Source organism: Vitis riparia, chromosome 7 (genome assembly GCF_004353265.1).
Source record: "Vitis riparia cultivar Riparia Gloire de Montpellier isolate 1030 chromosome 7, EGFV_Vit.rip_1.0, whole genome shotgun sequence".
Taxonomy (NCBI): Eukaryota; Viridiplantae; Streptophyta; class Magnoliopsida; order Vitales; family Vitaceae; genus Vitis; species Vitis riparia.
Window position 1 is genome coordinate 4,514,388 of NC_048437.1, and position 282,617 is coordinate 4,797,004.

Below are 282,617 nucleotides of genomic sequence, written 5' to 3' on the forward strand. Positions count from 1 at the left end.
GATAATAAAAGTACAAAATTATATAAATTTCAACAAATTTTGGTTACATATAAGTGCTTTCGTGTTAACTTGTTTAATAAATAAATATTCAAGTCAATTAATTTATTTGCTTAATTAAATCATTTTGATATGATACATTTAATTTAATCTATGTAAATTTATTAACTTTATATATTTCAAAATTTTAAAATTTTAATTTTTTTAAATTATATACATTTATGCTTAAAAAATTAAATAACTAATTAAAGTAATATTTTATAATTCATAAATCTTATTATAAACTTCTAGTATTCAGTTCTTACCTATTGACAAATGAACTATTCTCACTCCTCACTCCTACCCCCTACGGTCCTACCTTAGAAGCGAAGCCACGGCCGCATAGCTATCATTTAAAGCTGCCATCATTATGATCACCTACATCTTGTGGTCCATCAATTCCCACAATTTTCCAAGCCGGAAACAAAGAAGTCATTAGATCGTGTGGTCCAAGATCCACCTGATATTTAAGTGAGTAGCATCAAAACATACGGTCGATACAGCATCGAACCACCTAGCTTTAATGGAAAAATAATGGAAGTCACGGGTTTGGTTTCGTTTTTGCTGCAACATGGGGCGTTCGCTGTTGAGGAGATCGCGGACGTAGCATTATAAATTGCAGCGCGATGTAGAGTAGCGCCCAGCCACCCGTGATTGGCGATCATTTTCCACGCATGGGGCTGATACAGTGATGCCTGAAGCTGACGTGTAACAAAGTCAAAGATGAAAAAGCTGGATATACGACGACAACGTGACACGAAAGACACGTGTTTGAATTTAGTGCCCTCTGCATTTGACTATTAATCCGAAAAGTCAGTGAATCTAACAAATTTCAACAATAAAAAAAAAAAGAGGAAAATAATTACCATCGTGTGCTACAATGACACATCCATCTCCGTGGGGTTGGAATTTCGCCGTGTCATTGTCCGCCGGAGGAGTCACGTTTGGCAAGATTGATCAGAAGATTCAGAACCTAAACGATACGAATCAAGCCTTATCAGAATGGATCGGAAGGATGAAAATAGTGAAGATGATTGGGTAGAATCCTCGGAGAACGGTACGGGTGTAGGTCGATGGTTAGAACTGCACTAGACTTTGAAAAGGGAGAGAGACAAAAAGGAGAATTTGGTGTGTATTTTTCAAAGCATGATGCAAAGAGTCTTCGACGAATTGGCTTTTAATATGACTAATGCGACCATGGGTTACATAAAAAGAATCAAATTAAGAGTCGTGCGATTAGAAGAAAGAAGGGAAGAGAGGTCGAGGCAGCTCCATTATTCCCTATTTTTATATGATAATTTAATAGGTAGATTTGGAAGACCAGTCCAAGACTGGCAGTGGCAGTCACCGAAGGAGAAATTTTGTGGGGGGCCATCCTTCTCAAAATGCGATCGAGTAAACAAAGTGGTACAAATGAGAATGGGTGGTTTCGATTTGCTATTTTTTTTTATATTTAATTTTATTATAAAATTACATTATTTACTGTAGTTTTGCAAGCCAAAGCCTATGCCCTAATGTGGGAAACTTCATTTTTGGTCTTTTTCTATTATTCAAAGAGATATATATATATATTTTAAAGTTGTCATTATTGGCATGGTTTGAAAGATCATGACATTGAGAATTAAATAGCTAACAATTGGATTTTTGCGTGTGTTCTTTTTATTTTTATATTTTATGGAGCCTTAAAAGAGTTTAAAAGTTTTGTTGTTATTAAGTTTTATTTTCCAACATTTTTCTTGAATATTGAAAACCAAAATTTTTATTTAAAATCTTAAATTTAGAAAATTAATTTTAGATGGACTTATATTTAGAGTTCGTGTAAAAGTAATTTTGTAAAAAATTAAGAGTTCGTTTGTCAACTGTTTTTTAAAATAGTTTTTCATTCTCCAAAACAAAAAATTTAGAAAATTCGTTTGATAATTAAAAATTGTTTTTTGTTTTTTATTTTTTATTTTTAAAAATATAAAATAGAGTGGTGTGAGATAAAAAAAAAATAGTTGTTTTATATTGTTTTCTAAGAATTATTTTTAAAATCAATTATGCAAATATTTAAAATTATTAAAAATAAATTATTATACATAAAAATTATTTTTAAAACATATTAAAAATATCTCATGATTCCAAATATATTTATATTCTACAAAATATCAAATAACAATTTTTAAAAACCGTTTTTCATAAATGTTTTAAAAAACAGTTATTAAACATGCCCTAATTTATTTGATTTGTGAAAAGAGCTAACAAAAATTTGATTTTACTATAAAAATATTAAAAAAATCATATATAATTAAAAATAAGTAAAAACTTAAAACTTTATATATATTTAAATTATTTAATCTTTATATATAATAGCTAAATAAGTGAATATGGAATAATTTATTAAATTTATTTATTTTTTCACTTTATTTTTCTATTTCCTTTTCTCTAACGTTTTCCCTCAAACCTTTCATGACCCAACAAGACCAAACATGTGAAAAATCATTTAGAATGTTTTTTTTTAAATAGTTTGAAGATAAATACAATCAATATACTTCTAAATAATGGTTTCTGATATTAAAAACATTTTATTTATTATTTATTTTTTAAATGAATGTTTAACAAATTTTTTAAAAAGCGATATTTAAATAATTAAAAATTAATCAATTTTTTATTATAAAATATATTAGAACATTTTTTAGCAACTGTTTGTAAGGAAAGCGTTATTAATAAAAGCATTATTGATGAAAGCGCTTTCGTCAAAACTGGGACTCTGATTTGAACGAATTCGGGGCCGATAAGATTTTACCTTTGTAATCGAATTAGGCCGAGGCCGAGCCCTCGATGGCCCAACCTTTCGGGTCCAGAGCCCATTTTTCTAAGTGTGATTCGGGTTAGTGGGCTTCAATTCACTGGGAAGAAATAGGACGGGTTTTGATTGATGGGGCCTATTTCATGATTCAAAATGTAACAAATCATCGATCTGTACAATTCGATATCACAGCCCAATCCATGAATCAGCTTTAAAATTCAAACGTTGATTTTGAAAAAAGTTTTTTAACTTAAAAAATTAGACTTAACCGATATTTGACAGAAAACAAATTTTTAAAAACTTGTTCTAAAAATAAATTATTTTTAAAAAAAATTTAAAGTCGAATGTATTTCCATGACAACAAAAGTAAAGTGAAACTGTTCATACGGAATAACATAATTTAATATATTTTATGGGTGGATTTTATAATGCCCGATTTCTTATGCTACAATCTTACACACATTGTCGAGTTTTGAGACAAAATAACCATTTTATAGAAAAAAAATAAATAGATTTAACTTATTTGCCTATTTTACCACCATGTAGGAGTCCTGTCATAAAAAATATTATTTTTCTAAATTTAAGTTGAAGTCGCGATTGCAATTGTCAATTGAAATTTTATTTTTTAATTGAAATCGTAATTAATAATTGATGTTTCACTTTTGAACTAAAATCACAATTAACAATTGAGATTTCATTTTTTAACTTAAAAAAGATGAAGAGTAATGTAAATTGAAAAAAAAAAAAATATTTGGTTGATGTGGATCCAAATAGGCTAGTTTGCATATGAGTTTTAAAAGTAGCCCAACGAGAGCTAGTTTGGCCCAAAATTCCATAAAGTGTGTGTGTTTTTTAATATTTGTACTTTTTTTTTTTTAATATTCATGACAATTTGATAATATGGAAATAATTTAAAATTTATAAAAATTGAAGCAATATTTCCAAATTTAATCAAATTTGCTAAATACCATTTATATTTTGAAATAAATAATGAGTTATTTAATTAAAAGGGTTGAAATCGCCCCTCCACTTTTTTAACCTTAAAAAAAAAAAAAACTCATTTTTAACAAAAACACCCTTATATATTTTTTACAAAAATAACATTTTCTTTTTATAATACACATGTAAATAATCGGTACATTGAGGGACATTTATATTAAAAATAGGTTACTTTAAGAAAAAAAAAAAACCGAGGAGATTAGTGTACGCGCAAATTTCGTAAAAAATTTCCCTGTAAAAATTAGCAAAATAAAATAGAAAAAATAACGCGAACAAATGATTTATTAAATTTAAGAATATCGTGGGTACAATCTCACAAATAATATTCTTTCCAACAAATAATATTTTCTCTCTAATTCTTTTGCCTTGATCACACTTTGGAAGACGACGATGACGTTTTCTTGATTTCGAAGGTCAATCGAGGGCCACAAATGACTTATTCTCGAATGACCTTGTTGAATAGTAAAGAACGATTGTATTAGTTTTTTTGCCGTTTACCGAACTTGTAGAGAGATTTGATGAATCTCTTTCTTTTGTTGTGAAGCCTCTTTCCTCATACGAAGTTGCTTTTGGATTTCTCTTTAGGATTTTCCTTTTTGAAGTTTTTCTGGTTTCTCGATTTCTTCCTCCCTCCCTCTCGTCGATGGAAGACATTTCTATTTATAGGTGAATATAGAGAATTTGAATTTCAAATTCCCCCATTCTAGTTGCTTATAATTTTCTTCTTCTTATTATTATCCTTTTATAGTTGGAGGTGAGAGAGACTTATCCATAAGATGATTTTTTTTTAGAAGATCAAATTAGTAGTAATTTAATCCACTAATTTTTTTTTATGTCTACAAATGCCCCCACTTCAAGACGCATCAGGTACATGCATTGTCATGTGGATGGGGTGAGTCTTGAAGTAATAAATTTTTTTTGATAGTGACTGAATTCGAGTGGTTTCCTCGAGTTCCATTTTTATTTTATTATTATTATTTTTATGCTATTAACTTTTGCCAAGACTAAAAGAAAGATTTAATCTTGCGAGCATATGTCTTAACTTTTGCCTAAGTCGTCTTTTCAGGTTTTCGACTTAGCAGACTTTTTATTTTATTTTATGCGTCGTACACAGTTTATGCTCATGCGGGCCATGAGCATCACTTGTCTTGAGTTTGATCAAAGGATGATAATTTCACGTCCTTGGAATAAAAGTTTAATTGAGGGTAAAAGATGACTTATTCTCAACCAAACTTATGAAAACCTTTCTTAAACATTTTGAAGAACAAAAGAAGTCATTTGTTTTGATTTTCTTCAGTCTTAAAAGTGGATGAATGAGAGTTTTGTATTGTGTTTGATATTCTTCCACGAGCTCGTTGAAGAATGTGTCAAGCTTGAACTTGATTTTAATCCAAGGGTGGTAACCATGTGTTCTTGGAGCAAAATTTAATTGAGAGTCATTGATGACTTGATCTCAAGTAAACTTATAAACAATTTATTAAAGTGTTTTGAAAAACCCAACTTTGTGTTCTTTAGCTTTGAAAGTGGATGAATGACACTTTTGTTTGTATTTGATATTCTTCCACGAGCTTGTTAAATAATGTTTGGAGTTTGATTTTGACTTTTGAAGCTTCATTTTTAGATTAACTTCTGGGTTGCATCACCCTGCGTCATGTTGAAAGAAAAGAACACTTGTATGTAGAGAAGTTAGAGATTTTAGTTTGGAATCTCCAAATTTGAGACAAAATAACCATTTTATAGAAAGAAAAAAAAAAGATTTAACCTATTTGCCTATTTTACCACCACGTAGAAGTCCTGTTATAAAAAATATTATTTTTTTAAAATTTAAGTTGAAGTCTCTATTACAATTGTCGATTGAAACTTTATTTTTTAATTGAAATCGTAATTAACCGTTGATATTTCACTTTTGAACTGAAGTCACAATTGATAATTGAGATTTCGTTTAACTTAAATAAATATGAAGACTATAGTAAATTAAAAAAAAAAAATCTTTGGTTGATGTGGATTAGTTTGCATATAAGTTTTAAAAGTAGATCAACGAAAGCTAATTTGACCCAAAATTCCACTTTGTGGGTGTGTTTTTTAATATTTGTACCATTTTTTTTTAATATTCATGACAATTTGATAATATGGAAATAATTTAAAATTTATAAAAATTGAAGCAATATTTCCAAATTTAATAAAATTTGCTAATTACCATTTATATTTTGAAATAAATAATGAGTTATTTATTTAAAAGAGTTGAAATCACCCCTTCAAATTTTTAACCTTAAAAAAAAAAACTTATTTTGGACAAAAACACCCTTATATATTTTTTACAAAAATAACATTTTCTTTTTACAATGCACATGTAAATAATCGTGAGGGGCATTTATATTAAAAATAGGTTACTTTAAGGAAAAAAAACCGAGGAGATTAGATTTATAAATGTGAGAACTTTTCATTCCTTTTAATTAATTATTTCATAAAGAATTTTAATTTTAATTCTAAAAATTCAAATTATTTCCTTAAATAATAATCCAATACTTAAAATAAAATTATTTTTTAAATAGGTAACTTCTTATTTGACTTGACTCCTAACAAATTATCACAATATTATATATATATTTTAGGAAGTATTTTTCAAAAATTTAGGATATATTTAAAAATCCCCTCACACTTTTGGAAATGATGAAAAATCCATGAATTTCAATTATTTCCAATTTTCTTTTTTCCTTTTTTTTTTTTCCAAAAATAATTGTTGGCAAAGATTTGATGCACAAAGAAAGTAGAGTTTGGTGGGTGTAGGTGCAGTTGGGCTCACGAATAGGAAAATATATGGAAGCTTCCAAATAGAATGCTTTTCTCCAAAGAAACAACCAAACCGATTTTTAATGATGTAATTTGCTAATCAACATTCCAACTAACTCATTCTCTATTTCTCACTCTACCTATCATCAATCTGTTTGGCACCCATAGAATCTATGTCCATTTTGGGATTAGCGCCGTTCCCTCTATTGGATTTAATCTCATCAATTTCTTACACATTTTTTTAATAATTTTAACTTACTTGGTTACATTCGATATCGATCAGTGCTTCTAAGTTTTTCAATATTCTATAATTGGGAAGTTGGGTGATATTGACTTTGGAGCCACACTAGGGTTTTGGAAAAAAATTAGTACCTACTAAAGTGATGCTATTGAATGGGGGGAGATGCTATTGGATTATGATTGGTTCTATCACTTGGTCACAATAATCGGATGTAATAATTGCAAATCCAATTGAATAAATGACCAAATGAGAGTGCCACTTTAAGTTATATCAAATGGGTTATACCTTTTTTTTTTTTTTTTTTTCTAATTCTAGTGGACCGCTTAGTCATGGACAGACCCACCAAATAATTTTAACTTTTGTACATTATAAATTGTTTATGACAATAACATTTCATCGTGCCACTTTTTTTTTTTCTTTCTAAGACGGCAACTTATTTCGATGTGAGGTCTAATTTTATGGATATGAATGTCATTAATTGAATGGTTTTTTTTTTTTTTTTTCATTAAAGTTTATTATCGGAATATTTAATTTTTATTAATATTGTATTTATTAGCTAAAAAAATCAATCATTAAATTTTAAAAAATCGGCACATTTAAGGTAAAGCTCGGGTCACAATTGGAAACTTTAGGGTTGATTTGTGATCATAATAATTAGCTATTAATATCGAAAAATCAATGACATATTGATTAGCTATTATCTTAATTCTTTAAATTACCAAAATACCCTCTCTCTATCGCGGTTGGGATATCTCTGTAGACTGTTACATCACAACGGTCTCTCTCTCGCGACGATTGGTTGACCTGCCCCCCCACCCCACCGGTTTCTTGTGTACAGAACACTCACACACTAAATAAAAATAGGAGCGAATCACAGCTGTCCATAGTACGTCAGATCAAGGTCTGTCTTCTGCTGCGGTGGCGTGTGGCGTGTGGCGTGTGGGGAAAGCGTCTGAGCAGTCACACCATAAACAAAGCGAGCTGGATTTGAGCCGAGACTGTGGGCCGAGTGTCTCTCCAAAAAAATAAAAATAAAAATAAATAAATAAATAAAGGTTTGGTTTCTCTGTCTTCAAAAAACACACTAATTTTTCAGGTTATAAAAGTGGAGAAGACGACAATGGAGAGGCGTTGATTCGTAAAAACGAAGAAATGTTTTGATTAAACAGCACATAAACCACCAGCTAATCTCCATCCACCACCGCACCGCCACCACCAAACCTCCTTCTCTCTACCAATACTTGGAAGGGACTCAAGAAATAGCTTGATATATCGATATACTTGGGGCACCTAACTCTCTCTCTAACGGCGGAGAGAGGAAAATGAAGCTGTCGGCGTTGCAGAGCTATACCAACCGCAGGAGTAATAGCTTTAGGGCAGCTGGGGGGTTAGATTCGTCGGTGGACGGCAGCGGGAAGTCACCGGCGGCGATTTTCTGGTTGGTGCTTCATGGTCTATGCTGCCTCATCAGTTTGGTGTTGGGGTTTAGGTTCTCGCGTCTTGTTTTCTTTCTTTTCTTCTCCACGGCCAGTAATGGCGGGACCAGTGGGCTTTATCCGTCGACGCCGTTTCTCGGTACCACCGCTGATATCGCGGGGAGCCTGTCCTTTCAGGCAAATCCTTCTCCGAATTTGGAGTTGCCGCCAAACAGGACGGCCGGTGGGATCTCGAGCAGTCGGGTGGTGGTTGGACGACATGGGATCCGAATCCGGCCGTGGCCGCATCCAAATCCGGATGAGGTGATGAAAGCTCATCGGATAATTGAGAGAGTGCAGAGGGAACAGAAGCTTCAGTTTGGGATCAAGAACCCTAGAACAGTGATTGTTGTTACTCCAACCTATGTAAGGACGTTCCAGACGCTGCATCTGACTGGTTTGATGCACTCGTTGATGAATGTACCCTACGATCTCATCTGGATCGTGATCGAAGCTGGTGGGACCACTAATGAGACCGCTTCTCTTCTTGCCAAGTCAGGGCTTCGGACTATACACATTGGATTCGACAGACGGATGCCGAATTCGTGGGAGGATCGCCATCGTTTGGAGGCTCAGATGCGGCTTCGCGCTTTAAGGTGAGTTCTTGGCTCTCTACCCATTCACTTTTCGGGTTTCCTTTACCATGTTTTTGGTTGCTGAAACTGACAAATGAAGGAGAAAAAGGAAATTCGAAGTTCCATATTTTCCGATGTTTATTCTCCTAGAAGACTGAAAAAAAGCTCAGCTTAACTTGCCGAAATAGGGGTGCAAGAAATGGTATTGTTTGTTTTGCCTTTTTGAGAAAGTAAACACTGGAAAATGTAAAATTTCCTTATTTCCCCCGTTTCTTTACAGTTTCTCAGTAACCAAACAGAACCTGTGGATTATTGTTAGAAACAAATCTGATTAGTTAGTTGTGTGATGGAGCAGAATTGTGAGAGAAGAGAAATTAGATGGAATTGTGATGTTTGGGGATGACAGCAATATGCATAGTATGGAGCTCTTTGATGAGATACAAAAGGTGAAATGGATTGGTGCTGTTTCGGTTGGGATTTTAGCTCATTCCGGGAATACAGATGAATCATCTGTGGCTCATAAGAAGGCAGAAGAAGAGAACCTGCCACCTCCAGTTCAAGGTCCAGCTTGCAATTCATCAGAAAAACTTGTTGGTTGGCACATCTTTAATTCGCTGCCATATGTGGGGAATGGTGCAACTTACATTGATGATAGGGCAACTGTTCTGCCTAGGAAGCTGGAGTGGTCTGGGTTTGTGCTGAACTCCAGGTTGTTATGGAAGGAGGCTGAAGACAGGCCCGAGTGGGTTAAAGATCTAGATAAACTAGATGGTGTCCGTGAGGAAATTGAGAGTCCACTATCCTTGCTGAAGGATCCTTCTATGGTGGAGCCTCTTGGGAGCTGTGGGCGCAAAGTTTTGCTATGGTGGCTCCGTGTTGAAGCTCGTACAGATAGCAAATTTCCTGCCAGATGGTTAGTCTTCTGACACATCATTCCTATTTCTATCTGACTCATGCTTTGCTTCCATAATGATACTAACACAATCAGTCAATGTTTGTTTCAGCCTCTTTATTTTGTTAAATATTATGAATGATAGTGGTCTTATGCATTGGGTAACAAATTGTTCAGAATGTGCATTATTCTTCTGTTGATTCATTATAGTAAGTAATTAGTCCTTTTGTTGAAGGTTGAAATGTGCTTGCTTTCCCTTTTCATAGGTGTCGTAATTGTCTTTTTTACTTGACTGTAGATAAATATTGTTCCTAAAATATGAATTGTAGGAACATATAGGTTCAGACCGGTCCACAAGTAATAACTTCCATGACGAATCTCTATAGTAAGCATATCAACTCCCCAATGTCTTGTCATGTTATAAGACTTAAGCAGGGTGAAGCTGATCAAGAGAGATACTTGTTTTGCGGCTATACAGCCTCACTCTTGACTGGTTCTGATTTCTGTGTATAGAAAATTAGGCAAACTCATTACTAAATCTAATAGTTCAGCTGCACAGAAATGTTAGAATCTATTAATTGTTTGGCACTACATTCTTGATGGCAATTATTGATACCTCTTTGCCCTATTTTGCACCTTTATCCCAATGTCTTATGTAGCTCCTGCGATATCTGGAACACTTTCACCATGTATAATTGGCATTTCAGGCTTGTTGATGCATAGCAATAATCACATGTTTGATACAAGGTTTTCTAAAAACAGGACCATACCTGGTGGCTAAACCATCTGTCTACGTATCTTTTCTTTGATCTGGATACGTTCATAAGAGTTACATTGCCAAAGCATCGTATTTTTCGTGGTTTGCTCAAATCGGATGGTTGAACCATTTGAACTAGTTACTGGTTCCATGAACTGTCCCAGTTTTGTTCACTTCTGCAAGTGATATATAAAGCCTACTTTTTGTGTCCGTTCAACACATTTTGCAATATTGCATTCCTAATATGCACGAGTTTGCATAAAATCCTATTTGTGGGGTTGCTTTCATTCAGATTGTGTGATTTGGGTTGGCTCATAGGTGTAGATGGTCTCTTCCTGTAAGTGTCTGATGATCATCATCTCAGGTGGCACTCTACCAGCCACTCACCCCCACCCACACAAAGGAAAAGAAAAGACAAATCAGTCATATACAGATGAATGTTCTTCTTCATCTTCTTAGTAACCTCCATAATCTCCATTTTGTTTTTCAAAAAAAAAAAAACAAAAAAAACTTGTGTAGTTTCTATTTCTAGGACTTTCCTTCTTTAAATTTACAAAATTATTAGTTGTTTATTTCATGTATATTTCTACTACTTTTAGGGTACTTAATTAATTGATCTATATTTCAACTACTCATTAGTGTGGAGGGTTATTCCATTGTGTGTATTTTGGTCTTTGTGGAAAGAAAGGAACTGCAGAGCATTTGAAAGCAAAGAAATGTCTGATCAAATTCTTAAGTCCTCTTTGCAACCTGTTGTTGTGGATTAGGATGTATATCGATGGAGTTTCTCTAACCATGATAGATTTTATTGATTGGTTGGAAACTTTCTGAAGGGTTTTCTTAAGCCCTTTGGTTTTTTTTGCTTTGCCTCTTGGCATACTTTATATGCAACTAGTGTACTTTGTTGTGCTTTTTGTTAGGTGTTACTAATATATTTTTGCTTGCCTATCACAAAAATTATAGACTACTTAATCTGTATATGATCTTGTGATTTTATCAAATTAATTTGTGGTTTCTTGACAAGATTATATATTATTATCTTTGCATCGGAATCCAAATAATGGTTTTTAATTTTATCCTTAATGGTGGTAGTCTGCTCTGTGGAATTGGGTCTTAGTCTGGGCCTTTGCTGCAGTGTGTTCAGGATCGAGTTTTAGGTTCCTTATTCTCTTTCCCACCATACTCCTCATGCCATATGAAACTGGCCAACATATCAATAAATCTACAAAAGAAAGTCCTCCATATCCTACCGATCCACATGAAGAGTGCATAAGAATATTTTTCAGTTGCAACTGCAACCAACTTCAGACTATTGAAGATTTTTCTGGTTGGTTCCTTCCAGAGACACCAAAATAACAAGGCAGGGTACCTGGGCAAAGTGTTCCTCTTCTTCTTAGTAAGAATTCTTTCTTGCCAACTAGCCAGAACTTCCTTACCTGACTTAGGCAATGCCTAGCACACACCAATAGTGAAGAAAAAGGGGCTGCAGACTCTTATCTGCAGTGGGGAAGCAAATAATTGGCTCTTATCCCCACTTGGCTAGAACCGTATCCCTTCCTGAGTTGATGCAAAGTAAGAATATTATCCCATATAGTTTCCCATACAAACAAAACGAACTTAGAGAGGAGAAATTGACCCTCAAAAGCCTGCCATGTAGAAAAGAATTACTAAGACACAGATCCAAAGGCTTGCAGTAGGACTTCACAAAGTTGCAGCTGTCTTTAGATTCCCCATCAGCTTATACTCCTCTTGCAAGCATAGGCACATTCTGAATACAAAAACAATTCCACCCACTCTAACTGCCAATCATAGAAGCTCCTAATGAATCTTGGATTCCAGTGACCCTGACTACCCTCCATATTTTGGTAATCAGCCACCACAGAGCCCAATTCACTGCAATGGAAGGTATGTCCAGAAAATTGTCCTGAACAGGGGATTCTCCATACCAAATATTAGATCAGAATCTAATTCTGAGCCAATCACCATGTAAAAATGGGTCAAAGGAGAAAAACATTTCACCCTTTTCAAATAACTTTCCTAAGACTTGATCCTATCGCTTTGCTCCTCTCCCACCTTGGAGCACCAACCATCATGTTCTTCGCCAACTTCCGCACAATGGCCATCCTCCACAACCTACCTTTATGCTCATTAAACCTCTATAACCATGCTTCTATAAGGGCCTTGTTAAGGACCAACAAACTCTAGGTAGCCAAGCTGCCTTGCTTTTTTAGTGGAGCAAACAGCTGTCCAGTTAATCAGATGCAATTTCCTTAGACAATCACTGCAGCAATGGTATCTTACTGAGAAACAGGAAATGTCTTGCCACAGGATTCCTATGAAGTAAAAGGCTACAAAATAAGGTTGCCTCTTTGAAGTCACAAATATGCTGTTGACCTTCATTGTATTCATTAAGGTTTACATAAAGATTTACAAGATAAATTATCTTAAAAATAAGGTTGTCTATAGTTTTTACCTTCTTCAATGGTGGTGATATTCAATTCTCACTTGGATGAGTGAGATACTTAGAAAAGATCATAGTATGTAAGGTGTATCTCCTCTTTTTCTTCTGCATTATTTGTTTCTTGCATTACTCCATATACTTTTTAGGCACTCTTCCTAACCTTTAGTCTTTGCTTGATCATGGCAGCAATATCCTACTTTTTTCTAAAACTTAAAAGCATAACCAATCAATTCTTATCCCTCCTGTAGGCCTTAATTCTTTTTGAGTGCTCTTCCTCAAATCTAGTATTTTCTCAACTGTAACACTGCAATCCTACATTTTCGTTAAAATTATAACCAACTTTGTAACAATCTATTCCTAACCATAGCCCAATGGTGCCTCATGATTTTAAAACACGTTTATAGAGTTGAGAGAAGTCCATATATATTGCCAAGAACTTCTTCTTCTATTTGATGTGAGATATCACAATTACTCCCCACAATGTCCTTAATGTGTTTCACGGGATTGTGGGATTAGATAAAAAAAAAAACACACCTTATGGGGTTAAGCAGACATAATCCTACTCCGGGGTTGGGATTAGGTTTGATACTATTTGTAACAACTCCCTCCTAACTGTGTAGCTATTGTCTGCCTTGGACAAGTTTTAAAATGCGTCTATATAGTTGAGAGAAGATATATAATGTCCAGAACTTCTTCTCCTAGTTAATATATCTTTGCCCTTTTAATTACAAACCATTATCATACTTTAGCCCCCTTGCTGGAACACCAAAATCCTACCTTTTGCTTGTTGGCATAACTTAGAGAAAGCTTTTTCCTCTTGTTTCAACCAAGATAACCATATTGTTTGAATCCCACTTTTAGATATATTACTTATGAAAAGTAGTAGAATCAAAGAAGCTGAATTGAGACCCCAGATTGATCTGATATCATATGTTCCATTTCAATGGAAAAACTGAAACCCAACAAAAGAGAATGGGGTACTTTGATGAAATGCATGGGAGACTGTGTTTTATATAGGATTTCAAATTAGTGGATTGTGCTTTGGTTGGCATTTGTACTAAGTTTATTCTTTAATTTCAACTGTCCAGTTAAAATAATGCCATTTAAAAACTTCAATAAATGACCTTTTGTGCTATCTTGGTGATTACTGTGATGCCCCAATTTCAACTTGGTACTTTGTATTCAAATGCCGGGAAAAGCAAAAATGAATAAATTTAGTTTCCATAGGACATCTGGTACTGCTTAAATTGCTTATTTATTTTTCATTTTTCAGAAATTGTCATGTGTAAAATATGTGGATGTCCGTCCAATTAGCTGAAATGTCAATTAGCAGGGGCCCCACTTGTATGGCCCTTGCTTTGCTGCTTATGGCTTTATTCTTCTATAATTCTCCATGCTTCAATTACCATCAATTGCAAATAATCATTGAAGGTGATATTTCCCCTTTGCTTTGCCTATTGCCATCCCATCTGACCACTACTATAATATTTTGTTTAGATGGATAATCGACCCTCCTTTGGAGGTCACTGTCCCAGCCAAACGGACACCATGGCCAGATGCTCCTCCTGAGCTCCCATCTAATGTAAAAGAGATTAGTATCCAAGAGCACACTGAGAAGCGGCATGCAAAATCTCGGGCATCCAGATCAAAACACAGTTCTCGAAGTAAGAGAAAGCATGAATCAAGAACAGCAGATCCACAGGTTTCCTCAAAAGTTTCTGAAGGGTGAAACCCTGTTGAGCAAAGAGCATCTGACAATGATACTGCTGCTTGAACTTTGAGACTGCCAGCTTTCAGCATTTATTTGAATGGGGTAGGAGGACAAAGCAGATGTTCACACCAGGCACAAACAAGAAGCCATCAGTTAGAAAGTTGGCCAGTTGAATACCTGCATTTGGGCTTTCATTCCGTTCCGTCTAAGTTTCAGATTTTTTTCTTCTTTATTAATTTTGTTTGGGTGATTGGTATTCTGGTGTTCATGGGAGAAGTGCATCGGTCTGAGTCCCACTGCATCTGCTGCCTGCCAGGAAACATGTATACAAATACTTCGAGTTTTATACATAATCTTTGAAATAGGAATTATAGGTTTGTGTTCAGCTGTTGGATTTGGTAGAAACAACACTCTGTAATAAAAATTTATCTCATTTCCAAAGTTGTCTTTATGATTTTACTTCTTCCCTAAGGTTATGAGGTTTCAGGAAAAACCAACTGAGAAACCATGACAGATGGAATATGTGCAATGTAGTTCAGTGATGTACTTCAATAAAATACTAGATGTTTCTTTAATAGATGAAGAGTTGAGACAAAACTTGGAAATGAAGATCCAATCCAGCCCCGAAGAGTTGTAAGCTTCCAGGTCTCTACTCCTTTTGTCTCCTCCCAATCAATTGAGTCATTATCCAGAAACGGATTATAAGCCTCAAGAGGTGTCCAGATTCAGAAGTCCTGTATCTTTGTTGCAGTTCACGGCATCTTTAAGAAACAGATGTGGATTTACCAGACTGCGTTCCCTTGGGCTGCTACATGCCTTGGACTGTTTGTTGGGACCAACCTCCTACGAAACTTCCTTAGTTCAAATCCACAAAGTTAAAAAAAGGGGAAAAAGGAAAAAGGAGAAAAGGAATGAGATTGGACCCCAAAACCCAAATGGATGAGGCGGCAGACCAGTGGGAGAAGACTAATTCCAGAATTTTAGGAAAATATATTCATAACCCATTACTAATATTTGTGCCTCATTACTTTCCATAACCGGTGAAGAGGACAGGCTCCAATATAGTCCGTTGGTAGAAAAAAATGGTAATAATAGTACCAATCTTAAAATATTTGTCAAACTAATTTTTTGTATCTACGTAAGCATCCACATAGATTTTGTTTTTAAGTGTGTAAAACCATCGTTGATGACTGTAGTTTTAAAAGTTTCTAAAATATCTTTAAAATCACAGTTTGTGACTATGGTTTTACAATTTTCCTTAGAACCACCGTTGGTGATTGTGGTTTTACAAGTTTCAGAAATTATTTTTAATCCATCTATGTTTTAATGATATTATGATTTTAATATTATTTTTAAAATATTTTTTTACTGTAATAACCATAAAATCACTTTTATTAAGGAATAACCTAAAATCATAATCATTGGCATTAATTTTTATATGAAAATATAAAATTTTAAAATAATATAAATAATTTATTTAGTTATTTTAAAATTTAAAAATTATATGAAAAAATAATTTTCTTTAATTCATATGTGATAAAATTCATAAAACAAATAAATATTTTATTTACCATAAATATATGAATTTTTATGGGAATGCAGATGAAATTATTTTCTCAAAATTTTAAGGAAAATATGAAAAAATAAAGATAATATATATATAATTTTAAAACAATCGTAAAGAAAAAATTTATTAAGGATAATTTGTAAATAAAAATAATTTTAAACTGACAATGAAAAATTGTAAAAAAATTTTCCCACTTCAAAAAAAACTTTAAGAAAATCTGGTACATTGTTAAGATATTTTGGTACATCCATAATTTACACTAAAATTAAAAATAAAAAAGCAAAATTTTAAAATCTCATATTTTTTTAGTTAATGTATGGTTACATGAGTTCCCCTTAAAGATGTTTGTGAAATCCCACGGTTAGTAAATGTGCTTTTAAAAAAAATTTGTAAAACCACATTCTATGACAATGATTTTTAAGGATATTTTCAAAATTTCTTACAATTTTCCATTGTCGGTTTAAAATGATTTTTTTTTTTACAAATTATCCTTAATAAATTTTTACTTTACGGACTGTTTTAAAATTATATATATTATCTTTATTTTTTCATATTTTTCTTGAAATTTTGAGAAAATAATTTTGTCTGCATTCCTATAAAAATTTATATATTTATGGTAAATAAAATATTTATTTGTTTTATGAATTTTATCAATTAAATAAAATTATTTTTTCACATTATTTTTAAATTTTAAAATAATTAAATAAATCATTTATATTATTTTAAAATTTTATATTTTCATATAAAAATTAATATTAATAATTATGATTTTAGGTTACTCCTTAATAACGGTGGTTTTATGATCATTATGATAGTTACTAACGGTGGATTTAAAGAAAATTGTAAAATCACAGTGACAAACTGCGGCCTTAAGGATATTTATGAAAATTTTAAAATCATAGTCTCAACTATGATTTTACACAATTAAAAAAAAATTCATATAAATGCTTACGGGATGCAAAAAATTAATTTGATAAATATTTTGAGATGGGTGCTATTCTAGGCATTTTTTTCTACAAAGGATTATTTTGAACTTAAACTCGAGAGAGGCCTGCAGAGACAAATACTAGATTATCATATTTTATTCAGATTTGTAATCATGTTTAATTAAGCGCTAGTTTACTTTTCTTTTAGTTTTTTTAGAACACCAGTCACAGGAATGAAAAGACTTGTAGATGCAAGACTGGTAGGCTGGTAGCTATGGAAAAGACTGACACCTTGCTTAACCCAAGGGGAAACCTTCATTGTCTGACAACTTGAACTCGGAGGAAAAAACCAAAAGCTAAAAAGTCTTGTTGAATTCCGACGTGGCAAAATCCCAATCGTCAAAGAAGAAAGTTTTGATCGTAAGAGCTCATCTCTACACCAATCATCATCATTATACATTGTTTTTTCTTACCATGACGAGACAGGACTGAATTTAAAATTAATAGTTTTTATCTTTATAAGCACACATCCCAGCTCTCCCTTCTCTTCATCCTTTACCATCCACAGCCCATTTTGACACCCAGACATGATCTCCTCCACATCTTCTCGTTTACCAGCCATGGCGCTATCCATATCAACCCTTCTCTTCCTCTTCTTCGTCGCCTCATCCGCAGCGGACCTGTCCAGCAGCTGGAGAAGCGAGGAGGAGGTGATGGGCATGTATCAGTGGTGGATGGCCAAGCACGGAAAAGCCTACAACGGACTGGGAGAAAAAGAGAAGAGGTTTGAGATATTCAAAGATAACCTCAAGTTCATAGATGAACACAACGCTCAAAATCGCACCTACAAGGTAGGGTTGAACAGATTCGCTGACCTCACCAACGAAGAGTACCGAGCTATCTACCTGGGCACCAGGAGCGATCCCAAGCGAAGATTTGCCAAGTTGAAAAACGCCAGCCCGCGTTACGCCGTCATGCCCGGCGAGGTTCTGCCGGAATCCGTCGACTGGAGAGAGACTGGCGCCGTGAATCCGGTGAAAGATCAAAGAAGTTGCGGTCAGTATTTTTTCTGAATTGACTCGAATGCCATTCGTTGATTAGATTAGATTATTTTTAAGTCAAGGGTATTTTGGTCATTGCGATACAGGTGGTTTGCTAGTTGGATGGTAGGTTTGAAGTTTTGGTTGGAGACACCGTTGGAACGTGGGCTATTTTATTTTTATTTTTATTTTATTTTATTCACTTTAGAATAATACCAAACTATTTTCTCCAGTTGACACGACTCGTTAAAAAAAAAGATAAATATAAAAGAAATATTTACTTAGATTTCAGTGGGGAGTTTGGTAATTTATCATTTGTATTTGGGTTGGACCCAGATAGGGCCTATGTAAAATTGATAGACCCGGCCCATTGTCCTGAACTGACTCCATCACCTCTGCTGAGCAGGTAGCTGCTGGGCATTCTCAACAGTAGCAGCAGTGGAAGGTATAAACCAGATAGTTACCGGCGAACTCATCTCTCTATCAGAGCAAGAGCTAGTAGACTGCGATACAGAGTACGATATGGGCTGCAATGGCGGTCTCATGGACTATGCTTTCGACTTCATCATCAAAAACGGTGGCTTGGACACTGAAAAAGACTACCCCTACACAGGCTTTGATGGGGAATGCAACTTGTCTGGGGTCAGTCGCATAGATTCAAACCCCAATCATTAATTCAACCAATTAGAATTTATTTTTATTCTGAAGATTTCCCTTCTTGTTTTCTTGGGTTGTTTGTTGTTGCAGAAGAGTTCTAAGGTTGTTAGCATCGATGGATATGAAGATGTTCCTCCCTTCGATGAAAAGGCATTGCAGAAAGCCGTGGCCCATCAACCTGTGAGTGTTGCAGTTGAAGCGGGCGGCAGGGCTTTGCAGCTATATGTGTCGGTGAGAAACTCTTTCTTCTTCCTCATCCCCATTATGATTAAACTATTTGATAGGACTATGTTGATGAAAAAATTGGGCATTTTCTGTTGATCTCCTCAGGGCATATTTACTGGTGAATGTGGGACAGCGCTAGACCATGGGATTGTAGCTGTGGGATACGGCACTGAAAATGGTACGGATTACTGGATTGTGAGAAATTCATGGGGCTCCAGCTGGGGTGAGAATGGCTACATCAGGATGGAGCGGAATATGGCTGACGCCTTCTCTGGAAAGTGTGGAATCGCAATGGAGGCCTCGTACCCCATCAAGAATGGAGAAAATCCTTCCAAAACTTACTTGTCTTTTGGAACTGCTGGAGAAAAGATCAGCAGTGCTTGAAATGTCTTCCGGATTTATTTGGGCCAAGAAGGGAAATGGGAAAAAGGAGTAAAGGCTAAAGAATGATGATTGTGTTCAAAATTGTGCTCTTGATTCATCATACTTGCTACACGCTCCATGCCCTCTTTTCCATCTTGGTCTAACCGTCTAAGGTGGTCTTATCTATGCTTATCGTATGATAATTATTGTAAATACCATTGGATCTGCCCCAAACTGTGATTGTCATTCACTTTGATTTCCTCTGTAACTCCAGTCTCCATTCGCCCAGTTGCTTTCTTCGAATTTCTGCTTGTTGGCTCAGAGCTTTCATTCAATAAACTTTTCTACTGTTGAAGAACTTTGGATCAACCTTCAGTTAAATTTAAAGTTGTTTTCTATTGTTTTGACTTTTGAGCATTGTTCGTGAAACAAGTTAAAAAATAAAAAAATCAAAAAAATCAAAACACTGTGTCCAGTTTAAACCCACAAAACAATGCGTCAAATACTTGGTCCACGCAACATGCAAAAAAGTGAAAAAGGAAGAGAAAAGAGAAGGTGAAAAAGAAAAGGGAATCCCTGAGGCGAAGGGAGAGAAAACCTGGTGGGGTTAGGAGGAAAAAAAAAAAAAGAGAGAAAAAGGGAAAAAGCAACTCTGGCCTTGAATGTTGATCTCATCGATGGTCCTCTCGAGCTTCAACTTGGTGCCGTGAGAGAACTAACAAAAAAAGAATAATGGTAGGGATGACCGAACGATTAACAAAATTTGTACTTTAATTAAGCTGCATTTTAAAAATATGGTTTCACTTGAAAATTAAGGAAAAAAAAAGTCAACATGTAGTCTACGTGGACAATCTACGTGGATAAATGGGAACTAGATTGAACAAAGTTGTAAAGGAAGCCAACAGTTAGATATATTATTTGACCAAACCATGTTATTTTGGCTCAAAATTCAAGTTTTGTGGTTTATAAGCTTCATGCTACAAGGCTAAACTTGACGATAAAAGAGCTTTGAACTTCTAACCAACTCTTGGAAGAGAAGAAATATCAACCGTGGAAGTTGATGTAGAGATGCTGCAATTTGACTTCCGTTAGCAGTGGTTGCAAGCATTACTTCCTCCATGTCCCATGATCAGTCATATCTCTCTGGTGTAGAGATGCAATATTCTATGTTCTACTTATATTTGTGTCAGCAGTTGCTACAAAGCATTGGTATTCCCATTTTTTTACCCTTTTTGGGCAGTGCTCCCAGGCATTTCCCTCTTTAATATTTGATGATCAATTTTTATTTTTACTAACAATAATAACAATGAAAATATCTATAATTACGGATATATAGTAATTCAATTTTACAGATATATTGAAGATATAGCGATGGATATTTTGAAATTTTTTTATAGATAATTTAAAATTGATTAAAATTCATGAAAATATTGAGAAAAACTCTAAAAATGATATAATAAATAATAATAGATATTTAAAAATTATTTTATAAAAACATAATATATATATATATATATATATATATATATATATATATATATATATGATATAATTAATCATATTTGATAATAATATTATTGTTTCCATAAAAAAATATAAATTTTATAAATTTATTAAATTACATTAAATATTATTTAATAATAATATTATGATATTAGATTATAATATATCTCACTTTAAAATTATAATTTATTTAATTTCAATTGTATTAAATGATATAAAATAAATGATGATATATGTATAATTTTTTTTTAATATTTATATATTTATATTTAATTAATATATAAATGATATAAAAAATGGTTAAAAAAATTATAATAATAGGTTTAATATTTTTAATGATTAATTAAATAAAGTTTTAAAATAAAATAATTAAAATTAATTTGTTTATGAAAGTATTTTTTTATAGTTTACTGTATATTTGTGTTGTGCATATTATTAATCAAATAGGCAATCAATCACCCAGGTCTATACTTGTTTTTGGGTTTGGGCGGGATTGAGTCCCAACGTGCACAGTTGCACAAATTTGAGGCTTTGACCGTATTGATTGCTTTCACCGATCGTCGACTGGATCGAAAAATTGGTAAAAATATGATTTTTTTGACCGAAACACGCCGAAATTTTTGGTGAAGTTTTTCGAAAAATCGCTTCACCAAATTTTCGTTTGCCTGTTTTGTGTCGCCAATCCCCAATACACAAAATTTCAGTGAAATTTTCCGAAATTTTCATCCATGGTGGCAGCAAGCATCAATACTCCCCCATGTCCCATGAGTCGTCTCTCTCTCTCTCTCTCATTTGAAAATTATAAACAGTGACAAAAAGGAAATAGGGCCTGCTCATCAACAAATTCCTCGAGACCATTGCCATATCATCCTCCAGTTTGGGGGACTATATCTGTTCCTTAGGACTTTCTCTATTGACCTTTTCTTCAGTGAGAATTTGATGGTGGATGGAACAAAGACATTGTTAGGCAAACCCCATGATTGCTTTCCCATGCCTCACCTAGAAATTTGCCCCACTAGGAAAGAGAATACATTTTTAGTGTACAAGGGTGCTGATATTTTGATAGACCCAGTTGAAGACAAGAGTGTGCAAGCGTTACAGTACTGTCACACCCACCATCAGACCATCTACATGTTTCATATGGAAATGCCTAAGGACCGACTGAGGATCACCCACCCCTAACTTTAATTATCATTGTGGGGCCTGATCACTCTGAAAATAATTTGAGAACGTGATAGAATGTGGGTGTGTGAAAAGAATTGCTTAGCCACTTTTCTCATTTAACATGGTTGTTAAGATATTAGGAGGGGAAAAACGTGCGTAATTAAACAGCCAAAGAAAAGGCTGACTTCTCTCTGAGAGAGAGAGAGAGAGAGAGAGAGAGAGAGAGAGAGAGAGATTTCCAGCTGGTACCAGCTGTTGTGATGTCATGCCCCCACACACCAAGTTGCAATGATCAATTATGAATGAATGAAGAGTGGTCTTCTTCTTCCCCACCTTTCACTTCCTCCCACATGTCCCAAAATTCCAATAATCTTTTAAGTAGATTGATTGGGTATTGGCCTAACCCAAGAGAATTAAGAATTTGGGAAGTCTAATTCATTTATTTTATGCAATAATCTTTGCTTCCAAGTTTTCTTCTCATAACTCATCTACTTCACACCATACTAATATCCTCAAGAATCAAAATCGGATACCTCAAAAGTCAGATATGTGCAACCTTTCAAGGTGTATGATTCTTTTAATTAGTCTAATACTTTTCTTTCCATTAATTTAATTAATTAATTTATTTTTATCATTTCTTACTTGCTAAATTATGATTGGTTACATTCAATACATATTAATTATTTCTTTAATACCTACAATTATGATTTCCATATCATAATATTATTTTTAATTTTTTTTAAATTAACAGAGGTTCACAAGCACTATCTTTAAATATGGTGTAAAAATCAAAATTTTAACGAGTCCAAATTATCATTAAATTTATTATCGGGTGTTTTAAAATTTTGATCAATGGATTCAAATCTAGCAAAGGATGAATCTTATATATCGTATGAGTGAGATCCTTTTGACACAAAAAATCTTATGAGTAGTCAATGTTATTACAAAATTAAGTCTTATAGAATAAAAATCAAACATTAAAGCATTCTTGAACAAGTTTATGGAAAAATATCAAATTATATTATAAATACTATTGACTTTTCCATCTTTAATAGCGTAGACGAAAACAATTTCATTTTATTTATTGTGACAATTAAGATCAAAGCAATCAAATTAGAGAAAACTCGGTACTTTTCTTGCAAAATATGTACTCCATAGGATTATCCCCACCTCACTAAATTTTGAATTATGGAGAACCAACATATACAACAAATAAGGATGGATTTTTTTTCATCAATTTTGTGAGCCCTGTGTCTGATCACATGATTTTTGGATGTCCTCTGATCATTTGAGAGATTTTTCTTGAGAATTTGATCACAGAACAACACATCACAAGGGACAGGATAAAAACAGTGCACCCCCAGAAAAAAAAGGAAGTTGAGAACAGAACCATACAATGTTGTTTTCTTATTCCCTACAAGAGGCCCTTGGAGGCTGCTCAATTGGATTAGGTCAATTTCAGCATCAGATAGAGAATATCTTAGCCCTTTTAATATTAATGTTTTGCAACAACTTCTTTAACAGCAGAAACCACCCACTGTTTTCCTCTCTAGATTAAAGTTCTATTTATGCTTTTGGTGTTTGAGAGAGATCATTAACAAATATGGTTGCTGTGTTCAACAAAGAGCTTTTGAGCTGGTACCTCATCACCCTCAAACTCAAAGAAACTGTAGAAGCTGGGATTCCAAACTTACCAGGAACACCCACCTCTGCTAGATCAATTGAATTATCAGAAGCCCCTCAGCATCAGCAACCAAACGATTCACTGCAGATTGTGGTTAATGGTGATGGACAAAATTTTGCAGAGGAAACCAATCCATCAGATTCTGAATGGGTGATCTCCATCAAGGAAAAACTTGAGCAAGCCCATCAAGATGATGCTGCAGATTCATGGGCAAAGCTCTGCATCTACCGAGTTCCCCACTACCTTAGAGAAGGCGATGACAAAGCCTACATCCCGCAAATTGTCTCCTTGGGGCCTTACCACCATGGCAGAAGACGCCTTAGAAACATGGACCGGCATAAATGGCGATCCCTTCATCATATCCTCAAGCGCACCAATCATGACATACAGATCTATCTGGATGCCATGAAGGAACTTGAAGAAAAAGCTCGTGCCTGTTATGAAGGAACAATCTGTCTTAGCAGCAATGAATTTGTGGAAATGATGGTGCTTGATGGTTGCTTCATACTGGAGCTCTTCAGAGGCGTTGCCGGGGGATTCAAGCACCTGGGTTATGCTCGAAACGATCCCGTCTTCGCTATCCGTGGCTCAATGCATTCAATTCAGCGAGACATGATAATGCTTGAGAACCAAATTCCACTCTTTGTTCTTGAGAGGCTGCTAGGAATTCAGCTGGGCCAGCCTGAACAGAAAGGGCTTGTAGCCAAGCTAGCACTCCGATTCTTCGACCCATTGATGCCAACAGATGAGCCATTAACAAAAAGTGATAGGAACAGATTGGAGTCATCACTTGGATATACAACCACCTTTGACCCCTTAGGCGACCAAGATGGCCTTCATTGCCTTGAGGTGTTCCGAAGAAGTCTGCTGCGCACAGGACCGAGACCTGTTCCTAGGATTTGGATGAAGAGATGGTCACATTCCAATCGCGTTGCAGATAAGCGGCGACAACAGTTGATACACTGTGTGACGCAGCTGAGAGAGGCAGGGATCAAATTCAAGAAAAGGAAGACTGATCGCTTCTGGGATATAAAATTCAAGAATGGGATTCTCAGGATTCCTAGGCTGTTGATCCACGATGGTACTAAATCGCTCTTCCTCAACCTCATTGCGTTCGAACAGTGTCATCTGGATTGCAGCAATGACATTACCTCGTATGTGATATTCATGGACAGCTTGATCAACTCTCCGGAGGATGTGGGATACCTCCACTACTGCGGAATAATGGAGCACTGGCTTGGCAGTGAATCGGAGGTTGCAGACCTCTTCAACCGCCTCTGTCAAGAGGTGGTTTTTGACATCAATGACAGCTACCTATCATCCTTGTCGGAGCAGGTAAACAAGTATTACAACCACAGGTGGAATGCTTGGCGTGCTAGTTTGAAGCATAACTATTTCAGCAGCCCCTGGACGATCATCTCGTTTGTGGCTGCTGTTGTCTTATTGGCGCTCACTTTTGCACAAACCTTTTATGCAGTATATAGCTACTACAGGCCTGGTTGAGTGACCTAAGTCCGGCCCCTGATATTTTCTCTCTTTCGTCTTTTCACCTGAATTTCACGAAGAAAGTGGTATATAGACGACGACTTCCACATGTCACCCAGGCTTTTTCTTATTTTTATTTTATTTTATTGATGGTGGGTAATCAAGAGTTGCTGGAGAATGAAACTGATTGTCAGAATGTCTTCTATTTGGATTTTTGCTTAAGTTTGCCTCGTGAATGAAAGTGTGAATCCTGGTTTTTAGGGGTTTTTGGCAAAGAGAGAGAGAATGGAGGGTGAATGAACTATGGTCCCAAATTTACTCTCTGAACATTACAACCCATTTAGTCTACCAATTCAACTTAACATATAAAACATTATTGAACTGACCACATATGTTATGCGTTATGCTGTCGTCTCCTACGCATCCAGCAACTGTAGTGCCCTGAAAGTAAAAAGATTTCGGCTCTGAACCACATCCTCTTAACGTTTTCAAATGCTCAACGTGTTGTAAGACAAATGACCCAAATCCAATTGACATTGGAAAATGCTCAACGTATTGTAAACAGAGCACCTTTTCGACCAAGTTGCACCAATAGGTTCATTACCTGCCACCGCCGAAGAATCTCAGCAAGTAAGCTAACTTTAAAGTTTAAGCACCGAGATTCTAGATCAAGCATTCCTGCAAGTTTTTTTCAGCCACTCCTTAATCCTAAAGGGGCCTACCACCAATCAATCTGTACCATCACCAGTAAAACCTTTTACAGGAGCAGAGCATTCTTATGCAGTTCGGCATACTGTCTAGAAAAGAATTAATCAACCAATTGCTAAATTGATAGCACCTTGCCTTGGGAACAAATTGGGAAAATTTGGAAAAGAACATGACTGTTCTTTAAATATATTTGGAGTTGCGAATCTTTTGGGTAGTACACAGTCAATCTTTAAATTGTTCTTTAAAACAATTTCTTGTTCACACTAGATGTATGAAGCAAATAAAAGTTTTCATAATAGACTAATTCCACACCCTAGCATCATCATCATGGTGGGCCTCTTCAGGTAAGACAAGAGCAAGAATTTCATTGGTCAGTGCCAGAAAGGCATAGGAATAGCCCACGACCAAATAGTTAAACAAGCACAACCACCCACATCAAATGGCTGGCTGTTACCATGCTGACAATGCAGAATGCCTCCAGCGCACAACCCATCTTCCCATTCCAATGGGATGAAATCGCCATGAACCTTTATAACGAGAAGTAAAGGGGTGTTTCCATGAAAAGAAACAATGTGCAGAACATGAAACTACCAAAAATATCTCACAAGGAAACTAAAGATAAGGACGGACACATGCAATCCAGAGAAGAGAAGGCAGGTCATGTATGAGAAGAAAAAGTATGATTCTGAAATAAATTTAATAAACCCAATTGCACAGCTTGACTGGCATTCCCTAATGGAAGTCACTGGACCAACATTTCATTGACAGAGAATGTAGCATGTCCCTACTATACAAAAAGGCCTTTTTTTTAAATATTAAATAGGAAAAAAGAAGACATTATCAACTACTTGACCTTTCCCCAAGCTAACTTTCATTGGGACATTTAGGAGCTGGCCCCAAAAAAAAATCTGGGGAAAAGAAGAATCATTCTGCGTGCCAAAATTAGTTCTTGAGGTAATTTTTGCTACCACCACGTCCTTAGAAAGCTCCAGCTGTTAATAGAAAATTGTAGAAGAAAACATTAGGCCAACTGGAAATACATGACTTACAAGAAGTAAAAATAGTTCAAACTACCTCAAGCTTTAATCATGAGGAAGGCTCATGTCTTCAGTTGATGAAGTCCTCTTTCCACCATACCGCTAAGAAATAGAAATGAATTTAGTTCCCAAAATCTAAGGATATGATCCCAATAACAAAGAGCAAAAGCAGCACAAAATATGATCATCACAAGTTTAAAATTAAGAAGGTTATAGGATACCTGTTTTCCAAAGGAGAAAGGAACATATTTGTATTTGATCATGTGCATTATCTGTCTCCTCATGGTGAGAGTGAACAGTACCATCCAGTAGAAAAGGAGTATTGGCCAAAATACAGGCACATCAAATACACTGAAGAATGTCATTACAAAAGCAATGCAGAAGGCTTTTGTGATAGAGTACCTTCCAGGGATAAACAAAAGGAACTCCAGTTTAACTCAATGGCTATAAAGAGAAGCATAAAGTGCGTTTAAATGGTTTAAAGTTCCAATATATTGTACATAAAAAATGATAGCATTTAAAAATGTGAAAAGCTATTTTATAATCAAATAGGTAGATTTTTATCTAAGAGAATAATCTGGAGCACAGTCCTAAAAAGGAACTTTAACCCAAGCAGTTCCTCAGACAAATAAGAATGATTAATGGAAAAGTCAGCCATTAAAAACCATGAAGAAAGAATAAAACTCCCAGTCATGTATAGAGAAGCCCATTGCTGAAAGCATGAATTACTTATCCTTCACAATACATATATTATGATTTGAAACTTGGGTTCAAAAATTACAGAACGGCCCAATTGAGACGTCTGCTAGGTGAGAACCATTAACTGTCACATATGCATCCAACATCTAAAAGCTTGGTGTAATAAATTACATAATGTAGAATGTTTGTTGAATGATCAATATTTATCCTTTTTCCATTGCTTGTCAATACCAAGAAAGCAAGATGGTAACAAGCACCTTCAGTCCCATCAATACTCACTGGATAGAGTGAACACCTCGTGAGCTGAAAGGTCAAAACTTTATGCACATCAAATGCACTTTTTGCCTTGACCATGAGCAGCTTCATTTCAACCCTAATACCTTCCAAATCAGGTCAAATGGTAGGCCCTAATTAAACGCTTTTCACAAAACTATCCAAGCACCCCCAAATTCATATGAGAAGCAATCAACATTTATTGGTTAAGATTTTTTTTTTTTCCTTTTTTCTTTTGAGAGGTGAATTTCGATGATTGTATTGGCAAAAGTGCCTAACAAAAAGGGTCACAAAGAAGATAGAAACCTATGCTAATTTGCTTAAGAGTAGTTGCCGCTCTTACTTTTCACAATAAGCTCTCAATCTACACTTCTATCATTAATCAAACTATTGTAATCTCCTTCTCAATGGGCATCCAGAATTTGAATATCTTGAAACACAAGAAATCAGAAAAAAATAAAATAAATAAAGAATGAACTATTCTTTTGCAATGCACTTTGCCACTTATCATAACATGTCCATCTTGATTATCCTCTATGATGATGAAGATGGAATTCCAGATACACTAACAATCCGATTATCAAGCATGTAGATTTATAATAAACCCACAAAAACTAGTCAACAAACAAAACCAACTAAAAGCCGAGTTGGGAATATATCTCCATGCAAGAGACATGGTCACAAGAGCCACCATACTCTTCTCTAAACGTGCTCCCTAGCGGAAGGGATCACTCTACCCTAGGCAAACCAAAACCACACAGCTGCCCGGCCTTCGTATTCAATAACAAGTTGGCGACCTCAATTTCAACCGGGTTCAATTTCAACAGGGGAAAACCAAAATAAGTTTCTCTAAAACACAATCTCGTCCTTTGTGATCGATAACAAGTTAGCAAATTAGGGGAAACCCAACATACGTTCCGCTAAAACGCAACCCTTGGACAAAATAAATCCTCATGAAACAATACCATAATCCAAATCTTATGAATTCACAAACTACAGTGGATTCATTTGTTGAAGATCAATAATCTCCCCAAACCGCCTAAAATTTTTCATCCGATCATTCAACTTCCAGCGCTATATTCCACAATTTTCACTTCAACGTTCAATGTGATAATATGTATAAATCAGGCCAAATTAAGACGAAAAATGGGAACCCTAGAAATGGTCAAACAATGCGAGTAATATAATAGTTGACGCACCAGAACTTGAACTCCGGGAGGCGGCGCACGAACGGCCGGAATTCGTCAGATCCCCGAGTCGGAAGCGTGGGACCGTCAACGAGTTCTTGGATCTCCGGGTCGACCTGCGGCGAGAGAAAGCCGATGAGGAGGTTGAGGATGTAGATGCCGAGGCCGTAGGAGACGATGTAGAAACCTTGGACGAAGTAGACGCGGACGATGTAGATGAAGGCGATGGCGAAAAATCCGATCCAACGGTTGAGGATGTGTGGAGTAGACTTGTCGAGGAGGTGCTGGTACTTGCGAGAGATGTCGTGGGTCCACCGAGAGACGGATGTGACCGGAGAAGACGAAGAGAGATCTTCGACACCGACACCACCGGCCGCTGCGGTCTCCATATGGAGCCTTATTTCGTAGTGATCGGCGGTGGTGGAGGTGCGGAGGAGGATGGGTTTTCTATTCTGAAAACAGAGGGATGGTGTGGCGAAGGCGCCTGTGGATTCGGGTTTCGCTCCGTGCTTATAGTTTTTTCGTTAAGAAGTTACAGATGTCATTTTCCGGTTCATCTGAACCGGGTTAAAACGGGCCCACTAAACCATACCACCAAAATATTTAGCATTTGCTATTTTTGTTGTTCACCATCCCGGCACTAAGGGCACTTTCTTCGTGTGTCCTTTCCAATGAATCCATTCCCTTCGATACTTGTAAAATTGATGTTCAAAAACTAATTACCCCTAAGACGTCAAAAGAAATAAAAATAAAATGTAAATATTTATAATAGTTAAGGGTATTTATGTCATTAAAACATAGGTGAGGGTAAATTCACACGTACGACATATTTTTCTCCATTTTAATCGATTATTTCAAATTAAATTCAGTGGATGATTATATTGTTGACCGGCTATAACGGGTCACGAAACTCCGTCCGCCAAGTATTTGTCACCGGAAATCTCCTGCGGCGACACGACACCGCCTGCATTGCACTCCTCTGAAACCCTAGATTTGTCATCCGCATTGTCGCCATTGGCTACCTCTCCCGATTTCTCCATTTTCGGTAGGCCAATATACGATTCTAGATCTGTCATTCTTGTGTGTTTCAGAACGATGCTCGATTATTTGAACTGCAATTTTTATGAAAATGTGATGCAACTGCTTAGGAGAAGAAGTTAATTCAAGATACATTGTGTGTCTTTAGCTTGTTCTTGGATCGCTGACTCTAATATGATTGATTAATGTTTTTGTTTGTTGTATCATATAAAGTGAGTTTGTTTTTGTGTATCATAATTCTCACCATTTGAATTATCAATCTATTGCTAGGAATAGGGTATGGTGCAGGAAAAAGAATTTATATCTTAAAAGGTCCATTCTATGGTAATATTGTCCATGAGAAAAAACCCAATGAGACTACCCGTTTGGTATCATGGTGCAGAAAATGTATCCTATGGGAGTAATGAAAATTTTAAAGATAATACTCTACATTTACTAGTTTGATGGTCAAAATTTAAATCGGGACATATAAAGTTTGCTAATTTTTACATGGGCAACAAGAATGCAGCTACTCAAGTATGACCCTACAGGTGAAGAAATCCTTTATGTATGCCTGTTTCAAGCAACATTTGGAGTTTGGTTTTCATTTTTGCATCACGTAAAAGTTTTTTATTAGCATTTCTTTGAGAATTTGTTTTCATTTTGTTCAGTTTTTGGTTAACTACTTGATTGATCATGTAAGTTCTATATTACCATGGTCATTGTTTTCTGAGGCAGAATGGGCATTGTAACTGTACATTCATTGTGTGTTTGTGAAGCAGAATGGACCCAGACTCTGCTAAACCATCATCTCAGCAACCTGCTAATACAGCTGCTGCTGAGTCTCCAACTCCTGCTGTCGCTACACAAGATAGGTCTACACATGACTCACCGCCATTGTTATCTGCTTCTGGTATATCGTCATGGGCCAAAAATCTGAAAATTCCACAGCCCTTAGCAGCAACACAAGATGATTTGCAAACTGGAGATGCAGGGAAGTCAACCTTTTCACGTTTCACCAGTGGTTTTGGGTTGCGGCTGTCTCCAGCAGCACCTATGCCAGCTGAGAGTGTTGTAAGCACCTCCACAACTACACAACCTGGTGTTCTCGAATCCTTCACAAAAGGGTTAGTTGACTCATCAAAGAGTGCAGTGAAGGCTGTGCAGGTCAAGGCACGCCATATTGTCTCTCAAAACAAACGAAGATACCAGGTAGCTGAAAGGTGTTGCCACTGCTGGGATTTTCTCTTTGTTTTATTATAACACCAGTTTAATAACGAGTTGAATTTTTGTTCTTCACAATAGTCAGTTTAGCAGATAAGTTTGTTAGCTTCACATTCTGTACTTTCTGGTGATTTTATAATTAAATACAATGGGGAAGATACCTTAGACATGCCTCAACTTAACCTTGTTCTTTCCCTATTATCAAATGCCAAAATTTTCATGTAGAAGTAATACATTGCAATGACAACATCAGAATGTGATTCCATTATTGTTAACATGGTATCACACCCAATTTTCAGGAAGGAGAATTTGATTTGGATATGACTTACATCACTGAGAACATAATTGCAATGGGGTTTCCTGCTGGTGATATGAGCTCTGGGTTTTTAGGATTTATTGAGGTAATCCATTTATATGGAGTGTGCATTGAAGCATTAATCTCCACTTATAATTGTTTTTGTATATAAGGCTATCCAAGAAATGTGATGCAGGGATTTTATCGAAATCACATGGAAGAAGTGATCAAGTTTTTTGAAACTCATCACAAGGTAACAGTTTTAGTCTTGAACTACAGGAACTTTGTCATGCTAGGCAATTTAGGGGAATCTGCCCATGATGCGGATCACTACTTATTACCCTCAGTACAATTTTATTATTATTGTTATTATTATTAGTTCATTTTGGAATTATTTGGCATTGGAAATAACTCAAAATTTTTGGGGTAATCAGGAACACACATCAAGGTAACATCAGCAATAATTGGAAATTTATGATGATCCATAAATTATCCAGATTTTTTGCAATATTTTAGATAATTTGCGAATTACTGAGTTGTCTGTGTTAAACTTGGGATATGTGTGGTCATTCAAGAACACCTGTAAAATTTAGGGCTCTATCACAAATTTAGAAAAGGTATTTTTAAAAAAAAGAAAATTATTTTGTTGTTATTATTTTGGGGGAGGTGGGATGGGGGGTTTGGTTGGATTAGCGCAAAATGGAATAACAAGACTAGGAAACAAAGTTGAGATAAGAACAAAAATAGAAATAGGATGCATGCATTTAGATATAACATAGAACACTTTTGGGAATAGAGACAATATTTCAGGGCTAGATGACAGGTATAATACTTGAGAATTTGAATTCAAGAAGACACATTTCAATGCCCATTTCAAGGATTTGCAAATGATTGAAGTGATTCCTGTGGCAATTTTTTTTTACTTTCCATTTTGGGAAACAAGACTAAAAAAGGTTGGGAAAGACTTGGTGTTGCTTGCAATTGAAAAAGAGCTTCTTCTTTGTATAATTTTTTTAAAAAAATTTATCACTGTGGTTAGATTATTTCAAAATAGATATTGGTTCTGTTTAGTGTTGAAGGATATTCTTTTGAGGTCATACTTTAAATCTGGTCTTGAATTTTCTATATAGGATCAGTTAGTTCTTGAGCCTAGTGCTTCCTTTTTGCTTGCAATAGATGGTAATAGCCTATTCTAGAGCCTTGATATGTTGTTCTAGTTTTCCAGTAGAAATATGCTTTTATTTCTTTAGCAGATGCCCATTTTGGAACCTGATTTTACATATTGTTTGGCTTGTCCTCTATTTGTGTCCTTTCAATTGCTTATTGAAAACTTCTCCTTCTTCAAATTTACCTTTTTTGCAGGGCAAATATAAGGTATACAATCTTTGTTCAGAGCGGCTCTACGATGCATCACTCTTTGAGGGAAAGGTGCGGTCCTCTATTATATTAACATTTAGCATTCTCATTGTATTCAGTATTAGAGTTAGAATCAAGACAAAATGTCAAGCCTTAAAATATTTTCTGTGGGGAAAAAGTTTATAGTGTTATATATATATAAGCTTCTTTTAATCATGTAGACGCGTTTTAAAGTTATGAGAGTCTTTGGGGCTTAGAGCAAACAATATCTATGTGATTGGGAGTGAGTTGTTATAAATGGTATTAGTGTCGATCCTTGACCCTGGTGTGAGAGTTTGTTTGGCCTTGCAATTGCATGGGATACAATGAGGACACTATGTTTGCATTGCGCATGCGTGCCCACCCGAGATTCGGGAGGAGAGGGAAGGGGGTGATTGTGATATTCTACATTGAATAAGGGAAAAAGTTCTTAATGCTATATATGTATGGGCTCCTCTTAACCATTTAGATGTATTTTAAAGTCTTGATAACCCTTTAGGCTCAGAGTGCACGATATCTACATAGTTGGGAGTGAGTTGTTACATTTTGTATTTAATCATGCACCTAAAAAGCTTCAAAAGTTAGCCATGCATACATCGTAAGATACAAGACGTAACCACTTCTCTTTGTCTTTAATACCGATTTCTAATAGATGATAGTCAGAAAACGACTATGTTGCAACTTGTAAACCAACAATGTTATATGGTTTTTTTGAATTGTGAATCTTGAAGGTTTTTCTCTTAATGTCTGTGATATAGCACAAAGATCAATCAATTCAGATTTGTTATGTGGCTGCCCTAGGTGCTGCTTATTGCTTTGATTGATAAATTTCTAAAAGTTAAAGATATCCTTAAATGATTGAAAATAGAATTATTAAAGGCTTGAAATACAGTGCAGAAAAATTAGAGTGCTCAATTTAGCATTGGCAAAAAGGCGACGTCTCCTCATCTTTTTGGATGGTGAAGCGATTCCCATGATTCATTTTGACCAAACAAATAAAAAGGAAAATTTTCAAGGTAGTGCTTGTTCCTTGAATCATATTCAAAAACATTTTCCTTTATATACTTGTTTTATGCTCACATATTGGAGAAGCGTTCAATGATGAAAAATAAAAGCACAAGGTTTTTTGAGTCAATAAAATGTGACAATCAACCTGTTCAGAGTTAAATACATGTCATATTAAGAATGTGTTGTATGTTTGTTAGAGCAACAATCTTTTTCCACTTTGGAGTCATGCTTTTGGAAATTTAAATCACCACAAAAAGAAAAGGTAAAAGTAATTGGCTGCTTAAACTTTCTAGATTGTGCATTGTAGTTTCACTGTGAAAGGTGGTGGTGTTACAGCCTCTTCCATTTTTAAATTTGCCTGACTATTTTTCAGGTTGCATCCTTCCCCTTTGATGACCATAACTGCCCCCCTATTCAACTCATAACTTCATTTTGTCAAAGTGCGTACTCGTGGTTGAAGCAAGATATTGAGAATGTGGTGGTTGTTCATTGCAAAGCTGGGATGGCAAGGACAGGACTAATGATTTCAAGCCTTCTTTTATTCCTAAAGGTGAGAATTGTGAGATATGATCATCAAACCCATAAAGATGTGGTGTTCCCTGAATTCAGTGGACCCTTGTTGCTCATAATTATGTTTCTTCATTGTTGATGAATACAGCATTTTATTTGTCATTTCCCTGCAGTTCTTCCCGACAGCTGAGGAGTCCATCAACTATTACAACCAAAAAAGATGCTTAGATGGGAAGGGTCTAGTTCTCCCAAGTCAGATTGTCAGTCAATTACTTGTGTGGAATTTAATATCTTTTAAAGTTTTGGTATTCTTTAAATCTTTCTGATAAATAATTTTTGTGTTTTTTTGTAGAGGTATGTCAAATATTTTGAGCGCATCTTAACACACTTCAATGGTCAAAATCCTCCTGGACGCAGGTAAATTTCTGATGCTTTCTCACCCAAAGCGCATATTTTGATCTTCAATAAGTTACTCAATTGATATCATACAGGTGCATGCTTAGAGGGTTTCGGCTTCATAGGTGCCCTTCCTGGTTTAGGCCCTCCATTACGGTCTCTGATCATAATGGTATTCTTTGACATTCTTGCTCATTATTTTCATCCTTAAAATGTTTGATGATATTCTGAGCTGTTATATTTTTTTCCTTTTTTTATTTATTTCTTTTATCTTGGAATGATCATATGCAGATGACTTTCCTCATTATGGGTGCATTTTGTTTGTTTGTTTGCGAATGCAATTTTAAACAATTTTAGCTGCCAATGCTTCACACTTCAGATCATTTATCCTATTATTGGGAGCCCTGTGTTGTGGTTCATTATACATATTTTTTTCATACTTACCATGGAACTTGATATGTCTATCAAATAAGAAGTTTTGGTTTCAAATGGTGATTCCATGAATGGAGCCAAGGGTGAAATTATCAAATATTCATAACCTGAACTCTCAATTGCTCTTCATGAAAATCAAGAGAGGAAGAAGCTTACACATGTCAATAGCAGCAGTCTGAGTGTATCTCTGAAACATACATAGTATCCATGCTTGTGCAGCACACTTGCCATTACAGGTCTACTTTTTGAAAATAGAAAATTGAATCATCTCATGATTCTCTCCTATGAAAAGCTGTCTCTGATATCCAGTTTCTGATTCTGTGTTGATTATTCTTTTTATGTTACGTATGGATGTATAATAGGAAGGTGTTTTTCCTAATATGCAGGAATTTTATTCTCAACGAGAAAGCATCCAAAAACCAAGGATCTAATGGTAAAAGTCTTTCTGAATCACTAGTTGAATTAGAGCGCGTTTGACAGTGATTCTAGGAAGTGTTTTTCGTTTTTCTAACACTTGAAAATTTTTATTTTTCAAGTATTAGAAATGTTAGAAACACTTCTCAAAATCATTACGAAAAGCATTCTTAGGTTCTTTTGTTCTTTAAATTTCGTGTCAATGTTTTATTCAGATTTCTGATTTGAACCCACTCACACATATTGCAGCCAGAAGACTTTTGGATCAGTGCAGCAAAGAAAGGGATTGTGGTCTTTGCTCTACCGAGGGAGCCTGGTCTGGCAGAGTTGGCTGGAGACTTCAAGTTCCATTTTCATGACAGTGAAGGAGATTTTTACTGGTTTGTAAACAGTGAATTTTCCTAAATTACCTTTTGTTGGATAGTTAACTATAATCAGTCACTTGCTTGGTATTAATTTGGTCCATTGAAAGTATGCAATTCTGGTTCATTGAAAGATAGTATCCTCTGTCCATTAATCCATTTTCTCCACCAGTGAGCCACAGCATAGTGCAATTTCCTTATTCTAGTCATGAATCTGAAGACCATACTTCAAATCCAAATGAATTGCTTGGTATTCAAACAGTCATGCTCTTAGTAGAATTCCATTTTCAGCTATAAATATTGCATACCCCAAAATCTTCTTATTTTTATTTTATATGATTTTATTTTTATGTGTACATGTACTATTTTCTTGAAATTGTGAATAAATCTTGTCCTTTTTCATACTCTTCAGTTGGTTAAATACGACAATGACGGAAAACAGAAAATTTTTGAGCACCTATGATCTTGATGGATTCGAAAAGGTAAATGATTTAGATCTTCATGTAGCTGTAGTTGTAAATTGATGGTTTGCATTGATACTTGACACAGGATATCTGTGTTCTCTGGACGATATAGGGTATCAATAATAGAACTTCACTTCCTGTTTTCCAATTCTCGATCCTCTCTCTTACTTTCTGGTCTTCTTGCTAGTCTTCACTCTATTGTCAACACACTGACTAATGAGCCAAACTTTGCAGAGGAAACTGCCTTCTCCTGGATTCCAGGTTGAAGTTGTGATGATAGATTATGACGGAACCATTCAGACAAGGTTTAAATCTGATTCAAGTAGGAACGGGTCTGATGGAAACTCAGGCTATGTTCCTGCCCCTAGCGGTGGTGTTGCAGCTACTTCCAACCAAAGTAAAGTTTCTGAAAGCCAAGACAATGATGATGTATTCTCAGACAGTGAGGGAGAGGAGACTGAATCTTCAACCAGAAAGCAAGCTCAAGCAACTTCGGGCACTGGACATGGGGCACCTGGTCCCAAATCTGGTTCCACAGTAGAGCAAATTGCGGGTATAAAACATGGAACTGAACATCTGTCGCTGGTAAGTGAGCAGCCCTCACAGATCAATCCTTCCAAGGAACCAAAAAGTGATGGAGCCCTCCAAGAGGTAAGTGATTTCAAGGCAATTGCAGCTGATGCTTCAGTTTTCTCTTTTGGAGATGAAGAGGACTATGAGAGTGAGTAAAATCCAACTTCACCCAGATTGTATGATAAGCGGCTGCTTGTAAGCAACCCGAAACAAATGAAAACAGTATGCTCGGCGAAGTGGTAAGGGAGGCAGGAAACCCATTGAATTCATTGCATTGGATTTTATTTTATTTTTTCAAAAAAAAAGAATTCCTTTCATTCTTTCTGTGAAATCTTTAGACTTTGAAGAAAGTATCTATTGAATTTTTTCCTTAATGCTTCAATTTATTTACTTTGTAAAATTTTTAGAATAGAGGTTGGCAATACAGACGGAAGCATTTCTCATTTTAAACTTGGTGAAGACCTGAAATCCTATATGATTGCAGGAAGCTCACGAGTGCTACTGGTTACTGATGAGAGTTTTAACTGGGTGGTGAACGTTGTTGTGGCACGAAAAGAAGGATAATGGACAAAAAATAATAAGAATGTACAAATTTGTCTTTCTACAACCCGCTTAAAATCAATATTGCAAAAGGCTAAAAAGATACAATCTGGTGTGTGCCAATGGGGTTGCTGTTAATGTCAATTACATCTAGGAGGCTGAAACAAAGAGAAGAATGAGAAAAGATACTAAGGTGATATTTGTGTTTTTTCCTTGAATCTAAATAAAATTTAATTTAACTTAATAAAACAAACACTACTTAACGAGCGGAGGACCTAACTGATGAGCAATCCACATTACCCAAACAAGAAACTTGAATATCAGAAAAAATACACCCCTTGAGAATTAGAAAAGATGCTCAAAACCAATATGCAGTGGAAGTCCTTAGCACATATGCTGTGGTCCAATTAGGCAGTGAATTGTGAGCTACATGCCCACTGAGCCCATGGTTATACTACTATAATGATTCTCACATTTTGATCACAAATTTTTTTACTAATTTGATTCTTCCCATCTTTATATCCATCTAATCACTAATGGCAACATCAACAGCTTACTTAAAGAAGGTGCTATAAGTTATGTTAGTACAAGAAAGAGAACAAACAAAAAAGGAGAAAAGAAATACCCTTAATAGTGCCAAAACTTGGAATTCTTCCCATAATCCCAATACAACAAACAAATGCCTCCGGTACCTGCAGATCACCCCACACCAAGCCAAAACAGACCTGCGCCATTTCCTCCCTGATTCAGCAGCATATTCATCAACCCATATTTTATCTATCAGCCAGTTTGCTGTTCTCCCCAGCCATACCTTCTCCAAGTAATTCCAGCCACAGGTCCTCTTCATGAAAATCAATATGCCATTTGATGTAGAATATTTTACTGCCAAAAACACCCTGTGCATCCACTGCCATGTTTAGAGTCCTTGTTTCCTTGTAAGGGAAGTTATGATCTTATGCAAGGTGGATATTTCATTATCTCTTTGACTCAGAACTGCTTTCAACCTTTCAATCTCTTTCATATGATCTTCACACTGATTTGTGTCTACCATCATCTCCTTGTCCCCTGTTTTTTCCTCCGTCTTTAACTTCTTGGAGTCACCTGAGATCTCCTCAACTTGGGGGGATCTCTTCCTTGATGAGACTTGACCAAGGGAATCATTATGTGCCATTTTCCGAACATATAGACTAGCAGTTGCTCCTGTGCCGAGCTGAAATGAGACGGACTTCTGTGACCGTCCAGATGAATCCTAACATAAGGCAGACCAACAAGATATAATTCATAATCCAAATAACTAGTAAAAGATAGGCTTCCCTCCCCCTCCCTCTCTTACTTCAAAATAAAAACAGGAAAGCCAATGGGTGAAGGGATTAGGAATGTTTCTATAGCATGAAAATCCATAATCTTGCAGCACATGAGTTTTTAATGAAATTATAAGTGGAACTATTAAGAAAAGACAGAAAATTGTGATATTAAAAAACATAACAAGGTTAAACAAAATAAATAAATAAATAAAAATCATAAGGCTGAAAGTTATTAAATTAAAGTAAATAACTCGTGAAACATGGTTAATTACTTCAAATTTTTTTAAAAGAAATTCAAATGATTGTGTGAAGCATATATCTCAAGGCTCAAGACACAAAAAGAGGCAAAAAGCCCACCTTTCACCATGTCTTAACTCATTAGGCATAGGCCATTCAGACCCTGGCTAAATTTTTAAAGCTTCAAGGCATTCTAAGATTGTCTATAGCCATTAGAAACCCATTTAAAACCTAGGATAGTATTGAACTTAGAAAAAAGAGATATCTGGTATACACCTTTCCTTGGGTCCCTTGAATGTTTTCAAATGCTTCATATGCCTCTTGTGAATTCCTAAAGATGGCAAGGGCAGAATAATATTCCCCTCGAACTTTCTTCCTTGGCTGCCAACAAATTATCAACCATTAGAAACTTCATAGCAGTGCAATTCACACCCAAACATGAAGTTGGAAATATGCCCACATGGCTATTAATGAAGATCCATCAGGCAAATTGTTGGCCTCGTATAACAAAATCTCAATTATATCAAGTAATGACTTTTACTATGATTAAGTTGATTCGTATTTCTCAATCAGTTCATAAACGTACAAAAAAGCTGTCAAAAAATTAAAAAATACAACAAAATAAACTGTAAGTCTTAACCATATCACACTGTATTATGATTATTTAACATTCAAAATATATTATGAGAATCCCTATATTCTAGATTCTTTCTTCCAAATAAAAATAAACTTTTCTCGTCAAGACCCTAAGTGGCTTCTTTCAGAGTTATAGGGGTTTGAGCCAAGGCGACCCTCTCTCTTCCCACTTACTTTTTTGGCAATGGATGCACTCATTAGTATTGTGAAGAGGGCTAGGGAGGGGGACTTCAAGATGGATGGAAGAGGTGGTGAGGGGATGGAGGTGTCACATCTCTTGTTTGCTGACCATATCCTTATTCTCTGTATTGCCAATCAAGAGCAAATGAAGTACTGAAACTGGACCTTCATGAGGTTCGAGGCCATACCTGATTTAATAATCAACTTGGAGAAAGGTGAGCTGATTCCAATTCGAGGATTACTAATGTGGAGAAATTGATCTCTGCTCTGATCTAAAGGGTGGGGAAACTTCTCCCTACCTACTTGGGTCTACCTTTGAGAGCTCCTCATAAATAAGCAAGGAGTAGGAATGTGGTAAAGAAGATATTTCAGAGAAGGCTGGTTGAATGGAAGAAGCAATACCTCTCTCAAGGAGGGAGACTCACTCTATTAAAAAGTAAGTTATTTAGTTTACCAATTTATTTCATGTCATTAGTTGTCATTTCGAGACAGATGAGCTTAAGGCTGGAGAAGATCTCTCCACCATTAACAAGGCACTCCTCAATAAATGGAGTTAGAGATTTGCTATGAAGAGAGAGAATCCATTCAAAAACAGGCTGTAATTGAGGAAGAGAGTAGAAGTTGGCTGAGGGAAGTGTGGAATGGTTATGGGGTGGGATTACTGAAACAAGTGGAAAGTCTTTAAAAGTAAATCTTACTTCATGGTAGGCAATGGAAGGAGTGTAAAACTAAAAATAGATGTTGCAGCAACCCATCATCAGGAGAGTCCTTCACTGTGTTATTTGCTATAGACATTGCAAAAGACTCATGAGTAGCAGAGGTGTAAGAACATGTTGAGGATGAGAACTGATGAAGTCCTTGCTTTTCACAACAACTCTATGATTGGGAACTTGAAGGAATGGAAGCTTTTTTTTTTTTTTTCAAAGATTGCAAGAGAACACCATTAGAAGGGATAAAGAGGATAGATTAGTTTAGATGGACTCAAAATGTGATAAAGTCTCAGTCAAATCTTTTTCTTCTTCCTTTGGGACAAGGAAGAAGAAAGCTTCTCCCTGTGAACATAGTACAGAACCTTTGGGTCCCAATGACGGTGAGTTTCTTTGCAAGGGAAACAATTTGGGTTAGGATTTTCATGCTACATCAGCTTAAAAGGAGAGGATAGATATTATCAAGCAGATATTATAAGTGTGAAGGTGAAAAACAATCGGTTGATCATATTCTCCTGTTGTTCTAAAGCAAGAATCCAGTGGCAACTAGTTTACTCTTAAATCAGAATAGTTGGTGTGATGAACTCTTCAGTAAAAGATATCTTGAATTAGCATGGTCCTTTGAGCCAAAGGAAGCTTGGAGTGCGCTTATCTATGTTTGTTTAAGACTATACAGAAGAAAATAAATAGGTCATTAGAATAATATTGAACAGAATAACCAATCAATCAAAGTTCCCTTTATGCAATTTTTGAAATGGGTTAGAGTGTACATAAATGATTATTTAATGACCATGGTAGGCATTGTTGATAGACAGAGATTCAAGTAGAAAAGAGTTGTTTTTTTCTCTTCCTTCTTTTTGCTTGTCTGTTGATATCTATTGTACACATTGTGTGTCCTCTGGTGCTCCCATTTCCAAGACATTGTTAATATATTTCTTGATTGCCCATATGTACATATGAGAAGGAAAATTAAAAGGGTCAAGCATATAACATCAGCTTCAGTCAGAAGTTTAAGGTCAGATATTAACAGTTAACACTTAGCAACATATCTCCTTTTTCAAAAATGATTACATCCAATGGAATTCTTAATAATAACAACCCTTTCGTTGTTAATAAGTACATAAATTGATTACTACAGTTTCCAAAGTACAACATACAAAAAGACAGGTTAAGTGAGATTCAAGGATTAAAATATCAAAAGTCGCAGAATATCAAGAGTTGGATTTTACTAAAATATAAAAAATATTGAATAAAAATTTTGGAAAAAAATTCTGATGGAAAGGAAATCGATCAAAACTCATAAAAAAAACTTGGAAAAAATTCTAAGAAATGATAATGCAATTAATAATACACATATTGAAATTACTTTTTTTTGGAAAACAATATATGCATAATAAATTTGTGATGTTGAGCAATAATATGATGCACACTGATAGGAAATTTGAATATTGAAAGTATTAATGTCAAAAAACAAAAACTAGTTTTTTAACAAAATAATATATGTATGACAAAATACATAGCATTAGTTAAAACTATAGCATGCACTACTAATAAATTTGGGTTTGAAAAGAAAATAAATACTAATGGGAGATAAAAATCTGAACCCAATCCTATATTACTCATCAACAACCCTACTTTTATGAACATGGTTCGTTGTTTCAGGACATTAGAAAAAAGAATCACAGATGGTAATGAAAGGGGTCAGCACTATAAGATAATTTTCATGGGACTCATCATATGATGAGTCCAAATGATCTGGGAGGCATGATACCTGCAACATCCAACATAATCACGAGTCCTGGGTCACACTCTTCTAAAGAAAATGAAATACCAATAAGATATACTGAACCTGGTGTTCCATGGTAAATTCCCCAGGAATAATTCTATTTAACTCTTCAATGGGCACATCAGTTGGTATCCTGTGGAGAAGCAGCTTCGCCATTTCATTTTCAGGCACCTACAATTTCAAAGGTGCACTAACTTGGAAAATATGTTTCATTAGAAATTAGAAGAAACCATAAAAAATTAAATGTTTTCTGCACTTACATCTTCATGAACAAAGGGAATAGCATCATCCAACCCTTGCTCTAACTTGGCAAGAACAAGTTTCATTGCAGCAGATGCATCATCTAGACAATTGTGCGGAGCATCCTTCTGACGCACTTCATAGCCCAAGATAGACTGTCAAAACAATACATTTTTTTTTATAAGAAAAGTATTGTATTACAGGGAGGTGCTAAAATAGCAACTCAAAATGTACAGAACAGAAAGGGAAGTACTCACCCCCTAACAGTGAAACAAAAAACCATCCGCAATGATATACAAAAAAAAACCAACCCCTCCCTTAATAGGAACCCATCCAATCAATAAACTTCAAAAAGGTCGATGTACCATCTTTTATAAACAATTTAGTCTCCGACCAAAGTAAGTTAAGAAAAGAAGTTTTCAGCCTTTGGATGGAAACTGTCAAAACAATACATGGAACAGTTAACATTGTTGCTCGTCTTTTCATTCAAATGGATAAGCATAAGATGTAAGATCTTGCAATCAAAGAATACAGGGTCCAAATGAAATAATAACCAACAACAGAACATATGGTATTGTTCATAAGTGTTATAAAGACATCAGCCCAAACAACCAGGAATAAATAATACATTTGCTAGGAACATTTCGTAAGTGGATTCTTGAAGGTCTTTTTTAAACAAGACTCAAGTAGACAATAAGCACTTAGTGAGAGAAGGGATCAAACTTGGAGAAGTAAATAAATAGATCTGACAGGTAAAAATAACATAAATATTATAGGAAAAAACACAGAAATAATAACACACTCACGTTTTCAAGAACTAGCTATTGTCAAAAAATTTAAGGAACTTGCCTTGCACAGATTGTTCAAAGAAGGTCTTCTGTTAATAGGTTGGTTCTCATATTTGTAGATAAATGCAGTGTCAATCACCCTTGCATGGTCCAACTTCAGTGCTGTAACCAAAAGGACGAAACATTTAAGATCACTACATTACAACAAAAGTCAAATACAACATACAAAAGTACATGCAGCTTGTAGCTAGTAGGCAAAGGTGTTGAACAAATTCACTTAGAAAAGGGGGAAAATACAAATTTTAGAGTATTGTAATGGGAAAACAAAGTCAAAAGAAACTAATATTTGGCTATGTTGCTTAACCAACCTTTCAGATCATTATGCAAACTGTGACCAACTAAAACAGCTCCATGTGATAATAGCTTCTTCATGGATCTCTACAAAATGCTCCACCAGTTCAACATAAAAAGTAATTCCAGACAACTTTAAAAATCAAATGCTTGTTACCTGTATATCTACCAATGAGGAAGTAGTTTCATCAAAATCTTTTGCACTGACTCCAGTAATCTCAGTTCTATAATCTACAACCGCTTTATGGGGCTTTACAAGTTCATTAAGTTTGACCTGAAAGACAATATTCCAAAGTGATATTCAAGACCTTCTCTTAGAGAAGGTTGGTAATGTAATGGGAGAAAAGATGCTTATATAGCATATAAGGTTTAAAAAGTTCCATTAGTACCTGTAAATTGCGATCCACAACACATACCCTCACTAAACCTTCAGTTCCATCTTCACAGAGAACCATCTCACAATCAACAGCAAGCATTGCATTTGATCTTGTAAACTTGAACTTTTGACGAATTTTTGTAACCATCCACCCCTGCTCACCATTCCCCCAAGTTAACAAAAAGCCAAATCAGTCCAATAGCCACACAAAAAAGTATAAGAACAAATAGAAGCCATGAATGTTTACCAAGAAGGTCAATGGACGCTTAAAAGGAGGGTAGAAATAAGTTTCAATTTCATTGGAATTATGATGAAAGTCCATGAAAGCAAGGTTTCTGGAAATTAAACAAGAAGCAACATTCAATAGTTCTTTAATACAAAAGCACCTTCCAACACGTATCAGTCTACATCTCATTTCTTCAAGATATAATGGAAAAACATTGGACAAGATGACTATACCAAGTTGAAACAGACAAGTTATAGAACAATGTTCTCTTCCAAAGAAGAGTGACTGCATTAGTTGTTATTAAAGAAAAGGATAGTGCAGCAGTAAGGAGTAGCGCTATGGTTCAAGTTACAAGTCCTATATCGATATGAGAAAGGTTAAAACAGTAGGACTTATAGTGATGAGAAAAGTTATAATGGCCTAAACTTTTAATAAAAATGGCTCCATAAGTGTGTAAATGACAAAGTAGTATCTACATAGTTGGGACCAGACAAATGGAGAGAAGGCTTTATCAAACCAGGTTGAGTTGCATCATCAATTAAAAACAAATAAAACAATAATATTAAGTTCAGTATCGCATGTTGTTATGGCAAGCAAAATTTGAGTCAGCAGCAGCATGCAAGCGATGATTCTCATGGCATTCCCAAAAACATTAACAGAAAACACGAAAAGAAAAAGTGAGCAAAGATTTTAACAGCAAACCTCTTCATGGGATGGGAATGAATAATCTAATGGGTATTGCGGATGTTCAAGAGTTAAGCGGATCAGCCTCTGCACTGCCAAATAACAAGTTAATAAGGATAACAATTAATATCAATAGAAAAATCAGAAAATGTAAATCTCAAGAGTACCAGCAGCAAAAGCTACTAACTAGCCACAAAAAATTAGAAGAATAAAAGAAGAGAATGAAGCCCATCAGTGAAAGAGAAAACACTTCTGTTCTGAGAGAGTAGTAAAACAAAGGGATGTTGAATTTGTTTTGTCATGAGAGGGTAATAACTTATTAAAACAAATAAATCATAATAGAGCAATGGATTACTGAACTGGTTTAGTGAACTTAGGTCATAGTAACACTTTAAAAGATAGCAGTGTCTGATGTGACCAGTTTCCTCATCATCACATTGAATTGAAGGGATGGTGCATGTTGAATTACATTTTTTCAATGAATTTCAATTCTACCCGAAAATAAAGAAAATGATAAAATCAAAAACTGCCATCAACATGAAACGAAAAGGACAACATATAGGAGGGGTAGAAGGAGTTGTGATACTTGGCTCGATCCATGGTCAAAACTAAAGGAGCTGTATAGGCCTAACAAAGCTACATCGAAAAAGGAAAGGTGGCGGGGTGGGCTGGGCTGTTGCTTTTATCTTACACAAGAATCAAAACCAACGCCGCAAATTGCATCACAATTTTGAGATAATAAAAGAAAAGCTAAACAATAAAAAAAAAAAAAAAAAAGATCATTAATAGACAATGGAAGCTAAGCCACACCTGCTCGGGGGACTCCTTTCCATGAGACTTCGTTTTGAATTCCTCAACTACCTTGCGGTTTGCATAACACTGCAATATTTTTGCAAAAAACTGCAAAAACGAAGAAGAAGAACGACACTCAAGAATTAGCAGATGAATACATGAGCATTGTATAAATAAATAACCAGATACAGGCCTTTAGGTCTTCCTCTTTGGAGAATGTCTTCAGAAAAGACACCAATGTATCAACAGGCCTCCTCGATGGATCGCTCAAGCTTGGCCCAAGCTTCCTATCGTAAGTACTCAGAAAATCCTTCCAGCTTCCTTTGGAGCCCTCCAATCCTCGTTTCTGAACCAATTTCACCATTTCAACGAGAACCTAGCCACATTCAAGTACAATACAAAAACTCGAATCAATTGTCCACATCGAGAAAAAACTTCAGCAAGCACAGAGAGAGAGAAATCAATCCATTACTCTCAGTATTGAGATGAGTCTGAGCAACACCAAAGGAAACTCAAGAAAAATGCGATTTGAAGAGAGATTACCTCTTTCTCAGCGTTGACGAAACTGTTATCCATGAGAGGTTTTGGCAGTGACGACTAGGGTTTACGGGGTGAGGCTAGGGTTCTCGCGAAGATGGAACGACAGTGCCTTCGGCTTTTGGATGGAGAATCAAATGTGCTTTATGGGCGGAATCCAATTGGCCCAATTCGGATTGGGCCCATTCAAGATTAATAAATGGAAGACCTCAGCATTCATTTTTGTAAAGCCCAAGGCATTCTCATCCATAAATATTGAACCACCCCAAAAGAAAAACTCTTCACTTCTCTTCATTCCCCTCTCCATAATTAGTTTTTTTATTTAATAGAGCCCATAATCGGCCCAGTAATCATGGGCCTAGTGCGTGTTAGTCCCTCAAGGCCAGGCCCTGGTCTGCCCAAATTCGCAGCCTGCAGAGGAAGTTCACACTTTCTGGTAGGATAATTCTCAAATCCAATTTACTTTCAATGAAAGGAGTAATAGGATTTAATAATTTAATTTAATTTATTAAAAATATTAAGTATGTTTGATAGAATATGTCAATAATGCTGCTAAAGTAAAAATTAACCCATTTTAAGTAAAAAAAAAAAAAAAAAAACACTTTATCCTAATTTCTTTTCCATTTGAAAATAAAAACAAAAAACAATTTAAACAAATAGAATCTTTCAAGATTATAAATAAAAAGGAAAAGTAGGATTTTATTCACTAAAATATATGGAAAAAATAACCTCAAAATTTTTAAATTAATATTATCTTCATCTATTTAAAAAATAATTTGAAATATATATACTTTTTAATAAATCATTCAATAAATATCCATATCTAAATTAATTGATGACTAGACTCTTCCATAGATGTTTTTCTTATTTTAAATATTTTATTATTATTATTATTATTTTATTATTTGAGATTTTTTGTTAAAAACATTATAAAATAAGAATTTGAAAAAAAAAGAATTTATTATAATATTAATAAGTTAAAAATAAATTCATATTCTTGCTAATAAATAAACCAATAATAATTTGTATTTATTATATAATATTAATAATTATTTAATAGAATAAAGAATAAAATTGTTGTAAAAGTTTTTTAGATATAAAATATTTTACAATATGGTTGTATTTTGATATATAATATAAAAATAAATAAATAAATATTTTATATTAAATAAATTAACCATAATTAAAATAATTATATATTATTAAATTTATTATTTAATAAACAACCTTATTATTTTTCAAATTATTAGTTATAATTAAATAGGATTTGTTTGATAATATTTCTTCTTAAAATGATAGGAAATAAAAAAAATAACTTTATTTAAATAGGAGTTTTTTTATACAATATTTCCTCAATTTTTAGGAAATTAAAATAATAATTCTACTAGATGTTTGTTTCTTGAGAATTTTTTTTTAATAAAATAATAATAATATATCTAAATGGAAGGAAAACATTCGAGATTATCAAGTAATTTGAATGATATGATAAGTAAAAAATATATTTTTAAAAATAATTAAATGATTAATTAAAAAGTGTATGTATTTTAAATTATTATTATATAATAATACTAATTTAAAATATTTAGGTTTTTTTTTTTATATATTTTTATATCAGTGAATTAAATCCTATTTTTTTCTAAATAAAATCTTAAATAAAAAAAACGTTTACTGGACTATAGGCTATGTATGGTGGATACCAATTGCCTTACAGCTCGGCCACAAGATAAAAATTACAAATCCTATGAATGGATTGGCATCGAGGGAATGTTTGGTGGATCTTCAACACCGACACCCGGGATGTCTCCAATGCGGATGAATCTGACAGCTGAGTCCTAGCGCATTTCATTCAATATCCCCTACACTACACGTCTCATAGATAGAATCTCCGCCGGGTTCCGCGGTGTCAATTAATATCACCACATGCCTATGTCCCAAGTCCCAACATCTAATATCGAAATTTGACCTCTTCTTACCTGTAAATTTTCCTCTCTTTTCCTTTGTTTTTCCCCAGTGTTTCTCGCCAGTCAAACAAACACGCGGTGAGTCATCTATCTTCCTAAAACTTAATCAGCTTCAAAGCTGCCCAGCGTGTTGGGAAGAGTCAAGATGTAGTCAAAAGGACACCCAATGAGAAGTTCGATGAAAGTGTGATGATCCAACATAAAGTCATGGGCATCGGAAACCAAAATATGATGGATGCAAGGCTCACCCAACACAGGGGCATGGACACATCAGAAACAACAAATGCACGAAAACAGACTAACGGTTCAGTTTGCTGCAGTAACCATCCTTCTGTCGTCTGACAATGTGGCCTAAGACAGCATTTTTCTTTCAAACCAGTAAACGGACCCACTGGAGCGTCTGATCAAACCCAAGTGATAGACTGCTATTTGCTTTTCAAACTCGTTGCCCTTCAAGTGAAACCCTTGCTCTTTGCTGGTGCTAATGTTTCTATTAGACAGCCAAACCATTTTTGACGACCCTGTTTTTCAAAAGGAATTAATTCTTGTTTTGTTCTATCTAGTTTTTTCCCCTCCAATCGTTGATTGATTTCAGCATGGAGGAAGCTCACTCAGTACATAGATGTTATTTCTTCACCCCCGCCATTTGTACCATAGAACATGACCTACGAAGTTTCTAACTTCAATTTTATTGGCACACATCGGACAAAATTGATTGATTTAGGTTCTTCGTGGTTCCATGCCCTCTTCTTATCAGATAATGAAAATTAATAAACTCCTCAAGAAAGACAAAACATGTCAAAAGCTAACAATTACAAGATCACTGAACACATGACTAACATTAACAGAGCCAGACTTCACAAAATACACTATCAATTAACATTTCAAACCATCAAGGCAAGAAAGAATGGACTAAAGATGACTTTTCTACGCAACCAGAATAAACAAGAATGGAATCAACGCTTGGAAAATTCTACTTGAATGGAATCATCATTGAGAAAACACCAGAACATGGAATTGCATCATCCATGACAAGTTTATCCAACAAATAGGAATACCGAAGAATGTGGATGCTGCACTCAAAATCATTGAAAGAAGCTAAACCAAGGGTGATTCCTGAAGTACAGAATCAGAGATTCTAGGGTGAATGCTGAAGGAAGAAAAATCCTGCAGAAATTGAGCACTTGATACTTCTATTAAACACATCAAAACACCTCACTGTATCATTTGCTTAACGTCCAGAACTAATTCATTTTTATAAGGTAACGAACCAGACATAATAAACAGAGATGAGGCAAAAGTGGGGGAGGTCTCTACCAATCCCATTACTACAACAAACCTAGAATTTTGACACTGTATGACCCACCAACTAACTGGCATAGAACTACGTGCTAACATGACTGCATTCATAACATTTTCTTACTAAAAGATGTCCCCAAGAAACAAGCCCATCCATTCTGCCGACAGTCTTCTCTACAATGTAGCCTGCACAAAGTTTAGTTTGATTGCAATACCAGACTCAAAAAAACTCGTCAATCAGAATTGATTGGCATTGAATCTAGGGCTCTCTGTCCATTTTGAGTTGACAAAGTTCTCCATAAAAGCAACGCCAAAATACAGGCAGCGCACTCTCAAAGAATAAAGCATTACTTCTTGTTAGTTATAAGTTATAACACAACGCATTCAAAGGTTAGGTGTTAAAAGCTTTTTTTCTCTCACAATCAAATAACAAGGGAATCACGTCGATTTCTGTTCGACCATTTGTTAAAACCAGAAGGTAAAAGTAGGTCATGTTTCTTTTTCATGGAACTACGACAGACAAAAACAACTAAGTTGACACACTCGAGAGTAATCTTGCTTCAAAATCACATATTTTGATGGATCATTTGGCAGAACCGGAAGGTAAAATTAGGTCATGTTTCTTTTTCATGGAACACCCATAGACAAAAACAACTAAGTTGACAAATTCAAGAGTTATCTTGCTTCAAAATCACATACTATGCCATGAGGGAAACACCAAAAAAGCTCATAGAAAAGGCTTTTTGCGAAAATCAAGTCTAGATTCCCTCATACAGAGAACATCTAATGATCCAAATGCAATACATAAGGTCACAAATGGCCTGGAGTTGAGATGTCGAATTCTTGCAAAATTCATGCAACAGGATGGGGTATAACATAACCACATGGCTGTGTACAGCCACATGCAAAAATTGATGCAGTAGCCATTATGACCATTCGTAAACCAAACACCATACAAATCTATTTCACATATTGCTTGCTAAACCAGTCCCAAATAGACCACCAAATTGGGAAAAAGGAACAAACTGTTGTAGGAGCAGGACATTAAGAAAAAACCATAAAAATTTTCAGTTTACATTTCTGCAGCAATTCCATTTGGAAGTCAACCAGAAAGAAAGAAAGCCAGAAACAGGTAATAAAACATGAAAAAAATATAATATATATCCTATTAAAACCACAATAGAGAATGTAGTCGAAACTGGAATTTAGTTCTCAACTCTTAGTATAGATCATTCATTTGCCGTCAGCAGAACTACCTCTACTGTTTGACCACCTTCCGAATGCGCATGCCACTAAGTTCCTGCCTGCAAAATGGCCAAATTTTGACTTGAACAATGCTGATAGACCATTACTGCCCGAAGGACCATCAACAACAGTTACTTGGCTTACCATTGGGGGAGGTTCCTGTCCATCTTCTTGGGCTCCACCATCACTAGTGCTTGCATCCAAAGTTTCAACCGCAACTGCATCCAAATTTACTATCAATGCTTCCCTTCTTGCTCTCAACGAATCTACAGCTTCGCAGGTCACTCCTGGACACTTCTTTACCTTGACCTTAACCAGATTAGGGCAACCCCAAGCGAGAGTTTCCATCCCATGATCAGAAATAGGGCATCCCTTAATACATAGCTTTCTCAATGCCGTGCATTTTGCTGCAATGCTTGAAATTTCCTTATCGCCAATTGTTTGACTCCCACACAAAGCTAATCTTTCCAATTTTTGGCAATTGGACGCGACTGCAGTTATACTCGATGAAGTAGGATTTACACCAATCAAAACAAGCTCTTGCAGGTTAGTGCATTGTTTAGCTACAGCAATCAACCCCTCGTCACCAATTCGATTCGTCCTCCATCCATCAATATGAAGCTTCCTCAAGAGCTTACAATTTCCAGCCACAGACACGAGCCCCAAATTTGTACACTCCGGGGTCCTGAGAATGTGCAAAATCTCCAAATTCAAACATTTTGAAATCGCTGAAAGGCCCATATCAGTGACTTGAAGCCTCTCTAGATGGATTTCAACAAGGTTACTGTTCCCATCTGTTACCGTTTCAAGAAATCTATCCCAATCGCCAAAGCAGCCAAACAGTTTCAGTGTTCTGAGCTTCTTCGAGGCGACTACAAGCCGTTCGAAGCACTGTCCATTATAAAGCTCCTTGAGACACAGAGATTTGAGCGAAGAAGCGGCGACGCCAGGGCCTATGGGCTCGGCGACGCCACGGTCATTCATACCGCGAAGCCTCTTGACAGAGAGTTCTTCTAGAGCTGAGCAGTGATCGAGTACTGCGTTGATGCCCTTGGTGCCGAAAGTGCAGGAACCACACGAGAGCTTCTTTAAACCCTTGCAGTTCTTAGCCAATGCGGCCATTCCGACATCGGTTAGTTCACGGCAACCGCGAAGCTTGAGGCGAGTTAGGTTTTTGGACAAGTTCGAGATAAGAATCAAAGCGTCGTCGCTTATGCTGATTGATCTGCGATCGCACTTCAGAGCAAGTTTCGAGACAGAGTCGAACCGGAAGAAGATGCAAGGAATCAGAGGAATAATTTCCGATTGCGCGTTGAGAGATAAACGGTGACGGCTCCGGCCCTCCACCTGAAGCCACCGCTGGCACACCAGAGAGCACCGTTTTCGGTCACCGGTAGTTAGAAACTGAAAAATGCAACCCAACATATCGTCTGGAAGATCCGAAGTATAATCTGGCCCATCAACCTCCGAAGACTCGACACAGTCGTCAGTTTCCGGCATAGAAATGTACAGCGGCGATCTGGCGGTGGATCGAAGGCTAGAATTAGATTCACGGAGATACATCCCCGGAGCCGAAGACATCGCCGGAGCTAGAAGAGATGTCGGAACTACCGGACCCATCGGGATCGCCGGAGGCGCCGGAGATGCTCCGGCGGATGAGGATGAGTGGGACTGACCCATCAGTTTTTGATGTACGCGCCACCGTATGAGAGTAAATCGAGGGTGTTTGTCTGATTTCTATTTTCTTTTGCCCTTTCGGTGCCGCCGTTCTGTGATTCCCCTTTCGGGGCAGCGTTTTAATAAGGTGGGTTTGTGGCCACGTCAATCGGGTTCCCTTGGGTGCAAGTCCTCATCGCACTCCACACGCTCGACTCATCATCATCACCTCAAGACTCCTGCCTCGCATGTCCCACGTGATTTCCGATGCTCACATCGGCCCTTAATGGCATTTACCCCAAACGACACCGTTTTGTAATGGCCCCATCAGCATTGTCTCGAGATACGATTTCGACCTGTTCCGTTCGTCAGGCTAGAACTTTCCATCTCAAGCCTGTAGTCTTTGTTTGAATATTTGTACAGAGATTCAATTCAATCAAAATTTTAAAACTATTAAATTTATTTAGGGCCTGGTCCACTGAAGCTTAATTAATTGTCAATAAGATCGAATTAAGTGGTTTACTTTTAATATTATTATTATTCCTCGGCAGAGGAATTACATTAGTTTGAATCTTCCTTTTTCCTTCTCTTTTTTGTTCGGTGAATGGGTAGAAGGAGGTGGGCTTGTGGATGGGAACGCAGCCACCGGGCCATTATCGTGTGTTGTGTGTTGGTTAGGGTCAAAGGGCACTAGAAGATATTAATTTTGAGGATCGACAGTCAATCATTTGTGCTTCAACCATTGGTCAAACACGTTAGGCGACAGTGCTGTTTCCATATTCCAGCGGAAGATTCCACAGTCTAATTTTTTCCAGGCCAGGGATCGACTGCTTCAATGTAATTGAAGGGTTTTAGGGCTCCAACAGCTGACAGTTTGAAAAGTATAAGCCCGATGACTTTGCCTCTCAACTCTCAACTCTCGACTTTGAATCTTCTTCTCCGTTGAAAATTCAACGTCGGATTGCTCACGCTGTCCCATAGGCCCTTTATTAGCCCAAGCTATTGCATGACTGAATAGACCCAAGGGCCATGGTACGAGCCTAAACATAAGCAGCCCATGTACTATGGGCCTGTCCGCACTAGGTTTTGGCCCATCAAGCCCAGGCCTGGTCTGCCCCCGAGTTGGATTACACTGAGAGTGGCAAATTGGTTCTTCTTAGGATTAAATAAAAGTTACATAAAATTTATGAATTTTTTATATTTATCCAAGATTTTAATAAAAATATTTGTAAAAAATGATGGTTATAAAAATAATTGTTCCATTTCTAGTACTTAAAAATTTCTTTTCAAATCTATGACTATTTATGCTAATGTATTATACGGAACTTGTCTTTTGAAAAAAAAAAATTTATTGTAAATTCTAAATTTTAAAGTTATTTTTAAAAAATAATAATAATTTTAGGATTTAAAAATTTAAATTTAAAATTCATTTTTAAAAATATATTTCTATTAAAAACATTTGGAATGCAAGAAAATGAAGCACAAAAACCCTAATTTTGGGACTGGGTCCAAGGATTGGACATTGCGAGTCACTTGTCGCACTAGGAATGGGCGCCCATTGACAAGCCATAGCATCATCCAAGGAAAATTCCCATCACATTGAATTGTAAAAATCAATCAACAGGTGGGGCTGCTATTATAGGAAAGCAGTTTCAGAGTGGAGAAGGTGTCCCACCTCCATTCTTCCAATACTATCGTACCTGTGTGGCCTCCAAAACAAAACCCATTCACTATGTGTGTGAGAACTAGTCAAAGGGGCACTCACTCAGTCAAAGGCTCAAAGCCATGGGCGTTATGATTGGAGATGTGCTTTAATGGTCCAAATAAATGCTGTTGCACAAGTGGATGGCAGAGCATCGTCTCCCATGGAGCTCTCAACGTGCCCACTCGAGAATTTGATAAATAGCCGCGCAGGAACACCCCCAACCTAGCTAGCCAACGTCGCAATACAATTATGGGTTCAATTAAGAAACTTTAATGCCATTTTATCTACTTAAGGTCTATTTTCAATTGCATCAACTTGTCATATATTCAACTTGTTGGAGTGGAACAAGTCTTTCAGATGATGAATAATAGAGAAGAGGCCACATGTTCAGATGTTCTAATGCGGATGATTAACTTGAGTCCCACGTTTGGTGGGAGCCCATTCAAGGTATTTTGATCGACAGAGGGCCCTTTATCGGTCTTTGCAATCAAAATTCTAATGCATTGTTTTACTCATGTTGCTTTGGGGATAAGCATTCTATTTCAAACTAATTAAGAGTTGGTTCAGTCTTTTAAAAAAATACTTGTATATAACCTAAAAAGGTATTTTTAGAGCTGCTCTAGTTTGATTTCTATTGATGACAGTGATTGCCACAACACCCTTCTACACCAACTAAGCTAAAGGAAAAAAAAGGATTAAAGGACTTATCCGTAACAAGCTAATATATATTTTCTTTGATCAACAGATCTCCCACACGTGAAAGACAAAAGAAATGCTATGAATGAATCAAAGTTGGCGACGACTATGATCAGTACTATAAATTATGGTTTGAAGTAATTGGAGAGACCCAGTTGCAAAAACTAATTATATTTCCCATCCACGTAGAAGGAAAAAAAATGTAGCCGATCCGATCAAGAACATGTACATTAACTCCGGTAGGTTAAATAATTGACTGCTGGCATTGAGCTAAAATAATCATGAGACAGAGAGAGATAATTGACCTTCAACTGGAATGATGAAATGGGTGTTGAGGAGAGGGAGAGAGGTGAATTGACTTTTAAAGGAAATGATGCAGCTCACAGCTGTTTGTGTTTGTTGTTAGAAATTCACGGCCTAAAAAAAGGGCACATGATTCTACTCAAAAGAGGAACGAGGATGAAAAGGATTGGTTAAGGACAGTGGCGCCCTGGCTAGCAACAGTCAACAGTAGTAAACTTTGTTGGGTTTTTTTAGTTGAAGTTGGATTTTGCTGGACATCACCCTCAACCTTGCACCCACCTCCATCAACGCTTTTTCCTCTCTCTCTCTCTCACGCCGCCTCGCGGATCGAGCCATGAAAGTGAAGAAATAAAAGAAGAGAAAAGGAGGCCCAAAAACATAATATATATATGTATATTATTCATCTGCAGGTCTCACCGGACAAAGAAGAAATACACAAGGTCTTTATATATATATATTTTTCCGTTGCTGCTGGCAGGCGGCAACTCAGTACTCCCTTTATCGTACACCACAATGAAAGAGTTAAAAATTTGAAAAGATGATCATACGACATGGTGTCTCTCTCCTTTGTGAAGTAGAAACTGCAGCACATAGAGGGAGAGAGAGAGAGAGCTTTCATGGAGGAATACTTCAGAATGAAGAGTACTTGTGTGTGAATCTTTCAGAGACCTTGAAAATGAGGGAAAGTGTATCACTTTATCCTATAAAAAGAAATGATTATGTTATTAAGCACAAACAAAGGAACAACAGTATATTTTCATATGCGTCTGCTTTTTCATAGTATTATTTTGGAGACTAGTACTGCAGGCAACCCTAGCTGAAAAATCAAAGGCATGCATGTGCCTTTTTGTGGCTTTTGCTAATCCCCTCGTTAAGCTTCATTCAATTCAAACTTTAAAATTAAAATTATCTTTGGGATTTTTTAACCATTACTTTTTGAGCTAGTACATGCATGGGCAAAAGTTATTGAGTTGACTCACAAAATTATTAATACTAATTAACCCATTTGTATATTTGGTAGCTTGGTTTATATTCATTTCATCATGGTGTAACAATACATAGAATGGGGTCATCGCAATTAATTAAGACTAAACCTTTATCGATAAGCGAAAAGACGATTTCTAATGACCATGTTCCCCTTTTAGAAATGGGAGGACAACCTTTATATTGGGGTGCTGTCACCTTTTTATAAGTGGTAACTAGCTTATATATATTAGTGATAAAACCTCTCTTATTGCCCAATATCTTATGGGACTGATGATATTAACAGTACAAAGGTTGAAGATGATGATAATGCATGCAGAACAAACAACAATAATGACTATGATGTTAAAGAATAATCATGGTGATCAACCCTTAGAAATTTTGTTTAGCTTCCCTAAACCTTAATTTTAAGGGCATGTTTGGCCTTACATTGGAGTGCTTGTCCATAAATATTTCAGTTGTGAATTTTGTAGTATTAATTTTGGTAGCATATGGTAGAATTTAAGAGGCTGCAGGTGTGGATGCAATTAGAGTTGTGTTCCTAATTAGTTGAATGGTCACATTGACATTAAAGAAATGAGGCTGATCCACATGGACAAGAGTGTGAAATCTACCCATGTTCATAAAATGTGAATGCATTGAGAGTTGTTCTTTAATTAACTTGGTCCATCAGCCAATCTTAAATAATTTGATTGGTCAATTTAAATTATAGGAGAAAGTATAAGTCTGAATTCATTTATTGTGTGGCCAAATATAATATTTTAGACAAATAAAAAAAGGTATTTAAATTAGAAATAAAAAAATTATTCTTTTAAAATTCAAAAAACACCATGATATTAGGATTTGGTTTCTTTTCTCTCACACCCATATGCTCCTGCAAGTCACTTTCATTCACTCTCACACCCGTGACATTGGGAAATTTGATAAAAACCCTTTTGATATTTGAAAAAGAAATTCTTTCTAATGTTTGGTATGCCAGTTTGGAGTATTGGGGTTGAGGGATTCACAGCTGTGGGGTGTGTCAGAGATGTTGCCAAATGAATTGGGCCATCATGGGTCGCTGGTTGCTACTTGCTCCACAGCCTTCACTACATTTATTTTGAGCACTCATTCGTACTCCACCTTTAGGCTTTAACCTTCCCATCTCCTCCACCTCTCCTTTATCTACATTTGCTCCCATGTTTTCTTACCTTAGACATCTCTCTACCTCTTCAATCTATAAAAGTGGACTCACATTGCTCACACCCCTTTTTCCTTTTCCCCATTTTTGGGTTTTGAGATTGACCAAAGCTGAAGTGGGTTAAAGATACCACCACCACCACCACCTTCAACCCACAAAGTTTTATGGTACCTATTTATACTTTTAACTTTCTCAAATAAAAATTTAACTCTTTATCACCTAATCATCTAAAATTAATTACAAATTTAATACTAACAAATACTTGTGTAACCGTATAACCCGTATCATACACGTACATCTACACTATTTAAAAGAAATTATTGTATTATTATACTATAAATGTCAATCAATTATCATGGCATGGATACTAAGTAAAAGAAAGAGACGGAGAGGAGAGTGATGAAACCGAAGGAGGCGTACGGGGTATGTTCTAGGGGAGGGAGACAGTACCCAGTAGGGCAACAATAAAGAGCGGAGAGAGGGCATGTTGCAAATCCTGCAACGCGCTTTCTCTTCTGCTTTCAATGTAAAAACTTTAATTTTTATTTTTCTCCTTTCCCATATGACTTGTCCCTTTTGTACCTCTGCATATTTCCAATACCACATGTCTCGTGAATCACACGTTACTGATTTTCTTTTCCTTTTCTTTCTTTTATTTTTCAGTCGATAGTGACTTGTTTCTCCTTCTTTTTGGTTTTTCCTACGTTTTTTTTTTTCGCTTAGGTCTTTAAATTTTGGTCACAAGACTTGTTATATCAAAGTATGTTTGAGAGCCACTTTTTCAGTTTGCTTCGTCTTTGGGCAGCATCTCCGTTGTCTTTTCTTTCCATCCACCCCCATTAGATAATTACTATTAGTATTTAAATATTGCCTTAACAAAATTATTAAATTTAATATACCCCATAACATGGGTTTATTAGAAGTTAATTATGACTTAATAATACTGGATTTTAATAAGTTAATAGAAGTTAAAATGTTGGTTAAGAAGCAATGATTTGGACAAGGCTGGTCAACCAAAAAGTTGGTGCTACACATGCGACCATCATGCCACCAAAACTATGATATCATTCAAATCCATGCATGCCATCATTATGCCTTTTTTTCACCATTTTTTTTTTGGGTAATTATTTTCACCAATGCAAATGGAGCGCTCCAATATTACTATTTCCATCTATATAATTACATAAAAAAATATTTAATTTTTTTCACGGATATAAAATAAAATAATTTATTTTTCATAAAATAAGTTATAAAAATATATAAATATTGATTCAATTCAATTTTTGTAACCCACCCCACGAGGTTTAAGATTTTCCTTTTTGGGACGATGATGAGGATTGATCTAAATGATTAGGATGAGTGGGATGGATGATGGGATCCGCCTTGAAATCATTTTGTTACCAGCACTATGCTTAAGGCAAAAGGCTTGAAAACTTAATAGTCTAAAATTAGCATGACATTTTAAAAAGAAAGGTGTGCTCTATTTTGAGTTAAGAAAGAAAAATGAAAAAAATAATAAAAAATTAGTTTTATATATTTATTTAAATTTATTTTATTTCTTTTTCTTCGTTATATAAAGATAAAATAATTTTAAAATATATAGATTTTTGAGAAATTTTATTTGCATTTAATTTTCTTTTATATTTTTTATGATGGAATCAAATATAAAAAAATCATTTTTTTATTACTTTTTAAGAATCAAGTATAATATAAGGAAAAAATATATCAATAAAAATAATTTCCTTTTATGGTAAAAAATAGAATTTTAAAAAATATATAAAAATAATTTATTAACTTTAAATATATTTTTTATCTTCCTTCATTTTTCCTTTATATTTTTTTCTTCGTATATTCAAAAAATAATTTAATAATTTTGTAAAATTTTTTAAGAAAAGGGGAAAAAAAAAAAAAAGTGTTTATTTTTCATATTTGCCATCAAAATGAAACGTTTATTAAAAAAAAAAAATCATTTTAAATAATAATTCTTAAAAATGGTTTGTTAAAAAATCGTTTTCAGGTATACGCGAAGTCGAGTTTGCTTGTTATTGGTACACGTGTCCAGGCGATTCAATGAATTCAATATATCGTATCTCTGTATCTCGCGTCTCGCTAAACAAGACAAACACGGTCTACAAAAGGTCAACGCCACCGCCAATGAAAACGACTTCTCCTCATAGCTCACAACAAAATCTTTTTATAGCTTTAAATATCGCCATTTTGTGATTTCCTATTAAATTTATATGTACATTTAGATTTTATCAAAGATTGTATGATAGTATCTCAAAAGAAGCCATAGCTTATCACTCATCATTTTTAAAATTTTTCTTGTTCCTTGATATTTTCTTTTTTCTTTTTTCTTTTTTCTTTTTTCTTTTTAAAATTTTTTTTTTGAAAAATTACTCAAATTAAATCATGGTTACCATTTCAAGTCTTATTTTAATAATTTATTTGGAAAAGAAGATTTTAATTTTTAAAATATGATTTTTTTTTATTTTAATATGTTTTTAATCTCCAAATATCTTATTGTTTTTCAATAAAATTATAGCACAAAAAGTTTGTTTAAATTTTAAACATATTTGATAAAATAATTTAAAATTATAGTTTAAAGTTATTTTTATCTTTAAGTAATTTATTAGTTAATTTATTCTTAATTTTGAATTCTTTTTGCCTTATTTACTTGTACTAATAAGAGTATATTTTAAAATGATAATTCCACATTTAGAATTATAATTTCTCATTTTTTATAATAAAATATTTTATGGTTATCTTATATATTTACAATAATTTAAATATGAATATTTAATAAATAAATTTATTGTTTAAGATTAGTGAAAAATATAATTATTAGTTAAAATCAATGAAAAACAACATTACTTAAAATTAACGATGATAATTATGCCAATTTAATATTTTAAAATAAATTTTAAGTTAACTTTATCAAACAGTCTTAATACTTCAAAATAAATAAATAATAAAATTTAATTTTATAAAATATCGATAAAGTTTAAATCTTATGAGGTGTTTGGTAAATCAACTTATAATTTGAAGTGACTTAATAACTTAATTTAAGTAATTAAATAAATTAAATATATTTAGTAAAATGACTTAGTGATATAACTTAAGGTTAAAAATAATTTTACGTAATAAGTAAAAACAATTAACTTATTTATAAGTCTATATTTTTATTTTACTTTTTTTTTTTTTTGTCATAGTTGCTTCTACTATCTCTTTTGTTACTCTATGATTTTCATTATTATTCGATTTCGTTAGTCCTAATTATAATTATGATGATAAATATGTCAATTTAATGATTTATAATAAATTTTATTAAATAACTTTAATATTTAAAATAAAAATTAAATAATAAGTTTTAAATCAACAACTTAAGTATGATTTAATTTAAAGTAAACTTAAATTATTAAATAATAAGTATTAAGTTTTATAAAACCTACCTTTAATGAGTTACTAGATAGTTTGAATTATAAGTACAATTTGGATTTTGAAACGAAATTATGGATATAAAGTTTAAACCAACTACAATGAGTCACTAACACACACATCACCTTTACAAAGAGGAAAAAATAATCAATCAAATAAAAAATACAAACCATGAAAGCAGCTCTCATAATTGTTAAAATCTCCATAACCACAATAAATTTTATAATATATGAGCCATTAGTCTAAGTAGTAAAGGGATGAGAATAGGTGAATTAGTTCATATTCACGAGAAAAATACAATGGGAATTGTATTAAATTCACAAACTTTATGTCATTTTCAAGTCATGATCATGGAGGTTGTTGAGAATTGCCTCTTGATGCACAGTGATCAGACTCTTTATATCTCCTACTTGATACTACAAGTGGTTTAGTTCCATCGTTGGACTAGGTGAGTGTGCTGTTTCATTCCATTTTCTAGGGCGCCAAACACACCCTTTCCCAAAAAATAAAAAAGAATAAGGGAAAAAGGAAAAATCAGGGAAAAGGTTTTCCATGGAAAAAAAGGACAGGTGTGAAAGCCCTCACAGATAAAACCCCTCATTTGCTTACTCCATTTGGGCCTCTCTCTCTAATCTCATCTTCTTCTATTCCCACACTCTACAAAGGTAGACATTTGCAGAGATGTTTTTGGTATAATGAGCAGAGGGTTTGATTTCTTCTTCGCAGAAGAAGATGGCCCTGCAAGAACAAGAGACTCTGTCGCAGAACGCTCCATTCTTTCTTGATGGTCTCTACTGTGAAGAAGAGCGTTTTGGGGACGATGATGATGGGGAAGTAGAAGAAGCGAGCGAGATTGAGAAATGTGACCGTGAGAAAAAACAATCTCTTTTTCCTTTGACATTGCTTGAACACGACCTGTTTTGGGAAGATGATGAACTTTGCTCTCTAATCTCAAAAGAAGAACAGGCCCATCATTGTTACAGTGGCATAATCTCAGATGGGTTTTTAACGGTGGCTCGTACAAAGGCTGTTGAGTGGATGCTGAAGGTCAATGCTCACTATGGGTTTTCTGCTCTGACTGCAGTTCTTGCTGTTAACTACTTTGATAGGTTTCTATCGAGTTCGTGTTTTCAGAGAGATAAGCCCTGGATGAGTCAACTCGCTGCTGTCACTTGTCTCTCTTTGGCTGCAAAGGTGGACGAGACCGATGTTCCTCTTCTCTTGGACCTGCAGGTATGTTGTAATGCAAATTCGAGATCTGTGTGTTTGTTAAAATGTCACATTGTTCTGTTATTTTTGGTGTTTTTGTTCAGTCATAAACGTGCATTCTTGTGTTTTATTAGGTGGAGGAGACAAAATATGTGTTTGAAGCGAAGACGATTCAGAGGATGGAACTTCTGGTGCTTTCTACTCTTCAGTGGAAGATGAATCCAGTGACCCCAATTTCGTTTTTTGATCACATTATAAGGAGGCTTGGATTGAAGACCCACTTGCATTGGGAGTTTCTGGAGAGGTGTGAGCGCCTTCTCCTCTCTGTCATTGCTGGTGAGCAATCAAACACCCCTCAGTTCCATTGCTAATAGTTAAACTTTTCCAAGGAAAATAAAGGAAAAGGAAACAGAAATGTTTGATGTGTTAACCCATTTAATTATTGGAATCCTCAATGTTGAATTTAATTCCAGATTCGAGGTTCTTGTGCTATCTTCCTTCCACCTTAGCTACTGCAACCATGCTGCATATAATCACAGAGGTTGAGCCTTGTAATCCATTGGAATACCAGAATCAGCTCCTGAGTGTACTCAAAATCAGTAAGGTTTGTAGCCAAAGAAATTGGATATTTTGTTTCTATATTAGCTTTTATCTCTTACTTTGACTGAGATAATCCAAATTCATTGCCTCATCAGTTCAATTTTGGCTATGCCTTTGACAGGACGATGTGGATGACTGCTATAAACTTATCCTGGAATTTTTGGGTAGCCATGGGCATACCCAAAACCAGACCCACAAGCGCAAGCATCTGTCCCTGCCCAGCAGCCCAAGTGGCATCTTTGATGCGCCCTTTAGCTGTGATAGCTCCAGTGATTCATGGGCTGTGGCGACATCAATTTCATCGTCTTCCCAGCCTCTTTTCAAAAAGAGCAGAGCCCAGGACCAGCAGATGCGACTTCCTTCACTGAATCGGGTGTCTGTTGATGTGCTTAGCAGCCCTCGTTAATGTCCCGGTCTTGTTATCTAATCTACTATTACCCGTGGTATTTATACATTCTCACTTTTGCGCATTATTCGCAGTATGTTCTTAAATGTGCAATCATATTGCCTTTCATGATGCATCATTGTATTTGTAGCCAAACCCATGAGATGAATTGGACAGGAACTGAGTTCCACTTCACTTGCTTCTACAGTTGGAGGTCGCTGTTGAAATTTTGGATGGAGTTTTTTTCTTATATTTGCATATGTAGTATCTCTCCTTCCAGCATCCTCAAATCTTTCTGATATGAACTTGTTACATTGAATATGAATCCAAAGGTATCCTTTTTTCTGTATATTCATAACATTATTTGCATATCAATATCATTGGCCTAGGTAAGATGAAACCATAGATGGAGATGGGCATGCGAAGTCCATGGTGATTTTTCCAAAAGGGAAAAATAATTAATTGATTAATTGTGATTCTGATGGATACTGGTTGTTTTATGTTATACAGAACTTTGATAATGGGTTTGATCTTATTCAACTTGTCTTCACTTCAATAACTTAATCCAAATGTTTATATCTTTAGGATTTTAGGATCGATCTCTCTTTCTGAAGAATTGCCTTGATTAGCAGATTTCTCAAACTTATAAATACTTGTGTATTTTGCTCCATCTATTGGAGAAAAACTAAAGGAAAAACATGCTTTAGGTGTAATATTTACAAAAAATTATCAAGATCCATTTCATTACATGAGAATTATGAAGTACAATTATTATTAAAAACTCTTTAGTGTGCATATAAACCATAATTATTACTACATCCTGTCTGTGTCTTGCAGTCCTCCTGTTCCTCTCTCACAAGATGGGTTGCATCTGCTTGCCCAACCTTGTCCCTGGCTTTCACCGCCAAACAACCCCAAACTGAAGGGAACTCTTTCCTTGTGAGCACAGGCCAAAATACATTAAAAGCACTCATGTATGATCATTTGAAACTCCAAGGATGTCTATTGTGTTTTTAAGCTGTCTAATAGCTGCCTCAAAATATGGTATCTGCTTCACCTGTGTTAGATATTTCCAACAAAAAATTGTGTTTTGATTATGGAATACATGGATAGGCTAGCATTATACACTGTTGTGCGTGTATTGCGTGTTGATTGTCATGTGTCTATGTCTGAGGGGGAGGGAGAGTACAGGGTTTTGTAATTAGTGGGGAGCAATGTTGGTGAGAGGATTAATGGTAGGTGTCCCTGAAGAGTACGTGTGGGTGGGGGATAAGGGTAGATAGTGTCCTAATGACTTCATTTTTGTTTTAATGAGAGGAAACATACATCAATAATGTTGTGTTATTAAAACATTTTTCTAACATTATTCATGCATGTTGTCCAAAAAAAAAAAAGAGTCACTATTCAGACTTGTTATACTAGTTCTGAATTTTGATGGGCTAACCTGAAAATTACCTTCATAAAAGATTGTTATAAGCTAAATTATTTTGTTTACCTCAATTTTGCAAGCATAATTCAGTAAACCAGGTGAGTAAGATCACCTTGATATATTGCTAACCAATACAAAATAATTTCACCCTGCAAGTGATCTCTCTCTCTCTTAGTGTGTATGCACTGTGAAAATTGGAGACCATTTCTGGGTGTCCAATTAGAACTTCTGTCATTTGTCTCATGTCAAATCTGTATTAGAAAGTGATCACTGTAGACAAATTTGTATTACAGGAACAAGCGAGGAGTAAAAGTGGTTTGCTGGATGCATTTGATTCTTTTAACACCCAGAACCCCTGAAAAGATTTAACTAAAAAAGGGAAAAAAAGGAGAGGGAAACGAAGAAAAAGTGGTGGGTGGTGGAGATTTTGAATATGGGGTAGAGGGAGATGGGAGCCTTTTGATCTTGTGGGGAATGCCTGTGTTTCTGTTGACCTGCTTCTGCTTTTCTGCTTTAAGGTTGGTACTATTTGCCATAGATCAGCATGCTGTCGTAGTGGTCATAATTCATGTGTGTCTGTATTTGTGTGAGACACTGTTCATCGAGGAGGAGTTAAGCAAGTTAGCCCCACTAAATAAATTTTCAGCCGGACAGCTAATTCATTAGCCCCACCAAATAATTCTTGAATGATATGATGTTTACTCTCTCCTCTATAAGTCTCAGATCTTGACTGAATCAGATTGTTTTCAGGAAGCCAGTAATACTCAATGACTCGTTGTCCGGTGCCCAATGAATTGCTGCCAAGCATGGACACTCTTGCAGTGAAAAGATAATTATTTTTGACAAGAATGCTTGTAGTCTGAAACAATGTGAAGACTATCACCATTTCACGAAATTCTGAGCATGAAAATCCCCATTTTTCCTTCATGACAAAATGTTGAACCTATAAACATTTTCAGATTTGTATGGATTTCTCAAGGCAGCCATGAAAGCTCTAAACCATCACTCTTACTGAACCATGGCTCTCAGAGCCTGAGGTACATCACTCCATGTGATGTTGGTTTTAACCTATTCAATGTCGTCATCTTGGGACTCTGCTGCGTTAAAGAACATAGAATACACAGAAATTATAAGCATTGTTTTTACAGGTAAATCCCCATTGGGACTTGCTTTTGGTGTCTTCTCATGAAGTTCTGTAACATCAGCATGAAGAGCATCTTATGATCCAACTTGCTTTTAAATCTACTATATATTTTTCGTAAAGTCTCTCCATGTTAAAAATAGTGTGATATTGTCAAATGAAACAAGGCTGCATTCATGCGTGTAGATTGAAGGGCCATTTTGGTTTTTGTTTTTTTCCTAAGAACACACTCAAAAGACATTTCTGTTCTACATGGCACCTTATTGGTTAGGGCACGCCAGCAGTTGTGTAGTGTCTTTTGACATTGCTGGCACCTATATTACAGAAATGAATCCTCTGCCAGGATTTATAGATGGTTCTAGAGTAAGGTTCCAACCGTGTTTAGGAAATTGCTAATGACACTGTCCAATACCCTCATTAGAGCTTTCAATAATGGGCATGGAATATTTGTGATCCTCTAGAGGGTAGTGTTAAGACTCTGGAACTTGGATGAAATGTTTATGAATAGGCTAAAGCTTGAGTATTTAGAATACTTAAACATTTAGCAAAAAATTATACCTATTGACATATTCTTGACAATTTCCAAAAACTTTGTGTATAAAAGGGTGTCTATAAGTAGGAGAGAATAGGTTATTTCAACTCAATCAAGAGTTGGGGTAAAGATATTAAGGGTTGTAAAGCTTTCTTTTGCTCGTTAACTTCTGGGTTACCTGAACATAGTCTAGAATTGGTATACACTGGGTCAAGAGTACCCTTTTAACAAAGATTTGACTGAATATTGAATGCCCTTGACTGGCAATGATGTATGCCCAAAAGAGTCAAAACCCTAATAAAACAACCAAACATTTTCCATGACATTCGGTTACATTCATCGGAAGAGGATCACATGATTATACTCCACGAAATCACTTCCAAGAATTTTCTCATCTACTGCACATGGTGGTTGTTGAGACCACACTAGCAATCTCCAAGTCAGCTATTATTGAACTCAGAAATTGAGTGGAAAGGAGTTTTCAACTGCTTCTTCTATTGAGGAGAGTGTTTGGTTTATGGAAACCCACACTTGTTAAGAGGTAAATCAAACAAGTAAGAAAAGGAAATTTTGATTTCACTCTGCTAAACAAATCTCTGGTGCAGGCACAGGCAAACCAATGTTGTTTGGGCACGTCAATGCTCCAACATGATGTCATTTTCTTGGGGATGGTCTTTTCATGCCCCATTAAATAATGGGTAATAGACTAAAAGGGGTGGATGATAATTAGAGACAATGTCTCCCTAGGAGGACTTCTTTGTTCATACTTTGTGAAGAAAACTAAGCACCCAACATGTTACAGATGGATGAATATGATAAAACAAATGAAGAAAATAGTATACATGTGAAAGAACAGAGGAAAGAGGGTAGTTGAAAACAGCCAGAGAAGATTGTTTTTTGGTTTTTTTTTTTTTTTTTGATACTATTTTGGAAGAATTGTCAAAGTTCAGTACTCACTACTCCCTTGTTTTTTATTTGATCTTGGATCTGAAAAGAGGAAAATCCAAACTTGCAGATAGATATTAGTGGGCAAAAATGCAGACCACTGGTGCTAGTCTTGCATATGTACTGCAGTCCAAGTAAAAAAAAGTTGCAATTCTGAACCGAAAGCAATAAGTGAGCTGTTTTGATACTCTGGGTATACCCACTTCATTGCACTCCATACTCAGAGGCCCTGGTACACATTAATGTGTGAGACTTGGTCAGATGTAAAGATATTGATTGATATTTGATAGCATATATTTCTTTTCCGTCTCTGTCCTGAATAACTGACCAGTCTCATCAGGTAAAATACAATGGGAAAATACCCACCAACAAAATTTAATTTGATTTGTTAATACAACTTCAACATGTTTTTTTAATTGGGTTGACTATAATTTAGTATCGCCGTATTGATTTGCATAATTTATTTAATAAATAGGCACTTCTTTGGTTATCCAAATTGACACATTTAATAATCATATTAATTAATCTAATTATAATTTTAAACTATTTAATTCATTGTAAATTTGTTTTTAAATGGATAAGTTGATTGATGTTAGCCAAATCACACACCACGAAAAAAATAAAATGAACACGATTTGCTAATCAATGTGATCCCTACGTGCATTAACATTCAACAATCCACTAATCAAAAGGAACAAGAAGAGTTATAAAGGTGAAACTCTCAAGAAACACCTCTTAATTGCGATTGCCCTTTCTAGAAAAAACTAAACCCTAAAACAAAAGGGTTAAAATATATATAATAGGGGCAAACTTGTTAATCATAAAAAATAAAAAAATAAAAAAAATCTCTAGTGGGGTTGCTTTCTTTAACCCCCATGAGTTGACATGACAACTCAACCTCCGACGAGTGAAGTGTAATAAAACTGATTCTGACTTTATAATTCAATAATTATTTAATCATAAACATATGTGATTGAAACATTAATGATATAAACTAATACAAAACCCAACTCATTCTAATTATTAAATAGAATTAAAGTAATAAATGAGTTAAATAAATTACATAAAGTGTTACTTGTTTAATCTTTGGATTTATGTTTTAAATTTGATTATTATTTACCTTGAAGTTTGGATTGACCTATATGGTAGAATGTCTAAGCTTTGATGCAACATTAACACGACACGCCAAGAGCATTGCGACCCCGAATTTTAAGGCCTTAGTTAATGCAATGGAGAAACCCACTCAAATGGAAAGCTACCAAAACTTCAAAGAAAGTTGCGAGTCTAAAGCATTTCTTCACGAGTTGAAGTGATTTATCAATTATCCAACAAGGTGGTCCGCAGCCAGAAGTCATACGTTATTGCCCAACAATAATCTCACCTACTGCCAAAGCACAGATTGATGGCATTTAGACTTCCTGCCTTCAGCCTGTGACATTCCGACCAGAAAGTCCATAAATTGGAAGCAATGCTCCCTCCTACCACTGACCATTGACAAGATGAAACCTCACATGGGTGTTGGCATCCAGCACATATACAAGGTGTCCGACACTGACAATTAAATAACTGAAATACGAAACATGTATTAACACAAAGTAGTACTGTCGTTGTTTACAAAGCATGCAGGTGAAGGCAAATATATGTGTCCTTGCTAAATAGTAATCCATGTGAAAAGCTCCAAAAACTGCAGGTCTACAAGAGTACTCTTCTCACATGTGATGAGAAGTAGCTATGTGAAGTCTGTCGTTTATGGTCGCAGTTATATTACCAAATTGCATTTTCCTTTTGATTTCTATTGAAAATGGACCACAAATCCATTGGTATCATGTGTGCAATTCGGATCTCATTGCTTTGTATGCGAGTCTCATTCATTTATGTCACATATGAGTCTCGTTATCTCGTACCTTTATCCCATTCCATTGTATTTTAATCATATTCTTTTGCACTTTGATGATCTCATATGTTTGTATTATTATCTTATTTGCTTATGCTTATGTTCCATGATCCAAATTTCACCTATTCTGTACCTTAGAATTTTTCATCATTTATAGCCCCAATGTTAAGCATTGCAATCTTCTACAAGATGTGGAAAGAAAACTCAAATCTAGCAAAGACAAGAAAGTAAGTGCCTTGATATATTATCTAACGAAGAGCTATCCACATTCTAATACTAATTCAAAAGCCCTCGGGAACTTTAAGTTAACATTAGACGTACATTTACAAGAGATTATAGATTTGGACTAGCAAGATGTAATTTGACTATAGGAAGAAAAAAAATTTAACAGCTAATACACCATAGAATGGTTATATGATGCTATAGGAAATCTTGGAAAAATTTTGAAAAATTCTTTAGGTAAATTACAAAACATACCATGTCGTTTTCCCCTTGTTTCAAGTTAATTCATAGTCCTTTTTTTTTTCCAAACAATATCATATTTGAATTATCCTAAGAAAAATGGATTAATAAACCCTAAGTATATGTGTGTGCACGCGTGGGCGTGTGTGAGAGAAAGAAAGAGAGACAAAAAAGCGCAACATCATAACACTTTTCACTAATCATTTGATTCTCTAGACAATTGTGTCGTGTTTATGAAAGATTACAATGCTCCAAACAATCAGGTTGTATTAGTGAAAGGTTATGAGAGTTAATCCCATGTAACTATAACTTAAAAACTTCATACAAGTTGTAAGAAAGAGAGGGAGACAATACTTGAAAAATGAGGTTGCATTTTTCCTAATGCTCCAAGGAGGGAAAGGAAACAACCTATTTATAACATCAATTGAATAAAGTCCTCCATCAAATAACTATCTAATCATGATGATGCACTTATTTGATAGTCCTCTCATCATAGGGGATCCATAAGATAATCCTCTTATAAAAGGGCTATTTATTTGATGAGTTTGGTCACTCTAGGTGACTCCTAGGATAATGATATCTATCATCTCTCATTCACCGACCTTCTCATTTATCTCTTTCTTGTTTAAGTTCATTTTAACTGATGAATTGTACTGTCGTGGAACACATAAAAGAAAATTGAGTATCATATCGAATCTCACAAGAACTAATACAGTTCATATGAAAATATTTTGATGTGTCCCACACCTACTTAATTACATTGAATTAAGCATCTCTAATCCCTCTTAAAAATGGTTTAGAGTCATCTCTTAATTGTCTTCTCATACTTAATGCAAAACCTAATATACAACATACGTTATTAATAGTAAATGTAAGACTAGGATTTAACACTAAATAGTCTCCCACACCCTCATTCCATTCAACTTTAATTTCCTACTTCCTAACTATGTCACATTAAATGTTCCTAGTTATGTCTCCTCCACCTTCAACTCTAGTGTTAGAATACATTTAAAGATTTAATAAATTCATTTTATAAATTTTTTTTTATAAAAATATGAATAACATTCAAACTTACATATTTTTTTCTTTTTTATTATATCTTTTATTATTATTATTATTATTATTATGCAACTCTCTCTCTTTTTTTTCTTTTAAGTGGCAAACAAGATAGAAATTTGATAGTTATCATTATAAGAGGTTTAGTCATTAAGGAACACAAAAGAAATGATAAAAAGAAACGCCGATGGACAAAAAGAGAGAATTTACAAGATATGATTTATCTACATCTAGCATATCAATTCTAAATATTAGACCAAAAATAAATTCTTTATTTCGAAATGTTTTGATATATGGGAATTTTTTGATTTGTTACTGTGAGTAGATTTCCATACGCATAAAAGATTTTCAACCAAATTTTTTGCTTTATTATAATTTTTTTTGGTAATTTTTCGTTTATGACTTCATTAAATATATATATATTTTTTAAATTGTAGGTTTGTTTCTAACTAGATTTCCATATTTCAATTTTTTTTAAATTTGATATTTAATTTAATTATTTACTATATACTTATATTTAACATATTATAAATAATTCTTAAATTAGAAGCTCTATCATTCTCGATTAATTTACATTTAGTTATACGAAAAACATCTTGTAATTTATTAATTAAATTATTAATTGTTGAAAATTTTAAAATTTGTTTACTATAAAATTACTAAAATTATTGAAATTTTCATAGTCAAATTTCTGTTCATTCTTTTGAAAAATTTCTAGGAATTTTTTTTTTTTTTTACTTCACTTTTGTCCTACAAAATAGTGGTACAATTTCGCCAGCAATTCTGAGTTCTCTTGTCCTAGTAAATTTGAGCAGCTCTTGGCAGCATACACTGGCCTAAATTGGATTCCATTTTGATCAAAGGACAAGAAAGGAAACCCACAGTATCAATCCAAAACAAGGGTTTGATGGGGAAGAAATCCCAAAAGCAGCAAGAATTTTCCAATTGCAAATTTGTTAGAGTTCAAAGAGTTAGAATTAAGGGCCCCAAATCCAATTCCCTAAACAAAATGCAGCCTTAGAATTCTTTTTCCAATTCCTATACAAACTACCAAGCCAAGAAGGGAGGGGTGGTTTGAGCCTTCTAGGATGGCCCAAGAGCTACTGGTGAAATCTTGCAATGGAGTCATTCAGATTTTCTAATTTTCAGGAATGGCCTCATAGAAATGCAGTGTTCTCAATAAGGGGCACTAAAGCAGTCCAGACAACAGTGCTTTGTCTTTGGGTCTTGATCACAGGTCTATGGTTGAAGTTTGGCGTCAAGCCCTTTTATTGAGAATTTGAGATGAACCCTTGTGAAGGAAGTGTCCACACTGTACACCCAAATGCACAAAATGGATTTGATGCACTTAGTTTATATGGCCCCTTCCATTTTGTTGCAGCCAAGGGAGAAAATAGAAACATTTAACGGCAACAAACAAAGAGCTTTAATAACAAAACACGAAAACAAATCAGAGTTCAACTCACATTATTCCAAGGGAGAAAACAGAAACATTAAAGGGCAAAAAACAAAGAGCTTCAACAACAAAACACGAAAACAAATCAGAGTACAACTCACATTATTGAAGATCATTACTTTGTTAGAAATGTTACAACTTATTAAAGGGCAACAAACAAAGAGCTTTAACAACGAAACACGAAAACAAATCAAGAGTACAACTCACATAATTGAAGATAATTACTTTTTTAGTAATGTTATAACTTATAACAGCTGCTTTAGAATCATGATCATCATTCTGTCTGATGATGTAGATCAGGGGCTATAAGCCCTAAACTTAGTATAATGTTAATCACATGGGCACATAAAGTATGGTTACAAGCACTCATAGTAGATATCCATGTCTCTTTTTTTCAGTAGGTAACCTTATGAGTAAAAGGGATCTGGGAGAAGGAGCCCAGAGTTCTGGTGGCACTTTGAGTTATGCCTGTAAGCAAAAACAAACATTCTACATAAGGTTATTGAATATTTCCCCAACAGGAACATAGCAATGAGAAGTTATATACATATAAGAAGAAAAAACCTCAGAAGAGCCTTGCTTATCTTGCCTTGCTAGAAATGTTGCTGGATAGCCAATCAAGACCTTCATAGAGTCCTTGCCCGGATGTGGCACAAGTGCTCTGGATGTACCTGCACCACCCAATTCCCAAGTTTTGCTAATCAGAACAAGCAAATGATTATTAAAATTAAACCGAAACTGAAAATTCTCTGTGATGATTCCTTAAAGCATCTCATACCATGTCTGTTGATTAGTTTCAATATCAAGCAGGAAAAGTTGTATTTCTTTGTGGGTAGTTTTGTATGGAGCTTGAGCCCAGCAACTCAAGTTTGTCAAATTGTTACAAGTATATAATGCCCTCTATTTGAAATGCAGACTAGAGAGTGAATTAATTGAAAGAAAAACGATTTACCAGCGGCGCTGACGCAGCGAATGCAGGCCCATTTTGTCAGTGATTTCAGAAACGCTCATGGCATTTGGGAGATCTTGCTTATTAGCAAACACAAGCAGTGTTGCATCACGTAGTTCATCCTGCAACAAGAAAAGAAGAAAGGCAAGGTGTTTTTTTACTGTGTTTTTTTGGCAGACAATTTTTAGTGTGCCTAATGATTTAGTCTTTTTGACATAAAGAGATAGAGAGCTATATTCAGTCCATCTATCCCTGTGAATTTGAAGAACACAAAACTGACCTCACTCAGCATCCGATGAAGCTCATCTTTTGCTTCTAAGATTCTTTCTCTGTCGTTACTATCAACTACAAATATAAGACCCTGAGTGTTCTGAAAGTAGTGTCTCCATAAAGGCCGAATCTACAGCAATGTATCAGAATAAAATTAGCCCTCCATAGCCATAAACTGTAACAACAAGATCGATACCAGCATTCTTGAACATACCACCAATTATTGTATCCAATAAGTGACAAATATTAGTAAACATCAAGCATGCATCTTCAAAGCTTTAATCCAAAAGGATCAAGCAAAGTACCTTGTCTTGTCCTCCTACATCCCACACAGTGAAGCTAACATTTTTGTATTCAACAGTTTCCACATTGAAACCTAGCCAATTAAGAGTCCGAGTATTCAAAATGATCACAAAGAATAGAAGCTATTACTGGGAATTCTGAATCCCCATTCAAATCAAATATATCAATTTACATGTTCCAATTTATTTCAGGGAAGAGAAAGAAAATTAATGAAGACCAAAGCAAATTAATCAAAGGCTTATAAAACCATTTCTTTTTTCTTTCCTTTTTTTCAGTGACTAGTATTAATATCTTTGTGCTCATGATCAGAGGCAAGGGCATGGAGAAAGCAGAGCAAGTACCAATGGTTGGAATAGTAGTAACAATCTCCCCAAGTTTTAGCTTGTACAAGATGGTTGTTTTCCCTGCTGCATCCAGACCCACCATCAGAATCCTCATTTCTCTCTTTGCAAAGAGCATCTTCAGAAGCCTAGATATCACCAAACCCATATCTTCCTCTGCTCTTACCACAAAATTGAGGGGAATATCAGGATCAAGACAAAAAAAAACATTGCCAAAAAATATAATAAGTCTCCTCAAAATCTGAAACTTTACTGAAGAAAAGGAGAAGAAAAAACCACAATCTTAAATTTATGAAAAAGGTCTAGTTCACCAACATGCAGTTTTGAAGAGGAAAAAACTTGTTCAATCTTCAGAGGCCTGCAACAAGAGACTATGTGCCTGCTTAGAATTTTATCAATCAAGCTAGGTGTGGTCCAAAAGGGGGGAATAGAATGGGATTCGGATGAGGTTTGAGGGAGAAAAGAATAAAGGGAACTAGCATTTTTTTTTCCTTAATATTCTTTCGGTGGCAACCATTTCAATGGCACATGAATTTGAAGCAGTAAGTATACTCTCAAAACCCCTAATTCAAACATAAAGTTATAGAATTTGCAATTACTCTCAAAACAAACAGAGTGAGTATACTTGATTATAAAATGTCACTGGAACATGGACGGACTAAAATGAGTATCACCAACAAAACCATTCAATCAATGGCAACAATACAAAAGTAGAAGAATTAACAGACTACTCCACAAAAAGGGATGGCGAAATCATATGGTAATAATGAAGGTGTTGTGCAGTTATTTTTGGGAAACAGCATCCTTAGCAGACTGAAGGGTGTTTGCAACAGCAGCAGCAGCATCAACCAGGACTCCGCCGGTGGTGGCGGAACCGGGATGGGGCTGATGAACCACATCCACACGCCTTGTTTCTTGAACTTCTCCAGGGGATGACCTGCACTCAACTGTATCCACCCTTGTCTCCAGATCACCTTGTTCATTGGTAGTTTGAGTTACCTGATGATAAAATTCATGAAATTTGATTGAGAAGGTGAAAGCTACCATGATCCAACAGACCAGCTTCAACAACAACAGAAAGAGAAATTGGATGATACGTACCTTCCTGGTCGTTGCATTCATGTTGATTATATCACTCTAATGATCAATTGAATTAAGCTCAAGAATGGACATTAAGGATTTGTATTTGGAAATGTTTAAATGGAGAGTCCTCTCTAATTTTCCGGGCGTTGGTTTACTTGGTAATCCGCCAGAAAAGGAGGAGCCTTGCATGCTGCGGATGGTCAAGTTTCAAAACGAGAAGCGTCCACATGCTACTTTGTTTCCAGGCCTTAGTTTGGCCCGTGAGGTCGAAGGTGGTTTTTGATGGGTCACAACATTGGGCTTAGAATGCGCCAGCCATGAACTTGCCAGGTACACCATCTCCGAAACCAGGTTGAAAGAGCTTTAGGGCGTGTTTGTTTGCTGTTTTTTAAAATTGTTCTTGAAAACAATTTTTGTGTTTTCAAAAAACAAAAAAAATGTACTTGAGAACTGAATTCTGGAAAACAGTTTTTGTTCTAAAAAACAAAAAAAAACATATTTTATTGAGTTAATAAAAAAGTTTTTTAGAACAAGTAAAATAAAAAAAATGTTTAAAAATTGTTATTTTTTTCAATTAATAAAGTGTTTTCTTCGATTAACTTGATATTATAAATATATAAATAATTTTTATATGCACAATTCTTTTAAATTTAAAAAATTATTTCATTTTGAAAATTTTACGCTACTTATGATTTTCTTAAATAAAGAGTTTTTCGAATAGTGAAAAAACAATTAAAACAATCTGTTGGCTGAACAATGAAAAAACAATAAAAACATATTTTTATTGTTATAAAAAAAAACCATTTTTTTGAGAACATGAGAAACACAAAAAAAACAAAAACACAACCCCCCCTTTCCCAAACATATTTATAGTGTTTTTTGTTTTTAATAACAGAAAACAGCTCTTGAAAAACAGCAACCAAACAGACCTTTATATTATATTCCCTTACAATTAAAATACTTACAAAGCGAAAAAGACCTAAAACCTAAAATTCTTTTCGGCGATGCTAGACTAGTGTTGTCAAGTAGATGTTGTTGATTGTATATTCTTGTATTGCGTTTTTAAGCTTTTATTGTCTTACCTAAAAGTCAATTAGTGTCTAATAAGGTTACGAGGGTAGGTTAAATCTTTTACAAACTACCACAATTTAGGTGACCCATCCCTAGGTGTTAATGCACCCCGGCAATCCCTCTCCTAACATAACACTCTTGTGGCTCAACTTATGACCCCAACTCTGATATTAATTATTAATCTAAGTTTAATAATCTCTTTTGAATCAATTGATATATTATAAAAATAAATTAAACTTTTATGACATTCAACTACCATAATTTGAGTAATTGATTCTCAAATTTAAGAGTGGTATTATTATATCCCAATAATTGAACCAGAATCTTGGGTTGAATCCTTAGACTAGATGCATGGGTTGCATTAAATAACATTTAATTCTCATTAAATCTCTTGCCTTAAAAGAAAAGTAAACAACTACACCATGCCCAATTCCACCAATTCTCCGTCTAAACACCATGCCTGCATACCACTCTTGTTCGTATTCTTCAACTCTCTCCCTCTATAAAAGCCCAAGAGCACTCAATAAAGGAATTTCTCTATTCATATCTTCATCATTTCTAATATGATCATTGAAGCCCCCGTGGCCAAGTTGACCTGGAGGTATGATGCCTATCTTCTTTTTCTTTCTTCTTGATGCGCACCCGGGAACTCTAGATGGGATTTTGGACAAACAAATCGGACGCTTTTGAAAATTTGAGGAGAGAAAATTTCAAAGATTAAACAAAGAGAAAGAAAGAGGAAGAGAGAAAGTCAGAATAAGAGAATTATGACTTTTTTTCTTATCGGGTTCTGGCTCCTTTAATGCATTTGCATAAGCATGGTTAGTCAAACATGATTGAGTAGGCGATGATTTTGTTGGATTATAAAACTTAAATTAGTCTTGTTACATTAAGCAGGAAATATCGAGGGTCAAGCTCCTTGTTACATTATGTTAACAATTTTGAAGATACTAAGGTGTGATTAGAGATTATCAGTATTAACATATAGCAGTCAATGCCTGACTCGGAAGGACCTACTTTGATTGGACAACCCTAACCATGATGGGTGGCAACCATTTTTGCCTATGCAATCATGGTTAGAATATGAGATTACTTTCTAGTTATACCAAAATTAAGATAGTTCTCTTAAGGCGGAGAGTACAATTGTTCCTCTTCATGGCCCAAAGTAGCCGATGAGCTCGTCCTCAAGACCAATGGCCGAACTAGAACTTGCCAAGTAACTTGATTAGAAAGTGAAGTATATCTCATGTGCTAATAAACGAACTAACCCAACCGTACCCAAATGAAAGGAGAAAAAAAAACAACTGAATACACTCCATTATATTAAGTACCAAACTGCAACAGGGCTGTGAATGGTTCCAAAATAATACTGTAGGACTGCAGAATTGCACAACTAGTTTGACCATCTACAGCATCCCAAACAACTTCGGGAAATTTTCACTGCAGAAAAAATAGAACTTGTATGTAAAATACAGGCTCCTGGGGCAAATAGATCATATTATTTTTGTCTTCTCGGTACAATGCAAGCTGTGCCTGCTCTAAACAAAAAGATTCCATGTTCTTACAATCACCATTACATGTAAAAAATTTTGATAAAATAGAAAGATCATGTGGGGCAAGCTCTTTAAAGGGAACCACTGTGTAAGGATCAGTAAGTCATGAGGGGTGACCCACTGCAATGGACATCAGAAGCATCAGATATCCTTTGCCTTGGAGACAATGTGGTGATAGCAGCAACATCAACTTCATGATTCATGATGATTTTTCTCTTTTGAGTTTCTGGCTTTGGCTTCTCCTCTGGGAGCTCTGAAATGGGACTCAGTGGTTCGGCTCCCTCCTGGTGAAGGGAAGACACCATGGCTTGAGCTTCTGCCACCACTGAGGCATTATCATCTGTAGCATACAGGATCCTCTTAATTGCTCCAACAACCTGCAAACAGGACAGAAGACACTAGTAGTCAGTGGTTACTCATGTTTAGTTATCAAGCATTATGAAATTAATCTTAATGCCTCCAAGCGCTCAGAAAACCATACAGTTAAGTGTTCAATCTCTGGACACTGGCACAAAATTTCAATATCCCTCAATTTTGCAAAGTAGAAGTCCCTCTCCTTCTCAAGGCTATCTATTGACAGCTTCAACTCTGTGATCTGCATTAGAAGAAAAAAAAAAAACAGTAAGAGACTCTCAAATTCTATAATAAAATTGTAATTTCTGCATTGGCCCAAAAAGCACCTTTTCATCATAAGCAGGCCCCCCACTAGAACCTGGTCTTGACACCTTAACTGATAGATTGGTGGTGCTTGCAGAAGATGCATCATTCTTACGAGCATTATGGGAAGGCTGTGCTTTGGGGGCAGCTGTTGAAGACTTTGTTGAAGGTTGCGATGGTTTCTTGCTTGCTTCCTTCCCTCCTTTGGAAGCCTCTCTCCTTTCCAGAGGATTGTAGCTAAACATCGACAAAACCAATCATCAAATATTATTGTTACTTTTAATGCACAAGATCCATGTAAACATAACCTAAAATTTACATCTACTAACAGCTATTGAAAGTTGGCATATCCTTTTGCATGTACAGTCAAAAATCCAAGTGCATTAACTTGTACAGGAGGAAAAATTGTTACCAAAATGTTTATCAGATACTCCAGCATGATTGTTGATTCTTTTAACACTCTAAAAGTACAAAACTGGCAAAAGATGAAAATTATCATTTCAATGAAATCATTCGCACATACTTTGGGCAGAATCCACTGAAGAAAAGCTCAAAGGTCAAGCTCCATTCAGTTTTTGTAAGGACATGATTAGACCTCTTACTGACTGATAACAGTCGTGGGTTTTTTCCTATTCTCTTACTTCCCTTTTCAAGAACCAAGAAAGAAAATGGGCAAAATCTGACATTTACAGCAAGATAATCGCCTAATTGCGACGAAAAAGAAAGAAAATTTCTGATGTTTGGGACAAGAATGATACAGTCAGAAAATAAGAGGAATACACTGGAATATTTGCATCAACTAATAGTAAAGCACGCACAATGCAACAACAATCGTTGGTCCTGTCCTAGTTATGAAACAGAAGAAAATGCAAGCAACAACATGATAATTGGGAATTTGCCCAAAGGATTATATCCATAGGTTCTATGCTCTAAAACTTGTATTAGAGGTTGAAACTCATGAGGCTTTTAGAACATCAAACCTGAGCAAAATTCATAATTCTATAAATAAAAATAATAATTAAAAAATTTTGAAATTGCCCCTGGTAAATGGAAGAATACATTTTTTCAATCGAGAGATTGTAATAATTCAAACAATTCTGAACAACCTAATGAGAAAAAGAAATGAAGGGGCATCTGAAGAATGAATGAAATCGAACATAAAAAGAGAAATTATGGTTGCAATTACCTGTTTAAAAGGCCTCCATTAACCGAGTCACAGTATCTCTTCATCCATTGCATGAACTCCAGATTATCAAGAGGTCTTCCTTTCACAAGCTTGCTTACCTCAATATGCTGAAACCCCTCAACCAAGATAAACAAGTCAATAACCTTTCAAAAAAAAAAACAAAAGAAGCTAAAAATTGAAAGAACCCTAACAGAGAGATCAATAACCCAAAAGGAACATTCAATTTCCAGATCTATAAATATCAGGTGGAACACAACAAAACTATCTGTTTTGACAGGGAAAAAAATCCCTCTCATCCTTAGCCTCCGTTTGGTTGCTGAGAAAACAGCGGAACAGAAAAGAAAATTCCCCTGTAACAAATTTTGAAAAGAGAGATATACCTTGGTGATCTTGAGTTTGTTGAAGACGTCTTGAAGAACCTTGTAATTTTGGATCATCTCGTACTCGTTCTTGGCATCAAAATTAACTTTGTGCATGGGAACGATACCTGGATGAACCGAATCCATGAGCTGACAATGAACCGCACCGGAACAAGCCTGCAATTGGAAAAATCCGATTCGATTCATTAGAGATGGTAAACAAGAATAAAAAGACTCGTGATCAGGGACGAACCTCTTCGACTTTGGAAAGATTGAGTTGGAGAGTGGAGTTGATCCATGAAAGAATCTCCGATCTACCCACGAAATAGGCTGAATCCATCATCCCGATGTTGGTCGCCATTTTTGATTTCTCTCTTTCTTTCTCTCGCTTTCTCTGTCTTGACTCTCAACGTCTCTCTGGTTTCTAGAGAGAGAAGTCAGGGTTTTGAAATGAGAGTTTTGAGCGGGATTTTTTCAATTCAAATTCGTGCCCCCCCGCTCCGGGCCATTATGAAATTGGGCCTCAGATCCACAGTGGGTGTACAGGCCCAATTTCATAAGGGCCCAAATAATCATTTAGGTTTTCTTTAATTTGTTAAATTTGGAAAATAATTTGTATTTCAACTTCAAAATAATAATCTAATTTTGTAAAAATCCAAAAGAATTAGTTTAAAGATATTATTTAGAGTAAATTAATTCACTTGTTAAATTTTAATGTCATTTAAATTACCAAAACAAATTTCCATGATTAAGTAGGTATTTAGTAAACCAATTTAATAATTTAAAGTGACTTAATAACTTAATGGTATGTCTTAAAGTTAACAAAAATTAAGTAATAGATAAAAATAATTAACTTATTCTTAAGTCCATATTTTCATTTTATTTTTTTACCTTCATTGATTTTAATTATTCTACGGTCTCTTTTGTTACTCCATAACCTCTATTGTTACTCAATCTTCTTTGTCGTAATTATAATTTATAAAAGTAAATATGTCAATTTGATTATTTAAAATAAATTTTAAGTTAATTTTATTAAATAATCTTAATAATTAAAGTATGAATTAAGTAATAAGTTTTAAGCCAACAATTTAAATATATTTTAACTTAAAATCAACTGAAATAATTAAATAATGAGTATTAAGTTGTACCAAACATACCATTTGCTATAATATTTTTATCACTTAAATTAAAAATTTATCATGTAAATTTTAAATAAATATAAGAAGAAAATGCAAGATTTTTTTTTTTTTAAAATAGAGAAATTTTTTAAAACAATTTTTTGTTTTCAAAAACAAAAAATTAAGAAAGTGATCAAAAATTGTTTTTTATTTTTTATTATTAAGAATAAAAAATATAAAATATGATATTTTTAAATAACATTTTTTAGTTTTTTTTTTTTTTTTTTTTTGCTTAATTCACTTGTTTTATAAGAGTTGTTTAAAAAAATAATTATATAAATATATAAAATTGATTAAAAGATAAAAAAAAATTGACATAAAAAATAATTTTAAAACATATTTTAAAATATGTTTAAAACATTTTAAATTTTCAAATAAATTTTTATTATATAAAACAGTTTTAAAAATTTGTTCTCAAAGATTGTTCTTAAAAATAATTACCAAACTTAAAGTTAAAATTTGGTAACGATTTGGTTTGTTCAAAACTAGTTGTTAGGTCTCCAAAAGCGGGAAAAAAATGTGGGTCCAATGTTAGATGACCGACTTTTATTGTTGAAGCCAATATTCTTTGTTAATGTCAAACAATTTTTTTTTAAAAATGAAATCTTACTGGCTATGACATTCCCTTGTATCATAAGTCATTAGTTAATTGGTTGAGAAATTATGGAACCAGAGCCAAGATTGTATAATTAGAAACCCAAGTCCCATGTTGCTTCCATATTTACATCAAAGCAGCCAACAACACGTAATCAAAGTCGCATGTATGGGAAGCTGATTTGATTCTGGAATCCTAAGGGCTCTGCACCATATCAATAGAAAAGCATGTCTGTTACAGCTATCATCCCATTTATTTAAGTAGGCCGTCTGTACATATATGACTATACGAGGATTTTAACCTCTGAGTGACAGGTCACGTGATAGATGAATTATTTACTCATTTGAGTCAGATGCATGATTTAATCGGACATGGATCGAATCACTTTTGGTTAATTTTTTAATGTGCGTTCCAACTCAAACTTTATTCCATGACGTGATGCCACGTGACTGTTATCTGAATAATTGACAAAATTGATATATTATTGAGGCTACTATTTACTATTTAGTCACTGTGGGCATCAATTGGACCGACAAGCGGTACCGAAACGAAAATGATCAAAACTAATAAAATAGAAAAGTTCCCCACACTCTTGATAGCTAAAATTGGAAAGGGAGATTAGTGTCACACAAGAAAATTTAGTCAAGCCTCAAGCGCAAATCCTCTGGAATCAATCACAAGCAAAAATATGTGACATAGACAACAATATGTTAGTTAATATTACGTACATCTCTCTACATTGCATAACTCAAATGATATGATTAGTGGGCATAATAATAGGAAGACGAAGAAGAAGACGGGATTTTCTCCAGAACTTGGACGGCTTCTTTCATGGATGGTCTTTTTTGAGGGGCTGGCGACACGCAACTGAACCCTAACTTGAAACAGGCCAGCAGGGCATCCTCTTTGCCTTCCAGGTCAGCTCGAATTGCCGCGTCAGCCATTCTCAGAACCCGGCCCTTGTCCTCCGACGCTAATCCAAGCCCCAAATCATCTGAGACTATAACCTTCCCAGTGAGCAACTCCAGCAGTATGACCCCAAATGAGAACACGTCCCATTTCGGGTTGGGCTTGAGGCTCCGGAGCGACTCGGGGGCGTGGTAGGGGGACACGCCCAGTGAGCTTGGACTCGGGCTGGGGCTGGGCCCAACTGGCATGTCTTGGAAACTGTCGCGGGAGGCTGTCGATCTCTTGCTCCCGAAATTCCGGGCGGATCCACCAGCTTTGTAGCTAGTTTCGCCGGAGACGAGCCTCTCCAGGCCGAAATCGCCGATTTTGGGCTCCATGTCGATGCCCAGAAGGATGTTGCTAGGCTTGAGATTTCCATGCACATGCTTCTTGTCGTGGAGATAGGTTAAGCCCCTGGCTGCACCTTTGGCAACTTTGAGTCGGACTTCCCATGGCATGTGACAAGGAGATGAGCCTACTTTCCCTGGAAAAATCCCAAAACCAGAAGCCGGAATCAGAATTAAACGTTCACCCATATGTGCATTAAAAGCTGTTTGGACCACACTAAGATGGTCAATGGCCAGTCACTTTCCATGCAAGCGACCATTAGGAAAAAGACTTCTAGCGTATAGTTTTTTTGTTTTCCCTATTTCGCTATCAGGCGCCGTGGCCAAACGGTAGCGGCACCAGTTTGCAGACAGTTGACTTACAAAGAATTAAAAACAAAGTTTCGGTTACACCTGCTCCACCGCCCGAGTCTACAGTCTTTAGCGCACTTTAGCAAAGCTACAGAAATTGACTAACGTACGCTGGGAAAGAGGGAGATGAACTGTACTCACTGTAACGGGCACTGGCGAGACTGCCGTTGGGGACGAAATCGTAGATGACAAGCTTCTCATCGACCCCCCAATAGAAGCCTCTGATGTGAACCAGGTTGGGGTGCACCAGCTTGGCTATGACTTTTACCTGGTTCTCGAAGTCTCTGAACCTCTCCACGCCGCTTTCGCCAATTCTTCGGACTGCGAGAGTGGTGCCATCTTCGAGCACAGCCTTGTACATTATGCTTGAACCCGTGGCGCCCAGTATGTAGGCCGAAGCCTTGAGGAGAGTCTCTAGCTCAAGCTCTTTCTCACCGTCCACGGTCACTAGAGCTCCTCCTCCTCCTTGCTTCTGCTGTTCTTGCTGCCGTTGATTGCTATGACCGGTTTGCATGGTCTGTTCTTCTTCGCCATCGGAGCCTGTGGTTTCGGTGCTGTTTTCTTCGTCTCCTCTTTTTGGCAGGCATGACCATGCTGTGATTCCTCTGGTCTCCGACGAAGACGAAGACGATGACCAAATGTCCTTGGCTGAGTTAGTTTCGTTTTTCTCCGTCTTTATTGCATTTGCCACATTCTTCTTTTTCTTCCATTGGTAGACGTATAAGAAGATCACAGCCAGAATTCCCACTCCCACAATGTCCCCCAGGACGATTCCGACAATTGTCGCTGGTCTGAGCCCGTTTTCATCTTGCTTCCGAGACCCATTTGTCGTTCCGGGCGAGGTCACTGGGGTTGAGTCTATTGTCTTGGGCATTGCTGCAATGGCTGGTGGAGAGGTTGGTTCTGTGGCATTGTAAAGCGTTGAAGGAATAGGACACGGAGCCTTGAGCGGTTTCCCGCATAGACCAGTATTTCCGGAAAAAGATTTCGTTTGCTGATTATAGAGAACATTGGCTTCTGGAATTTCTCCGGTGAGATTGTTGAATGAGAGATCAAGGATTGCACTTTCTGGGATATTCTGGGCAAACTCCAGTGGGATTGACCCGGAAAGCCTATTGTAAGAGATGTTCAAATAACCAAGACTTTCCCCTCCAAAATCTGGAGGCAATGATCCGTTAATCAGATTGGAAGACAGATCTAAAACTTCAATAGAAGCGAAGCCACTAGGTAGACCACCAGAAAAGTAGTTGTTCTTCAACGAAACAGAAGTAAGATTATTCAGAGTACTCAGGTAGTCTGGTATCCTTCCCGCCAAGGCATTGTCCGAGAGGTTAAGCAATTGAAGACTTGCTAACCCTCCGTCAACCTCCGGAAGCTCACCGGAGATCAAATTGTTGGACAAATCCATTACCTGAAGCTCAGACGCGTTGAAGAGTGATAGAGGAAGGGACCCATTGAAAGCATTGTTGGAGAGATCAAGATTCCGAAGGTGTTCGATCATGCCCAGATCATCTGGAATCGAACCCAGAAGCTGAAAGTTTGAGAGAGACAAAGCGATGACACGAGAGCACGTGTCGAGCATTCCTGGGGAAGAACACCTGACGCCTTTCCATGAACATGGTGTTTCGTCGTAGTGGTTCCAGCTTTCCAGTGCTGAAAGAGGATCACTCAGAACAGAGTACTTGAGAGAGAGCAAGAGAATTCCATCTCTGTTAATCCCAAAAGACTGAACCAAAAGAAGAACAAAAGAAAGAATTCTCCACCATAAATGGAGACCAACGCTTGTTGACTTCATGGCCTCCGAGAGTGATCCCACATCTCCTCTCTCAAAAGCTAGAGAAAGAGAGCAATAACTGAGATTTATGGTACTCAGAAACCATGTGATCGAAGACTGTAAAATATTATCAAAATGCAGAGATCCACAGCTCACCAAACCAATCTTCTCGCATATATGCTCTGTTCAGACCCCGCGGCTATGAATTAAAACTTACTCCACTCTACCCTTAAATTATTAAATGCTTTCACCATCGTTTGCCCATTTGTTTATCTTGGCCTAACGCTTACCCAAAAGAAAATATAATCTTTCTGTGTAATAAAAGAAGACCATAAATGAGAAGCCAAGAGCATCTTTGCTTGAGGACACCCAGGTGGAGTTGGAAATTGCAGTACTTTATCACGTACATACCTTTGACTTTAAAAATATACTTGCTTGAATATTATTGCATTGTTTTTGCTTTAACTCGTGGTAGTTTTTTCATAGGAAAGATCAATGAGTTCTCCCTCTGTTTGAGTTACTGCAGCTAGAAAGTTAAAGTTTGTTTTTTTTTAATTTCTGGGTAATCCAAATTTGACTAATAAAACCTGTAACCAGCACAAGTAAATTCACTAGTCTTCTGGCCTCTGTTCATAGATTTAATAATCTTGGTAATTTTATTCAATCCTTGCATCATTGTGGAGTGATCAATTTGTTGAAATTTTTTGCCTCTGTTCATTACTATACGGTATGATCAGGCATGATTGAAGGGCTCCTGTTTTGGTTCTGTCCAATGTATAGCAAATAGTTTGTGGTTCCATTTAATTTCATCATGGCCCAGTAGCAAATGACAAGATTAAGTTACATGGTACAGCCCTGGGCTAATTTGATGGTGGGTGCCGTGCAGCCACAGCTGGTTGATGAGTGTCATTAATGGATGATTTACCAAAATGCAGAAGAAAACAATTTCTTTTATTAACTGAGATAAAAGAGTGAAGAAAGCCTATGCGTTGAACCATCTGAAGAACTGATATTCTATGAAGCCCTCTTGGAGCAGAAGCTTGGGATGATTGAATTCAGATTTTTCTCCATTTTTGGCAATGGGGTTTTGTTTTTCTTTTACCCTAGTAAGAAGAATTTTCATCATTGATAATTCTTCACACCTGATTTGGAATTCTATGTTCATTTATGGGTCAAGTGCAATAATATCTACAGCATTATTAGGCTGGCCTCCCTGTACACATGATTACAGGGATTTCATGAGTGTCTTGAACCATTCCAATAAATACTCTGCATCAACAACCAGAAGCACAATTGTTCTCCTTGGATCTTCTAGGAAAATTCTGTGCAGACTGTAGATTTCCCATTATTTTTTTTCTCTGTACCAGGCCAAGTTTAGGACTATCACTGCCCCTGAACTGCTCCACTCCATTACTCCAAGAACCAACTTGTCCACACATGGGTATGCAATACCTCACTCATGATGAATGATTCATCAGATCCTTCAATCTTTTCCTTTTTCTTCCTTTTCCCTTTGTAAAAAAAACTGTTGGCTACTTTATCTACTTGATTATAAAACTATCAATCAGTTAATAAAGTAGGTGAACCCTCCATAAAAAATTAATAATCTAGTCCTTGCTTGCTTTGTTTGGTGAACCTTTTACTTTGTATGCATAAATCCAGATTTAAAGTCCGGGCACTGACCATTCTCAGAGGGAAAAAGTGAAAAAAAAAAAAAAAAAAAATAGAGATTGAGAAACTTGGATGCCCTTTTTCTTCTTGTACACACTCTCTCTTTCACACACTCTCTCTTGAAGACTTTTGAGTGCATCAAAGGGTGAAAAGGGGAGCAAAAGCTCCAAAGTATTGAACTTTCAATTTGTTCATGTGGAAAGTTGGTGATGAGGATAAACTAAAGGGAAAAATGGTGTTGAAATGGTCAACATGGAACAACTAGAGCCAATGGTTAGGATATTGGTGGTATGTTAGCTGAAATTGTATCAATGGCATGACATCAACAAGGGGTACACCGCCCATCTTCCTTGAAGTCTGTTGGAACATTGTTGAGTAAAATAATTTCACCCATTATGTTAGGACTTGTGGAACCAGTAGACTCCCTAGCTGGATTAACTTGCAAAGGACGGTTTTTTTCCCTCTGTCTTCCCTGAGGAACGGATCTTGTTTCTCTACATCTTGGTAGGTACCTAGGTATAGAATCATAGAGTTGAATGCGAGTGGCAGTGAGTACATCACTAGAATCTGAACTGCTGAATGAACAATCTACTGAATTGGTTGACATCCTCCATTAATATGTTAGGCTATAAGGCCAACATTCATTGGCTTCCTTGCCATTATGGGTCCTCCCGCTTGACAATGAAATGTGACTATGCAATCTGCATAAATATTGAAGTTCAATTATTTCACAAGGTTGATCACAATCAAACAACTGCAATGATAAAAAAACCAGTGGAATATCAGTTCAAATATATGGTCTACAAATTAATTAGGTTTGCATTAACAGAGCATTATTTAATGCAAATTGCCTGATGCAGAAGTTTGAAGGAAGCATGGCCGTGAGTCCCAAGACTTCAAACTTTCAGAAGTCTTTTTCCTTTTATTAAGGCTAGATTACGACCAATATTTTGGGGGCAGTATCCAACTGGGATGAAATTGATGAATGTTGACAGCCTTGAGTTTTCATTTAAGCTTGTGTCCCCACCTTCTCCAGAGTCCACACAACATCTCAAATGTGTGGTCTGGACTTTGAACCCAATTAATAGGACAAGTTTTTTGCCAAATTTTCTCTCAAATTCATTTTGAAAAGAAGTTAGCAGAAGCTTATCATTATAATTGAAGCCCCAATTTTGTGGTGGCTCTTTCAACATTCAAACTCAGATTACTGTAGGCCAGTAGTCATTGAATCAAATCGGCCTGAATTGGGTCCTGCTCGAGTTGCAAAAAGCTTGGACACACTCTCCCCAACTTTTCCAATCTCATGTCCAAAATTTAGAAGCAACTGAGAGGCTAAAAAATCCAAATCTTGCAACCTTTTTCTACCACGTTCCCAAGATTTGTGTTTGTATGCAGACAAACAAGGGCATCTTCTGTAACAGAAAGAAATGAATAGGCCAGTATGTGTGTGCCTTAGCAAAAGGGGCAAATCCTAACATTGACATACACCCAGATCCTCAAAAAACGCTGCTGTCTGCTAACTATTTAAACTTTTAGAAACAATATCTAAGGTAACGGTGACCTGCAAAAACAATTCAAAACTACACTGAATGCTGAAACCCAAACAAGAGCTATTTGGAAATCCATGGCCAAAAAGTAGGTCCATGCTTGGAGCTCCATATCAATGCGTGGTGGGGCAGTGGAGTTTGCTTTAGTCTTAGGGGAGCCCCCCAAGTACCCCACCTTGATGGGTAAACTTTAACTAGGCCTCCTTTTTCAATGATGGCGTGTACAATGCAAAGGCCAGTTGAATTCTGGTCGCTTCAAAAGGCTAAGCTAAGCTGTAACTCCACGTGCTTTGCCTCATTTTTTGCTAATTAATTAAGTACTAGAAGCTAGCTTTGAAATAGGGAAATGGACTGGTTTAGCTTCGAAAAATGTAGTCATCCTCGCGAATAGCAGGACATAACTTATTTTGCAGTTATGAGTTTCAGAAATACAAGAATACAACCCTAATTGATCCTAGTCCTTAGATACAGATAATATATATATATATACATGTTGAATTATTGGTAATCCCATTGCAGGCCGGCCCCCAAGTAGTCAACATTGTGGTTGCTTTTCATCTGTAACTTGTCTTGAGCTGTGTCGATATAGTGGGAGGAAACATGAGTATACATTATTAATTAAAGAATCTAATCTTACACCCATTGGAAGCTCGTGGATAAGAGACTGAATTGCTAGCCATAGGGAATAAAGTGACCTAATCAAGTGAGTGCCACTAATGTGGCCAAAGCAACTCTGTTTGGCAAAAAGTACTGTCATTTTCAGCAATGGGGCCTAAGTCCTCATTCAAATTGCTAATCATAGTACAGAGAAAGTCCATTCTCATCATCTCGCCAAAAAAAACAATAAAGGTAATTTGACAACACAAACCTCATAGATGGGGGGAAATATGGGTCTGCCTATTGCCCATTGCCCATGTCCATCTGGGTTGGTTCTTCAATTCCACACAGGCAAAAACAGACGAGACAAAAACAAACATAAACAACAATTCTTAGTACTTTAGATGCTTTGAATATTGTATTGCATTGAATGATGTAATGTGACCTTCATCTTCAGAATGGTTTAAGTATATTCAAAACCCTTGTTCATACTTCATAGTTGTTAAAAGGCTAGCTTAAAGCGCACCTAGGCCCAAACCACAACCACTCTCTAGCTATGACGCCTCCCTTATCATGGCCTGTGCCTTAGTAGAGAGGTATATATATAAGAAATCCCTAACTAAATATGAAAGATGATTTCTTTAAATAGACCAGTCTTGTGTCATACGATGTGCCTAAGCCTTAAAAACCTTTTGCACTTTAGCTACATCTTGCACGTTTTTAAACTATGCTCTTGTTCTTGTGTAGAGAAATTCAAGCAGAAAAAAGTTACATGTTTCTTTGATAAGTCCTTTCGTAAGAACTTTACAGCTTGAAAGGAAATCAATTAGTTAAATTGTTTGTACTGTGGAACTGGCTGGATTCGCAAAGCCAGGAATTTGATTTGTTTGTGTGCCTAGTTTCTTTGGGTTAAGACCCACTCGATTCAGTTGCAACATTGATTGATAATGAGATGAGATTGAACTCACAGGAGCTCGTACTCCAGAGTTCGATTATCGGATTGAGATATGTCCTTGAGATGCTTCCAGGTACGGGTAACAAGGGCTAGTTCTGGTTCAGGCCATGCTCAATTCTGGACCAACGGGTGGATGGTCCAAATGGGTGAGACAAAGAATTCAAAATTAAAGGGGGATGAGGCTGGGGTCCCTCTTGAGCCGCTTCCATTTGGCTCGGTTGAATCATAAGGGGAGGTGTATTGGTGCTCTTTTTTTTTTTATTGGTGACTACTCAGAGAGGATCCCCATTCCATGCTTACTTTAGGATTTGGCTTTTCATCAACTTGCCATATTCTTGAAGCATCAATTCAGGCCATTTCTCCAATCAGTGTTACTTGCGGTCTTCCACTTACGCGTGTCCCTAGCATGTATACAATAATTGCAAAGATTTAACCCTTTGCTCTTACCTCTAATGTGTACTCCCCATTAGCGAGACTGAAAGTTGGTGTGGGCTTTGGACTACGTAGCAACAAATTCGGTGGTGGGCTATGGCCATAGACACAGTTTGAATGCAAGGTTAGCCATTGGGTTGGCACTTCCAGACTGGATCTTCTTGCAAGCCTGCAAGTGCATTTGTTTGATTCCAATTTTTATCGTAATAATTTCCATTGAAGTGAAAGTGAGTCCACTTTATATATCAATCTAAAAAGTACTTGTAAAATTCTCCTAGTTTGTATTTATATGGATGATGTCACACATTTGGATCTTCTAATATCCTGGTCACAGAATTTAAGAAGAGCATGATACAAGAGTTTGAAATGATTGAATCGGTCCTTTTTGGTCTTCAAATTCGAATTCATTAGATTAATGATGGTATTTATTTTTTCTTAACAAAGATAGGCACTAGATTTGCTTAAGAAAATATAATTTGCTCAATCGCAATATATTTTTCTAATCAATTATTTCAACTTAAGAGTTAAAATTAGACTAAATTAAATCGTGTCCACCCATAATTTCATTACTAAATCATACTCAAGCTATTGATCAATTCAATCCATTCATTGCTCCTCACATAGAGAGTAAGATTATTTATTTGGGAAAAGATTTCAGTACATTTACGTTCATCTCCTCCTGCCACCAACAAATCTGGATGGACTAAACACGGTGAGATCAACAATAGAAGCGCAACCATCAAGCACAAGCTCAGCCACGGCAGCCCCAGTGGCGGGACCATTCAGAATCCCCCAGCAACTGTGGCCAGTCGCCACATAACAGCCCTTAACACCAGGAACCTCCCCTATTATGGGTACACCATCATCAGTACAGGGCAAGAAGCAGGCTTGCTCTGCTTTCACTCTCGCTTCTCCTTCCACCAAATGGCTTGACACATTTCCGGCCACCCTCTTTAGGGTCCTTATCGATTCTGGGTCTCCCACTATCGATTCTGGGTCATCAGGCACCTCAGCATCCGCTGACATTCCGCAAATGTATACCTCCCCTGAAAATTCAACCTTTATCAATCAATTATAGCAATTACAAACTTTTTCCACTAGCTTACCACTAAAGCATCAACAACATAATAGAATACCATTTTCCATATAAACAAACAGAGGCAAAGGAGAAATTTATGGTAATGTTACCTGTAGGACGAGGATACACTTCTGGGTCCATGGGTTCTCCTCCATGGGAGGGATAGTAACTAAGGAAGAGGGCATGAGGGGTTATGGCATCAGGCTCCTTAGGTTCCAAAACAATGCTATGAGCCTTGAGACCAGACACTCTGAACAGGGATGACAGTAGTGGCAACCTTGAAGACCACGGGCCTAGAGTCAAAACCACCGCCTCCGCCCCAACCACTCTGCCTCCTTGTAGCGCCACCGACACAACTCGGCCTCCTTCCACTTCCACACTCTCCATTTTCCCAATCACCACCTCCACACCATGCTTATCCACCGCCGCCGAAAGCAGAGTCCGGGTAAAGAGCTGGGGATGCACTTGGGCCGTGGTTGCCGTAGTTCCGATCGTTCTAGGGTTCCGGCAAGGTCTATCCACCCAAGAAGGAATGGCAGGGTTGCTAGAGGGCGTCGAACCAGCGGAGTGGCGCTGTTCTTCGTTGATGGAGAGGCTGATTGTGTCGAGAGGTCTGTAGCCGTAGGATCTAGGGCCATCGAGTTCCTGAGCGAGTGAACGATGGAGATTGAAGCTAGCCCTGGCGAGTTTCGAGACAGCCCCACCGTCGCACCAGTCGAAAGCGAGGAAGCCGCCGGCTTTGCCAGAGGCGGCACAGGCCACAGAGGATTTCTCGATAAGAGTCACGGCGGCGCCCTTTTTAGCTAGGAAGTAAGCAGTGCAAACCCCAATAACTCCGCCGCCGCAAACCACCACTCGCTTTGGCTGCTGTCCCTCCATGGTCGACGATGCTGATGATGACGATCGAATCAATGTAACGGCGGAGATTCTAGAATTTCGCGATATTCCAAACGACGGAGGGTGTGCAACTGACGGTGATAATGATCTCACCGTCATCTCTGTGTCAAATGGGTTGGACACGTGTACGTGATGAGTACACTGTAGCAGCAGCAGTATGATGATGCAGAGATTGAAACACCAACCCAAGAAAAAAAAAATATCCACTGGACTGGGTTGGTTTTGATTGGGCCTACTTGACCTGATTCCAAGGCCCATCCAATTCAGTACCCGAAGGTTTTCAATAAAAGGCTTGAAGAAAAACTAAGTTTTCTAAATCCACTTATTTTTGTATTTTTACAATTTCACTTGCTACCAATTCGTATAAATTTCATAGAATACAGAAAATTGAAAAGAAAATATATCATTTTATATAAAAAATAATTTAAACGGGTGTCCCAGTCCATTAAAACTTCAGCCCAACTTTTCTTCAACCTGGACTGAGCCTTGTGGATCTTCCTGCCCAAATTCTAAGCCCAATATGGTCCAGACTTCCCCATGACTCCAAAAGAGGCCATCAATTCAGACCCAGAGTTCAGCGAAGGAGAAAAGAGAAAAAAGTTGCAACTTGCTGGACTTCATACAAAAACCATGAGATCATTTGAATCACTCAAATGATTCATCATATCAAGTATCAACCACACATTTGTTTGGTTGATTCAAGTTGTCCAATCAATTTTATTTATTTATTTATTTCTGAATGAGAATAATTAGCCGCTCTTATCATGTCTTCCAACTCACACTGACTTCGATAGATGGCATGAATCGAGGACAATGTCCATAGGGATGAGGCCTCATCCACATCTAGGCTGTAGCCATTCTAGAACCTAAGGAAGAAAAGGAAAAAAAGGTAGCCACAATTACTTGAACATGGAAAAAAAAAAACCCATGTAATTTCAAATCAGAAAAAATGGTGGGAAAAGACGTGTGTGCGGAATGATGAGTGGATCCTGTGGGTTTTGGGTCTCATAAGCCCTATTCCCTATTATTGTCCTTATATGCAAAGCGACAAGAATTCTCCAGCCAAGTAGCCATCCATCATTGAAAGTTGTTAGGTATATTATCACTTTTGTCACTAACTACTTGACAAAAGAAGAAAAAGAAAGAAAAAAACAAAAGCAAAATGGCCTTTAGTGCCTACCCAATTCAACTTGTGTGGTTTATTGATTGATAGACCACCTTGATTGCGTCCCGGAGCTGAACTTATTTATTTTTATAAGGTTTCTCATTCACGACTTTCTGATGTTGAGGCATTTGGTTTTGGGCCTTTTTAAATTATTGTTTTTGATTGAGACAAACTTCTCATCATCAACTTTTGAGCCAACTTGCAGTTTTTCTTTTCTTTTCCTGTGCCATGGCAAAATGCACCAACTCCCCATGGAATACCCATTGCCCTTTTGTCAAAAAGAGGAGAAAAAGTGGGATACCCGTTCAATTCCTGAGACAACACCATCTTTTTCAAATTTGATTTGTGTCTTATAATTAGATGCTGATATTTCTGGCTCCTCAAGTGCTCTTTCATTGTGCTTGCTAGGTTGATTGCCCAGGAAACGTCATCAAAGATTTAACCTCTCCTGTTAAAAATCCATTGATTTTTAGTTGAAATGATCAAAACCCGATGCATGAAGTTTCGATACCTTTTAGAGAAGCTTTAATAACATTATAAAATTAACGAATTTGTAACTGATTGCTACATTGAATTTCTTGAACTGGGGCGAGATTCAATATTTGACAAAGACCTACCAAGAGATAAGCTGGAATCAATTCACAAAACTCTTTCAATGAGTGTTCAACCAGGGGGGTTCAAGTCACCAGCCCAGGCCCAGCTATCTCCAACCTAAATTAATCAACTGGGGCCCCAACTGAATCATATCACAGAAAAATAAATTAAATAAATAGTCATTATCCCAAAAACCAGAAAAACTTTTTTTTTAAAAAAAAAACCCAGCCCACTTGATACTAAACCCATCTGCGTAGAAAAGAACAAGAATGAACGACCCAAAGCAGTGGAGCCCACATTCTTTAGAACAAAGAATGAGGAGAGAATGAACCCTATTTCCTTCTGTTCACACCCATCCCCACGGCCCACTCCACCAAACCTACCGTCCAATAACTAACTCCCAGACTCCCAGTTTCATAATTGACCCATACACCCTGCTTGGCCCCCAAGAAAACTTCGCTCAGGAAAATTAAATATTAAGTAGAAATAATTCCAAGCGTCGGCTGTATTTGACAAACTAGGGTCGGTCCAAAATTCACAATGGAGTAATTTGGATGAGATTTGGGTTGGTTACACACAACCTTTTTGGTCCTATTGGATTGGCTAAATTAAAAGGCATGATGAGAGTTTGGATAGGCATGGCGAGAAATTGAAAGGTTAAGAGTACAAAGCATGATATTCTGATTTGGGTTATCATAACTACTTTTGGAGGCCAGTTTTGGGTTGTTTTTAGTAGCTAAAGTGATTAGTGATTGGCCAAAATTAAGGTATAGGACCCCTAAAAGATGGTGACCCCTGACCTAACTACAAGCCACAAGAGAGGGGACATGGGGCTCCACCCACTTTGACATACCCTGTACCATTTGGGTGGCTATGCCCTTTCTCAATTCTAGAAGATGGGTCTCAAATATTCACTGTCATAAAAAAACCTTTAAAAACATTAATTCCAATAAAATTTATTTGTCTATTTTGCTTTGCTTTTATTATCTGGGCTTCCCAACTGCCAAGGGCAAATCATTAATGCATTCTATAAAAGTTTTAATCAGTGTTATAAAAACAAGAATATGAAATAAGAAAAAATAAAATAAGAATACATAGATTTATATAAAAAATCTAAATGAAAAAAAATCTACTATATCAAAAATTGATACAATAGGAGAAAGTTGTAAGCGACAACTGCATAGACATAAACATCATAACCCTACACCCCCAACGGGGTTAGTGGTAGGCTACAACACCACGGATTCTAAAAAAAAAAAATCATAATTTTAGTTTAACCACATATGTCACACTAAGATTTTTCAAATTAAATCAAATAAAATTAAGGTTATTAAACTCTAACAATCGGATCAAACCTATTATGGTCTATTGAGATAAACTTTCCATACATAAGAGTTTCAACCCTTGTAACTAAAAATCATACTAATTTTCATTCTATTTTGGTGTGCTTATCCAATAGACGAAGCCACCCGTTGTTCCATTTATGTAGGGGCATATAAAATTTCATAAAAATAAACAACATTTATGAAAGGGGAGAAGCAATGTCGCTTAGATTCCATCAAGGTGTCCTTGCTTCATCCTCACAAAGGAGGAATAGCCCACCTAGCTCTCTCTTGAAAGCAAAAGGAAGAAAAGAGAATGATTTTAATTGCCAAAAGCCATTCCCATACTCTTAATTAATCCCACACTTTATCTTCCAACTACATTTTATTAATCACAAACTATCTCATGATTAGCTTACAATACTAGTTTAATGCAACAAAGCATGACCACTCACATCACCAGTCACCACAACCTCTTTGAAGAGGATGACTCCATTTTATTATATATTAAAGGGATGATTAAAGTTCACCCATTTAAGAAAAAACAAATCATATTCTTCCTTTGCAATTATTAGCTATAAACTCATTTATTCAAATATTCGAAAAAAATATATATATATACTTAAACCCATTTGAAATATTTTTTCTTTTTCACTTCGATTCAAACTCAAATAATCAGACATTAAGAAGTATCAAAATTTTAAAGATCGACAAATTTCGAGTACTTAAGTAACAATCTATTTCCAATTGTATAGATATTATATGGTTCAAGTCCATAGAACTTACAATCACCATCCAAATAAATATAACATTATTGTTTTCTGTATCATGTATAAGTTTCTCTTAATGTTTCAGACATGTTTTGAATCTATGAATACCTTTTAGGTATAGGGCAAATAATACTTATACGATTGCCCACCAAGATGTTTTCAAAATAAAACACGGGGCCAACTCCTAGATAAAAGGGTTTGAAGATGTATTATTAAATTGTGATGGCCCAAAATTAAATAAAAACAAAGTTCAAAGTAGTGGATTATTATAAGGGCATTTAATGGTGCAACTTTGGAAAAGAGGGGGGGTTAGTGCAGGCAATGATCAAAGGGAAGTGGGCAATGAAAGAGCACATCTGGTTTGCATGAAGTATTGAAATAATTGAGTTACTTTAAATTTGACCATCACTTTCAAAGTAAATGGGTATTGAGATTTGAGATTAAAAACAGAAAAGGTGGCACACACAAACTTGATGGATAATTCAAAGACAGTGTGTGGTTGTGGCCCATCATCATCTCTTTTTTGGATTACTGCTGCTGACTTCACTCTCTCCACAATTTAAAACCATGCCGCTGTTTTAGTCAGCTGCCCAATCACCATAACTCCCACCCAAATATGACCATTTTTAATCTAATTTTCACTAATTATTGGTGGATTTTACTTTAATCTCCTTAATAATTTAACACCATATCCAAATTTAAATTTAAATCTTATATATATTCCATTAATAGGAACAAAATAACCCCTATTTTAGAAAAATTATGATCAAAAATCTTTTTTTGGACATCAAACTTTTTTATATCAATTTTACACCAAATTATTTTTTGTAAAATAATAAGAAAGGTGTTTTTGTTCATTTAAAGCAATCTCTCCTATTAGAAAAATAATGAAGAACACTGTTATAAATAAATAAATAAATAAAATATCATTTTAATACAAATATTTATATTTATATTTTTCTTTCTTTTATTTGATTCAAAAGAAATGTGGGTTAGAAGTAGAGATGATAATAAGACAATTTTTTCAATGTCACCCTCTCCATCTTGCCCTTAATGGAATAGGTTTAAAATTTAAATAAACGAATTTAAGATTTTTTAAAAACCCACGATAGGTTGAAGTATTGTTTTATCCTACTAAGTCTCGTAATAATTATATATATAATTTAATTTCAAAAGTTAAATTAAATTAATTTCATTTAATTTTATCTTTCTATTTTTAATATATAATAATAAAAAAATACATTTAAAATAAGTTATAGAATTTCTCATACCCATTCCATTTAATTTTTTTAATTAGACGACGATGAAAAATATTTTAAATCAACCAGGATTATGATGGGATTGACCCGTATTGTCGTCATCCCAAATTAAAATTAAAGGGACGACAAAAAAAACCATTAGATCGAGATAAAGAGTAAATTAGGATTGAAAATTTTTTAAATATCAGAATCAATCCATACTTCAATTATTATTATATAATTTTATATTAAATAAATATAAATTATAATATAAAAATAATAAGAAGATATTCATTGGGAACGAAGAATTCACTTCCCTAATAATGAATAGGATAAGAATAAAACATAATTTTACAAGCAGATCCAACCTGAGCCGAACCCATCCATTTGAAGTCATGATTTTAATAATTGTGTAAATGATAGATAAAGAAATCATTAAACTTGTAATCCTCAATTTTGCACATATCAAAGATTTGCAATATTGATTGAAATTGAAGTGTTAGATATGACTGAATACTACATTAAATCAAAATATAAAAAACTGATGTTTAACTTGATAACATCAAAACTGTTTGCAGGTATATAAAACTGATCATTCTTAAATGCAATGCATGACCAAGATTGTTTATTTGGTCATTTTTTAAAATTATAATAATTAAAATGACTTATATACTAATTAAATTATTTAGGGTAACTAATTTTTGAGCACCACCACATATAGATTGTTAATAATGGACATTAATCAAAGGGGCATGCCAAGTTGGAATGGCACCCAATGCTGCATGAGATTTGGAGTCTGTCTGCACACCCTTTGATTTTCCCATTAAAAAAACAAGGGGAGGAGGGAACAAAATTTTCCCGAGAAAATTAAAAAAAGAAAGGAAAAGGCAAATGTTGGGAGTTGACATCAACGACTAGAAATTTTTTATTTTATTTTTTCTTTTATATAAATTATAGAAAAGCGACAGGAGATAAAGAAAGGAGTGATTGAGTGGGCAATATCAAATCACCTGTCTTGGTGTCTGGTGGTAGTCAGTTGGAAGATGGAAGTTTTGAATTAAAATTATAAAAAAGAAAAAAGAAAAGAAAAAAAACGAAGTCCTTTATATGTTATCCTGCTTTTAATATAAACTTTTACTATATGCTTTTTTTAGTTTATACAGTTATGAATTTTATTCTAAACAAATGTGGACCACATTCGGCATTCCACCTAACGTTTTTAAAACGTTACATTATTAAAAAAAATAAAATCGAGGAGAGAATAAAGGCAATCAACACTCCACCAAGTGGAGTATTATTAAAAAATATCTTTTATGTTCGTGTGGATGTGTATTTTTTTTAGTTTTGCTATAAAGAAATTATGTTGCATGATTGTGACCCATTAACCAGTCGGGGTCATATGATTTTGCAACAATTTTGAGTATGCTACTATTCGATTATCTGGTTGATTTTTTCCTACTTTTGAAACCCATGAAATTGATGTCTCAACTACAGGGTACATTGAATTGAATATTTACCATTTTTTCTACAGGCCCTAACAATCAATGATGGCAGATGGCCTGGTGAGGAGAGTGACACTTGGGTACGGTCAATTACGTGGATGTATCTTTTGATGTGTAATTTACTAATTTTTCAATTACCGGTGTTGGTCGTTTCATTTTTTGTGTACATGAAGACCCGATTTGAGTGGGTCGTTGGATGGAGATGTCGTGTACTTGGGTGTCTAGGCGATGAGGCTTGTATGTGATGTGTCTCCTTCCTTTTGTAAGAAGGGATTCCCAATTTTAAAATTATTTTAATTTCGTATAATTATTTTTTTCTAAAATAAAAAATTAGTTTGTATTTTGATGAGAAGGCAAATAAGAGGAGAATGATTGGGCTGGTGAAGGGGATGGGCCAAAACGGCGTCGTATAGAGGGGGAGATGGGGAGCAGGATGAGAGAGAGAAAAAAAAAAAAGGAATTGCACGAGGGCATGCAGTACGAAGGATGCATACGGCTCAAAATAGCGGGAATCATGGGGCGTGGGTGGGTGCATGATGTGTATCCAGTTACCGAATCCCAATGAGATGCTGTCGTTTTGGGAAATCCAATTTTTATTTTTTAATTCAAAATGAAAATAAAAATAAAAAGGTATGGAGAGTGGATGTGTGTGGAAAGCCGCCTCCTACTCCTCCTCCTCCTCCTCCTCCTCGAATGCGATATAGCTGGCAGAACCCGTGACGTGGGCCTCTCAATCGTCTACTTCATTGACGGTTCAAAAGGAGACAGCAACAGATTACTATAAAAGCAACCCCCACAACTGGCCCTTTCCCTGGCCCCCTCATGACGTCTTTCTGCCACATCACCGCTACACGACACAGCTTCTACCTCTTTCCTGGGCCCCACTCCAACAAACCCTGCTTGCGTGGCGGAAAACATGGGGAATCGGACACGACCGCGCTGGACTCCTCTGTCTGGGGTTCAACTATCATTTCACCTCATCTACGTGGCACCTCCTCGGTTTCTCCATGTGTTTCTGTGAACTCCCCTCGTCTGCGCCTGCGCCTCCTGCCTCTACCCATCCTAATCCTCATATTTTACACGTGCCCAATTAATCATTCAGGAGAGAGAGTGAAAGCGTTTGGGCCGTTCCAGAATCCAGCTCACATCAGCTTCTCTATTTACAATTTCCTTTTATTTAATTTTTAAGGTTTGTTTGGTTCATAACTGAACTTGTCCAAGGTCAGTGTAGCATTAAACTCAAATATTCTCCCTTAAAAAGAAAATTAAATATCCAAATATTAGGTCTAATTTCTCAATTTAATACTTCAAATTAAAAAAAAAAGATACAAATCACGGAAGGAATTAAGAATGCAAATTAACTAACTTGTGATAAAAACGTGCTTGTATTATTACAACTCAAATATATGGTCATCATGAAGTCTATCACTTCTAAAAATTAGAGTCATCTGCTAGACTCTTATAAACTAAGTCAAGAAAAATATGATTTTGAAATTAATCAAGTTGAATTCAGTAGGAAGCAAACAGACGTGCGAAACGTGTCCCAATGTCCCTAATTACTTAGGAGTTAGAGTGAGGGGGTGAAAATGTAAAAGTACTCCTGACCCTCCAATTAAAGTTAGTGGGTGGAGTAAATAATGGTGGTGGGTCGTACGGTGTCTCAATTTAAGCCCAGGGTACCTTATCAATCATTTACACGCCCCGAAATATCGTACCCGATTTCACACGGATACTCCCACCTCGGCAAACGTGACCAAATATCCCTCACACTCTTCCTCCTCACGTGACTTAATTAACTTGATTCACCACGGCCACACCCACCTCCACCTCTTATCTTTTATTTACCAATTACTCGAAATTACTCTCATGCCCTTATGATGTTTGCCGTTAGCCCAACCACCTAGGGTCATTAGTGTTAATTCAGGATTCTCCTGTTGCGCCAGAGGACGCAGGTCGCACGTGTGTCTCCTCCACTCGAGGCTGGAGCACGTGATGAGCCTCCCTTGCACATGCTTTGAAGATAAGAGCCCCCTTTTTTCTTTTCTTTTCTTTTTTTTCTTCCTCTTCAATTTAACTCATTTTTGTAATATGACAGTGGAAAAGTTAAAAAGAAGAAGGGGTGGAGAGAAGTGCGGTGCGACGCGGGGAGGCTTCGACACGTGTTCGTCTTGGATGCAGGTACCGGCCACAAAGCTGACGGTGTGATTCGCCCATATCTCCGCTTTTCTTTTTGTTGCTTTCTTCTTATCTTTTATCGCCTTCTCTTCTTTCCTGTTTTATTTTATGAACCCATTTTTCATTTTTCACGTGAATCAATGAACTTTTATTTATTCATTTAATTACTTTTGTGTGTTTTTTTCTGAACACCGACTACTTTGAGATGCTTTATACTTAGTGGCAGAAGTTTTGAGTGTGGGGTAAAACACCAAATTACAAAGTTTATAAACTTATACATATTATATTTTTTAATAATGAACATAATTTTACTATATAATAAAATAAAAAAAATATTAATATAATTATATTTTATTATTTTATTGATTAATATGATAATATTAAAAATAAAATAATAAAATATTTTAAGTTTCTAGATTTTTTATATTTATTTTTTATTTTAACAATATATATGAAGAGGATATCAATACACCATGATGCTAAAAGTATTGTTTTTAGCTTAAATCTTCTGTTTCAAATTTGAATAAAAATGAATAGTAAAACTTTCAATATTTCATATTCAAATAAATATATAAGTTTAAATAAGGTCGATATAGTTAGTTTTATATATTTATTTTTTAATGAATTGAACTAATATAATGGGTTTTATATGTGATAAAGACTAAACCAATTAGATTTATAGTGAAAAATCAAACAAAGTTTTTTGAGGTTAATTTGGTTCAGTTTTTGTTGATCGATTTTGACTCAACTTAATAATATTTTTTAATCTTAAATCCTATTAATTTGAATTTATATTAGGCTTTAAATTGAATTGAAACTAACTTGAATTTTATATTAAAATAAATATTAAATGTATTTAGAATTAATTTGATTATAATATAGAATTTAATACAAAAAAAATTATCAAATATCAAATGATTATATATAAGTTTTAAAATATCAATTTGGTTCAGTTTTTATAATAATAAAAAAATTGAAAGTTAAACCAACACAATTAACTTTCACAATTTTCAAACCGAACCAATCTTTTTTATTTTTGAAAATTAAATCAATACGATAAGTTTTTGTTGGATTGAATCGATTTGTCAGTTTCTTTGATTTTACTTACACCCCTTATCTAATAATAAGATTTAATTTAAAACCAATCAAAATACTCAAAATTTTGAAATTTATTAAAATTTTACATCAAAACAAAACAAAATAAAGCAGTACAACATGCTCTAAAATATGGGCAAAACATAAAAAGTTGATGAAAAATTGAAAGCGATATCTAATGAAATTCCTTGGACCATCTTATTTAAAATCTTAATTCTATAGCAAAGACTTTTTAAATTCTCTACTTATACAATTAAAGCTTTTTAAAAGGTGGGCTTGGATGGCTTGTTTGGAAAAGAACAAACAAGATAATATAATTTAAGTTAGAAATTGACGAATTCATCCACATGTCCATTATCTGCACAAGCTGGCAGCCAATTAAGTCATTTCTGCTAAAGCCTAGAAGCTCCAAAATAAACCCTTGCTAAGCTTGTCTTCTCTGCCCACGAATACTATTAATAACAACATTACAAATATCTTTTTTCGTGTCACAGGATTCTATTATTATTAACGTATTTAACTTAATCTGGAAAAGGAATACCTAATTTATCTTTTAAACCTTCTTCTTACCTACCCACAACAAGAATTTGTGACGTTTGAAAAACTTTGAACTGGGAATTAACACAAGTTGACGTGTTGACCACAGCCATCAAAATATCCGTATAATACAAATCGTGTCAGCAAGTCTTTTCTTCTAGGCGGTTGCCCACTTAAATGTAATTTTAAATTTTAATTAACGGTGTAAATTTTATCCCAAAAAAAAAAAAGAAGAAAAAGCCAGGAAAGCAGATTTGGATTGAAGCAAAGGAAGAAGATGTACGTGGCAGTTTCTCTGGGATTGGATGGACGGGTAGCACCGACGGGGGGGTTCGTTAGTCAAAGTTGGAATAAATAAATAAATAAAAATAAAATAAAAGAAATATAAAACATGGTGGGGAAACCTCCCCCACAACCATACCAAACAGCAGGCATTAGGTAGTAGGTACGACGTACGAGTAACTGAAATGGATACGGATCTCTTTCTCATATCTTTCTATTAAATGCAACCCATAATCTTTTTTTAATTATACTTTAGTCCCCTAATTTTTTTAATATTCGGTTTTTTAAAAAATTTGTAGATTTTATGAAGCATGGAGGAGGAGAAGGGAGGAGGAAGGTGCGGGCAGGAGGATGGGACTTGGGAGCGTGCATGTGGACGTGGGAGTGACCGGATTCCGTACAGGTGAAGGAGCGTAGGAGAGGACGGTTGTGGCAGTTTGGTGACCGGCATGTGTCGGTGGGGAGAGAGGCCGTTAGGGGGTGGGAGGAGGGTGGCAGGTTTTACAGGCTGGACTGACAAGAAAAGCAGTAATGATTCGCCCTCCGATTCGGCGACCGCTCTTGTCGTTATTTGCCACCTCACCATTTCCGTGCGGCTGTTATTTATTAATTAATTATATTTTGAAAAAATATCATTTCAAAAATCTCACACGGCAATGCTCTCCAGCCTGGCGCCCCCACCCCCCTCGGTCAAACTGATCTCCCTGATATTTATTTAAACGCCTCCCAACCGTTATCTTCTCGTCTTTATCTCGCAGCAAATTTTGGGATATTTATCTCTCCAAATTTATTATTGTACTGCTCTAGCTAGGAGCGTGTCGCTAACATAGAAACGCTCCGTATTATGATTGTGTCCTAGGAAAAAGGGGAGTGGGGAGGACGCACCGTTGGGGGAGTCGTATAAAAAGGGAAAAGGAGGAAAGGAAAGGAAAGGAAAGGAAAGAGGATTTTAAATTTGAAGAAGAAAGAGTGAGAGAGTAAATGTGAAAAAAAAGGACGTGACGCGTGTCCATTTGACAGCTGTATCCAAGAGAAAAACCGCCTGCCTGGAAGAAGCGGTGCCCATAACGCCTAAGACTGGAGAGTGTGACCGGTCCAGCCAGTCATCCCTATCCTTTCGTTATATACCCAACTCTCCCCCTCCTCAACCTCTGTTCTCATATAAGAAAACCCATCAACAGACTTGTTCTTCCAAACTCCCAAGCTCCAAATCCTGATCCTAACCTCTCTCTCTCTCTCTCTCTCTCTCTCTCTCTCTCTCTCCCTCCCTCCCTCCCATTTTCGTATGATTTTCTAGTACTCATGGCTGCAACGAGAAAGGATGTGGATCGGATCAAGGGTCCGTGGAGCCCTGAGGAGGATGATGCTTTGCAGAAGCTTGTACAGAAGCATGGTCCCCGCAACTGGTCTTTGATTAGTAAATCCATTCCTGGGAGATCCGGGAAGTCGTGTCGGTTGAGGTGGTGCAACCAACTCTCCCCTCAGGTGGAGCACAGGGCGTTTACGCCGGAAGAGGATGACACTATTATGCGAGCCCATGCTCGGTTCGGCAACAAATGGGCCACCATCGCTCGTCTCCTATCGGGCCGCACCGATAACGCGATAAAGAACCATTGGAACTCCACTTTGAAGAGGAAGTGTTCCGCCATCACCGAAGACGGTAGCTTTGGAGGGGATTATCCACCCCACCCGTTGAAAAGATCGGTCAGCGCCGGAGCTGCTGCTCCGGTGTCGGGCCTTTATCTCAGCCCCAGCAGTCCCTGCGGATCTGACGTCAGCGATTCTAGTCTTCCCGTGGTGAGCTCATCACATGTGTACCGCCCCGTGGCGAGAACCGGCGGGATCATACCTCCCGAAACGACGTCGTCCTCGAACGACCCTCCAACTTCTCTCTCCCTCTCTCTTCCGGGGGTCGATTCGTGCGAGGTTTCCAACCGTGCACCGGAACCCAACCATGCACCACCTGCAAACCCTATTCAGATGATACCTGCGATGGCTCCTTTGCAGCAGATTCCGATGCACCAACACAACCAGCCAGCGACGGTGCCGGCTACAGTCCTCTCCCAGGGGGAGAAGCCATTTATCCCCTTCAGTGCAGAGCTGTTAGCTGTGATGCAAGAGATGATAAGAAAGGAAGTGAGAAACTACATGGCAGGGCTTGAACAGAATGGGGTATGCTTGCAAGCAGATGGGATTAGGAACGCGGCAGTGAAGCGCATCGGCATCAGCAAGATCGAGTAGAAGTTTGAACAGAGAGTTTGAGAGAGAGAAAACAATGGAGAAAAAACCCCATCTTTGTTTTTTCTTCAGACCATGGTTTCGGTTTCTATATACAGAGGAAATAATTTTGGTCATTGTACAGAGAGAAGAAGAACAAGAGAGGCTATGAATCACCCATCCAAATCAAATCCTAGTTGGGGGAAAGAAAGAGAGATTGCACAAATTCGAGGCTTTGATCCATTATCATCTCTCGGCCTTTGTTTAGCAAGTGTTTTAGGCACAAAGAACATGCAGCAACGAATTCAGAAGCAACCCAAAAAACAAAAACAGAAAAAAAAAAAAAAAAAACCCAAAATGCTTTAAATTTCAATCCAAGTCATATTTGCTTCTAATTTTATCTCGTTGTGGGTTTTTTGTTTTCAAGTTTATCTGGAATGATTAAAAAAAAAAAAAAAAAAAAGAACAGGACACCTCTGTCTGGCTCAAAGGCTCAAAGACAAATTATATGAACAGGGGACATAAGGTCATTTCAGTGATCTTCAACTGTTGTGTTGTTGCCCCTTTTTATCATCACATGCTAAAAAAAATTTCAATATCTGGGTTTTTGAAGGGATATCCCCGTACATTTCTGGGCTAGAATTTTTTGTTGTTCAAAATTAATAAATTTATACAAAATTATACATCATTTTTCTTCCTCAAAACTGGTTGTTTTGGGGTTGGAAATGGACATATATCATGTGATATGTGATGGGTTGTTGGGAAGTTGGGAAGTTGGGAAGAGGATATGATTGGAGAGGGCAGTTGAAAAAATAACTATGATCATTAAAACTAGTGACGTTTTGACCAATTAATCTCGTAGATTTTTTCCTACTGCCAACTGATTAAATCCAATAAAGTCTAATCCATATGTGTGAGGTTTTCCTCTTCCTCACTCTCACCCCCTTCTGTAGTTCAAAAATCTTCGTTCTTTTTTATTGATTAATCTCATTTACCTCTTTTGGACTCAAAAGTATAAGAAGGTTTTTAACAAAATTTCAAACCATCAGGAGCTATACATTTGGCTTCAATGAAATGTAGAGTTCTTACAGAGATACAACTGAGGCAGGCTACTTTTGTGTGAGGCAATGACTGATGAGAATGAGAGATGCAGCTGCCAGCTGGTTGTGGGGCTGCAGCTGGACATAGGATACTTGGCTTGTGGTGATCAAATTGCTACTGAAACAACAGAGACATGGTTTTTAATATGTTGCACCACAAGCTCACAAACAGCACATATAAAACACAAAAAGAGCCAACATTGGCACTGTTCTATTTTGGATGTGCCTACTGAAATAGAATTAGATTCAAAATCAGACCTAACTCCCCCCACCAAAAAACAAAAACAAAGACAAACGCAAAGAGACAAAGAGACTAAGGAGCCAAATAATTTCATTAGATTGTTGTGTCAACTTTATGCTGAGTCAAAATTTATGATTCTTCAAAGGTTTACACTAATGAATGAGATTTACAACTTCTATTCGATCTTATTATATATAATCATTCAAGAGTAAAGCTTTAATAGCTCCCGAATAGATTCGCTTAAAATGGAACACCCAATTATAGGGGAGCAGCCCTTGTGCTGCTTGAGGTGGTGGTATGTCTTCTTAAAAACATAATTGTGGACTTGAATTTATCAACCACTGGTAGGAGATCTTGCTTCCAGGACCATGTGGGCTCATTCAGAGCGCGTACAGAATTGAGGCAGACAAGAAGAGTACCACCTTCATGCAAAAGAACCTGTGTGTTCGCCAAAGATGAGTTATGCTGAAGCTATAGACACTGATTAATTGCTGAGGAAAAATGGGCAGGAGAAGAGCAAAAAATTCCATCACATCTACAACACTACATTATCCGGTGGAAAACTATGCCAGATTTTCTAATTGCTTACCTACTTGGAGCAAAATTCAATCATAAACTGCATTCAATCCTGAAACTAGAAGGATGATGGAGAATTTTATCAATTACCCACCAAAAGAAGGCCACTTTTCTCACCTTGTTTGCGTTGCTACTTGCTATCCTCCCATAATTCCATAATAGAGTAAATGGAGATGTGAGAACATGTCTAAGAATTTCCAAAAACAATAGCCAACATCTTGTATCAAGGAATAAAAAGCAAGAGAATGCTGGAAAATTTTTTCGTGATCACTAGTGGCAGAGATAAAGAACATCCTAATCCTAGCAGTACAGCTTACTCTTAAGAAAACCAACAACAAAAGCAATGCTGAGGCTAAGGTAAAGGAAAATTAATAAGCTTTGGCTTTCCTTTTGAAGCATCCTCAGCTAACTAGCAAATATCTGAGTGTAAGCAAACAAAAAACACCATTTAGAATTTCAAATCACGAAGATGGAGATCGTTGTTCACTTAGACACAATTGCTTCTAAAGCCTCATTTCACCTCATCTTCAGTGAAAAAATTCCTTTACATACCATTGCAAATCCTTTAATGGAACAGAATAATAGCAGGAATGAGTTGAGCTCCATTAATGCAGATGGGAGATTGAACTGATAATCAAATTTCTTTGACCATAAAATAGAATAGGTTTATAAATTTGAGCATTACACATATACCTTATTATATTATATAGCAAATTCTATTAGATATTAAAATTCTATTAGGTGTGACAGTATATTGACATATTGGTTAGAGTTCAATTTCAGGTATTTTGCTTTGGCATTATTTCAACCATTCGCAAGCCATCACTATGAAAGACAGTAGTTAGAATATGTAAGGCCTGAAAAGTAAATTCTAAATTTGACCATACCGTTAACCAAAGTGGTAGAAACCCCAACACAGATGGGAGAGAGGCCAGAAGAATGCATGATAAAGCAAGGGCCACATTTTGTTTGACCTGAAATGACATGAACACATAAAAATGTAACATGATAAGCACAAAATGACACAAGATAACAGAGAAACGAAGGAATACCAAGGAGGTTGTCTGACGAGATTTAGATACACAGAATGGAACAGCAGAAATATTGTCCCGTAGCAATAGCACATCAGCAACAGCTATTGCAGTTCCACTAGCACGTTGAGCAAGCACAATACCCACAGTAGCAGCAGCTAGTGCAGGTGCATCATTAATGCCATCACCTACCATTATCAGACCTCCACCTAAAACCGAATCCATGATACATTCAGCTACACATTGTAAGTTTGCACAAATTATAGAATTAAAAAAATGTAGCAGCTTCACACCATGCCTTAAAATGGGAGATCGCATACACGGTGACAGATGGCAGGGAAAAACATCATGGAAGAGAAAATATAAAGAAAATGACAACCATTCTGATGTTCCCACTATTAGTATCATCTGAGAGAATACATACAGCATACAAGCATCGTTTCCTTTTGATTTCCCAAGCAACAGGCACACAATAAATTATATATTGTATAAACAAGGATATATTGGCTTCTATTGACAATAGCATGACATATTGTCACAAAAAGAAAAATAAGAAACTTGACAATTTTTAGGTAACTTATTGTGGAGAAAAATCAAAAGAAATGATATAGCAAACCTGGTTTGAAAATGAAACTCATGCATCTTAGTGTCACTGCTCCCTTCCTTTCAGGAACTAGCAGTGTGCACTCGTTGTTTGCATGACAAAGGCCTATTAATTCTCAGTTCAATGTCTGAACTTATGTTTGTGGGAAAGACTGTATAAATACCACAATTCTTATCCACTGATCAAACCCATGCATTTTTCTGAAGGTCTATCCTCCCCCACCCCAGACCACATCACAAAAAATCCACACTAGGTATGAGTAGCAGTGCCTTGCAGGTATTTGACCAGCATTTGCTAACATAACCCTTATAGTAATACCGTCAATTGAAGGACATGTTAAACTTCAGAAAATGCAAATTGTCAGTCCGCCATTTCCAGTTTCACCTATTAGGTGGCATAGATCCATAAAGTTACATTACTCGAAACTTTTGGACAATGTAATTGGCAACATTACTAGATAGTACCCATTTTGTGAACATCAGACCAAGAGAAATCTCAAAAGAATAGAAGTTAGTTTGGAATATTGAAATAATGGGCAAGATTACTACACACTACCATAGTGAGAAAGGTTGAACGATCAAACCTCTTCTACAAGGGTTGAGTAATTGTGATAATGAAGTGATCTTGACAAATAAATGAAAATCGCACCTGCCTCCCTTGATATACTCTTCACATGATTGAGCTTATCCTCAGGTTTCAGGCTGCAGTAAACCTCCTTGACACCCACAGCATTTGCAACTCTCCATGCACTTGACTCATGGTCACCAGTTAGCATCATTACACGGAGCTTTGCTTGATCCTGTAATGCCAGTATGACATCTAATACCCCAGGTCGAGGTTCATCCTCAAAATGAAGCAGTGTTACCTACATGAATTCAATGGGAAACTGAATTTAGTGCTCCAACACTCTTCATCACTGGAAATAGTTCAATAGGAAAAAAAAACTGACATTATAAAATTATCAAGTGTTTTTGGATGCAAAAGCAGACATCCAATATTCAAACTTTTATTCCAAGATCATACCATTTTCATTATCATAAATAATCCTTTTTTCATTCTCTTGATTCTTATTTGATTAAAAACTTATTATCAGTTTTGTTGAAAGAATACTAGAGCCATGGAAACTGCACATAATTTATACATCTTCAATGATTTAAGAGAATAAAATATGATAAAAAGGGTATAAATTATCAGAAGGGATGAACAATCACCTTTTTATTAACAGAGAGAGCAGCATGAACAAAGTCACTCCCATAAGACGATGTGCTCACAGCTTCCTTGATCTTTTTCAACTCATCTTCAGATTTACAAAGTGAAAGGATATACTCTAGGGATCCAATTGATGCTTTCAACAGTTCACCTCCTTCAATTCCTGACTATAACAGAATTAAAATTAATGTAGATTCACGTTCCCTGTCACTGGCTAAAAAAGCTTTATGAAGGAAAGTATAACCAATAGATGATACCCTACAACCTACTCTATGAGTCAGGGCATGCACTTCTTAAATAATTTGGCTCATGTAAGTACCCAATGGAATTCATTTGTACTAGAGAAGTTAAACAAGTACTCTGTAGCAGAAAGTGTGACTAATAGCTAAAATCAAGAAATATGTAATGCAAAACAATTTGCGTGATTAGAAGTGTTGCTTATTATGGACACCTGGGAACAACATGCTGCCCAATTGAGACATTGCAGAACAAGAGAAGAAGAAGATAAGAACGTCAAAATTACCAATCCCACAGCATGGTGTTAAGAGTAGATGTTTTTCTCTCAATATAGAGAGGCTCACACTTTCCTCAACAATTATGACACAAACATTGTTTACATTCGTGGAAAAAGATATACATCACATATTTTATCCAAAAGATTAAATGGTATGAAAACCTCTAGATTTCACATATTATATAGTTATAATAAATCTTGTTTGATAAATTTAAGATTGGAAGCACCCAAGGTACTAGGTATCAGATTGATCATACACTCAGTGGGCCCAATAACACCAAGTATTGTGACTAGAAAATTTCAAAGAATTCAAGAAAAATGAAAATAACATAAAAGTAATTAGAGAACAATGACAGAAAAATTTAAATTAGTATGCTTTGAACAGTTTTATGCATAATGTGTGTGGATCCTAAATTTTACTACACTATAGTGAAAATTGTTGATATATCTTAATATGCAAAACAAAACATCTGATTTATATCTTTAAAAAAAAGGAATTTTATAACCAACTTTTTATTTATTTATTTGTTATCATTTTTTTTTGGACAAAAGAGCATTATTATTGCATGATGCAAAAAGTCCAGGAAATTGTTATCTCTAATTCTGTCACTGCACATACTGGGAAGTAAATTGATTGATAATGTTACATCAAGGTCACCCCAGTACTTAGGGATTGTATATTTAAATCAGCCCCTGCTGATATTAGTACATGGTAGGTGGTGCATTTTAGCATAGGCAAATACTTGAAGAATGGTAGCAACTAGGATACATGGACCTTGAAAACAGAGGCAAGGTATGTAGAAATATTCCAGAGAGTGTTAGTGAAATATAAAGATTGAAATCTAATGGTCCTGTCCTCAAGGAACAGGAGTCAAGCGTTTCATTATTTGAGTGAATGCAATATCCAATAAGAAGTTGCTAGAGTGCTGGTTCAGAACACAATACCTCAATGCTAGTCAGTGTAGCAGAAAGGCCTCTGCCTGGTAAAGACTCAAAATTTTCAACAGCCACAGGTGGAAGATCTTTGCCCACACAATGGTCCACAACAGCTCTGCCAGGAAAGAAAATAAGTAATAAATACCTTCACCAGAAAAAGAAACAAAAAGAAAAGAAAAACAACATTCTCAACGCAACATAGAAATGACAGAGATTACAGTATGGTTGGTATCCACCATTTGATTGTTGGTCATGACTTGCTTCTACATTCTAGTGCAAGTATATATAAAGCTCATATATAATTTGCGCATACCATCTAGTCACCATAAATCTCTAAATTCAATCTGCATTTTTCCAATTAACATTTCTTTGGACTTTAGGTCACAATCTGTATTTCACAATGAAAAACCCTTTGGGCCATACTTATGAGAAAAAAACCACTATCTCAATTGCACAGTCAGCACTAGATCTGAACAAAGCTAATCATGGAAAATAAGTTAGATGGACTGTTTGCCTGCTTCATAAGCAGGAGCAGCGTCCAAGTTAAGACGCTCCTACCTCTAGAGCAAAACCCTACTCAATCAACATGGAAAATAGAACCCTGAAATGACATTAAGATGTTCCACCCTAGTTTGTTCTATCCACTGTCCATTTGGAATAGGACCTTCCACAGGTTAAGATGTTTACCAGTTTACAAAGAAAATGCTGCATGACAGGAAGAGCTTCATACTTTCCCACTGGACTTTGAAACATCTAATGACATAATCAAAACTCTTTGAACCTTTTCACATGAATATCAGGGTAGGGAAAAACAACTTATGGGTTCAATGGTGAAATACCTATATAACATAAATAAATGGGAAAATTAGAAAAGGCACAAGAAATGAAAAAAATAGATCTTCTTTCTCCATAAACCTAAACATCAGACAGCAAATGGTGTAAAGCAAAAAACTGTCTTCCTTGCCATTATTATATTAGAATAGGATGAAATCATCAATTATGAAAAGAAATTAAAGAAACATGGTACTGCATGAATTGGGTTGGCAATATTTTTAGTCCAATGGAAAAAAACCAGGTTATAATAGGAATTCCTGCCAGAAATCTTGGTTCAGACATGGCACAGGATGTGCAGTCCAACCCTGTTTTCTATATTTAATTTTTTGCCTAAACAAGTTGAATAACCTGAAAACACTAGTTCCAACAGTTTGGGTCCCAACATGGCACACAGGCCTCATGCCACTCTTTGCCCAACCTGGGATTGACTAGAGCCAATTTTCTTGCCACCCCTAAACAAATATGAACTTTTGCTTTAGAAACAATACCTTCCAATAGGATGAGTAGTACCCCTCTCCATGGCAGCAGCAACAGCAAGGGCTTCTATTTCACAACTAGGGATACAACAAGATACAAATTTTGATCTATAGGCTCTGACCCCATGTCCATAGATTGGTTCAATTGCTTTGAATGTTAGTTTTCCACTCGTCAAAGTCCCAGTTTTATCAAAAGCAATAGTGTGGCAAGAAGCTAGAGCGTCTAAAACATGCCCACCTTTCAGCAATATACCCTGCAAACACAAACAGTTTTCTATGGAAGTGAGAAAGGTGCATCCTGCACAGGGAATGTTAGATTATAGCTCAAATTATAAAATCTTAATAGATCCAAATAAATTATCTTCAAACATCATACATCCTACTAGTGGAATTATTCTTCAATATTTTTGTAGCCGACACATTGATGGCAAGTAATTGCAGACATTGGACAATCTTAATCTAGTTCCAAGTTTATAACTGGTTTTTGAAGACAATAATTTTGGTTTTGTGCACTTTTGGGGACATTTTTTACTCAATCGTAAAGATTTTGGTGCCAAGGGAAAATGCACAAGTTTGTGTCTTAGAGTGTAGCTCCTCTCCAAAAAGAAAAAATAAATAAAATTAGGACCATATCAAACTGAGCCCTCCCAGCTTCCAGTTCAGGGAGGCGAGGATCAGCTCTAGATAACGGCTTCTATGACCCTTGGTGGGAGGCTCACGTATACTTCATTTGTACTTAGGTTGCATCCTTGTTTTTCATTGCTGTTAGTGAATTCTAGCTTAAACAATAGCAATATAACAGTTATGTAGAATGAGCATCATAAGTATATGTTGGCAAGTAGGAGTTAGAGAGAACTCCAGAAAAACTCCAGCTAATTATCAGCTAATTATCCAATTATTTTATTAGAGTATTAATTTGTTTTTTTTTATTTAAAATAAGACAGACATGTAACCACCTAGTCTTTATCCTTCCGTTTCATAGGTTCCTAGTTCTTAGGAATATTTATTTTTTTGTAATTATCTTCCTAAATAGATTGCCAACTTATTTACAGCTTGCATTCTCAATAAAATATAGAACAGAGAGTTGCGTTTTTTCCTCTCTGATTTCATGGTATCAGAGCAGCAGCACCTCTGTGCCTGATTCAACCTTATCACGAAGACTGCCATGGCTGGAGGACACTGTGGAAATGAGTCTTCAATGGCTACTTCAGGTCCCATACAGCAGACGGTTCAACCTGTGTCTGCTTACCTGTTATACAGAGGAGACAATACCTCTCTACAATTTCTTGGACAGAAATTGGATGCAATGGTCCCAGGCTGTGAAATTGGAGATAAGGGAAGAGGAAAATTAGGGCACTTGACAGGAGCCACAAAGAAGCCTCCTGAAGATGATCCGACCTTTCAAAATTAAGACTTAGAAGATTCCATAGTTATTACATGGCTGATTAATTCATTGAAGCTCAAGATTGGTCAGTCAAATGTACCTATTTCTACCTAGACATGTGGGATGTAGTAAAGACGACTTATTCAGACCTCAGAAACTCAGCCCAGGTTTTTGAATTAGGTGCAAATTGTTAGGGACCAAACAAGGTAATCATTGTGTAATTCAATATTACATTGATCTTCAAGCTTTATGGCAAGAATTAGATTTATTTATAGCGGCCGATTGCTGTCTTGAGTGTACTGTCAAACAGAGAAGGTCAATATAGAAGGATAGGATGTTTGATTTTTTAGGCAGGACTCAACAAGGACCTGGATGAGGTGTGAGGAAGGGTTCTTGGAAAGGAACCAGTGCCACCTCTTGATGAAGTGTTTTCTGAAGTTAAAATAAAGAGAGTCAGAGTGATGTTAGGAGAAGAGAATGATTCAATCTATACCTTTGTGGAAGGTTCTACTCTGGCTTCAAAAGGAGGTGAGAATGGATACCATAGGGAGCAAGGAACTGGAAGAAGAGTGCGTTGTGATCGTTGCAATAGACTCAGCCAAACCAAAGACAAATGCTGGTTGTTGCACGACAAACCTGGAATAGTCTCTAAAAGGGAAGAACCTGCAACCACTCAAAGCTCACTTAGCAAGGAACAAATGGACCAGCTGTGTAGACTTCTGAATCAATCTTGATAGTCCAAAACCAATGTTGGATCTTGTAGTCTTGCTCAAACAGGTAACTTCTTAGCAGCCCTTAGCACAAAAAATTCAAAAGCACCTTGGATCATAGATTTAGGTGCCTCATACCATATGACAGGTACTTTTCATTTGTTTTCTTCATACACTCCTTGTTCCGAAAATCTGAGGGTCAAGATAGCCAATGGGTGCTTGTCAATTGTTGTATGAAAAGGCTCAATTAAAACCTTTGAAAATATTACCCTAACTTTAGTACTTTATGTTCCAAATTTATCATGTAATCTATAATCTATAAGTAAGCTAACCAGAGATCTCGGTTGCATTGCCAAAATTTTCTCCTTTTCTTGTGAATTTTAGGAGTTACACTCAGGGAAGATGATTGGCAGGTTAAAGTACATGAAGGGTTGTATTCCTTTGAGGACGAGGACTCTAGGACTAGACAAGCTCTTGTTTTTGGATTTTAATCTATTTTTGTTTCTGATGATGAAATAATGTTGCGGCATCATAGATTAAGCCACCCCATTTTTCTTTACTTAAAAAACTTGTTTCCATATTTATAAAAAATAAGACCCTTGTTCCTTTCAATGTGAAATTTGTCAAATTGCTAAACATACCCATGTTCCTTTCCTCCCACCAACCATACAAATCATCAAGGCCTTTTTCTATTATCCATAGCAATATTTGGGGACCATCTAAGGTAACTAATATTTCAGGCACTAAATGGTTCATAACTCTTATAGATGACCACACAAGGTTGTGTTGTAAAAGAAAAATATGAAACTTGCAAAATATTTCAAACTTTTCATTCAATGATTACAACCCAATTTCAAGTACAAATCCAAGTACTTAGGACTGACAATAGTCACAACAGTCAAGAAAATTTCCATTCTATTTTTGAAGGTTACCTATAATAACAAAATAACATCATTCACTAGAGTTCTTGTGTAAAATGGCCTTACCGAGAGAAAAAACCATCACCTCTTAGAAGTTGCTTGAGCCCTCATGTTTACCATGGGTGTACCCAAATACTTGTGGGGAGAATTTGTTCTCATGACTATCTAATTAACCTACTCCTAAGTCATGTCCTTCAGTATTATATAGTTGTGTCCGTCTTCATTAAGTCTAATCTCAGGTTTTGATCACTCAATTTCTTACCCTCGAAAACATTTGGTTGTTCACCCTTCGTCTATGTCCATGAGCCATCAAGTGTGTGTTCTTAGGATACTTTCCAACCCAAAATGGGTACAAGTGTTTTTCTAACACCATAATTGTTTTTTTTTTTTTTTTGTCTCTAGAGATGTCACCTCTTTTGAGTCTCAATCGTACTTTTCTACAAACAATCTTCAAGGGGTGAACCTTGAGAGTAAAGAGTGTTTATGGGAAATGAACTCATAGCCTATTAATGTCTCATCTGCCCCTGAACAACCCAAGTCTAGAAATCTGCCTGAATCCAAATCCATAGGCCTACTTAATTTCACTCATCTCAATCCAATTGAATCTACCATGCCACCAACTCAACGCATTTCGTAAAGAAGGGGAGATCGGAGAGACAAGAGCTCCATGTTTATAGTAGAAGGATTAAACCTCAAAGGGACCTATCATGGAACCACACTGTCAAGAGCTTGAACCAAGTGTCACAGATTTGCAAAATGATCAAAATATTTTAGATTCTGCCCAGAAAAATCCAACTCAAGTTGTTTTTGAAAATTTATATTTGCCCATAGCCCTTAGGAAAGGTGTAAGATCCTGCACAATGCACCCCATATCCCACTTTGTCTCATATAAAGGTTTATCTTCTCCTTTTCGAGCCTTTACTACTAACATTTCTTATGTTGAGATTCCGAGGTTTATATAGGAGGCCTTGACCATCCCTAAGTGGAAAAATGCAGTACAGGAGGAGATGAAGGCATTGAAAAAAAATGATACCTAGTAACTTGTTCAATTGCCAAAAGGGAAAACTAAATTAGATTGTAAATGGGTGTTCATCGTCAAATACAAATGAGATGGGACAATTGAGATGTATAAAGCATGTTTGGTTGCTAAAGGTTTCACTCAGACATACAGGATAAATTACCAAGAGACATTTGCATCTGTTGCCAAATTAAACACTATACGAGTCCTCTTGTCATTGGTAGCCAACCTAGAATGGCCTCTTCAACAATTGGATGAGGAAGTTTATATGGACTTGCCATCAGGATTTGAAGACAATGGAAGAAATAATCTTGTCTGTAAGCTGAGACTGTCCCTCTACGACTTGAAACAATCTCCCACAGCATGGTTTGAGAGATTCACCAAAATTGTAAAAGGTTATGGCTTTACATAGGGGCAAATTGACCATACCTTATTTTTCAAGCACTAGTCAAATGGTAAGATCATCATCCTTAAAGTGTATGTTGATATAATTTCATAGGGAATGATCTTGATGAGATGGAAAGGCTCAAGGGTGTTATGGCTAGAGAATTTGAAATTAAGGATCTTAGACCCCTAAGGTACTTCTTTGGAATGGAAGTGATAAGGAGCAGAAAGGGTATTGTAGTTTCTCAAAGAAATATGCTCAGCTACAAACCTTTTGATACACCAATGGATCAAAATAAGAAAATTGGAGCATATAAAAATGGGGCTCCTGTGGACAAAGGTAGATATCAATGGTTTGTGGGTAGGCTTATTTATATATCACACTCGACTGGATATTGTCTTTGCAATGAGTTTGATGAGTAAGTACATGCATGCCCCTTGTGAAGAACATCTAGAAGCGGTGTCTTGAATCCTGAAATATCTCAAAACAACACCTGGAAAGGTACTTTTCTCTGGAAAATTAGAAAAGAGAATATTAGAAACCTTTATTGACATAGATTTGGTAGGATCAATCGGAGACAATCAACTTCAAGATACTGTACCTTTGTTTGGGGAAATCTTGTGACATGAAGAAGTAAGAAGCAATCAGTGGTTGCTAGAAGTAGTATTGTGGCTAAGTTTAGAGCAATGGCTCTAGGGATTTGTGAATTGATTTGGTTAAAAAGGCTTCTAGGAGAACTACGTGTGATTACAACTAATTCAATGTTGCTATATTGTGACAGTAAAGTAGCCATAAGCATAGTACACAATCCAATTCACCATGATAGAACAAAACATGTAGAGGTGGATCATCGTTTCATAAAGGAGAAGATGAAAGAAGGGATGCTTAACGTAGATTAACAAACAACAAACATCCTGGCAAAGTGATTACCTCATCAGAACTTTGATGAGCTCACAAGTAGGCTGGCCTACCAGATAGATATTCCCTAACTTGAAGGGGAGTATTGGTGAGTAGGAGTTTGAAATAACACCGGATAAACTCTAGCTAATTATCTGATTATTTTATTAGAGTATTTATCTGGTTTTTTTTTTTGAAATAAAGCATGTAACCATCTAGTTTTTATCCTTCTGTTTCATAGGTTCCTAGTTCTTAGGAATATATTATTTTTTCATAATTATCTTCCTAAATAGATTGCCTGTTTATTTAGAGCTTGCATTCTCAATAAAATATAGAACAAAGAGTTGCGTTTTTCCTCTCTGATTTCAGTATATTTGCTCTACAAGATAGCATTACAGGCAAATTGGTTATCAGAATAGATTTTCAACACAGCTCAACTTAATTAATATTTTATTTAGATTCACCAAACAAACAAGGCAATGTTCTGGAATAATGGTTACTTACAACTGTAGTTAATTAACCAGTACCTTTCTTGCACAGGCACTAATGGCAATAGCATATGCCAATGGAGCAACAGCTAATGCACAAGGAGATGCTGCCACCATGAGCCCCAACGCTCTGTAAACTGATCCTCTGCAAACTACATGATTAAGTCATTATGAAGCAAATAAAAAATCTGCCAAACATTGAACAGGAGAGAAGATGAAAGCATCCTTCGAGAAGTTTTAAACAATATAATCATCGAGTGTGCTAGCATGGAGACACTACAATACGGAAACTCCCTTCTTCCCTCCTACCCCAACGGAAAGAAAAATAAGTATCTAATAGAGGCTAATCATATTGCATCTCAAGATAAACAATGAGAATGCTTGATGGAAGGCATGCACAAAGGGAGAAACATTTCATCCAAAATACCTGAAGTACTAATGAAAGGCCACTTGAAAAGAAGTGGTCCAATGAAGGCAACAGCAATTGATAGAACTACGACCACCTTGCTGTAATGGTCCCCAAATTCATCCAGCCACCTTTGAAGCTTTGGCTTATTTAGTTGTGCTTCTTCAGTCAATTGCACAATCCTGCTCAATGTAGACTCCTTCCATGACTTTGTTGCCTGAATCAAAAGTAAAAGTTAACTGCATAAGGAACAAAAGAGAAGCTCCAAAACATGGAAAAAAAATCTTCTAACAATGGGAACTAGATATAGGCAAGGATGTTGTAGGCTTACACTCTTTTGTGTCTATGAACAATGAATAGAGAAAAGAGCCAATAAATAAAAAATATGGATAAGAAATCAAATAAATCAAGACACATAAAGTAATTTCAATATGGGACACCCATCGCTATGAAGAGAAAGATAATGAGCTTAGTTCAAGGAAAATATCTCTAGCATGTCAAAAGCAACAAGCAGTCAAGGTAAAGTTAGAGGTTAGTGACCTCAAGATAATACAACTGTTCTGTACCAAACAAGGTGAATTTAACAAACAACAAAAGGGAATATTCTGATTTCAAAACTAACATGGAAGTTTGCCTTCTAAATGTTGCCATCAGAAAGTCAAATGGTGCACACCAGAGCTGTGGATGAAGTTTCACAAATCTGTGGAAATCATGCAACCTGCAGTGGGTATACATGGACTGGAACCTATGTAGCAAAAATACTTCTAGAGGTGAGCCATGTCCCTATCAGAAGCCATTTTGGGCACAACACTTACCACACTTCTGCCAATAATTTTGAAACAATCATTTTCACAATTATGTTCAATACTTCTCCACCAACAACAAACTGTTACCACCTTTGACAGTCCACCATTACCATGGATATATCGACTCCATCATGCTACCAACAGAAACAAGGCATATGACCACCACAAATGCAGAACCTTTTGAACACCAAAATAGTATCACCATCTCTGCCAAGAAGCCACCTCTATCACTATAATCACTAACAATTAGTTATGATAACTGTCACAACTACCCTTGCCAAAAAATGATCATTCCATCACTTGTCCTTCTAATTATGCAATAATTATGGTGCATTAGATTTTCTGTCAAGTCTCTCTATAAGGCTTTGGAACCGGAAAGACAAGGGGATTTTCCTGCAAGAGTAATTTGGAACTCTTGGGTGCCACCGAGGGTGAGTTTTTTTGCTTGGGAAGCTATGTGGAAAAAGGTCTTAACCTTGGATCGGATTCAGAGGAGAGGGTGGCCTTTGACTAACAGATGTTACTTGTGTTTTTCAAAGGAAGAGTCTATTGATCACATCCTCTTGCATTGTGAGTTGGCAAGGAGCTTATGGAACTTGTTGTTTTCCCTATTTGGGGTGCCGTGCTTCCATCCTCAATTAGAGAGGCATTATTGGGGTGGCTTGAGTCTTGTGTGGGAAAGAAGAGGAAGAAAGTGTGGCTATCAGCCCCCTTGTGCCTTTTTTGGATAGTTTGGAAGGAAAGAAACAGTAGGGCTTTTGAAATTGAGGGTCATTCGATTCAAGGGTGTAAATATTTTTTCCTTTGTAACTTGTGGGCGTGGGCTAAGGGGTTTTTAGTCTCTGCCCCCCCCCCCCCCCCCCTTCTATTGTTGATCTTGTAGATTGGCTGCGCTTTGATTGAGGAGGTGCTGTTTTTTGTTGATCCCCTGTTTCTTTTTGAGGCTTTCTTTAGCTTCCTTTGTATACCTTCAGTGTACTTTGGGGCGCTTCCTTGATATGCCTTTTATTTTTAATATATTGTTTTTTATTCGTCAAAAAGAATTTAAGAGAAGCCTATTTGGGGAAGAAGAAAAAAGAAAGAAAAAGCAAACCTTGAGTCTGTTCTGCACATATATGCCATCTAGGAAATTGTGAACTTCAACAAAATTAGTTGTTACAATATCATGAGATCTGAAGAAAATTTAGAGAAGATTTGAGACATATTGAAGAACATACCTTCACTATCATCATACCACTCAAGTTATGTGCTCCACCTGGAATCCTTTCCCCAACTGTCCTCTCTACTGGTTTCATTTCCCCAGTCAAATGCTCTATAGTAATTGTTGATCTACCTTGGAAAACTTCACAATCAACTGGCACAAACTGATCATAACACCAGCTCCCGTTATGACATTTTCAAATTCTAATGCACCATTAAAAGTAGCAAGAAAATTAAATAAAGTCACCAACACAATGTACCTAGAAATAGCAATATCAGAGGTTTACAGCTCAGAAAACTTGAGCACATGTTCAAAATAGATACATTCATAATAGAAAGGCTCAGAGACAGAAAATCCTTGTGGGCCTTATGAGTTCAAGTTTTTGCTGACCCAATTCTACCAGGTTTTCTGGCTTATAGTCATGGGGGCTATGGTCTAAACATGAAACAACTATGTATCAATAAATACAGAATGAAGATGATGTTTCCTTTCATTAGGATTTTGGTGATGAGTAACCAAACCATGCAACATAGAATTCAAAACACTAAGCAAGCACCAAAAAGAGCTCGCATAAAAAAAAAAGAAAAAAAAAAGGTTAAACAAAATCGCAACACAGACCTCACCGTCTTTGACCAAGATATATGAACCCACTTCTACATCATGCACAGGGACCTTTTTGTATGCCAAATGAGAGAAATTAGGCGGTTTATTATTATTCACTTCCAAAACAAGAGCAAAATCTGGATAATTTTCCTTCAACTCCTTAACATCCACCACTGAGCGGCTGGTGAAATACTCTTCAGCTGCAGTGTCAATACATATTAGACAAAAATAATGTTAATAATAAAATAAAGAAATGAATATAAATAAATAAAAGAAAAATCTTCTCATTAAAAAAAACAGTTGTTGAAGGAGTTTGTATGAAATATTTACCAATATGAGCCAGATTAAACATCGCAAGAAGCAAACCACCTTCCAGTGGGTTTCCCATAAATACTGATGCGAAGGCTGCAAGAGCCATCAGTACATGAATGTTTACCTTTCCACCAGTAATATCAATAAGAGCATCAAGAGATGCTGAGACCTGAAATAAGGAATAAAAGTCTAAGATTCTAAATAATTACTAGAACCACCAAGATATTTTTATCAAATCCAATGATAAAATGGCTAAGTATGGTGGCCTTAATGTTTAAGAAACAGAAATGGAAGAGAACAGTTCCTAAGAGATTTTAACAATATTTAAAATATTTTCTTCTTGTATTTGAAGCAAATATATTCAAGCAGCCACCCACGATAATTTCTAATTAGGCACACAACAGAAAGGGGGACAAAGGATGAGGCCTGGTGATAGAGACTATACACAAGGCAAATGGATTCTCTTGTACCAACTACAACTGAAAGTTCACCCAAGATACAGGACATGCATTCAAAAACCAATTCCAGTAAGAGAATCCACTAAATCATTCAACAACTTTTGAATAGGAGAGATTGAAAATTTCAAAGAGTGACAACTTTTCAATTTCAAATCACATAGAAAAATCCAACAACTCTTTCCCCTCCCTTAAAACCTTCATCAGCTCATTTTCAGTTTTAAAATGCTCAATCAGAAATCCAGGGGATCAGGTTTCTCACTAGGAGTTGTCCCAGTAAGTAAATCATAGCTGGACATTAACTCACCAAAATGGACAACAGATGAATATCTGTCTAAATTTATAAAGAAAAAATTTTCAAAATGAATATCTATTGGTCACCTGCATTTCACATATTTTTCACTTCCCAAACACAGGCCCAATCTATTGAAGGCCCTCAAAGCAACAAAACTCTCTTCATGCAGAAACCTTAAACCTAATCAGCCCTGCATCTGGATCACCTTGGCCATGCAGCTTTCTGCCAGTAGGCAGAAAAGGAGAACAACGAGCATAATAAAGCTAGCAACCTCCCACATAATAAATGAACTCAGGGAGGGTAGATTATAAATCATCAAAGAATCCCTAGTCCACTCAAATAAAGTTTTTAGAAAAACTCTTGTATAGTTTGAACAAAACATCAGCAATGCTTTGGTTTCTTTCTTGCCAAACGATCCAAAAAAATAAGCATAAGCAAGCCCTTCTCCACACCTGTTTACACTTCTTGCCTACAAATCTTCTATGCCAAGAAAGGTAGAATCCAACAAAGACTTATAGGGGAAAAGGAAGGTTCCACAAGATCTAAGATAAACCATAATGGATCAAAATGACATTAGCCAATTCCTCATAAAACTTTCAATAGACAACATCCCTACCCCTTTGAAAAGCTTGAGGCCTTACACAGTTACACATGACCAGCAATCCCATTAGAACCATCATAGATATCTTAACACTCCAACTTTACCCAGTGCGCCTGTTTTGACATGACATGCATGGTTGTGGCTGTAGGATCCTTGTTAGATACTACTACTTTGCTTTGGATATGATTGATTTTTTCAATAATTCATTTTCTTACTTTCAACTTTCTTAGAATATAATTATATTGGAAAAAAAAAAAGAAAGAAAAGAATTTGCTGGAAAGTGCACCTTTATAAGAATATTAAGGGATAAGAAAGAAAAGATAGGGACAAGAGAGAAAAAAGGGGGAGTTCTTAAATTTTTTTTTTTTTTTTAATAGATTTCTAATTAATTTTTCTCCTTTATTATGCCATATAAATGTGTCCATCCTAATTATTGAGATTCTTTTAGCCAAGTTCACATATTCTAAAATTGGTGGTAGTGAATGATTAAACACCTAGAAATATACTTGCATTTAGCACATGGGTCCGTGCTGGAAAGTGCACCTCTATAAGAATATTAAGGGATAAGAAAGAAAAGATAGGGACAAAAGAGAAAAGAGGGGGAGTTCTTTAAAAAAATCTTTTGTTTCTTTAATGGATTTCTAATTAATTTTTCTTTTTCTTTTCCTTTTTTCTCCTTTATTAAGCCATATAAATGTGTCCATCCTAGTTACTAAGATTCCTTTTTGCCGAGTTCACATATTCTAAAATTGGTGGTAGTGAATGATTAAACACCTAGAAATATACTTGCACTTAGCTCATGCACACGAACCCACACAATATAAGCCCTATTGAATATCCCTTGTTTTTGGAGATCCTATCACAATTGAAGGCACAGATGGTGAACAATTGTCTTACGTTTATTTATTTTGTGGTAATGCAGGCAATTGGAGATGATAGAATCAATGGCGGAGTTAGAAATTTTGGTGAGGGGGGGCAAAATAAAAAATTTGTGCATTATAATAAATATAGATAAATTTTCTTATTTTATAAATGGCAACATTGATATCATTTAACAAAATAAGCAATTATTGATATTAGCTATAAAAGAAAAGAAAAATTTATAATATAACAAAAAAATATTCAAGTAATATTTGCGATTTTTTTTTTTTAAAAGATACTAAGAAATTTGACCAAAACATTTAAAAAAAATTTTTTAAATATTTTGCTAGAGAGGTTTTAGAAAAATTTATTAATCTTACTAATAATTTTTTTTTTTGGATTTTTTAAAAATAATTAAATATAAATCACTTGATATTTGGTAGTCAACTCTAAATTAATAAATGTTTAAATTAAACTAAAAATAACCTAAAACTCTAAACATTTATAAAAATCTTTGAATTAAATTAAAAATAACCTACTGATAAAAAGATATTTGATAAAATATCAAATATTTAAACAAAATCAAATTTTATCAACAATTAAATAACATATATCTGAATAATTGTGTACGTATTCATGAATTAATAACTACTTGACTAAACCTAAAAGTCCAAACATTTAAAAAATCTCAAAATTAAACAAAGCATAGTCTACAATATATATATATATATATATATATATATATATATATATATATATATATATTTAATAAAATATCAAATACAAAATTATAAAAAAAATTATTTTTTTACACTTATTTTATGTATATTAGGATTTAAATAAATTTAATTTTATTAATGTCAAATAAAATTTAAAATACAGACAAACAAATTGATGTAGGACAACCCTAGGATGGTTGTTTACACTCAAGGGTAGGTGGGTTAGGATTTTATTTTTAGGGTGTAAGAAGAGGAACAAAGAATAAATTTTATGGTAGAAAAAAATATAAGATGAGAAATAGAGAGAGAGAAAATAACAAAGAAAATATCAAAAACTTTAAAGTCTCACTAAGGCCTTCTAGGAGTCTCACCTAGAAGAAAATCAATGGAGCCTCACTATTGAGGGTTGCAACCTTGCAATGAAAGAAAACATAATATTATTAATATCAATCATCCCTTTGATTTACATTGATTAACCTATTTATAGGCTTCTCTAAGAAATCAAAAGTCTACTAGGACTCTAATAACCTATCATGATTCAAATTCTAATTATATTATAACATAACTAACTAATCCTAATTAGACTCCAACAAATGTTAATCCTAATTTAATTCCAAGTAATACTAATCCTACTTTAATTCCAACAAATTCTTCTTCCAAGACCTGTTTCTGACCATTGCCCGATTTTGTTAGACTGCGGTGGGATGAAAACAGATAAAAGCCCGTTTAGATTTGAATACATGTGGCTAAGGGTGGAAGGTCTTTTGGATAAGATTAAAGAATGGTGGTAGTCTTACAATTTTAGGGGGAAACCCAGTTTTGTGCTTGCGAAGAAGCTATAGGCTTTGAAATACGACTTAAAGAGGTGGAATAAAGAGACCCTTGGCAATGTATCAACTAGGAAGGATGTTGCCTTGGAGAAGTTAAACTATTGGGATAGTTTAGAAAGGCTTGGTGCCCTATTTGAGGAAGATAGGAGTAGTTAGCGGATAACCAAAGATGAATTTAGTCATTGTGCCATTCTTGAAGAAATCTCTTGGAGGCAGAAGTCAAGGGCTCTTTGGCTGAAGGAGAGAGATAGCAATACCGAGTTCTTTCATCGTATGGCTAATGCAAGGAAAAGGGGAAATTTTATTAGTAGCATGACAATTAGGGGTGTTCGACTGGATAATGAGGAGGAGCTTAAAGAAGGGATTGGATCCTACTTTAAATCCTTGTTTGAAGAATCTCTAGTGAGAAGACCTGATGTGGTGTCAGGTCTTTTTAAAACTCTTGATTCCTTGGATAATGAGACTTTGGAGGGGCATTTTTCAGAGGAAAAGGCTTCCAAAGCTCTCTTAGATTTGGGGGGAGATAAAGCGCCAAGGTCGGGTGGTTTTACGCTGGCGTTCTAAAAGTTTTGTTGGCCTATAGTTGGGGGGGAAGTGATGCAGGTGTTTGAGGAGCTCCATTCGCAAAACGCTGTTTTTTGAAGCCTTACTGCAACCTTCTTAGTGCTTATCCCGAAGAAAGAGGGGGCTAGTGACGTGCAGGATTTTAGGCCTATCAGTCTTGTGGGGAGTTTTTATAAAATTATTGTCAAAGTCCTAGCAAATAGACTGAAAAGAGTGATGGGAAAAGTGGTCTCGAATAGTCAAAATGTGTTTGTGGGAGGGAGGCAGATTTTGGATGCAGTTTTGGTAGCAAATGAGGCGATTGACTCAAGGAAACGAAGCGTCGGTGCAGGTTTAGTGTGTAAATTGGACATTGAAAAGGCTTACGATCACGTAAACTGGAGGTTCCTTCTTTCAGTTTTGGAGAAAATGAGTTTTGGACACAAGTGACGAAACTGGATTTTATTCTGCATTTCAACTGTGAGAATGGCAGTTTTAGTGAATGGCACTCCCACAGATGTCTTCTCAACATTTAGAGGCCTAAGGTAGGGAGACCCACTCTCACCTTATCTGTTTGTGCTAATTATGGAAGCTTTTAGCAGTTTAATATCAAGAGTTGAGGAGAAAGGCTTCATTAGGGGCTTCAAGGTAATGGGGAGACGTGGAGAAGGGGTTTCAATTTCCCATCTATTGTTTGCAGATGACACTCTTCTTTTTTGCGAGGATAACAGGGACCAGTTGGATTTTTGGAAGTGGGTTGTTATTTGTTTTGAAGTGGTATTAGGCCTAAAAATAAACATGCAGAAAAGTGAAATTATTCAAGTTGGGGGCGTGAAGGATGCAGACAATGCAGCTGCGGTTTTTTGGTGTAAAGTAGGGAATCTCCCTACTACTTATCTAGGTTTACCTCTTGGAGCCCCTCAAAATTCGTGTAGAGTTTGGGATGTTGTAGAGGAAAGATTCAAGAGAAAATTGGCTACGTGGAAAAAACAATATCTTTCTAAGGGAGGTCGTCTTGCCCTCATCAAGAGCACTCTCTCAAATCTCTCCATCTATTTTTTGTCCCTTTTTGTAATCCCAAGAAAAGTGAGACTTAGATTAGAGAAAATTCAAAGGGAGTTTTTGTGGGGAGATTTGGAGGAGAAAAGGAAGATCCATTTGGTAAGATGGACGGTTATTTGTAAAGATAAGAGGCATGGAGGGTTGGGGTTAAGGCATTTGAAGGTTTTCAATCATTCTTTGCTTGGAAAACGGCTTTGGAGATTTCGTCTAGAGAGGGAGAGTTTTTGGAGGAAAGTCATTGTTGGTAAATTTGGAGAGGAGGAAGGGGGTTGGACCACTAGAGAGGTAAGAGAGTCTTATGGGACGGGCCTTTGGAAAGACATTAGAAAGGGTTGGGAGGAGTTCTTTCTTAGACTAGTTTTCGTATTGGTAATGGTAGACGCACAAGATTTTGGTGGGACATTTGGGTTGGTGATTCTAAGTTGAAGGATTTTTTTCCTTTGCTGTTCAAAATTGCAACCCATAATTCTGTTGTAGTGGTTGATCTTTGGGGGAGAGAAGGAGGTGGTGGTGGGGGTTGGGAGGTGCACTTTAAAAGATCCTTCCAAGATTGGGAATTGGAGAAGGTGACTTGGTTTCTGGATCATATTTTTGCAGTAAAGGTTCAAGAAGGGGAGGATTCTTTAGTTTGGAAGGTTGAGAGGAGGGGAAAGTTTAATGTTAAATCTTATTATAGGTCTTTAAAAGATGAAAATAACCCCTTATTTCCAGCCAAAGAAGTTTGGGGTTCGTATGCCCCTTTTAGAACTCGTTTTTTTGCTTGGGGAGCAGTTTGGGGTAAAATTTTTACTGTAGATATGTTAATGAGGAGGGGTTGGTTTATGGTTAATAGGTGCAGTCTTTGTAAGGAGAATAAGGAATCGGCAGACCACATCCTAATTCATTGTGGTAAGACAAGAGAGCTTTGGACTTTGTTGCTTTCTTCTTTTGGGGTGGTGTGGGTGTTCCTGACTTCAGTGAGAAATCTGCTTCTAGAATGGAAAATTAAGGGCCTAGGGAAGAAAAGGAGAGCAGTTTGGAGATTGGCGCCTATTTGTCTTTTTTGGTGCATTTGGGGAGAACGAAACCGAAGAACGTTCCAAGAGGAAGAGATGTCAGATACTTGCTTGAGGAACCTCTTTTTTCGGTTTCTTCTTGAGTGGTCTCAACAGTTTCTGGACTTGGACTATCTCTCTTTTCTGAATTTTTTAGGTGATTGGCTAGTTGGTTAGTTTTTTCCTCTCTAGGTTTTTCCTTTCTTTTGTTGCTTTGTTTTTGGCGTTCTTTGTATACTGCTTGTGTACGTAAGGAGCGCCCCTTGTTTTGGCGTGTTTTAATTTTATCTCTTTCTCTATCAAAAAAAAAAAAAATCCTTGCAACTAATACTAATTCCCTTTCTTGATATTTATCTTGAAGATTCATTCTCATCACAAATATTTTATAAAATCTATTTAATACTTATGCTTATCTAATTTTTTATTCTATCTATTTTTTTTTCACATATAAAAGTAATTTTTTAGAGGTGGCAAACTTGTATTTTTATTTTTTTAACTTTCTAAAATTCCTAAATAAACAATTTTATTTTATTTTTTTAATTTTTAAAATTTGAGGGGGGGCATATGCCCCCTTGAGCCTATGGTGGCTCCGCCTTTGGATAGAATCATGTGGAAGCAAAGAATGAGTGTTTTTTCATAACATCATTTTATTTCTCCATATCCCAAATATTCTTTTGCAAATTCTTGCAAATGATATGTGAGATTTGTTAGACAAAAGATTTTCCTAAAAGCTTAAACTTATGGGATTTAAGTCCATAATGTATATCATGCACTCAAATACGTCCCCTCACGTGTGACCCCATACCCACATGTGGAGAGACGCATAGGCACACAAAGGCCCACAAATAAGCAAACCACAAACAACCTCCATTAGGCTTAGTAAGATGAGAAAATAAACATGTGGCGAGGTTCGAACACATGACCTCCCACCAAACGAGGCTCTAATACTATGTTGAGCTACCAATTTTCCTAAAGCTTTTAGGAAAATTGGTAGTTTAACTTTAGGAAAATTGGTGGTTTAACATGGCTTAAGCTTAAGCTTTTAGAAAAAAATTGGTAGTGCAACAGGGTTCAAGAGTGTCTCTTAGGGTATGCATTTTTTAATAGGAATTTGTATAGGAAAAGGTTTTAACAATTGATTAATTAATGAAGAAGTTTACCATTTGGTTAAAATATGCTATTAGTGAATTGTGAGGTAAAGGAAGAACCCACAACCCATATTCCCATCTACTATGGTAAAATTTGAATGTTCTAAGACCTTTTTCATTCTTTGTTGAGGATGCAATGGGTGTTCCATTGTTTAGCCTAATTGGAATGACAGATAGAGGAGTTGGTGTGGGAAAAAGTGCACAATACCAAAATTTCCCAAGAAAAGCACTCTTATTGATTAGCAAAAGATATCTTCCTCAAAACTTAGTTGGATTGGTCCATGATTCCTCACTACTTTGATGATATTTCCTTTTTGGATTATTGATGGTTTGTGTTAGCAGAGAATTGCAGCTCTTTGTTTTTTTCCTCATTTCTTATTCTTTTTCTTTTTTTTACCCTTTAGTGTTCTTTTATATAAATTTTGTATACTCTAAGTTGCAACCTCTCTCTGTTAAACACTCTTTTATAGATTTGCCTATTAAAAAAAGGTTGTTCAAGAAAAGATCTATCAACCTCCCCCTAAAAGCCCCATTAATTTCCTCACGACATGTGAACTAAAGAATTATCAAAGCACAACTCAAACAAGTAAGACACCTGCCTCTTTGACATGCAATTTAGCCAAAGCTCATTTCTACAAACTCTAAAAGTCCAACAATAGGTCTCTAAACTCCTAAACCTACCCACAAGGCAACATTTCATGCTTGGGTTCTTATTTTTCACACCAAAAACTCCTCCCTCCACTCTAAATTCTCCTTCGACTTAGATTGGCCTTAAGCACTTCAGGATGAAACCCTCATGCAACTTAGCTTCATCCCCAACTAAAACATTTGTATATAATTTTCCTCCATTGCTAACAACTTCCACTCCTTCCATGGACAACCTAGAATTAGGAAAAACACAAAAAATCTCCCTACCTCTCTGGGAACATCAAAGAAAGAAGATATCAACTCGCCTCATTTCATCTCAACTCTAGCCTATAGCATCTCCCTGCACATTTCAATTCTTTGAGGAGACATTACAATTTTTCAAAGTAAATCATGCAAGCAAAAAGCCAAACAATGCCCCTTTCAACCTAGGTTAACACACCATGAGTACCTCTACCCATTCTACTATCCTATCCTCCAACTTGCCTTTGACAACTTCTATGTTGATTTAAAACAATCATATTTTGATAGGCAGAGAAAAGATAGATTAAGCGGCACCTAACAAAAAGGCACACATACTATACACACAGGTGATAAACAATAACTACAAAGATAAAGAGAGAAAAAAAACAAAAAACTTCTAGACAAGACAAACACCATAAAAGACCAAAGTATCCATAATTAAAGGCTATCAAAAAAATCTGGCAATGCACAATTTTCTATTAATAGGGCATGAAACCACTTCAAAAGGATGTGATTAGGATCTCCTTAAATTTTTTATTGAGAAGCTCTTCCCTATTGAAAAACCCGCTATTACACTCTCTCCGGGTGCACCTAAACAAATGACCCTTCCCAGATGCCAACATTTTCTCCACTTTGTGACTATGAATATTATCATCAATAATAATTACCTTATGCCAATTGTTGTGCCCCAAATCCTTAGCACATGGACACAAAGATCTGATAATGAAATAATAAAATGTCAGAGACAAAGGCCTACCATGGTTCAGCAAAAATATTTTCTATGTCCATGGATAGTATAAGATAAGATCCACTATGACCAAAGAACTATAGAAGGAGATGATACAAGAGAGTGAAACCCAAATCCTAAAACAAACTCCACTTTCCCTCTCTAGGATTCTGAGCCAAAAACAAAATCTCAGTTTCCTGTTTTCTGGTGTCTTCTCCTTCTCAACCTATCCTCCTCCTTCCATTGATCTCTTCTACATCTTATCTGTAAATTTCTCAGCTTGTTTAAAGAAAGTGGACATGTTTCAGCCAATTTATAGCATGTTTTCTAATTTCTATATCACATTATAAGCCAACAAGGCCAATTTCTTCTAATTCTTTCATCTAGTAATTCACATGAGCCACACTACTAGTACTACTCACAAATGTACACAAGGAATCAGGATAAAATTCTGTTATGGTGAGCTCACTGTACTGTCACCTATGCTTTGACCTCAGTGCAAAACAAATATGTTAGAATTAAAGATATGACCTAGTGTAGACTATCTTGTAACACCTAAAAAGTAACCATTAACAGCCAAAATTATGAAAATGTCTTTTCATCATTTATTCCATACTCCACATGAATCAATTCTCAAATGAAAATACATTTCCATTTCTCCCTCTAGAATTCTTTGTGATTATTGAAGCCTAAAATTACTTCTCTTAGGACCAACAAAAGTCTTCCAACATGATGCTACAAAGGCAATGTGGAAAGAAATAAGGTTTATGCAGTTGTCCTATACTTGTTTGACAAAAGGCGAAGGGTTCCTGTCAAACATCCATGGTTTTATATATTTCATATTCAGTCAAATTATGTAATCACCATACAGAACATGGCAGAAGGTCCGACAAGTCAATTCACATAAACCTATTACACAATCCGTTCCATTGGTTTTTTTTTTATTTTAGTTTTCGATAGGCATTGTACAATCGACTGGATTGTTTCTATTTAAAAACTATTTGATGAACCAGCCAAAGATCCTTGGCAGTAACAAACAGCACAAACGTCAAGAAGAAAAACTTCAGAGAGTTTACCATCAACAGTAACCCTCATTTTGGCGGTTTAGAAAATTAAGGAAATTGAATGAATATTTTAGGTTGTTTTAGTAGTCTTGGGACTATGAGTGAGGAATGTTTTTTTTGTAACCGTTGTCAGAAAAAATGAAGCATCAACCATCTCAAACTTCAATGCATTCGCTTTTCCCACTTTTTTTTTTCAGCAACCAAACACTCGAAAACAAATTAATTAGAAGACCACTTACCCCAACGAGAGGAAAAGCAACGAAAATGAAGGCATTCTGTAGAGGCTTCACGGCCGGCTTCGGAATCAAATACGGGCAAGCCGCAGCCGCTAGAAACAGACCCGTGGAACAGCAGCACAAATGCAGATTCTCCCTCAAGAAATCCGCCAAGTCTGCCCACCTAATCGCTTTCGCAATTCGAAGAAAAGATTCCTGCGTTCTACTCAGCGTCGATCCACTGCCATGATGATGATGGTGGTGGCCGTGGCCGTGGCCGTGATGGTGGTGGTGGCCATCGTGGTGATGATCATTGTGGGGGTGGTGGTGGTGGTGATGAGAATCCTCCGCCTTGGCGACGAATTGGAGAGCGCGGTGGCGGGAAAGAAGAGGGAAATTGAGAGGAGGAAAGAGGGATTTGGGAAGAGAGAGATTATAAAAGAAGAGGGTCCGATGGTGGAAGGGCTCAAACGAATTGTTGACTCGTCTCCTTGCACAACTCAGTGAAGGGACTCCACGAAAGGGGAGAGTTTCCATTGCGGGATGTTTGGTAGTGGGGAAAATTTTCAGGCCATCAATGCCTCAAAATTCACAGCTTCTGGCCGTGAGCCTCTCCGTAAAAGACAGCATTCTTCTTAAATCAGCAACTTCACTAGACGATGATGTTATGCCATCCACACCATGTGCTCATGATCGCACTTTCTGGAATTTTCACACTTCAGCGAGGGTGTATTTGGTAATTTCAAAAAGGGCAAGTTAAATGACGGAAAAACCCACCAGCCGTGACCGGAAGGTCGCAGCTGCGTTGACCAATAATTCGCATTAGGTCTCTTAAAATTCCAAACGTCGAATGCAGGGTCCGATACGAGATCAATAAGATGAATGTCACATATCCTATTATTTCCTATATCCCATTATTTTATAGTTTGATCCTGTTTATTATTTGTTCCGATATCTTAGAATTTTTGTTTAGTTTATATTTTTCAATTTTTTCTTCTTGTCGTGGAAAATTCCCACGAAAGACGAAGTTAGGACGTGTGAGGTGAAATAGAACTCCTATTAGATTTTGTCCTCTTCATTTTTCAGTGACTTTTGGGATGTTGGTGTGGCATCCACACCATGTGTTCATCATAGTGACTCTTGGAGCTCTGACTCTTCCACCGGGGTGAATTTTATTTGAACTTTGACAGGCGGCTGAAGTAAATAACGGAAACCCTGGTCTCGAGGTGTAGGAGGCTGACCCACAATGGTCACAGCCAGGTGATGCTAAGGTTGACCAATAATTTATAGGAGGTGATGTATGGAATGATATATACATATATCCATAATTATTGGGGTGTGAGATGTGATCCTCTCAGCCGCCATCAGCAGTTCAATTTTTTGTTCGGAATGGAAAGAATCTGCCCCAAAGGCACCTCTGCTTTCATTTGAATGCCATTAAAAAATTGCATGCAAGGTTGTAACCATGGACCCTTTCATGAATATAAAACCCAAACCCCCCAAGGACTACACCACAGCTTCAGCTTCAGCTTCTGCCTTTTTTTTTATCTCTTCACTCTGTTCGGTGTTTGGTGTCACTTGATTTTGAGGCCTAAGAAGATGGAGGGAAGAAGGGTTGTTGGCTGGGCTGCTAGGGATGCTTCTGGGCTTCTCTCTCCTTATTCATTCACTCTCAGGTTTCACTCTGTCCTTCTGTCTCTCGGCTGCTCTCTTCACTACTGGCTGATCTTTGAATGTATACATGAACAGAAAAACAGGTCCTGAAGACGTGGTGATCAAGGTGCTCTACTGTGGAATGGACCACACGGATCTTCATCAGATGAGGAACGAAGTACACTCCACTAATTACCCTTTGGTCCCAGGGTCTGCACCTATTTCTTCATCCCTCTCACACATTTTGTTGACATCTTCCTGCATAAAAAGGATTCAAAAAATTCAAAAGAAAAACCATCGTATTGTATATAGAAGCTTATATTAATTTATTCTCATTTGTTTCTTTGCCGGAACTGAAGGCATGAAGTAGTGGGGGAAGTGGTGGAGTTGGGTTCAGAAGTAAAGAAATACAGAGTTGGGGACATGGTAGGAGTTGGATGCATAGTTGGGTCTTGTGGGAGATGCCTCTCTTGTAATTCCAACATAGAGCAATACTGCAATAACAGAATCTTCACCTACAATGGTATCTACAAAGACGGAAGACCAACTCAAGGAGGGTTCTGTTCTGCCATGATTGTTCATCAAAAGTAAGCAATAAACACAAGCCATAAAAACTAGCCTTACCACCTCCTTTCTGTTTTCACAAGTTACCTAATCAACACAAACAAATGCAGGTTTGTTGTGAGGATTCCAGAAAAGCTTTCACCGGAGCAAGCTGCACCACTGCTGTGTGCTGGGGTGACGGCTTACAGTCCCTTAAGACAGTTCATGGGGTCCGGTAAGGTTCTCAATGCAGGAATTTTGGGTTTGGGGGGAGTTGGTCATCTGGGTGTTAAAATAGCGAAGGCAATGGGGCATCATGTGACTGTGATCAGCTCTTCTGATAAGAAAAGGGAGGAGGCTTTGCAGCACTTGGGAGCGGATGCTTTCCTAGTGAGCTCCAATGCGGCTGAGATGGAAGAAGCTGCAAACAATCTTGACTATATTCTTGACACCGTGCCGGCTTTGCACCCTTTGCAGTCTTATCTTTCACTTCTTAAAGTTGATGGGAAGCTATTCTTGGTTGGAGTATCTCCAAAACCACTGCAATTTGATGCAACCGATTTGATTCTAGGTATGCAATTTCAAGATTATGTTGCAGAACTAAAATATGTGAATCTGCATTATAAGCTACTAACTGGCCTACAAACAATTTGTTGCTATATAGGGAAGAAGAATATTACTGGAAGTTTCATTGGAAGCATGGAAGAGACTCAAGAAATATTAGACTTCTGGGCTGAGAAGAATTTGACTTCAATGATAGAGATAGTGAAGATGGACTACGTGAACAAGGCATTTGAAAGAATGGAAAGAAGCGATGTCAGGTATCGGTTTGTGGTGGATGTAGCTGGTAGCAACCTTGAATGATTAACCTCATCATCGCCCCGCCTCTCAGAGAATACAATAAATTTTGATGGGATTCTTCCTATGGCATGTGTGTCCTGCAACCAGAGTTATATTAATGTGTACCATGAGTGGAAATAAGGTTCCTGAAAAATAAAATCCTCATAAGTCCAATTATAGACTTTGATTGATTTCCTTTTTGGTGCTTCTGACAAGGTTGAGATCCCCTTCATCCAGGTTGACTCTCATTTCTTATGCCTGGATAAAGAATTCCTCTCAGCCACTCTTTTAATCATTGTATCTAAAAAGATACAAAGCGAGTGGCCCGACATAGTCTGAAGAAGCTGCATTCAACAAAATATCAATCAAGCAGTTCCACTGTGGGTTTTATTCTTACAGCTTTCATGCCTTACAACCATAAAAACGAGAGGAAAACCCAAAAAAAAAAGGACCCTTTAGGAACACATTATTTATTCCACACGCGGTAGTGGTATGCCGTACTGTATCTTCTCATAGGATTCACTGGATCACCCAGCTAGTTGGTTCAAGGCCATAAATAAAATTTGAGGAAACGCTCGTATTTACATTCATCACATAAAAGACATCAAACAAAGGCCAAGACAAGCATCTTAGGAGTGCCTGAATGATAGTACAGCATATACGTCAACAGAAGGCACTATGGGTGATGAAGGTAGCTAGCTCATACTGCAAATAAATCAAGCTAAGTAAACTGAATTGCAAAAGGCAAGACCTATTATGGAATCTAAATGCCAGGCAATCCGATATCAATATTCGAATTTAAGCTACAATGTCAACATACATGTTTCAGGAGTCTTATCAATGCATAAAACAGAACATACCATTACTTGTCTAAGGTTACAAGTAAAGGATGTTAGCGACTCCAAATAGCTCTATTCATTGCACAGAAGAAGCTCCAACTGAGTGTCACTAAAAAAAAAAAGGAAAAAGAAAAAGAAAAGAAAAAAGGAAGAGGAAGAAAAAAAAAACTGGCATAAGAACAAAAAGTTGTTCTATCTTTCAAGATTGTTAAAGCAGAATCAGGCATTGATAAAATTCATGAAACCATCGCAAGATCTTCACCATATGATCATAAAGCAGATAGTGCCACTGGCTCAGTCAGCCTTTTCCCCTACCACTTCCTTCAGAAGATTTAGAGCCCTCATAGGCAGAAAGGAAGAAAGTACTCTGGTTTTTCTGCAGAAACCTGCATGACATGAATAAATATTTCATGAAGCATCATATTAATAATGGCATCATGACCCCATATGAAAATGAAATAATTCAATTTTAATTTCAATTTATCTAGCACCTGGAAAGACAATTTTCCTCTAGCCATTCCCAAAGAACATGTTACCAATAGGATAGATACAAAAATGAAATGGATTGAGGAAACAATAAGCAACTCATTCAAATGATATAAAAACAAACTGGGATATCTTCATTCTCATGATGAGCAAAAGAGGTCCTAAAAAATATTTCTGCATCAACTTAAGCTGAAGCAAGCCAGATCCCCTCATCAACCTGTATTTATTTAAATTCACTTAAAAACCCATATAACCCTTCAATCCCCACACAAATAAATAAATAAAATCATTTACAGTTATATCAGAAGTTGTTGAAGTGCTTCTCTACTTGATCTTTCTTGTTCAAACAAGGGAAAAGCTACCAGGAATCTCATGCATGACCAACTTGTAAGTGGCAAAATTGATTGATCAGGTTCAGGAGCAGCTTCAAGGCAGAATGGCTACTGATGACCACTTGGAGGATCCCAAATGGAATAGTAAATATTTACTTTCATTGTTGTTCTTATTACTAATTTTTTCTGTATGTGTTATTCTCTCTTACTGATTTTTTTACTTTTATTAACTTTTAATCAAAATTGGGAATAAAAAATTCATTTTAAATAAAGAATTGAGTTTATACTTGAGAAAGTCAATGAATTTCTGCTGCATGCCAATCAAAGTCTCCTCTTCGATGTTCACGCATGCTAACAACTCAGGCAACTTAACTGCAACCAATGAAAAAATTTAAACAGTAAGCTCTTAAAGTTAGAACAGTACAAGAAAAAAGATCAACAGTCTTTCATTTCTCCTTCTAAACAAAAACTAAGCTGTATAAGATAACATGGGCAGTGATGATGATCAGCTGAACAGCTTGATATCAAGAAAGAATGATATAAAGAAATATGAAAATTATGTAATGCAATCAATCAAACCAACAAATTAAGAATTTAATAGAAGACAACAAGCATATTCATAGAACTGCTAAAAAACCTGCTTATGTCATTCTTCATTAAACATTTCATGGAATAAGCCTTCTTAAGACACTGTTACCAAATAAACAAAACTTCATGCAATTAAAATGCTTTAGCACTTCTAGAGAAGCATACCAAAGAGGCGCAGCAGATGCTCTGCGCCATATACAGTTGATGGAGAGAGATCAGGGTGGTAAATTGCTTCTTGAAATTGTTGACGCTCTTTTTTATATAAAAGCATCATTGGCAATGCTCTATCAAAGTAAGATCGAAGCCCATTCAATATTTCTGCAACATAATCAGTCATCCTGTATCCGAGAAAAAAACAACCATTAAAAGGATAAGGGTAAAGGCATCTCTTCAAGAAATATATACAAGATGGGAATTTCAATATAGTCTAATTTTCGCAAAACATGGTTATGTAGGATTAACTCACAATGACAAAATGTTATAAGACCTGCATCTGATGCATGCTTAAGGATATGAATGCATCTATTAGCATCCACATGTCTAGAAAGAGAGTGACAACTATGCACGAAATTTTAGATAAAGATAGAACATGGACTTAAGTACATTCTTGCATATATTTGTTTTTCCTTTTTCTTTGACTGGTAGATTCTCATGCTGTGTATTTAAAGCAATCTACAGAAACCATTGCCTTTTTGAGGCCCAGTTAAATATTGCATAACAAATATTCCAAGATTGCAAAACATCTTGTTATTGCCACTCAATTAATAAAAATAAATAACAGAAAAAGAACCATAGCCACTCTAAGAATGCAAATAAAATTGATAACCAAACTCAGACCAGAGATCTTTTCCCTATTTTTTTCCTTATTTGTTTCTCCATCTACACCTTTTCTGTATCTATATGGATTATCAATATAGTTCCAAAAGCTGGAGGTGTTATTGTGGGTCAATCTATTGCAAAACAGGGTGCTCAACCTATATAAACTCTGAAATGGATAACAAAACCTTACATAAAGTTGAGGAGGAATCTGGTAAGACATATTACCAATCCTTTTGGATGCTCCTGATACCCTCAATCATGTCCTGTAGCAAGAGAACTAGGCTTCACTACAAGTACCAAGCAAGCCATACTTTCCCTATTAGTTTTGAACATCTCAAAGATTCAATCTTGTGTTAGCCTAACAATCAAGGAGTCCAATTTGATCGTCTTAAATCAATTTTACTTTAATTGCACCAACTTCATGCTTTATATTGCATCATGCAGACTCAATGAATTTATAAATGACGTCTTCGAATGTTTTTTCTTCAATCGGTTCTGACATCAGTGTATCCTTCTCTATACTTGAGTATAGATGCACTATCAATGTATCTTACACAAAGCAGGTGAGGACACAAGGATTTCTTGTGAACCCTTACTTCATGCACTGCAGTGGCAACCTTATCAGCTGTCCACAGAGCATGAGAGAGCGACACCTTCAAATTGCAAGAGACTTCATGGATAAGGTGAAAATTGTTAGTTTCAAAAGAAAGTAAACCATCCTAACACCAGTAAACTGGTATAAGAGTAAACAGGATGTCAAAAACTTCTAATAAAGGATCAGTCATTCATGTTGAGCATGTTCTATATAAAGAACCTAGTTTCCATAATACAGGGATATAGGGTGTAGATCAGTGGGCCAAAAGTAGGATTAGGGTGAGAATAAGATGATATAGTTTTAATTTGAAAAAGAGGGTTCTCCCAACAAATTTTTAAAAAAATGTGTAAATTATTAATATCCATAAATTATTAAATCATTAAGAAAATGAGATAAACATTGTTTGTTTAAATTCTTCTTTCTTTGGCAAATAGGCACACACACAAGCCTCTCTCTCTCTCTCTCTCTACAAAATTTCAAATGCAAGATGAACATTGTTTGCTCAAATTTCTTTCCCTTTGGCAAATAGAACAAACACATGCATGCACACAAACCTCACACACTCTGCTATACAATTGGAACTGGAGTCTCACAAGGGATTTAGCGATTCCACAAAATTTCAAATGAAGATAAACATTGTTTGTTCAAATTTCTTTTTTTCTTTGGCAAATAAAACACACAGAGACCCCCCTCTTTATCTCACATACACACTCAAACACATCTTTCCCTCTCTAGCTCTTTCTCTCTCACACACAGAAACACGATGCATACAAGATGAATACTGTTTGCTCAAATTTCCTTTTTCTTTGGAAAATAGAACAACCAAGTTAAAAATACAAATAAGGATCGTCTTTCCATATCATGTTATGATGGAATTTTAATTCATTTAAAGGAATTTTCGTTATTTATTTTGGTTTCTAAGGAAAAGAGATTTCTTTATGGTTCAATGGGTGTGTGCATGTGTGTCTCTACCATGGATCTTAAATTATTTTTACATGTGTGCTGAAAGAAAGAGAGAGAGAGAGAGAGAGAGAGAGGGGGAGGGAGAGGGAGAGAGGGAGAGAGGGAGAGAGGGAGAGAGAGAGGGGGAGAGGGAGAGAGGGAGAGAAAGAGATAGAGAGAAAACTAGACAAAACACTATTCCAGTGAGAGGTTAATGCTAAAAATCCAAGAAAAAAACTTTATTTGCTCTAAGGAGCAACCACAAAAAAATATTTCATTGCTGGAGTGACAGTAACCGATAGTTGTTTCAACTAAAATGAATGACAGAGACAATAGCAATTAAAATTCACAAGCACAAAACAGGAGGAATGACAGCCAGCATATTAGCTGCCTTATCAACATCTGCAAATGGGACCAAATCAGAAAACTTACGTGCCATCCTTCTTTATCCTGTACTCAAGATACTTTATCAATATTGCATCGACATTTGGAATGCGCGGAAGTTTAACAAGCTACAAGAAGAGAACAATATTGGACGATATCAGTTACATTTAGCACTAACAGGTGATTTAAAATGCATGGATGGAAATGAGACAGCAGAACCAATGATAAATTTTTGGAAAAAAATTTATTTGATTACCAACCAATTATTGTGGAGCACCAACATGAAAAAGCTACCAACTAAACACTCAATCCTAACTTTAGTTTGAAAAGCAGTGATTGTTGAATATTAACATCTCTAAGCTTTCACCAAACAAAGAAATGGTATGAAGAGGATACAGGCTACATATCAACATAAAGGACAAGTCCTAACCTATGGGAGGTAGCATAATAATAATCAGATAGAATTCTAGAAACAAATTGATGGAGAATAAAGAAGGATTCTTATTTGTATTTGAATTAGATTTCCTATTGATATTTAAATTAGGGTTTCTATTATCATCAAAATTAATTTTTCTATTTAGTTCCAATTTTTGTAACTTTAATTTAGTACTTCAACTAGGATTGAAATTTTATTTCTTTTAGGACTGGTATTTTACTTTTGATCAGTTTTCTTGAAATGATTATAAATGCTGATTATAATAATGCAGGGATTGATTATTATTATTATTTGAGAAATATTCAAAAAATTTACATCTTCTATCAACCCCCCCTCCTTCCTTTCTTATTTCTTATATTCTCTCATCTAATTTTTGTTTTTTGTGCTCATCTAGTTTTTCTTCTCTTCTTATCTAAATTCTCCTTTTACTACAACTTCCATTCTGTTGTCCTATATCACAAACCACTCAAAATCCTACAGCTTAATAAGATTATAAGAAAACTATGAACAAATGAAGAAACAGAAAGAAAATGATACTGACTGCTGAATGTTATGATTGGGTAACACCAATGAACTGAATTAAAATTACAGGAAATATGTCAAATTGACCGAAACTGGAAAGGTAAGAGTAATCCTCAAAAATATAAAAGTTGAGTTGTTCAAAAAAGCACATATAGTCTCTGGGGCTCTATAAGGGAATATTGATCATGAACAAAAAAGTTTCCAAGATTGATGAATATTGTAGCTAATCCCAAATGGCTGGGTGGAAAAGCATGTTAGCGTTTAAGTTTTACTTTGACATAATTCCATAGAAACAATCAAATAGTAAAGCCAGGCAGTTACTTTACCATGATTTCTACTTCTGCTCCATTCCAACTAAAACTATTTTTAAGCATCATCAAATCCTGTTTGTGTGCCACACACAGATTCTCAACTAGAATATAAGTACCTTATCCTGCTGAGTAACAAAATCCCAATCATCAACAAGTTGCTTCTTTAGTGTCGCTGGAATTGGGATCTTGACAAGCTTTTCTGTTGATGCATTGTCCTTCTAACAAATATAAAACCACACTTAGTGCTTAACTATCAAAATCAACCCTGGTTAACAGCCCTAAAAAAAGCAAAGCAAAATATTGAACAGTTTATGAATGAACTAAAAGCAAATGTACAATATCTACATGTGTCAGCATACCCCACCACAACCAAAGAATAATTAAACAACAAATAAATAAACCAATTTATTAAACAAAGAAAAATTCAATCTTCAGCAGGGAAATTGTATGGAAAGAAAAAACAAAACTGTAAGAAATATATGCATGAAAATCAGGTGACATGCTCAAACATGGATGAATAGTGCCAGCCACTGTTTGATAAAACCACAAGAGTGAGAAGAGGCTCCTTTCAAGCCAAAGCACCACTTTGCAGAAAAACAATTAGAATGCCTCTCAACCCATTCATAACTATTACCAAGAACAAATATTACATGAAGGAAAGGAGGCCTCAAAATGCAAAAATTTAATTTCAAGCGGGTTGAAAAATTGACAAAACTTGTACATGGTGGGTGGATGTCTCGTCCTTCTTGATCTTTTTAATTAATAGAAAAGATCTATTGGTTTCTGATAAAAATAAAAAATAAAAAATAGACAAAGCTAAGTCAGAGGCAATAAACCTCATCCCATATGCATAAATTTGCACATCAACACATGGAGGAAATGCTTGTTAAGTTCTCTAATTGAAGACACCAAATATTAAATGAAGCATCAAACATCTGATTAAATATTAGGTAGTTGCATACCATACCATATATCCAAATTAAAGATCTTTATCGTATTGCTCATGTTTATAAGTTAAAAGAGTATGTTATCAAGACCAAGCTTAAGAATTATTCTTGTAACAGATCTTCAATAGAATTGCATCTATTCAGCTACCTCACAAATTTGAAGAACAGTGACGTTATCAAGATCAAGCTTAAGAATTATTCTTGTAACAGATCTTCAATAGAATTGCATCTATTCAGCTACCTCACAAATTTGAAGAACAGTGACGTTATCAAGACTAAGCTTAAGACTTCTGCATGTATTGAATGATGCATTAAACTAAATATCATAAAATTTTGCCCAAAGAATTAAAAATTTGAACCAGTGAAGTTGTTAATTTCCAAAATCACCAGAAAGCACTTTTATATGTAATTATGAGTCAAAGCAGACCTCAATGCCAGAGTCACTTTTTCGCCTCTTCCCTCTAGCCACTGCAATAAATTCCAATATTTCAATAAAAGTTAATTTCATAATTTATAAAATATATTTTCTAGAATAAACAGATGAAAGACCATTTTATTAATGGATTTTGCAACCACAAAACTCAGATTCACATATATTTAAACAGAGATTGGATGAGAAGGAGGTTCGCTAATGAAAATTGATGTTGCCATAAAATGCAGTGTAAGAAGACACGTGATAGAAGAAAGAAAATAGAAAAGGACAAAAAGGAGCATGAGCATGCCTGGATAGAAATATTTTATCAAGCAGTCAACACTTAAAACAATTGATTTACAGAGCTTCAGAAGGTCAAAGGGCGAGGTAGGTGACAAGACTTCCTCTTGCATAAGCATAGCTGTGGCACTGTGCTATGTTAGCCACTGCTTGGTCGATCTGGTTGAAATAATTTTTTAGGGCAAAGAAGCATCAACAGCCAAGACATGGGACAGACTTTGCTTCTCTACTTCTCTTTGGGCGTCTTTAATTGGAGGAGTCTGACAACCTTTTAGTACCGCCTTTTTCATGGATAGGACCATTTTCTCAAGGAACCAAAGAAGAGAAGTTATTACTAACCAGTTGATTCCCCCACTAAAATCCAGTATACAGCCGCTATGCCTCAACCAAACAGCTTCCCAGACCACCCAACCCCACCCACACAAAAAAAAAACCTTCAATGACACACAAGAACTCACGTAGTGGGAAAAAAACCTCCAGAGAACAAGGCAATAGCACCACGAAATAAAGAAGATACTTTGATGGCTTGCAGTCAGGTTTGTCGCACTTCTCCATGCTAACATATTTCAGGTAAATACAAGCCAGAAAAACTCCCTATCTCATCTAATTCCAATCATAAAATTTCTAATGAAATTCAAATTCCAATGACCATGCCCCCTCTTACCCCAATAAGTAAGTTATGCACACTTTCTTGTTACCAACTAATACATAAAGAGATGGAAAGCAAATCCTTGGACTCAAACTCCCTCTCACCACCCATTAAGACAGAACCTAATCCTTTGTCCATCCTGCACAAAAGGAAATAGGACCCTGAAATGTATCCTAACCTTTTCTAATTGTACACTCACCCAAGTCCACCCTTATCTCCTAAAACCATTCCTTCATTCATCTTTACAAATATCCTCCACCATTTTCTATGGATGCAACCTACAATAATAATTTGTATAACATTAATATTCCAATTTGTATTAAGTTTCGTATTGCTAGACGATTTCCCATTGCTTAGGATTTCTATTTCTGTTCTAGTTTTTAGTATTTTTAGCCATGTTACAGTTTAGAAAAATTCCTATTTCTCTTTTTTTTTTCTTCTTTTTCTTTAAGCAATCAATTTCCCTATTAAGTTTAGGATTAATTAAGAGGTTTATAAATGGTTTATAACCAGTATGTGGAGAATATGATTTACTTTCAAAATACAGATTTTCATTTTAGCAACAACAATTTGCCTTATTGTTCTCTTTCTTCTCAATCATTCTCCTACTTTCTTGTTTGAGTTTTTATTGCGACGGTGATTGATCATCTAACCTTGGAGCATTAGGCTTGAAATCAAAGCTTAGGTTGAAGCTTTTGTCAGCTCAAACTTGCGTCCACAACAACAATTGAGAGGTAGACATCATTAAGTGCTTACTACACATAAACCCTTATCCCAACAATCTCAAGAAAAAGTCAAGCTCTTGCAAAGATAAGTTGCAATGTGGACCTAGCAATTGGCTCAACACACTATCAACAAGCTGATCAATGACACTTCTTGCCGTTAATTTCTGAAAAACAAATGATGTCTCCAATATAGGGCTACTTTCAGAAACCCAGTCATCTTCCGTAAAACCAAACATCCAATGAATAGACAAATTGACTTTGTGAAGCTAATTTTAAAGTCAAGTTTCTTGAATTTTATGAGAGTCTCAAGGCCCAAGATTTTGTCAATTGGCTTAATACTATAGAGCACATACTTTAGCAGCATGAAATACCCAAAAATAAGGTCCTCAAATCTGCAGCCATTCAATAGAAAGGAAGAATGTCGGCATGGTGGGAGCAATTACACATCACAAGAATGTAAAAGAAAGCCTGAAATTGTGGAGAGGGAAAAGATGACAATAAAAAAATAATAAATTTTTTAACCGTTAATTATGTCAAAAAAAATATTTTTGCCTTTAATTATGTTAAAAAATTATACTAATATTTGCATAATTTTAAGGCAAAGAAGCCAAAGCGTTGAATACTACATTGAAAAATTTTGTCAATTAATAAAGCATAGGATTCTATTACGGAGTGAAAAGCAATTAGTGGTGCAGTATTTCAGTGATTTGATGCCTAGTATACAAGATATTTTGAACTTTTTTATACATATATAGGTAAAACAAAAGTGTATGTATATAAAAGGAAACACCAACAAAGCCTAGCCTCCCAAGGTACACAAGAAGTATACAATGGTCGCATAAAGGCTCAACCAAAAGAATAGAGGGGCTACAAAAAACAACACCAGCCCTTGATAAGAACGCAAACAATCAACAAAGTTGATTAAAGACAAGGAAGCATCACCAATAACCGTCTTAGTCCAAGCTCAAAGATTACAAAAAAAAAAAAAAAGGTTTTAGCCTTTGGTTGGAAAACTCCTCGTTTTCAATCACTCTTGAGTTTATTTCCTTCCAACTTGTCCAAGACACATAAGGGAACTGTTCTCCACACCTTTTTCACATTTTTTACCCATGAAAGAGTTACGACAACCTAAGAGGGTCTGTCTAAAAGAAGTAGAAAGCACTCATGAGTCACAACACACCTAAAAGGGTAAACAACAATTGCCATAGCACCCTTGTCTTTGTACAATGAGCAATGATGTGGTCAATGGATTCTTCCTTGTTTTGACAAAGGAAACATTTGTTTGCAATAGACTAACCTCTCCTTTGAACCTAAACCAAAGTTAAAACCTTTCCTCACATATCATTCCAAGCAAAGAAACCCCCCTTTGGTAACACTAAGGAGTTCTAAATAACGCCCATAGTCCACCGAGAAAGGACTGGACTTCTCGACTCTAAAACAAAATAGAGGGCTTTGATTGAAAAACCTACCGCTCTTTTACTTTGTCTCAATCACCCTATCTTCCTTATCCCTTGTAATCTTAAAAGGAACCACTCCACATTTTCCACCTCTCAATAGTTGAAAGGCCTAGAGAAGCAAGGAGTTTAACCACCCCCTTCAATTGATGGATTCCAAACATTAACCACCCACGCTCTTCTAAAACAACCATGGCAAATAAAGTAAGGAAGTTAGCACACAATGGTTCATCTCCATATCATTTGTCCTTCCAAAACCTCATCTTCCACCCATTACTCACTAAAAACGAAATTCTACTGCTTAAAAGATCTCAATCCTTCCTAATGACTTTCCATAACCCAACTTCATACTCATCTCTCACTTCACGAGAACATTATCCCCCTTCTTCCTCTCCATATTTCTCACTTATAACTTGCTTCCAAAAAGCCCCCTTTTCATTAGGAAAACACCAACTTCATACCCATCTCTCACTTAACGAAAGTGTCACCCCCCTTCTTATTCATACTTCCCACTTATAACTTGCTTCCAAAGGGTCCTCCTTTCATTAGCAAAACACTAACTCCATATCCATCTCTCACTTAACAAGAGTGCCATTCCCCTTCTTCTTTTTCATACTTCCCACTTATAACTTGCTTCTAATGAGCCCCCCTTTCATCAACAAAATACTAACTCCATTTGTAGAAAAGAGCCTTGTTGAGCACTAAGAGACGTCTAACACTCGGGCATCGATAGACACCAAATGAACTTCTTTCAAAAGCACAATAGGAAGATCAACATCAATATTAAAAACCTTATAAGAAAGAGAAAAAAATATGATTATTATTTTAAAAAGGACGATGCCATTGAGATGTGACACCATTAGGTCATTTCTTTTGCCTTGAATATGCAAACAATCTCTATGATTTGCATTAATATCATCACGCTTAACAGTTGTTGTTAAGATAAAGCCCTTAAAAGCATATAACATGATGTGAAAATTTTGGATTTATTATTTATTTAATATGATTCCAATTTCACTTTTATCTATCCTATTCCATGCATTACACTCTTAAGCATTTGGCTTAACATCTTTTGCATTGTGCATAACTTGGATGCATTAGGAATTGCACAAAAAATCTAAGTCATAAGTTCCTTACAAATAGATGATTTGTTCATAGTCAGTTCATGGGCTTAGGGAATCCATTTGAAGTTGTAGTGCATCACCTTCTAATTGGAGGAATGACTGGTCTAGGTCATCGAGATGAGTTTCCTATGGTGAGTGTGCTAATGCGTACGGTTACATATTAAATAGGACCAACGGTGAATTATGATGTAAGGTTATCGGGTGGTCATAACTTCATCAAACTGTAATACCATATGGTCTTTCAACCTTAAGAGAATTTTGAGTTTATGCCAATGTTAGCAGTGCCTTTGACCTACAGGTGAGACACTCAAGTGGTCACATATTCCTTATGGATCGGGTCATTGTTGATGGAAGTCGATAGCATAGGTATTCTTAATAAAAACACCATGATATCTCATGGAGTCTGAGATAATATGTCCCCTTGAATGATCCTCAGGAAGTACGTTCAAGTAAACTATGATCATAATAGTTCCTTAAGTGAAATTTGACATATGCTCTTTGCAAGTTAGGAAATGTCAGTTGATCACATAAAAAGGTCTATAATAGATACAAGCACTTATGTCTCATTGTAATTACATGGTACTAGAATTTAGTTAGTTCTCTATAATGGGATGTTGAATCAATTTCAAAATTGGATTTTAAAGGAGCCAATATTGTCTTATAGGTCCCAATGGTTCTTGCTTGAGCTCATATTCCTTTATGGCTGATTTTTTAGGGTTGGATTGGTTCTAAGTTCACTTATATACATAAAGGCATTCCAATAAATACGCAAAGTTGTACAGGTGTTAGTAAACAATCTCTTTGGACTAAGCTAATTGATTTATTGGAGTCCATTTGGACTAATTAATCAATTCGGGTCTTTCTAAGGCTATATTAAGTGACCTAAGCTCAAGTCACTTAAGCCTATGGGAAGCCTATAAATACCCCTGTAAGGTTTAGGGCTCCATTTTCTTCCATTCCTTTTTCTCCCATACATTCTAGAAAGAAAAAACCATAACCTCCACATTCATGAGATCTCCACATCTTTGTGCCAAGATTTAAGGAAAAGTCATCAAGCAGAAGACTTAAGGTGTACAAGATCTTCTATAATTTCTTTTCTACTCTTCACAAGGTCAGAGAATGAAGTAATCTAGATTCCCTACAAGTGTATCTATAGGATAAACACTATCAGTTGAAACAATAGGAATGGAAATACAAAAAAGAGTTAAAGATTCTTTTTCACTATAGATCTGCCCTTGAAAATGAGTCATTTGAGCACATAACACAAACACCGGGTTTGCATGTGTGCGTGTGTGTGGGGGGAGGGGGAGAGGGAAGTTGTTTTTTTTTTAATAAAAGAATAGCTTAACACACATTTTGAAGCTTTATGTGCAAGTTTGTGGCGATTAGAACAAGGAATATGAACAAAATGGAGACACCTAAACACTTGATAAAAGGAAATAAATGATGATCTTGACATCAGAAAACACGAAAGCCTAAAATTGTGAAAGGGTTTTATGAGACTCTCCTAAGAGCTGAAATAGAAGACATAAAAAACAAGAACGAACAATATATAGGAGATAATGAAATATGGCAAAAAGTTCTAAATATGGTATTAAGTACATAAATGAATGTCCTTCCAAATAACAATAGGAAGATCAACATCGGCATCAAAACTTTAGACAAAGAATACAATGATTTTTAGCTAAAGAAGGATAGGGCTCTTAAGGTGTGACATAATTAGATCCTTCCTTTCACCTTGAATACACTGGTAATTCTCTATCATTCTTATCAATATCATTACTTTTGAAAAGTATAACTCTAGTAGGATAAGCATTGCTAGCTAAAACAATACAAATAGAAACATGGAAAGATGAAATTAAAGATTCCTTGCCACTATAGCTCTTCCTTGAGAGGAGTCACTTAAGCAAAGAAAAAAAGAAAAACACTCACAAAAGGTAACAATCAAGGTGGTGAATGCTCGTCTAATAAAAGGATGCTAGCATCAAAATCCATTTTTTCGTAGAAGAATAGCCAAAACACACATTTCAAAGCTTTATGCATGAGTTTGTGGTGATTAGAATTAGAAATATGAATATAACATACACACCCAAACACTTCAAGAGATAAGGAGATAAATGGCATCCGGACATGAAGAGACAAAGGAGCCCGAAATTGTAAAGGGGCTTTATGACACTTTTGAGGAAATGAAACAGAAGACAAACAAACAAGACTGAAAGATATGTTGGAAATAATGAAGTACATGGCACAAAGTTATAAAATAGGGTATTGAGTACTTGAATGAATGTCTTCCTAACGAACAATAGGAAGATCAACATCAATATCAAACACTTTAGACGAGGCAGGACCAAAATTATTACCTGAAGAAGGGCAAGGCTCTTGAGATACGACATTACTAGGTCCTTTCTTTTGCCTTGAATACACTTTTAATTCTCTTTCATTTGTGTCAATATCACCACTTTTAACAAGTGTATCTTTAATAGGATAACCATTACCATCTGAAACAATAAGAATGGGAACAGGGAAAGATGGAGTTAAAGACTCCCCTTCACTATAGCTCTCCCCTCGACGAGGAGTCATTTGAGCAGATAAAAAATGGAACATGCTCACAAAAGGTAACATCCATGGAGGTGAATGCTCGTCTACTAAAAGGAAGAAAACAATGATATCTTTTTTGTGTAGAAAAGTAGCCTAAGCATACACATTTTAAACCTTTAAGCTAGACTTTTTAGTGATTAAAACAATGAATGTTACCATAAAATACACACCCAGACACTTTAAAGTATAAAGGAAATAAATGGTGATTTGGACATAAAGAGACATAAGAGCCCAAAATTGCAAAAGGGCTCCATGAGACACATTGAGGAATTGAAATAGAGGATATAGAAGATAAGAACAAATGATAGCTAGGAGATAATGAAGTATATGACACAAAGTTATAAACAAGGTATTAAGTACATGAATGAATATCTTTCCAAAGAACAATAGGAAGATTAACATCAATATCAAAAACCATAGATGAAAGAGAAGAACTATGATTATTACTTGAAGAAGGATATATCATATCCTTTCTTTCTCCTTGAGAACACTAGTAATTTTGTATCATTTATATCAATATCATAACTTTTAACAGGTGTTTCTCTAGTAGGATAAGCATTACCATTTGTAACAATAAGAATGGGAAGAGTAAAAGATGGAGTTAAAGATTCCTCTTTAACATAGCTCTCCCCTTGAAGAGGAGTCCTTTGAGTAGAGTTAAAAAGAAACATGCTTAAAAGGGGTAACATCTATGGAGATGAATGCCCATCTACTAAAAGTATGACAATATCCTTTTTGTGTAGAAAAGCAACGTAAGCGCACACATTTTAAAGCTTTTATGTACGAGTTTGTGGTGATGAGAATGAGAAATATGCACATAAGATACATACCCAAACATCTTAAGGTACAAAGTAGATAAGGGCGATTTGGAGATAACGAGAAACAAGAGCCTAAAATTGTAAAATATGACATGGAATTTGATGTATTGGAAAAACAACATACAAAAGATTATTAACCCAAAAATGAGCAGGAACATTCATCGTTAAAGATTACATAATCTCAAGAAAACGATGATATTTCCTCATGGACATTCCATTTTGTTGAGGAGTTTCTACACAAGATTTTTGATGAATTATACCATGACTTGAAAAATAAGAACCTAAACCTTGATGAATATTTTCACCATAATGATTGGATTGAACAACTTCAATTTTTGCATAGAATTCAGTAGCGATCATTTTGTGAAATATTTTGAAGACATCATATACATTACTTTCATGTTTTTAGAAGGTGCCTAGGTGACTTGAGGGAGTCATACACAAAAGTCACAAAATAACAATATCTAGGTGGAGCTTAGGAGAATGTCTCCAAACATCAATATGAATAATATCAAAAGTAGTACTTCTATTACCATGACAAAAATATAAGAATTTATTTTTTTTCAAATTTTCAAGGCTCATGATGGAATTGATCAATAGAAGTGCATTTATTAAATTTTGAATCCAAACTAAGCAAACATTGCAAAGATGGGTGACCCAAGTGATGGCGTGACTTTAATAACATTAAATCACTACTAAAAAAGAAGGGGCATCTAGGTATTAAAGTGTTGTCCCCTTTCAATGAAATCTTACTTGGAAAATGGAGTTAAAGATTTGCTTTATAGAAAGCAAATTTTTTTGGCCAAGATAAGATCTATGGTAGGCAAGAGAGAAGAATCAAGTTTTGCTAAGATATGTTGTGCAGTGGTGCTCCTTTAAATTCTTAGTAAAATCTTTCCATTGAAGTTGGATGGAGAAGTGTCATTCCTCACAAAAGGTCGGGTAGGGCTCTTGAGCTCTTACTTTTTTTTTTTTTTGATAGATAAGCACAAATATATTAAGGGGCAAAAAGCCAGAAAGCATACAGGGAGTATACATAGTAGCCTAAAACAAGAACGCAAAAAACAAGCAATCTCACCAACCCTTAAGTGGCCGCTAGCCACTCCAAAAAGCCTAAAAGCGAAGAGGACTCCTCTTCAATGTACACCCTAGCCCAACTCCACAAATTACATACAAAAGAATTTTTGAGTTTCTGTATAGCTAAAGAACCCCCCTAAAAGCTAATCTATTCCTTTCCTTCCATACCGTCCAGAAAATACACAACGGGATGGAATTTCAGATCTTTTTCCTTTTTTTCCCCACAAAAGGGTCCCTCCAACTAAATAACACCTCTTTAACTGACTCTGGGAACACCCACTGAACCCCAAAAAGGGCAAGGACGATCTCCCAAAGGACCCTTACCACTATACAGTGTAAAAGAATGTGATTAACATTTTCTTCTTCACAACCACACAAAAAACAGTGATTAAGGAGCTGTCACCCCCGTTTTTAAAGCCTATCCAAAGTGAGAATCTTCCCCCACGTGGCTTCCAAAGCAAAAAAAACAACTTTGGTTGGGACCTTATCCACCCAAATGCATTTATTCGGGAAAGCGCAGGCATTGGGGAGAGCCGACAGATTATAAGCATTCTTAACCCCAAAAATGTCATGACCCCCTCCTTTCCAGAACACTGAGTCCTCCTCTGAAGATATCTTGAAGTCCCTTAGCATATTAAGCAAGTCTCTAATCAAGTCCAACTCCCAATCATTAAAATCTTTAGAAACACTAAGATTCCAACCTCCTTGATCAAGGCTTGAGTCCCACACTTCATTGACCGTTGCATTCCTATGGACAGCCAAGGCAAATAACTGGGGGAAATTTTGGGATAGCACCGCATAGCCACACCACTGATCAATCCAGAATTTAATTCTAGTCCCCTTCCCCACCTTAAACTTTATGCTATCCCAGCACCAATTTGCCTCCTTCATAATCTCCTTCCAAACCCCCACTCCAAACGTCCCGCGAGCTTCCTTAGTCCTCCACCCAAAGCCCTTTTGACCATATTTCACCCCGATCACCCTCTTCCGAAGATTGTCCTTTTCAGAGGCAAATCTCCAAATCCATTTACCCAGCAAGGCTTTGTTCAAGAGATCAATCTTCTGTATGCCTAGACCACCCTTCTCCTTTCGAGTGCACACCACCTCCCAATTAATTAAGTGGACTTTCCTCTCCAAGCTTCCCCCTCCCCAAAGAAAGTCTCTTTGTAATTTTTCAAGTCTTTTTGCAACAATCTTAGGCATTCGAAAGAGAGATAGATGGTAAATAGGCATACTGGCCAGTGTGCTCTTAATGAGGGTGATACGCCCGCCCTTAGATATATATTGTCTTTTCCATTGGACTAATCTTCCACCCCATCCCACATAGAAATAGCTTTGTGATGGGCTCTAACGGGCAACCCCAAGTAAATAGTGGGCAGAGACCCCACTCTACACCCTAGCTCCACTGTCATTTCCTCAATCTCTTCAACCTCACTAACCGGAATTAAAACGCTCTTAGCTAGGTTAATTCTTAGACCAGAAGACGCCTCAAACCAAGCCAAAATCCAGCTTAAAGTGGTTAGTTGTTCTTTCCTAGCTTCGTAGAAAATGATTGTATCGTCAGCAAAAAGAAGGTGGGAGACAATCATCTCCACTCCCCCTCTCCCCCGAAGTCTGCAGCCTGACAAGAAGCCCCCACCAACAGCCCTTCTTATTAGAGTGCTTAGCACTTCCATACCTAAGACGAAGAGATAAGGAGAAAGAGGATCTACTTGCCTCAACCCCTTGGTGTTCGAGAAGAAGCCTGCAGGCACCCCATTGACCAAGACAGAAAATTTGGCAGTTGAGATGCACCACCAAATCTACTCCATCCACCGAGACCCAAAGCCCATTTTAAGCAAAACCTTCATTAGAAAATTCCAGTTAATGCTGTCATAGGCTTCTTCGATGTCCAATTTGCAAATCAGCCCTCTCTTTTTGTTTATGCCAGAAGTCAATCACCTCATTAGCTATAAGCGAAGCATCCAAAATTTGTTTGCCCCTCACAAAGGCATTTTGATCCACATAAACCACCTTTTCTAAAACCTTCTTCAGCCTATTCGTCAGTACCTTAGCCAAAAGCTTGTACAATCCCCCTAACAGGCTGATTGGCCGGAAATCCCCTAGGTCTTCAGCACCTCCTTTCTTAGGGATGAGGACCAAGAAGGTGGTATTAAAGCTTTTGGCAAAAGATCTTTGATCACAAAACTCCTTAAACAAATCCACAATCTCCTCCTTCACAAAATCCCAACAAGCTTACCAAAAGGCCACTGAGAACCCATCCGGGCATGGAGCTTTATCACCATTCATTTCCATCAGGGCAGAGTAAATTTCCTCCTCAGTGAAAGGCAGCTCCAAAACTTCAGCTTCACAGGAGTTAAGGCGTGCAGCCCCTCAATATCAGCTCTCCAGCCTGGCTCTTCTGAGAGTAAATGTTGAAAAGCATTCACAATCCCCTCTCTCATCTCATGTTCCTCAGTCATCCACACCCCATTAATCTTAATTCTATCCAGGGATTATTTCTTCAATGGGCATTTGTCATCCGATGAAAGAAACCTGTGTTCCTATCCCCTTCCTTTAGCCACAGCTCCCTTATCAATTGTCTTCGGTGAATTTCCTCCATTAAAACCCACTTTTTAAAGGATTCCTTAGCTTCTTTTTTCAACTCTGTTTCTCCTTCAAAAGGGCTTCTCTCACTTTCCACCCTATCCCAATACTCAACTTGTTGAAGAACTGAGTTTTTATTAACTTCCAGCCTTCCAAACACCTCCCTATTCCAAACTTTGATTTTTTGCTTCAACTCCTTCATTTTAGTGGCTATTCTGAAACTAACCCTCCCTCTCACCTCAAACCCTTGCCACCATCCCCGAAGAAGGTCCTTGAAACCATCAACTTTAAGCCACATATTTTCAAACCTAAACGGGGAAGGGCCCCGCCTTAACCCACCACCCATCAGCAAGATGGGAAAGTGATTTGAGGTGGGTCTGGGCCGCCTGATTTGGACGACCCCACTAAAATGATCAAGCCATTTCTGGGTCACTAGGAACCTATCCAGTCTAGCCCAAGCCTGATTATTCCTACCCCAACTCTAGGTAAGCACACCCCCTTGCAAAGGAAGATCATGAAGTTCTAACTCGTCAACAATCTGGGCGAACCTTCTCATTGCACCAGTTAGCCTTCCCTGACTATTTCTTTCCCTTTGGGAGAGAATGACATTGAAATCACCCTCTAAACACCATAGATCATCCCAAATGCCTCTGATCGCCCCTAACTCCTCCCACATACAATCCCTATCCTCTCTGGAGAACGGCCCGTACACACCAGTAAAAATCCAAACTAGCCCATCTTCCACATTCCTGAGCCTACAGGAAATTGAGAAATTTCCCACCTCCATCTCAAGCACCTCCAGGGTCCTTTTATCCCAACAAATCAATAACCCTCCCGCAGAGCCATAGGCATCTAGGGCACCCCAATCTAGAAACCTACCAATGCCCAAACTTCTCACCAACCCCTCTGACATTGCCTGAATTTTGGTCTCCTGGAGACATAACAAATCCACCCTCTGACTTCTAATCACGGCCTTCATCACCTTTCTTTTGGAACTGTCGTTAGCTCCACATACATTCCAACTCAAGAGTCTTAGCTTCATTTAACTTCCATGACCTGACACCCTCTTCCTTGCATTCCACATTTCCGTTTTTTCCCTCCCTCGTAGTTAATGGAGCACTCTAATCTTTTCAATTCCCTTTCGAACATAGATTTCTCCAAAAGAGTTTTGCTATGGACTCTATCCCTTCTCTTTTGGATTTTAACCAAAAAATCCAAAATGTCTTGCTCCAATCCTTCTGTCGGAAACCCCAAGTACTTACTGAACCTAGCCAGATCACTTTCCTCCCAACTAACCTCCTCCCAGCCCTTTACTTCTCGTGGCATAGTTTGAACTAAGCACAATTCCTTTCCACATTCTCCATTGTTGCCATTGTTAACCTCCATCAGTTCCCAACGATTGACATTCTCATCTTCTATAGGCCCTAGAGCATTGAGCATGCGTAACGGGGTTTCCCCCTGGATTGTCTCCCTACTGTCCCCAAAATAGTCGTAATACTCCCCCAATGGAGTCCGACCAGGAAAAAAAAAAGAAGGAGAAGAGGATAACCCAGAAGCCAACAATCCACAAGGGTTAAAAGCACTCCCATACCTCGACGTTTCCTCAATTAGGGCAATGTCAGTCTTCGATCTCTCCTCAGATTGGAGCTCCTCCTCAATTTGCTTCTGCAGGCCATCCTTCACCCAGAAATGAGAGATTTCAACATCTGGACCCCTCAAAAGACTTGGGCCAGACCACACCGAGGGAAGGGCCACACCGATGTGGGCTCTGTTCCCCTCCAAAGATTGGGATGGGCCTCGGCAATCATCCAGCCTAACTAGCCTAAGCGCCACGAAGGCCTCCATAGCCTTGACCCACCTAGGGTCCTCCAAAGACATCGGCCCAAAAGAAGTCAACCCAGCCTCAAATGAAGAGGAGAAGACTGGATCTAACCCAATAGGCCCAGAGCCCAGATTAGAGCTTCGTGGGTCATCAGAAAGGCTTGGCTTAAGGGGCCCTCCCAGAAGCTGCAAACCTCCATGGGGCCCAACCGACGACCCATCAAGGCCCCGATAACGAACCAAAGGGCGCCCCGACCCACTCGTCTACCCCCACGTCCCATTGGCAGACTGCAACTGGGTCTCGAGCCTTGCGTCGTCGTCCTCTTCCACCTAGCGCTTGCCCGCGCGTACAAAGACCTCACCCTCAACCTCTCCTTCTGCTCCGATTTTCTTCCCACTCTTTTCTGTCGACAACGATCTCATTACCGGCCTAACCTCCCACCACAGGGTTAACGAATAGCACACCGCTTCAACCCAAATTTCCACCACGTTAGGAATCTCCTCGTTGTTAAGCTTCACCAGAATCCTGGCCCACTGCAACTCCTCCAGCTTCTCCGTTTGAGAATCAATAGATAAGAAACCCCTACACTCCTCCCCTACCCTTTTAAGGATGGCCCAATCCCATAAAGAGACGGGTAAGCCCACGATTCTCACCCATGCCTCGCTCTTTTTCTCTCCTTCCATCAGACACCCCGTCTCGGGGCTCCATTTCTCCAGTCGCAGAAAAAATCCCCCAACCAAAATTCTTCCAAGGTTTAGAGCTTTCTCAGCTTCTGCCAACAGCTCAAATTCCAGCAAAACCTTACCCTTTTCCAACTTAGCCAATCCTAAGTTGCCCTTCAACCCCCAATTTTTTTCCATTTGGGTCCCCTAACTTCTCAAGTCATCCCCCCTCACTGATTTGGGGTTCCAAGATCCAACAAGACAGTGAGCCAACTTATTTAAATTTCGGCTTAGGTCCTTTTTGCTGACTTCCACCCTCGTCACTGCTCTGCCTTTGCGCCTAGGCAGCTTAACCACCTCCGCAAAGGTTTTCCCCAAAATGGGCCTTGATGGCATCACCTTGTCCTTCTGACTCTCCTTCCTTTCAGTAGCAACACCCAAGCACTGAAGCGTCTCTGCCAGTGAAGCCCAACGCCCTTTTACTCTTCTTCCTTTGGGAATAAAGATGTTGAACCTTTTCTTCTCCATATCCACAACACCCAGACGGAGGAAGCATCCCCCCTTGTTTTCATCGCGCACCAGCGAATAGAACCTCCCTTTTTCCTTCCAATTTCTTTCCCATTTTCCAGTTCGCGTGTCCTTAATGCAAAAAACCAGACATTCTATAAAGATCCCTAGGCTCTCTGGTCCCAACTTAATCCACGAAGAAACCCCTCTTTTCCTCTCCACAATAGTGGCTTGCACTTTGCCCTTCTTCTTTTCTACCTCGATCTCAAAAGTCTTCGACTCCACTCCGAAGCTGCTCTTCCTCAAGCTTTTCCGAGACTCTGAGTGGACATTGCTTACTACACCCTCGCTCGCACACAGATTCACTCACTCTCCTCCATCACTCTCGCTCTCCCTCTCTCTCTCGCTCTCCTCCATTGTTGAACCCTGCTGGAACGAGAATACTAAATGGATCCTCCCGAGGAAAGGTATCAATCATACAAGCTCTTACTAAAGTAGGTTTCTTTGTGTGGGAGGTTGTATAGAGAAGGGTCCTAACCTTTGATCATGAAGATGTTGGCTTTTGGCAAGTTATTGTTATATATATATATATATATATATATATATATAAATGCAGAAAAATCAACTGGTCATTCCTCATCCTTTATGGGAAGGCTAGGGGTTGTAGCACTTTTTGTTCTATTTATTTGACATCTCTTAGGTTCTCCTTTCTTTGACGAAAGCGTCATTAATAGGCTGGCATGGAGTTTTATGGGTAAGAAGAGAAGGCAGGCTTGGGGAATAACTGTTGCTTGTTCTAGACAATTTGGTAGGAGGTTAATCAAAAATCCTTTAAAGGGGTGTAATGATTAGACCAATCACTTAAAGATTTCCTCATTTGTAACCTATAATAACAGTCTTACGGATCTCTACAAGATGGTTTCCAAGTCCTTACCGTACATCATTGAGTAGTTGTGCTCCAAGGAGTTAGAATGTTGTTGTGGTTATTGTTGCTCTTTTTTCACTTTTTAAGCCCGTATGTATACTTCCTATGTACTAAGTGTGCCCTTAACTTTAATATTATTTTTTTATTAGGCAAATGAGTAAATATATTGGAAATGCCTAAAAGGAGGTGCACTAACATACACTTAATTTACACCTAGACTAGGCGAGAAGGAGATAAACAGAAAAACACTCTCCTTACTTGAAGCTTAGTTAATTTTACAAAATCTATCATATTTATTAAGTGGTCCTCTATGTACAACCTAACCCAGTTCACAAAAGAATACGTAAAGTTGGATTTGATTGTTTTTGTCCAACTGCTCAACATCATTGAAAGCCTTTCTGCTCCTTTCTTTCCAACGAGTCTAAAACAAGCATAACAATACAACCCTACATGCTTTTCTGTTTTTTCACCACAATAGAGCCATGCAAACCCAAAAGATTCCTTTTGACTGAAGAGCACATCACCCAAACCACTCCAAAGAGAGAGAGAAACAGCTGCCATAACATATTGACTTTGGAATAAACGAGAAGCAAGTGATGTCTCGTTTCCTCCTTGCCTTTACACAAGTAACAACTATTCAGTCGAGTCCACTCCCTCCAAGTGACCAAAAAACACCATTGTTAGACTCATTCCATTTCAATTTGTCCTCCTCTTCCCTTTTTTATTAGTGCTTTTCATTTATTCTTATTTGAAGATCACAAAAAGAGACAAGTGTGTTGCTAGCTCCAAATTAAATAATTAGTTCCATCAAATTTAAATGCAGTAAACCGAATAAAAAGAGTGTTGGAACTTGCCCCAAACATATTTGAACCCTAAACAACCAGATTTGCAGTCCCAAAATTGCTGCTGGTAAACATATTTGTCTAAAGGATCAACAACACAACTAGTGCAAAATATAACCCTTCTTCCACAAAAACAAGCTAAACACAAGCGATCAGAAAACAGAAAATAGCAACAAGTCAAAACCAACAACCTTCAGCACCATCAAATGGTTCGAAAATCATTCCAAACCACAGTATTATTCACATCCAGCAGAAACAAGCCTCTTCAAGGCCAACAGTTGCAGCAAACCAACAAAAAGAAGGAACCTTTGTTTTGGATAAGCGAAGGCACAGAAAAAGGATATGTTAATAAGAACAAGCCATCCAACAGCCAACCCAAAGCATATAGGAAGTATACAACAAGCACCTATAGGCAAAAAACAAAAGAAAGAGAGGTACAAAAAACTCGTCCACCCTCGTTTAGAGCTCAACCAATCAAAAAAGTTGATTAAAAAATTAGGCCTTTCATCCATACACAACTTAGTACAAGACAAAAAATTACAAACAAACAAATATTTCATCCTTTGGATAGAAAACTCCTTATTTTCAAAAGAAATTTTATTTCTTTCTTTCCAAACCGTCCTAAAGAGACACAAGGAGGCTACTCTCCAAACCTTTCTTCGCTTCTTACCCACAAATGAGGCATGTCACCCAAGAAGGATCTCTATAAATATCGAAGGAAGAACCCACAGCACACCAAAAAAGGTAAACAACAATTCCCACAAAATCCTAACGTTGGTGCAATGAATTAGAAGGTGATCAATAGACTCTTCAGCAGCACAACAAAGGAAACGTCTATTATGAAGTGACCAACCCCTCTTCTTTAGTTGATCCAAAGTTAAATATTTACCCCATGAAGCTTCCCAAGCAAAAAAACCAACCTTAATAAGAACACGAGTGCACCAAATAATGTTGTTCGAGAACGGGACTGTACTACTACCCTCCACAGCGCTATAAAAGGATTAACTAAAAAATTACCATCCTTAGCCTCTTTTCACAATATCCTATCCTCCATGTTAGTAACCACCCTCATCCCTTGTAAGAAGAAAAGGAATATATCCAGCATCTCCATCTCCCAATCATTAAACGGCCTAGAAAAACGTGGATTTCAGCCCCCCTCCTCCCCCAAAGCATCTCAAACCTCTGCCACCCACGCCTCTTTTAAGGCCGCCAAAGGAAACAAAGAAGAGAAAGAAAAACTTAGAGCATTGTCTTAAAACCACCTATCCTCTCAAAATCTCACTCTTATACCATCCCCCATGGAGAAAACGAAATTGTTTTTCATTAAAGGTCATTCCTTTCTAATTTCCTTCCAAAACCTCACACCATACCCCTCCCTTACTTCTCGGGTACACCACCCCCTTTCTTCTACCTCATACTTCTTGCTAATCACTTGATTCCAAAGAACCTCCCCTTCTTGCACAAAGCGCCAACTCCATTTACCCAAAAAGGCTCTATAGAGTTTAGAAAGGCATCTAACACCCAAATCGCCCTTCCTTTTATTTGAACAAACAATCTCCCACTTTACAAAATGAGGCTTCTTCTTCAGTCCCCCTACCCCAAAAAAAGTCCCTTTGTATTTTCTCTAGTCTCGATCTTACCACTCGTGGCATACGCAACAAAGACATGAAGTATATCGGCATACTTGACAAAGTGCTCTAAAAGGATGACCCTCCTTCCTTTAGAAACAAATTGCCTCTTCCACACGGCAAGCCTCTTCCAGAACCTCTCCTCCACCCCGTCCCAAACCACCACCAATTTACGAGCAGCTCCCAAGGAAAGCCCCAAATAAGAGGAAGGCAACACCCCCACCTTGCAACCAAGTTCAAGGGCCAAATCTTCTCAGCCCTTCCTACCAATAGGATTTCACTCTAATCCAAGTTTATTTTCAGACCTGAAATGGCTTCAAACCACATTAATAACCAACTCAAAAAGACCATTTGCTCTGGGGAAGCCTCACAAAACACAAGAATATCATCAACGAACAGCAAATGGGTTACTTGAACCCCATTTCCTCCCCTTCCCCTAACCCTGTAGCTTGATAAAAAGCCCTCACTCACAGCTCTATTAATAAGGCAACTTAGGGCCTCCATCCCAATCACAAAAAGATAGGGCAATAGAGGATCCCCTTGCCTCAATCCCTTGGTGTTGTGAAAGAAGCCCAATGGAATGCCATTAACCAAAACCAAAAACAACAGAAAGGATATCCACCATCTTATCCAACCTACCCGCTTCTCCCCAAAGCCCATTTTCTGTATCACAGTCAGCAAAAAATTCCAATTTAGGTGGTCATAAGCCTTCTCTATGTCCAGTTTGCATAACACTCCACTCTTATTCCTTTTCATCATAGAATCAATAGCCTTATTAGCTATCAATGCAGCATCAAGAATTTACCTTCCTTCAACAAAAGCGACCACCTTACTCACCACCTTCTTTAGCCTATTAGCTAACACTTTAGCCAACAGTTTGTAAAGGCCTTCCACCAAGCTGATAGGTCAAAAGTGTCAAAGGTCATTTGTACCTCTTTTTTTTGGGATTAAAACCAAGAACGCAATATTCAAGCTCTTAACAAATCTCCCCCACTCATGGAATTCTCTAAAAAAGCCTATAATCTCTTCCTTCACACAAACTCCTAACTAAACTGTCAGAATGCAATGGAGAAACCGTCCGAACCAGGAGCCTTGTCCCTGTTCAGCTCAAACAGGACAGAAAAAATCTTCTTTTCATTGAAAGCTTCCTCCAACCTGGCAGCATCCTCATCCCCAATTGCCCCTTCAAGCTAGGGCGCCAATCTCTCGGTTCCATCAATAGATTCTAGAAGGCCCTAGCCAGCCACCCCCCCCCCTCCTTAATCTCATGCTCCACTAAGAACCAAGAGCCATTAATTTTAATCTTAGCCAACCAATTTCTCCTTTTATGGGCATCTGTCATCCTATGGACGTAGCCTGTGTTTCTATCTCCTTCCCTCAACCAAACTTTTCTTGACTTTTGTCTCCAGGAGACTTCTTCTAAGAACACCCATTTCTTGAAATCCTCCCTTGCCTCTTTTCTAACCTCCACTTTTTCCAAAGTTAACTCTCTTGATTTCTCCTGCTCATCCCAGAATGAAACTTTTTCTAAGGCCAAAGACTTATTAACCCCAATCTTCCCAAAAGCATCCTTGTTCCAAATTTTCAAGTTGGTCTTAAGCGCCTTCAGCTTTTCTGCCAGGACAAAACTACAAGAACCGCTAAAATTAAAACCTTGCCACCAACTTTTCAACAACACCTTAAACCCCTCCTCCTTTAACCACATTCTTAAAACAAAACGGGGTCGGTCCTCTCCTCACCCTTTCTCTATCTAGCAAAATGGGGAAGTGATCAAACACTGGTCTAGGGAGGGTGTACTGAACCACCCCACTAAAATGGCACTCCCAATCTTTAGTGACCAAAGACATGGACTGGCTATTCAACCCGCCACTCCAAGTAAACGGACCCCTCTGCAAAGGAAGATCTCTCAAATCTAGATCATCAATCACCTCTGAAAACCTCCACATAGTTGAAGGCACCCTCCCTCTCCTACTACATTCACAAGGGAATCTAATCACATTAAAGTCCCCTCCCATGCACCAGGGAGGAACTTTTAGGCTCCAAAGATATGGAAGAGGGTAAAAATTTCACAGCCATGCAAAGGAACTCAAAAGATTCACCTTGCACTCATTTATCATCAAAAACTAACACTACCAGGATTGGCAACTGGTCCATAGAGCTAGCTACCCATCTATGGTAGAAGAAACCAAATCCAGGGTAAAAACAGCCTTTTAAAAAAATACAAGAAAAATGGGAAGCTCCATCAAACAGCCTAGGAATCCTAAGGAATTTTAGATCCAACGACTCCTGACAGAAACCTAAAGTTTCAGGATTTTTTATGTCCATATGGTGCTGATATCAGCATGTACTGCTGCTGACATCAGTGTCCTCCAAACCTTGTGCTGAATATCGTCAACTTGCTGTGTTAGTCCTCTGATGATTTAAACCTTGCTCTAATGCCAAGTTGTTTGGCGTAAAAGGAAAAAAGTAACAAAGAGAAAAAGAAAAAGACAAGAAGTGGAAATTTTTAAACTATTCTCTACAATGCACAACTTTATTATTTACAAGGAAATTGGAAAATGAAAATATACCCTTTCACTTATTTACTACTTAAACTCTCAATAACATAATCCTGCTCACAAAGAGTATCTTATATCAGATCATGACACGTTTAAGCATAGCAATAGCCAATGCAATTTGAACCAAAGACCTGATAAGTAGGTGAGTTATTTAGGGTCAGTTTGGCATTTCCCATACCTTAAAGGAAAATCATTAGTTGGTGTGTTGACAGAAAAATATAATGAGGAAAAACATTTGAACAATAGTAAATTATGGTTTCAAAAGTACTGTGAGTTTCAGAAGTAGCATTTAAGCGTTCAATTAACTAGATTATTAAATTATTGTGAACATATGTAATGACAAAAATAGAGATCTTTCTCTTCTATCTTCTTGTCCTTTGAAGAATAATAACATAAACTTCACCTTTACATGGCTATTCTTCCTTTCCTTGACTATGCTGCTCTGTTTTTCTTTTTGCTCAATAGTAGTTTTTTCATTTCCTCCCTTGAGGGTTTTCTTGTAGACTTCATGTGTACTTGAGTCAGGTTGCATCCCTTGCTACAGTTTTAATAAGCCAAACAACTTGGTTTTTCTTAATCCTGCTTTCTAGAGACAATTACACTGCTTTCATTGATGGGACTTTGTAAACCTAACTAAAAAAAAAATTAACTTGAAAGCAAAAAATTCAGAACAACAATAAAAATATGGGGGACAGAAAAAACAATGGAAAAAATTTTAAGAATGAAAATTTACTTGATTAATGAACAATGATATTGAACAAAAACCAACTATATGATCAACAACAACAACAACAATAATAACAAAGACGATGATGATGGCAATAGTCATGGTGATAATATTAGTAATAAATAATTACAAATTAATTAATGGGTAATAAAATTTTTCAAAATTTAAAGAAAAAAGAAAGGAGAAAAGGAAACACCGTAGCTCTTGAGATCCTCCTTCTCCACTTTTGCATCTGAAAATTTCAAGAGCAATAAAAATAATATCAAAATAAACAAAAAATAAATACACACATACATACATATATATATATATATATATATATATTAGTTTGATGCCAAAACCTATTGAAAAAACGCAATCATAGCACTTTATCCAACCAATCCGCTAAAACCGAAAGCAAGAAATTCCAATTTACCTGATCATAAGCCTTTGCAATGTCAAGTTTGCAAAGAACACCATGATCATTACTTTTCAACATCGAGTCAACAACCTCATTAGCAATCAATACCACATCCAGAATTTGTTTACTCTCCAAAAAAGCATTTTGGGACTTAAGACCACTTTGACCACCACCTTCTTGAGTCTATTGGCTAAAACCTTAGCCAACAACTTACAAAGACTATCTACCAAACTGATAGACCTAAAATCTCTCAAATCTTCGTGACCCCCTTTCTTTGGAATAAAACTAACAAATTTGCATTCAAACTCTTTACGAATCTACCCGGCTCATAGAATTCTCTAAAAAAATCTATCACCTCTTCATTCATAAAATCCCAACTGAAATGCCAAGAAGTCATAGAGAAGTCATCCATAGAAGCCATAAAGGATTTGACTAATCATATGCTCATTCAAAAGTGAGAATCTTGTGGCAACTAGTATTTTCCTCTATATAGAGTGGCATGGGTGATGCGCTTCTCTATAAGAGGAACTCTCCTGGGTTGACATGGCTTGACATGGCTCTTTTGTAGTGAAGTAGAAGAAAGTTTGGAGAACCTCTCCTTGGAGTTGTTTTCAATGTTATGGAAGGATGAAAATAGGAGGTCATTCAAAGATACAAAACAGCTGGATCAAGCAATCCAATATTCTTTTACATGTATCTTTTTAGATTAGGCTAGAGTGTACATAGATGATCACTCTATGACCATGACAAGCTTTGTAGATTGGTTTGGTTCCAATTAAGAAGAGGGAGGTTGTTTATCATTTTCCTTCTTCCATTTTACTTGTTTGTTGGTGATGTTTGTAAGCATCGTGCGTACTTTGTTGTGCCCTATTGCAGCCACTTATAACATAATATCTCATTTTGCCTATCAAACCCCAAGTTCCCATGCCCAAAAGATTAGGAAAAAAAAACTAATATCAAGACAAAATTTGAGATGTAAGCCTTAATTAGCAATGGAGAAAAACCATCCCTCCAAAAGATCACATATGCAACATGATAGCAGTTTTTTCTATGAATATTTGTTCTTATTTCCTTCCAAATTCAGCACTATTAATGATATCCTTAAGAATAACAAATAACAAACTGTCTTGGTAATAAATAAAACTTCCCACATGCTTGGAAACAGCCTGTGTCTAAAACCTCTGTACAAACAATCTATAAAGTTAATTCTCATTGCCAATGCTCATAGCTTTCAAAAAATAAAAGGCCTCCCATTAGCTAATTCACTAATATGATGGATAACACAGCTAACATACATTAATAAACACAGAGACACAGAAAATTAAAATGGATGTAAGGAATGGTAGAGCTGTTAGTTGAACTGCTAATGCACTGTTAGCAAATTAAGCAAGATCAGATCTAACCAGTAGAGCTTTTTGGCTTCGCCTGTGCCGAACGCCCTGATTTTGGATTCTTTTCTGCACCTTGTTTTTTGTCAAGGGCCTGCTGCTTCAGAATATTTTCTTCAGTATGTTTCATCAGACGGTCCATCCCCACCCATTCATCCCAACTGTGGGCAATATGTCCAAGCCTCAGTAAGTATTTCTAAATCCCCTTTGACAATTAACGAAGTTCAATGACAAACAAAAAATCAGCAGTTTTGAAATAGCCATAATCACAGACAGCTGAAGGCGATGATTACAGCATACCCCATAAACAGGGACGGGTCAATGCTTTACAGGGCCTATGACAAAGATTCTAAATAAGGTCGTTTATTAATTATTATATTAGTATAAATAACATTAATTGTCTATTTATATAGTATAAAACTTTTGGCGCCCCCTTTTTTGCCGCTTCTTAATACAAGCTTTTGTCTATCAAAAAAAAATATAGTATAGAACTTTAATTTGAAGTTCTTTTTTCTCTCCTTAAATTATGTGCAAGAAAGAAAAAGCTGATGGGAAGAGAATTTTACCAAAGTTTCAAAGTTTAAACCCGTATCTAAAAATGGACCAAAACTCAGTGCATACCACCAGACAATGCAACAGTTCCAATGGGTCTTTAAACCTTATTAGACCTTCTTGCAAATGGTTCTCATTGATATTGAATAATTTTTCCCATTGCTGTTTGATAATATATTAAAATGTGGTCACTTCTATTGGCATTTATTAACACATTCAATAATCTAACATGATGGAAAAATAATTACTTCTCACTGGATAAATAATTACTCAACATTAATATTGGATAACATTTTTTTGATAGGTAAATTTTTGTCCCCAATTGGGACTTGAACTTGGAATCTCCCACAAACCCTCCCCGTCCCTTTACCACTTGAGCCAGGCCTCAAGGGCATTAATATTGGATAACATATTAAAATAAGGCCTTTCTAGATAATACATCAAAAAGTTGGAAAAAAAATTAAGTAAGACCTTTTTCTTGAATTGGGCCTGGAGCAATAGCCCTAGCCACCGTAGGGTGGAGCCCACATTGCCATAGATATAAACTTTCATACAGTGGTAGAAATGCATAACCATTCTAAGCATAATTCCAATTTTTGGTACAGAAGATCTACTTAGCAGGGATAATTAACTGGTTAAATTTATTGACTATAAACCTTTATTGAGCCTGCCAATAGCAGTACTTGCCATTTTGAATTTCCATTTACTTGTCTGGACTTTGGACTATTAGAACTCAAATTTTTATTGATGATAAAATTAAAAAGATGCTCAAACTTTGTAAGTTCAAAACTACTGATGAAGTCATACCCAAACCATAACTCCAAGGGTTTTTATTTTCAGAACCACCTTCCAACTTTGGATTCCTTTACCACCATGTAATGACTACTTTTGCAAATTTGATGCTGTGAACAATTTATCTATTTTAAATGATGCACTGTAACTGCAGGGAGAAAAGACCAGCACACAAAAGCATTATACAGAAGTGGTAGGACCATTTCGACAAGAGAAAGAAGAAGAAGAGTGCTGCCATGGCTCCAGAAAGAAAAGGAAGAAGAGTTTGGACCATAAGATTTAGAAGCAAAAAAAGAAAAGGAGATGAAAAGAAACAAAGAGAGAACAATGTCATGAAGATTCAAGGAAAAAATACATAAGATAAAGCAGATAGACAAGAAGACATACTCACTTTTTATTCCATCCCTGCAAAACAGAAAAGGAGAAGGATATCATTTAATAAGAAAACAAGAAATATTTGTTCATCTCATAAATCAGCAATGCAAGCATTCAAAATTTGTTGGGAAATACCATGTTAACATTTCTAACTAGAAGTGTTGCTCAAGAAAATATGCTAAAGAGCACTCAGTGACTAATGAACAAGAAAAACGAAAAGAAAAAAATAAACTTACAAGGTAATGAACAAAGTATCTCCACTCCTTCTTTCGAAATTCAGCCTTTTGGACCTTACAAATAAAAGCATGTAAATGGATCAGATATTGATTGTTAGAATTGGAAATAAGTACATTTGGCACAATAGAGTATAAGTATTTAAAAACAGTTAAGGAGGTAAAAGTAAAATGGGTCTTAACATTAATAATATTATATTCTATGTGAAACAAAATCTTGTCTTAACTAATTTTAAACTGAAGCAACAATATAAAGGAGCATCATTTGTGAGCATAGGGTTCCCTCTCATTATTGAACATAATAAAAAAATACACACCAGAGTAAGCCAAACCAGAATGAAGTTATTAACCATTAATCAAATGCTGATAATGTCCTTGTGGACAACGTGGAGAACTATAATTTCAAAGTAACCCAACAATTCAAACTATTAGTTGAGCGAAAAAAAAATAGCAGTAAGTTGGGCCCATGAAGCCAATTACAAGCAGTGAAACATTTGCAACCTCAGCTATCTTTGGTAATGCCAACTCTTTTTCTTGAAATCTTATTTTCCATCGTAACCTAATTGATTTGGAGATTGATGATCTCAAAAGACTAATGACTTCTCTTTCCCGTGTACAATTGTCCCCATTTGTTCCAGATGCAAAAGCTTGGGTACCTTCTTCTTTAGGAGTATTCTCAGTAAAACCCTTTTTTTAGCCTTGTCCAATTTATTAGATTCAGTTTCTTTCCATCCAATCAAATTTTTGTGGAAGTCAAGAGTCTCATCTAAAGTCAAGGCCTTTGCTTGGTTAGTAACACATAAGAAGGTAACTACCAATGACCCTTAGTCCTGATCAGTGCATCCTATGTAGGGGGATTAGAGAGACAAATGATCATCTCTTCCTCCATTGTCCACTTTGGGATTATGCCACAAGCTATTCTCACAAGCCGGGATGGTGTGGGTTCAGCCAAGGAGTATTTGTGATATGATGGTTATTTCTTTTATTTATTTTGGGAACTCCGCTAGAGGCAAGACCCTTGAAAAGATTGCTTGTCTCACCTTGATGCGGATTGTGTGAAGAGAAGGGAATGCTAGGATTTTTGGGATACTTGGAAGAAGCATGAGATGATGTGAGACTTACTTCATTTCTTCACTTCTTTTTGGGCCTCTTGTACTAACGTTTTTAAAGTCATACCCTTAAATGTCATTCAACTTAGTTGACATTCCATATGCACGCCTTAGGCTTGGGCCTAGTCTGTGAGGATCCTACATGAGCTTTTGGAGACGTAATACTTTTAGTCTTTTTTATTCCTTTTGTACAAATCTCCTTATAAAGTGGAGGCCCTTTTTGGGTCTTTTGATCAGGTTTGTATATTATAGGGAGTATTTCTCATCCTTCTCATGATTTCCTTATAATAATTAATACATCTTCTGTTTCTAATAAAAAAATATATATATATATAAAGGGAAACTTTGTATGATTCTTTAGGCTCATGATTGCAGGATTCTAGTTGAAATTAAACCCACTCCTGAGAAAATATTTGTTTATCATCCTATTCTACAAGATTTTAGTCATTGACCATTTTCTTAAACTTTGTTTTGCCAATTGACAACATGATGGAGGTACTAAGAAATACTAAATATATCTTTATGGTGGGTTATGGGTAGGAGAGCAGGTCAACCATAGAGATGATGTACACCAATATTTGAAGGAATAGAAGAGTAAATGGACAGAAGGGGGTGGAGGAGGTTGGCAGTCACCTCAAGGGGGTTGTGGCTTGTATTCTTTTTGTCTAGCTTCTTAGGCATTGTTTGTATACTTCATGTGTACTTTTTCACCGTTTCTAGCCATTTCTAATTCAAAGTCTCATTTACCTATCAAAGAAAAAGGGGGGGGGGGGGGGGGGGGGAGGGCCGGGGTGTGTGTGGTTGTGGCTTGTAGCTCATATGGGCAATCTCAAGGAGTGATTGGAAAGCCTCAAAAGAACTCAGGAGCTATTCATGATAGAAAAAATTCCTTCTTCTAGACAAGTTTCCAGGGACCTTTATATAGGAGTTCAAGGGTACAGCTCAGTTCGTGAAAAGAGTTTCAGCCAATGGGGATCCTCCAAAGGTTTGCAAGTCAGAACTTCATCGATCCAAGATGAATTAATGGATTCCCCTCCCTCTCAATCTAGTTGAAAAAGGTCCAATACATGTCTGATCTATATTGTTCCCGCCTCTCAAACGAATTCCAACTATTTGATGATTAGTGACAACCAAGCCCCAGAACCAAGTTGCACCATTTGGGAATTGAAACAATCTCAGACAACACCCCCACCCCCAAGCCTTAATCGTGACTCAATTAGGCAACAAAGCATCAAGGATAATTTGGAGTCTATCATATAGTCAGACAGATTTAGTAGCCTCTCAGTGATTTTATAATTAAAATTCAGAAAAAATTGCCAGTTTTGTTAATTATTTAGATTTTTTTGTACAAATACAAGTTCGGATTAGGTAATGCTGGAAGATCCGCCAATTTATTACATGAGTGCGAGCGCACTTGATAAAACGATTATTATGCCAAAGAAGAAAATGGTTTTATATAAATACAAGAGTTTCCGAGTTAAGTTGATACTTTTCTTATACTTGAAGTAGCACTGTATAGTACAAAAACCAGCTCTTTTCTAAAACACAAAACAAGGAATTCTTGTCATTGATTGAATTCCTTCACTTCAAAGATTTGGTTCCGAATAAAATTTAGAACTCTTATCTTTGACCATTTCTTTCCCTTTCTTTTATTTGTTCACTCTAGCAACCACCAAACAAATATAGGATAACCGCAGTGTTCATCTCCAAAAGAATCTGATCTCAAAATAATGGCAACGCTGAAAGTCTATCCGACGAAAACAATAAAATCTTAAGCATCATTTTGTCCTCTCTCATTCTGACCATAACCGACGAAAGTGCAGTATGAATTCAAAATTTCCAAGAATGTACAAACCCTAAGCCATGAAAATTTTATCTTAAAAATTAAAATCACAGATAAATAAAAAATTAACAATTAAAATCGAGAACAAGAAACGAAATAACCCTAATTTAGTTGGTGAGAGAACAAGCCGCAAAAAAAGGGGCAACAGACCGATAAAAAACAATGAAATAAAGAAAGAAGAAATCAAAAAGACGAGAAAAGAGGCAAAAGAAAGATACCTTCGCTTCGTAGATGCGGGGCCCGTGATAAGCGAGGACCTTCTCACCTTCAGAGAAGGTGCCGGAATTGGATGCCGGAATGTCGCCGGTGGACGTGTCGGCGTCGGTGGTGGAGTCGTCCTTGACTCCGGTGTTGGAGCTTCCCATTTGCCGAAGCTCAGATCTCGTTTCTTGGAAACGTTGTTCCTCCCTGTTTCGCTTGGTTCTTTTTTTCGGCTGTCTTTGGCCGCGCTCTCTTAAAATCCCAACCCAACCCGCTCAACTTTCAAAAGATAGGTGTCAGGAGACTGAAGTGAACTCTCTTTACACTGCAGGCGATTTGGACCGACATATTAAAAAATATATATATATTTATTAAAATATAGTATTTTAAAAATTACTTCCAAATATATTTTCAATTTAAAGATCATTTAAAAGTTGTATTCCCAAAAAATAATTTTAATTTAAATATGAAAATTATCTTTTTAAAATATGACTTCAAAATTCAATTGAAGTCTTTTCAAAAAATAACTTTTAATTAGATTTTTTTTAAACTATTTCAAGAGTGTTATATTTTAATAAATTATTTTCTCAAAAATTGTGTGAACATTTTTTAACCTATATTTGATTTTTGGAAAATTTTTAGAAAAATATAAGGGAAATAAAATAAATAAGAAAAATGAAATGAAAGAAAAAAAAAAGAAAAGTAAAAAATATAAAATCAATAAATTATTTTCATATTATATTTCAAACTTATTTCACTCATTTTAATTTTCTATATAAATATTAATGTTATGTTGTATTTTAAGAAAAAATAATAAAGAAAATGATTTTTTTTATATAAATAATACTTCTATATTTGATTTGAGGAAATGACTAAAAAAAGAAAAAATGATTATAAGAAACAATTTCTCATATTTGGTTTTTAATTAAGTTGTAAAATTAAAGTAGAATATAAAAATAATTTATTAATTTTAAAAATATTTTTATTTTTATTCACTATTTCTTACCTTATATTCTTTTTCTTTATTTCCCTCACTTCACACCTTCCTTTAAAATTTTTGAGAACCAAACATGAATTAAATAATTTGAAAATACATAAATTTATAACTAATTTTAATTATGTTTAATTTTTTTTCTCAAACCAACTAAATATGAGAAAATAATATTTATTATTATTTTATTTCATTTCCTTTGTATTTTTTTTTTTCCTTTTGCAACTAAATATAAGATTACTTTTATTCACCTTTTTTTTCTTTACATTTTTCCTCAAACTTTCCAAAATGTAAAATAAGCTTATAAATGCCTAAATAATCTATTTGACATATTATATAAATTTTATATGAATTTACACATCATGAAGACTTTTGTAAATAAATGTTTGAATGTTTCTATTTTTTATTTTTTTTTATTTTTGTAATCTGGAAACATTGTAGCCCATACCTTCACTTTTTCTTTCTTTGTCCTCCATCAAACAATGCAATTTTTCCTAATTTCCTAGGGTTGAATGATTCCGAGGATTTAGCCTTCTTAGAATTTGTTTATTGTTATCAAAAAAAAAAAAAATTAACTTGATAATTTGTCATTATTCGATGAAAATTCCTTGTTATATTTGGCTTTCCAATAATTTAAAAGGAAAATAGAATGAAAAAAATGGAAAAGAAAAGTAGAATGAAAAAAATAGTGAAAAAAATAAAAAATAAATTTAAATTTAATAAATTATTTTTATATGTTACTTTAAATTCATTTTAATTATTTTACATATAAAAAATTAATTTAAAAATGCATAAGTTTTGAGTGTAAACTCGTTTTACTTAATTGAAACTTTTTATACAAAGATTAAATAATTTTAAAATATATAAATTTTAATTTATATTTTTTAGGATAAAACTAAATAAAAGAAAATCATTTTTCTTAGTATTTGTTTTTCTTTTTTTTTTTAAATATTTTCTGGAATCCAATATAATTGAAAAATCTAGAGAAAACTTGAAGGAAAAAAAATAAAAAGAAAGAAAAAAACAACAAAGGATGATAAAAATAGATTCATCCTATGCTTGGATTTTAGAAAAATTTGAGATAAACTGTGAGAAGATATAGAAGAAAAATTAATTGAAAGAAAAAACAATAATGAATAATAAATAATAAATTATTAAATTATTTTATTGAATAATCATATGAAATAATGAAAGTTCTATTACATTTCCTTTTGTAACACCAAGGGAAATCAATGAAAAGAACAAAAAAATTACAAACTGAAAAAGTAAATACCAATCATAACCCAAGTACTGAACCCCACCCACATGCAAAATCTCAGAATAAATAAATGAACCCCAACAAAAGAATCCATGTCAGGGCTGCTAATCAAGTATATATAGCAGTATAGATAGATCTCAGTGGGGCATGCCGTCGACATACTTGTGTCCCTCACCAGGGCTGGGACCCGAGTCCTTGATTCCTCCAAGTGTTCCAGCGTTGGTGAATTTGTGTCCATTACCAGGGCTGGGACCCGAGTCCTTGATTCCTCCAAGTGTTCCAGCGTTGGTGAATTTGTGTCCATTACCAGGGCTTGGTCCTGATTGCTTGATGGCTCCAAGAGACAACCCATCAAAGAATCCCCTCATCTCCTCACCATCAGGGCCTCGCGGCTTCTTCAACACATTGAAGGGGCGGCCATGGATGGCAATGGAGTTCAACACCAGAACAAGGAAGAGGAAGCTCACAAATTTGAGTGCTCTAGCCATATCTACCTGATATTGGTATGTATCTGCAGAGAATTAGCGAATGTATTGTTTGATGGATATGCAAAAGGGTGAAGTGGGTGTCCAATTTATATAGAGTTTTGTTTGACTGCCATTCAAAGGAGCATGAGGATAATAGCAATGGCCTAATGTGCAGGAACCTACAAGGGAGTTTCTTCACTTCTGGAAAAGTAGGCATGAGCAAAGAAAATAAGGGGAAGGGGCTGGCGAGTCTAAGTTGAAAGGTGTGGAAAACGAAGTAGAAATGGAAAAAACTAGCATCGATTCATGGATTCTACCCGGCTGCTTGAATCATGGGTCGAAAATTCCTTTTGCAATCTAGGCTAGAAAGGTCGACCATACACAAGGTTTGAATTCAACCATCAACTATGAAGGCGACTCGTGTTGATGATGTCTTGACCAGCGGGGTGACTAACTCAAGGCTCGTTTATTTTTCTAAATAAACGAGAGTACTCCTTACGCAAGCGACTCTTCTTAGTGACTAATTTTTTAATTTTTTTTTCTCTTCAAAACTATGACTCGCCTTAGTATAACATGAATGGCATGGTTGTCTAGAAGTTTAAAAACTGTCAAGGCTAAAATTACATTGTGGATTCTGTCATGCATTATTTATTTATTTATTTTAATTCAAACTATTAATTTATTTAGTTTATATATTATTATTTTTAAATAAAATTCAAATCACTCTCATATGATTTCTCGTGATTTTAAATGATTTACAAAAAGTTGAATTATTCAAATCGTTCGAGGTGTGTTTTCGATTAAATTAAATTTTTTGATTCAAATGTTGTAATTTTATTTAACATTTCCTATTTTTTAATTAACGAAACTCAATCAACAATTATTGAATCTAGAGACATGTTCTCATCACCAATCAAGGTTTCCACCAAGGTTTTCAAATCAAATAAATTTGAGATATGTAGATCAATTAAATGTTTTATTGAACAATAAGAACACACCCAATGTTTTTCCATATCACATTTATTTGACTTTGGTGGAGTAACACAACTTTCTTATTTGGAGAATTTAAGAAAAATGCCTACAATTACCATGATCATGGGAACTATGTCTATCATAGCACCGAATCCTTCTTTGCATCCATGTTCATAGTCATGTCTTGAATATGAAATGAAATGACATTTTCTTAAGGAAATGACATAAAACCAATTAGATTAGAGTTATATTTTTCATTAGATACTCGTTGTTTTCATGAATATAATATCAATTCATAATATTTTGTAAATATACATTTTTTGATATCATTGCTACAAGTACATTCAATGCATAGAAAAATATATATGTTTTTTTAGTAATTTTTTTTTTCTTTTGTATGGTTTAAATTAAGAATTAAATTTGAATAATGTAGAATTATAGGGTCTGTTCATTAATTGTTTTATAAGACAATTTAAATTATTCACAAAATAAAAAAAAAACACATTTGACAATAAAAAAATAGAAAACTATTTTCTTTTTTTAAAAACAACAAATATAGTGTTTTTAAATAACCTTTTTTAAATTGTTTTTAAATTTTTTTACTTGTTTTTTTTTTTATGATTATTTAAAAAAATAAAGATACAGAAATAAAAAATGATTAAAAATAAAATACTATATATAAAAGTTTTTTTATAAAAAAAAATAAGTTAAAAACATTTTAAGTTCTCAAATAGACATTTATTTTAAAAAATATTTTAAAACAGTTCTTAAAAATTATTTTTCCATACTTATTTTTAAAAATAGTGTGGACCCCGCATTTCGTGCTCATGCGTTTCCCACTCGATGGCGAGCTCGATTTTTGTTTTATTCGAAAATTTGATTTTTATTGATTGTTTGAAAAATGACTTGGAGTCGCCACTTATTTTTGTTTTATTTTTAAAAAGGGTAAACAAAATAAGAAAGAAAAACCCTAAGTGTGACTCCTTGTTTCGGAAAAAGTGGTCTGTGAAAAATCGGATCGGGTTCGGGGGTCAGGTTACTTATCGGGAAGGTACGGTAGCGACCGTAGCACCCCTCTAAGTCCCTAAAGTCGGGTCTCTACTAATAAAATGAAACTGACGTGGCAATCAACGAGAAAAGTCAATGGATACATACCTAAATCATGCACAATATGAGAATCAAAACACGCAATAGAGATTGACTAGGATGGGAATGGATGCGTACCTCGGCCACCAGCCATAATGCGCTATCAAGAAACAGGATTAGCGCACAATTAATGAACACAAAATATAGTTCATGCATATCGGAGCGCAAAACGAAGCTCAAGCAAAATACACTAAGCACACAGTTGACAAATCGAAAGAGATCGAACATAGGGCCCCCACCAAAGCCCAATTTATTACTCGTGGACTAGTCTCACAAATTCCGTGTTTTAGGATTAAGAAGAATTCACTATTGCCTACCAGGAGATTATTTAAGAACTGAAAGGGGATTAAAACTATTCGAATAAAAACCGGATCCCTGGAGCTTATTTGAAGATTAGAGTATTTGGAATTAAATTTAAAATATTAGAGCCTCGGTAATTAAAATGAAATTTGCCAAAGAAAATGAGTAATGAACTTTAGGGAGTTAAACCGGAAAGATTTAGATTTTGAAAGTTGAATTTGTAATAATAATAATAATAAGGAATGAACTTTAGGAAATTGAGCTGCGAGAATATAGATTTTTAATAATAATAAGAAGAAATGGACTTTAAGAAATTAAACGGCTAGAGTATAGATTTTCAATAATAATAATAATAATAATAACAATAAATGATAATAATAATATGGATAAACGAAAGGGATTAAAAAGGGCTTTGGAATTATAAGGGCCTAAAGTGATAACAATAACGATAATAATAGTAAGGATAATTACAATAACAATAGGGTTTTGAAATAATAATAATAATAATGATGATAACAAGATTTTTGAAAGTCGAATTAAGGATAGCAATAATAATAATGAGATTTTAAAAGTTAAATTAACAACAATAACAACAAGGTTTTGCGGGTTGGAATTAATAATAACGATAATAATAATAATAATAATAAGATTTTGAAAGTTGATTTAGTAATAATAATAATACTAATATTAATGGTAAGATTTTAAAAGGTTGGATTAATAATAAAAATAAGAATAAGATTTGGAAAATGGAATTAATAATAAGATTAATGATAAAATTTTAAAGGGTTGGATTAATGAAAATAAGAATAAGATTTTGAAAGCGGAATTAATAATAACAATAATAATAATATATTAATGATAATGATGAGATTTTAAAAGGTTGGATTAATGAAAATAAGAATAAGATTTTGAAAGTGTGAATTAATGATAATGATGATGATAATAAAATATTGAGATATTGAGAGTTTGAATTAATAATAATAATTATAGGATATTGAGAGTTTGAATTAGTAATAATAATAACAATAATAATAATAATAATAATAATAATAATAGAATTTTGAAAGTTTGGATTAATAACAATAATGATGATAAGGTTTTGAAAGTTTGAATTAATAAAAATGATAATAATAATAAGATTTTGAAAGATTAAATTAATAATAATAACAATAAGATTTTGAAAATTTGAATTAATGATAATAATAATAATAAGATTTCGGGAGTTTGAAATAATAATAATAAGAGATGAACTTTAGGAGGTTAAACTACGAGAATATAGATTTTAATGATAATAATAATAATAATAACAATAATGACAATAGTAATAATGATAATAATAATAATAATATAAATAATAATAATAATAATAACAATAATAAGGTTCGAAAAATTGAATTAATAGTAATAATGATCATGGTAATAACAATAATAATGGAATTTGAAAAAAATTGAATTAACAATAATAATAATAATAATAATAAGATTCGAAAAAAATTGAACAAATACTAATAATGACAATGATAATAATAATAATAATGGCAATAATAATAATAATTGATAATAATAATAGCAATAATAATAATTAATATTGATGATATCCGCTAATAATAATAGTAATAATAATAATAGTATTCGTTAATTATAATATTCGTTAATTATAATAATATCCGTTAACAATAATAATAATAATAATAATACTTTAAAAGTTGAATTAATAATGATAATAATAATAAAAGTAGCAATAATAACAATGGGATTTTCTTAATGGATTAGAATTCGAACAACTAATAATACGGGATGATGATTTGATTTATGAAAACGAGATTTAAACAAGTATTTGAAGAATTAAATTAAAGCGTGAGATTTTGAATGATTGGTATAAATAAAATAGGAGAACATAAGATAATAATTCTAGTTGATAAATATGAGATTTAAAAGAGCACTTGAAGAATTAAATTATGGCATGAGATGTTCTTAATGGATTAGAATTCGAATAACTAATAATACAGGATGATGATTTGATTTATGAAAATGAGATTTAAACAAGAATTTGAAGAATTAAATTAAAGCGTGAGATTTTTGAATGATTGGTATAAATAAAATAGGAGAACATAAGATAATAATTCTAGTTGATAAATATGAAATTTAAAAGAGCATTTGAAGAATTAAATTATGGCATGGGATTTTCTTAATGGATTAGAATTCGAATAACTAATAATACGGGATGATGATTTGATTTATGAAAATGAGATTTAAACAAGGATTAAATTAAAACTTATGATTTTTGAATGATTGGTATAAATAAAATAGGAGAACATAAGATAATAATTCTAGTTGATAAATATGAGATTTAAAAGAGCACTTGAAGAATTAAATTATGGCATGGGATGTTCTTAATGGATTAGAATTCGAATAATTAATAATACGGGATGATGATTTGATTTATGAAAATGAGATTTAAACAAGGATTAAATTAAAACTTATGATTTTTGAATGATTGGTATAAATAAAATAGGAGAACATAAGATAATAATTCTAGTTGATAAATATGAGATTTAAAAGAGCACTTGAAGAATTAAATTATGGCATGGGATGTTCTTAATGGATTAGAATTTGAATAATTAATAATACGGGATGATGATTTGATTTATGAAAATGAGATTTAAACAAGGATTAAATTAAAACTTATGATTTTTGAATGATTGGCATAGAGCCCTTCATCCACACGAACTGGGTCTGGGCTCTAACTCAAGCCCAAGTCCAATGTCTTCATTGAGCAAGCCTAATACAACTCCATCACCAACTTGGGCCTAGTACTCCAATCCAAGCCCAAGTTCAAGGATGTCAATGGGCAAGCCCAAGGCAATTAAAGCCTTCACAAACTTGGGCTTCTCTTTTGGGCCCAAACCATTAAATCCCAAATCCAATACTCATCGTCTCCTTGACCTGCAGCCACGTGACCTTCTTCTTCACCTCAAGAAGACTATGACGGAGAAAACGGAGGCGGGAAGGGCATCGCCGGAGGTCCTGGAAGGTGGTCCCAGCTGTAGCCGCTCCGCGCCATCTGGCCGTGTCGCGCCGCCTCCTCCGCCGTCGAGCACGTCCAGCTGCAGCGGGTGTGGAGGCTACTGCTGCAGCCTTCATGAGAGCATGGAGAGATTCGTCGGCGGACATCACCTTCGACGTCGCCGCCAAGGAGCCCCTACAGCGTGCAGGCCGCGCGGAGGATTTGAACCCGGCGCCATTGGACGACGAGGCTGCAGCGAAAGCTAACGGCGACGGCGTTATGCGAAGTGCGAATGTGCATGGGGCTCGCCGGAATGCTGTAGAAGAAAGCCACCGTTTCCAGAGCCGCGTCCTAGGCTGGTGGGGGGGGGGGGGTACAGATGTAGGGGGTGCGCATGAGGGATGATGGGCGTGTACATGGCTTCCAGAGGCGAGACATGGTGGATGGAATCGCATACAGGGCTGCAAGCATGAGGATGCGGAATGCATGACTGTACATGCCTCTCTTTCACGTGACACTCATGGGTTCAAAGCGAGGGGTACTCACGAAACTAAAGGAAACCCCAGTTTGGAACACGCATACAGGGGGTTAAGCTTAACAAAAGTGAATAATGGACCTTGTCTACCTTCACCGGAATAACAAATCAATACTCAAACTGGAACAAAAAAAAAAACCAAGAGGAGTTTAAATATGAGTTAAACTTGGCTCCTCAAACATCACTTAAAAAAACAATATTCAGGAATCAACGGAAATAACTGAACGATGTTTAACATCTAATAGCCAGAATGACGAGAAAGTGATGGAGCACGAAGTGTCTGGGGATCTAACCTGCAAGTTGCCTCTCCACCAACGAGACCGACCCGGTTCCTTGAGTTGCTCTGTTTTTCCCTTCTTTAACTATCCTCCTCTTTTAACTCCCCTTGGTCCCCCCTGCCTCCTCCTCTTTTCTTCTCTTTTTTTTGTGTCTTCCCCAGCAAGCCAAAACTCCCTTTTCTCCTCACGTCCCATCTGGCCGCCCCATCCCATCTAGCTAGCTGCCCAAGAGCAGCCCACTTGAGAGGCCTTTTTCAGAAAGCCTCAGAAAAATAATAACAAAAAAGAGCTCCTCTGGAGGGGGTCTACAAATAGTTACTCTTGTAACCTTAGGTACATCTAGTCATAATGAACCTCGAGAATAATCATAGACTTTTAATGATCATATCGTTTATTAACGTTTGTTCAGTGGTGGATATAACTCTTTAAAGTAAGTCATCCATTTTTTAAACCTTTATAAAAATGATGGTGGAGGAAAATTAAGACCTTGGTGAGATCCTACAAAGATGCTTCATTGCAAATTGTTGTTTGAAGATTCATGACATCAATAAGGGTTTGGGTATTAAGCATCCATGATAGATAGTTGTTACCAAAAATGTCAAAAGTAATCAATTTAAGTATATTAGGGATTCAATATCGCATGAAATCGATGCTATATGAATAATTTACTAAAAAATATATAAATTCAAAAAAATTGCTACAACCCCATAAATCATAATTAAATATAAATATGTAGATACTGATAAATAAAAACAGTGAAATAATTTGTATAACTTCTAATTATTTTACAAATATAGAGATTATTTTATCATTTTAACCAATTAATTATTTTGACCATGACAAAATATCAATAAATATTATTCATATAGTTTTAAGTTACGAGATAATAGAGATAGTTGTTACATAGTTTTAGGGGGTGTTTGGTAAAACTTAATATTTATTACTTATGACTTAAGTTGATTTTAAGTTAAATTATACTTAAGTTGTTTACTTAAAATTTTTTACTTTAAATATTAAGGTTGTTTTTCAAGTTTATTATACATAATTAAATTGACATATTTATCATCATAAATTATAATTAGAGTAAAGAAGATTAAGTAACAATGAAGATTATGAAGCAGTAAAAGAGATTGTAAAGGTAATTAGAGCAAATTAGGACACACAGTTAAAATGAAGATATGGACTTAAGAATAAATTAATTATTTTTACTTATTACTTGAAGTTGTTTTTTTACTTTAAGTCATACCATTAAGTTGTTTTACCAAATATACTTAATTTACTTAACAACTTAATTTAAGCTTATAGTGCAACCTGACCCAAACAATTATTTTGTAATCGGAAGTTACCAATTACCAAATACCTGTTCAGAGTAGCGGAACAAAATCTAAAATCCTCAAAATTCAATTTCAAAACTAAAACATCCACTATCCAAAATCCATTGTCCAAATATTTGCAAACTTAAACAATTCAAGTACTAGAACAAATTTCAAAATCTCCAAAACTCAACTTTGATCTAACATAAAATTTGAAGGATCAATATCCAAATAGCTTCCAAATACCAAAGATCCAAATGAACATAACTAAAGTTAAACAAAATCCAACATAAAATCCTAAGTCAAATCCTAATGATGACCATTCCTCAGCCTAGTCATCACTCCTCACCCGAACTAAGAGTACCTGAAAAATTTTCAACAACTGGGAATGAGCTCACACCCAATAAGGAATATTAATGCAGTTCATGGATCAAATATTTTCATTTCAAATAGGAGATATCATTTTTTTTTCTCATCAAATATCAGAGTTTAAAAAATACTATATATTCAAAATTCAACCAACCATTTTCATATCAAATTCAAACACTTTCACATAAGATTCAATCAAATCCATTCAATTTTCATTACTCTGGTTATCAAATATCAAATGTCCAATTAGGTGGGACTTTTCAAATAGGTGGCTAGCGTCAAATTGTTCCTGGTGGAAGGAACCAAACACTACTAGTACCAGTAACTTCTAACCAAACCTCTAGAGGCTGGGGTCCAAATCAATTACATTCCCACCATAAAATGTAAAGGTCAACTATTATATCCCGTTGACAGGGCCGAATAGTCAACTATTATATCCCGTTGACAAGGACCAAATAAACCAGAGTTATGTTTTTGTTCAAGTATTCAAATTACACAACATAATATCTCCATATTTTGTGTCATAAATAAAACAAAATATTCCAACATAATATTTAGTGCAAAACAGTTTGATCCATGCATGGTAACAAAATATCATTTTCTTTTCCGCAATTCAAAATAACATATAAAATAATTTAATTTTATAAATATTGCATTAACTTCCCTTACCTCAAATTATGCAAAAACCTTGAAAGCTTGGAAGAAAAATAATTCTGGAAAAATCTACTCTTCTCCTAATATAACATAAGAAAAATAATTATTACTATTTATCTATAATTTAACTAATCTATTCCTTATTTAAATAAAATTAATAAATTCTCAATTTGTTTCTAATAACACATTACTAATTTAATTAAATTACAATTTCATTTCATTATAAAATTCTATATATATATATATTGCTAAATCTCTCATTCTATTTATTACAAAAAAAAAGACTATTATTACTATTATCTTAATTATTAATCTAAAACTAAATATTATTATTTTAATTAACCAATTCAAAAGCCACTAAACCATTACCTAGTTGTCTCGGGTACACCAAACCAAAAAGCAAGTTTTTTTTTTCCATTACCATCATCATGATTCATTTTATATATATATAAAAGGCTTTCTTCCGTTTGGCACACACCCCTTTTCTTTTTTTTTTTCTCCTTGCTTCCAATAGCACAGTACACGCGTACGCCCTTTTTTTTTTCCTTCCTTTCAGTGTTGTGCACACGCGTTCTTTTTTTTTTTTTTTTTTTTTTTTTTTAACATTTTCTAATCCCTTCAACCACAAATAACAATATATTTATTTACTTTTTTTTTATATATAAAATTAACCCTAGCCTAAAATTGAAACCTTCCAAGGAATTTTTTTTTTTTTTTTTTTTATCTAATAAAACTTAAGATCTCCCGAATTCTAACAATAAAATCAAAATCTTAAATTTTTTTATTATTTTGATATTAAAACGAATTAAAAATAAATAAACTAACCCTAATCTAGATTTGGGTTTTCCAAAAGATATCTGATGTGTTTGAAATTAATCAATGAATCTAAAATATTAAACTAGGGGTTAGAATCTTACCTATAGAGATCTGTTCTTCAACCCTGAAATCTGACTCCAACCTACGTTCTCTGAAATTCTGCAAACAGGAACTCTATTCAGAAAAAAACAGGAAGAGATAGAATTTCTAATTTATACCTAGGGTATTTATTCGTAAAATTACACTTTTACCCCTCTTCCACTTTATTAAAATAATTAATTAACTAATTTAATTATTATTAGTAATTTCCTAAATTACCCTTAAAAAAATACTTGGGCGTTACAGGTGGAGTAACACAACTTTCTTATTAGGAGAATTTAAGAAAAATGCCTACAATTACCATGATCATGGGAACTGTGTCTATCATGGCACCAAATCCTTCTTTGCATCCATGTTCATAGTCATGTCTTGAATATGAAATGAAATGACATTTTCTTAAGGAAATGACATAAAACCAGTTAGATTAGAGTTATATTTTTCATTAGATACTCGTTGTTTTCATGAATATAATATCAATTCATAATATTTTGTAAATATACATTTTTTTGATATCATTGCTACAAGTACATTCAATGCATAGAAATATATATATGTTTTTTTAGTAATTTTTTTTTTCTTTTGCATAGTTTAAATTGAGAATTAATTTTGAATAATGTAGAATTATAGGGTCTGTTCATTAATTGTTTTATAAGACAATTTAAATTATTCACAAAAGGAAAAAAAACACATTTGACAATAAAAAAAATAGAAAACTATTTTCTTTTTTTAAAAACAACAAATATAGTGTTTTTAGATAACATTTTTTAAATTGTTTTTAATTTTTTTTACTTGTTTTTTTTTATGATTATTTTAAAAAATAAAGACACAGATATGAAAAATGATTAAAAATAAAGTACTATATATAAAAGTGTTTTTATAAAAAAAATTAAGTTAAAAACATTTTAAGTTCTTAAATAGACATTTATTTTAAAAAATATTTTTAAACAGTTCTTAAAATTTTTTTTTTCATACTTATTTTTAAAAATGGTTACTCTTGTAACCTTAGGTACATCTAGTCATAATGAACCTCGAGAATAATCATAGACTTTTAATGATCATATCGTTTATTAACATTTGTTCAGTGGTGGATATAACTCTTTAAAGTAAGTCATCCATTTTTTAAACCTTTATAAAAATGATGGTGGAGGAAAATTAAGACCTTGGTGAGATCCTACAAAGATGCCTCATTGCAAATTGTTGTTTGAAGATTCATGACATCAATAAGGGTTTGGGTATCAAGCATCCGTGATAGATAGTTGTTACCATAAATGTCGAAAGTAATCAATTTAAGTATATTAGGGATTCAATATGCATGAAACCGATGCTATATGAATAATTTACTAAAAAACATATAAATTCAAAAAAATTGCTACAACCCCATAAATCATAATTAAATATAAATATGTAAATACTGATGAATAAAAACGGTGAAATAATTTGTATAACTTCTAATTATTTTACAAATATAGAGATTATTTTATTCTTTTAACCAATTAATTATTTTGACTATGACAAAATATCAATAAATATTATTCATATAGTTTTAAGTTACGCGTGGTCAACGAAAGTCAACCCGCGCTACAGTGCCCGTCAAGGCGCTACAGTGTTGCTGCTACAGTGCTCCACCCATTTCCTTCCTTGCTGTCGAGAGGATTTGAACCCCAAACCTTTTGGTTTGGGGTTCACCCACATACCACCTGAGCTACTTGCCCTTTGTTAAATAATATGCAACCCATATATATATACTCAAATCATTATATAAAGAAAATATAAGAATATTTTAAAGAGCAAATTAATTATAATTATTTTGTAATTAAATGCAGAGTCTTTTAATTAATTACCAAAAATATAAAAATTATATAATTTTCTTCATAATGTTTTTAATATCATTAATAATTAATTAAATATTAATAATTTATATATATATCATTATTTATTTTATATTGTTTAATACAATTGAATTAAATGGATCATATTTTAATACTAATATATATTTTAAAATTAGACATATTATAATCAAATATCATAATATTAGGTATAATTTAATAATAAATGTATACTTATAAAATTCATATTTTTATCGATGCATACGATATTATTATCAAATATGATAAATCATGTTATACATATATCAAAATTTTCAATAAAATAACTTTAAAATGTCTATTATACTTCTAATTATATTATTATGAGGTTTTTCTTGCATTTTCATGAGTTTTTAACAATTTTAAGCCTACCAATAATATCCACCGATATATCTCCGATATATCCAAAAATATCTCCGATATATCCGATATATCCGTAAAATCGAATTACCGATATATCCGTGATTACCGATATTTTCATCCTTGGTTGTTACATAGTTTTAGGGAGTGTTTGGTAAAACTTAATATTTATTACTTAGGACTTAAGTTGATTTTAAGTTAAATTATACTGTTTACTTAAAATTTATTACTTTAAATATTAAGATTGTTTTTCAAGTTTATTATACATAATCAAATTGACATATTTATCATCATAAATTATAATTAGAGTAAAGAAGATTAAGTAACAATGAAGATTATGAAGCAATAAAAGAGATTGTAAAGGTAATTAAAGCAAATGAGAACACACAGGTAAAATGAAGATGTGGACTTAAGAATAAATTAATTATTTTTACTTATTACTTGAAGTTGTTTTTTACTTTAAGTCATACCATTAAGTTGTTTTACCAAATATACTTAATTTACTTAACAACTTAATTTAAGTTTATTAGATTGGTTTACCAAACACCCACTTAGACTATGAAAAAATATAATATTTTTACCTAATTTTGGACAGTTAAAAAATATGAATTTACAAACTTAAAAAGCTTATAAAATACTTCTATAATTACAAAATAATTTTAAATATAAAATAATTGATCATCTCAATGGTATGACGTGAAGGAATGGAAATGAAGAATTAAATACAGACTCTTAAATAAAGAGAGTGGAAGAATTGGTGGTCATCCACCTCCACCAAACCAATCCATTTTAATACATTTATAACAAATCTCTTCATTTTGGACCCCATGATCTCAAACTTGGGCTTAATAATATCAGGCCAGGCCAAGTCCTTAACCCAAAGATTAGCCCAGTCCATCACCATATCCACCACCTGTAAATAATCTAGAGGTGCTGAAATCTCATCCTGCAGCAGAATCTATTCTCTTTAATTTTTTCATAAAGAATCAGATGCCTTTATATTAAGCAAATTATAAATTATAAATTTTTTAATAAGAGCAATGGTATATAGATAGAATAATTTTGATTAATTTTAATTTTCTAAGGTATTATTAAAGCTACAGGATAGAAAAGGAAAATAAAAAAACTGTACAAAAGCAATTCTAAGTGTAGTGGATGGCAAAAATTGAAGAACAAACACAACAATTTTTACAACGTTTGAAGGATAATAACGATTAACAACCTCATACTTGTAATTTACAAAATCCATACAATACCAGAATATGCTCAAAGGCTGTTCTCCCGAGAAACAAACAGAAAAGATAAAAGAAAAGGGAGGAATTTCGTGGAATATGAGAAGGAGTGAGGGAGATTATAGAGTTGCAAATTTAACTGCCTTTGCTTTTGGAACTCATTTTCTCGTAGAAGCGAATGGAGAGAAGAGACAAGGAAAGATGAACCTCGTCCTTTCCCCAGCGAGTAGGCGCCTTCTTTGACGGGACCACCGGAGGCGAAAATGGGGAGGACTGAGGAGAGTGAGACGACGTTGTGTAAGGGGAGGGGGAGGAGGAGGAGGAGGAAGGGGGGGATTTCAGGAGGGGCCAGAGACAGAGCGCGTGGAGGCGACGGAAGCCTCCGAGAGCGAGGACCACGGAGCGTAGCTGCTGACTCCCGCACCCGACGTTGGCCCAATGGCGCGTGCAGATCATCTCCCAGAGCCTCTCGTCGTGCGCCGTCCTCTTCCACTGCCTGCTAACGCACGCCGCTGTCGCTAGCGTCCGCGCGTCCACGTGCTTCAGCACCTCGAACAGCAAATCTTCGTCTAGGTTCACAAACGCCGTCTCCGCCAACATCTCCCCACCCTCTTCTCCCCCTTCCACCTGCCTCCTCTGCCTCTTCCCGACTCCTCCCGCCGGAGTTTGCCCGCAGTCCAGTCCTCGCCTCATCTCTCGATCACACTTCACAGCCTCCCCCTCTCCTTATTGCTCTGTCTGCGAATTGCCAATGAAGATGGAGAATGGGTGGAGAAGTTGAGAGGCACGAAATGACCACCATACCCTTCTCGTCTTAACTTGCGGTTTATTCCCCTCACATAACGACAAACGCAAAGTGAAAAGCAAAATTTCACGCATTCTCTTACTTTTTCATAAAATGACAACTTTATATTATTTATTTAATTTATATCTTCCCAATTACACCTGATATTTCTCAAGCATAAGATACTGCAAAGACAAAAAAAATAAAAATAAAAAAATAGAAAAAAAACAAAAGGTGGTGGTGCACTCATAGCATCCCCTGCATAGTCCCCACCCACTTCCAAGGCATATTAGTCCACGTTTTACCCAATTCTGTCAATACTTCCATATAATCCCATACAAATGACAAAATTTCCATGACTTTTCCTCTAATCTTTTTTCCCGGAACTTGGACTTATATAAATGGCTATATGTCAAATTTTCTGGATCATTCTTTCGATAAGTTAAATCATTGACATAAGATTTTTTTTGTAAAATTTGAATTAAATTAAATCTATAGATTTGAATGATTATATACTTGATTTGTGTTGGTCATATTTGTCTTCTTATTTATTGATATGTCTAAATGATGATAATCATGTATTTTTATTAATTTAATATCTGTAGTTGTCAAAGTTTGTTTGTTTCTACATATGTTGAGTTAGTGGTTACGTGTTTTTACGTGTTCTCGTGGTTATAAAAAATTATTATTATGTGTGGTACTATTTTAAGTAATTATAATAAAAATATTTTCAGATCATTAAATTGACAAAAATAGTAATTTGCTACATTAAAAAAAATTAATAATTTAATTTGATTGTTTGCTGATTTCTTATTTATTTTTTTCAAAAGTTCATGTGAGTCAATTATTGCACAACGTGGATCCATCCTTTGATAGGTAAGCTTTATTGTGAGATAAACCAATTGCAAGCTATATATGTTTTGGATTTAGTGCCACATGTGCAAAACAACTTTCCACTGATATGATATCTAGCGCATATTGTTTTTAATTTTCAATGCGTGACAGACTTATGTTTTTTATTTTATTATTTATTTATTTTGGCATTTCTCTTAGGCTATGTTGGTATGTTATTCCCATATGAATGCTCATCTCCAAGTAAATTCCCACGAGTCATTGGCATGCCTATGAAACATTGATGCCAAGGGGGTCCAATCTATCTTTTGACAAATGTGACATTATATGCTCATAAGAGGATGACTATTTTATTTCTATTGCAAGGAGTGCATTTTCTTTTATAAAAAGGGTATATTTTTCTTTTATAATAATTATCATGGGTTAATATCTTTAGCACCTTACCCGTGTTATGTTATATTTGATACAATACTCTAATACTAAATATGTTTGCTTGAATTGAGAGTAAGACACGGAAAAGTCTCCATTGAGCTGTTAGAATTAGAAATCTGTTGAGACATGAATGACGTATATCAAATCTATTTTGATTTAAATGAAAAAAAATATATTATTATATTTTTGTAACATGGGTCATCTCCGAAGACTTTAATATCATTTTTAAATATTTAATATAAAAAAATTAAATTTCCCATTGAATAAAACAAAATAGAAATTTCAACTCCTTTTCTTTTGCTCAATTTTACGACTACTTTCTTTAACCTTTAAAACCGAGGCTTTGGTTTATGGTAAATTTTAAATAGTAGAGTGGAAATTTTCATCCAAATTCATCATCAATCCTAGTCGAGATGTTAGTGGGCATTGTTGAAGAGAATATGCATCCAATTTGTAGGGCATTTGCTGAAACATCAATCTTTAAGAATGTCTACATTCAAGTCTTTATGGGAACAGCAAATACAAAGCACAGGGCAGTCATTGCATGAAAGTGATCTTATAAAAGGTCCACCAACAAAGAGAAAGGTTTGGAATCTCAAAGACAAACATGCAAATCCAATCTTTCTTTTACTACCTTTATAACAAAGTTAAGTGACTTAACATTTGGGAAGAAGACATGACCAAAAAGGATTCTGCTTTTTGTGGCGTCTACCATAAAAATCAATGTATGCCAGAATTATTGACTTTAGCGTCAAGATTTAGCCTCAACATGCTTTTAAGATTTTAGTTTTCTATCATACTCTATAGGAAATATTAAGTATTTTGTGAATGTTTTGGAAAATAGATATTCACCGTTGAATATGCCTTGAGATCAAATTTGGGCATTTTGGGAGCAATTGTTCATGGGGGTGAACAAAAGGAAAAAAGCTTGAAAAATGTGATCCTCTCAGGAAAATTTTGTCATTTTTAATGTCAATGGGTTAAGTTCAAAGTGGGTCACCCCATTGTTCGGAAACCCAAAATGGATTCTGATAGCATGGAGCCTGGAGATAGGGACATGGAGGTACTTAGATAATAGGGGCCGATCAGGATGGGATGGCTCATCCCATCTGGGCCCAACCCGCATAATATGGGCCTGTCAGTACTCTTATCAGTGTCCTCTTGTGGGTACTAAAAGGCCCAACACAGGCCATCTGGCTCCAATGGAAAGAGCCGACAAGGAAGGCCGAAGTCATATGGGTCCCAACTAGGTTCCTGGTCCATAACATTTGGCCCGTTGTTTTTGGCAGGTCAAAAAAATACAGTGTCGACCATTGACTTGTCTTTCCTCGAAACGTGATTTCATTCCTCAGACTCTCAGCACCCACCCCCCCCAAAAAAAAAAAAAAATAAAAAAAATCTGCAACAATGGGTCTCAAAGAATAACGTGCCTCAACGAGTCCACAGAGTAAAGGCCCCTGTCACACAACACAAGCCACGAGCTTGTTTTGTCTTCTTTCTCTCAAGTCCATTTCGGCTTTTGTTTTTCTTGACCACAGGCCCTTGCAAATGGTCAACTTTCTTCCCTTCTATCCAAACCTCCTAATGAAATAATCATAAAAAATATAATCGTTACACCTCCAACTTCACATCAATTTACATTAATTTCATTTGAGGTTTATTATATGAACTTACATTAATTTCAAGATAATGAAATGTAATGGGAATATCAAAATTTCGAACTTAAACTAAATGTTAAAATAAAAATATAATATTTATTTAATTTCCAGAATTTATTTTTGAAAAAATTATGAGTTTTATTGAGTTGAAAATAGAAATATGATACAAGGATGAAGGCCACAAGGAGTAGAGGCATATTAATGGAGCCGTGTTTCAGTCCATGTGGTGTGTTCCCATGCAATGGCGCAGCTTGGACTGTAGAGGAGTTGAAATCGTTCCAACATTTACTTGGAAGCTAGGGCAGGGCCATGCTTGCTGTGCTGTTGACCAACCACAGCCACCCAGGTAATCTCGTTTCACGAGCCTCCTCCACCCGCGAGCAACACGGCCCCTCACTGGCGATTTTATTGAATGACTTCTCTCGTATGTACGGGTGGTGTGTTGGCCTAAGCCTAGGCTCACGTGCCACGGGCCGATTGAAATTCTTCGGCCTGTCATCAACAGATTCCTCCTCCTAAAATCAAAGATCTCTCCTTGACCCAATCCCTTTCTGTTTGTATGTGTTGTCATATTGGGAACATCATGCTTTCGTGCCTATCACCTCATTTGATTTGATTTTACTCTCTTGTTTTTAAACATGACAAAAGTACCAAACTTCACATGACTTGTAGATGAATGTTACTAGAGGATTTCCTCTTGTGAATTCCAGTAATATCAAAGTATCGGGCGACTCGGTTGAGTTGTGTTCGTCCCAGCCGAGTCCTTTGTGATACCAATATTCAAGATTGATTCAAGGATAGTCTTCATCGAGGGTTGCAGAGAACAAGAAATAAGAGCAAGAACAAATGATTAATGGGGTTAATTTAGCAATGGGTATTTGGGTATTTATATAAATATGAATTAATTTAATTATATTTTAGATAGATTACTTATAACTTTTTAAATACAATCATATAAGGTGTATAACCCTTTGAATCATGGTAATATCTGATACCCCCGAGGCCACCTCATAGCCGATTTCATTTCAAAATGTGTGTTTGGACCGACATTCCCAATGGGGTTGCGTAAACGAGTTACAGACCGTTGAAATTTTGAAAAGTGGAATCCAATATGTGAAGCACTGGTTAAAAGACGAGGGAAAAAGGGGAAAGCTTGAATCTTAATTTAACCACACCCAAACTTAGAAACACACACCACGTGAAACCAAAAATTTTGCGGCAAACTCCGAAACACGAGGCAATCAACTGGTGGGTGAGGTCAAAGATAAAGGAACTTGTCTCGAATGTGAAGGCTACTGAGATTGATTTCCGATCCCAGATCCTTACATTGATCCAAAAAGTCAGTCAAATATCTCCTCTGTAGGTGTCCTACTCCCTCAAAAATTCCTCACCGTTCTTTGCGGCCACCACCCAAGCCGACCCTTTCTATATAAGGCCGCTGCCTTAGGCCAGGGAGATGCTCCACGGTCGACATTCCTTGGTGTGAAGAATATTTGAAGGTATTTTGGAGATGGGGTTCATGAAAAACGCCTCTGCAACATCAAGTATGAGTCCACGCTTCTGTGTGCTGACAATGGTTGTGGTGATGCTGGTGTTTACACGGCCAAGTTTGGTTCATTCTAGAGCGCTTCTGCTGGTGGCCAAGAGTGAGATTGGAAGGTTAACGATTGAATCTGTAGACCGAGCTTCGTTCTCCAAAACCTCTGCTGACTCAAGCCGCAGGACTATTGTGAGGGACAAAGTGTTTCAGTTGGCTTCAGGGCCTAGCGGAAAGGGCACTGGCCATTAGCTACTCAATATTCTCTACCAGTGCCACTTGTTTTTGGTTGTTATTGATTCATACACATGTAAAATTCTCATATAGTAGCATCTGTTGACGAGGCTCCATATTAGAAGATCATCCATTTTGTCCATTGATATTGCTTAAACACAATGCAAAGGAATATGTTCTTGAGGAATCATAAAAGCTAGCTAGTCAAAGAACTATTTTTCCTAGGACTGACAAACCATACAGTCACAAATGATAATGATATGTCTTTCAAAGTAGTTCTCCAAATTGTACGTTTTCCTAATGGAGTTAATCATATTATACATAACCTTCAGAAAAATTGAGGATATTGACTCATTCATTTTCTCAAAAAACCAGTTCAACAGATGAGGTATTTCTGAATTAAGTGTCGCGTTTGCAGTCACAGCTTGAAGGCAACTGCCATGCAGTTAACATGGGTTGAGTACGTAGAACTTGAAGCCCTTCACAACTCTTAGCCCAATACTGATGTGCCCAAGGAAGCTATACTCTAAACAACGTTAGATTAAGATTACAAAAATAAAATAATTCAAGATAGAAACCATATACGACTATTGGATTCCCGAAACATCTTATCTCCTCATTTCTTATATCTACATTCTGAATTAAAAGCCCGTCGATAAAACTTATTTTACAAATCCATTTTTATTTTATAATTTTTTCTGTCACATGATTTATAATATTTAAAAAGATATTTCTAATAACCTTTTATTTTATTTTATAATGAAATTTAATATTATAATAATACATTACCTTAAGAATTATTCTTTATAAAAGGAAATCTTTCCTTATTAGTAATTTGGAATACTTTTCAACGTCTTCCCTAGGTGTTGGGCTTGGAAAAAACCATGCCAGATAACTCCATTCCCTACCATGGCCTAGTACTCGGTGGTCTTGGTCCATTACTCTATTCACACAATTCTAACCTAACAAGTCATGGGAATCTCATTGTTTGACCACTTGTTATTTGATTCTAATCGAAATTTGAAAAAGCGTGGCGTGAGTTGCCTGATGAAGAAGACTAAACAAATTAATTAAGTCGATCTTTATTCACAGAAATATAAAGACTCTTTTTGTTCACACTCACATGTAATGGGACCCCAAAGAAAGGTTGTGCAAGTTGAATATCAATATTTGTAAATAAAGGAGTTAGGTGTCTATGAAAATTTCTTTCAACATGATGAGACGCCCGTGACAATTTTATCTGATTCCCACATGATATAAAATGTGAAACATCTATATCATATACCTGTCATCTCTATTCTACAATATTGAAACAAGAAGGAAGAACTTCTCATTCCAACCATTGGAGGTGGAACAGGTCAATGAAAATGGACCCCAAAGACCGATTCCATCTCTTTTTTTATATATTGCGTCCGTGACATACCACCCAACCCCAAAAGAAATGCAATCAAGTTTGACAAACACTCTTGAACACTGTCACGAGTGCCTGCATACATATACAAATCTTGGATACTGGTAATAGAATAGAGGATGCTGAAAATGTCTTTTGACATGGATGTGAGATGGAGGCTCATAAATATGAAATATCCTAAAGCCTCTGGGGTCTAGAGAACATGCAGTTGCAGCAAAAAGACATGGTTGGTGTCCATATAAATGCACTTCATCAGTCTACAAAACATTAATGAAGATGTTATCCATCCCATCATCCACAGTTCAACAAATTTCTGATATGAGAAGTTTTAGAGTTTGGTGGAAGTCTACCTCAAGGAGATTGCAAAAATGAGCATCAGGGTTTGCTTGGAAACGTAATAGACTTGCTGCAGTTACCAGAGTCTGGTATTTAGAATGAAGGAAGTACCCGAAATTGAGCTTGATTGGGCGGGTCAGTGGAATTCTCTGGTGAACATTGCTTGTGAAAGTTTGGGGCAGTGTGAGGGTGATTGGTGAACAAAAGTATGCCAGGAAAATAGAAGTACAAAGATTATAGAATCCAGACTTACAATACAGCTCTACAATTCTCAAGTCTTCCAATTATAATTTATAACACAGGAAATAAAGGTAATTAACGAAGATTGTCTACAACCTTGCCTCACAAGCACTGAAATTATCTGCCATCATCAATCCTCAACTGGGAGAAAACTTCGCTTTCTGTTGTCTCTGAACCATCGTTCCTCCTTGCGGGCACATGAGTGCCGTCAATTGTTAAGCTATATGAAGGATAACGCTGAACATTAGGCAATGGAAACGTGGAAGCAGCGTCATTTGTGCTGTCATCTAAAGGCTCCCTCTGCATTGCAGTTTGTTGAAGCTGAGAAGCATACTCCAAGTCCCACACCACATCCCCCATAGTAGGCCTATCAGCGCCATCTTCCTGCAAACATTTCTCTGCCGTTTCACCAAATTTTCTTAGTGAATTGAGATTAACTTTACCCACGAGCAAAGGATCAATGACATGTTCAAGAAATCCTTCCTTCTGCCTAACCATCACCCATTCAGCTAGGTTCACTTGCTCCCTTGGAAGTAAGGGATTGATAGCTGGTCTGGCACATAGCACCTCCAGAAGAACCACACCAAAAGAGTAAACATCAGATTTTTCTGTCAATTTTTGGGTCCTGAAATACTCTGGATCAAGATATCCAATGGTGCCTTTTACAGCTGTGCTGACATGGGTTTGATGGAGAAGACCTGATCTTGAAAGCCCGAAATCAGCAACTTTAGCAACAAAATTTTCATCAAGCAAGATGTTTGTGGACTTAACATCACGGTGAATGATTCCCCCTTCTGAACCTGTGTGGAGGTAGTGAAGTCCCCTTGCCGCACCAATGCAAATTTCCAGCCTTTGCTTCCAAGACAAACACGGCAAATCTGAATCATAAAGATGATTTCTCAATGTCCCATTCTGCATAAATTCATAAACCAGAATCATTTCATTCCTTTCGTCACAATATCCAATCAGGGAAACCAGGTGGCGATGGCGAATTTTGGATAACACCAATATCTCAGTCTGGAATTCAGGCAGGCCTTGGCCATGTCCTGGCTGACTTCTCTTCACTGCCACTTTCATGCCATTCCTGAGAGTTCCTTGGTACACTTTGCCAAATCCACCCTTACCAACCAGCAACTTGCTGCTGAAGTTTTTTGTTGCAGATTGAATTTCAGCCAAAGGTATTTTTAATCCCAGATTTAAATGAGGTACAGGGGAGCCATGGATGGTTGCCTCATACACCCTGCCGTGGGAACTCAATCCCCCATCAACAGTAACTGGCAACCAGTGTGAAGCTCCAGCAGGCTTTTCCTTCCTGCATTTTGATCTCAACAAGAGCACAACTATCACAATGCAGACGAGAGCCAAACCTCCGACAACTAAACCAACTAGGAGAGGAGTAGTTTTCTTCTTAGACTCAATTTCCATAGAAACCCAACCCAATTCCTCCATGATTTCCATAATCTCCAGGCCATTGAGGAAGGCATTTTTAATTGGAGAATCAATCTGAGGCCCTACACTGACATTGAGAAATCCAGAATCATCTGAAACAACTACAAAATCAAGGAAAAACGGAGCTCCCAAGGGGATATTGTCTATTTTCAGACTGAAGAAGCCATAAATATAGAGATTGAGCAATAAATATGGAGATGAACTAATAAAGTCGCAGAAGTGAACCCGAAGAAGGTGCTTAGCATTCTTGGACACATTAAAACCCCAACTGATGTTGAAGAATTGCAACGGATCACTGTCATTTTTATTCATTTCTTTAGCACTCATATAAACAAGAGGTGGGGCAATATAACGAGTACTGTCGTTATAACCACTCGTTCGCTGGTAGCTAGTCTCTTTAGAGGCAGATCGATTTCTTGCAGCGCTCTTATTAAAAAGATAAGGGTCATCTGGAACCCATTTTCTCCATAGAGTATCAGAATCGGGATCGATATCACTGCCCCCAACATTGATCCTGTGAACTTTTTGCAGAACTCGAGAGGATATACCCTTGTAGCTACTATTGTTACTTCCTGCTGGAGTAACTAGTAGAGCAGAATCAGGGATGAAGCTATCAGGAGCAATAAAGACTTCTATAGCATTTACAAATGCGAAGGACGACTGTTGAGACGGTTCAAATTTCACTATTAATTTGCTGATATTAATTGTGAGTAAGAATTCCTTTATGAGAGGAAGATTGCTGGTGTTTTGCACAGTGAAATTATGAAGCAACACGGGTAACCCAGAAACCGAAACATCGAAAAGAGCAGTGAAGAGATCGGTTGGGGAGGAAAAGGGGAAGAAATGGAGGCGTACCAAGTAAATGCCGATTTGGTCGATGTCAAACTCATATGAGGATGGGCTTCTGAAAAGTCTCGCTGTTCGATAGAGTTGAGATGTAGCCGGAGAAGGGCTGCTGTCTTCAACAGCCTCCTGCTTGGGAGATAAGGTGAAGGAGTCAGAACTCTCGTCCCCGACGAAGGTCCTCTTGGTATCGCTGATAGTGGAGCTTGACCCACAGTTGATAAAGTATTTACTTGGAGGAGTGTAATCCGAAGAAAGACATTGAAGGGATAAGAGAAGGAGGAGGAGAAGATGTAACAGCTGAACAAAGATTTCATGTGCGTGAAAATTCTCCATGATCAGACTGAGAAAGTATCCAATTTCTGCTTATTTTTCACTTTAAATCTAATTCTCACCATTCATTATCCAGCCAGAGGAGGAGGACAAGTAATTGACTTTGGCGTTGAAACATCTGGCCTTGCATTTAATATTGGGGTAACGGGTGGTTGGGAGACTCTGGTAGATTCATCTCCATTGCAGCGAAGTAAATCTGTTTTTTTTTTTTGGCAGAAACGGACAACAGAAGCATTTTAGGGAGACTCAGTCAGGAGCTGCTGGCCAAGCAAATAAGATCAGATCTACAAGGAAGTGTAGAAAGCTTGAGTCTGGAAAGCTTTGAAACTGTCCCAAAACTTTGGCCATTTTTAAGAGCAAAAACATTAATTTGATGTAGCTTGAATGAATTCGGGTAATAATAAAGAGAGTAATAAACAAGAGAAGCAGGACCATGGAAGGGATTTACGGCATTTCCTCATTGTTAATCTGAAAAAAAAAATTGGATTAAGCTGGCATAAACTCATCAAAAAAAGTATAAAAGCGCTTTTAAAATTTGAGATAGTGAAAAATTTTAAAACAGAAAATGAGACGTACCAAAATAAAAGCAGTAGTAGTGCTTATGTGGAGTAACAAGTAACAACTACGATAATTCATGAAAGTGTTGTACAAGTTTAGAACTGTCCAAAAGATTCTAATGTCTTGTTCCTTTTGGTAGAGAATAGTCGCTAAAGAACACATTACCGCAATTATTCTTCACTGATGTCATTTTCTGAACTTGTAGTGCAGGAGTAAAAGTTGGGTTGCCAACAGAGCCGTGCCCAACCTCCATTGGCCTATTGACTGGAGGGAGCGTAGAGGAAGGGAAATGGAAATTCAAAAGCTTACAACCATCCTAAGAAGGATTCCTCAGGTACATAATACATTATGAGGATTGAGCACACTGCATCGTTTTTATTAGCTTCCTGCATTTCCGGGGCATGATTCTCACATTCTTCTGAATATAGAGAACAGAAGCAGTGATATTCATGTAATTTGAATGAATTAATCAACAAGAGAAGCAGGGGAAGAGTTTCTAATGGGGTAGAGATTTATTAATCGAATTTCTCATAAACTGAAATTTATTTGACACAAGCTAATCTGCCAAATTATCAAGGCTAATAAACTAGTCCCTTGAGCCCATTAGAAACAACATCTTAAGCAATTGACAAACTAAATCACTGATCCCACTCCGGCTACAGTGTGTGGAAGCTGAACAAACATGAATTCATAACCTTGCCTCAAAGACACTGAAATTATCTGCCATCGGCAATCCTCAACTGGGAGAAAACTTCGCTTTCTGTTGTCTCTGAACTGCCGTCCCTTCTTTTGGGCCCATGGATGTCTGAAATTGATAAGCTATATGAAGGATAACGCTGAATGGTAGGCAATGGAAATGTGGAAGCAGCATCGTTTGTGCTGTCCTCTAATGGCTCCCTCTGCATTGCAGTTTGTTGAAGTTGAAAAGCATACTCCAAGTCCCACATCACATCACCCATAGTAGGCCTATCCGTGCCATCTTCCTTCAAACATTTTTCTGCTGTTTCACCAAATTTTCTTAGTGAGTTGAGATTGACTTTACCCACGAGCAAAGGATCAATAACCTGTTCAAGTAATCCTTTCTTCTGCCAAACCATCACCCATTCAGCTAGGTTCATTTGCTCCCTTGGAAGTGAGGGATTGATAACTGGTCTGGCACATAGCACTTCCAGAAGAACCACACCAAAAGAGTAAACATCGGATTTGTCTGTCAACTGTTGGGTCCTGAAGTACTCTGGATCGAGATATCCAAAGGTGCCTTTTACAGCTGTGCTGACATGGGTTTGTTGAGGAAGACCTGATCTTGATAATCCAAAATCAGCAACTTTAGCAACAAAGTTGTCATCAAGCAAGATGTTTGTGGACTTAATATCACGGTGAATGATTCCCCCTTCTGAACCTGTGTGGAGGTAGTGAAGTCCCCTTGCTGCACCAATGCAAATTTCCAGCCTTTGCTTCCAAGATAAACAAGGCAAATCTGAACCATACAGATGATTTCTCAGAGTGCCTTCCTGCATAAATTCATAAACCAGGATCATTTCATTCATTTCGTCACAATATCCAATCAAGGAAACCAGGTGGTGATGGCGAATTTTGGATAACACCAATATCTCAGTCTGGAATTCAGGCAGGCCTTGGCCATGTCCTGGCTGACTTCTCTTCACTGCCACTTTCATGCCATTCCTGAGAAGTCCTTGGTAGACTTCGCCGAATCCACCCTTACCAACCAGCAACTTGCGGCTGAAGTTGTTTGTTGCTGACTGAATTTCTGCAAAAGGTATTTTTAATCCCAGATTTAAATGAGGAACAGGGGAGCCATGGATGGTTGCCTCATACACCCTGCTGTGGGAACTCAATCCCCCATCAACAGTAACTGGCAACCAGTGTGAAGCTTCAGCAGGCTTTTCCTTCCTGCATTTTAATCGCAATGAGAGCACAATTATCACAATGCCGACGAGAGCCAAACCTCCTACAACTAAACCAGTCAGGAGAGGTGTAGTTTTCTTCTTAGACTCATTTTCCATAGAAACCCAACCCAATTCCTCCATGATTTCCATAATCTCCAGGCCATTGAGGAAGGAATTGTTAACTGGAGAATCAATCTGAGGCCCTATACTGACATTGAGAAATCCAGAATCATCTGAAACAACTAAAAGATCAAGGAAAAAAGGAGCTCCCAAGGGGATATTATCTATTTTCTGACTGAAGAAGCTATAAATATAGAGATTGAGCCGTGGATTAAATGACCCAGAGCTGCTAATAAAGTAGCAGAAGTGAACCCGAAGAAGGTGCTTAGCATTCTTGGACACATCAAAACCCCAACTGATGTTGAAAAATTGCAACGGATCATTGCCATTTTTATTCATTTCTTTGGCACTCATATAAACAAGAGGTGGGGCAATATAACGAGTACTGTCGTTATATCCACTCAAGATTCGCTGGTAGCTAGTATCTGTAGAGGCAGATCGATTTCTTGCAGCGCTCTTATTAAAAAGATAAGGGTCATCTGGAACCCATTTTCTCCATAGAGTATCAGAATCGGGTTCGATATCACTGCCCCCAACATTGATCCTGTGAACTTTTTGCAGAACTCGAGAGGATATACCCTTGTAGCTACTATTTTTACTTCCTGCTGGAGTCACTAGTAGAGCAGAATCAGGGATGAAGCTATCAGGAGCAATAAAGACTTCTATAGCATTTACAAATGCGAAGGACGACTGTTGAGACGGTTCAAATTTCACTATGAATTTGCTGATATTAACGGTGAGTAAGAATTCCTTTATGAGAGGAAGATTTCTGGTGTTTTGCACAGTGAAATTATGAAGCAACACGGGCAACCCAGAAATCGAAACATCGAAAAGAGCAGTGAAGAGATCGGTTGGGGAGGAAAAGGGGAAGAAATGGAGGCGTACCAAGTAAATGCCGATTTGGTCGATGTCAAACTCATATGAGGACGGGCTTCTGAAAAGTCTCGCTGTTTGATAGATTTGAGATGTAGCCGGAGAAGGTCTGTTGTCTTCAACAGCCTCCTGCTTGGGAGATAAGGTGAAGGAGTCAGAACTTTCGTCACCGACGAAGGTCCTCCTGGTATCGCTGATATTGGAGCTTGACCCACAGTTGATGAAGTACTTACTTGGAGGAGTGTAATCCGAAGAAAGGCATTGAAGGGATAAGAGAAGCAGGAGGAGAAGATGTAACAGCTGAACAAAGATTTCATGCCCGTGAAACTTCTCCATGATCAGGCTGAGGATGCCTTCAGTGCCTTTAACCTGCTTGGGGCAACAAAATCACGTGGAACCCACTTCAAGAAACTGTGTAGGATAAGCAGGGAACATTTAGAGTCATTAGTGTAGGGACCCATCCCTGATGACACGTGGCACGCGTCCCCTGACGATACGTGGCACGTGATCCTTCGATATCCAGATTTCCCCAAAAGTACACGTGGCGTGCTTTCCTATCCGGACCCCTGAAATAAAGAGCACACGACACTCGCAAAACATCCTATCCGGAACACCGCCATTACTCATCCGGCGACCTTTCATATTCTACCCGGATATGTTCATCCGGACCTCTGGCCAAGCCAAGCATGCCTCACCACGTCATTCTGATATCCTGTCACAAATCATATTCCAATACCTGCAGAGTGAAAAGACAGAAGTGACAGCAAGTCACTTCCCGCGATCTCTGACAGCCGTTCGTAGGATGAGAATGTCCCTGCCACCACTTAGTGGCATCATGGTAAACCAAAAAGCCTTCCATCATTTATGAAGGAGAGAGAATTTCCAAAGAACTATATATACAAACCTTCGCGCAAAGAAGAGGGTAAGCTTTTCATTACCTAGTAAAAGGCCAACTGTGCCCATTGCTTATATCTCTCTTTCCATGGCTGACAAAACCATCGGAGGGTGTGTCCGGACACCCTGTCCGGACGCCTTTTGCAGGGGCAGCTGAATCAGGAATCACAATTGAGATCGTACGTCCATCCATTTGACAACTACGTGGATCATTGGGAATGATTGCTTTTTGAAACCGAAGTTTGCTTTTTGTGCTCATTGGGCCACGTGGTGAGCGGGGGCGAAGAGACAGGAGAGCATTTACGATGAGCCGCCGTCTCTGGGTATTCCCCAGGCAATGTGTCGATTTTAATGATAGCGTTGGCTGAACGTTTGGCGTACCGAGGGGCTGTCTGCTACAAATAGCAGCCTGTGGCCTCCTGTTGCATTTTTCTTACCGCTTTCTCTCTGTTATTGCTTCATCTGCCTACTGCGTATTTTCGCTTGTGAGTGCACCGGCAGTATTCAGGTCGTAACGGTGACTGCATTTACGATTTTTCGACCCTTCTTTGCAGTTTACACTTGGTACGTATGCTATTCTGGTTTCTCTCCTTCTTGTATTTTCTCTTCTTGGTTTGCCTTTGGTTTGCTTGGGAAAGCTGTTTGGGTGCCTGACTGTTGATGTTAGCTTCTAGGGTTTCTTTGTGTGTTTTGGGTGTGTTTGGGGTTTCTGTTGCCCCCCTGCGCTTTTGGTGGGGTAGGGTTTGAGGTTTTGTGGGGTCGATTTATTTTGTCTGACTTGTTGGATTTCTTCTATGCAGATTCTGCTTCATCTTTAGGCTAAAAGATGTCTGCCAACAAGGAAGTTACCTCACCTCGCCCGTCTGTTGACGCTCGTACTGAGAAATCGGTGGAAAAATTAGACGCTAAGGAGTTCTGCGAGCGGTTTGGTATTCCAAATGGTGTGTCTGTAGAGCTTTTTGATGGAGAGGGTGTGGTGCCTGAGAAACCGGAAGATAACTCGATCTTGTTTACTAAGGAGCAGTTCAATGCTGGGCTCCGGTTCCCCCTTCCGTCTTTGGTCAAGGAATTTCTGCATTTCACCCAGATTCCTCCAGTGTATGCACATCCCAACATGATTCGGGTGCTGATGGGGTGCAGCATCCTGAGTATGTTGTTTAGTTTGGACCTCTCACTACTGGAGGTTCTCTTCGTTTATTCGATCAAGAAGGTGAAGAGTAATATCTTTAGTTTCGTTGCCAGCCTTCCATCTCTGCAACTGGTGACCAACCTGCCAGATTCGACTAAAAGGGCCGCCAAGGGGCAGGTGCTGGTGAAGGGCGTGTGGGCAGGTTTGGCGGAGCATCCGGATAGGCCCTTTGTTCCCAACCAGTCGCTGAAGGTTCCAGGTATAACTTAGGCTACTTCCTGTTTTTGCGTGTTTTGTAAGTCAGCATTGTTTAGGTGGCTGACATATTTTGCTTGCTTGGGTGCAGGCCCGAATAAGAGGGGAAAACTGGTGGACTGGGTGGAGAAGGCCTCGTTCGACCGTTTGAAGAGGCTTTTCGAAATCACGTTGGCCGAGCGGAGTTGCGAGCTGCTTCTTTCTGCACAGAACCTCCGCTTGGTCGTCCAGGGGCCTCAAGCATACGTGGTGAACATACTCCCAAGGCGGCTGCCTGAAGAAGTGGTAGTTGGGGAACATTTCATCCTTGAAGATCTTCCTTTCTATGAGGGGGCGCGGCGGTCAGATGCCCGGACACGCAAGGCCCGTCTTAACAAGCGGGAGAGGAAAAGACAAGAGGGGCTCCTGCGGAAGGCTCCGGGTGGGAAACGGTCCGCGCCCTCTCCACCTGCTGGTGCTCCGGCAAAAAAGAAGAAGAAGCTGAGTAAGAAGAATAAGGGAAAGGTAGTGAAAATCCCAACTCCTCCGAAGGAGTTTGTACCGCCTCCCATTGGCTATGAAAAGGAATGCACCATACAAGAGCCTGAAAATCCCCTTCCGCCTTCTGTCTCAAGCGGTTTTGAATTTATTAGGGGCCTAAATCTTTCGGGGCCCTCAGTGGCGCCGGACGTTCGGATGGCTCTTGTGGCTGAGGAAGCGACCTTAATAAACCAACCCGGCTCTGCTCACCCGGGTGTGGATGCAGCCCAGGCCACTGGTGTTGCAACCTTGCCTCCTGCGACACCCCCAACAGGAGAAATGGGGACAGACAGCCAGGGGTTGCCTTTTCATAGGCCAAGCGCTCGCACTGTTGTACCTGCGAGGGGGCCAACCAGGAGAAGGTCACGTCCAGTACGCGACTTGATATCTGGCCTCGCTAGGCGGCTTGAAGGTCGGTTTTTGGAAAGCATCGAGGTCAGCTGTTCGTCCGTCCAGGAGGGTCATCTGGAGGGGAATGAGGCGGAGATGGCGGAAGAAAATCCAGCCACCCCAGTGTTGGTGCCGGATGAGGTTCCATCCAAAGAGACCCAGCCGGCTGAGGATGCTGAGGCCGTGGTCCCGGAGGAGGAATCACTTTCCAATGCCTCCTTGGGGGGGAGTCTTTTTGATGATGCCACTTTCAACTCTGCTAGCCCTTTTAGCTATGCGGAGATGGAAGAAAAGTTAAAACGGATTCCTTCTGGTTCTGACGCTGGAGTGCCTTCAGCCAAGATGTTCGAGACAGTGGAGATGGTATAATTTGTGTCTTGATTCTTTTATATTGATGCGTTTGTTACATGGTTTGTAACTTTGTCTTCCTTTACTTGAGTGTTTTCCTACAGCTGGTGAGTGGCCTTCGCGGTATGGCTCATCAACGCGACCTTTTTTCTGACCTGCTGGAGATTGCTGATTACACAAAATCTTTCGTGTCTCAGCGGAAAAATGACGAAGAGAGGTTGCGTTTGAGAGTGGAGCAGGCTGAAGCTAGTTCATCTTCTGCTCGAGAGGAGAACGAGGTTCTTCGAGAAGAGCTTGCTGAGGCGAAGAGCCGGGAGGATTTTATGGAAGCCCGCCTTTTTGAGACGGAGGACGAGATGGCTGTTTTGAGGAGGGAGGTAAGGCAACTCCGGACAGAGGTGTCCATTGAGAAGAAGCAGAGAGAAGAGTTGCAGTTGCGCTTATCAGCGCAAAAAGAAGAGCTGGAGGGTGAGTTTGTCGCGGAAAGGGAGGAACTTGAAGCGGAGTACCAGAAGCAAGTTGATGAGACCTACTTCTTTGGCTATCGCTGCTGTATGAAGAAGCATGGAATCAAACGGGATGTCCCTTCAATTCCTCCGGGTGAAGAGGAGAAGCTGCGCCGCAAACCTGCCCAATGAGGGTCTTTTCTTTTTGTAAAGAATTTTTACTGCTATCTTCTCTTTGTATTTTTGTAGTCCGGAGACTTTTTTGTATGTGATTTGCTCCACAGGTATCAATGAAATATACTTCTTCATTTTGCCTCATCCTTTATTGGTAGTACTGCTTTAGATTAGATACATTCCATGGTCGCTGCAACGGGGTTCCATCTAGCTCTTGTAGATGATAGGCTCCACTTTCACTTGCTTTAGACACTATGTAGGGGCCTTCCCAGTTGGCTTGGAATTTTCCTGATCTTAAGTCAGCAGTATTTTCAAAAACTTTTCTAAGGACCAGCGTACCATTTTTGAAGCTTCTGGGCCTTACTTTGCGATTGTAGTGAGCTGATGCCCTTTGTTGGTAATCTGCCATCCGGATGGCTGCAGTTTCTCTTACTTCATCCGCCCAGTCTAAGTTTCTTCCTAACTCTGTATCTGCATCATTCTCCCTTCCTACCTCGGTCCGGATAGTGGGTAAGCCTATTTCAGTAGGAATGATTGCGTCCATACCGTATGCGAGGGCGAAGGGAGTGTTTCCTGTTGGTCGTCCGGGTGTGGTTCGATAAGCCCACAGGACGCCGGGTAGCTCCTCCACCCACTTTCCTTTGGCTTGCTCGAGTCTTTTCTTCAAGGCAGTGATTAGTGTTTTGTTTGTGGCCTCCGCTTGACCATTGCTTTGGGGATATCGTGGCGTAGAGTATGAGTTCCGGATGTTTAGTTCTGAACAAAAATTCCGGAATGCGATACTATCAAACTGTGGGCCATTGTCTGCTATGATGGTCTGGGGGATTCCAAAGCGGCAGATGATGTTTTTCCATACGAATCTGGTAACATCTTTATCTTTGATGCTGGCATAGGCTTCGGCTTCTACCCATTTAGTGAAGTAATCCGTGGCTACAAGCAGGAATTTTTTCTGGGCGGGTGCGGCTGGTAGAGGTCCTACTATGTCCATGCCCCATTGTGCGAAGGGCCAGGGTCCTGAGATTGTTTTCAATTCTCCTGACGGCATGTGTGGAATGGGGGCATGCCTTTGACACTTGTCACATTTTTTAACATATGCCGCCGCATCCTTTTTCATCGTGGGCCAGTAATAACCTTGTGAATGGGCCCTGTGCGCCAGAAACCGACTTCCGGCATGATTTCCACATACTCCTTCGTGCAATTCAGCTAATACGTACGACACCTCTGAATGATTTAGACATCTGAGGTAGGGACCTGTAAAGGATCGCTTGTACAGATGCTCCTCTATTAGGGTGAAGCGGGCGGCTTGCACCCGGATCTTGTGTGCTTGCTTAGTTTCTTCGGGCAGGGTGCCTGTCCGGAGATACTCGATGATGGCTTTCATCCAGCCTTTGTCGTCTGTTTTGCTTTCCTCAATGGTATGGCAAGTGGAGGTTTCAATGACGGAAGACTTAGCTTGTACATATATAGGCAATAGTATAACTTCTTTGATGGGAAGAGAAGCGGCTATGCCTGCTAGGGCGTCGGCACGCGAGTTTTCAGTCCGCCTGATTTTCTCAACCGTCCATTCAGCGAATCGCTGCAAGGTGTCCCTTACTTTGTTTAAGTATTGCGCCATGTGTGCATCCTTGGCTTCATATTCTTTCTGAACATGTCTTACCACAAGTTGGGAATCACTATAAATTCGGAGTTTTGAGATGGATAGAGCCAGAGCGAGGTCCAATCCGGCTAAAATGGCTTCATATTCTGCTTCATTGTTAGAGGCGGGGAATCCCAGCCGGATGGCTTGCTCCAAATATTCTCCGGTTGGGGATTGCAACAGGAGTCCTACCCCGGATCCGGACGACCGGGAGGCCCCATCAACCCGCAAAGTCCACCATTGTTTTTCGCTTGGCTCCTCGTGTTGGATGGGCCTTCGGGAGTATTCCAGCACGAAGTCAGCCATCACTTGGCCTTTTATGGACAATCTGGGTTGGAACTCGATTCCAAATTCGCTCAATTCTATGGCCCACTGAAGCATTCTGCCGGTTAAATCTGGCTTGTGCAAAATGTTGCGAAGGGGTTGGTCAGTTAGCACGACCAGCGGGTGGGCTTGAAAATAGGGGCGGAGTTTCTGGGCGGCACTCCGAAGAGCTAAGGCCGTTAGCTCTATCTTTGAATATCTGGTTTCTGCGTCTGCTAACGCTCTGCTGATGTAGTAGATGGGTTTCTGCTCTTTGGGCGATGGGCAGCGGAATAAGACAGCGCTAATTGCCCACTCTGAGACAGCCAGGTACATATACAATTTTTCTCTGGGGAGAGGGCTGCTTAGGATGGGTGGTTGCATGAGGCACCGCTTAATTTTTTCGAAAGCGTTTTGACAGTTGTCTGTCCATCCGCTTGCTCCTGCTTTGCGGATTGCCAAGAAGAAGGGTTGCAGCTCATCAGTGAAACGGGCTATAAAACGCCCTAGGGCGACAAGCTTGCCCGTGAGGCGCTGTAATTCCTTCTTGTTCCTGGGGGTGGTGTTTCTATGACTGCCTTTACTTGATCTGGGCTAACCTCTATCCCCCTTTGACTGACCATAAATCCCAGGAATTTTCCAGCACTTACCCCAAAGGCGCATTTAGAAGGATTTAGCTTCATGTCAAATTTTCTCAGGAGGTGAAAAACTTCTTGCAAGTGGAGGACATGCTCCTCTCGGGTTTTGCTTTTGACCACGATATCATCAATATATACCTCTACTGTGCGGCCGATTAGAGGTTTGAATATTTTTGTCATCAGTCTTTGATAAGTAGCGCCAGCATTTTTGAGACCAAATGGCATGACTTTGTAACAATAAAGTCCGTGTGGCGTTATGAAGGCCGTCTTCTCTTGATCATCCGGGGCCATGGGGATTTGGTGATATCCGGAGAAAGCGTCCAGGAAGGAGAGCATCCCTTGCCCAGCAGTGGAATCCACAATTTGATCTATTCGTGGCAAGGGGAAATTGTCTTTCGGACACGCGTTATTGAGGTTGGTGTAGTCAACGTAGACCCGCCATTTGCCTTCTTTTTTGGGTACCACTACTACATTTGCCAACCAGTCCGGATAATCTACTTCTTTGATGAATCCGGCTTCCAGTAGTTTGTTGATCTCATTCCGGATGATTTTTTGTCTGTCCGGGTGGAAACGTCTAACCCTCTGCCGGATGGGTTTCGCTGTTGGTAAAACATTAAGTTTATGAGAGACTATTGATGGATGAACCCCCTTCATATCAGAGTGCGCCCATGCGAAAATGTCACGGTTCTGTCGGAGGGCGTCTTGGATATTCTGGGTTTCTTCAGATGTCAAGAGGGAGCTGATATGAGTGAGGTGAGCATTCTCTTCCGAAATTTGGATTGTTTGCAAGGGGTCTGCTGCCGGGGGATCTCTATCCGCCGGACACAGTGACTGCTATTGGTCAAGTGCGTGCGCGGACTCAGGGAGAGGTTCATTCTCCTGGTCCCTAGTTCCCTTGCTATTTGGTAGCATTGGCGAGCAGCTAGCTGGCTGGCGTACAGGTTGATTTGCCCATCGTCAGTAAGGAAGTTTACCATCTGATGATATGTGGAGGGGATGACCTTCATGCAGTGCAGCCATGTGCGCCCCAGGATAACATTGAAGGGTGACAAATCTTGTACCATTGAAAATTGAACGTTGAGAGTGACTGGGCCAGCTTGAACTGGTAGCACAATGTCTCCCAAGGAAATAGTCGATGCCCCGTTGAATCCGGACAGGATTCTTCCAGGGTTTTCGAGACCGACTAAATTGTGTCCCATGCGGCTTATGACCGATGCTTGTACCAGATCAGCTGAGCTGCCTGGGTCAACTAAGATGCGTCTTACATCGAATTTGTCTATCCCCAAGGATAGAATGAGGGCGTCACGGTGCAGACGTAATATCCGTGTAAGGTCTACTGGTGGAAAAATGATTGTCCCGTCTATTGGGCGAGGGCTTTCTCCGGCTACCCCAGGCCGGATGGAGTTGACACGCTCACGCACCATTGCTTCTCGTAACAATTTTTGCCTCTTTCGTTTGGAGTTTATTTCTTCATCCGACGGACCTCCATTGATGTAGTTTATGACGGCTTTGGGGGCAACTGGAACCGCGGGGGCTCCAGGGTCATGGCTCCGGGAGGTGTTCCTATCTCTGGCATCTGGGCGGAGGTATTGCCTTAAATGTCCCGCCTTTATGAGCCTTTCCACCAAATATTGGAGGCTTCTGCACGTCTCCGTTGTGTGGCCATGTTCCTTGTGGTAGGCGCATTTTTTGTTATGATCTCTTCTGGATGGGTTCGACCCGAGGGGTCTGGGCCACCTGAAATCGGACATGCTTTGTATCATAGGGAGAAGCTTCTCATAAGTTATGGAGAGTGGTGTGAGGGGCGGCAGTTCCGGTCGGCTTGACCCTTCTTGCCTTTGATCAGATGGCCTTGGCCTGTCCGGAAGTTTAGCGCCTCCCTCTATATTCCCCTTGGACGGCTGTCCGGCAATCAATACTTGTTGGGTGGCCGCCCGCACGTCATCTTCAAGCATGGAGTATTTGTTCGCACGTCGAAACAAATCGTCCATCGTCATGGGAGGTTTCTTAGCTAGTGATTCAAAAAATGGAGTGCCTGGACAGATGCTTCGCTTGAAGATCTGTAGGACAGCGTCCATGTTGCAAGCTTCTACTTGTAGGACAGCTTGGCCAAATCGTTTCACGAATTCCCTCAAGGATTCATTATCCTTCATTTTTATATTCTGCAAGGTGCTGATATTTTGCTTATGCCGAGCGGAGCATAGGTACTGTCCCACGAAAGCTTCTGAAAGGTCTCTAAAATTATCCACCGAGTTAGGAGGTAGGCGATGGAACCATGAGAGAGCCTGTCCTTGTAGACTGGCAGGGAATACTTTGCACAGCAGCGGATCGTTGCCTATATCGAGGGTCATGAGCTGTCGATAATGCATAATATGGTCGAAGGGGTCACTGCACCCATCGTATGTGGAGAACTTTGGTACGAGGAATCCCCTTGGGGGCTCGTAATGAATGATATGAGAGCAGAAAGGCGTGGAGAGCATGTCATCCAGCCTTTTGCTAATGGAGCCGATAGGTGGCTCGTTCGGGGGATTTTTCCCAAGGGATCGTACCGCTTGGTGCGGTGGGACGTTCTGCACCATGGGGGTGACCAAGGGGTCACGGTGCGAGAGAACGTTCTGTGGTGTGGGGGTGACCGTAGGGCTATGGTGCACTCCCCTTGTAGTGGTTGCTGGTGGCTTAGGCCTGCCAGGCTGCTGAGGTCCTAGTCTCGCACGCATGGCGCCCGATAACTGGGATCTTCTGTCACGCTGTCTCTTTGACGAGAAATGAGTGGAATCTGAGCTCTCTTCACGGGGAGCTCGAGGCATGGGTGTGTGTGGCTCCTGCGGCCTAGCGTTGCGTGTTTCAGGGATTGCCTCCGCTGTTCCGGGGTAGATCGACTCCAGCTGAGGCCTTGAGTTGGCTACCTGGCCCCTAGAGTACTGACGACGGGGTGGCCCCGTCGATGATGCCTGAATTCGCAATATTGCATTTTCCTCTCTTAACCTTGTCGTCTCCTGGAGGAGAGTTTGCAGTTGTCGCTCGCTTGCTAACTGCCTTCTTTCGATGGCTTGGCGCCATTCAAAATTGTCTTCCTCTCCTCTACCAGATGAACAGCTTTGGGAAGGCGTGGCCATCTTTGCTAGTCACTGAATCAGCGAAAAAGATTCCCACAGACGGCGCCAATGTTGAGGCCTCGTATTCCCAATGATCCACGTAGTTGTCAAATGGATGGACGTACGATCTCAACTGTGATTCCTGATTCAGCTGCCCCTGCAAAAGGCGTCCGGACAGGGTGTCCGGACACACCCTCCAATGGTTTTGTCAACCATGGAAAGAGAGATATAAGCAATGGGCACAGTTGGCCTTTTACTAGGTAATGAAAAGCTTACCTTCTTCTTTGCGCGAAGGTTTGTATATATAGTTCTTTGGAAATTCTCTCTCCTCCATAAATGATGGAAGGCTTTTTGGTTTACCATGATGCCACTAGGTGGTGGCAGGGACATTCTCATCCTACGAACAGCTGTCAGAGATCGCGGGAAGTGACTTGCTGTCACTTCTGTCTTTTCACTCTGCAGGTATTGGAATATGATTTGTGACAGGATGTCAGAATGACGTGGTGAGGCATGCTTGGCTTGGCCAGAGGTCCGGATGAACATATCCGGGTAGAATATGAAAGGTCGCCGGATGAGTAATGGCGGTGTTCCGGATAGGATGTTTTGCGAGTGCCGTGTGCTCTTTATTTCAGGGGTCCGGATAGGAAAGCGCGCCACGTGTACTTTTGGGAAAATCCGGATATCGAAGGATCACGTGCCACGTATCGTCAGGGGACGCGTGCCACGTGTCATCAGGGATGGGTCCCTACAATTAGGGTGTTGTTTGTTTGTTAGAAAAAGAATGTTTTACAGCTGTCAAAAGTGTGTATATATATATATATATATATATATATATATATATATATATGGAAAATTCTATGGTGCCGAGGGAGGAAAGATCAGAGTACTGAATTGAGACAGAAAAGTATGAAGTAGTTCTGGAAATTTCTTTCTTTCTTTGCATCACTTATCAGTTGGGAGACTGGTGGATGCATCTCCGTTGCAGCGAAGTAAATCTGTTTTTTTGTTTTTTTGGGCAGATACAGACAAGAGAAGCATTTTAGGGTGACTCAGTCAGGAGCTGCTGGCCAAGCAAATAAGATTAGATATACAAGGAGGTGTAGAAAGCTCGAGTCTGGAAAGCTTTGAAACTGTCCCAAAACTTTAGCCTTTTTTAAGAGCAAAAACATTAATTTGATGTAGCTTGAATGAATTCCGCTAATAATAAAGAGAGTAATAAAGAAGAGAGGCAGGACCCTGGAAGAGATTTACCACATTTTATCATTGTTAATCTGAAAAAAAAATTGGATTACGCTGGTATAAACTTATCCAAAAAATATAAAAGCGCGCACCAAAATAAAAGCAGTAGCTGTGCTAATGTGGAGTAATTTGGCTTTTGCTAAAGTGCTGTATAAGTTTAGAACTGTCCAAAAGAGTCTAATGTCTTGTTCCTTTTGGTAGAGAATAGTCGAATGCTAAAGAACACATTACTGCAATTGTTCATCACTGATGTCATTTTCTGAACTTGCAGTGCAGGAGTAAAAGTTGGGTTGCCAACAGAGCCGTGCCCAACCTCCCCTGGCCTATTGACTGGAGGGAGCGTAGAGGAAGGGAGATGGAAATTCAAAAGCTTACAACCATCCTAAGAAGGATTCCTCAGGTACATAATACATTATGAGGATTGAGCACACTGCATCCCTTTTATTAGCTTCCTGCATTTCTGGGGCATGATTCTCACATTCTTCTGAATATAAAGAACAGAAGCATTAATATTCGTGTAATTTGAATGAATTAATCAACAAGAGAAGCAGGGGTAGAGTTTCTAATGGGGTAGATATTTATTAGTCCAATTTCTCCTAAAACTGAAATTTATTTGACACAAGCTAATCTGCCAACTTATCAAGGCTAATATACTAGTCCCTTGAGCTCATTAGAAACAACGACATCTTAAGCAATTCACAAACTAAATCACTGATTCCACTCCGACAACAGTGTGTGAAAGCTGAACAAACATGAACTCATAACCTTGCCTCAAAGACAATGAAATTATCTGCCATCGTCAATCCTCAACTGGGAGAAAACTTCGCTTTCTGTTGTCTCTGAACTGCCGTCCCTCCTTTGGGGCCCATGGATGTCTGAAATTGATAAGCTATATGAAGGATAACGCTGAATGGTAGGCAATGGAAATGTGGAAGCAGCATCGTTTGTGCTGTCCTCTAATGGCTCCCTCTGCATTGCAGTTTGTTGAAGTTGAAAAGCATACTCCAAGTCCCACATCACATCACCCATAGTAGGCCTATCCGTGCCATCTTCCTTCAAACATTTCTCTGCTGTTTCACCAAATTTTCTTAGTGAGTTGAGATTGACTTTACCCACGAGCAAAGGATCAATAACCTGTTCAAGTAATCCTTTCTTCTGCCAAACCATCACCCATTCAGCTAGGTTCATTTGCTGCGTTGGAAGTGAGGGATTGATAGCTGGTCTGGCACATAGCACTTCCAGAAGAACGACACCAAAAGAGTAAACATCGGACTTGTCTGTCAACTGTTGGGTCCTGAAGTACTCTGGATCGAGATATCCAAAGGTGCCTTTTACAGCTGTGCTGACATGGGTTTGATGAGGAAGACCTGATCTTGATAATCCAAAATCAGCAACTTTAGCAACAAAGTTGTCATCAAGCAAGATGTTTGTGGACTTAATATCACGGTGAATGATTCCCCCTTCTGAACTTGTATGGAGGTAGTGAAGTCCCCTTGCTGCACCAATGCAAATTTCCAGCCTTTGCTTCCAAGATAAACACGGCAAATCTGAATCATAAAGATGACTTCTCAGAGTCCCCTTCTGCATAAATTCATAAACCAGGATCATTTCATTCCTTTCGTCACAATATCCAATCAAGGAAACCAGGTGGCGATGGCGAATTTTGGATAACACCAATATCTCAGTCTGGAATTCAGGCAGGCCTTGGCCATGTCCTGGCTGACTTCTCTTCACTGCCACTTTCATGCCATTCCTGAGAGTTCCTTGGTAGACTTTGCCAAATCCACCCTTTCCAACCAGCAACTTGCTGCTGAAGTTGTTTGTTGCAGATTGAATTTCAGCCAAAGGCATTTTTAATCCCAGATTTAAATAAGGAACAGGGGAGCCATGGATGGTTGCCTCATACACCCTGCTGTGGGAACTCAATCCCCCATCAACAGTAACTGGCAACCAGTGTGAAGCTTCAGCAGGCTTTTCCTTCCTGCATTTTGATCTCAACAAGAGCACAACTATCACAATGCAGACGAGAGCCAAACCTCCGACAACTAAACCAACTAGGAGAGGAGTAGTTTTCTTCTTAAACTCATTTTCCATAGAAACCCAACCCAATTCCTCCATGATTTCCATAATCTCCAGGCCATTGAGGAAGGCATTTTTAATTGGAGAATCAATCTGAGGCCCTACACTGACATTGAGAAATCCAGAATCATCTGAAACAACTACAAAATCAAGGAAAAACGGAGCTCCCAAGGAGATATTGTCTATTTTCAGACTGAAGAAGCCATAAATATAGAGATCGAGCAATAAATACATCGATGAACTAATAAAGTCGCAGAAGTGAACCCGAAGAAGGTGCTTAGCATTCTTGGACACATTAAAACCCCAACTGATGTTGAAGAATTGCAACGGATCACTGCCATTTTTATTCATTTCTTTAGCACTCATATAAACAAGAGGTGGGGCAATATAACGAGTACTGTCGTTATAACCACTCAAGGTTCGCTGGTAGCTAGTCTCTTTAGAGGCAGATCGATTTCTTGCAGCGCTCTTATTAAAAAGATAAGGGTCATCTGGAACCCATTTTCTCCATAGAGTATCAGAATCGGGTTCGATATCACTGCCCCCAACATTGATCCTGTGAACTTTTTGCAGAACTCGAGAGGATATACCCTTGTAGCTACTATTGTTACTTCCTGCTGGAGTAACTAGTAGAGCAGAATCAGGGATGAAGCCATCAGGAGCAATAAAGACTTCTATAGCATTTACAAATGCGAAGGACGACTGTTGAGACGGTTCAAATTTCACTATGAATTTGCTGATATTAATGGTGAGTAAGAATTCCTTTATGAGAGGAAGATTGCTGGTGTTTTGCACAGTGAAATTATGAAGCAACACGGGTAACCCAGAAACCGAAACATCGAAAAGAGCAGTGAAGAGATCGGTTGGGGAGGAAAAGGGGAAGAAATGGAGGCGTACCAAGTAAATGCCGATTTGGTCGATCTCAAACTCATATGAGGATGGGCTTCTGAAAAGTCTCGCTGTTCGATAGAGTTGAGATGTAGCCGGAGAAGGGCTGCTGTCTTCAACAGCCTCTTGCTTGGGAGATAAGGTGAAGGAGTCAGAACTCTCGTCCCCGACGAAGGTCCTCGTGGTATCGCTGATAGTGGAGCTTGACCCACAGTTGATGAAGTACTTACTTGGAAGAGTGTAATCCGAAGAAAGACATTGAAGGGATAAGAGAAGCAGGAGGAGAAGATGTAACAGCGGAACAAAGATTTCATGTCCGTGAAACTTCTCCATGATCAGGCTGAGGAAGTATCCGATTTCTGCTTATTTTTCAGTTTGAATCTAATTCTCACCATTCATTATCCAGCCAGAGGAGGAGGACAAGTCATTGACTTTGGCGTTGAAACATCTGGCCTTGCATTTAATATTGGGGCTTTAATAACGGGTGGTTGGATTCAAAGGGATGCCTTCGGCGCCTTTAACTGCATGGGGCAACAAAGTCACGTGAAACCGACTTCAAGAAACTCCTCGATAGGTACTGTGGGTTTAGGATAAGCTTTGAAACTGTCCCAAAACTTTGGCCTTTTTTAAGAGCAAAAACATTAATTTGATGTAGCTTGAATGAATTCCGCTGATAATAAACAGAGTAATAAACAAGAGAAGCAGGACCATGGAAGAGATTTACCACATTTTATCATCGTTAATCTGAAAAAAAAGGATTAAGCTGGTATAAACTTTTCCAAAGAGTATAAAAGTAGTTTAAAACTTTCAAATTTTGAGATAGAGAAAACTTGCAAAACTGAGAATATGAAGCGTATCCAAATAAAAGCAGTAATTGTGCTAATGTGGAGTAATTTGGGTTTGCTAAAAACAACTATGACAATTCATGAAAGTGTTGTATAAGTTTAGAACTGTCCAAAAGAGTGTGCTGTCTTGTTCGTTTTGGTAGAGAATAGTTGAATGCTAAAGAACACATTACTGCAATTATTCATCACTGATGTCATTTTCTGGACTTGCAGTGCAGGAGTAAAAGTTGGGTTGCCAACAGAGCCGTGCCCAACCTCCACTGGCCTATTGACTGGAGGGAGCGTAGAGGAAGGGAGATGGAAATCAAAAGCTTACAACCATCCTAAGAAGGATTCCTCAAGCACATAATACATTATGAGGATTGAGCACACTGCATCATTTTTATTAGCTTCCTGCATTTACGGGGCATGATTTTCACATTCTTCTGAATATAGAGAACAGAAGCATTGATACTCATGTAATTTAAATGAATTAATCAACAAGAGAAGCAGGGGTAGAGTTTCTAATGGGGTAGAGATTTATTAGTCCAATTTCTCATAAACTGAAATTTGTTTGACACACAAGCCAATCTGCCAACTTATCAAGGCTAATATACTAGTCCCTTGAGCCCATTAGAAACAACACATCTTAAGCAGTTGATAAACTTTATCACTGATTCTACACCTAAAACAGTGTGTGGAAGCTGAACAAACGTGAACTCATAACCTTGCCTCAAGGACACTGAAGTTATCTGCCATGGGCAATCCTCAACTGGGAGAAAACTTCACTTTCTGTTGTCTCTGAACTGCCGTCCCTCCTTTCGGGCCCATGGATGTTTGAAATTGATAAGCTATATGAAGGATAGCGCTGAATGGTAGGCAATGGAAACGTGGAAGCAGCATCGTTTGTGCTGTCCTCTAATGGCTCCCTCTGCATTGCAGTTTGTTGAAGCTGAAAAGCATACTCCAAGTCCCACACCACATCACCCATAGTAGGCCTATCAGCACCTTCTTCCTGCAAGCATTTCTCTGCCGTTTCACCAAATTTTCTTAGTGAGTTGAGATTGACTTTACCCACGAGCAAAGGATCAATAACCTGTTCAAGTAATCCTTTCTTCTGCCAAACCATCACCCATTCAGCTAGATTCACTTGCTCCGTTGGAAGTGAGGGATTGATAACTGGTCTGGCACATAGCACTTCCAGAAGAACCACACCAAAAGAGTAAACATCCGATTTGTCTGTCAACTGTTGGGTCCTGAAGTACTCTGGATCAAGATATCCAAAGGTGCCTTTTACAGCTGTGCTGACATGGGTTTGATGAGGAAGACCTGATCTTGATAGTCCAAAATCAGCAACTTTAGCAACAAAGTTGTCGTCAAGCAAGATGTTTGTGGACTTAATATCACGGTGAATGATTCCCCCTTCTGAACCTGTGTGGAGGTAGTGAAGTCCCCTTGCTGCACCAATGCAAATTTCCAGCCTTTGCTTCCAAGACAAACAAGGCAAATCTGAATCATAAAGATGACTTCTCAGAGTGCCCTTCTGCATAAATTCATAAACCAGAATCATTTCATTCCTTTCGTCACAATACCCAACCAGGGAAACCAGATGGCGATGGTGAATTTTGGATAACACCAATATCTCAGTCTGGAATTCAGGCAGGCCTTGGCCATGTCCTGGCTGACTTCTCTTCACTGCCACTTTCATGCCATTCCTGAGAGTTCCTTGGTAGACTTTGCCAAATCCACCCTTGCCTACCAGCAGCTTGTTGCTGAAGTTTTTTGTTGCTGACTGAACTTCCGCAAAAGGTATCTTTAATCCCAGATTTAAATATGGAACAGGGGAGCTATGATTGGTTGCCTCATGTAGCTTGCCGTGGGAACTCAGTCCCCTATCAACAGTAATTGGCAACCAATCCGTAGCTTGAGCAGGCTTTCCCTTCCTGCATTTTGATTGCAACAAGAACACAACTACCACAAGGCAGACAAGAGCCAAACCTCCAACAACTGAACCAACTAGGAGAGGAATATATTTCTTCTTAGATTCATTTTCGATAGAAACCCAACCCAATTCCTGCATGATTTCCATAATCTCCAGGCCATTGAGAAAGGAATTGTTTACTGGAGAATCCCTATGAGGTCCTATACTGATATTAAGAAGTCCGGAATTATCTGAAACAACTACAAAATCAAGGTAAAAAGGGGCTGCCAAGGTGATAATCTTTATGTTCCGACTGAAGATGCTATTGATATAGAGATTGATCCATGGACTTAGTGATAGCGAGGCACTTGTGATGTCGCAGAAGTGAACCCGAAGAAGGTGTGTAGCATTCTTAGTCACATTAAAACCCCAACTGATGTTGAAGGATTGCAACTGGTCTCCCTCATTTGTATTCATTTCTTTGGCGGTCAAATAAACATTCTCCGGGGCAATATATCTATCACTGTTATTATATTCACTCTGGCCTTCCTGGTACTCAATCGGCTGATCATAAGATTTATTTCTTGCAGTGCTCCTATTGAAAAGAAAAGTGTCATCTGGAACCCAGTTTCTCCATAGAGTATCTGAGCCGGGTTCGATTTCACTTCCCCCAACATTGACCCTGTGAATTTTTTGGAGAACCCGAGATAACAGACCCTTGTAACTACTATTTTTACTTCCTTTTCGGGTAACTAGTAGAGCAGAATCAGGGATAAAGCTATCAGGAGCAATGAAGACTTCTATTGCATTTACAAATGCGAAGGACGACTCTTGAGAAGGTTCAAATTTCACAGTGAATTTGCTGATATTAATTGTGAGTAAGAATTCCTTTATCAGAGGAAGGTTACTGGTGTTTTGCACAGAGAAATTCTGAAGCAACCCGGGTAGCCCAGAAACCGAAACATCGAAAAGAGCAGTCGAGAGATCAGTTGGGGAAGAAAAGGGGAAGAAATGGAGGCGTACCAAATAAGTGCCATTTTGGTCGATGTGAAATACATATGAAGACGACCCTTTGAAAATCCTAGCTGTTTGATAGAGTTGAGATGTAGTCGGAGAAGGGCTGCTGTCTACAACAGGGTCGTCCCGCTTCGGAGATAAGGTGAAAGAGGAGTCAGAACTCACGTCCCCAACGAAGGTCCTGCCAGTATGGTTGGTATTGTTCTGTGACCCACAGTTGATGAAGTACTTACTTGGAGGAGTGTAAGATAAAGAAAGAGATTGAAGGGATAATAGTTGGAGGGGGAGAAGAAGATGTAGCAGGCGGACAATGACTCCATGGCTCTGAAACTTGTCCATGTCTGAACCTGAGGAATAGCTCTAGTTTTGGATGTTTTCAAGTGGTGGCAAATGCCTCTTCATACATTAGCTCTCAGTGGTCTCAATGCACCATGCTGTTGACTTGGAGTTGGAATACTTAGTGGGTGGTTTGAGTGGGCACTCCATCTTCTATGAGCAGCACATGGTGCATTCTTACATTATTGCTCCTTACAGTGGCCATTACAAGCATTTTGGGAGCCAGGAACTAAATTGTCCAAAGAAAACACTTATTTTGTTTCACTAGGATGTAAAAACCTTTGAAAAATGAATCCAAGGTTTTCTGGAGATCAGACCAACAAATGCTCTTTCCAAAAATCCAATAAAAGAGAAAAAAGAAAAAGAAAAAAAAAGGCTTTGTGCCCTCGTGTTAGCTCCTCCAAGCCTTGCCCTTACCTTAAGCGTGTCCCTTCGGTGTGTTTCCAAGTCATTTCCATTCATATAGGATGAAACATCACATATCCTTGGAAGGCCCCATAATTTCCCGAAATTCATCACTAAGTCTAGAAAAATATTTTCCGCATTTAGAGTGTCTCTTCAAAAGGGAAAATCCAAAACCATCAGAAATTCCCAAACATTTTTTAGTCGAGCCAGCCACACACAAGGCCCCATCTGCCATGTCGCATGTTGTGCTACATGCCATGCTATGTGTCATGATGCTATGCCATGCCTACGCCATATGTCGTGGTAGGACATATTATGCTTTTGAAGCTAACTGATGTTCTCTACCCCCACCAAATCTCTCATAGTGGGGAGAAGGCATGCTTGCTTTTATGCCTGCCGCCACAAGAGGGCAAGGTGCCAATACACGTGCCTATGCTTGGTATTAAGAGTAGTGGAAGTTGTTAACGGGTTCCAAAAATGTAATTCAGGTATGAAAAACGTAATCATGATACTAATGATGAGGGTATAAAAATATGATAGTGGTAAAAAAAAAAAAAAACAAGGATGGTATAAAAAATATAATTGAAGCTATAATATAATGATCAAGGTATGTCAAATAATTCATGTATGAAAATGTAAATACGATGAAAGAAAAATTAGATTAGGGGTATGAAAATATGAAAAAGTATAAAAAAATGTCACTAAAGATATAAATCATATGACTAATACGAAACCAAAGTTTGATTAATTTCAATTTTAATAATAACAAAATAAGACTAAAAATTAATGATTTATAATAAGATGTTTAGATAAGATGATTTTTAAAGTGATAATCATAAAATAAATCAAATAAAAAAAATTAAGAAAAAAGAGAAGACTTAAAAGAGTAGATCAATGAAGATTTACTTTTTAGAATCTTTTTGTAAGGTTGTTGGTATATTATGATTATGCATTTTATTTTTACTTAAACATTTAAAATATTTAAATGCCTAAATTAGTTTTATTCTTTTATAAATTGGGTGACAAATCTTTTAAATGAAAACCACATTTGTTTAGTGCTATTCATAGTTAAAAAAGTTTTCAAAATGACAAGTAGTTCATATAATTGGATTTCCCTAAGGATTTTGTACTAAAGATGCAAAACTTGTAGAATTCATTTATGCATTTATTAATGATTTTTATAAAAATGAGATTGATTATTTGAAGGATAAAAACTCATGTTTTGACATGTATTTCATCACTAAAAAGGTTTTTTTTTTTTTTTTTTTTTTTAATCTTAAGTTTTCATATTGAAACAAATTGAGTCAGGTAAAAACTCATGTTTTAACATATATTTCATCCTTATAAATGTTTGTTTAATCTTAAATTTTTATATTGAAATAATTCGAGTCATTAAAGGTTATTTGTATGTTAATTTTATGTATTTTATTCAATATGTTAATATTTACTCAATTGGTTATTGTTCAACTAGTTCAATAGGTTATGTTTACTCAATCAGTTCGCTCAACCAGTCAAGAATTGGTCAGATCGATGATTAATTGATCGAGCTTTTGTGACTTAACGATCAATTTATCTACCTTCTACTACCCAATGATTGGTAACTAGTTCATTAGATTGGTTAATCGGTCGACCCCAAACTATGCCTAACGACTAATTTGAGCTTTGTACTTCTATTTAAATGTTTCGAACTTATCATTTTACATATGGGAGAGTTCCAAATCTTTATTGAATTTTATTTGAGCCTTAAAAGAATAATTTTTTAGTGCACTTTGTTTTCAAATTTGCATATCTTTTTAGTGCACTTTAATCCTAGTTTCTTTGCCTTCCATTTGAACAAATATTGTAAATTAGGAATTTTTCTTCATTTCTATATCTTATGAGACTCAATTACACCAAATTACTATAAGATCTTAAGTTTGCATTTCTCTTTTCTCTACTCTATTTATATGTAATTTCTTTTTATATTGATTTTCATTATATTATTGCTTATATTGTCTCTTACATTCTCTAAGTTTAAATTAATAAAAATGATTATCGCCCTGTTCATCTCCCTTCTAAGGTAATTACTTAGGTTGGTATAACTAAAATCCTAACAACTAAGATAAGAAAATGTTACAAATATATGAAGAATATAATTAAACTATAGAAATGTGAATAAGAGGATAAAAAATATGACTTTATAACAAGGAATATGACTAGAGTTTGAAAAATATAATTAAGGTATAAAAAATGTGATTAAGATATACAAAATAAACCTCGTATACAAAAATATATGATTAAAATATGTAAAATAAAACTAATGTATAGAAAAACATCATTACACTAAAAATAAATGAGATAAAAAATATGAGCAAAATATAAAAAATATTATTAGGACATGAAAAAATATAACTAAGATAGATAACACTTAAGTTGTACATAGTGATTTATTCAATTTTATATTTAATATATAATATATATTATATTTATAATTATTTTTAATAAAAATTATTATGTCAATTAATTAATTTAATATGATAAAAAAGGTACTAAAAAGGTAGTGGGTTCTTAATAGCCTATTTAAAATACAAAAAAAATATAGCAAAACATGAAAAAATTGATTACGAGCAAGGATGATAATGTAATCTAAGGTTCAAAAATATCATACCAACGTACCAAAATGTTAGTACTCAACTATTAGGGTGCCCAACAATGGAAAAGCAGCTTTTCTCTGCTTCTGTTTCTCCTCAGTACGACATCGTTTCCACATCTGCGATTCTCACTGTCAGGAAAAAGGAACTGCAAGATAACAGAAGATGAGGAAGGATAGTTATACATGTATTCATGGCAGCCAAGATATTCCATGGAAATGGTTGAGTTAGTTGATTCTGCTATAATGATATTTCCTTTACTCAAAGAGATGAGCCAAAGACTCACTAGTTTGAAGTCACTGAGTTGACCCTATGCTACCAACGGACACGCCATAAACTGACTTGATAGAGGAGGAGAGGAAACAAACAAAGGCTTGTGAGAGTGAAAGTGTGAAAGTGATCCATGGAAACTGGGGCTCGTTTCTATTATTTCAGACCATCTGAGGACTGAGGATGAAATAAAGAAAGCCAATTAATAACTCTTATTTCAAAAGAGAGAGAGAATATGATTTTTTTTTATTTTTTTTTACTTTATGTATACTTTAGTCATATGGGCAAAAGTTGTTGTTGCAAAAGATCAAGTGATAGTGGACAATAATTGTGCATTGCTAGAGCTGAGTCAGCTGACTAGCATTATTGAGAGAAAGCTGAACGTGAGGACTGGGAGAAGTCTTCTCTTTTTTGCTTTTCTTCTTTGGAATTAATATAAAGAAAGATTCTTTGTTCTTATCTTTGATTTTGGTGTTGAATAGATCCACTTCAAGTAAATACAGCTAACTGCTAAGGGTGTCCCATTCATTGACAATTCTTCCAGCCGAGCATCGCCGTGTATAAAGGATTAGCCAAATATGCAAAATTTTGAAAATGAAAAAGGACTCGGCCCCAGCAAATTCTCTCTCACAGAGCAGGAAAATGAGATAATTTGAAATTGTTTCATATATATCTTGATGTTGTAGTATGCAACTCATATTTGAATGAAAGACATATGGAGAAAAAAAGGCAAATGCCGGAGCGAAGCAGAGCGATGACATTTGCCTTCGCTCAGGCATTTGCCATTCAGACCTGTATTTCTATTGTTGTGGGCGCATGATAGGTTGGGGGTGACCCTGTACGATTCAAGGGTATTTTTGAAAATTTATTCCAAATGTTAGTATAAATATCATTTTATGTAACCCTAATTTAATGTATATAAAGGTGTTTGATAAACATGGTAAATGACTGAAATCCTCCTTACCGGATGAGGAGATAACTCTTCATTATATACACGATAATTACAGTTGTAAACTCCTACATAATAGGAAAGAATCAAATACAAATATTGAGCATATCCCTACAGCTATACAAACGGATATTATGCTAACAGAAAAGGAATGCAGCACGTATCATGGAGAATTTGATTCTCCCTTATCAGTATAGTGAAAGTCCTCTTCCTTGTTCCTATAGACATAGACAATTTGTCGAACCACGTTAAACCTACATGTTATTTCTTTCTCGTTTTCCCTATTTTTTACCATAAATCGTTGCATGGATCCCAACACTTGATAAATCCAATAGTACGAAAACCTTGCATACATACTTGGAAGCTTCAATGCTGAAGCCCAGTGATAAAATTTGTCTCTTTGACATTTCAATAGCTTGTTCGGATTTCATGTTTCAATGGAGCATAATTTTAAGTTGTACCAGAGAAAAAAATGTTCAAGTAGATTGAGGATATGAAGATGTAAAACTTATATCAATAGAGATGTGTGAAAAAGTGGAGGACAACCGGGTTTTAATTCAAGATGTACTAAATAGAAGAGGCGAGAAAGTATGAGATGTTTTAGAGCTCTACAGTGATATCTGATTTGTGCTCTCACATTAATATGCTGGCATTGAGCTTCTGTTAGCACAACTCCTTCCAGTATTCCTTAAATCTCATATGAGCTAATGATTAACAGAAGGAAGAAACTTGTAATTAAGAGCATAGCAAGTTAATGCTAGCTTTTACGAAGGCTATTATTAGGGTTTCTGAATGGATTTGCAAACAGATTAAAAGTGAACATAGCATATCAACAAGGAAACCAAACCAAACAGTACACAGAACCTATAGAAAGTAAAGCCACACAAGTGGTTCTCAAACCAGTTCAAATTATCTGCCACCATCCATCCTCAATTGGGAGAATACTTCACTTGCATTTGGTTCTGACCGATCATCTTCCACAAATGGCAAGCTATTAGAAGGCAGACGCTGAACAGCTGGCAGTGGCAACTCCAGTGAAGCATCTGTTACGCTGTCATAGTACTTTTCTCTCTGCATTATGACTTGTTGGAGCTGAAGTGAATATTCTAAGTCCCACAAAACATCGCGCATAGAAGGCCTATCAGCACCAGTCTCTCTCAAACACTTCTCAACTACTTCACCAAATTTCCGCAATGAGCTTGGATTGATTTTACCCGCAAGAAAAGGATCAACAATTTTTTCCAGCTGTCCTTTGTTTTTCCATGACATCCCCCATTCAGCTAAGTTCATTTCCTCCCTGGGAAGCGAGTTGTCGAGGGCCGGTCTAGCACAAAGCACTTCCAGGAGAACGACTCCAAAGGAATATATATCGGATTTTTCTGTTAACTGCAAGCATCTGAAGTATTCTGGATCAAGGTAACCGAAGCTACCTTTTACAGCAGTGGTGCAATGAGACTGATCAGGAAGACCTGACTTCGAGAGACCGAAATCAGCAACTTTGGCAACATAATACTCATCAAGCAAGATGTTTGTCGACTTGACATCGCGGTGAATGATTCCCCCGTCTGAACCAGTATGAAGGTAATCAAGGCCCCGTGCTGAACCTATGCAAATTTCAAGCCTTTGGTTCCAGGAAAGCTCAGAGAGGGAAGTCGATTTCTGGGTGTCCCCGTTTGAACCGTATAGATGATCTCTTAGGGTCCCCTTTTCCATGAATTCATAAACCAGTATCATCTCAAACCTTTCGTCACAATAACCAATCAGGGAAACCAGATGGCGGTGGCGAATTCTGGATAAGATTTTGATTTCAGTTTGGAATTCTGAGAAGCCCTGCCCATGTCCTGGCTCACTTCGTTTGATAGCCACCTTCATACCATTCCGAAGAGTTCCTTGGTAAACTTTCCCGAACCCACCCTCACCAATCATCAATTTTGCGTCGAAGTTATTGGTCGCATGGAGAATTTCAGAAAAGGGTATTTTTAGCCCCAGGTTCAGACCAGAAACAGAGGAGACATCAACGGTTTTATCAGTTGTCCTGCTGAAAGATCCCCTTCCATAATAAGGAGCAGTCCAATCCACGATTTCAACATGCTTTGCTTTCCTGCATTTCCAACCCCATAAGATCACACCCAACAGAACCAAGACAGAAGCCACTCCTCCAACAACTGAACCGACTACAACCAACGTGAGTGTCTTCTTCGGCTTGTTTGCTACAGGGACTAAACTGGATCCTTTGGTCAACTCCATAATCTCCAGCCCATTCAGAAAGGCAGTTCCGTTCGATGACCCCTGGCTAGGACCAATACTGATATTCATATATCCAGAATCGTCGGAATCAACAACATAATCGAGGTAAAAGGGAGCTGCCAACTGGCCTATTATGTCGTATGGATTGATCTTATCACTGAACTGGCTATAGATATAGAAATTGAACGTAAGAAGACCAAGGGACGGACTAATTATATCACAAAAATGGGCCCTGACAAAGTAGGTAGAATTCTTGTTCACATTGAAATTCCATGTCACATTGAAATTATTTGATTCCCTGCTCTGATCTATATTCGTTTCTTTGGCAGTCTTGTAGACATAATCTGGGGCAGAATAAGGAGTAGCTCCCTGTTCTTGGTACTTAGGCCTATCACTGTAGAACGTACTGTTTTTCGCAGAATCTGGGAAATATAGATAAGCATCATCTGGTATCCAACTTCTCCAGAGTGTATCATTCTCAGGAGTGATAGTGACACCTCCAACGTTGATCCTATGGATTGTATGTAAAGCATGAGATTCCAAACCTTTGTAAGGATCGCCATGTCCTGCAGGAGTAACATAATAAATTCCATCTGAAATGAAATTTTCAGGGGCATGGAAGGCTTCTATGGCATTTACAAAACCAAAAGATGATCCTTGAGGTGTGAAGTCGATTTTGAATTTTCCCACCTCCACTGGAACTGCGAATTCCTTTATCACAGGAGAGTTACTACTGTTTCCCACGCTGAAATCCGACAGCAGTAAAAGCCCAGAAGCCGAAACACTGAAGAGAGCATCGGAAAGATCTGAAAAAGGGTAGAAATGAAAGCGCACCACGTATGTGCCGTTCTCGGTGGTCCGGAACTCATAGGAAGATTGATGTCTGAAAATCCTAGCAGTTCGGTAGAGGGGAGATGCAGCTGTTGATGGGCTGTCATCCTTTACCGTACGGCTTATTCCGACGGAGAAGGAGGAGGCGGAGCCGGGGTTCACATCTCCAACAAAGTTCCGGCCATTGACGATGGTGTTAGAGCTTGAACCACAGCTGATGAAGTACTCATCAGGCAGGGTGTAAGCTGATGAGAGGAGCAGATGAGAAGAGAAGTGGATGAGGAGCAGGGGAAAAAGAAAGCTGTAGTGGTGAAGCTTCTCCATGGGAGTCAATTGGAATCGCCACTTTTCTTGGTGGGAGCAAAACTTATCAGCAACTGAGAATGGGGGAAGCCAACCATCAGACACTCGGAGAATCCAATTATTGGGATATTGGAATGTGAGGGCAAGACATTGACTTGGTGTTGACTTGTATGCGTCTTCCAATTTAACTGACAATACACGGTACTTGATATTGCCAAGGACGCGTAATCTCTCGTGAAGCTTTAATGAGTGATTTTTACTTCCAGGAAAAAAAAGAAAAAAAGAAAAAGAAAAAGCAGAATCAAATCATGTGGTGAACGTCGGACACTATCTTTAAGAGAGTAAGGATCCACCGTTCAATAAAAATCTTGATGAATTGAACTGGAACTGTTATCGGCAATATTAATATATACCGTCAAACAAAGAATGTGAGAGTACACCAATTTACTCCTAGAAAATTTCAATGGAAATTTTGGGGGTTGCAGCATAATTTGATCTCACGCCCAATAATTTAAATGGAGAAAACGAGTTTGGACCATGTGACCTCACTTTTTTCATTCGATCCTTTTGTTAATGGCTCGTGCCCATAGTCCAAGGTTGGACATTGGTCCGGCCACAACCCAATTTTGGGCTGTCTAGTTAGGTCCAGTATAAACAGGACAACCCAGCTCATCCATGGATAGGCATGAAGACCTAGGGCCAAGCCAACTTCTAAGCTTGGGTTGGATCCCGGGTCAGGCCACCTTTATCGTGGTCTAGCTGGGTTTTGGGTGGGCTGGAGTTTTAGGGTTTGCTTGAGACTGTTCTTGAAAACTTTAGTCTTCAAATCTTCGAGTGGGAGATGTAATAAAAAAGCCCCGAGTGGGAGAGCTTTTTAATTATTAAAAATAACATTGAAGGTTAAATGTAATTTTTAATGGTGTCTAAATAGGACCCTTTAATAATGAGAGTTATGTTTCTCAACATTATGTAATACGCCGGGGAACTTTTACTCAAATTTTCGTGGGTGGAATTGGGCTTAGTTACTGGCCGGTTTTGGATTTGGACACAGCACCCATCATCATCACATTCATGGGTCTTGAGTCTTGACTGCCAGAGAAGAGAGTCGTGTATTTCCGAGAGGAATGTTAACTGATGTTGTAGTAACATTAATTTCAATCTTTTGTTGGCTGATATATCTACCTATGATTTACCCTAAGCAAACAGATTTCAAAGAAACAAAAGCAAATCAATCAGGAAGGTAAAGCCACACGACTAGACCTCGCACCAGTTGAGACTTGAGATCATCTGGCACCAGTAATCCTCAACTGAGAAAACACGTCACTAGCAGTAGGGTCTGAACCATCATCGTTTTCCCTGGCTGCATCATCTTTCTCCATTAGAGGAAAGCTAGAAGAAGGCAAGCACTGAAAACCTAGCAGTGGCATCTCTGAAGAAGCATCTGTAGTGCTGTTCATATATCCTTCTTCCAGCGTTGTAGCATGTTGCAGCTCAAGTGCATATTTCAAGTCCCATAAGAGATCACGCATGGTAGGCCTATCGGCACCGCAGTCTTTCAAACACTTTTCTGCCGTTTCTCCAAACTTCCGCAATGAGTTAGAATTGATCTTACCCACGAGAAAAGGATCAACAATCTTTTCGAGCTGTCCTTTCTTTTGCCAAGACATGGCCCATTCAGCTAAATTGATCTCCTCCATTGGAAGTGAGTTGTTGATGAGGGGTATTTTCAACCCGAGGTTTAAACTAGAAACAGAGGAGGTGTTGGCAGTTCTATTGGTTGTCCTACTGACGGATCTTCCTCCATGAAGAGGCCCAATCCAATCCACGGTTTTAACAGGCTTTGATTTCCTGCGTTTCAAACTCCATAAGATCACACCCATGAGAATGAAGGCAAAAGCCACTCCTCCAACAACTGACCCAACTATTACAAACCTAAATTTCTTCTTTGGCTTGCTGATTGACACAAGAACTAAACCAGATCCTTCAATCAACTCCATAATCTCAAGTCCATTCAGAAAGGCAGTCCGAGTTTTTGGTTCCTCTCGAGGGCCTATGCTGATATTCACATATCCTGAATCATGGGAATCAACTATATAATCATAGTAGAAGGGCGCTGCCCGGCCAGTAATGTTATATGGATTGATCTCCTCACCGTACTTGCTATAGATATAGAAATTAAATACCAAAGCATTAGGGGACCGACTGATTATATCACAAAAATGCACCCTGACAAAGTAGAGAGAATTCTTATTCACAATGAAATTGCAAGTCACGTTGAAGAAATTTGATGAGATGCTATCAATTGTATTCAGTTCTTTGGCCGTCCTGTAGACATGATCTGGGGCAGAATATGTGGTAGCTCCACCAACTTGGTACTTAAGCTTATCACTGTAAAATTCACTGTTTTTGGCAGCATCTGAGAAATATAGATAAGCATCATCCAGTATCCAACTTCTCCAGAGAGTATCATTGTCAGGAGTGATGGTGAGACCTCCAACGTTGATCCTATGGATTGTGTACAAAACCTGAGATAACACACCTTTGTAAGTACCGCTATGTCCTGCGGGGTTAGCGCCAATAACTCGATCTGGGAAGAAACCGTTAGGGGCAGGAAAGACTTCTATGGCATTTACAAATCCGAAAGATGATTCTTGAGGTGTGAAGTCGATTCTGAAATTTTCCACCTGGACGGGAACTGCGAATTCCTTCATCACATGAGAGTTGCTACTGTTTGCAACGCGGAAATTGGACAGCAATGAAAACCCAGAAGCCGAAACATCGAATAGAGCATCGGCAAGGTTTATGAGAGAGGAGAAAGGGTAGAAATGGAAGCGAATGAGGTAGGTGCCGCTCACGGTGGTTTGGAACTCATAAAATGATTCTTGTTTGAAAATTCTAGCTGTTTGATAGAGGGGATAAGCAGCTGTTGATAGGTTGTCATCCTTTACCGGACTGCTTCTTCCAACGGAGAATGAGGAGCCGGAGTTCACATCTCCGACGAAGATCCGACCATTGACAGTGGTGTTAGAGCTTGAACCACAGTTGATGAAGTACTCATGAGGAAGAGTGTAAGCTGATGAGAGGAGCAGGTGAGAAGAGAAGTAGACGAGGAGTGGAAAAAGAAACCTGTGGAGTTGAAGCTTCTCCATGGGAGTCAATTGGAATCGCCACTGGTATCGGTGGGAGCAAACTTATCAGCATCGGAAAAATGAAATCAAATGAGAGGCAAACAGACAAACAGCCAAACTCTTGGAAAGCAAAAGCAAGACTTTGACTTGGGTGTGTGGATTGAATGGATTGAAAATTAAAACCATACTCAAAACAGCGCAGATAAATTATATATTGGAATTAAAAATTGAATTTATATTAAAATTATCTTTTGAAAAAACAATTTACTTTCCATACGTACAAAATGTAATTAGGTTTTCACATGGAAAGTTATCTCTTTCAAAGACATTTTAAAAATTTTTATATCACATTCTATATAACAATTCTTTATAATTACAACTTCAATATTATTCGTTTTCTAAAATTGTTTTCCCATAACGTAGATGAAAATTGATTTTTATTAAATAGTAATATTAAAATATAAATAATTTATAAATACATTTTTTATATTATGTTATTTTTCATATATATTATCAATATTTTTTTCTTTTTTCTTTTTACCCACAAATCTAATTTTTTAATCAAAATGTTTTATTTTTATAAAATAAGTAATATAAATGATAAAAAAATTATATTATGTGGAAATATAAATCCTATTTTGTAACTTAATATTAACATATTTTAGGCAAAAAATATATAAAAAAAAGATAAATAATATATTAGATCACTTATTTTATTTTGACTTAGTACCAGTATCTTACACATGGTATTCCTCTTAAAGAGATTCAAATTCTGATAACAAAAGTTTGAAGAACGTTTCAAAGGGGATTTTGTGGATTGCATCCGGATTAGATAGGATTTTTCTCAATAGTACGGTAATTTAAAAAAGTTATGCTTAAATTACTATAGTAGAAGAAGTTATTACAAATATACGGTAGTTTCTGCCACCTAGGAAAGAGGATTTGCCAATTAGGAAAGAGGAGAGAGGAGAGAGGTTCAGCGGATAATTTTTTTTTTAAACCAAAATCATCTTTAAGGGAAATCGTCTTTTCAAAAGACGAGTTCCATGAAAAAAAATTAGTATTTAAAAAAATTCCCCATTTACAAGGGAACTCGTCTTTTGAAGAGACGAGTTCCTTGAAAAAAAAATATTTTTTTTTAAAAAAATTCCCAAATTATTATTTAAAAAAAAAAAAAAAACAATTCCTCGAGGGAACTCGTCTGTTGAAGAGACGAGTTCCCATGGAAAAAAAAAATATTTTTTTTAAAAAAAATTCCCAAATTAAAAAAAAAAACAATTCCACAAGGGAACTCGTCTCTTGAAGAGACGAGTTCCCATAGGAAATTTTTTTTTTTTTTATATAAATATTTTTTTTTATAAAAAAGTTCCCAAATTATTAAAAAAAAAAAAAAAAAAAAAACCAATTCCACAAGTGAAGAGACGAGTTCCCATGGGAAAATTTTTTTTTATTTTTTTTATAAAAAAATTCCCAAATAAAATAAAAAAAAAAAAAAAAAAAAAAAAAAAAAACAATTCCACAAGGGAATTCGTCTCTTCAAGAGACAAGTTCTCATGGAAAAATTTTTTTTTTTTTTTAAAATACCCAAATTAAAAAAAATAAAAATAAAAAAATAAAAAATAAAAAAAAAACAATTCTTCAAGGGAACTCGTCTCTTGAGTTCCCATGGGAAAAAAAAAAATTTAAAAAATTTTGTTTTTTATAAAAAAATTCCCAAATTAAAAAAAAAAAAAAAATTCCACAAGGGAACTAAGGAGTTCTGGGAAATTTTTTTTTTTAATTTTTTTTAAAAAAATACCCAAATTAAAAAAAAAAAAAAAATCTTCAAGGGAACTCGTCTCTTCAAGATACGAGTTCCCCTTGTGGAATTTTATTTTATTTTATTTTATTTTTTTAATTTAGGAATTTTTTTAAAAAAATATTTAAAAAAAAAAAATTTCCCATAGGAAACTCGTCTCTTCGTCTCTTGAAGAGACGAGTTCCCCTTATGGAATTGTTTGTTTGTTTTTTTTTTTTTTTAATTTGGGAATTATTTTTTTTTTAAATATTTAAAAAAAAAAAATTCCCATGGGAAACTCGTCTCTTGAAGAGACGAGTTCCCCTTGTGGAATTGTTTGTTTTTTTTTTTTTTTTTTTTTTTTTTTTTTTTTTTTTAATTTAGGAATTTTTGTTAGAAAAATATTTAAAAAAAAAAAAAATTTCCCATGGGGAACTCGTCTCTTGAAGAGAGGAGTTCCCCTTGTGGGATTTTTTTATTTTATTTTATAATTTAGGAATTTTTAAAAAAAAATATTTAAAAAAAAAAAAAAAATTCCCATGGGGAACTTGTCTCTTCAAGAGACGAGTTCCCCTTGTGGAATTGTTTTTTTTTTTTTTTTTTTTTTTTTTTTTTTTTTTAATTTGGGAATTTTTTTTTTAGAAAAATAGTTTTTTTAAAAAAAAAAAAAATTTCCCATGGGAAACTCGTCTCTTGAAGAGACGAGTTCCCCTTATGGAATTCTTTGTTTGTTTGTTTTTTTTTTTTTTAATTTGGGAATTATTATTTTTAAAATATTTTAAAAAAAAAAATTCCCATGGGAAACTCGTCTCTTGAAGAGACGAGTTCCCCTTGTGGAATTGTTTTTTTTTCTTTTTCTTTTCTTTTTTTTTTAATTTAGGAATTTTTTTAAATATTTAAAAAAAAAAATTCCATTGACTCGTCTTGAGAGACGATTCCCTTGTGGATTTTTTTTTTTTTTTTTTTATTTTAATTTTAAAAAAAATATTTAAAAAAAAAAAAATTTCCCATGGGAACTCGTCTCTAAGAGACGAGTTCCCCTTGTGAATTTTTTTTTTTTTTTTTTTTTTTTTTTTTTTAATTTAGGAATTTTTTTTTTTAAGAATTTATACCTTGGGATTTTATATTTTTTTATAATTAGAATTTTTTAAAATAAAAAAAAAAAAATTCCCATGAGGAACTCGTCTCTTGAAGAGACGAGTTCCCCTTGTGGAATTGTTTTTTTTTTTTTTTTTTTTTTTTTTTTTTTTTTTTAATATTTTTTTTTTTAAAAAAAAAAAAAAATTTTTTTTTTTTTTCATGGAAACTGTCTCTTGAAGAGACGAGTTCCCTTGTGGAATTGTTTTTTTTTTTTTTTTTTTTTTTTTAATTTAGGAATTTTTTTTTTTTTAAAAAAATTTCCATGGAACTCGTCTCTTGAAGAGACGAGTTCTCCTTGTGGAATTGTTTTTTTTTTTAATTTGGGAATTTAAAAAAAAATAAATTAAAAAAAAAAAAAATTTCCCATGGGAAACTCGTCTCTTGAATTTCCCTTGTGGAATTTTTTTTTTTTTTTAAGGAATTTTTTTTAAATATATACCTTGAGGAATTTTCTTTTTTTTTTATATATATATTTTTTCATGGAATTTGTATTCGGGAATTTTTTTAAATACTATTTTTTTTCATGGAACTCGTCTTTTGAAAAGACGATTTCCCTTAAAGATGATTTTGGTTTTAAAAAAAAAATATCCGCTGAACCTCTCTCCTCTCTCCTCTCTCCTAAGTGGCAAATCCTCTTTCCTAGGTGGCAAAAACTACCGTATATTTGTAATAACTTCTTCTACTACAGTAATTTAAGCATAACTTTTTTAAATTACCGTACTATTGAGAAAAATCCGGATTAGATTGGGGTCCAGTTGTACTTTGAGCCCAAATTTGTTGAGGACCGGGCCGGGGTTGGTGCCAAAGTTAGACCGTCGTGCCCATGGAAAGCCAGTTCAAAATAAAAGTGCAACCCCACAGCGCACCAACGTACCATCCAACTAACCGAATACAAGCGTCGCCCCCAGTTTTCATTTTGTGGTAAAGCTCACGCTTCTCTCTGCCCTCTCCTCCTCTTTATATAATAGGTTCATTGCCTCTCACCGCCCATTAAGCCCAAAACAGAGCTACCAACCACGCTATCCTATCAACATCCAACATCGATCATGGTGGGTCAATGGACGGTGACCAAGCCAGGCCGGAGCGACGAGGTTTTGGAGGCAGACCAACAGCAGAGGATCACCGCTCAGATCAGAGCTCACTTCGATTCCATAACCCCGAAGCGACCCGCCAAGCCCAGCAGAAGCGAATCCGACTCCCCGCTAAGTTCTCCTTCCCACGCCGCCAACGGAACCATCCCGGAGCTTCACAAGTTCCGAACCCTTCAATCTCAATCTCAGTCTGAGTCCCATGTCCGTAAACTCCTCAGTCTTACAACTCTATTATCAATCCAGCCTTGTTTTGTTGATTTTTGGTTCTGACTTTTGTCAAACTCTCAGGCCATGATATCAACAGATGGGAGTGGTATGTTGCAAGAGGAATTTGTGGAGACGCACTACTACAAGGAGTTGGGTTCTATTGACAAACAGCATCACACGGTTCAACCCCATTCTTCTCTGTTCCCCTTTCCTCTTTTTCCCTTGCAATTTTTTCATGAAATGATTTGATTTTTATTTGCAATGATTAGACTGGAACTGGGTTTATAAAGGTGGAGAGGAGAGGAGTTGAAGATGGGTACGGACTCCAGTTGCAAAGGAGGGAGAACAGAGAAATGATGCTGAGGGGCTTCAAAAGCAACCCTGCAACAAACGACTGGATTCCAAGCCTCGAAGAAGATGAGGTACTAAATTGAAGTATTGGTAACAAGAATTTTTTGTAATGGTTTAATGCTATTAGGCCCTTGATGGGTTGCATATTACTGTCTGTCAGGTGGGCTATGTCTCCTCAAAACCCAGTCGGAGCGAGAGTTGTTAGACGGTGAGAGGAAAAGTTGTATCAACTGGGTTTCCTTTAATTTAAATAAAATTTTCTTCTAGATAAGGATTGCTTTGGTTTGCTTGCAAGTCTGAAAGGGTTTATGAATAAAAAAACTCTCCATTATTGACTGACTACCACTTGTTCTTATCCATTTCCACTGTTCCACCTACAAAATATTCTATATTAGTTGTTCAAAGAAATAATAATGCAAGATGAGCTGGTGATAGGTGTTGATTTATTTTCCGTTTCTTCACATTCCCTAAAGAAGTAGATAGCCAACAAGCAGTTGTTACAGCGTCTAAATAAAGGGTTGTCTTTTTTGAGATCTTTCTCTCTAACAAAACAGAATCTAGGCATTTCATCCTTTTGTCTCTTGTGGCTTGAATCTTCGGCATTCTTTTTTGAAGACGTATCTAACCTAAAAGCAAATACCTAATCTTTAAACATGAATTTCCACTTCCAAAACTAAATTCAGAGCTTATTTCTGTTCAATTGAAACTACTGTAGATTAAATATGCTGACACAGAGTGGAGTATAAATTGTCTGCTTATTGCTAAAGAACATGGAGGCGAAAACCTCAGTTCTAATTTTCTTTCCTTCTAAGGGAACCAAAATAAAAAAAATGGTTGAGACCTTCCTCTAACTGAATAAGATTCGACTTGGCTCAGAGTGCTTTTAAAAACTATTTTCAGCATAAAAATTGTTTTTGAGGAAAAATCAATAGTTCGTAAATTTGAGAAGTACTTTTCAAAAGTTGAAAAATTAGTTAAAAAATACTTTCAAAGTGTTTTGAGTAGAAATATTATCAAATGCATTTTTATTTTTATTAGAGTGTATTTGATAATGTATCTATTTGAAATGTTTTTCATTGAAGTGTTGTCTCTAAACGTTTTTAAGACAAATGTTTCTTGAAAGAGTTTTTAATGCTAAAAATGTTTTCTGAAAGTACTGTAACTTTAAGATCAAATGGGACAAACCAAGGATGCCACATTGTTATCTAATGCAGGAAGGCCACCATGGGTCTTTATGCAGACAGGGCAAAGCAGAAAATGAAATGACATGTATACATTTTCCTTGTATATTCATTTGTTGGCCGTTGAAGAGGAAATGGCAGTGACACAAAAGGGGTTTTAACTCCATAGAGGAGAAAGAGGATTAGTCTTTCCAGGAAGAATGTTGGAAGTTGTTTTGGTGACAGTTCAATGTTTTGTTGGCTGATATATCTACAATGTACAGAAGAAAACTGACGGTTCATGAATAGATCCTTTTACAGATGCTACTATGCTTCTTCAGGTGAGCATTTTTATAGTGTGTATTCCGGGTATATCACGTTTTATTTCTATCTCGAGTTCAGAGTTTAGTTATCTATGCAGAATTCAACTATTCCTAAATACTTTTTGCAGCAAATGGATTAGAAGAAACAAAGACAACTTAATCAGGAAAGTAAATTCAACAGCAGAGAGAAGCTAAAGAAAGTAAAGCGCCTAAAGCCACACAACTAGACCTCATACCAGTTGAGATCATCTGGCGTCACCAATTCTCAGTTGGGAGAACACTTGACTAGCAGTTGGCGCTGAACCATCACCACTTTCCGTGGGGATATCATATTCCTTAATCAGAAAGCTGGGAGAAGGCGAGTACTGAACAATTGGCAGTGGGAACTCCAATGAAGCATCTATTATGCTGTCCCCATATCCTTCTCTCTGCCTTGTAACTCGTTGGAGCTGAAGAGCATATTTCAAGTCCCATAGGACATTGGACATATTAGGCCTATCAGCACCCGAGTCTTTCAAACACTTCTCTGCCGTTTCTCCGAATTTTCGCAATGAGTTAGGATTAACTTTACCCAGGAGAAAAGGATCAACAATATTTTCGAGCTGTCCTTTCTTTTGCCATGACATGGCCCATTCAGCTAAATTCATTTCCCCACTGGGAGCTGATCTTTTAATAGCCGGCCTAGCACAAAGCACTTCCAGAAGAACCACTCCAAAAGAGTATACATCTGATTTATCCGTTAAATGCAAGCATCTGAAATATTCTGGATCAAGGTAACCAAAACTGCCTTTTACATTTGTACTGATATGAGATTTATCCGAAGTGCCTGATTTTGAAAGACCAAAATCAGAAACCTTGGCCGCATAATTCTCATCAAGCAAAATGTTTGTTGATTTAACATCCCGGTGAATGATTCCCCCATCAGAACCAGTGTGAAGGTAATCAATACCGCATGCTGAACCAATGCAAATCTCAAGCCTTTGCTCCCAAGACAGTTGTGATCGGGGAGTTGATATGGTGCAGTCCTCATTCCAATTGTACAGCTGGTCTCTCAGAGTCCCGTTTTCCATGAATTCATAAACCAGTATCATCTCATGCCTCTCATCACAGTATCCAATCAAGGAAACCAGATGGCGGTGGCGAATTTTGGATAAGACCTTGATTTCAGCTTGAAATTCAGCAAAGCCCTGGCGTTGCCCTGGTTGACTTCGTTTGACAGCCACTTTCTTACCATCTCGAAGAGTTCCTCTATAAACTTTCCCGAACCCACCCTCCCCGACGATCACTTTTGGGTTGAAGTTATTAGTGGCATGCAGTATTTCAGAAAAGGGTAGTTTTAAGCCGAGGTTTAAACTAGAAACAGAGGAGTTGTCGGCAGTTCTACCATTTGTCTTCCAAAAAGATCTCCCTCCATAAAGAAGCACAGACCAACCCCCGGTCTCAACAGGGTTTGCTTTCCTGCATTTCATGAACACTCCGATCAGCATAAGGACAAAAGCCACTCCAACAACAGAACCAGCTATTGCAAACATGAAGTTCTTCTTTGGCTTGCTTGGCGCAGGCTTAAGGGTCTTATTCGGATTGCTGGGCGCAGACTCAAGAGTCTTATTCGGATTGTTGGGCGGAGACTCAAGAGTCTTATTCGGATTGCTAGGCACAGGGTATGCACCAGATCGCTCGATCTTCTCCATGATCTCAAGTCCATTCAGAAAAGCAGTTTGGTTCAGTGATTTACTACGAGGGCCTACACTGATATTCACATATCCAGAATCATCAGAATCAACCACATAATCACGGTGAAAGGGAGTTGCTGGATGGTGAGTAATGTTATATGGATAGATCTTATCAATGAACTGATTGTAGATGGAAAAATTGAACACAATACCATCAACATCTTGGCTAATTATGTCACAGAAATGCACCCTCACGAAGTAGGTAGAATTCTTATTCACATCGAAACCCCACGTCATATTGAAAAAATTTGATGACCTGCTATGATTTATGTTCAATTCTTTGGCAGTCTTGTAGACATTATCTGGGGCCAACTTTGCAGCAGCTGCCGTGGAATTAAGCTCACCGTAGAACTCGATGTTATTTGCAGAATTTGGGAGAAATAGATAGTCATCATCTGGTGTCCAACTTCTCCACAGTAGATCATTACTTGGTGTGATTGTGAAGCCTCCAACGTTAATCCTATGGATTATATGAAAAGCCCGAGATAACAAACCATTGTAAGTGCCTTTAAGCCCTACGGGAGTAACGTGACTAACTCCATCTGAAATGAAACGTTCCGGAGCAATAAAGGCTTCTATGGCGTTTACAAAAGCAAAAAATGATTTTTGAGGTGTGAAGTAGATCATGAATTCTCCCACCTCTATGGGGATTGCGAATTCCTTAATTACAGGAGGGTTACTAGTGTTCTGGACACTGAAATTGGACAGCAATGAAAACCCATTAGCGGAAACATTGAAGAGAGCGTCGGCAAGATTTGTTGGAGTAGAGAAAGGGTAGAAGTGAAAGCGTACCACGTAGGTGCCATTTTGGGTGATTTGGAACCTGTACGAAGATTGTTTTCTGAAAATTCTGGCTGTTCGATAGAGAAAAGGTGTCCCTGGTGTTGGGTTGTCATCAACGACCCGACTGCTTTCTCCTACCGAAAAGTCGGATGAGCCGGAGTCCACATCTCCCACGAAGTACTGATTGCTGATTGCAGTATCAGAGATTGAACCACAGTTGATGAGATACATGTCTGTAAGAGCGTAATCTGATGAGTGGATGAGGAGGAGGAGAGTAAAAATAACTTTGTGGTGGTGAAGCTTATCCATGGACATCATTAACCACTGCCGACTCTTCCCAGCAGGAGCAAAGTTTATCAGCATCCAAGAATGAAAATAAATTGAGAGGCAATCATGTAGATTCCTGTTTTTTTTTTTTTTTTTTTCAAGAAACGAAAAGTCACATGCATACATACAAACAAAAAAGCAAGACTTTGACTTGCAGTCGGCTTGTATACATATGAAAATACAGGTACTTGATATTATTAATCCCCCCTGGTTATCCACATCTCATCAAACTTCCTGCCCTTCGCCCATGTAAATCACTGCTAAATTTGGTTCAAATACTTGGTATCTGGTTGCTCATCTCCTTCATGAACATCTGAAGAATCTCAATGCCTCTGCTGCCCCCTCACCAGAACAAACCAATATAGCAGAAGGCAGTACTCTGTTTTCCGGGCACACCATACCAAGAATATGTTAGAATCACTCCATTATATGAAGAATTTTGAAAGTTCCATGAATGATCAAGGCAACCTTCCCTGCTTCATCAATACCAAGAGAACAGAAACAATAAAACAATGTATACCTATGTGCATTTATGGTACCAAAAAATATTTGTACGATAGCCACCAAAGTTGCTCAGATACCGTTCAAAGCCTCGGATAGAACAGTGTTCATAATGTCCCTTACTTTAACATAACATCCGGAGGCTCCACATTGGGCATTGTGAGCCCTTGTCCCACGACCATGGCAATTTCGTGCTCGTCTATTCTCTTCAAAACTCTGAATCATTGATTCCAGAGCCAAACCCATCACCTGTTTGGCTAGGCCAGCCCCAGGGCATGCCCTTCTTTCCACTCCAAAAGGCACAAGCTTGTATGTCTCACTCCCCGCAGTTTTATACTTCTTGGACTGAAAAGATATAGCCCATGCATTGATTAGTAATATTGTGCCACATGGTGCAGCAAATCTCCTAATTTTGCAATCATCTGATGACGAATGCGGTGCTAGAAGTGAGGCTGATGGGAACAATGAATCAGGACCATAAATTTAGTATTAGATAGAAGCCAAAGAAGTGAAGCCACACAAGTATATATCAGACGAGTTAATAAGATTATCTGGCACCACCAATCCTCAATTGGGAGGATACTTCACTTAGCAGTTGGTTCTGAACCATTATCACCTTCTATGGAGGCTTCCTCTTCCTCAATTAGAAGAAAGCTAGGACTGGGAGAAGCCAAGTACAGAACACCAAACAGTGGCAAGTACTCGAAAGAAGCATCTGTTATGCTGTCCGCATATCCTTCTCTCGGCATTGTAGCACGCTGCAGATCAAGTACATATATATTTCAAGTCCCACATATTTCAAAAGCAACAAAAGCACTCGATCAGGAAGGTGAAGGCACACAACCAGACCTCGCACCAGTTGACATTATCTGGCACCAATAATCCTCAATTGGGAAAACACGTCACTAGGAGTTGGGTCTGAACCATCATCATTTTCCCTGGCTACATCATCTTTCTCCATTAGAGGAAAGCTAGAAGAAGGCAAGGACTGAACACCAAGCAGTGGCATCTCCGAAAAAGCATCTGTTGTGCTGTCCGCATATCCTTCTTCCAGCGTTGTAGCTTGTTGCAGATCAAGTGCATATTTCAAGTCCCATAAGACATCGCGCATGGTAGGCCTTTCGGCACCAGAGTCTTTCAAACACTTCTCTGCCGTTTCACCAAACTTACGCAATGAGTTAGGATTGATTTTACCCACGAGAAAAGGATCCACAATTTTTTCAAGCTCTCCTTTCTTTTGCCATGACATCGCCCATTCAGCCAAATTCGTTTCCTCACTGGGAACTGAGCTTTTAATAGCTGGCCTAGCGCAAAGCACTTCCAGGAGAACTACTCCGAAGGAGTATACATCCGATTTATCTGTTAACTGCATGCATCTGAAATATTCAGGATCAAGGTAACCAGGACTGCCTTTCACATCCGTACTGACATGAGTTTGATCTGTACCGCTGGATTTTGAAAGACCGAAATCAGCAACTTTAGCCACATAATTCTCATCAAGCAAGATATTTGTAGACTTAACATCACGGTGAATGATCCCGGAATCACTGTGAAGATAATCAAGACCCCATGCCGAACCAATGCAAATCTCAAGCCTTTGCTCCCAAGACAGTTGTGAACGGGGAGTTGATACGGTGCAATCCTTATTCCAATTGTATAGACGGTCTCTTAGAGTCCCGTTTTCCATGAATTCATAAACCAGTATCATCTCATGCATCTCATCACAATATCCAATCAAGGAAACAAGGTGGCGGTGGCGAATTTTGTTTAAGACTATGATTTCAGTTTGAAATTCGTACAAGCCCTGGCCTCGCCCTGGTTGACTTCGTTTGACAGCCACTTTCTTCCCATCCCGAAGTGTTCCTCTATAAACTTTCCCGAACCCACCCTTACCAATCATTGATTTTTTGTCAAAGCGATGAGTTGCATGCAGGATTTCAGAAAAGGGTATTTTTAACCCCAGGTTTAAGCTGGAAACAGAGGAGGTTTCGACAGCTCTTCCAGTTCCAGTTATCCAACTGAAGTATCTCCCTCCATAAAGAAGCATAGACCACTCTCCACTTTCAACAGAGTTTGCTTTCCTGCATTTCAAGATCACCCCCAGCAGGATAAGGAGAAAAGCCACTCCAACAACACAACCTGCCATGACAAAGACAACGGTTTTCTTTGGCTTGCTTGGCGCAGGCAATGAACCAGATTCCTTGGTTATAAGCTCCATAATCTCGAGCCCATTCAGAAAGGCTGTCTTGTTTGGTGACTCAGATCGAGGGCCTATACTGATATTCATAAGACTTGAATCATCGGAATCAACCACATAATCCTTGTAAAATGGAGTTCCGATATTGGTGGTGGGGCCATATGAATATACAAGTTCAATGAACCGACTATAAATGGAGAAATTGAACACAATACCGTCTTCATCTTGGCTAATTATGTCACAGAAATGCACCCTCACGAAGTAGGTAGAATTCTTATTCACCCTAAAAGCCCAGGTTACATTGAAGAAACTTGATGAGCTGCTATAACTTCTATCAAGTTCTTTGGCAGTCTTGTAGACATCAACCGGGGCGGAATAGTTAGTAGCTTCCGAAGGATCGTACTTGGGCGTATTATTGAAGGCCTCACTATTTTTGGCAGAACCTGGGAGAAGTAGATAATCATCGTCGGGTGTCCAACTTCTCCACAGTGTATCATTATTTGGTGGGATTTTCGGGCCTCCAACGTTTATCCTATGGATTATTTGTAAAGCCTGAGATTCCAGACCTCTGTAATTACCGTCACTTCCCGCAGGAGTAATGTGACTCGATTCATTTGAAACGAACTTTTCAGGGGCAAGAAACGCTTCTACCGCGTTTACAAATGCCAAAGATGATTTTTCAGGGGTGAAGTAGATGGTGAAGTTTCCCACCTCTATGGGAATTGCAAATTCCTTAATTACAGGAGAGTTACTTCTGTTCTGGACTCTGAAATTGGACAGCAATGAATACCCAGTGACCCGAACATTGAAGAGAGCAGCAGTAAGATTTGTTGGCGTCAAGAAAGGGTAGAAATGAAAACGTACCAGGTAGGTGCCATTTTCAGTGATTCGGAACTCATACGAAGATTCTTTTCTGAAAATTCTAGCTGTTCGGTAGAGAGAAGATGTACCGGTTTCTGGGTTGCCATCCTTCAAATCATCGCTTGGTCTCACGGAGAAATAGGATGAGCTGGAGTTCACATCTCCGACAAAGTTCCGGCGGTCCACTGTGGCGTTAGAGCTGGAACCACAGTTGATGAAGTACTTATTTGGAAGAGTGTAGCCTGAAGCGAGGAGCAGATTAGATGAGGAGTAGATGAGGAGGAGGAGAGTGAAAAGAACGTCTTGGCGGTGAAGCTTCTCCATGGAAACCATTGAGAATTGCAGCTGTTCACAGCGGGATAGCAAAGTTTATCAGCATCTGAGGATGAAAGTAAAGTGAGGGCAATCATGCAGATTAAAAATAATATGAAAAGAAAGACTTTTTGATTTGGGGTTGAAAACTATACACCTTTGCTGCTCCTTCACCAAAACAAGCCCATATAGCTATTGAAAATCCTTTGTTGTTGGGCCATGCAAACTTTGGAGGACCCTGTGCCAGGACATGCTATAATTACTCCATATATGCTGTTAATTTTCATTAAGGCAAGCTTCAGTGCTTCGGCAACATTAAGAGAAACAGAAACACGAATGCAAAGTGGCTATGTGCACTTACAATTCAAAATCTCCGTACAGTATAAATATCACGCATTGAAAAACACACAAATAGATAGAACAAAAGGGCCTGAACAACCAAATAAACTAGGAAAATCATGCAACCATACATCAACTAAAAAAAATACAACATTTCGGAAATTTGCTTTTTACTTTTTAATTTTAGTGTAAAATGAGAAAAAATATTGTTTATTTGTGTACTTCAATAGTACTTTCAAATTCATTTCACAGTTACCCTTAAAAATAAAAGACAAAGTACATATCAATTTAATATTATCTGTTGACAAGTATATGTGTTATTTTTTTATTATTTCTTTCACATCAATATATCTCACTTACCACTTATTTTTTTAAAATTTTTTTCATTTCCTCTCCTTCCACCATAATCTATTGTCACTTATTATAGTTTTTCTTACTATTTTTCTCTTTTTCCTTTATATTCTTTTTAATATGCTCATATATTTTCTCATAAAACTTCTTTAATTTTAATTTTTTATTACTCTCTAATTTCTCCATATTTATTGATTTTAATTATTTTTTTGTCATATTAAACTTAAAATGATAATATATAATATATAGTTAATATAACAAATTAAATAAAAACAAAAATATGTAATGGACAAATATGAAAATGTTATTCCAAAAATAATATGATTGATGATTTTAAATATTAATTATTGTGAAACCAAGGTTTGGTTAATCTTGATTTTGATGATAACAAAACAAGGTTTAGAACTAATGATTATATTTTAAGTGTGATTAGACAAGACGATTTCCAAAGTGACAATTACAAAGACAAATCAAACTAATGAGAAATTATGAAGAAGAAGACCACCTTAAAGAGAAGTGTTTTTCAAGACCTAAGTTTCATAAGATCTCTTTGTAAAGTTGTTGGTGCACTAGGATTTTCATATATTACATTATTTACTTATACACCAAAATCATTCAAGAGTTATCTTGTTTTAAATATTAAGAATTGGATGATTTTATGTTTTTCAACTAAAACCTTGTGTTAAATGTCTTTCAAACTTGTTTTAAAAGGTTTTAAGTTGAAAAAGTTGGTTGTTGAGCCAAAAAATGGCTTAACCAGTTCAACCGGTTGTGCTCGTCTGGTCAAGGACCGATTAAGGGATGCTAAAAAGTTTCTCTCTCTCCCAATGACCTTCTCTTCCTGGTTGAGGTGATTCTCTTCCCGATTGAGATCCGGTTGAGGCCCAATGGTCACCTGCCAAGCATTAAATGCTAACGGCTAGTCAACCGATCGACCTCTAGCTCGACCGGTCGAACCCCCAAACAGTTAGTTTGACTTTTCTCTTCTATAAAAAGGCTTCAATTTTTATTGTTTTGAAAGCTTAACCTTCTCAAACCTTTCTTGAATATATTTGAGCTTTGAAAGAGTGTTTTTGAGTGCACATTGTTCCAAAACTTGCATATTTTTAGTGCACCATTCAATCCTAGTTTTCTTGTATCATTTGAGTTTAAAGTTTTTATATTAAGATTTTGTGAGATCATTTATTTGTAAATCTTTGAGAGGAAGTTTCTCAAGTGTGGGGTATCACTTGAGGGATTGTTCAAGAGTGGGATATCTATTAGGAAGTGTAAAGGGTGCTTGGAGCCAAAAGTCCAATAGGGTGAATTGGAACCATAATCCAATTGTATTGCTTGAAGGTTTGGTTTGAAAGCCTTGAATTAATGGAACCTCAAGCTTGGGATTGAAGCTAGAGGAGAGTGGATGTAGGTTGGGTTGCGCCGAACCACTATAAAATCTTGTGTTTGCATTCTCTCTTCCCTACTCTTTTAATTTATAAACAATTGTATTTATATTGCTTATTATATACTTGCATATAATTGTCTCTTACATTCACATAATTTAAATTTGCAAAAAGAGACCATCACCTTATTCACCCCCCTCCCTTCTAGGGTGATTACCATAGGTTGGATTAGCCTAATTTTTCTAACAATTATAATAATACATTTGATAAATTAAGGTTTAAATTTAAAAATTATATTTTATTATTTAGAGGTTTATGATATAAATTTTTTTATATTAATATTAAATAAAAGATTTATTTATTTTGTAAATTCTATCACATTTAAAAGTAAAAATATCTTTGTAATACTATTTTATTATTTACATTATTTTCTTTTAATTTTCATTTTAAATAATTCTGTAAAAATTATTTTCTTACAAGTAAATTTTGGTTTGGAACACTTTTATAAATAAACTTGTAAAAATCATTCTTTTTTAACAAAAGCAAATAAAAACCATTTTTTTTTTTGTAAATAAAATCAAAGTGAAATATTTATTTGTAAATAAAGTCATATTCAATCATTTCTTTTAATAAAAATACATAAAATTCATTTTTTTTAATAAAATTAAATGTAAATAAAAATTAATTAAATCATTTGTTGTAAATAAGTTGAAACATTAATTATTTTTATAAATAAATAAGTTAAAATCATTTATTTGAATTTTATTTTATTTTTTTAATGTAAATTAACTCTTTTAAATTTTTTTGAAAATATGTTGTAATTTTTTAAATAATCAATTTTTTAATCAGTTTAATAAAATAGTTTTTATAATTCTCTTATAATTTATTTTGCATATTCTTGTAATATGTTTTTATCTCGTGGTTAATTAATGGTCAGAATCGACTTCATTTATGTAGTATATATAGAATTTTATAAGACATAGGAAATTGAAATATTTTTTCTGCTCCTTTGTAAAGGCTCCACCATCATAAACAAGGCGGAGACCAAGACTAGAAACCCAAGTCATCTAAAAGACTTGTCAATGATTTATCACCAACTCTCACACCAAAGCAATGACACAACTCTCTTTTTTCCTTCATCTTTTTCTTTTGAATAAAGAAAGGTCCAAGTTGAAAATTTTTGTGCTGATTATTATCAACAAAAGAAGAATAATAAATGTGGAAGGTAAGCCCACTTTTAACTTTTTCTTTTGAATAAAGAAGTATTTTGATTTGATGATCCATTGCGTGTGAAGTGGCAATGCATTGATCTACAACTTAGCAACGTGCCTGCTTTGTATTGGAGAACTTGGAAGCGAAAATCCTATCTCCTGCGTGTCCTTCCAGTGGAGACCTATATATTTTGACAACCTCAATTTTTCTGGAAAAAGTAATTTATCAAAAAAAAGAAAAAAAGAAAGAAAAAAAAGAAATGGTAGGAATAGATCGAGCTCAAGAATAATTGTCAAGTAATATTTTTAGCATGCATGAGCGATTTTTATTTTTTATTTTTTTATATGTGACAAAATGTTATTGATAGCATTGGTTTTAAACAAATACAAAAGGATCCCCAGTACTTATTATCTAATTTTAGATTTTTTTATAATTTTTTTTATTTAAATACTTTCCAACAAAGAGTAAAAGAGACATACAAGTACGAAAATAAGAACAATTTTTCACTAACACAATTTTCATTTTCTATTGAATATCTATATCAAAATAAATAGAAAAAAAAATATGTTCAAGATATCCAAATGAAGATCACACCTATTTTAATTCATTGTTCTTCCATTTAACCTATATGTTCAAGTAATAAATGTAAATTAAAAGTGAAAATAAATCAAGGAGTAGAATAAGAGAAAAAGAGACGATGATGCCAGAATTTATGTGAAAAGCTTTCGAAAAGATAAAAAATTATGAACTTATAATAGATAAAAAATTTTACAATGAAAAACAAACTATGTATACAAGGATTTATTTAACTAAAGTTTTTTAATCCTTCACGGATTACTTGACTAGCACCTTTTTACTTCAATTGCATACCTTTATCTTTTAGAACATGCTTGTCATTCAAATCAAACTTAATCTCGATCTCTTCTTAAAGTTTAATTAAAAAGAAAATAAGTTTTCACCTAAACTCAAATAGATTAAAAATTGAGAGATAAATGAATGAAGGAATCAATCCATTTTTTCTCAAGAAAATCCATTGAAAATAGCTTGAAAAATAGGAAGAAAATGAGATTTTCTCGACAACCAAACACTCTCAATTTGGTAAGACAATGGAGCACAAGAGAAGAACAACCGCTAGTGTCTTCCATTTCAAGAAGCAATTTTTGCTTTTTAAGTTGAAAGAATTGAAATAACATCAAGAAAATGCATATTTGGACGAGTGTTATATTTATTTCGTATATTTTTATAATCTATTTTTGCCATCATGTCTTGTTTTATATATTTACATTATTATTTTTATATATTTATAATTAATTAATTAATTATCATAATTCTCTTTGCTTGTATGGTATAGATTTTATAAAATTTAGATGAGTGTTATGATTTTGATACTTTCTCAATAAATAACTTGAATATCATATTTGGACTTGATATTTTGCAAATATATTTTTTCCAAACAAAAATAAGTTTTGACTCAAGTTTTAAAAAATTATTTTTTCCTTGATATAAATGACTCCCGCTTAGGAACTCATGTGAAAAATGAGTCCATAATAATGTATTTTTATTTTAAAAATATTAAATATGATAATATTTTTATTTTTTTCCTAACTTATATCACCATGACATTAGCATATCTGTTGCTTATAATATCTTGAATTCTTTTGAATTTGGCATTTCATTGTAACCATTATTCACTACATCTCATAAATCTTGAGATCTAAACAAGACTTGCTTTTGAATTAATATACCAATTCTCAAAATTTTTATATGAATTTTGGAAGTTAAGGATAAATTGAATTATTAGTTGTGGTTATAATTTCACGAAAAAAATTATAATTTTCTTATGATTTTATACATTCCTTAATATTTTAACTCCCGATCTTCTAACTCTGATAGATACCATTTGTTATAACACAAGTGATTGGAAATTAATAATATTTTTACTAAAATAATAATTTATTTCATTCTTTAATTAAACATAATAATAAATTTATTTATAATAAATTAATCATATTTGTACTATAACTCTAATTCCAATTAAATCAAAATTCTTATTTAACATAAGAAACTTAAATAAATAATAATTCTTAAATTTCTAAAAATATTTAAAATTGATTTCAGATTATAATTTCAACAAAACCAAAACTCGAAACGGAAGTAGTATAAAGACTGTTGATTTTTTATTACCAATTCTTACATCAAATCAATCAAATACCAACTCTTACATCAAATCAATCACATACCAACCCTTATATCAAATCAATCAAATGAATCACATATTACTTTTCCTGAAAAGTAGAGCAATAATGTGGGATATAAAACTTACTTTTTCCTTGGTCTTTAGTGCTGATTATTATCCACAAAAGAAATATCTTTATTTGATGATCCATCAAGTGTAAAGTGGCAATGCATTGATCTACAACTTGGCAGGTGTAAAGAGAAAAAAAAAGTAAAATGACTTGAGCCTTACATTCATTTTATGATCGGCGAAATGGGTTTTGGCTGCAAGAGAAGATAGGCGCCCGATAAGTCTTTCCAAGGAGAATTTTGGGCGCTGTTTTGGTAACCGTTCAATGTTTGATATAGCCTAATTAATCATTAAAGCACTAAAGAAAATTAATAGTTCATGAATAGAGAGATCGTTTTACAGATGCTACAATGATTCTGCAGATGGGCATTATACAACTGTTCCTCAGTCTTTTTGCTGAAGCAAACACATTAAAGTTAACAAAAGAAAATCGATCAACAAAGTAAAGTTCACAGTAGATAGAAGCTGAAGAAAGTAAAGCCACACAACTAAACCTCAAACCATCATACCAGTCGAGATGAGATTATCTGGCACCACTGATCCCCAGTTGGGAGAACACTTCACTAGCAGTTGCTTCTGAACCATCATCACCTTCTATGGGGACTTCATCTTCCTCAATTAAAAGAAAGCTAGGAGAAGGCACGTACGGAACACCAGACAGTGGCAAGTAGTCGAAAGAATCATCGGTGATACTGTCGCCATATCCTTCTCTCGGAATCCTAGCTTGTTGCAGATCAAGTGCATATCGCAAATCCCATACCACCTCACGCATGGTAGGCCTATCAGCACCAGAGTCTCTCAAACACTTCTCTGCCGTTTCTCCGAATTTACGCAATGAGTTAGGATTGATTTTACCCACGAGAAAAGGATCCACAATTTTTTCAAGCTCCCCTTTCTTTTGCCATGAAATCGCCCATTCAGCTAAATTCATTTCCTCCCTGGGAACTGACCTTTTAATAGCTGGCCTAGAGCAGAGCACTTCCAGGAGAACTACTCCAAAGGAGTATACATCCGATTTATCTGTTAACTGCATGCATCTGAAATATTCAGGATCAAGGTAACCAAAGCTGCCTTTGACGTCAGTACTGACGTGGGTTTGATCTGCATCGCCTGATTTTGAAAGACCGAAATCCGCAACTTTAGCCACATAATTCTCATCAAGCAAGATATTCGTTGACTTAACATCGCGGTGAATGATTCTGGCGCCACGGTGAAGGTAATCAAGACCCATAGCTGAAGCAATGCAAATCTCAAGCCTTTGCTCCCAAGACAGTTCTGATCGGGGAGATGACGTTGAGCAGTCCTCATTGGAATCGTATAGGAGGTCTTGTAAAGTCCCATTTTCCATGAATTCGTAAACCAGTATCATCTCACGCCTCTCATCACAATATCCAATCAAGGACACGAGGTGGCGGTGGCGAATTTTGGTTAAGACAATGATTTCAGTTTGGAATTCGTACAAGCCCTGGCCTTGCCCTGGTTGACTTCGTTTGACAGCCACTTTCTTCCCATCCCGAAGAGTTCCTCTATAAACTTTCCCGAACCCACCCTCACCGAGCATCAATTTTTTGTCAAAGCGATGAGTTGCATGACGGATTTCAGAAAGGGGTATTTTTAACCCCAGGTTTAAACTGGAAACAACGGAGTTATCGGAAGACCTATCAGTTATCCAACTGAAGTATCTTCCTCCAAACTCTCCACTTTCATCAGAGTTTGCTTTCCTGCATTTCAAGATTACCCCCAGCAGGATAAGGAGACAAGCCAGTACGCCAACAACAGGACCTACTATAACGAATATAAGGTTTTTCTTCGGCTTGCTTGGCGCAGGCAATGAGCCAGATTCCCTGGTTATAAGCTCCATAATCTCGAGCCCATTCAGATAGGCAGTCTTGTTTGGTGAATCAGATCGAGAGCCTATACTGATATTCATAAGACTTGAATCATCGGAATCAACCACATAATCCTTGTAAAATGGAGTTCCGATCTTGGTGGTGGGGCCATATGAATATATAAGTTCAATGAACCGACTATAAATGGAGAAATTGAACACAATACCATCTTCATCTTGGCTAATTATGTCACAGAAATGCACCCTCACGAAGTAGGTAGAATTCTTATTCACCCTGAAACCCCAGGTTACATTGAATGATGAGTTGCTGTAACTTCTATTAAGTTCTTTGGCAGTCTTGTAGACATCAACCGGGGCGGAATAGTTAGTAGCTTCCGAAGGATCGTAGTTGAGCGTATTATTGGAGGCCTCACTATTTTTGGCAGAACCTGGGAGAAGTAGATAATCATCGTCGGGTGTCCAACTTCTCCAGAGTGTATCATTATTTGGTGGGATTGTCGGGCCTCCAACGTTTATCCTATGGATTATATGTAAAGCCCGAGATTCAAAACCACTGTAGTTAGCTTCACTTCCGGCAGGAGTAATGTAACGCGATCCATTTGAAACGAACTTTTCAGGGGCAAGAAACGCTTCTACCGCGTTTACAAATGCAAAAGATGATTTTTGAGGAGTGAAGCGGATGGTGAAGTTTCCCACATCAATGGGAATTGCAAATTCCTTAATTACAGGAGAGTTGCTTCTGTTCTGGACTCTGAAATTGGACAGCAATGAATACCCAGTGACCGAAACATTGAAGAGAGCATCAGTAAGATTTGTTGGCGTCAAGAAAGGGTAGAAATGAAAGCGTACCACGTAGGTGCCATTTTCAGTGATTCGAAACTCATACCAAGATTCATTTCTGAAAATTCTAGCTGTTTGGTAGAGAGGAGATGTACCGTTTTCTGGGTTGCCATCCTTCAAATCATCGCTTGGTCTTACGGAGAAATAGGATGAGCCGGAATTCACATCTCCGACAAAGTTCCGGCGGTTGACTGTGGCGTTAGAGCTTGACCCACAGTTGATGAAGTATTGAGTTGGAAGAGTGTATCCTGAAGCAAGGTGCAGATTAGATGAGGAGTAGACGAGGAGGAGAGTGAAAAGAAGGTGTTGGTGGCCAAGCTTCTCCATGGAGACCAATTGAGAATCTTAGCTGTTCTCAGCAAGAGCAAAGTTTATCAGAACACGAGGATGAAAGTAAAGTGAAGGCAATCATGCAGATGAAAATTAATCAAATTATTAAGAAGATTAAAGAAAGACTTTTGACTTGGTGTTGAATTTTATACGTATACATACATATGGTTTCTGTTGGAATGAGAATACAGCCATTTGATATTGCCAGGGCAGTATTTTGGCATCTAGAAAGAATCATCCTGTGAAGCTTTTTAGGTATAGTTTCTGCTTTCTGATAAGCCAGTGAAAAAGGTTGCCCTTTAAAAAAGTGTGAGCCGAATATGGAAAAAGAATAGACGAATAATTGGGGGTGATGCAGGGGTTTCAAGCCTGAATTCATGCCCAGATACTGAGTAGGATTTAAATCTTTTTAAGCTCAATAACTTCATTTCATCTTCATAATTAAACCAAATGGCTCAGTTAATTCTTATCATAAAAAACACACATCAGAAATCCACAATAGGTGAAAGACATGCAAAAGTAAATGATTGACTTTTGACACTTCTTTTTCCAGGAAAGACGACGACTTGAGTTAAGATCCAACACCTAAAACTGCTATATAAGTAAAACTTTTCTAGCAACAGTCGATTTCAGCAGATGAGTACGATTCCCCACTGCTGACTGGAAGTAAGGAACAGCCTGCATTGCAGTATCTGAAGAATCTCAATAGCTCTGCTGCTCCTTCACCACAACAAGGCCCATATAGCAAATGACAGTACTCTGTTTTGTGGGTTTGCAAACTTTGGAGAATCCCACACCTGGAATATATTAAAATTACTTCAATATATGAAGTACATGGTATCGATTTTGAACGTTCCATTACAGATCAAGGCAGGCATCGCTGCCACAGCAACATCAAGAGAACCAGAAACACTTACACAATATACCTATGTCCACTAACTGTAACGCCAATTATGTTTACAATAGGCATCAAAACTTGCTCAGACACTGTTCAGAATTTTGGATGAAACATTGTTCATGACTTGTCTTGTTTTACACATGGCCTCTAGAGGCTCCACCTTGGGCATGGTGAGCCCTTGTCCCTCGGCCATGTCAATTTCCTTCTCGTCTACTCTCTTCCAATCGAAACACTGAATCAGTGAGCCTAGAGTCAAACCCATCACGCGATTGGCTAGGCCAATCCCGGGGCATGCCCTCCTTCCCACTCCAAAAGGCAGCAGCTTGTATGTCTCACTTTCCCCTGTTTCAAACCTCTCAGGCTTAAAACTTGTTGGGTCATTCCACAGCTGAGGGTCTCTGTGAAGGGTCCATGCATTAACTAATAACATAGTGCCTCCTGGTACATCAAATCCTCCGAGTTTGCAATCTTCTGTTGACAAATGTGGTACTAGAAGCGGGGTTGACGGGAACAGGCGTAGGGACTCAGAAATGATACTTTGAAGGTACTGCAATTTGGGAAGATCGGTTTCGTCAATCAAGCAATCATGCCCAATGTGAGTGTCCAACTCATCTCTCGCTTTCTTCAACACCTCTGGATGGTTGAGCAGAAGAGACATGGCCCATTCTATTGTCACTGCTGTTGTGTCAGCTCCCCCTACTTGCATTGCCTGCATAAATTCAACATTGATTAGATCCTGTCAATAGCTTGAACCTCTCAAGAAGATGGTACTCATGAGAATCAGGGGCTTAAAATGTTTTGAAATTACATTGGTTCTTACCCAATTTGAAATTAGCAACAATTGGGTTGAGTCACTCATTCTCTATCGTATCTTATCATATGCCCTAAAACATATATTTGGGAGTTCAACAGGGAAGAACAACTTGTGCCCAGACTAGAGAATGGGAGAAATTTCACTTACCACTATAAGCCCCTTGATAATTTCATCAGTGTAATATTCTGGCTCTGATTCTTGTAAGGAAAGCAGATGATCAATCATAGTATTTCTATTCTCCAAATCGCTCCTCTTATTACTCCGACACTCATCGAGCAGACCTTGCAAGAACACATCCATCTTTTTCCCAAGCCTCAGAGCCCTCTTATTATAACCCTGATAATCAATCCACTGTAAGATTGGGAAGAAGTCTCCAGGGTTTGATGTCCCAGCAAATTCAAGTATCTCTTTGCTGATCTCCCTGAACTCCCTTGCCTCCTCAACATCCTTCATGTTGTCACCATAAAACCGCTTCCCCGCCACCATTCTCATTGTAATATTAAGCAGTAGCTCTGAAAACATGGACTTCAACTCTACCTTAGCAAAAATTTCAACTGAATTTCTAGATAGCCTGAGCAGTAATTGCTTGATTTCATCTCTTCTAATGCCCAAAAACAAGTTGAGGCGATTCGAAGCGAAAATTTCAACAGTGCTAAGGCGGCGGAGGTTGCGCCAGTGATCACCATATGGTGCTAGTGATACAACAGTATAGTCATACCCAATATACTTGCCCATCACAAACTTGGGGCGGTTCGCAAAGATGACATCGTTCTTGGTGAAGCATTCTTCTACAGCTGACGGCGAGGACACCACAATCACGGGCCTTGATCCAAATCTGAGAGAGACGATGGGACCATGTCGCTCTGAAAGACGATGTAAAGTCCGATGGAGCGGCCCTTTGAGGAGATGGAGATGACCGATAATAGGAAAACCAGGGGGGCTTGGTGGAAGATTTAGGCGTTTTCCTTTATTTCTCTGTAACAAAAATTTGACAGCAAGCGCAAAGAACAGAAAAGACAGGGATGAGTATAGCCATCTAGCTTCCATGCTTTGATTGGATTGGAATGGGCTTCTTGATCTGTTTATGAGATCAGAATACCTTGCAGACCATGTTGTGTACTGGTGTTGCAGCTCACCTTGCTAATTTCAATGTCCTTTTCTCCTCAAAGATGGCTTGGACTAGATCCAATCCCTCAAATCAGGGTGTTCACGACAAAACTTGTATTATTTTAAATTTGAAGGTTGCTGATGGAAGAAGTGTCTGGATACAGAATGCCTTGCTGATTGGAAGGACTTTAATGCGTGGTGACTTGGAACTTGTCTTCCTTTGTGTGGGGACCTTTGGGACACGTTTTTATTTTTGAAAATTCACATGATGTAATGGTTTCAATTGCCAACCATTTAATTAATTATTCACATATTTTTATTTTCTATTATTCCATATTTAACTTAATTTTAATATGAGATAGATGATAAAAGATTAAAGGGATGTTTGGGGAAAGCATTCATCAAAAAATGATTTTTTAAATTATTTTAAGTGATCAATGGTCACTAATTCTTCTTCTTCTTTTTTTTTTTTTTTTTTTTTTCTCTTGTTTTAACTCTCAAGAGCTACAACCAATTATAGTATAAGAGATTTGTCTTCAGGATGAACTTTACTCTAACATTGAATAGCAATAAAGAAGGGACACATACTTGTTATGACTATGGGCACAATAATAATAAACTACATCCTGTATGTCGATCGCATCTATCCACACAAATACAAATCTTAATGCTAACAGGCAATATTTAATTAACCATTGTCTCTTCATCCTGAAGGACTTTTTTAACGATTTGATATGCTCTACACATGGCTTCCAATGGCTCCATTTTGGGCATGGTAAGTCCTTTCCCTTCCATCATATCAACTTTTTTCTCACTGATCCTCTCCCATTCATAGCATTGAATCAGTGACCCTAAAGTCAAGCCAACCACCTTATTGGCCAAACCAGACCCAGGACAAGCCCTCCTTCCGGTTCCAAATGGTAATAGCTTATACGTTTCACCTTTTTCTCCACCTTCAAACCTCTCCGGCTTGAAGCTAGTGGGATCATCCCACAATTTAGGGTCTCTGTGAAGGGTCCATGAATTGACCAATAACATTGTGTCTCTAGGTATATCGAATCCCCCTAATTGGCAATTTTCAGATGACATGTGAGGCAGCCAAAGTGGAGCAGGTGGGCAGAGTCTAAAGGTTTCAGAAATGATATTTTGAAGGTAGTGTAGTTTGGGAAGATCAGCCTCTTCTAGCAACCGTTCTTGTCCAACACAAGTGTCTAGTTCTACTTTAGCCTTTTTCAGCACATCGGGATGATTAAGCAAAAGGGACATCGCCCATTCCATTGTTACTGCCGCAGTGTCAGTTCCGGCAAAAACCAAGTTCTGCATACAAGAATTCAGAGATTAATAAAAAATCTAAAATTAATAGAGTTCCAAAAAGTAAATAAAGAAGTGTTTCACTGACCATTGTAACCCCTTTAATGATTTGATCTGTGTAGTACTCTGGCTCCGATTTTTGCAGGGAAAGCAAATGATCGATCATAGTATTATTACCCATTAAATCCTTCTTACTATTACTTCTATGCTCATCAATCAAACCTTGCAAGATGACATCTAACTCTCTACTGTTCTTGGCCATCTTCTTCTCATACCCTCCGTAGTCCATCCATCTTAATATGGGCAAAAAATCTCCTGGATTTGATGCCGCACTCAATAGAAAACTCTTTCTTATGATCTCCCGGAAATGCTTAGCCTCCTCAAAATCCGCCCCTTCCCCGTAGTACCGTTTCCCTGCAACCATCCTCGTTATGATATTAAACGTTAGCTCTGAAAACAAGGATTTCAACTCTACCTTTGCAAAATTATCCCTTGAGTCCCGACCCAGTCTGCGGAGTAGATGCTTGATTTCATCCTTACGGATGCCTAGAAACATGTTAAGTCGATTCGAGGAGAAGATTTCTAGCGCGCAGAGGCGGCGGAGGTTGCGCCAGTGTTCGCCGTATGGTGATGAAACTATGCTGGTGTACTTGTACCCCAGGTACTCGCTGACCATTAAGCGGGGGCGGTTCGCGAAGATCACATCGTTCTTGGTGAAGCATTCTTCAACAGCGGAAGAAGAGGAAATTACAACAACGAGTCGGGATCCGAAGCGGAGGGAGAAGATAGGACCGTAGGTTTCAGAAAGATGGTGTAGAGCTCGATGGAAAGGCCCTTTCAGGAGGTGGAGATGGCCCAGAATAGGAACGGCAGGTGGACCTGGTGGGAGGTTTCCATGGCCTCTTTTGCTTTGAAGCAAGAGCTTGAAAGCAAACAAGAGAAAGACAACAGATAGAGATGTGTACAGCCAGGCGTCTTCCATGGTTTTGTGGATATGAAAATCCAAGGTAGATGTGGTAAATATAAGGGCCACCATCAAACCTTGGTAGGTTCGCAGCCCCAACCTTTAACCCGACCCGAATTTTAGGACAAAATTAAAGGATCATTTTTAATATTTAATATTTGAGTTGAGTTTAGGTTAAACTTGTTAATGAAAATTGAAACTCAATTAAGATTAGATTTGAGAAAAGGTTTTGACAATTTGAGTTTGATAGAAACAATTTGATATTTTATAATATTTATAATTTATATTATTTTATAAATAATATTTATTTGTTATTTTTCTTAATGTATTTTCATATTAAATTATAATTTTTCTTTAAAGATATATAGATTCATTTTTTTTTTTATCACTATCTTCAAATTTTGTCTCATTTACTATTTAAGTTTTTGTATAAATATGCAATGTTTAAAAAATATTGTACATACAAATTTGAATCATACAACTTAAATCTAATGCAACTAACTTCGTTGAATATGAGCTTAAAAACATAATATTAGTTAGAATTAAGTTGAGTACTTTGGATTCGAAATCATGTCGGGATGGGATCGAGTTAATTACTTCTTTAACTCGCAAGATCTTATTGTCCAAGCCAGATCTTAACCACTTGCAACATTTTGCACTACATTATATTTTTATTTTGATACATTTCTTTAACAAAACCAATTAAAATATAATTTTGAAATGATAGAATGATGAAATTAATTATAGTTATGTTAAGTTAAATATAAGTTAATAGATCATGTTAAGTTAAATACAAGTCTAATAAATTTGGTTTAGAAGGTATAGATATGATTTTCTCACAATTTTTAATTTGATTTTGATTATTATTAGTTAATCTAAGCTATATATATAGAGTATGTATATTATAACCAGTCATGACTATGAGTAAACATCCGTGTATTGTTTTGATCCACATCTTATAATTCATGTTGGTCAAAACTTTATCACTAGATGTGGTGGTTAATTATCATATGAAAGTGAAAGTATATATATATTTTTGTTTTTGGAAATAAGAAGATAGACATGAATGTTCATATATTTAATTTTTTTTTGGGATTAAAAAGATATGCATTACCAACCAAAAAGATTAAAAATAGAACAAAATAGTACGTTCCTATCATTTCACACCATAATCAAATATGATCATATATTGATTGATAACAAATTCTTAAACAATTCTTGTGTCACCATCATAGACCAAATGCAATGATCCAAATTCAATCAAATCTTAAATATATATCATAATTTGGATGAAAGATTCAATTGTTGGAATCATTATACATATATGAATTTTTTTATTTTAGAAGTCAATTTTACACATCAGAAATCGAGATGGATTCCATTTTGAAGGATTAGAGTCTTTTGGCCTTGCAAGGAAACTTAATAAATTAAGAAAAATAAATTTAATTATACCATGAAATTCAAAGTCATGATCATCTTCCAATGGCCAAGAATTTAATATTATGTTAAAATAAACAATTTGATCCTCAAAACCAAACTTATCAAGTAGCTAAGGGTTAATATCAAGCTATCTAATTTAAGTTACACCCCTGACAATATAGTAAATTACAGTTCAACTAATTTCAATGTCAATTTTTCCTTTAAAAAGCCAAAAAGGAAAAGTGGCTTCATTTGAATAATCTAAGCTAATTAACCACTTTTGCCACTCCCAAAAAAGATGGAAATAGAATAATGCAAAATGGATACTAATCATCAATGTCACCATTGACAATGTTGATAGAATAGGCCAAGTACCCAACTAACCACTACAAATTTTTATTATTTATATAAGATATTCATGTATCTTATTACATCATCAACACAAATACATGAATTATGATGCCCTCAAACGTTAATATCTTGTATAGTTTCAAACAACCATCTTGATGATATCACGAGCTTTGCACATGGCCTCCAATGGTACAGCCTTAGGCATGGTGAGTCCTAGCCCTTCCGCCATATCAACTTCTTTCTCACTAACCCTTTTCCACTCATAACATTGAATTAATAACCCTAAAGTCAAACCCATCACCTTGTTGGCTAGACCACTCCCAGGACATGCCCTCCTTCCAAGCCCAAATGGAAATAATTTGTAATTATTATTTTCTTTGCTATTAAATCTGTCTGGCTTAAAACTTGTAGGGTTATCCCATGCCTTAGGGTCCCTGTGAATAGCCCATGCATTAATCAACAACATGGTGCCTTTTGGTATATCAAATCCTCCCACTTGACAATGACTTGATGTCATATGGGGTAGCAAGAGTGGAGCTGCAGGGTACAATCTATGGGTCTCAGATATGACATTTTGAAGGTACCCCAATTTGGAGAGATCTGATTCTTCCATCAATCTTCCTTGTCCAACGTGAATGTCTATCTCTTCTCTAGCTTTGTTTAACGCATCTGGATGATTGAGTAGGAGAGCCATCGCCCATTCTATTGTTACCGCTGTACTCTCACTTCCACCTAGGATTAGAACCTACATGTGAAAACATGTAGATTTTAGAAAAATTAAGACTTGTTTATTAACCTTTATGTAAAAAAAGAAAAGCATGTTAGATAACAAGAAAATAAAAATAAATTTTTATTAGGAAAAATATTAATGTTTTAAAAAATAATTAGACAAATATGAAGAATACTTAAAAATACATTATCATATATAAAATTTATTTGACAATGTATTTAAAAATATAAAAAATAAATTAAGAATATTTAAATTTTAAAAAATTATTTTAAAAAGCATTTTCCATATAGACTCTAGATCTAGGATGTCAATAATGTTGAGTCAACTCATCCTAATCTTTCAATTTTGATTCGAAACTTGAAATGATCATCAAATAAATAATAAATTTAATGGTTAATTCTTATCCCCATCTCCCTTGACCCATTTACAATTTTTAGGGTTTTTAATTCTATTATCATAAAGTTTTTAATTTTACTAGAAGTAAAACTTACCGATATTTTTATTTTATTTACCTATGAAAAAAGGAAAATGAGGGAAACAAAGATATATAGAACAAAATATATTTAAACAAGTATATGCACTTGTGTGGAAAATGTTAAATACTGAGCCACAAGATTCACTTACCAGTATAAGCTCCTTTGATGATTTCATCAGTGTAGTACTCTGGTTCTGATTTTTGCAATGAAAGCAGATGGTCGATGGTGGTGCTTTTATCCTCTAAACCCCTCTTCTTGCTATTTCTACGCTCATCAATTAAACATTGCAGCATCGCCTCTGTCTGTCTACCGAGCTTCATCAGCTTCTTCTTGTAACCCCCATAGTCAACCCACTCCAATATGGGCAAGTAGTCCATCGGGTTTGAAGTCCCACCCAACTCAAAAATCTCCCTATGATCTCCCGAAACTGCTTAACCTCCTCCATACCCACTTCTTCGCCATGGTATCGCTTCCCTGCAATCGTCCTCGTTATAGTATTAAACGTCAGCTTTGAAAACAATGATTTCAACTCTACCTTTGCAAACTTATCTCTGGAATCCTGAGACAGTCGGCGCAACAGAAGCTTGACTTCATCACTGCGGACGCCTAGAAACATGTTAAGGCGATTGGAGGAGAGGATTTCGATTGAGCAGAGGCGGCGGAGGTTACGGCAGTCTTCGCCATATGGTAAGGCGTCCACAGTGGTGTGGTTGTAGCCCAGGTGCTTACCGCTCAAGAAGTGAGGACGGTTAGCGAGGACGATGTCGTTCTTGGTGAAGCATTCTTCGACGGCGGAGGGAGAGGAGACGACAACAACTGGGCGAGACCCGAGGCGGAGGGCGAATATGGGACCATACTTTTCAGAAAGAGTCTGTAGAGCTCGATGGAAAGGTAATTTCACCAGGTGGAGATCATGACCTAGTACAGGAAAAGCAGGCGGGCTTGGTGGCAATTTTTATTGAAGGGCTATTGCTTGGATGATTAGAATATGGCAAACGTGGAAGTGCCTCACCAGCTTCTCTAAAAAACTTCTCCAACAAGGTGAAGCATAAAAGTATTTCATGGGGACCATACTAATTTATAATTAAAACAAAGTATTGGCTTTTAACAAATCATCGACCCCGTCAAAATGATGAACGCACACCCAAAAAGAATGTACACAATGAAAAAAAAAAAAAATTAATTTGACATCTACATTGATCGAAATGTACATTTTGTTAAGGTGGAGGTAGGTGGTGAATAAACTTGGATGTTTCATAAAGTATTTCTCCATGAAAAGTTTCACATCCTTGTATCTACTCATCATCCTTGTATTTGTGGAAAGGAAGATTGAGTGCATCTAATGAAAATATTCACCTCTACCCTGTTGAGGCCTCGTATTCTCAGCAATCCACGTAGTTGCCAAATGGATAAACGTACGATCTCAACGAACACAAATTCCTGATTCAGCTGTTCCTGCAAAAGGCGTCCGGACAGGGTGTCCGGACACACCCTCCGACGGTTTTGTCAGCCATGGAAAGAGAGATAAAAGTAGATGGCACAGTTGACCTTTTTCTAGGTATTGAGGAGCTTACCTTCTTCTTTGTGCGAAGGTTCATATATATACCATTTAGAAACTCTCTCTCCTCCATAAATGATGGAAGGCTTTCTGGTTTACCATGATTGCCACTAGGTGGTGGCAGGGACATCCTCATCCTACGAACGGCTGTCAGAGATAACGGGAAGTGACTAGCTGTCACTTCTGTCTTTTCGCTCTGCAGGTATCAGAATATGATTTGTGACAGGATGTCAGAATGACGTAGTGAGGCACGCTTAGTCTGGCCAGTGATCCGGATGAACATATCCGGGTGGAACATGAAAGGTCGCCGGATGCGTAATGGCGGTGGTCCGGGATGAACGTATCCGTGTGGAACATGAAAGGTCGCCGGATGCGTAATGGCGGTGGTCCGGGATGAACGTATCCGTGTGGAACATGAAAGGTCGCCGGATGAGTGATGGAGGTGGTCCGGATAGGAAAGCGCGCCACGTGTACTCTTGGGGGAATCCGGATGTGGATATTCCGGGTAGGAACACGTGCCACGTGTCGTCAGGGGACGTGTGCCACGTGTCATCAGGGATGGGTCCCTACATACCCGGCCTCTTTCTCTCTCTATGCTTGGAGTGGAACCGTCCACTTTTTTGGTACACGTTTGAGGTTGTGGAATAAGTTCCATATATCACTTACAGTTAAAGAAGACCATGTTTTAGGTGGTTATTAACTGAAAACTAAAAAACTAGGATTACAATCAACTCTGATAGACGGTGAACTTGAAATCATGACTGTTTTGAGTCATCATGGATGGTCACCTCTATTTGAATACGTAGGTGACCTTTACTCCACTGCTTCCCTTGAAATGATTTTACATGGATTTGTCACTAAGGATCATACACGTGGTAGTCCAAGTGAAGTTTCTAAATTCTAAGCCATCAACGTGTTCTCATAACACGTATGCAATTACTAGGCAACATTTATAGTAAGATCCGGTAACCGTTTTTTTTAAATAGTAATCAGATAGGACTTTATGTCCTTTGAAAACTGTTTTTAAAAACAATACTCTTCCTCTATACGAAATAAAAGAAAAACACATTTGACAATTAGAAAATCAAATTTGATTTTTTGTTTTAAAAAATAAAAAATATAACATTTTTAGATAACATCTTTCACTTATTTTAAGTTGTTTTTCTTTATTTATTTTCTAAATGATGTTTAAAAAAATAATTATATGGAGAATGATTAAAAATAGAACATAATTACTAAAAATTATTTTAAAAATGTAGAAAATAGAATAGCAGGAAGGCTCGGTGGTAGGTGGGGGTGTATTAATCTTCTTCTTCGGAGCAGGAGTTTGAAAGCAACCCAGAAAAAGAGAAGAGAGAAATATGTGTTTAGCCAAGTGACTTCCATGATTTTGTTGATGACAAACCTAATAAAAAGATGAGTTATTTGTAAGGGTTGTCAAGAGAGTTGTGACAAAGCGATATTGACCAAGGAATTAATAGTGACAAAGCAATATTGTAATACCTAGTACTAATGAATTAAATAGGTAATAATGATTATCTTAATACTTAACTTTAAGCATGCTTAATTAGATGTTAAAACTAGTTTAGTGCTAATCTTGTTTAATTATGAATTAAACTTTTATTAAGGTTAAGTGGGATTACTTAATGACTTAGGTATACTAACTAGGTTCTTAGGGGTTGATTAGGGTTATGAAAACCTAAAGGACTAATCGGAAATTATAGGTTTAATTTTTGATAACTTGAAGGACTAAAGTGCAAAATTGGAAAGTTGGAGGTTGGTGGCAGCCATGTGGCTTGCCATCTCATGCTTGGCTGCATGGAGACCCCTTTATAAGGGGTTGCAACTCGATTTGCACCATTTCACCTATAGCAGCTTGGGTTAGAGAGAGGATCTAGAGAGAGAAAGTGAAGATTTGAGGTAAGCAAGTTATTTAATTTTGTAATTTTGATTCCTAATGGTATGTTGAAACAAATTAACGGTAAAATTTGTGTAAAAGTTGAGTGTAATTAGTTATAAACATGTTTTAGTTACAAATCATAATTAATTAAGGATTAAAGTATTTTAGCTGAAATATTTTATTAATGGTAAGATTAGCATAAATCTTTGTTTAATTTGGTTTGATTGAAAAATAAATTAGTAAGCCTGTTATTAATTAGGTTATTTTGATAATTAGGACTTGTTAATGGGTTAGGCTTTAGGAAAAATCAAAACAATTAGTGTTTGGTAATTAATTGGGGAATATGAGAATTAAAAATTAATAACAATAAGTTGTAAAAAATTAGTAAGAAAGGAAAATTTCATAAGTTTTAATTGAATAAATTTTCATGGTTAGGAAACCTAAATTATGTTGTTTCATTTCAGTTCCTTGTAATAAGTAAAGATCGCCTACATAGAAGAAACACAAAAAGGAAGTCGGTGTAAGGTAGAGAATTTTATGTTATTCTATGGTGTATTTGATTTCTTTCCTTGAATCATTTGTTGGAATTTCATGTTATTTCTATGATTTCATAAAATGTTTTAATGTGTCATTGCATTGAAATGATACAATGATATTGGGATGTATATTGGTATGAAGATTCATGGTTCTGTGTTGTCAAAATGGTTCACAGTGTGGTTTCATTGCAAGAAGGATATGGAATAATCACAAATGATATTTAGAGAATTGATTGGTGGGAAGTGTTTATGTGATGCTACAGGCATTATCCTTTGATATATTGTTTATGTGGGACCGCGGGTCCTTCGGTGAAAGTCCCTAAAGCCCTCAAGGAAAACACTCCGATGTAGGTGTATGGGGTTGGTCATATCTCTGGGTTTTAGTCCCTAAAGACACGGGATTGGTCCTACCCTTGGGTATGAGTCCCAAAAGACACGGGGTATGACTTGCCATTGGGTGATGTCCCAGAATAATCATTATTATATTGATCAAGTATCTTGTGGAGCATTGATATTTGATGTGTAGATTGGTGAGGGGTTAGCAGTTTATTAGTTGTGAAAGGATGGATGAGGAAAAACAAAGATGAAACCAGCAAAAACACAGATACATGTTTGACATGATTACATATTTGTTAATGGATATAAAATGTTTATCATGCATGCTATTAAACGTTTAATTCAAGGTTTTTAAAGGTATGCTTAGGATGGTTATAAACTTTCCTACTGAGTTGTGAACTCACCCCTTCCACCTTTAGATGCAGGTCAGAAGACCTATGTAGGAAATAATGCTTGAGCAATGCTTTACTGTGATTGGATGTTATTTGCTCGCATTGAAAGTGTTTTGAGGTTTTACCTTTTGTATTAAAGATTGAATCTTTTTGTAGGAATGATGTAATATATATATTTGTCAAGTACACTTGTAGTATGGGTTACTCGTAGTGAACCATGGGGTTTTGGTATATGTAAATTAATGTGGTACAAATTTCTTTTGTGAAACGAAACATATTTTGTTAACTAATAGTTACAAAGTTTAATACAGGATGTACTCTTTATAACAAGTTTTACATATTCTCTTTTTACACAAAAATCAAGCAGGAACTCAGTATTTAAATTTTTGTATCCCCATATTTTGAGAGCACTTATACTGTATTTGAGTATCAATTGTTATGTTTGAGAAAAAAAACGGGGTGTGACAAATATTGACAGCCAACCTCGGTTCAACACTCAAAAATAGTATTTTTTTTGTTTTATTTTCCTAGTTTCATATGATAATATACTGTGCTTATACTAATCGGAGAAAGTGAAGGGAAGTATTCTCCTAACCTTTTTTATGCACTCAAAATACCTACATTCCAATAATTGTTTCTTGTCAATGATGAGCTACTTCATGTAATTCATGTTTTTATTTTTAATCGATGTAACCCCCAGTAGCTATTTTCTTCGAGCCTTATTCAAAAAATGGGCCGCTAGGACGTGTGGCAACCGCCCACAGGTGATGTTAACGCTTGCTTAGAAGCACTACAGTGGGTTGTAACTTTTAAGTGACCTTATGCCTTTTTTATTTTGTTTCTTCATGCAATGTTACTACTGACAGGAATTTTATACGAATAAATTTTTTTTCAACCATTGCTCCGTATGACATAAAGTTGCTTTCAATAGTGACTTTCATTGAATAAAAATTGGAACTGTCTTCCTCTTGTTCTTGCATGTCCATCGTTAACTTTGGTGATGATAATGGAAAAGAGATGTTGATCATCTTCATTGCCACCATTATTTCTTTCTGAGAATAGTGAACGATCCAAATAATGTGTGGATTTTTGTTCATTTTAAGTTTAGGTTGCTGATGGCATAGTCAAAATATTGTGTTAACAGGTGAGCTGGGTATGATTCATGAATGATTAACAGGTGAGATGGCTCTAAAAGAGTCATAGCCTAAATGAATGGGCACCTAGTAATTGTTATTTATTTGTAAATGGGCTTTTGTTTACCTGCTGATTGATTGATGGATTGAAAAGTCATCGAAAATCTTGACTTGGTGGTGGGAGGCTGGGAGCAGGGGTGATTTCCGCATAAAGACAAATAAATCATTTAGGAGTGTGATAAAGTTCAAATTTAAATACTAAAAAGTTAATAAAAGTAAAAAATATTTAATATTATTTAAATTAAGTTTTGAATTTATATTTTCATCCTTTGATGACAGAAATAAACTAAGTTTTAAAATTATTACAAATTCAACCTTATATTTGTCATATAGAATTCTTTGAAATTAAATTTAAGAATTATACATAATACCTAAATGAAGATAAAGACATATTATTTAAGTGAAGTGGTTAAATTTTTATTTAATAATATAATTTTTTTAATTATGATTACAATTATATTATAAAAAAAAAAGTATTACCCATTTTTTATTTTATAATAATAATTGTTTAATTATCATTATTATAAAGTAAGGATAAATATTTAAAATTTTTCTAAATAGTTACTTTTCATAAATTCATCTAGTTGTTTCTTTTAACTTTAAAATCTTAATTATAAGATAAAAATGAGTTAAATAAAAAATTTATTTATAATTCTATTTCTTTTACATAATAAAAACTTTATTTAAAACGAAATCAAATTTATTTTCAAAAGATTCATATACTTCTTATAAACCATCACCTTTATTACTATATTTGTCATCTTAATTAATGTAATTTGATTATAAATAATTTAAATTTATGAATAAATATAATTTAACTTACCTTAAAAGTACCTCATAAATATTTAATAATAATAATAATTTCGAATTATTTAGTTTACTTCTTTATAATTTTTTTTTTGTTTTTAATAAAAATTGTTTAGGGTATTTATGGTTCTCCAAAAATGATAGAAAAAGGGAAAAATATAATTATATTTTTAAATTATTTTCTTCTATTTGGCTCTCACGGAAATCAATGTGACAAAAAATATATATTAGAAAGTAACATAAAAAGGTTTTGAAATATTTTTGGGAAATTTTCCTCATAAGGAAATAATCAAAGTTTGAAAAAGTTTACTTATTTAATTTTATTTCTTTCAAATTTTTTATAGATGATAATTTAGTTTTAATCTATTCATGTTTTCCTTTCCTTTTATTTTTTAATTTATTTTATTAAAATAAATTACGAAGTAAAGGATAAATAAATATAATGTAGTACCTAATTTATTTCATCATAGTATTTATTTTTTTATCAAATATTTTTTTTAAAAAATGTTATAGTAATTCTTAGTTTTTCATTAACCCTTTAACGCAAAAAATTACTTTTTATAAATGAATTAAGTAGCGAATTTATTTGGAATTCTAATTTGATTATATTAAATAACTAAAAAAGATTTTCTTTTAAAGGAAATTTAATTTTAATACAAAATTGATTTAATTTAATTCTTACAAATAAACTAAAATACTTTCATAATTTTAATTTTATTTCATGAATCAACTAATAATAAAAATTTTGATTTAAAAGAAAGCAAAATTTAGTATAAAATTATTCAATAAAATTTTTTTATTTTACAAAAAAAGATAAATATGAAATAAAAAAGTATAAAATTTCAAAATTTACTATAAAAAGTGGAATATTCTTCGGTCATTTTTTTCTAGATAAAAAGCTTTGGGATGACACAACCAAAAAATTTTACAAAATCAAAGGTTGAGTGCATTTTTCTTGGACTGTTAAAATAATACATATTTTGGTTCAATAATAAACACATACACAAATATATGACAATAATGCTAACAAAAACCAAACATCGCTTCACTGTTTTAGAACACCTTTCGGATAATAGCACGAGCTTTGCACATGGCTTCCAATGGCTCCATTTTAGGCATGGTAAGTCCTTTCCCTTCAGCCATGTCAACTTCCTTCTCGCTAACCCTCTCCCATTCATAACATTGGATCAATGACCCCAGTGCCAAGCCTACTACTCGATTAGCCAAGCCAACACCGGGGCAAGCCCTTCTTCCCAAGCCAAATGGCAGTAGCTTGTATGTCTCAGTTCCTCCAATATTTTCAAACCTCTCTGGCTTGACACTTGTAGCATCTTCCCACAACTTAGGGTCTCTGTGAATCGCCCATACATTGGCCAATAATATTGTGTCTCTTGGTATATCAAAGCCTCCTATATGGCTATTTTCTGAAGACATATGTGGTACCAGAAGCGGGGCTGCTGGAAACAATCTTAAGGTTTCAGAAATGATATTTTGAAGATATTGTAATTTGGGAAAATCTGATTCTTCCATCAAACGATCTTTTCCAACGAGAGCATCCAATTCTACTCTAGCTTTCTTCAAAACGTCTGGATGATTGAGTAGAAGGGACATGGCCCATTCTATTGTCGTTGCAGTAGTGTCAGTTCCAGCAAGAATTAAGTCCTGATTTGTGAAAAATTAAATCAAATGTCACACCAACATTACCATATATAAATGAGTACAAAAAATGTGTAAATTTCATATTCCAAATATACGTGCTTCTCTATTTTTTTGTTTTTTGTTTTAACAACCATAGAAAATTAAGGCATCTTATATTTGTTGCATTTATCTCTATATTTCCTCACATTTTCAAAATAGTATAATGAAAATAAAACTATATATGCAGCATTCGAATATCTTAAAATAAAATTTCCTGATTCCCCAATTTTTAATATTGTTGACTTTCTCCACCCGAAGGCCCAGTGGCATATATACGATGCAGTGTTTTTAACAAAAATAGAATCATTTATGCTAAGTGTCTTTTTCAAAGAAACAAACTTTCAAGTTTAGAGGGGAGAAAAGCATCTTAATAAGATGAAGTAGTTTGCATGCAGTACTAAATACATTCAGTAGTATCCTGGCTGCTATACTGAATTCCACTGACCAGTGCAAGTCCTTTAATGATTTCATCTGTGTAATATTCTGGTTCTGATTTCTGCATTGAAAGCAGATGATCGATCATAGTGTTTTTATTCACTAGACCGGTAGGACTTCGATGCTCGTCGATAAGACCTTGGAAGATCACCTCTTTCATTCTATTGATCTTCACCAACTCCTTCTCATAACCCCCAAAATAAACCCATCTTAGTGAAAGCAAAAAGTTTCCAGGATTCCTTGCCCCAGCCAATTCGAAAATCCCTCTCATTACTTCCCGAAAATGCTTGGCTTCCTCGAAATCCACTGCTTCCCCATAATACCGCTTTCCTGCAACCATTCGCATTATAATATTACATGTTAGCTCTATAAACATTGGTCTCAACTCTACCCTTGCAAAATTATCCCTTGAATTCCGAGACAATTGGCGCAATAGAAGCTTAATTTCATCCCTGCGGATACCCAGAAACATGTTAAGGCGATTTGAAGAGAAGATTTCCAGAGTGCTGAGGCGGCGGAGATTGCGCCAGTGCTCACCATATGGTGCTGAAGCAATAGTGGTGTAGTTGTAGTCTATGTACTTGCCGAACAAGAAGCAAGGGCGGTTGGCAAAAATGATGTCGTTCTTGGTGAAACATTCTTCAACAGTGGATGGAGAGGATATGATAACAAGAAGACGGGATCCGAAACGGAGGGAGAAGATAGGACCATATTTTTGAGAAAGAGTCTGTAGATGCCGATGAATTGGTTGTTTCAAGAGGAGATGGAGATGACCAAGAATTGGAATAGCAGGCGGGCTTGGTGGGAGGCGGGGATGTGTTCTTCTTTGGAGGAAGACACTGAAAGCAAACAAGAGAAAGAGAAGAGATAGAGATGTGCCTAGCCATGTAGCTTCCATGGTTTTGTCGATGACATATTGATCAAGAGAAAGATGTTATATGCACATGCTATTCAAACTTAACTTAACGTTGACTATTGAAGGTAAGCACTGGAGTACGTAGTGGAAACAACCACATTAATTTTTTTTTTTTCTTCACGCAAGCTTATATTCAAAAGCTACTTTACTTGCACATTTTAAATTGTTTTCCTCGTGATCTTATCCATCTTTAACTGTGCCATTGACAAAAATATTTATGGAAATCCAATGAAGGAGATTAGATGTAAAAGATGGCAGTTGTCACGCGTCTTGCCTAACAAGGTTAGGGAACGTTGCGGCCGAATGCCAAATATCATTCATTGAATAATTAGGCAAGGTTTTGGGTGGAATGCCAAGTATCATTCATTCGATCATTATACAAGCTTTATACAATTTTCATACGCCAAAATAAATAAAATCTAGCAACAAATCTTATAAAAATAAATGATACCACGTGCAAAAGAACGGACTAAAATATAAATTAGATGCAAGTAATAAAATTAAATTATGCATATAATCTATTATAATTAGTCTTATTTTTTGATAGAAGCTATCACAAAATTTATCCAACAAGGGAAGTTGAAGAAATTTGGAGAATGAATGTATATACAATCACTCTATTTTATTTTGAAAAGGCAAACCAATGTTTTGATTTGAATTTGTTAATAGATTAGCCCTCTTCTTCAATGATGTTGTGGCAAGTTGGCTACTTAAGAGGCCAACTGCTGAAGGAGAAGCTTTGATGTGGTGATCATCTTGACAAAAATGATGGAGTTGGGGAGTTGGATTTCTTCTTCACCTTCTGCCTTGCTTGTTGATAATGCCTTGCTTGTTTAAATCCTCCTATTTGGCAATTATCTGAAGACATATGTGGTACCAAAACTGGGGCTGCTGGAAATAATCTTAAAGTTTCAGAAATGATAGTTTGAAGATATTGTAATTTGGGGAAATCGGATTCTTCCATCAAACAGTATTTTCTGTCATGAGTGTCCAATTCTACTACTCTAGCTTTCTTCATAACATCAGGACGATTGAGTAGAAGAGACATGGCCCATTCTATTGTTGTTGCAGTAGTCTCAGTACCAACAAGAATTAAGATCTGCATACAATATTTGTAGCTTTGAGAAAAATTAACCCACATGTGACACCAACATTAATATAAATACTCAAAAAAAAAAATTGGAAATTTCATACTCCAAATACTAGTTGCGTTTGATATACTTTTTTTTTTTTTTTCACTCTGTAATTCCTCACATCTGCAAAATTGTATTGTCAAAGAAAATAAAACTGAATATGCAGCATTCAAATATCTTGAAAGAAAATTGCTTGATTTCCCAACTTTTGTTGGCTTGCCTCTCCTGCATGCTTAATGGCATATGACCTAATTTTTTTTTTTTAACAAAAATAGAACCATTTATGCTGATCAGTGTCTTTTCTAAGAAGCAAACTGGCCAATTTAGGTTTGAATAGCATTATTCTTTTGGCAAAAGTGGTATATCTTAAAGAGAATCAGTTTGCCTGCAATACTGAAGTTACCAATGAATGCCCTTTTATGATTTCATCTGTGTAATATTCTGGTTCTGATTTTTGCATTGAAAGCAGATGATTGATCATACTGTTTTTATTCACAAGGGCCCGGCTAGGACTTCGATGCTCATCAATAAGACCTCGGAAGATCACCTCTTTCTTTGTTTTGATCTTCACCAACTTCTTCTCCTAACCCCCAAAGTCAACCCACCGTAGTAAAGGAAAAAACTCTCCTGGATTCGATACCCAGCCAATTCAAAAACCCCTCTCATTACTTCATGAAAGTGCTTGGCTTCCTCAAAATCCACATCTTCCCCATAGTACCGCTTTCCTGCAACCATTCTCATTATAATATTACATGTTAGCTCTGTAAACATTAGTCTCAACTCTACCCTTGCAAAATTATCCCTTGAATTCTGAGACAATCGGTGTAGTAAAATCTTGATTTCATCCCTGCGGGTGCCTATAAACATGTTGAGGCGATTTCAATATGTTGTTGTAACGAATGAAGAAAAAAAAATATATCTTCACTTTCACAATTCAAGGGTTGATGATCGTATGTATTCACATGAATAATGGATGAATAAAATAATTGACTCTACTGGTTTGGAGTAAGCCTTGAAAAGTAAAACATTTACAACAGGTCATGATGATCAATAAAGTAGCAAAGGGCATGGTTATGGATGTAGATGAGGACACAACAGCAATAATAGAGATGGAGATATAATAAAAATTGTTCTAAAGGAATGGTCAACATTCCTGAATCTAAAGACAAGTGACACCTAAAATGTTTTAGATGTAAGTGGTATGGACACTACGATTCAGAATGTCAAATGAAATTATAGAATGAACAAATAGAGTCGACAAACACCATTAAGGTTGAGTAGAATTTGATATTGGTCTATAATGTAACAACATCAAACATAAACCATAAAGATGTTTGGTTATTTGATACAAAACGCAACAATCACGTGTGAAATTTTTTTCGCAATATGATGAATCAGTTAAATGAAAAGTTAATTTTGGAAGTAAATTTAAAGTCTCAATCATGGGCAAAGATAAAATTAAAATACATTTAAATATGTCACTAATGTTACCATAGTAGATCTATTTTTTGTATTAGATATTTTTTAGAATTTGTTTAGCATGGGACAATTAACAAAAAAAAAAACATATCGTTAATATTTTTAATGGAGTTTGTACTCTTAATGATAACAATGAAATGATAACAATATAAAGATGATTTCCAACGTGTAGATGACAAAAATATAATATTTCCTATGTTTTTTCAACCAAAACTTCATTTTATTTGAAGGCAATAGTAGAAGATTGCAATTGGCTTTGACATCTTCCCTTTTGTCATCTCAATTTTCATGGGTTGAAGCTCTTGGTGCATATGAATATGGTAATAGGATTATCACTAATTGATAATCCATATCATATTTATGAAGAATGTCTCCTTAGGAAACGACACAGGAATTATTTTTCAATTCGAATATCCAAAAGAGCTAAACCTTTAGATTTGGTGCATGTGTATATGATTTGATGAGATAAAATCTCTTAATTGTAATAAATATATATTAACCTTCATAAATGATTTTATAAGAAAATTTTGGATTTATTTGTTAAAAAAAAAATATAAGGTTTTTAGCAAGCTTAAAGATTTCAAAATTCTTGTCAAAAGACAGAATAGTTGCAATATTAATATATTAGAATCTGATAATTATAGGAGGAGGATTTACCGTCAATGAATTTTATAATTATTATAAAAGTCAGGGCATTTGACAATAATTAACAATTAACTATACACCTCAATGAAACGATATAAACAAAAGGAAGAACATGACCCTAGTAGAGATGACAAGAAGCATGTTGAACGCCAAGACACTTCCAAAAGCTTTTTGGGAAAAAGCCATTGCATGTTGAAACCCAAAAGCATGTTAAGACAATTTGAAGGGAATATTTCAAGAAAGCCAAGGTCGGGGAGATTGCCCAATTGGGTCACCATAATGTGCTAAGGATGCATAACATGGTATAATTGTAGGCAATTTAACTGCCTTTCGAGATGCAAGGTCTGCAAGCTTTAGCATATTTTTTAAAAATAGTTGGTAATGGGAATAATTGATGCAATATTTATAATTATTTAATTTAGGTTATCGTATATGATGAATGTTTAATATTTTTGGCATGAAAACTATATAACAAAGTTGCTCATTTAGATTAGAAAAAAATAACAAAAAAAGTTTACATAATCATAATCTTTTATTTTTAGACTAGGCTAGCTAAAATAGCATAACAAATACATACGATGATGAGGACACTGATAGAGTGCATGAGATGAGCACACTGATAAAATGTATGACACAAATATATGACAATTAATAATGCTAACATCAACCAGATGTCGCTTCATTGTTTTATAATACCTTTCTGATAATAGCACGAGCTTTACACATGGCTTCCAATGGCTCTAATTTGGGCATGGTGATTCCTTTCCCTTCAGTCATGTCAACTTCCTTCTCGCTAACTCTCTCCCACTCATAACACTGAATCAATAACCCCAAAGTCAAACCTATCACTCGATTAGCCAGGCCAGCACCAGGGCAAGCCCTTCTTCCTAAGCCAAATGGCAATAGCTTGTACGCCTCACTTTCCTCATTTTCGAACCTCTCTGGCTTGAAACTTGTAGCATCTTTCCCCGACTTAGGGTCTCTGTGAATGGCCCAAGCATTGACCAATAATATTGTGCCTCTTGGTATATCAAATCCTCCTATTTGGCAATTGTCTGAAGAAATATGTGGTATCAAAAGTGGGGTTGCCGGAAACAATCTTAAGGTTTCAGAAATGATACTTCGAAGATATTGTAATTTAGGGAAGTCTGATTCTTCCATCAAACGATCTTTTCCAACATGAGTGTCCAATTCTGCTCTAGCTTTCTTCAGAACATCAGGATGATTGAGTAGAAGAGACAGCCCATTCTATTGTCGTCGCAGTAGTGTCAGTACCAGCAAAAATTAAGATCTGCGCAATGCAATATTTATAGATTTGAGAAAAATTAAACCACACGTCACACCAACACTAGTCTAAACACTTAAAAACAAAAAAAAAAATTGTGTGAAATTTCATACTCCGAATACTAGTTGCTTTGGATATTCTTCTATTTTTTGTTTTTGTTACAAATATTGAAAACGAAAAGTAGGACATCATTTCTTGTTGTTTTTTCACTCTTTATTTCCTCACACCTGCAAAATTTTGTTATCAATGAAAATAAAACTGAATATGCAGCGCTAAAAGAAAATTGCTTGATTTCCCAACTTTCATTGTTGGCTTGCCTCTCCTGCAGACTCAATGGCATATGAATCATTTATGGTCAGTGTGTTTTCTAAGAAGCGAACCAGCAAGCCCTTTTATGATTTCGTCTGTGTAATATTCTGGTTCTGATTTTTGCAGTGAAATCAGATGATCGATCATGCTGTTTTTATTCACTAGACCCTGGTCAGGACTTCTATGCTCGTTAATAAGACCTTGGAAGATCACGTCTTTCTCTCTATTGAGCTTCACCAACTTTTTCTCATAACCCCCAAAATCAACCCACCGCAGTAAAGGCAAAAAATCTCCTGGATTTGACGCCCCAGCCAGTTCAAAAATCCCTCTCACTATTTTCTGAAAATGCTTGGCTTCCTCACTATCCACATCTTCCCCATAGTACCTCTTTCCTGCAACCATTCTCATTAGAATATTACATGTTAGCTCTGTAAACATTGGTCTCAACTCTACCCTTGCAAAATTGTCCCTTGAATTCTGAGACAATCGGTGTAGTAAAATCTTGATTTCATCCCTGCGAATGCCTAGAAACATGTTGAGGCGATTTGAGAAGAAGATTTCCAGTGCGCTGAGGCGGCGGAGATTGCGCCAGTGTTTGCCATATGATGCTGAAGCAATAGTGGTGTAGTTGTAGCCTATGTACTTGCCGATCAGCCAGCGAGGCCGGTTGGCAAAAATGATGTCGTTCTTGGTGAAACATTCTTCAACAATGGATGGAGAGGATATGATAACAACAGGACTGGATCCGAAGCGAAGGGAAAAGATGGACCATATTTTTCAGAAAGATTCTGTAATTGCCAATGAATTGGTGGTTTAAGGAGGAGATGGAGGTGACCAGGAATCGGAATAGCAGGAGGGCTTGGTGGGAGGTGGGGATGTATTCTTCTTCTTTGGAGGAAGATATTGAAAGCAAACAAGAGAAAGAGAATTCATAGAGATGTGCTTAGCCATGTAATTTCCATGGTTGTGTTGATGACAAACATAAGAGAAAGATGGGTTCAGATCTGAAGGCTGTTAAGAGTCCTGATAAAGCCAAAATTTGTTTATGATATATCTTTGCTTAGGTGTTCTAGATTGTCAACATGCAAAAAAGCATATGTGGTTTTGTTTCGCTTCGTGATCCATGAAATTGTATTTTATTCATTTGTACCAATTATAAAAAGGAAGAATCCCAATTTTCCCTTTTTTTTCTTCATTTCTTTTTCTTTTTTCTTTTTGTGTAAATCTCAATGAGCAGTACTATTATCTTCTAGATCTTGCCCATCTTTTGTGAAGAATCTCAATGCCACCAACTGGTTATCAATGGCAGTGTAGGAGTGTAAGCAGTGGAGTTCAGCTCCTCTTCCATAAGCAGACTGGAGGAAGAGCTTTCTTAAATGATAGCATGACGACTTGGCTGCATAGTAGGTCCAATGCTGAAATGTTAAAATTCCTCTGAGGCCCACCAATAATAGAATACATCTGCCATTCCAATTTCTTTGAAATGAGACCTCATTGATGGGGTTTTTTTTATTATTTTAGTTGTATGGTAGGTTTGATATTTTAAGTTATGAGTGGAAAAAGATATGAGATGATAATGATCTCATAAATATAATACGAGGTAAAAAGAAATGTAAGGATGTATCGAACACATTCGATAGAATGAAGGATTTCTTTATTAAGGTGTAGATGAAAGTTGGAATTAATATATATGAGATGTTTCTAACCTAATAATTATATCTAATTTCTATCTGGGTAGAAGGTGAAAGTGGATATTTGAGATTAGATGGATGACACCACTGTTCTTTTTTTCTTTATTTTAACTATTAGGTTGCTGATGACAGAACCATATTAGTAGAACATTTATTTGTAAATGGGTGTAGGTTAAGATGTCACCTCATGCTATCAGATTTACAAAGACCGACGAAATCAGTAATCTTTTTCTACAATTTTTTTAATTAGGTTATTTTAACTTGGCATGATACTTCCAAAACTATACAAATTTTTAAGTTAGGTGTTTTTTTTTTTTTCCATTGATGTATACTTCTCGTTGTCTTGACAAGATTTGTCTTCTTTTTTTTTTTCGTTCCTTACACTGGAATATCCTATTTCACATAATCTTATTCAATCCTTCTTTTGAAAAAAAAAAAAAAAAATCCTTTAAATGCTATGTCATGAATAGTATCTACCCTTTTTTATGATTTGGGTTGGATGAAAGTCATGAACATCGGCCCATTACCAAATGTATAAAGTTACTAGTCGTTTGTTTTGATGATCACATATTAATTTTTTTAAAAAAAATCTTTAATTGATTGTTTTGATGATCCATGTTTAATTTGTATATTTAAAAAAAATCGTTATTATATCATTAATTAATTATGGTTATGTATAAAGTTGATATATTTTATTTATTGATTGGTGTCTGTTAGGGTTAGGGTTAGGGTTAGGGTTAGGTTTGTTATTTATGGGCATATTCTCACTCAACTTAGGCCCTTGATTATATGAGATAGGTGGGTTAGGTTACTCATTTTGGTCTTCCATGGGGTCTTTTGTGGTTGTTTATTGGTAATGATTATAGATATTAATTAAATGGTATGTCATCCTACACTTTTTTGGAGTGGTTACAGTTAATACTTTGTGTGTTTTATTGGCAAAAATATTACTTTTTCATAACCTTTTCTAAAAAAATTAATTTTGAAGCTTTTCTTAAAAATGTTATCTTAGGTCACTAGGGTTTAAAATTTTTTTTATATGAAAGGAAATGCAACCAATTTTTAACGGTATGCATCTTTTCATTATTTTTTTAAAACATTAATTTCTTTTTTTTGAAACACAAATCAAAGTTCATGGTTCCAGATAAAAATGGAATGATTCTTAAGCTTGAAGAATTTACTAATGTTCATATGAGGTTGAGGATACATAAACTAGTGTATAGTAAATAGGGATTTGGTGAGCCCTACATACTTCAAATTCTCAAAAGTCTAATATCACTCTTTGATGTATTTCTAACCATTAAAAACAAATGTTTTAGGGTTTTTCTAAAAAAAAAATTATATTTGAAATATATTTTCACTTCTTAAACTTGTTAATTAAATTTTGTTTGGGCTTAAAATCCTTTTTCAATTAGGAGAATTAAGTTAGTTTTTACACATGCCCCAATCTGACCTTGTTTTGGACACTCAAGTTGATTATGAAAAACTAAGTTATTTCTTTTTCTTTTTTTATTTAATCTAAGCTTCTTAATTACTCCATATTCTTGATTTGTTAAAAATTGATTCCCCAAGTAGGAGAAAAAAAATTATTTTTCCACTTACTTACCTATCCTGCAATCAGGGTCTATTTGTCTTATTTTAAAAATCATTCTTATGTGATTATAAAGTAGACATGTTGAATTAATTGTGTGAATTTTGGTAGAATTTTGTCATGCTTTTAAATAGGTTAATTATATTTGTTTTTATGTGTTATTGAAATATGCTCTATTTTTGACCGACTTGGTTATGATTTATTCTGGTATTAATTGGGGCATAGTTTGATGGTCAGGTCTTTTGAGTTGTAATCTAAACATATAATATATGTTATTCAATTTTTTTCATGATAAATATCTATATTTAAGTTTTTTTTTTTCAGATTTATTTTATCTGTTAACCCATTGTGCTATGTTGGTGAATGTTTGGAAAAGTGATGATGAATTTAATTTAATACGGAATAATTGGTGGTGAATTGAATTGATTTGACACTTGGGTGATGTTTTAGATACTTGGAGAATGATGTACATTTTTTTTTTCTTTTGATAAAATATCACTTCTAAGTTTTTTTTTTTTTGAATTTATTTTCTTTGTATCTCTATTTTTTTCAATAAAATTATTTCTTTAAAAGATGATTTCTTAAATAAATAAATAAAATCTTAAAACAAAAATCATCCTTGAGGAGACATTTTAGTTTTCCCTAAAAGATTAAAAAATACAATTATGCTGAAATAATTTCTTACAAAGACATTTCTTATTTTTAATCATATTTTAAACTAATAATATATATTTTTTTTAAAACACAATTTTTTCAAAAAAAAAAAATTCTAAAAAAAATGGAGAATTGTGTTTTGGGTTCATCTAGGCTCAAAAATTAACATTTGGTTCATATAACTTTCATAATTGATGGAAATGATATAAGATATTAAAAGACCAATATATCCTTCAAATTCTATATATTACCTTTTAAGAATATAAAATAGTGATGGACTAAAATACCTAATAATCTTTCACATAAGATTTTTTTGTCTTTATTGCACCACTATTCATGCAACCATAATAATTCTATTTTAACAATTTGGATTTTTTATTTTTTTTTAAAAATAATTGAAAATCAACATTATTTTCTATTTTAGATTATAAATAAAGAAAAAATTGTGTTCAAAAACTATTTTAAAAAATACTTTCTAAAAAAATGGTAATATGATTTATATTTTTAAAATTTTCTTTTTAAAAAAACATTTAATTAAAAAATGAAAACTATTTTTAAAAATAAAAATTGAAAACCTTGTTTAGTACTATTTTTTATATGAAAAAAAAAATTCATTCATTGATTATCCATTTTTATTTTTTTTCCATTAGTTATTTTAATAATAAAATATAAAAAATTTATTTATTTTCTTTATTTATTTTTTGCCTAATAGAAAATTTTAATATATCCATAATTAACAAAGTAATAAATCAATTGTGCACATTTTAATCTATTAAAATAAATTACTTTCTAATTTAAATAAATAAAATGAAATAAGTAAATAAATTTGGGGTTATTTCTATTTTTTAACATATACTATATCAATATTTTTTATGGTTAAATAAATTTTTTATTTTTTTTTCTTTAATTCCAAAAATAAAATGAAATAAATAAATAAATTTGGTATTTTCTAATTGATCTTATATTCATATTTCTTATGGTTAAATAAATTTGTTTATTCTTTTTTCTTTATTTCCAAAAATAAAAGGAAATAAATAAATAAACTTGGTTTAAATAATAGTTTTTAAGTAATTTCTTTGTCTTATTTTTAATTACATTTTGCATTGAAAATAAAATAAAATAATGTTTTATTTGTTTTAATTATTTTAAATGTCAAACTATTGGGAACATAATTTACACACTCATATGGATATAATTTATACATATATATATGAAATTTATATCATTATACAAGGTTATTACACTAATTGTACAAGGGGTCTACAAAACTGTACATTTTGAACAATTTTTTTTTCTCTTGTCATCTAAGGATTATGCATTCTCCAACCACAAATTCTTTTATCTCATGTACTTTATTTAACTTGCATATAACAATTCAAATACTTACCTTAATAATGATGTTTAGAGAAAAATTTTGTTTTTACGTTTTATATCATTTTTTAAATCAAACCATTGGAAACATAGTTCACACATCATATGTGGCACATAATGTATGCATATGGATGAAATTTGCACCAGGTTGTTATATTAACTGTACAAGGTAAATGTTCAATTGGATAAGGCAAATATTCTAACTGTACAAGACAAATGTTCTAACTATACAAGGGGTATACAAAGCTATCATCTGTGAAAGATTTTAATCAATTTTGGACAACTTTTTTTTTGTCTTGTGTCTCTAAGGATTGCACACTCTTAAGGTACACATTCCTCACACTCATCTTATGCACTTTATTTAACTCACATATGATAATTTGAATACTTATCCCATTAATGATGTTTGAGAAAAAAATTTGTTTTTCTATCTTCCACTATTTTTTGAAATAAACCAATGAAAACATAGTTAACCTACCTATGGTTACACATTGAGTAGAGGGTATATGGAATTTGAGTCACTGTACAAGTTATTGAAATAAAATATGCTCTGTCTCTGACCGACTTGCTTATGATTTATTCTGGTATTAATTGGGGAATAGTTTGATGATCAGGTCTTTTGGGTTGTAATCTAAACATATAATATATGTTATTCAATTTTTTTTTATGATAAAATTCTATATTTAAGTAATTTTTTCAGATTTATTTTATCTGTTGACCCACTGTGCTATGTTGGTGAATGTTTGGAAAAGGGATGATGAATTAATTTAATATGGAATAATTGGTGGTGAATTGAATTGATTTGACACTTGGGTTAAATTTTAGATACTTATTGCATCAATACAAGCAAAACAGCAGAGTACTAATACCAACTAAATATTGTTTTCTAGTTCAAGTGAACCTCGTTTATAATCTCACGTGCCTTACACATGGCTTCCAATGGCTGCAGTTTGGGCATGGTCAGCCCTTTCCCTTCAATGGTGTCAATAGCGGTGTTGCTAATCTTCTTCCAGTCATAGCACTGAATCAACGACCCCAAAGCCAAACCCACCACTCGCTGAGCTAGGCCAGCTCCAGGACAGGCTCTTCTTCCTATTCCAAATGGTACTAGTTTGTAATTCTCACGTTCTCCATTTTCAAACCTTTCAGGTTTGAAACTTGTAGGATCTTCCCACACCTGAGGGTCTCTGTGAAGGGCCCATACATTTACCAGTAATAATGTGCCTCGTGGTATATCAAAACCCCCTATTTGACAGTCATCTGAGGACATATGGGGCAGTAACAGAGGGGCCACAGGAAATACTCTCAAAGTCTCAGAAATGATACTTCGAAGGTACGGCAGTTTGGGAAGATCAGATTCTTCTATCAAGCGGTCCTTTCCAACGTGCATATCCAACTCTGCTTTAGCTTTCTCCAAAACATCCGGATGATTGAGGAGAAGGGTCATTGCCCATTCCATTGTTGCTGCTGAAGTGTCGGTTCCAGCAAGAATTAAGACCTGTATGGAAGAATTTGTGAGATGAAAAAAGAAGTAAAAGAAACCCACAAAAAACCAACATTATACACTTCAAAAACCAAGTTTCCCACTACAAGTATTAAACTGCACTTTTATTTTTGTTTTCTGTGAAATTTTAGAATAAACTTTGAAAATACAGCAGATACGAAAACAGCGCTTCACTCACCTGTACAAGCCCTTTAATAATGTCATCTGTGTAGTACTCTGGTTCTGTTTTTTGCAAGGATAACAGATGGTCGATCATAGAATTATTATCCACCGAACCCTTGCCATTACCACTTCTATGCTCATCAATCAAACCTTGCAAGATCGCCCTTGTCTCTCTCACGATCTTCTTTAGCTTCTTCTCATGATATCCGAGCCCAATCCATCGCAATATGGGCAAAAAATCTGCTGGATTTGATGATGCCCCAGCCAGTTTGAAAAGCTGGCTGATAATCTCCCGAAAACGTTTAGCCTCCGTATATTCCGCGTCTTCTCCGTAGTATCTCTTTCCTGCAACCATCCTCGTTATAATATTAAAGGTTAGCTCTGTAAGCATGGGTCTCATCTCTACCTTTGCAAAACCCTCCCTCGAATCTCGAGCCAGTCGGAGGAGTAGACGCTTGACTTCATCCCTGCGGATGCCTAGAAACATGTTGAGGCGATTGGAGGAGAAGATTTCCAGGGCGCTGAGGCGACGGAGGTTGCGCCAGTGGTCGCCGTATGATGCCGCCCCAATGGTGGTGTAGTTGTACCCCACGTACTTGCCGGACGCAAAGCGAGGGCGGTTGGCCAAGACGACGTCGTTCTTGGTGAAGCATTCTTCGACGGCGGAGGGAGAGGAAACGATGACCGCGAGCTGGGATCCGAATCGGAGGGAGAAGATTGGACCGTACTTTTGTGAAAGGACTTGTAGAGATCGATGAACCGGTTGTTTGAGGAGGTGGAGATGACCTATAATCGGAACTGCAGGCGGGCTGGGTGGGAGATTCCCATATCTTCGTCTTCTTGGGAAGAAGATTCCGAAAGCAAGCAAGAGGAAGACGAAGAGAAGAGAGAGCGATGTGTGAAGGGAAGACACATCCATGGCAGTGACGCTGAAGAAGTGAAAGGAAAGGCAGGCTTAGATACAACTGCATTCCCTGGTTGTTTATGCTTTATTTATAGAATGATCAACGAGGAAGAGGACAAAGTTTTTTACGTCACGTTTCAATTTTGATGATTTCATTGCTTACCTTAATAATATTTGAATTATCTACATTAATTCAAATATATTTTCTCTAATTATAACTCCAAAACCCAATTCACATTTATGTAAATATTCACTCAAATAAATTTTTTAAATTAATGTTAAAAATAAAAATTTATGATTTGATGTTGTTAAATACTATAATAGAAAATTTTAAAAATAATAAATTAACCCTTTAAATAAAAAATCAATACCCCAAATATGTGTCACATACAACCCAATAAGTATTTCATAAAACTTTACATAAAATATTTCTAACATTTCTTAGCAACCAAATATAATTTAAAACTTTAATTACTATATAATTGCTAATTATTTTATCATCATTAAATTTTTTGTTATTATAATGTAATCTGATATTTTGGGATATTTAAAAATATGTTAAATTACTTATTTTTTATTTCAAATATCTTTATGTTAATTATATAAAACAAGAAAAATAAATAATTAATATTTTTACAAAAATAAAGCTGATTTTTTTAGTATGTAATAATATTTTGAAATATCAATAAATAAATAAAAACAAGCTCAGTGTTTAAATCTTAAAACAATAAAATATTTATAATGATTAATTAATGAGATTAAGTTGTATTTAACCTTAAAGCAAATTATAGTACCAAAAAAATACAAAAACCACCCACTATCTCTCATCCGACTTCTTTGACTCCATCCTCCCTTTCTGCCTGCCTCAATTGTCCACGAATGAAATTATGAAAGGAAAGAAAAAACAGCTACTACGATTGGAGAAGGGGTCCAAAAAAAAAATGATGTCATGCATGAGGTTGACCTACGAATGATGTCAGGCACGACGCGAAATGTGGAAGAATTAAAAACTTCTTGTAATTCTTAATAATAAAAACCTTTCCACGCTCACAAACTCCAAAGTCCAAACACGTTGAATAATCTTTTAATTGTCTAATAATAAATTGTCTTCTTAAGAATCATACTATTTTCTAATAAGGGATTTTAATTGTTTTTGTTATTTATTGAAAATTTATTTGAGTTAAATATATTTTATTCTATCAACTTTTTAATTTATTTTATATTTTATTTCCTCACATTTAATATCATAAATTGATATTACAAAAGAACCAACCTTATAGTCTCATAAACTGATTTGGTATCATTTTTAAAACATTAAAATGAGTAAACGTCTCATTACTATATATCATGTTAGTTAGCTATTCAAAATGACTTAACTATAGTTGGCCAAGTGAATATTTTGAGTTAGAATCAACCAATAATGTTGAAATCGGTATAGTTTTAAATATTTGAGATTCATTGTATCCCATCATATGAGATTCATTGTATGCCATCATTTGACCTTGCTCTTAATACTATTTTATAGTTAATAATAGAGAGTTTTTTGTTTGCTTTGGTAATAATAAAGTAAGGGTTTTAGAAATCT

The 282,617-nt window shown here is 36.3% G+C and overlaps 37 protein-coding genes, 1 long non-coding RNA gene and 2 pseudogenes across 51 annotated transcripts in view; 8 read left to right on the forward strand and 32 right to left on the reverse strand.

The window, feature by feature from the left end:
- The first annotated feature begins 7,944 nt into the window (after positions 1-7,944).
- On the forward strand, positions 7,945-15,300 carry LOC117919399 (probable beta-1,4-xylosyltransferase IRX14H). The gene is made up of 3 exons (XM_034836588.1): positions 7,945-8,925; positions 9,260-9,817; positions 14,515-15,300. Exons 1-3 carry the CDS (start codon positions 8,177-8,179, stop codon positions 14,741-14,743), a joined length of 1,536 nt encoding a protein of 511 aa, XP_034692479.1. The 5' UTR covers positions 7,945-8,176; the 3' UTR covers positions 14,744-15,300.
- Positions 15,301-17,747: 2,447 nt separating this feature from the next.
- Positions 17,748-19,864, forward strand: LOC117919400 (cysteine proteinase COT44). The gene is made up of 4 exons (XM_034836589.1): positions 17,748-18,274; positions 18,665-18,900; positions 19,006-19,146; positions 19,246-19,864. Exons 1-4 carry the CDS (start codon positions 17,806-17,808, stop codon positions 19,522-19,524), a joined length of 1,125 nt encoding a protein of 374 aa, XP_034692480.1. The 5' UTR covers positions 17,748-17,805; the 3' UTR covers positions 19,525-19,864.
- Positions 19,865-23,478: 3,614 nt separating this feature from the next.
- LOC117918639 (UPF0481 protein At3g47200) lies at positions 23,479-25,616 on the forward strand. The gene has a single exon (XM_034835430.1). It carries the CDS (start codon positions 23,774-23,776, stop codon positions 25,355-25,357), a length of 1,584 nt encoding a protein of 527 aa, XP_034691321.1. The 5' UTR covers positions 23,479-23,773; the 3' UTR covers positions 25,358-25,616.
- A 1,094-nt stretch (positions 25,617-26,710) lies between these two features.
- Positions 26,711-29,740, reverse strand: LOC117918641 (protein RER1A-like). Its single transcript, XM_034835432.1, has 4 exons — positions 29,256-29,740; positions 27,306-27,486; positions 27,122-27,186; positions 26,711-27,039 (listed from the first exon to the last, which is right to left on the reverse strand). The coding sequence occupies exons 1-3, from the start codon at positions 29,630-29,632 to the stop codon at positions 27,130-27,132; spliced, it is 615 nt and encodes a 204-aa protein (XP_034691323.1). The 5' UTR covers positions 29,633-29,740; the 3' UTR covers positions 26,711-27,039; positions 27,122-27,129.
- Positions 29,741-30,106: 366 nt separating this feature from the next.
- LOC117918638 (phosphatidylinositol 3,4,5-trisphosphate 3-phosphatase and protein-tyrosine-phosphatase PTEN2A-like) lies at positions 30,107-37,733 on the forward strand. Of its 2 annotated transcripts, none has more exons than XM_034835429.1 (13): positions 30,107-30,288; positions 31,040-31,472; positions 31,784-31,885; positions 31,976-32,032; positions 33,142-33,207; positions 34,556-34,732; positions 34,866-34,952; positions 35,045-35,109; positions 35,184-35,260; positions 35,907-35,953; positions 36,184-36,314; positions 36,709-36,778; positions 36,995-37,733. In XM_034835429.1, exons 2-13 carry the CDS (start codon positions 31,044-31,046, stop codon positions 37,487-37,489), a joined length of 1,803 nt encoding a protein of 600 aa, XP_034691320.1. In that variant the 5' UTR covers positions 30,107-30,288; positions 31,040-31,043; the 3' UTR covers positions 37,490-37,733. The 2 variants fall into 2 exon arrangements, with proteins under 2 accessions (XP_034691320.1, XP_034691319.1); XM_034835428.1 differs by having other exon boundaries at positions 31,043-31,472.
- A 589-nt stretch (positions 37,734-38,322) lies between these two features.
- Positions 38,323-46,834, reverse strand: LOC117918640 (small RNA degrading nuclease 1). Its single transcript, XM_034835431.1, has 12 exons — positions 46,724-46,834; positions 46,374-46,556; positions 46,199-46,288; positions 45,407-45,475; positions 44,492-44,632; positions 44,260-44,376; positions 44,120-44,189; positions 43,813-43,913; positions 42,984-43,118; positions 42,787-42,894; positions 39,691-39,795; positions 38,323-39,122 (listed from the first exon to the last, which is right to left on the reverse strand). Exons 1-12 carry the CDS (start codon positions 46,754-46,756, stop codon positions 38,790-38,792), a joined length of 1,485 nt encoding a protein of 494 aa, XP_034691322.1. The 5' UTR covers positions 46,757-46,834; the 3' UTR covers positions 38,323-38,789.
- A 4,082-nt stretch (positions 46,835-50,916) lies between these two features.
- On the reverse strand, positions 50,917-53,137 carry LOC117918834 (F-box protein At1g47056). Of its 2 annotated transcripts, XM_034835761.1 has the most exons (2): positions 51,367-53,137; positions 50,917-51,281 (listed from the first exon to the last, which is right to left on the reverse strand). In XM_034835761.1, the coding sequence occupies exons 1-2, from the start codon at positions 52,900-52,902 to the stop codon at positions 51,270-51,272; spliced, it is 1,548 nt and encodes a 515-aa protein (XP_034691652.1). In that variant the 5' UTR covers positions 52,903-53,137; the 3' UTR covers positions 50,917-51,269. The 2 variants fall into 2 exon arrangements, with proteins under 2 accessions (XP_034691652.1, XP_034691651.1); XM_034835760.1 differs by having other exon boundaries at positions 50,917-53,137.
- An 8,499-nt stretch (positions 53,138-61,636) lies between these two features.
- On the forward strand, positions 61,637-64,404 carry LOC117919418 (cyclin-D3-3). Of its 2 annotated transcripts, XM_034836618.1 has the most exons (5): positions 61,637-62,417; positions 62,528-62,729; positions 62,867-62,997; positions 63,115-63,436; positions 64,216-64,404. In XM_034836618.1, exons 1-4 carry the CDS (start codon positions 61,917-61,919, stop codon positions 63,397-63,399), a joined length of 1,119 nt encoding a protein of 372 aa, XP_034692509.1. In that variant the 5' UTR covers positions 61,637-61,916; the 3' UTR covers positions 63,400-63,436; positions 64,216-64,404. The 2 variants fall into 2 exon arrangements, with proteins under 2 accessions (XP_034692509.1, XP_034692508.1); XM_034836617.1 differs by lacking the exon at positions 64,216-64,404 and having other exon boundaries at positions 63,115-63,727.
- A 7,966-nt stretch (positions 64,405-72,370) lies between these two features.
- Positions 72,371-74,632, reverse strand: LOC117917742 (ADP-ribosylation factor 1-like). Of its 3 annotated transcripts, none has more exons than XM_034834116.1 (7): positions 74,472-74,632; positions 74,157-74,312; positions 73,818-73,888; positions 73,523-73,642; positions 73,246-73,364; positions 72,883-72,964; positions 72,371-72,761 (listed from the first exon to the last, which is right to left on the reverse strand). In XM_034834116.1, exons 2-7 carry the CDS (start codon positions 74,302-74,304, stop codon positions 72,756-72,758), a joined length of 546 nt encoding a protein of 181 aa, XP_034690007.1. In that variant the 5' UTR covers positions 74,305-74,312; positions 74,472-74,632; the 3' UTR covers positions 72,371-72,755. The 3 variants fall into 3 exon arrangements, with proteins under 3 accessions (XP_034690007.1, XP_034690005.1, XP_034690006.1); XM_034834114.1 differs by having other exon boundaries at positions 72,858-72,964; XM_034834115.1 differs by having other exon boundaries at positions 72,858-72,964; positions 74,157-74,317.
- Positions 74,633-74,727: 95 nt separating this feature from the next.
- LOC117917743 lies at positions 74,728-75,395 on the reverse strand. Its single transcript, XM_034834117.1, has 2 exons — positions 75,258-75,395; positions 74,728-75,155 (listed from the first exon to the last, which is right to left on the reverse strand). The coding sequence occupies exons 1-2, from the start codon at positions 75,276-75,278 to the stop codon at positions 74,940-74,942; spliced, it is 237 nt and encodes a 78-aa protein (XP_034690008.1). The 5' UTR covers positions 75,279-75,395; the 3' UTR covers positions 74,728-74,939.
- A 2,208-nt stretch (positions 75,396-77,603) lies between these two features.
- On the reverse strand, positions 77,604-80,494 carry LOC117917669 (microtubule-associated protein RP/EB family member 1C). Its single transcript, XM_034834018.1, has 6 exons — positions 80,319-80,494; positions 80,087-80,242; positions 79,707-79,813; positions 78,544-78,757; positions 78,345-78,458; positions 77,604-78,240 (listed from the first exon to the last, which is right to left on the reverse strand). The coding sequence occupies exons 1-6, from the start codon at positions 80,424-80,426 to the stop codon at positions 77,959-77,961; spliced, it is 981 nt and encodes a 326-aa protein (XP_034689909.1). The 5' UTR covers positions 80,427-80,494; the 3' UTR covers positions 77,604-77,958.
- A 1,968-nt stretch (positions 80,495-82,462) lies between these two features.
- LOC117919245 (probable LRR receptor-like serine/threonine-protein kinase At4g37250) lies at positions 82,463-85,600 on the reverse strand. The gene is made up of 2 exons (XM_034836378.1): positions 83,626-85,600; positions 82,463-83,270 (listed from the first exon to the last, which is right to left on the reverse strand). The coding sequence occupies exons 1-2, from the start codon at positions 85,277-85,279 to the stop codon at positions 82,600-82,602; spliced, it is 2,325 nt and encodes a 774-aa protein (XP_034692269.1). The 5' UTR covers positions 85,280-85,600; the 3' UTR covers positions 82,463-82,599.
- Positions 85,601-91,000: 5,400 nt separating this feature from the next.
- Positions 91,001-92,630, reverse strand: LOC117919327 (putative oxidoreductase TDA3). The gene is made up of 2 exons (XM_034836501.1): positions 91,649-92,630; positions 91,001-91,506 (listed from the first exon to the last, which is right to left on the reverse strand). The coding sequence occupies exons 1-2, from the start codon at positions 92,532-92,534 to the stop codon at positions 91,130-91,132; spliced, it is 1,263 nt and encodes a 420-aa protein (XP_034692392.1). The 5' UTR covers positions 92,535-92,630; the 3' UTR covers positions 91,001-91,129.
- Positions 92,631-104,158: 11,528 nt separating this feature from the next.
- Positions 104,159-105,873, forward strand: LOC117918558 (transcription factor MYB44). Its single transcript, XM_034835296.1, has one exon. It carries the CDS (start codon positions 104,418-104,420, stop codon positions 105,354-105,356), a length of 939 nt encoding a protein of 312 aa, XP_034691187.1. The 5' UTR covers positions 104,159-104,417; the 3' UTR covers positions 105,357-105,873.
- A 480-nt stretch (positions 105,874-106,353) lies between these two features.
- LOC117918557 (probable cadmium/zinc-transporting ATPase HMA1, chloroplastic) lies at positions 106,354-133,082 on the reverse strand. Of its 2 annotated transcripts, none has more exons than XM_034835295.1 (13): positions 132,450-133,082; positions 122,002-122,152; positions 121,687-121,871; positions 121,085-121,231; positions 119,083-119,278; positions 118,695-118,807; positions 112,866-113,107; positions 111,553-111,658; positions 110,096-110,260; positions 109,533-109,749; positions 108,302-108,489; positions 108,137-108,223; positions 106,354-106,550 (listed from the first exon to the last, which is right to left on the reverse strand). In XM_034835295.1, exons 1-13 carry the CDS (start codon positions 132,960-132,962, stop codon positions 106,548-106,550), a joined length of 2,313 nt encoding a protein of 770 aa, XP_034691186.1. In that variant the 5' UTR covers positions 132,963-133,082; the 3' UTR covers positions 106,354-106,547. The 2 variants fall into 2 exon arrangements, with proteins under 2 accessions (XP_034691186.1, XP_034691185.1); XM_034835294.1 differs by lacking the exon at positions 106,354-106,550 and adding an exon at positions 106,734-107,111 and having other exon boundaries at positions 132,450-133,081.
- Positions 133,083-133,708: 626 nt separating this feature from the next.
- On the reverse strand, positions 133,709-134,986 carry LOC117917336. The gene is made up of 2 exons (XR_004651669.1): positions 134,730-134,986; positions 133,709-134,336 (listed from the first exon to the last, which is right to left on the reverse strand). It is a non-coding gene; the product is annotated as an uncharacterized LOC117917336 (long non-coding RNA).
- Positions 133,850-135,657, forward strand: LOC117917333 (cinnamyl alcohol dehydrogenase 1-like). Its single transcript, XM_034833574.1, has 5 exons — positions 133,850-134,101; positions 134,175-134,288; positions 134,438-134,665; positions 134,753-135,192; positions 135,286-135,657. Exons 1-5 carry the CDS (start codon positions 133,857-133,859, stop codon positions 135,483-135,485), a joined length of 1,227 nt encoding a protein of 408 aa, XP_034689465.1. The 5' UTR covers positions 133,850-133,856; the 3' UTR covers positions 135,486-135,657.
- Positions 135,658-135,822: 165 nt separating this feature from the next.
- LOC117917334 (protein MRG1) lies at positions 135,823-171,259 on the reverse strand. 7 transcript variants are annotated; one of them, XR_004651668.1, is made up of 13 exons: positions 170,987-171,259; positions 167,820-167,873; positions 167,600-167,613; positions 165,880-166,025; positions 164,273-164,308; positions 149,687-149,824; positions 143,090-143,130; positions 141,832-141,933; positions 140,495-140,574; positions 137,872-138,044; positions 137,406-137,490; positions 136,322-136,686; positions 135,823-136,166 (listed from the first exon to the last, which is right to left on the reverse strand). XR_004651668.1 is itself a non-coding variant. In XM_034833576.1 (13 exons), the coding sequence occupies exons 1-12, from the start codon at positions 171,131-171,133 to the stop codon at positions 136,599-136,601; spliced, it is 1,104 nt and encodes a 367-aa protein (XP_034689467.1). In that variant the 5' UTR covers positions 171,134-171,259; the 3' UTR covers positions 136,066-136,409; positions 136,563-136,598. The 7 variants fall into 7 exon arrangements, 6 of the variants coding, with proteins under 6 accessions (XP_034689467.1, XP_034689468.1, XP_034689466.1 ...); XM_034833576.1 differs by having other exon boundaries at positions 136,066-136,409; positions 136,563-136,686; XM_034833577.1 differs by having other exon boundaries at positions 136,066-136,686; positions 141,832-141,930.
- A 1,881-nt stretch (positions 171,260-173,140) lies between these two features.
- On the reverse strand, positions 173,141-173,740 carry LOC117919003 (PAMP-induced secreted peptide 2). The gene is made up of 2 exons (XM_034836011.1): positions 173,460-173,740; positions 173,141-173,393 (listed from the first exon to the last, which is right to left on the reverse strand). The coding sequence occupies exons 1-2, from the start codon at positions 173,704-173,706 to the stop codon at positions 173,356-173,358; spliced, it is 285 nt and encodes a 94-aa protein (XP_034691902.1). The 5' UTR covers positions 173,707-173,740; the 3' UTR covers positions 173,141-173,355.
- A 12,824-nt stretch (positions 173,741-186,564) lies between these two features.
- Positions 186,565-187,429, reverse strand: LOC117917686 (F-box protein GID2-like). The gene has a single exon (XM_034834043.1). It carries the CDS (start codon positions 187,322-187,324, stop codon positions 186,767-186,769), a length of 558 nt encoding a protein of 185 aa, XP_034689934.1. The 5' UTR covers positions 187,325-187,429; the 3' UTR covers positions 186,565-186,766.
- Positions 187,430-194,065: 6,636 nt separating this feature from the next.
- Positions 194,066-197,443, reverse strand: LOC117918458 (probable receptor-like protein kinase At5g24010). The gene is made up of 2 exons (XM_034835140.1): positions 197,317-197,443; positions 194,066-197,208 (listed from the first exon to the last, which is right to left on the reverse strand). Exon 2 carries the CDS (start codon positions 196,741-196,743, stop codon positions 194,233-194,235), a length of 2,511 nt encoding a protein of 836 aa, XP_034691031.1. The 5' UTR covers positions 196,744-197,208; positions 197,317-197,443; the 3' UTR covers positions 194,066-194,232.
- A 280-nt stretch (positions 197,444-197,723) lies between these two features.
- LOC117918457 (probable receptor-like protein kinase At2g23200) lies at positions 197,724-200,550 on the reverse strand. Its single transcript, XM_034835139.1, has one exon. It carries the CDS (start codon positions 200,532-200,534, stop codon positions 198,015-198,017), a length of 2,520 nt encoding a protein of 839 aa, XP_034691030.1. The 5' UTR covers positions 200,535-200,550; the 3' UTR covers positions 197,724-198,014.
- Positions 200,551-204,501: 3,951 nt separating this feature from the next.
- On the reverse strand, positions 204,502-207,584 carry LOC117918332. The gene is given in 2 exon segments (XM_034834897.1): positions 204,502-206,846; positions 206,849-207,584. Coding segments are annotated over 2 exon segments (3,081 nt in total).
- Positions 207,585-211,480: 3,896 nt separating this feature from the next.
- Positions 211,481-221,788, reverse strand: LOC117918371 (probable receptor-like protein kinase At5g24010). Of its 2 annotated transcripts, none has more exons than XM_034834967.1 (3): positions 221,651-221,788; positions 221,390-221,512; positions 211,481-214,752 (listed from the first exon to the last, which is right to left on the reverse strand). In XM_034834967.1, the coding sequence occupies exon 3, from the start codon at positions 214,562-214,564 to the stop codon at positions 212,051-212,053; it is 2,514 nt and encodes an 837-aa protein (XP_034690858.1). In that variant the 5' UTR covers positions 214,565-214,752; positions 221,390-221,512; positions 221,651-221,788; the 3' UTR covers positions 211,481-212,050. The 2 variants fall into 2 exon arrangements, with proteins under 2 accessions (XP_034690858.1, XP_034690857.1); XM_034834966.1 differs by having other exon boundaries at positions 211,481-214,975.
- Positions 215,509-219,381, reverse strand: LOC117918370 (probable receptor-like protein kinase At5g24010). The gene has a single exon (XM_034834965.1). The coding sequence runs from the start codon at positions 218,330-218,332 to the stop codon at positions 215,804-215,806; it is 2,529 nt and encodes an 842-aa protein (XP_034690856.1). The 5' UTR covers positions 218,333-219,381; the 3' UTR covers positions 215,509-215,803.
- A 1,506-nt stretch (positions 221,789-223,294) lies between the features above and the next one.
- Positions 223,295-226,138, reverse strand: LOC117918401 (probable receptor-like protein kinase At5g24010). The gene has a single exon (XM_034835031.1). It carries the CDS (start codon positions 225,983-225,985, stop codon positions 223,493-223,495), a length of 2,493 nt encoding a protein of 830 aa, XP_034690922.1. The 5' UTR covers positions 225,986-226,138; the 3' UTR covers positions 223,295-223,492.
- A 1,109-nt stretch (positions 226,139-227,247) lies between these two features.
- On the reverse strand, positions 227,248-229,113 carry LOC117917253 (probable receptor-like protein kinase At5g24010). Its single transcript, XM_034833463.1, has one exon. It carries the CDS (start codon positions 229,111-229,113, stop codon positions 227,248-227,250), a length of 1,866 nt encoding a protein of 621 aa, XP_034689354.1.
- A 3,850-nt stretch (positions 229,114-232,963) lies between these two features.
- Positions 232,964-234,000, forward strand: LOC117918402. The gene is made up of 4 exons (XM_034835033.1): positions 232,964-233,301; positions 233,389-233,487; positions 233,577-233,729; positions 233,819-234,000. Exons 1-4 carry the CDS (start codon positions 233,056-233,058, stop codon positions 233,861-233,863), a joined length of 543 nt encoding a protein of 180 aa, XP_034690924.1. The 5' UTR covers positions 232,964-233,055; the 3' UTR covers positions 233,864-234,000.
- Positions 234,001-235,273: 1,273 nt separating this feature from the next.
- Positions 235,274-238,130, reverse strand: LOC117918399 (probable receptor-like protein kinase At5g24010). Its single transcript, XM_034835029.1, has one exon. It carries the CDS (start codon positions 238,108-238,110, stop codon positions 235,387-235,389), a length of 2,724 nt encoding a protein of 907 aa, XP_034690920.1. The 5' UTR covers positions 238,111-238,130; the 3' UTR covers positions 235,274-235,386.
- Positions 238,131-238,945: 815 nt separating this feature from the next.
- LOC117918400 (probable receptor-like protein kinase At5g24010) lies at positions 238,946-241,942 on the reverse strand. The gene has a single exon (XM_034835030.1). It carries the CDS (start codon positions 241,874-241,876, stop codon positions 239,351-239,353), a length of 2,526 nt encoding a protein of 841 aa, XP_034690921.1. The 5' UTR covers positions 241,877-241,942; the 3' UTR covers positions 238,946-239,350.
- A 5,792-nt stretch (positions 241,943-247,734) lies between these two features.
- LOC117917769 (probable receptor-like protein kinase At5g24010) lies at positions 247,735-251,131 on the reverse strand. The gene is made up of 2 exons (XM_034834155.1): positions 250,626-251,131; positions 247,735-250,482 (listed from the first exon to the last, which is right to left on the reverse strand). Exon 2 carries the CDS (start codon positions 250,458-250,460, stop codon positions 247,968-247,970), a length of 2,493 nt encoding a protein of 830 aa, XP_034690046.1. The 5' UTR covers positions 250,461-250,482; positions 250,626-251,131; the 3' UTR covers positions 247,735-247,967.
- Positions 251,132-251,252: 121 nt separating this feature from the next.
- LOC117917770 (cytochrome P450 81Q32-like) lies at positions 251,253-253,449 on the reverse strand. Its single transcript, XM_034834156.1, has 2 exons — positions 252,323-253,449; positions 251,253-252,070 (listed from the first exon to the last, which is right to left on the reverse strand). Exons 1-2 carry the CDS (start codon positions 253,220-253,222, stop codon positions 251,444-251,446), a joined length of 1,527 nt encoding a protein of 508 aa, XP_034690047.1. The 5' UTR covers positions 253,223-253,449; the 3' UTR covers positions 251,253-251,443.
- Positions 253,450-253,841: 392 nt separating this feature from the next.
- Positions 253,842-255,581, reverse strand: LOC117917771 (cytochrome P450 81Q32-like). The gene is made up of 2 exons (XM_034834157.1): positions 254,682-255,581; positions 253,842-254,599 (listed from the first exon to the last, which is right to left on the reverse strand). Exons 1-2 carry the CDS (start codon positions 255,573-255,575, stop codon positions 253,967-253,969), a joined length of 1,527 nt encoding a protein of 508 aa, XP_034690048.1. The 5' UTR covers positions 255,576-255,581; the 3' UTR covers positions 253,842-253,966.
- Positions 255,582-257,466: 1,885 nt separating this feature from the next.
- Positions 257,467-258,021, reverse strand: LOC117917256 (cytochrome P450 81Q32-like). The gene has a single exon (XM_034833465.1). It carries the CDS (start codon positions 258,019-258,021, stop codon positions 257,467-257,469), a length of 555 nt encoding a protein of 184 aa, XP_034689356.1.
- Positions 257,954-259,488, reverse strand: LOC117917259 (annotated as a pseudogene).
- A 6,690-nt stretch (positions 259,489-266,178) lies between these two features.
- Positions 266,179-268,286, reverse strand: LOC117917263 (cytochrome P450 81Q32-like). The gene is made up of 3 exons (XM_034833487.1): positions 267,926-268,286; positions 267,399-267,718; positions 266,179-266,917 (listed from the first exon to the last, which is right to left on the reverse strand). The coding sequence occupies exons 1-3, from the start codon at positions 268,284-268,286 to the stop codon at positions 266,309-266,311; spliced, it is 1,290 nt and encodes a 429-aa protein (XP_034689378.1). The 3' UTR covers positions 266,179-266,308.
- Positions 268,287-269,055: 769 nt separating this feature from the next.
- Positions 269,056-270,172, reverse strand: LOC117917266 (isoflavone 2'-hydroxylase-like). The gene is made up of 3 exons (XM_034833489.1): positions 270,107-270,172; positions 269,841-270,020; positions 269,056-269,403 (listed from the first exon to the last, which is right to left on the reverse strand). Exons 1-3 carry the CDS (start codon positions 270,170-270,172, stop codon positions 269,056-269,058), a joined length of 594 nt encoding a protein of 197 aa, XP_034689380.1.
- A 2,052-nt stretch (positions 270,173-272,224) lies between these two features.
- Positions 272,225-274,191, reverse strand: LOC117917268 (annotated as a pseudogene).
- Positions 274,192-279,224: 5,033 nt separating this feature from the next.
- LOC117919083 (cytochrome P450 81Q32-like) overlaps positions 279,225-282,617 on the reverse strand; it is an 18,198-nt gene continuing 14,805 nt past the window's right edge. Inside the window, exon 3 of the mRNA XM_034836133.1 lies at positions 279,225-279,338. The gene's annotated coding sequence lies outside the window, so the exon portion shown is untranslated. The remainder of the gene's footprint in view (positions 279,339-282,617) is intronic.
- LOC117919082 (cytochrome P450 81Q32-like) lies at positions 279,272-281,103 on the reverse strand. Its single transcript, XM_034836131.1, has 2 exons — positions 280,145-281,103; positions 279,272-279,960 (listed from the first exon to the last, which is right to left on the reverse strand). The coding sequence occupies exons 1-2, from the start codon at positions 281,045-281,047 to the stop codon at positions 279,349-279,351; spliced, it is 1,515 nt and encodes a 504-aa protein (XP_034692022.1). The 5' UTR covers positions 281,048-281,103; the 3' UTR covers positions 279,272-279,348.

Bases quoted from the DNA above. Each gene is read 5' to 3' on its own strand.
- LOC117919399 (XM_034836588.1), top strand. From the start codon at position 8,177: ATGAAGCTGTCGGCGTTGCAGAGCTATACCAACCGCAGGAGTAATAGC. The intron at 8,926-9,259 runs GTGAGTTCTTGG...GTGATGGAGCAG, and splicing joins ATGCGGCTTCGCGCTTTAAG to AATTGTGAGAGAAGAGAAAT. The intron at 9,818-14,514 runs GTTAGTCTTCTG...TTTGTTTAGATG, and splicing joins AGCAAATTTCCTGCCAGATG to GATAATCGACCCTCCTTTGG.
- LOC117919400 (XM_034836589.1), top strand. From the start codon at position 17,806: ATGATCTCCTCCACATCTTCTCGTTTACCAGCCATGGCGCTATCCATA. The intron at 18,275-18,664 runs GTCAGTATTTTT...TCTGCTGAGCAG, and splicing joins GAAAGATCAAAGAAGTTGCG to GTAGCTGCTGGGCATTCTCA. The intron at 18,901-19,005 runs GTCAGTCGCATA...TTGTTGTTGCAG, and splicing joins GGGAATGCAACTTGTCTGGG to AAGAGTTCTAAGGTTGTTAG.
- LOC117918639 (XM_034835430.1), top strand. From the start codon at position 23,774: ATGGTTGCTGTGTTCAACAAAGAGCTTTTGAGCTGGTACCTCATCACC.
- LOC117918641 (XM_034835432.1), bottom strand. From the start codon at position 29,632: ATGGAGACCGCAGCGGCCGGTGGTGTCGGTGTCGAAGATCTCTCTTCG. The intron at 27,487-29,255 runs GTGCGTCAACTA...TATCCCTGGAAG, and splicing joins CTCCCGGAGTTCAAGTTCTG to GTACTCTATCACAAAAGCCT. The intron at 27,187-27,305 runs GTATCCTATAAC...TCTATTTCTTAG, and splicing joins CTTTCTCCTTTGGAAAACAG to CGGTATGGTGGAAAGAGGAC.
- LOC117918638 (XM_034835429.1), top strand. From the start codon at position 31,044: ATGGACCCAGACTCTGCTAAACCATCATCTCAGCAACCTGCTAATACA. The intron at 33,208-34,555 runs GTGCGGTCCTCT...ACTATTTTTCAG, and splicing joins CATCACTCTTTGAGGGAAAG to GTTGCATCCTTCCCCTTTGA. The intron at 35,261-35,906 runs GTATTCTTTGAC...CCTAATATGCAG, and splicing joins TACGGTCTCTGATCATAATG to GAATTTTATTCTCAACGAGA.
- LOC117918640 (XM_034835431.1), bottom strand. From the start codon at position 46,756: ATGGATAACAGTTTCGTCAACGCTGAGAAAGAG. The intron at 43,914-44,119 runs GTTGGTTAAGCA...TTTTGGTTACAG, and splicing joins TTTGCATAATGATCTGAAAG to CACTGAAGTTGGACCATGCA. The intron at 39,123-39,690 runs GTGTATACCAGA...GCCTTATGTTAG, and splicing joins TTCAAGGGACCCAAGGAAAG to GATTCATCTGGACGGTCACA.
- LOC117918834 (XM_034835760.1), bottom strand. From the start codon at position 52,902: ATGGGTCAGTCCCACTCATCCTCATCCGCCGGAGCATCTCCGGCGCCT.
- LOC117919418 (XM_034836618.1), top strand. From the start codon at position 61,917: ATGGCCCTGCAAGAACAAGAGACTCTGTCGCAGAACGCTCCATTCTTT. The intron at 62,418-62,527 runs GTATGTTGTAAT...GTGTTTTATTAG, and splicing joins CTCTTCTCTTGGACCTGCAG to GTGGAGGAGACAAAATATGT. The intron at 62,730-62,866 runs GTGAGCAATCAA...ATTTAATTCCAG, and splicing joins TCTCCTCTCTGTCATTGCTG to ATTCGAGGTTCTTGTGCTAT.
- LOC117917742 (XM_034834114.1), bottom strand. From the start codon at position 74,304: ATGGGTTTGGTGATATCTAGGCTTCTGAAGATGCTCTTTGCAAAGAGA. The intron at 73,365-73,522 runs GTCAGTTTTGTG...TTCTTGTTGCAG, and splicing joins TTCATCGGATGCTGAGTGAG to GATGAACTACGTGATGCAAC. The intron at 72,965-73,245 runs GTAAATCGTTTT...TGGGTGGTGCAG, and splicing joins TCGCTGCGTCAGCGCCGCTG to GTACATCCAGAGCACTTGTG.
- LOC117917743 (XM_034834117.1), bottom strand. From the start codon at position 75,278: ATGAATGCAACGACCAGGAAG. The intron at 75,156-75,257 runs GTACGTATCATC...TTTTATCATCAG, and splicing joins TGAATGCAACGACCAGGAAG to GTAACTCAAACTACCAATGA.
- LOC117917669 (XM_034834018.1), bottom strand. From the start codon at position 80,426: ATGGCGACCAACATCGGGATGATGGATTCAGCCTATTTCGTGGGTAGA. The intron at 80,243-80,318 runs GTTCGTCCCTGA...TTCCAATTGCAG, and splicing joins ATCTTTCCAAAGTCGAAGAG to GCTTGTTCCGGTGCGGTTCA. The intron at 78,241-78,344 runs GTATGGTTTTCT...TCCTGTTTGCAG, and splicing joins CAGAGATTGAACACTTAACT to GTTGTTGGAGCAATTAAGAG.
- LOC117919245 (XM_034836378.1), bottom strand. From the start codon at position 85,279: ATGAAGTCAACAAGCGTTGGTCTCCATTTATGGTGGAGAATTCTTTCT. The intron at 83,271-83,625 runs GTGAGTACAGTT...GGATTTTTCCAG, and splicing joins TCTCGCCAGTGCCCGTTACA to GGAAAGTAGGCTCATCTCCT.
- LOC117919327 (XM_034836501.1), bottom strand. From the start codon at position 92,534: ATGACGGTGAGATCATTATCACCGTCAGTTGCACACCCTCCGTCGTTT. The intron at 91,507-91,648 runs GTAACATTACCA...TTGAATTTTCAG, and splicing joins AGTGTATCCTCGTCCTACAG to GGGAGGTATACATTTGCGGA.
- LOC117918558 (XM_034835296.1), top strand. From the start codon at position 104,418: ATGGCTGCAACGAGAAAGGATGTGGATCGGATCAAGGGTCCGTGGAGC.
- LOC117918557 (XM_034835294.1), bottom strand. From the start codon at position 132,962: ATGGAAACTCTCCCCTTTCGTGGAGTCCCTTCACTGAGTTGTGCAAGG. The intron at 113,108-118,694 runs GTACTGGTTAAT...TTGTGTTTGCAG, and splicing joins TTAGTGCCTGTGCAAGAAAG to GGTATATTGCTGAAAGGTGG. The intron at 109,750-110,095 runs GTGATTGTTCAT...GAATTCATGTAG, and splicing joins CTCTCTCTGTTAATAAAAAG to GTAACACTGCTTCATTTTGA.
- LOC117917333 (XM_034833574.1), top strand. From the start codon at position 133,857: ATGCCATTAAAAAATTGCATGCAAGGTTGTAACCATGGACCCTTTCAT. The intron at 134,102-134,174 runs GTTTCACTCTGT...ATACATGAACAG, and splicing joins CCTTATTCATTCACTCTCAG to AAAAACAGGTCCTGAAGACG. The intron at 135,193-135,285 runs GTATGCAATTTC...GTTGCTATATAG, and splicing joins TGCAACCGATTTGATTCTAG to GGAAGAAGAATATTACTGGA.
- LOC117917334 (XM_034833576.1), bottom strand. From the start codon at position 171,133: ATGGGAAGCTCCAACACCGGAGTCAAGGACGACTCCACCACCGACGCC. The intron at 138,045-140,494 runs GTAAGTTTTCTG...TCTCGGATACAG, and splicing joins AGGATAAAGAAGGATGGCAC to GATGACTGATTATGTTGCAG. The intron at 136,687-137,405 runs GTATAAACTCAA...CATGTCATGCAG, and splicing joins AAATTCATTGACTTTCTCAA to GTTTCTGCAGAAAAACCAGA.
- LOC117919003 (XM_034836011.1), bottom strand. From the start codon at position 173,706: ATGGCTAGAGCACTCAAATTTGTGAGCTTCCTCTTCCTTGTTCTGGTG. The intron at 173,394-173,459 runs GTAATGGACACA...GTCCCAGCCCTG, and splicing joins GGACTCGGGTCCCAGCCCTG to GTGAGGGACACAAGTATGTC.
- LOC117917686 (XM_034834043.1), bottom strand. From the start codon at position 187,324: ATGAGGCGAGGACTGGACTGCGGGCAAACTCCGGCGGGAGGAGTCGGG.
- LOC117918458 (XM_034835140.1), bottom strand. From the start codon at position 196,743: ATGGAGAATTTTCACGCACATGAAATCTTTGTTCAGCTGTTACATCTT.
- LOC117918457 (XM_034835139.1), bottom strand. From the start codon at position 200,534: ATGGAGAAGTTTCACGGGCATGAAATCTTTGTTCAGCTGTTACATCTT.
- LOC117918371 (XM_034834967.1), bottom strand. From the start codon at position 214,564: ATGGAGAAGTTTCACGGACATGAAATCTTTGTTCCGCTGTTACATCTT.
- LOC117918370 (XM_034834965.1), bottom strand. From the start codon at position 218,332: ATGGACAAGTTTCAGAGCCATGGAGTCATTGTCCGCCTGCTACATCTT.
- LOC117918401 (XM_034835031.1), bottom strand. From the start codon at position 225,985: ATGGAGAAGCTTCACCACTACAGCTTTCTTTTTCCCCTGCTCCTCATC.
- LOC117917253 (XM_034833463.1), bottom strand. From the start codon at position 229,113: ATGGAGAAGCTTCAACTCCACAGGTTTCTTTTTCCACTCCTCGTCTAC.
- LOC117918402 (XM_034835033.1), top strand. From the start codon at position 233,056: ATGGTGGGTCAATGGACGGTGACCAAGCCAGGCCGGAGCGACGAGGTT. The intron at 233,302-233,388 runs GTCCGTAAACTC...TCAAACTCTCAG, and splicing joins AATCTCAGTCTGAGTCCCAT to GCCATGATATCAACAGATGG. The intron at 233,488-233,576 runs GTTCAACCCCAT...TGCAATGATTAG, and splicing joins TTGACAAACAGCATCACACG to ACTGGAACTGGGTTTATAAA.
- LOC117918399 (XM_034835029.1), bottom strand. From the start codon at position 238,110: ATGTATGCATGTGACTTTTCGTTTCTTGAAAAAAAAAAAAAAAAAAAC.
- LOC117918400 (XM_034835030.1), bottom strand. From the start codon at position 241,876: ATGGTTTCCATGGAGAAGCTTCACCGCCAAGACGTTCTTTTCACTCTC.
- LOC117917769 (XM_034834155.1), bottom strand. From the start codon at position 250,460: ATGGAGAAGCTTGGCCACCAACACCTTCTTTTCACTCTCCTCCTCGTC.
- LOC117917770 (XM_034834156.1), bottom strand. From the start codon at position 253,222: ATGGAAGCTAGATGGCTATACTCATCCCTGTCTTTTCTGTTCTTTGCG. The intron at 252,071-252,322 runs GTAAGTGAAATT...GAATTTATGCAG, and splicing joins TTATCAAGGGGCTTATAGTG to GCAATGCAAGTAGGGGGAGC.
- LOC117917771 (XM_034834157.1), bottom strand. From the start codon at position 255,575: ATGGAAGACGCCTGGCTGTACACATCTCTATCTGTTGTCTTTCTCTTG. The intron at 254,600-254,681 runs GTCAGTGAAACA...TCTTGTATGCAG, and splicing joins TCATTAAAGGGGTTACAATG to AACTTGGTTTTTGCCGGAAC.
- LOC117917256 (XM_034833465.1), bottom strand. From the start codon at position 258,021: ATGGCTCTCCTACTCAATCATCCAGATGCGTTAAACAAAGCTAGAGAA.
- LOC117917263 (XM_034833487.1), bottom strand. From the start codon at position 268,286: ATGGAAGCTACATGGCTAGGCACATCTCTATCTCTTCTCTTTCTCTTG. The intron at 267,719-267,925 runs GTGAGCACTGGC...GAATGGTTGCAG, and splicing joins TATTGCTTCAGCACCATATG to GAAAGCGGTATTATGGGGAA. The intron at 266,918-267,398 runs GTCAGTGGAATT...TTCACAAATCAG, and splicing joins TCATTAAAGGACTTGCACTG to GACTTAATTCTTGCTGGAAC.
- LOC117917266 (XM_034833489.1), bottom strand. From the start codon at position 270,172: ATGGTTGCAGGAAAGCGGTACTATGGGGAAGATGTGGATTTTGAGGAA. The intron at 270,021-270,106 runs GTAATGAGAGGG...TTTGGGGGTTAG, and splicing joins AAGCCAAGCACTTTCATGAA to GAGAAGAAGTTGGTGAAGAT. The intron at 269,404-269,840 runs GTAACTTCAGTA...TATTGTATGCAG, and splicing joins TCATAAAAGGGCATTCATTG to ATCTTAATTCTTGTTGGTAC.
- LOC117919082 (XM_034836131.1), bottom strand. From the start codon at position 281,047: ATGGATGTGTCTTCCCTTCACACATCGCTCTCTCTTCTCTTCGTCTTC. The intron at 279,961-280,144 runs GTGAGTGAAGCG...TCTTCCATACAG, and splicing joins TTATTAAAGGGCTTGTACAG to GTCTTAATTCTTGCTGGAAC.